General features: G+C 42.5%; 3 protein-coding genes and 1 pseudogene across 3 annotated transcripts in view; 3 read left to right on the forward strand and 1 right to left on the reverse strand.

Annotated features, from left to right (window-relative positions):
* Positions 1-56,666: 56,666 nt before the first annotated feature.
* LOC106582664 (kinesin heavy chain) lies at positions 56,667-217,937 on the reverse strand. Its single transcript, XM_014165938.3, has 30 exons — positions 217,309-217,937; positions 168,328-168,415; positions 166,242-166,315; positions 165,068-165,172; positions 159,550-159,598; positions 157,160-157,215; positions 151,145-151,232; positions 150,683-150,807; positions 147,364-147,468; positions 143,855-144,003; positions 119,898-120,046; positions 118,968-119,200; positions 117,091-117,159; positions 115,209-115,295; positions 114,851-114,970; positions 114,511-114,657; positions 110,722-110,910; positions 103,228-103,345; positions 102,929-102,993; positions 102,652-102,761; positions 100,152-100,253; positions 95,450-95,510; positions 95,021-95,092; positions 92,543-92,647; positions 72,056-72,272; positions 68,453-68,687; positions 68,020-68,303; positions 67,814-67,841; positions 66,737-66,840; positions 56,667-66,175 (listed from the first exon to the last, which is right to left on the reverse strand). Exons 1-29 carry the CDS (start codon positions 217,435-217,437, stop codon positions 66,753-66,755), a joined length of 3,447 nt encoding a protein of 1,148 aa, XP_014021413.3. The 5' UTR covers positions 217,438-217,937; the 3' UTR covers positions 56,667-66,175; positions 66,737-66,752.
* On the forward strand, positions 122,450-123,921 carry LOC145862671 (general transcription factor II-I repeat domain-containing protein 2 pseudogene; annotated as a pseudogene).
* A 17,242-nt stretch (positions 217,938-235,179) lies between the features above and the next one.
* Positions 235,180-274,167, forward strand: LOC106582665 (dynactin subunit 2). Its single transcript, XM_014165941.3, has 13 exons — positions 235,180-235,460; positions 255,682-255,750; positions 260,908-261,004; positions 262,859-262,920; positions 263,136-263,234; positions 263,433-263,593; positions 264,065-264,215; positions 264,434-264,538; positions 264,850-264,927; positions 265,129-265,200; positions 265,518-265,620; positions 267,129-267,220; positions 272,252-274,167. Exons 1-13 carry the CDS (start codon positions 235,425-235,427, stop codon positions 272,336-272,338), a joined length of 1,212 nt encoding a protein of 403 aa, XP_014021416.1. The 5' UTR covers positions 235,180-235,424; the 3' UTR covers positions 272,339-274,167.
* Positions 274,168-283,942: 9,775 nt separating this feature from the next.
* Positions 283,943-288,358, forward strand: part of LOC106582666 (uncharacterized) — a 5,509-nt gene continuing 1,093 nt past the window's right edge. The window contains exons 1-4 of the mRNA XM_014165942.3: positions 283,943-284,081; positions 285,589-285,653; positions 286,212-286,430; positions 286,728-288,358. The exon at positions 286,728-288,358 is cut by the window's right edge and continues 1,093 nt beyond it. Coding sequence (XP_014021417.1) covers positions 286,275-286,430; positions 286,728-287,474 — 903 coding nt within the window. The 5' untranslated portion in view covers positions 283,943-284,081; positions 285,589-285,653; positions 286,212-286,274 and the 3' untranslated portion in view covers positions 287,475-288,358. The remainder of the gene's footprint in view (positions 284,082-285,588; positions 285,654-286,211; positions 286,431-286,727) is intronic.

Below are 288,358 nucleotides of genomic sequence, written 5' to 3' on the forward strand. Positions count from 1 at the left end.
TTTCAATAACCATTTCTCTACGGCTGGCCATACTTTCCTCCTGGCTACCCCAACCCCGGCCAACAGCTCTGCACCCCCGCAGCTACTTGCCCAAGCCTCCCCAGCTTCTCCTTCACCCAAATCCAGATAGCAGATGTTCTGAAAGAGCTGCAAAACCTGGACCTGTACAAATCAGCTGGGCTAGACAATCTGGACCCTCTCTTTCTAAAAGTATCCGCCGCCATTGTTGCAACCCCTATTACCAGTCTGTTCAACCTCTCTTTCGTATTGTCCGAGATCCCTAAAGATTGGAAAGCTGCCGCGGTCATCCCCCTCTTCAAAGGGGGTGACACTCTAGACCCAAACAGTTACAGACCTATATCCATCCTGCCCTGCCTTTCTAAAGTCTTCGAAAGCCAAGTTAACAAACAGATCACTGACCATTTCGAATCCCACCGTACCATTTTCGCTGTGCAATCCGGTTTCCAAGCTGGTCATGGGTGCACCTCAGTCATACTCAAGATACTAAACGATATCATAACCGCCATCAATAAAAGACAGTACTGTGCAGACGTCTTCATCGACCTGGCCAAGGCTTTCGACTCTGTCAATCACCGTATTCTTATCGGCAGACTCAACAGCCTTGGTTTCTCTAATGACTGCCTCGCCTGGTTCACCAACTACTTCTCAGATAGAGTTCAGTGTATCAAATCGGAGGGCCTGTTGTCCAGACCTCTGGCAGTCTCTATGGGGGTACCACAGGGTTCAATTCTCGGGCCGACTCTTTTCTCTGTATATATCAACGATGTCGCTCTTGCTGCGGGTGATTCCCTGATCCACCTTTACGCAGACGACACCATTCTGTATACATCTGGCCCTTCTTTGGACACTGTGTTAACTAACCTCCAAATGAGCTTTAATGACATACAACACTCCTTCCGTGGCCTCCAACTGCTCTTAAATGTTAGTAAAACTAAATGCATGCTATTCAACCGATCATTGCCCGCACCTGCCCGCCTGACTAGCATCACTACTCTGGACAGTTCTGACATGTGGACAACTACAAATACCTAGGTGTCTGGCTAGACTGTAAACTCTCCTTCCAGACTCATATTAAACACCTCCAATCCAAAATTAAATCTAGAATCGGCTTCCTATTTCACAACAAAGCCTCCTTCACTCACGCTGCCAAACATACCCTCGTAAAACTGACTATCCTACCGATCCTCGACTTCGACGATGTCATTTACAAAATAGCCTCCAACACTCTACTCAGCAAACTGGATGCAGTCTATCACAGTGCCATCTGTTTTGTCACCAAAGCCCCATATACCACCCACCACTGCGACCTGTATGCTCTCGTTGGCTGGCCCTCGCTACATATTTGTTGCCAGACCCACTGGCTCCAGGTCATCTAAGTCTTTGCTAGGTAAAGCTCCGCCTTATCTCAGCTCACTGGTCACCATAACAACACCCACCCGTAGCACACGCTCCAGCAGGTATATTGCACTGGTCATCCCCAAAGCCAACGTCACTTTTGGCCGCCTTTCCTTACAGTTCTCTGCTGCCAATGACTGGAACGAATTGCAAAAATCGCTGAAGTTGGAGACTCATATGTCCCTCACTAACTTTAAGCATCAGCTATCAGAGCAGCTTACCAATTGCTGCAGCTCGTACACAACCCATCTGTAAATAGCCCATCCAATCTACCTACATCATGCCCATTTTGTTTTTATTTACTTTTTATCTCTTTTGCACACCAGTATTTCTACTTGCACATCATCATCTGCACATCTTTTACTCCAGTGTTAATTTGCTAAATTGTAATTACTTCGCTACTATGGCCTATTTATTGCTTTACCTCCTCACGCCATTTGCACACACTGTATATAGACTTTTTCTATTGTGTTATTGACTGTACGTTTGTTTATTCCATGTGTAACTCTGTGTTGTCGTTTGTGTCACTCTGCTTTGCTTTATCTTGGCCAGGTCGCAGTTGTAAATGAGAACTTGTTCTCAACTGGCCTACCTGTGTGTCTATTTGTCATAAACTGCTGGTGCGTGATGTCAAATATTAAAGAAGAATTGAGGGATTGCTCGCATGAGGTAGAATACCTCATGATAAACTGTTTACCACACTATCTACCAAGAGAGTTCTCATCTAAATTATTCGTAGCCATCTATTTACCACCACAAACCGATGCTGGCAGTAAGACCGGACTCAACGAGCTATATAAGGCCATAAGCAAATAATACAATTCTCATCCAGAAGCAGCGCTCCTAGTGGCCGGGGACTTTAATGCAGGGAAACTTAAATCCATTTTACCTCATTTCTACCAGCATGTTACATGTGCAACCAGAGGGAAAAAAACTCTAGAGCACCTTTACTCCACACACAGAGACGCATACAAAGCTCTCCCTCGCCCTCCATTTGGCAAATCTGATCATAATTCTATCCTCCTAATTCCTTTTTACAAGCTAAAATTAAAGCAGGAAGTACAAGTGACTCGCTCAATACGGAAGTGGTCAGATGGCGCGAATGCTACACTACAGGACTGTTTTGCCAGAACAGACTGGAATATGTTCTTCGATTCATCCAAGGGCATTGAGGAGTATATCACCTCAGTCACCGGCTTCATCAATAAGTGTGTCGATGACGTCATCCCCACAGTGACCGTACATACATTTCCCAAACAGAAGACATGGATTACAGATAACATCCGCACCGAGCTAAAGGCTAGACCTGCCGCTTTGAAGGAGCGGGACACTAATCTGGACGCTTATAAGAAAACCCCGCTATGCCCTCCGACGAACAATCAAACAGGCAAAGCATCAATATAGGACAAAGATTGAATCCTACTACACTGGCTCTGACGCTTGTCAGATGTGGCAGGGCTTGAAAAATATTTACGGACTACAAAGGAAAACCCAGCCACGAGCTACCAAACCAGCTAAATGCATTGCATGCTCGCTTCGAGGCAAGCAACACTGAAGCATGCATGAGAGCACCAGCTGTTTTCGACGACTGTCTGATCATGCTCTCCATAGCCAATGTGAGCAAGACCTTTAAACAGGTCAACATTCACAAAGCCGCGGAGCCAGACGGATTACCATGAGGTGTACTCAAATTATGCATGGACCAACTGGCAATTGTCTTCACTGACATTTTCAATCTCTCCTTGACCGAGTCTGTACTACCTATGTTTCAAACAAACCACCATAGTCCCTGTGCCCAAGAAAGCAAAGGTAACTTGCCTAAATTATTACCGTCCCGTAGCAGTCACATCGGTAGCCATGAAGTGCTTTGAAAGACTAGTCATGGCTCACATCAACATCATCATGCCGGAAACCCTAAAACCCTAAAAGGCCCAAAAAATTGTCAAAGACTCCAGTCACCCAAGTCATAGACTGTTCTCTCTGCTTCTGCATGGCAAGCGGTACCGGAGCGCCAAGTCTAGGACCAAAAGGCTCCTAACAGCTATAACCTATAAGCCATAACAAGCTATATGACTGCTGAACAATTAATCAAATGCCCCCCCCCTTTGTTTTTACACTGCTGCTACTCGCTATTTATTATATGCATAGATAATAAATAGCGAGTAGCAGCAGTGTAAATTGATTGATTCCCTGTATGTAGCTTTGTGATTGTTATGTAATCTTCTTGTGTTACTTTCTGAAATTTTGTTTTTAACTTTAGTTTATTTAGTAAATATTTTCTAACGCTGGTTAAGGGCTTGTTCAGTACGCATTTCACTGTAAGATCTACACCTGTTGTATTTGGGCGCATGTGACAAATACAATTTGATTTGATTTGTCAATAGAACTGTATTTGATTTGAATGTGAACTGTCTAATTACAAAAAACCTTGTTCAGTAATCATCTCACCTGTTAGCTGGCAGTAAACTATGTGGCCATTGTGGACAGCAGTGTCGATCAGGTGGAAAAAGGTCTTCTTATACCACTTGGTCCTTTTCCGACCTCATTCCACAAAGCTGTTTATCGTGTCTGCTTTATCCACTGCCCCCATTTTGAGGTTATAGTCAAGCACACAGTCTGGCTTGATCTTTCTCTCTCTCATCAGGTGGTCCACTATCCCTGTGGCTGACATGGTTGCTGTATGGACAGTGGAGAGGACATGGACGTCTCGTTTGTCATACCACTTTACAGCCAGCTGTTGACTGTTCTTCTTGAACTCCACCTCCCCCTATGTATCTTCTTGCTTCCGGCCACGGAAACCCATTTCATGAAGCTCCCGACGAACAGTTCTTGTGCTGATGTTGCTTTCAGAGGCAGTTTGGAACTCGGTAGAGAGTGTTGCAACAGAGGACAGACGATTTTTACTTTCTACCCACTTCAGCATTTGGCAGTCCGGTTCTGTGAGCTTGTGTGGCCTACCACTTCGCGGCTGAGCCGTTGTTGCTCCTAGACGTTTCCACTTCACAATAACAGCACTTACAGTTGACCAGGGCAGCTCTAGCAGGGCAGAAACTGACTTGTTGGAAAGGTGGCATTCTATGACGGTGCCACTTTGAAAGTGGCTGAACACTTCAGTAAGGCCATTCTACTGCCAATGTTTGTCTATGGAGATTGCATGGCTTTGTGCAAGATTTTTAACACCTGTCAGCAACGGGAATCCACTCATTTGAAGGGGTGTCCACATACTTTTGTATATATAGTCTAGGATCCGTGCTCCAGTATTTCCTTAGGGACTTCTTCATGATTCCCGTGAGAAGGATTGTCACCAGGAAGGTATACATTTCACCCATTTAGCGAGCTTCCACCTCACTCCCGGCTCTCTCTTCTCCTGTAGCTCAAAACAGCTTGAAGCACTCTGCCTCAGAGGGAGATGGCAAGGGACTTTGCAATCCAGACTGGGATTCATCAAAGCCAACAGCAGGGTCAGGAGGAGTGAAATGGATGGCGTTCTTCCAGCTACCGCAGATCTCTCGTACTTCCCCCACTATTGGTCTGCCTCCATCACCACCAGCATCTTCAGAGGGACCTGGGACTTTGTCGCAGGGCAAGGGGTCCCCAGATTCAGGCTTCTCAATGGCCACAAGGTTGGGGGGCAGCTCCTCATTGTCACTGTCGGAATCTAATTCCTCACTTTCATACTCAGACTCATTGTCAGAATTTACAAAAATCTCCAGAATTTCTGCATTTGTGAGTTGTCTACTTTTGAATGAGATTGCTAATGCTACACACTGCCAGCATGTGCCACTTTTATCAATAAATCCATATAAGAAAATAGGGTAATATTTTATTTATTTAATGTTTTCTGATTCGTGCATAATTTGTATTGGACACAAATTATGTGTGTAAAATACTTTTTTGAAGGTTGTACTGATTATGATTAGCTAATGCTAAGCTAATTTCCAGCTATGTGTGGAGCCATGTTTGTTGACTTAATCCAATGCATTCTGGGTGTCACGTTAACGTCTGTCAGACCAAAGATGTTATAACAAAATGAGATGAAGGGATGGTTCACTCGTCTTTCGAGTACATTTCCAGAAGTGAATGATGGGAAGTGAATGACAGTAGACAACACACCACCTTCAACATGCATTCTGGAAACATACCCAACTCCTCTTGTCACCTCTTCTTGTCTTTGGTTGACACGGAAAAACAAACATGGCTGCGCGCACAAACTACCCACCGTCGGATTACTTCCAAGTTTTAGAAAGAGTTTTACTCAATTATTTCAATCACTGATGGGCTCACACATGATGTGATTAATTGTAAATAGTAATTGCTATCAGCCGAGAGTTAGCTAAATATGTTAGTTGATGCTTTCCTCCATTAGTGCTAGGAATAATGTAAACTACATTCTCCAATTTTTAATGTCTGAACATCGCATTCAAAAATAAACTGATCACATTGAGGACATAACATTGTAAAGACGGTGCTTGTGCAAAATGTTTCTGTGAAAAACAGTGTGGCCAGCTCAAACGTTGACTGTTGCATCAATTGTAACTTGATGTTCTAATAAAGTTCTAATCACACCCATGTGTTCATAAAAAGGGTTAACGCAACAGTTTTTGTGACAAAACTGTTGGTAGAGTTGAAAATGCGATGGAAACTTAAGCGAAAAGTACATTTTGTGTCCGTCATCACGCACAGATTTATATATGTAACAAGTCAGTTTGATGGAAACACCACTGGACCTGGGTCCTCATGTAGTTACTGCCATGGGTAGCTTTAGCGTAGCTTAACTTCTTCCAGTGTAAAGTAATTGGTAGCTTGGTAAACTATATTTTCAAAGTAGCTTCCACAACACTGGACTTCAGGCACTTGGTATCTAATGAAGTCCATGATCTTCATTCTGGAGAAGTTGTAGAGGTGTCATTGTCCATAATTATTACCTCAACTGGCCAATTATGCCCATTTGATTTTAGAAAATATAAAACAATGAAATTAAATAATCAACTGGCCATGTGATTTATTTTTATAGGGCGGGACAACCGGGATGTTGGCCAAAGGGATATATTTTTGTTCTCAGGATTTGTTTACACTTCAAGGATATCTGTTCAATATGCGTGTTCAACAGGGAAATAGTTAGAGGACACAACATGGTATATGTCCCAGTATGGTGTCTGAGAGAGAATGGCCATCGCCATTGAGGCCATCTCCAATTTGAAGTAGTAGATTTCTTTCTTCTGCTACTACTATGAGTTGGTAAACAAACTGAAAGGTTGCATACTGCCACCTATAGTGTGTTGTTTGAACAGGTATAAAGCCAAGGTTGGCGATTTCCTGCCACCTGCAGCTATGGAATGTTTTCTCATGAGTATATTCATTATACAATGAGTGCTTCTAATCCTGGATGCTGATTGGTTAAAACCTCATCCCAGCCATTGTTTATTCAACAAGTTACCACTGGCTATGATGATCTTTTTTGATGTACTCAAAGATCCATTATTAGCTTGTTTAATTACTCTTATACAAATGGTAGAATTTCAGGTACTCAACAAGAATGTCTGATTTCATTACTACTAAAACAGGACCCAGATGGTAAGTATAAAGATCCAGTCTATTTAAAAAAACTGGCGGCCTCTAACAATTCAATGTTGTGGTGTGAAAATCCTGGCGAAATGCATAGCTCATAGAATACTTTTTACCCCTTTTCTCTCCAATTTTGGAAGTTACAGTCTTGTCCCATCGCTGCAACTCCCGTATGGACTCGGGAGAGGTGAAGGTCGAGAGCAGTGCGTCCTCCCAAACATAACCCAACCAAGCTGCACTGCTTTTTGACACAATGCTCACTTAACCCGGAAGCCAGCCACACCAATGTGTCGGAGGAAACACCATACACCTGGCGACCGTGTCAGCATGCCACAGGAGTCACTAGTGCGCAATGGGACAAGGACATCCCTGCTGGTCAAACCCTCCCCTGATATTCAAGAATAGGACTTGGAAATATGGAAGTATAGATTAGCCAAGTTGTTTTATCTGAGCATAATCCCAAAACTAAGGATTTATTAGCCAGCTCTACTCTGTTGTTTATGATTTCGTTGTCATGGAGTACTGATTGGGCTCATTGATGTGAGTTGAAAAATAAATGCTGCACTCATGGAATGGCATGCTTTGAGCACTACTGAAAACTGTTATTTACATGTGAAAAATGAACACCATATGCTGTATTTGCTATAGGCCAAAACAAACAAAACAATCGCCTTCGCCTCTGTTTGGGTTAAAAGCTAAGGGATGGGCCTGGAGAAATGTAACTACTATCAGATTAATAGACAGAGCTATGGATGCAAGGACTGACCATCCATGATATAAAAATGATTGTTTTAACCATGTTATGAGGCTTTGCAGTGTTTGTTTACATTTGCAATGTTTACAAACATTGGAGTAAAAAACGCTTATATTTTGGGTTCTCATGGAGTATGACAGTTCATGAGGCATTTATTAGCTATATTCTTCAACAATCAATGTATATACACTACCGTTCAAAAGTTTGGGGTCACTTAGAAATGCCCTTGTTTTTAAAGAAAAGCACATTTTTTGTCCATTAAAACAACATCAAATTGATCAGAAATACATTTTATGACTATTGTAGCTGGAACAGGCAGATTTTTTTATTGATTATTCACAGTTGAAGTCGGAAGTTTACATACACTTATGCTGGAGTCATTGAAACTCATTTATCAACCACTCCACAAATGTCTTGTTAACAAACCATCGTTTTTGCAAGTAGGTTAGGACATCTACTTTGTCCATGACACAAGTAATTTTTCCAACAATTGTTTACAGGCAGATTATTTCACTTATCATTCACTGTATCACTATTCCAGTGGGTCAGACCAGCTTGGAAAATTCCAGAAAATTATGTCATGGCATTAGAAACTTCTGATAGGCTAATTGACATCATTTGAGTCAATTGGAGGTGTACCTGTGGATGTATTTCAAGGCCTAGCTTCAAACTCAGTGCCTCTTTGCTTGACATCATGGGAAAATAAAAATAAATCAGCCAAGACCTCAGAACAAAAATTGCAGACCTCCACAAGTCTGATTCATCATTGGGAGCAATTTCCAAATGCCTGAAGGTACCATGTTCATCTGTACAAACAATAGTAAGCAAGTAGAAACACCATGGGACCATGCAGCCGTCATACCGCTCAAGAAGGAGACGCGTTCTGTCTCCTAGAGATGAACGTACTGTGGTGTGGAAAGTGCAAATCAATCCCTGAACAACAGCAAAGGACCTTGTGAAGATGCTGGAGGAAACAGGTACAAAAGTATCTATATCCACAGTAAAACGAGTCCTATATTGACATAACCTGAAAGGCCGCTCAGCAAGGAAGAAGCCACTGCTCCAAAACCGCCATAAAAACACCAGACTACCGTTTGCAACTGCACAATTTTGGGAGAAATGTCCTCTGGTCTGATGAAACAAAAATAGAACTGTTTGGCCATAATGACCATCGATATGTTTGGAGGAAAAAAGGGGATGCTTGCAAGCCGAAGAACACCATCCCGACCGTGAAGCACGTGGGTGGCAGCATCATGTTGTGTGGGTGCTTTGCTGCAGGAGGGACTGGCGCACTTCACAAAATAGATGGCATCACGAGGGAGGACAATTATGTGTATATATTGAAGCAACATCTCAAGACATCAGTCAGGAAGTTAAAGCTGGGTCGCAAATGGGTCTTCCAAGTGGACAATGACCCCAAGCATACTTCCAAAGTTGTGGCAAAATGGCTTAAGGACAGCAAAGTCAAGGTATTGGAGTGGCCATCACAAACCCTGACCTCAATCCTACAGAAAATGTGTGGGCAGAACTGAAAAAGTGTGTGCGAGCAAGGAGGCCTACAAACCTGTTCAGTTACACCAGCTCTGTCAGGAGGAATAAGCCAAAGTTCACCTAAATTATTGTGGGAAGCTTGTGGCAGGCTACCTGAAATGTTTGACCCAAGTTAAACAATTTAAAGGCATTTCTACCGAATACTAATTGAGTGTATGTACATTTCTGACCCACTGGGAATGTGATGAAAGAAATAAAAGCTGAAATAAATTATTTTCTCTACTATTATTCTGACATTTCACATTCTTCAAATAAAGTGGTGATCCTAACTGACCTAAGACAGGGAATTGTTACTAGGATTAAATGTCAGGAATTGTGAAAAACTGAGTTTAAATGTATTTGGCTAAGGTGTATGTAAACTTCCGACTTCAACTGTACATAGGCGCACAGAGGCATACAGCAACCATCACTCCTATGTTCCAATGGCACGTTGTTTTGCTAACCCAAGTTGATCATTTTAGAAGGCTAATGGATCATTAGAAAACCCTCTTGCTATTATGTTAGCGCAGCTGAAGACTGTTGTGCTGATTTAAGAACCAATAAAACTGGCCTTCTTTAGACTAGTTGAATATCTGGAGCATCAGCCTTTGTGGGTTCGATTACAGGCTCAAAATGGCCAGAAACAAGAACTTTCTTCTGAAACACGTCAGTCTATTCTTGTTCTGAGAAATGAATGCTATACCATGCGAGAAATTGCCAAGAAACTGAAGATCTGGTACAACACTGTGTAGTACTCCCTTCACAGAACAGCGCACACTGGCCCTAACCAGAATAGAAAGAGGAGTGGGAGGCCCCGATGCATAATATAGCAGGAGGACAAGTACATTAGAGTGTCTAGTTTGAGAAACAGACGCCTCACAAGTCGTCAACTGGCAGCTTCAGTAAATAGTACAAGCAAAATACCAGTCTCAACGTCAACAGTGAAGAGGTGACTCCGGGATGCTGTCCTTCTATTCAGAGTTGGAAGAAGAAAAAAGAAAAAGCCATATCTCAGTCTGGCCAATAAAAAAAAAAGATTAAGATGGGCAAATAAAACACAGACACTGGACAGAGGAACTCTGCCTAGAAGGCCAGCATCCCAGAGTCTCCTTCACTATTTCTGATCAATTTTTTTTATTTTAATGAACAGAAAATGTGCTTTTCTTTCAAAAACAAGGACATTTCTGAGTGACCCCAAACTTTTGAATTATATTATATATATATATAAATCCAAACATTTATGTAGCAACTACAGATTGACCCTTTAACCTGTTATGGCTAGGGGGCAGTATTTTCACGGCTGGATAAAAAACGTACCCGATTTAATCTGGTTACTACTCCTGCCCAGTAACTAGAATATGCATATAATTATTGGCTTTGGATAAAAAACACCCTAAAGTTTCTAAAACTGTTTGAATGGTGTCTGTGAGTATAACAGAACTCATATGGCAGGCAAAAACCTGAAAAGATTTCATGCAGGAAGTGGCCTGTCTGACAAGGTGTCGTTCTTCTTGTCTCTGTTTATTGAAGAGTGAGGATCTTAGCTGTCCCGTGACACTTCCTACGGCTGCCATAGGTTCTCAGAAGGCGGCAAAACGCTGAATCGTGGCTTTGCAGGCTCTGGCTGAAACAAAGTAGCGCGTTTGGGTAGTGGCTGGTTACAGTACTGTGAGACTCAGGCTCGTGCCCGCGTCGACCGAAAGCTTTGTTTTCTTTCCTCTGTTTAGCTAAATGGACATTCCCGGTCGGAATATTATCGCTTTTTTACGAGAAAAATGGCATAAAAATGGATTTTAAACAGCAGTTGACATGCTTCGAAGTACGATAATGGAATATTTAGATTTTTTTTGTCACGAATTGCGCCATGTGCGCGACCCTTCTTTACCATTCGGATAGTGTCTGGGACGCACGAACAAAACGCCGCTATTCGGATATAACGATGGATTATTTTGGACCAAACCAACATTTGTTATTGAAGTAGCAGTCCTGGGAGTGCATTCTGACGAAGACAACAAAAGGTAATCAAACTTTTATAATAGTAAATCTGATATTGGTGAGTGCTAAACTTGCCGGGTGTCTAAATAGCTAGCCCGTGATGCCTGGGCTTTGTACTTAGAATATTGCAAAATGTGCTTTCACCAAAAAGCTATTTTAAAATCGGACATATCGAGTGCATAGAGGAGTTCTGTATCTATAATTCTTAAAATAATTGTTATGCTTTTTGTGAACGTTTATCGTGAGTAATTTAGTAAATTGTTAGCAAATTCCCCGGAAGTTTGCGGGGGGTATGCTAGTTCTGAACGTCACATGCTAATGTAACAAGCTGTTTTTTGATATAAATATGAACTTGATTGAACAAAACATGCATGTATTGTATAACATAATGTCCTAGGTGTGTCATCTGATGAAGATCATCAAAGGTTAGTGCTGCATTTAGCTGTCTTCTGGGTTTTTGTGACATTATATGCTAGCTTGAAAAATGGGTGTCTGATTATTTCTGGCTTGGTACTCTGCTGACATAATCTAATGTTTTGATTTCGCTGTAAAGCCTTTTTGAAAACGGACAGTGTGGTTAGATAAAGGAGAGTCTTGTCTTTAAAATGCTGTGAAATAGTCATATGTTTGAAAAATTTAAGTTTTTGTATTTTTGAGGAATTTGTAATTCGCGCCACGCCTATCATTGGATATTGGAGCAGGTGTTCCGCTAGCGGAACGTCTAGATGTAAGAGGTTTTTAAGTCTATCAAAAGTGTACAAGTTTGAGCATGTGTCCATTAGGCCTATGGATTTTTTGTTGTTGTCTGCTTTTATTCCATAGGCTTGGATCCGCCCTATGCAGGTGTTGCAAGAGCGCATTTTTTCACTGGCTATACACTGGTTTCAAAAACAATGATTGACAGGCAGCTGAAACTTGTTTCATTCAACCATTAATGAGTTCAAATACACATTTAGATTTGTGAATAGCCGTCCACAACAACCACAATCCGTAAGGTGCAAATAGCTAAATGAGAGCGCAGCAGTGTGATTCACATCAATGCGCTATGTAGATATCAATAATAAGTGATTTCCGTGTGGCCGTAGACTACACCTGCTGGCATCCTTAACTCCAAGTGTTTATTCAAGTTGGATAATCTTTGACTGCTGACAGCAGTCGCACCATTGGAAGAGATTGCTTGGACTGTAGCCGACAAAAGCCTATTCCTGCTCTTTTCCCGCAATCAATCAAACAGATTTGGTGTGTCATCGTAGTGGTCTGTGACTTGTGGTCAGACTCGCTCAGGTGGAACAAACTTGAACTTTCGCCTTTTTTCAACGCTGATTTGAATGTCATTGAGAAAACAGAAGTGTCAAATATTTTTTTCCACAAACATCCTTTCTGAATTTAAAAGTAATCCTCTAAGTAATCATCTAGTTTTTCAAAAATATCTGTAATCTGATTGCAATATTTTAGCTGGTAAGGTAACGGATTACAGTTACCGTTTTTCTGTAATCCCTTACATGAAACGGTGCATATTGTTTTATAAAGATTTTAGAATATTCACATGAAAATCTGTCGCAAATTGGATGGAAACCTAGCTACTGAGTCCAGAACAACCTTTTATATTTTCAGCACAAGCCACCAAATACTTCCTTGGAACATTTCTAGGGAAGGAATTTACGAGAGAGAGGAGGGGAATGGTGAAAAAGAGGAAAGGTAGGGAAATCCTCTGAAAAAAGAAAGGTGGAGAGAGAACACAATAAGATAACTTTGCCTTTAAAATTACACGATGTCAGAGGCAAAGAGAGGAAAACAAAACATGGATTAAAATTTGGAAAGAGAGTCAACAAAAAAAATGAAAGATGAAGAAGAGAACAAAAAATGAAAAAAGAAGAAGAAGAGGATGAAGAGAGTGAGAGAGGGAGAGAGGGGGAGAGAGAGGGGGATAGAGGAAGATAGGAGAAATGTGTAATTTTAGTTGGAAACGGGAGCATGGAGCTGGGGTTGGCAGGGTTTTGGTGGAGGGAAGAGTGTGGTGGTTCAGAAGTCCTCCAGCGCGAGGCGCCAGTGTGTCCGGCAGGGGCCCTGACCATGAGCAGCCTCACCGCCCGGCCAGAGCCACGGCCACAACGCCCCCCCCCCCCCATCTTTGTGGTTTAACACACACACACACTCAAATCCCCCCCCCCCCCCCCCCACACCACACACACACACACACACACACACACACACACACACACATCACCACCGCCACATATAAATAAAATAAGACCAAGAGCAGAGAGGAAACCTCTCTCTTTTTTACAAAATGTTTCAACATCAGTGTAGTAGGAGGAGTGAATTCCTGACACTGCAAATGTCTGACTCATTCAGTGGAGAGGGATGGAAGTGTTGATGTAGCTTGGAGATCCTTGCAGCAAACACAAAATACCTCACACATGATGCTTTCGTGTCTTCAAGATCAAGAAGTGTGTGTGTTTCAAAGTTGAAGTGCTGGAGGTACAGACCTACATCCTTGAAAAGTGTAAAGGTGGATTTATAGCAATGAAATCTGAGCCCCAATTGACATCTTGGGATCTTAAGAGTTCAAGGAGTCCATGGCTACCGTTCTGTAATGTAGTCTATAAATGGGTGTTCATTCATGGAGTTTATAGTTGAAGTAAACGTGCACATGCAAGTCTTATCCTGTGTGTCTTTGGCCATAATAACTCTTGATCATTACAGAGCAATTCCTTCAGACAGCAATCCTTTAAACAGCCTTGGGTTTGGACCCTGTCTCCTTTCTCCTCAAGAGCAACTGCTGCTGCCAAAAATAACACTGGAGCACCACTCAAACCCGCACCTCACCACAGAGAGTGGCCCAGTTGCGCGAGAGAGGGATCAAAACACACACAAAAAAGGAAACACATCATATTGGGTATAGAATTATTTTTTTTTCTTCATATAACTCTACTAGTTCCTAAAATATATCTTGAATGTACTGATAACTTGCCAAAAGGGAACCCACACATTCTAATGTGTTGAGGGTAGGGGGTGTGTGTGTGTGTGTGTGTGTGTGTGTGTGTGTGTGTGTGTGTGTGTGTGTGTGTGTGTGTGTGTGTGTGTGTGCGGGGTGTGTGTCTGTGTGTGTGTGTTTGTGTGTGTGGGTGTTGTACTGTTCATTTTAGTCTCAGTCCATAGTTTAACACCAGCAGAAATAAAAGCTCATTCATTATCACATTAAATGTCAATAAATTAACAGTAAAACCAACAAATGAAAGGCTGGCAAACAAGGTAAATTAGTGGTGAAAATATTAATAATGGATAAGGACAAATCACATCACTATTTTGTCAGCTTTACAAAGCAAACTTGGCAAAAGTTTTTATCCAGAGCCTGTAACGTCCGTCGTTAAAGGTAGACCAAGGCGCAGCGTAAGTTGGGTTCATCTTACTTTATTTTACACGTGAACCAGCAAAACAATAAACAATACAACGACCGAAAAGCTATGCGTGCAAACACATGCAACACAAAGACAACTTCCCACAAAAGACAGGTGGAAAAAGGGCTACCTAAGTATGGCTCCCAATCAGAGACAACGATAGACAGCTGTCCCTGATTGAGAACCATACCAGGCCAAAAACCAAAGAAATACAAAACATAGATAGGGAACATAGAATGCCCACCCCAACTCACGCCCTGACCAAACCAAAATAGAGACATAAAAAGGAACTCTAAGGTCAGGGCGTGACAGAACCACACACAGTCAACAACACACAGGGCTAGTTTATTGGACTTAAGCCTTCCCCCGGGACAAAAAAACATGCTTGATGGAGACTATGTTGAAAGTGCTTTGCAGTCCAGGATTAAGCTTAATACGGTTTGGCAAACCGGGCCATGCTTGATGGATGTAGCGAATATTAGGGGATATGAACACACAACCTTGGGGTTGATCAGCCCAATGTGCAAACTGACTAAGCAATGGATAAAATATCTTGATGGTGCTTAATAATAATATAATAGTGATATATGCCATTCAGCAGTCATGCGTGCATGCATTTTACGTATGTAATTGTACCCACTATCCTCTACCAACTTGTGCTTGAAAAGGACGTTCTTTATCTTAAGAGGTTGATGCATAATTTCCACATATTGTACACTTTCATACTTTATACCAGGGGTCTTCAACAATTTCATGTCTTGTCTTATTATCAGGTGACTAATAATGGCAAGGAGAAGAAATCAACATTTTAAAAAGAATAGATTTGGTAGATAAGAGTTACCAGGGGCCTTCACACTTCAGCAAACAAAGGAAAGGAAGGGTTCGACAAAAATGCCAAAAATCATGAAAAGGGCCGTGCCAAGAAAATTCAAGGCAGAAAAGAGTTTGAGCACTCAACAAAAAAGGCAGAGAATGATGATAATCCATTGTTCAGGATGAGTACAGGTGACTGACGTTTCGACACTAAAGAAGACTTCAGCTTGACGTCAAAACGTTAGTCACCTGTACTCATCCTAAACAGTGGATTAAAGTAAGCTGAAATAAATTATATATTTTTTTGTTGAGTGCTCCAACTCCTTTCTGGCTTGAATTAGTCCTTTTGGAGATTTGGTAGATTGTTTTTCATTATTTTGACCTCCCCACATTATAATTGAAAAAGGAAGTGTAAACTCTAACATTGCCTATTAGCTAGAAAGGTAACTTCAAACACATTGTTGCTAAGAGCATCTGTTTAGCTGGTTAAACCCCCCTAGAGTTGATGTCCGCCCCCCCGCGGAAATCAAATTAACATAATTTAAAAAATCCCCATCAATATCCATCAGTTTAAGCTAGAGATATCTGTGTTTGGCAGACCATGAGCCATCTCGAAAATCGGTCTTCTCCCGAAAATGTCTGTAGTGTCTGAACTATTATGACCCCTCTATGGAAAGTCGAGACTCTCCCGAGCACTTAACATTTTTTGCTCTAGGATGTCCACAAGCCTCACAAGACTTATCTGAAGGTAGCCAGGTACTAGCTTAAAAAACAAATGGAATTGTATACTGAGTGTACAAAACATTAGGAACATCTTCCTAATATTGAGTTGCACCCCCTTTTGATCTCAGAACAGCAACAGCTAATGGGGATCCATAATAAATACAAACACAAATTCATTGGGGCATGGACTCGACTCTAAAGCATTCCGCAGGGATGCTGGCCCATGTTGACTCCAATGCTTCCCACAGTTGTGTCAATTTGACTGGATGTCCTTTGGGTGGTAGAACATTCTTGATACACACAGGAAACTGTTGAGTGTGAAAACCCCAGCAGAGCTGCAGTTGTTGACACAAACTGGTGTGCATTGCATCTACTACCATACCCCATTCAAAGGCACTTCAATATTTTGTCTTGGCCATTCACCCTCTGAATGGCACACATACATAATCCATGTCTCAATTTTCTCAAGGTTTAAAAATCATTCTTTATCCTGTCTCCTCCCATTCATCTACACTAATTGAAGTGGATTTAACAAGTGACATCAATAAGGGATTATAGCTTTCAACTGGATTCACCTGGTCAGTCTATGTTTTGTACACTCGGTGTATATGGATATAGATTAGTGACTAAAGTAAGGGGTTAATAAAACAACATAAACCATGTAGGCTACACTATGTTTCCATTCAAGTCTTCGTCTTTGACATATCAGCCTCTCACTTGAAGAATCAACTCTGTTTCTGAGGGACACAAATGATCGTCTGGTGTGGTCAACAGCTTAGCTAGCAAATAGTTGATGAGTACAGTAACAGATTCGGAATAGGTTTCTTTAGCAGTCAGATGAACAGACACACACACACATACACACACACACGCACGCACAGATGGACGCCCCCACCACACACACATAAATACACTGTTCCCATGTGGCAGTGAGACCAGTGTGCTCTGCTCTTGTGATAAAACACTGTACGGTTGAGGGTATACCCAGGAATGGAGCCCAAATATGTGCTTTTCTTGTGGAAAGATGATAAACATGGGTAGAGGGAATGTAGAGCAAACCAGGGGAAAGAGAGTGGAGAAGAGAGGGGAAGGGAAGAGGAGTCTGCTGCATATGCATTGGAACAGTATGGAAACGTGATCAAGTCAAGAAGAATATGTAGAATGGAAGGAGCTTTTTAGTGTTCAGAATCACACCAACTGGAACAAACAACTATTTTGACTAGCAACAAAATGACATAGGTGTGTATATGTGTGTGTGCTCTTATGTCCTCAGAGATGGGAAAGTACAGTAATTCTGCTTTGAAAGTTGATCAACTTGTAAACTCACTTTTGAGAAAACCGTCTCAATGTTTTGGTACTACTATTGGAAAGCCCTTCTTTGTCTACACCCATTCAGCATTCTTCACACCTTCTTAAGTAATCTCTTTAAGGTTTGATCCAAGCATTCTATACTAACTTGCCAGCTACTTCCAGACATTTAACCTGTTGGGGGTAGGGGGCAGTATTGACACGGCCGGATAAAAAACGTACCCGATTTAATCTGGTTACTACTCCTGCCCAGTAACTAGAATATGCATATAATTATTGGCTTTGCGAACTCAACTTCATCACGTTGCCTATTAATCACACCGTGAGCTACGGTTCATTGAGCACTTCCTATTGCTTCCACTAGATGTCCCCAGTCTTTACAAAGTGATTTGAGTCTCCTACTGTGAATACTGACAGAATGACACGCTGTGGAACGTGGTCACATGGAGAGGGCCATCACCATTATGACGCCGGCGCCCCTGGTTACCCTCCCCTTTCGAAACGTTTTGAAACACAATGCAATCGTCCCCCTCGAATCTTATTGGAGCTCTCGTTGAAAAAGGCCCTACAGATTTATGTTATACAACGTTTGACATGTTTGAACGAACCTAAATAAGAAAAAAATGCATTTTGTTGAAAGAGTAGCCCCGGGCACGTCGGAACTTTTGGTTCAGCCTTCAGAACGCGCTAACAACAACAAGCTAATGGAACATAAAGGATGAACTTTTTCGAACAAAAATACATTTGTTGGGGACCTGGGATTCCTGGAAGTGCCTAAGGATGAAGATAATCAAAGGTAAGGGATTATTGACAATAGTATACAAGACTAGATTTGATATGCGATTGTTCCAAGATGGCTAGCCTATTGCTATTGCTAGCCTATTGTTCTGAGTATCGCATACCCTTTTATCGCAAAGTGTGATTACCCAGTAAAGTTATTTTTAAATCTGGCATTACAGGTGCTTTCAAGAGATATTCATCTATAAATCTTAGAATGACAATATTACATTTTTAAAATGTTTTCGAATAGTAATTTAGTAAATTGTAGCGCTGTTTCATTGGATGCATTTGAGGGAAAATAGTTAGTCAACGTTACGCACCGATGTAAAATGCTGTTTTTATATATAAATATGAACTTTATCGAACAAAAGAATGCATGTATTGTGTAACATGATGTCCTAGGTGTGTCATCTGATGAAGATTGTCAAAGGTTAGTGCTGCATTTAGCTGTTTTTTGGTTATTTGTGATGCATGTGGTTGGTCGGAAAATGGCTATGTGGCTACTTTTACGATATACTCCTCTAACATAATCTAATGTTTTGCTTTTGCTGTAAAGCCTTTTTGAAATCGGACAACGTGGTTCGATTAAGGAGAGGTGTATCTATAAAACGATATCATTTGTTTAACCCGCACAGGGGTTAAACAGCGGTTGACATGCTTCGAAGTACGGTAATGGAATATTTAGATTTTTTTGTCACGAAATGCGCCGTGCTCGTCACCCTTCTTTACCCTTTCGGATAGTGTCTTGAACGCACGAACAAAACGCCGCTGTTTGGATATAACAATGGATTATTTGGGACCAAGCCAACATTTGTTATTGAAGTAGAAGTCCTGGGAGTGCATTCTGACGAAGAACACCAAAGGTAATCAAACTTTTCTAATAGTAAATCGGAGTTTGGTGAAGGCTAAACTTGCTGGGTGTCTAAATAGCTAGCCCTGTGATGCCGGGCTATCTACTTAGAATATTGCAAAATGTGCTTTCACCGAAAAGCTATTTTAAAATCGGACATATCGAGTGCATAGAGGAGTTCTGTATCTATAATTCTTAAAATAATTGTTATGCTTTTTGTGAACGTTTATCGTGAGTAATTTAGTACATTTTTTGTAAATTCACCAGAAGTATGCTAGTTCTGAACGTCACATGCTAATGTAAAAAGCTGGTTTTTGATATAAATATGAACTTGATTGAACAAAACATGCATGTATTGTATAAAATAATGTCCTAGGGTTGTCATCTGATGAAGATCATCAAAGGTTAGTGCTGCATTTAGCTGTCTTCTGGGTTTTTGTGACATTATATGCTAGCTTGAAAAATGGGTGTCTGATTATTTCTGGCTGGGTACTCTGCTGACATAATCTAATGTTTTGCTTTCGTTGTAAAGCCTTTTTGAAATCGGACAGTGTGGTTGGATTAACGAGAGTCTTGTCTTTAAAATGGTGTAAAATAGTCATATGTTTGAGAAATTGAAGTAATAGCATTTCTAAGGTATTTGAATAACGCGCCACGGGATTTCACTGGCTGTTACGTAGGTGGGACGAAATCGTCCCACTGGCCCTAGAGAAGTTAAGAGAGAGAGAACAGCTCACTAAACATTACTCGCCCTAGCAGAGCTTGTTAGGCTGTTATGGTGACTGCAACAGTGCTGTCAGATTGTCCGTTTGTAAATGCAGAGCGTTTCGCGTTCAGAGTGCACACTGGATGCTTTGGCCAATAAGTAGGGTTGATCCGAAAGCTCTGATCTCACAACAACAGTCAAGCGCCCAAGCTAACTGGCTAACATTGGCTAGCTACTTCCAGACACATAATGAGAGAACACCCCACTCTGGCCATTTTACTCACCCTAGCAGAGCTGGTTAGGCTGTTTTCATGTTATCTAGAGCATTGGTGACTGTAACTGTGCTGCTGGCAACAACTGAATTACGCTTTGTTGCTGATGTTTACTGACACTGGACATATTCAAATGCATCAGTTATTCTGCGCTCTGGCACACTAAGATGAGAGTATTTTGTTAAGAAATGTAGCTAGATAGCTAGCTAGGTAAACAATGAATCCCAAAGCATGACATAACGTTAGTTAGCGAGCCGGCAGCTAGCTAACAGTACACTTTAACTTGAAATGGAAATACTTTGTCAAAATTAGAAATGCGTCATATCTGAAAATGTAGCTAGCTAGACTATCTTACCCGCTATCTGAAATCGGATGTAGATAGCCAGAGTGAATTTACCAGCTAGTACGTATATCAACAGTTGCAGTGACATTCTATTGAAATGGATACTTGCATAGTGGAGTCTTTTGTTAAGACATGTAACTAGCTAGCTAGCTAAACAATGGACCGTAATCACAACTCATGATGTTACTACCCTGCATGAATCTGCAGGTACCTAACCACCCAGTTATATGGCTATAACTACAGTAGTCAAGCAAATATGTCTGATATTCGAAGAATAAGATCACACACATAGCGTTAGCTAGCGACCCAACCAGCTAACGTTAGCTAGCTAACAGTACACTTGAAATGAAACCACTTTCTGTCAAAATTAGAAATGTAGCTAGCTAGACTATCTTACCCATATGCATCATGGTTGGATGCGTCTCCTGTCCGATGCCATGCATGGTTGCCCTTAGTTTGAGGATGTAATCCAGAAAGGTGTTTTCTCCATCTCCTTTGCTATCATACCCAAATTCCACTCAATTCAAAACTCAGTCCTCCAGAAAGTGGAGAGCATACACATAACATTAGCTAGCGAGCCAGCCAGCTAACATTACCTAGCTAACAGTACACTTTAACTTGACATTAGGTTTATGCAGTTTTACTAAGCGATACATTGAAAAAAGCAGTGCTCGACGTGATTACCTAAACATACAGACCAGCTCCAATAGACAGTGTGACAGACTAATCCAAACTCATCTCGGCATGTCCAGCCCATTCATTTTCTCAGCCAATCATGGCTAGCAGGAAGGTTCCCCCCTCTCTGTGGCATATTTACAGATGGCATACATGTTTGATATTAACTTCTATGGGCTAGGTGGGACGCCAGTGAAATATCAGTGCGGCAAATTCAAAAACAACAAAATGTCATAATTCAACTTTCTCAAACATACAACTATTTTACACCATTTTAAAGATACGTCTCCTTGATGTAACCACATTGTCCGATTTCAAAAAGGCTTTACAGCGAAAGCAAAACATTAGATTATGTTAGGAGAGTACATAGACAAAAATAATCACACAGCCATTTTCCAAGCATGGACATGTGTCAATAAAACCCAAAACACAGCGAAATGAAGCACTAACCTTTGACGATCTTCTCAGACGACACTCCTAGGACATTATGTTACACAATACATGTATGTTTTGTTCGATAAAGTTCATATTTATATCCAAAAACAGCATTTTATCATAAATGTTGATCAAATATTAAACTGTTATTCAAAGAATTATAGATGAACATCTCCTTTATGCAACCGCTGTGACAGATTTAAAAAAAGCTTCACGGGGAAAGCACACTTTGCAATAATCTGAGTACTGCGCTCAGAAAAATACACCAGGCAATACAGATACCCGCCATTTTGGAGTCATCTAAAATCATAAATAGCATTAGAAATATTCCCTTACCTTTGATGATCTTCATCAGAAGGCACTTCCAGGATTCCCAGGTCCACAATAAATGTTTTCTTCGATAAAGTCCATAATTTATGTCCAAATTACTCCTTGTTGTTTGTGCGTTCAGTAAGCTACTCCAAATGTAGGAAGAGCGCCAAAAATTTCATGACAAAAAGTTATATTTACGTTGGTTGAAACATGTCAAACGTTGTAAAACGTCAATCTTTAGGGCCTTTTTAATGTAAAACTTCAGTAATATTCCAACCGGACGATTCCAAATGTCTTGAAAAATGTTATGGAACACAGCTACCTCCTCACGTGAATGCGCGTAATTGTGGCCTGTCATTCTCTCGGTCATCAGACTCCAGGAGGTCTTGTTCGCTCTCTGGTGACTGGAAAAGCCTGAAACACGTTCTAAAAACTGTTGACATCAAGTGGAAGACTTAGGAAGTAAAAATTGAACCGTAAGTCACTGTATCCTGAATAGGCCAAGTCTTGAAAAACTACAATCCACTTCCTGATTTTATTTTTTCTCAGGTTTTTGCCTGCCATATGAGTTCTGTTATACTCACAGACACCATTCAAACAGTTTTAGAAACTTCAGAGTGTCTTCTATCCAAATCTACTAATAATATGCATATTCTAGTTTCTGAGCCAGAGTAGTAACCTGTTTAAATTGAGTACGTTTTTCATCCGGCCGTGAAAATACTGCCCCCGAGCCCGGACAGGTTTTAAGGCACAGGAAAGTTCACATGTTGGAGAAGGCATTTCTTCCAAAAAACGCATTTTGATGAAAACATATTTTTTGACCTCCAAATTGCTTTCCTGTGAAGTCGTGACTTGCGACATACACCTAGTTTCCTGAATCAGGTCACATTTTGTTACGTTACAGCCTTATTGTGGATTAAATAGTCCCCCCCCCCCTCAATCTACACACAATACCCCATAATGACAAAGCAAAAACAGTTATTTTTTACATTTTTGCTAATTTAGAAAAAAATCTAATGAAATATCACATTTACATAAGTTTTCAGACCCTTTACACAGTACTTTGTTGAAGATCCTTTGGCAGCCATTACAGCCGCGAGTCTTCTTGGGAATGACTCTACAAGCTTGGCACACCTATATTTGGGGAGTTTCTTTCATTCTTCTCTGCAGATCCTCTCAAGCTCTGTCAGGTTGGGGAGAGTCATCGCACAGCTATTTTCAAGTCTCTCCAGAGATGTTCAATCGGGTTCAAGTCTTGGCTCTGGCTGGGTCACTCAAGGACATTCAGAGATTTTTCCGAAAGCCATTCCTGCATTGTCTTGGTTGTATGCTTAGGGTCGTTGTCCTGTTGAAAGGTAAACGTTTGCACCAGTCTGAGGTCCTGAGTGCTCTGGAGTAGGTTTTCATCAAGGATCTCTCTGTACTTTGCTCTGTTCATCTTTCCCTTGATCCTGACTAGTCTCCCAGGCCCTGCTGCTGAAAAACATCCCAAAAGCATGATGCTGCCACCACCATGCTTAACTATAGGGATGGTGCCAGGTTTCCTCCAGACGTGATGCTTGGCATTCAGGCCAAAGAGTTCAATCTTGGTTTCATCAGACCAGAGAATCTTGCTTCTCATGGCCTGAGAGACCTTTATGTGCCGTTTGGCAAACTCCAAGTGGGCTGTCATGTGCCTTTTACTGAGGAGTGGCTTCCGTCTGGCCACTCTACCATAAAGGCCTGATTGGTGGAATGCTGCAGAGATGGTTGTCCTTCTGGAAGGTTCTCCCATCTCCACAGAGAAACTCTGGAGCTCTGTCAGATTGACCATCTGGTTCTTGGTCACGTCCCTGACCAAGGCCTTTCTCCCCCGATTGCTCAGTTTGGCCAGGACGAAGAGTCTTGGTGGTTCCAAACTTCTTGCATTTAAGAATGATAGAGGCCACTCTGTTATTGGGGACCTTCAATGCTTCTGAACATTTTTGGTACCCCTCCCCAGATCTGTGCCTCAACACAATCCTGTCTCAGAGCTCCTCGAACAATTCCTTCGACCTCATGGCTTGGTGGCAGGTGTGACAGGTGTGTGCCTTTCAAAATGATGTCCAATCAATTCAATTTACCACAGGTGGACTCCAATAAAGTTGTAGAAACATCTCAAGGATGATCAATGGAAAGAGGGTGCACTTGAGCTCAATATCGAGTCTCATAGCAAAGGCTCTGAATAAGTTATTTATGTTTTTTTTATACATTTGCTAAAATGTCTAAAAACGTGTTTTCACTTTGTTATTATGGGTTATTGTTTGTAGATTGATGAGGAAACATTTTTATTTACTCAATTCTAGAATAAGGCTTTAACGTAACAAAATGTGGAAAAACACACTGTATGTTCCTAATAAATGAAAAAAATGTAACTATACCATAGACCACTTAAACTGGTACAACACTTTCACTCACGGGTGGCCAAAAAGAACTAACTGACAGCCATTCCCCCACTAAGCCACTCCGCCAATACATTGCGCAGTGTGCCTTGCGTGCGAGTGAATTTGATGGTGACAGAGACATGGTTGTTAGGGGGAGTGATGAGCTCTACAGCAGAGTCTCACAACTCAATAGCTGGTTGAAAACTGTTTTCTGCCCCTCCCAAAAGATAGAATTTGTAGATAATTGGCCCTCTTTCTGGGACTCACCCACAAACAGGACCAAGCCTGGCCTGTTGAGGAGTGACGGACTCCATCCTAGCTGGAGGGGTGCTCTCATCTTATCTACGAACATAGACAGGGCTCTAACTCCTCTAGCTCCACAATGAAATAGGGTGCAGGCCAGGCAGCAGGCTGTTAGCCAGCCTGCCAGCTTAGTGGAGTCTGCCACTAGCACAGTCAGCGTAGTCAGCTCAGCTTTCCCCATTGAGACCGTGTCTGTGCCTCGATCTAGGTTGGGCAAAATTAAAAATGGCGGTGTTCGCTTTAGCAATCTTACTAGTATAAAGACCTCCTCCATTCCTGCCATTATTGAAAGAGATTGTGATACCTCACATCTCAAAATTGGGTTACTTAATGTTAGATCCCTCACTTCCAAGGCAGTTATAGTCAATGAACTAATCACTGATAATAATCTTGATGTGATTGGCCTGACTGAAACATGGCTTAAGCCTGATGAATTTACTGTGTTAAATGAGGCCTCACCCCCTGGTTACACTAGTGACCATACCCCCCGTGCATCCGGCAAAGGCGGAGGTGTTGCTAACATTTACGATAGCAAATTTCAATTTACAAAAAAAAAACAATGACGTTTTCGTCTTTTGAGCTTCTAGTCATGAAATCTATGCAGCCTACTCAATCACTTTTTATAGCTACTGTTTACAGGCCTCCTGGGCCATATGCAGTGTTCCTCACTGAGTTCCCTGAATTCCTATCGGATCTTGTAGTCATAGCAGATAATATTCTAATTTTTGGTGACTTTAACATTCACATGGAAAAGTCCACAGACCCACTCCAAAAGGCTTTCGGAGCCATTATCGACTCAGTGGGTTTTGTCCAACATGTCTCTGGACCTACTCACTGCCACAGTCATACTCTGGACCTAGTTTTGTCCCATGGAATAAATGTTGTGGATCTAAATGTTTTTCCTCATAATCCTGGACTATCGGACCACCATTTTATTATGTTTGCAATTGCAACAAATAATCTGCTCAGACCCCAACCAAGGAGCATTAAAAGTCGTGCTATAAATTCTCAGACAACCCAAAGATTCCTTGATGCCCTTCCAGACTGCCTCTGCCTACCCAAGGACGTCAGAGGACAAAAATCAGTTAACCACCTAACCGAGGAACTCAATTTAACCTTGCGCAATACCCTAGATGCAGTTGCACCCCTAAAAACTAAAAACATCTGTCATAAGAAACTAGCTCCCTGGTATACAGAAAATACACGAGCTCTGAAGAAAGCTTCCAGAAAATTGGAACGGAAATGGCGCCACACCAAACTGGAAGTCTTCCGACTAGCTTGGAAAGACAGTACCGTGCAGTATCGAAGAGCCCTTACTGCTGCTCGATCATCCTATTTTTCTAACTTAATTGAGGAAAATAAGAACAATCCGAAATGTCTTTTTGATATTGTCGCAAAGCTAACTAAAAAGCAGCCTTCGCAAACGGAGGATGGCTTTCACTTCAGCAGTAATACATTTATGAACTTCTTTGAGGAAAAGATCATGATCATTAGAAAGCAAATTACAGACTCCTCTTTAAATCTGGGTATTCCTCCAAAGCTCCATTGTCCTGAGTCTACACAACTCTGCCAGGACCTAGGATCAAGGGAGATACTAAAGTGTTTTAGTACTATATCTCTTGACGCAATGATGAAAATAATCATGGCCTCCAAACCCTCAAGCTGCATACTGGACCCTATTCCAACTAAACTACTGAAAGAGCTGCTTCCTGTGCTTGGCCCTCCTATGTTGAACATAATAAACGGCTCTCTATCCACCGGATGTGTACCAAGCTCACTAAAAGTGGCAGTAATAAAGCCTCTCTTGAAAAAGCCGAATCTTGATCCAGAAATTATAAAAAACTATCGGCCTATATCGAATCTTCCATTCCTCTCAAAAATTTTAGAAAAAGCTGTTGCACAGCAACTCACTGCCTTCCTGAAGACAAACAATGTATACGAAACGCTTCAGTCTGGTTTTAGACCCCATCATAGCACTGAGACTGCACTTGTGAAGGTGGTAAATGACCTTTTAATGACGTCAGCCCGATGCTCTGCATCTGTCCTCGTGCTCCTAGCTCTTAGTGCCGCTTTTGATACCATCGATCACCACATTCTTTTGGAGAGATTGGAAACCCAAATTGGTCTACATGGACAAGTTCTGGCCTGGTTTAGATCTTATCAGTTTGTCTCTGTGAATGGTTTGTCCTCTGACAAATCAATTGTACATTTCGGTGTTCCTCAAGGTTCCGTTTTAGGACCACTATTGTTTTCACTATATATTTTACCTCTTGGGGATGTCATTCGAAAACATAATGTTAAATTTCACTGCTATGCGGACGACACACAGCTGTACATTTCAATGAAACATGGTGAAGCCCCAAAATTGCCCTCGCTAGAAGCCTGTGTTTCAGACATAAAGAAGTGGATGGCTGCAAACTTTCTACTTTTAAACTCGGACAAAACAGAGATGCTTGTTCTAGGTCCCAAGAAACAAAGAGATCTTCTGTTGAATCTGACAATTAATCTGGATGGTTGTACAGTCGTCTCAAATAAAACTGTGAAGGACCTCGGCGTTACTCTGGACCCTGATCTCTCTTTTGAAGAACATATCAAGACTGTTTTAAGGACAGCTTTTTTCCATCTACGTAACATTGCAAAAATCAGACATTTTCTGTCCAAAAATGACGCAGAAAAATTAATCCATGCTTTTGTTACTTCTAGGCTGGACTACTGCAATGCTCTACTTTCCGGCTACCCGGATAAAGCACTAAATAAACTTCAGTTAGTGCTAAATACGGCTGCTAGAATCCTGACTAGAACCAAAAAATGTGATCATATTACTCCAGTGGTAGCCTCCCTACACTGGCTTCCTGTTAAGGCAAGGGCTGATTTCAAGGTTTTACTGCTAACCTACAAAGCATTACATGGGCTTGCTCCTACCTATCTTTCCGATTTGGTCCTGCCGTACATACCTACACGTACGCTACGGTCACAAGACGCAGGCCTCCTAATTGTCCCTAGAATTTCTAAGCAAACGGCTGGAGGTAGGGCTTTCTCCTATAGAGCTCCATTTTTATGGAATGGTCTGCCTACCAATGTGAGAGACGCAGACTCAGTCTCAACCTTTAAGTCTTTACTGAAGACTTATCTCTTCAGTAGGTCCTATGATTAAGTATAGTCTGGCCCAGGAGTGTGAAGGTGAACGGAAAGGCTGGAGCAACGAACCGCCCTTGCTGTCTCTGCCTTGCCGGTTCCCCTCTTTCCACTGGGATTCTCTGCCTCTAACCCTTTTACAGGGGCTGAGTCACTGGCCTACTGGTGTTCTTCCATGCCGTCCATGGGAGGGGTGCGTCACTTGAGTGGGTTGAGTCACTGACGTGGTCTTCCTGTCTGGGTTGGCGCCCCCCCTTGGGTTGTGCCATGGCGGAGATCGTTGTGGGCTATACTCGGCCTTGTCTTAGGACGGTAAGTTGGTGGTTGGAGACATCCCTCTAGTGGTGTGGGGGCTGTGCTTTGGCAAAGTGGGTGGGGTTATATCCTGCCTGTTTGGCCCTGTCCGGGGGTATCATCGGATGGGGCCACAGTGTCTTCTGATCCCTCCTGTCTCAGCCTCCAGTATTTATGCTGCAGTAGTTTATGTGTCGGGGGGCTAGGGTCAGTCTGTTACATCTGGAGTATTTCTCTTGTCTTATCCGATGTCCTGTGTGTATTTAAATATGCTCTCTCTAATTCTCTCTTTCTCTCTTTCTGTCTTTCTCTCGGAGGACCTGAGCCCTAGGACCATGCCTCAGGACTACCTGGTATGATGACTCCTTGCTGTCCCCAGTCCACCTGGCCGTGCTGCTGCTCCAGTTTCAACTGTTCTGCCTGCGGCTATGGAACCCTGACCTGTTCACCGGACGTGCTTGTTGCACCCTCGACAACTACTATGATTATTATTATTTGACCATGCTGGTCATTTATGAACATTTTAACATCTTGACCATGTTCTGTTATAATATCCACCCTGCACAGCCAGAAGAGGACTGGCCACCCCTCATAGCCTGGTTCCTCTCTAGGTTTCTTCCTAGGTTTTTGGCCTTTCTAGGGAGTTTTTCCTAGGGAGTTTTTCCTAGCCACCGTGCTTCTTTCACATGCTTTGCTTGCTGTTTGGGGTTTTAGGCTGGGTTTCTGTACAGCACTTTGAGAATATCAGCTGATGTACGAAGGGCTATATAAAAATAAATTTGATTTGAAATTTATTCATTTTCAGTCCTGTGGCCTTCACCAAGTGAGTTCCTAGGCGTATGTTATCATTCAAATTAAACTCCATGACCATACGTTACATATCTAATAAGGATTTATTTTAAGGCCTAGTTTTACCATAATACAGTGGCCTGAAATTCATGGTTTATACAAGCCACATCAGGCCTGCAAGTAGGGTTGCAGAATTCTGATAACATTCACAGATTTTCAAGAAATTCTGTTTGAAGGATTTATTGCTTATTCCCTCACGTTTGGGATTTTTGAAACCTATCTGGAAGTCTCATAATGCTGGCTTTAAAGTGATGTGCAATTCCTACTGGAATCTAACCAGAGTTAGGGTATCCAACAGTGGGAATATTTATTTATGCACAACCTGCATTCATAACGAATGCCTGGGTTAGAAACATTGTGAAGAGACCGCCTAAACAATTCAACTGGAACCATTGCACAGGTTACTGAACCATTTCAGTAATCTGTGCAAGAAATCTAACTAACTGATTGTAACATATACGAAGGGAGTCAGGAAGCAGGTGCAGAAGGTGAGTTTAATAATAATAAACATGATGAAAATACAAAACAGGAGAAGCGTACTGAACGTAAACAAAACCAATACTGCCTGATGACTGAGGCTGCTGAGGGCTATATGAAAGGAGAGTAATCAGGGTGGTGATGAAGTCCAGGTGTGCTTAACGATGGGGAGCAGGTGTGAGCAACGATGGTTGCCAGGTGTGCGCAATGTGGGTTGCCATGACCGGTGGTTAGTAGACCAGCGACATTGAGTGCCGGAGGGAGCAGGAGTAGGTGTGACAGTACCACCTTGATGTGCAGCTCCAGCTGCAGGATGACGCTGGCCCGGACGGTGGAGATAGACATCCCGGATGATGTTGGTGTCCAGGATGTCTGCCACCGGGACCAAAGAGCTCTCCTCAGGACCGTACCACTCCAAGTCCACCAGGTACTGGAGCCGACCCACACGACATTGTAGGCGGGGTCCCCTCGATGTCCAGGGGAGGTAGAGGGGTGTCGCGGGGACGGCATCAGCCAGGGGACCAGGAACCACCGGCCTGAGGAGGGAAACATGAAAGGAGGGTGAGATCCGCTAGTGGGTGGGGAGTTTGAAGGTATAGGTTACTGCATTGACCCTCTGCAGGACCTTGAAGGGCCCCACAAACTGGTGGCTCAAGCTTCCGGCAGGGATGTTCCTGTTGGAGAGCCAGATGCGATCACCAAGATGTAATACGGGAGCCTCACTGCGTTGGCGGTCCACCTGATCCTTCCAACGGAGGACTGCGCTGGAACCTCACGTGGGCAGTGTTCTACACCTCCTCTGCGTGCCGGAATCCCTGGTCAACTTTAGGGGCCTTGGTCTGGCTCGGAGTCCACGGAGCCAGGACCGGCTGATATCCCAGGATGCACTAGATGGGAGTCAGCCCGGTGGGGGAGTGACGAAGTGAGTTCTGGGCGTTTTCCGTCCAGGGAAGAAACCAGGCCCCCCTCCTGCTGCCAGTCCTGGCAGTGACTCCGTAGGAACCTCCCCAGCTCCTGGTTGGTCCTCTCCACCTGCCCGTTAGACTGTGGCCGGTACCCAGATGTGAGACTGACCGTGGCCCCCAGTCTCTCCATAAAGGCTTTCCATACTTACGACGTGAATTGAGGTCCACGGTCCGAAACTATGTCCTCTGGAAGGTCATAGTGCTGGAAGACCTGCTGTAAAAGTGTCTCAGCAACTATTCCAGAGCGGTTGGTAGACCAGAGAGAGAGATAAAACCGCAGGATTTATAGAATTTGGCAATAACAACCAAAGTAGTGGTAAAACCATCAGAAAGGGTAAGATCCATTACAAAGTCTATGGGCAGATGTGACCAAGGCCTCTGAGGCAAGGGAAGTAGTTTCCCTGCTGGAGTGTGCCGGGGAGATTTGGATTGAGTACATCCCGAACATGACATAGTGGCCGATGTTCTGCTCGAAGGTGGGCCACCAGTATTTATCGGAGAGGGATTGAATGGTGCGGGTGTCCAGTGGCGAGGGATGTTTGTGCCCAGGTCAACAGCCAATCTCTTACCCCTGTGGTCCATAGATGCGCTCTGGAGGAGCAAGACAAAGGAGCTGATCGTGGACTACAGGAAAAGGCGGGCCGAACAGGCCCCCATTAACATTGACGGGCTGTAGTGGAACAGGTCGAGAGTTTCAAGTTCCTTGGTGTCCACATCACCAACAAACTAACATGGTCCAAACACACCAAGACAGTGTGTCATCCTAAAAAAATATACAGTTATACTCTATATCCGCACATGTACCCTAAAAGGTACTGAACAGCCCCATGTGAGATCATTATGTGTACCTCTGAATGTACATTATGCCCTCTATTTTTGGCTGGGGCTAAGGAGCCGCAAGTGTCAAACGCACGTTAGTTCTCAATTTTGGCATGTGAAAAGTGGCACACTGGCATTTTCACAGCCCTAACGCTAGGTTTGGCAATTTACTCTACCTGTCTAACTATCAGGAATAAACAAACAAGATGAACTGGCAACAGACAGACAGAAAACACAGGTATAAATACACGGGATAATGGGGACACCTGGAGAGGGGTGGAGACAAGCACAAGGACAGGTGAAACAGATCAGTGTCAAGTGTCAGTGTGCAGCGGTTAGGACGGAGTCAGGCGCAGGACACATAACTGAGTAAAATACGTACTTTACTCGAAAATAAACAACAATGATTTCCACGCAGGGAAAAAAACACACCAGCTCACAGAAGTCTTGAACACTAAACAAAGAACAAACACGCACAAAACCAGTGTTAAATATGGAATAAATGATAACGTAATGGGAACCAGGTGTGTACAATCAAGACAGAACAACATAGAAAAAGAAACGTAGATCGGTGGCAGCTAGAAAGCCGGTGACGTCAACCACCCGAACGCCGCCCGAACAAGGAGAGGCACCAAATTCGGCGGAAGTCGTGACAATCAGGGTGTGACACTAACATCAGCTGTCCTGAGCTGGGGAGGGGTGGCAATATTTGAGGTGTATCCTTAAAAACAAGCGCAAAAGTGACAATTTCATACAGTGCTGATTGACGTTTTAAGATACAGAAAAAGCAGGCCTTAACGGTAACGCAGTTTAAAATGGCATGGATTTTGAGAGCGGAAGCAAAGCCTATCCAGCCATGATGCACAGTGCCCATGGAAGTAGATATGTGCCTTTTGTGCCAGTGAATCTCGTATTTAGAAACATAAAAATTGTTTCCTTCATTTAATTACATTTTATTAAAAACCCAACTTATTTGAAAGATTCACTGTCCATGGGTTTGTTCTGAGAATGTATATGGCTTGAATAAATGCAATTTCGTCTGCTATTTCTGGAGAAGTGCAAATATGATCTGTAAGATGGTTCCATGACATTTATAAAACATTACATTTTCAAACAGTAAAACAGTGAGTGAACATTCCCCCTTTCTCTGGATCTTTTTCCAGCTCCTTTGAAAAGTTTGGATGTTCGTAAAACCCTCCATAGTCTAAGTTGCGTTGTCTATATTAAACACCCTAGGGGAGCAACTATGGTCCCTGTAACTGTATTTAGACATAGCCTATTTAAAACAAGTCGTTTTTTTCTTTTTATTCAAATTTTATTAGAATTATACACAGCCTTTTTAGGCTTTAACCTTTATCAATAGCCTAGTCAATTCAATCTTACTTATTGACTACGTTTGGCATGTCTATGTCCAGACTGCAATGTACAGTAGGCCTAGTGACTATTTCAGTGCGAATGTTATTGCCTATGTTCAACAATGTATTTCAATATTGAATCAATGCAATTATAGAACAATGTGGACTGCAAACATGTTCAACTTATTTAGCAAATATGAGGCAGGCTATTTAACGAACTAAGCTATAATAGACTAACATTCGAAATGGACTTGATGACAACGCAATAAATAAAAGACCATAAAAACACAACTTGAGCAACCACATATTTAGCCATGAGCATGTTCTGATTGGCCAGTGAGGGGCCAAGCCTTGACACATCCACAGCTCTTTCGCACCACTGCCAGCTACTGCGCCGATAATTCCAGTTGTGAAAATAGCAAGAATATTTCTGACACACCACTGGACCTATAACAGTATTTAAAAAAAAGAGCCTTATGTTAATGTAATCTTTTTGTACCCCAGGGAACAATACTGTACCCTAACTGAGCTTAGTGTGAGCTCTGATGACTTTAACCATGGCCTTGCTGATGTTTCAATGCTGAGGGAGAGGGACAGATAGGGAGCAGACCGCACCATGGTCTTGCTGTGTCTGTTAACATGCAGACAGGGGGTCGGGGAACGGGGCTAACGGCAGAGTAGAGTGAGCTCTGTCTGATGACAAACTCAGATGTAGGGAGAGAAAGTCTTTATCATAGAGATGTGTAGAGATTGCAACCAGGGACGGATTGGGACCAGAAATCGGCCCTGGCATTTCTAACACACCAGCCCATTTTATACATTGAGGACCCCACACAGGTTTCTACCTTAGGGACCCCATTATTAGCCAGATAATGATCATTTAATGCTAAAACCACAAGTTAGACAGACCCACTGTGCAAAAAAAAATGTATTAACTCATCTCTATGGTCTTTACAGACTACAATACATGGAAGGAGCACAGAAGCAACCAGAAGCTCTTCCCTCATTATGCAGAAGCCAATGTTGCCATCTAGTGGCTGTACTTAATAGAATAACTCAAAAAGTTGAGACCAGTGGACAGACAGAGAAACGCACAAAGCCACACACACACACACACACACACACACACACACACACACACACACACACACACACACACACACACACACACACACACACACACACACACACACACACACACGCGCACGCACGCACGCACGCACACACACACACACACAGGAATTCAGGAAAGCCTAGGATAAACAAACTCAGTGTATCTTGTGCTTATCATATTTGGTCATGATCACACATGGTGTCATTGTACAAGTATCACTTCTGAGCCCTTGAGTGTGTTATTGCAGTATGTGGCTCTGGAAGTGGTTTCTGTTAGCCTGGAAGCCAGTCTGTTTCTACTCTCTTGCCAACTCCATAAAATGGTCATGTGTGGCGATGAGTGACAATGAGCAGAAACAGATCTGGGAGCAGGCTAAGTATTCTGTTGTTCAGAATGAATTGTGTAGTTTTGGAAATAAGCCCACAATACTTAGAACCTAGGCATACATTGCCAAGTGCTACAACTACATGATAATAACACGATAATAACCATGATAACAACCATTACGTATTTTAGGGCCAGTCTGTGACCTTATCTTTTTTAATTTGAAGGTACCTTGGGAATGGGAGACTGCAATTTTAAAGTTCTGTCTCAAAATGCTGCCACAAAAAGGCTGCATCCTTGTTGATTGGGACACAGTCTGTGTCTTGTCTGTTTATCCCATAATGATGAGTTGAACAGAATACAAAACAGTGGACAGGGGAGATGGGGCCGCCCTATGTTCTGGCGCCGTTTCGAAGTTGGATGGACGAGTTGATTGGTTCAACCGATTTCAGCCCATTACATTTTGATTGTCTTAGAAAGCCGTCTATTGTTTCGCTGCCTTTTATTTGCGAGTTTCTTTGCCAGAAAACCCCTCCCTCCCTACACTATGGACTCCCCCATTCAACTCACCCCTCCAACCTGTCAGAATTATAGTATATTCAGATTCTCCGTCTGTATTTAATTGTTTATTCTCTGGCTAATATAATAGGAGTGATCTACTATTGGAGGCATTAACACTATTATGGAGAATTGAGAGACTGGGAGTAGTTGTGTGATTCTGCTGGGTCCCAGCCCACTTGTGTGTGGGAGCGAATGAATTTGTAGACCAGAAAGCCAAAAGGGCTTTAAAACCAGATATAATTGATATTCAGGCTCCACTTGGTAGAGGTTAGGCCAAATGTAAGATCAGAGCCATTTAAGGGCCGGTATTTATATGCCCTCCTATGAAAGGTCGGTTGACCAAGATTGAAAGGTCAGATTAAGAAGGAAGAGGTGGTGCTTGCCCGGTTGTGCCTATGACATTACACATTGAACTCGCCCTTACATTTGGTTGGCAAGCATCTGAGTGGTTTATGTCTGAAGTGTATTGTTGATGAAATGATGGAGCATGTGCTGTTGTATTGTTGTATGCAGAAGAGAAGGAAATATTGATGTGTAGGGTTATTGGATGTTGGGCGGGGTTTGTAAGGGATTTTTTTTGTTAAAAGTTAGTAGGGCGTTTTTTCCCCCCCTTAGTAGTGCAGGATGAGATAGGAAGGTTTAGGTTTTCTTCATGTTTTCTTTCTTTTATTCTAGTCTGTAAACTGTGATTGATCACACAGTCCAGTTGGTGGCGGCATGCACCTTTAACGTTTGTTTGTGGACCGCCATTATGCCATAGAAGAAGAAGACCCACCCCCCATCGGCTGAATTGGACTAGCCTGGCTGCCGCGACTCACATGACAGGAGGACTTCAAGAGCTAGGTGTTAAGGCACTCTCATACTAGGTTCGGTTTGCTCCTAGCAGAAATCGGCTAGGCGAAGTGAACATCTGTGCCTCACATACTCCCCTAACAGACCTTCGCTTGAAAAACAAGAAAAAAGCATCAATATTACTCTTTGTCCTTCTTGAGACGCCGTAGAAACAACATAGCCAGTTTACACTTCCTCAAAATAGTCAGAATGAATCCAAGATAAATGGATTATCTCGGTAAAGCGTTTTTGCCAAGGAGGTCTTAGTCATGCAATCTAATTTCTCAAGTGCATGAAAACTAGTCGTCTTGCTTTGAATGACAAAAAAAACACTTCAATGAAGAATCCCGTCCATAGTTCCCACTCCTACTAGGAATAATACTGTTGATCAATCATAGACAAAGGGGACTGAGGAACTTCGACTTGCCTCAAGAAAAAAAAAATGGTGTGTGCGAACAGCCGAAAAACTCCTGCTGAACACCAAGGGGTTTTCTCGTTTGGGCAAAAGACCTTCCTCCATCATTTCTCCTCAATGACCAGGAAACCGATATGTGGTCGAGTGGATGAGGAGTGTATCAATTCATTAATCAGTCAAATGGGAAAGTGTCCTCCCCTCTTCGATAGCCACATTTCATCGATACTCGTGTGTATCCTATCCATTGGCATAGCACAGTTTGGCAGGGCAACGCAGTGTTGAATTTTTTTTTTATGGGGCAGAGTGAAAAATGTGCAGTATTATAGCTATTCATGCTATTTTACACATTTTGCCATGAGGCTGAGAGAAACTGTTGCTGTTTTAGAGCTCAGGGATTCTTGAAAGACGGGACAATCTCACATTTTTTCCGACAAATATTTGTCTTAATGTTAACAACATTTTTAATATACAGTATATTTTGATAGACCGAAGTACCAGCTATCACACCATGTAAAGGAACAACCTCCTAATAAAAAAACATGTTTTCATAAAATGTAACTAACTGTATTTATGTAATCTCCATCAGACACCATAAAAGGTATTTCATTTTTACAATTATTGTCTAAGTGTTTAAAGGCCTTGATTGTGTAATTCTAATATTAGATAATTCAAATATGTAATACAAATCTCCAAACTTGTTTTGTTATGTTTTATAGTACTATTAAATGCTTCAGGGCTAATTTAGTTGTTTTTTGAGATTTAGAACAGAAAACAACATTTAGAGAGCAAACATGATCCCTTAGGTCTAGCACAGCAAATACTTCAATTGTTTAAAACCTCTTCGGGCTAGGAGCAGCATCCTGAATTTCCTGATGACTGACGTGCCCAAAGTAAACTGCCCGTTACTCAGGCCCAGAAGCTAGGATATGCATATAATTGGTAGCATTGGAAAGAAAACACTCTGAAGTTTCTAAAACTGTTAAAATAATGTCTGTGAGTATAACAAAAATGATTTGGAAGGCGAAAACCCGAGGAAAATCCATCCGGAATTTTATTTTTGTTTTGAGGTCACAGGCCTTTTCAATGCTAGCTTATGGGATATACAAAAAAAGGACCCAGATTGCAGTTCCTATGGCTTCCACTAGATGTCAAAAGTCTTTAGAAAGGGTTTCAGGCTTGTTTCTTGAAAAATGAACAAGTTGCGCACGTGAACAACGGCGCGCTCTTCGTTATTTTCCTTTTCTATTGAACACCGTTCTTTCCGTCTGAAATATTAGCATTTGTTTACATATTAGGGTACCTGGGGATTGATTAGAAACATTGTTTGACTTGTTTGGACGAAGTTTACCGGTAGCTATTTGGATTCCTTTGTATGCATGTTGAAGAAGAGGATTACTGAAATCAATGGCACCAACTAAACTGAATTTGTGGATATGAAGAAGGACTTTATCCAATATTCATAGTGTAGCTGGGACCCTTGGGATTGCAAACAGAGGAAGATCTTCAAAAGTAAGGGATTTATTTTATCGCTATTTGTGATTATTGTGAAGCCGTTGCTGGTTGAAAAAGTATTTTGATGTGGGGCGCTGTCCTTTCGCAGTAAAGCCTTTTTGAAACCTGACAATGCGGTTGGATTAACAAGAAGTTAAGCTTTTAAATGATGTAAAACACTTGTATGTTCATGAATGTTTAATATTACAATTTTGTCATTTGAATTTGGCGAGCTCCAGCTTCACCGGATGTTGTCGATTTTGATCCCGCTAGAGGGATCCGATCCCTAAATTAAACATCTGTTGTAGGACAGTGATTCAAATATTTTTTTCTGAATATTGACAAAAAAATATTGACTCCATCAGTGACGGAGTTGACATGCCACTGACGGAGTTGACAACCGATACTCTAACAGACATTTTTGCCGCTATAAATAAAAGTTCAATACAAACATTTGTTAAATATGGAAAATTATTAATTTGAATATCCCCAATAAAAACAACCATTCTATCAGAACTTTCAGCAATCTAATGGAGTTGACTTCAGACAAAAATGCATGTTTTATGGAGATAACAAAAATGGCATTTATCTTCTTCATTCAAGTGGTATACACATTAGCAATTTCATTGTTCCTCGGTTGCTTTATTACGCTAACATGCTGACCACACCTCCCGTGTCACTTGTGCAAGCATTGCAAAATAAATGTACACTTACAGTTGTAGTCAGAAATGTACATACACCTTAGCCATACACATTTAAACTCAGTTTTTCAAAATTTCTGACATTTAATCCTTGTAAAAATTCCCTGTCTTAGGTCAGTTAGGATCACCACTTTATTTTAAGAATGTGAAATGTCAGAATAATAATAGAGAGAATTATTTATTTCAGCTTTTATTTCTTTCATCACATTCCCAGTGGATCAGAAGTTTACATACGCTCAATTACTATTTGGTAGCATTGCCTTTAAATTGTTTAACTTGGGTCAAACGTTTTGGGTAGCCTTCCACAAGCTTCCAAAAATAAGTTGGGTGAATTTTGGCCTATTCCTCCTGACAGAGCTGGTGTAACTGAGTCAGGCCTCCTTGCTCGCACACGCTTTTTCAGTTCTGCCCACAATTTTTCTATAGGACTGAGGTCAGGGCTTTGTGATGGCCACTCCAATACCTTGACTTTGTTGTCCTTAGGCCATTTTGCCACAACTTCGGAAGTATGCTTGGGGTCATTGTCCATTTGGAAGACCCATTTGCGACCAAGCGTTAACTTCTGACTGATGTCTTGAGATGTTGCTTCAATATATCCACATCATTTTCCTGCCTCATGATGCAATCTATTTTGTGAAGTGCACCAGTCCCTCCTGCAGCAAAGCACCCCCACAAGAAGATGCTGCCACCCCCATGCTTCATGGTTGGGATGGTGTTCTTCAGCTTGAAAGCCTCCCCCTTTTTCCTCCATACATAACGATGGTCATAAAGGCCAAGCAGTTCTATTTTTGTTTCATCAGACCAGAGGAGAAAAAAGATTGTACTTTCTCCCCATTTGCAGTTGTAAACCGTAGTCTGGCTTTTTTATGGGGGTTTTGGAGCAGTGGCATCTTCCTTGCTGAGTGGCCTTTCAGGTTATGTCGATATACGACTCGTTTTTCTGTGGATATGGATACTTTTCTACCTGTTTCCTACAGCATCTTCACAAGGTCCTTTGCTGTTGTTCTGGGATTTATTTGCACTTTTCGCACCAAAGTACATTAATCTCTAGGAGACAGAACGCATCTCCTTCCTGTGCGGTATGACGGCTGCGTGGTCCCATGGTGTTTATGCTTGCGTACAATTATTTGTACAGATGAACGTGGTACCTTCAGGTGTTTGGAAGTTGCTCCCAAGGATGAACCAGACTTGTGGAGGTCTACAATTATTTTCTGAGGTCTTGGCTGATTTCTTTTGATTTTCCCATGATGTCAAGCAAAGAGGCACTGAGTTTGAAGGTAGGCCTTAAACTACATCCACAGGTACACCTCCAATTGACTCAAATTATGTCAAATAGCCTATCAGAAGCTTCTAAAGCCATGACATCATTTTGTGGAATTTTCCAACCTGTTTAAAGGCACAGTCAACTTAGTGTATGTAAACTTCTTACCCACTGGAATTGTGATACAGTGAATTATAAGTGAAATAATCTGTCTGAAAACAATTGTTGGAAAAAATGACTTGTGTCATGCACAAAGAAGATGTCCTGACTGACTTGCCAAAACTAGTTTGTTTACAAGAAATTGGTGGAGTGGTTGAAAAAGAGTTTTAATGTCGTTATGTTTTCATGTCCAGACACTGTCTTGTCCTGTTTCATGTCCGTTGTTAATTAAATGTTCACTCCCTGTCCTTGCTTCTCGTCTACCAGCGTCGATCCTTACAATATCAGATGATACGGTGTCCCGTAAAGCTGAATTGGGCACCTTCTAAAGTAAACAACTCTCTTGTAATCAATCTTTTTAATCTGTTGCATCAACATAAAATTCTGTACAAACTGTTCCTAATTTCCCCACTGTGTCTCTCATAGCCTGTTTGAGTTCAGTGTGTACTGGAGGCTATCTATTGTTCGACAGGAAGGTTATCTCTAATCCAAACAACAGATGACTTATATGTCTATTATTTTACGATTCATATGTATTGCTTTGGAGGGATCAATATGTATTAACTGGGTTGGCACTGTCTTAGTCCTCAGTAGATGTCGTTCTCCGTCCATAATAAGTCTGGCACCTGAGACAACAGGGAAACAGATGCAGTCTCCATTTTGCCTCACAAATTGGTTTAGAACGTCATCATTTGGGATATCAGCAAAAACTCCATCGGGAGTACAATAAATTGTAGCCTTTTAAGTTTAGTTAACAAAAATTCATGTTCAATATTCATTGGTTCTATTTAACAGGGTATGGGCTTATTTCAAAACGCATTACCAGGGTGGAGGAAATATTCTAAGCGTTTATTAGTTCTATTGGTAAGGGGTAAGTCAAGTCCCGTACAATGCTTTAACTCTTATCAAACAAATGATCCAGAAAGGGACTATTCTGAACATTCCTCAGAATAATTTTTTCACCACCATTTTTCTATTCTTACTTTATCAGATCATCATAATAACCCATTATACAAATATTGTTACTTTATCTCTAGTAACCCGTTATACTTTTGTGTTACATCACAAATTCCTCCTCTAGACTAGTGTTCTTTTCATACAGGGGTTTAGATATGTCACGTCCTGGCCAGTATATAAGGTTCATTGTTTTGTAGTTTGGTCAGGGCGTGGCAGGGGGTATTTGTTTTATGTGGTTCGGGGTGGTGTGTTTGTGTAAAGGGTGTTTGATTTAGTATTTCCGGGTTTTGGTTTATGTTTAGTTAATTCTATGGTTAGTCTAGTGTGTGTGTTTCTATGTTTGGTTGATTGGGGTTGGGACTCTCAGTTGAAGGCAGGTGTTGTCTATTTGCCTTTGATTGAGAGTCCCATATATTAGGGTGTGTTTGTATGTGTTATTTGTGGGTGATTGTTCTGTGTGTAAGCCGTATGCTTTACCAGACTGTTTGTAGTTGTTTGTTCGTTCGTTCGTTTCGTTTTGTTATTTTGTATGTTCATTTTTGTAGTTAATAAAAATCAAGATGAGCATACACGTACCTGCTGCATATTGGTCCTCCTTCACCGACAACAACCGTGACAGAATCACCCACCACCAAAGGACCAAGCAGCAGAGGAAGGAGCAGACGGAGTTCGAGTTGGACTGGCGGGAGAAGTGGACTTGGGAGGAAGTTCTGGACGGGGCCGGACCCTGGCATCAGGCTGGGGATTATCGCCGCCCGCAGTGGGAAATTGAGGCAGCCAAGGCAGAGAGGCGGTGGTACGAGGCCAGAGTGGACGCGCTGAAGGAGATGCACGAGAGGCACCCCCAAGAGAATTTTTTGGGGGGGCACACGGATAGTTTGGCTAGGCGTAAGAAGAGTCGGAAGCCAGCTACCCGTGGTTATATGGAGGAGCGTATGGGGTGGAGAGCGCTATGTTTCGCTGAGGAGCGCACTATCTCACCCATACGCACGCACAGTCCGGTGCGCGTTATTCCATCCCCTCGCAGGTGCCGTGCTAGAGCGGGCATCCAGCCTGGTAGGAGGATGCCTGCGCAGCGCATCTGGTCGCCGGTACGCCTCCGAGGACCAGGCTACCCAACTCCCGCTCTACGCACGGCTACCATCAGGCCCCTGCACAGCCCAGTCTGCCCTGTACGAGCACCCCGCTCGTACAGGGTTACTAGTTCCATCCAGCCAAGGCGGGTTGTGCAGGAGGTAAGATCTAGACCGACTGTGCGCCTCCATAGCCCTGGGTTTCCAGCTCCTGTCTCTCGTGCGGACCCGGAAGTGCGTCAACCCAGTCCGACTCGTCCTGTTCCCGCTCCCCGCACTAGCCTGGAGGTGCGTGTTCATAAACTGGTATATCCGGTACCAGCACCACGCACCAGGATTATAGTGCGTCAGCCCGCCAGTCAACAGTCATCATCAGAGCTGCCCGCCAGTCAACAGTCATCATCAGAGCTGCCCGCCAGTCAACAGTCATCATCAGAGCTGCCCGCCAGTCAACAGTCATCATCAGAGCTGCCCGCCAGTCAACAGTCATCATCAGAGCTGCCCGCCAGTCAACAGTCATCATCAGAGCTGCCCGCCAGTCAACAGTCATCATCAGAGCTGCCCGCCAGTCAACAGTCGCCATCGAGGTCAGAGCTGCCCGCCAGTCAACAGTCGCCAGAGAGGTCAGACTGCGCTGAACTGCCGGAGTGGCCAGACTGCGCTGAACTGCCGGAGTGGCCAGACTGCGCTGAACTGCCGGAGTGGCCAGACTGCGCTGAACTGCCGGAGTGGCCAGACTGCGCTGAACTGCCGGAGTGGCCAGACTGCGCTGAACTGCCGGAGTGGCCAGACTGCCCTGAACTGCCGGAGTGGCCAGACTGCCCTGAACTGCCGGAGTGGCCAGACTGCCCTGAACTGCCGGAGTGGCCAGACTGCCCTGAACTGCCGGAGTGGCCAGACTGCCCTGAACTGCCGGAGTGGCCAGACTGCCCTGAACTGCCGGAGTGGCCAGACTGCCCTGAACTGCCGGAGTGGCCAGACTGCCCTGAACTGCCGGAGTGGCCAGACTGCCCTGAACTGCCGGAGTGGCCAGACTGCCCTGAACTGCCGGAGTGGCCCGAGTGGCCAGACTGCCCAGACTGTCCCGAATTGCCAGACTGCCCAGACTGTCCCGAATTGCCAGACTGTCCCGAACTGCCAGACTGCCCAGACTGTCCCCCGGCGATGCCAGACTGGCCCGACTGCCCCTCGGCGATGCCAGAGTGGCCCGACAGCCTGGAACGGCCGGAACCAGAGCCACCTCCAGAAATAGGTGGGTTGGGGAGGGGGGGTGTCGCACAGTGCCGTCGTTGACGGCAGCCACCCTCCCTTCCCTCCCTTTAGAAAAGGGGACTTTTTGTTGGTGTTGCTTGGGGTTATTTTTTGTTAAGGTGCTTCTGGGGTAGCGCCTTTAAGGGGGGGGTACTGTCACGTCCTGGCCAGTATATAAGGTTAATTGTTTTGTAGTTTGGTCAGGGCGTGGCAGGGGGTATTTGTTTTATGTGGTTCGGGGTGGTGTGTTTGTGTAAAGGGTGTTTGATTTAGTATTTCCGGGTTTTGGTTTATGTTTAGTTAATTCTATGGTTAGTCTAGTGTGTGTGTTTCTATGTTTGGTTAATTGGGGTTGGGACTCTCAGTTGAAGGCAGGTGTTGTCTATCTGCCTTTGATTGAGAGTCCCATATATTAGGGTGTGTTTGTATGTGTTATTTGTGGGTGATTGTTCTGTGTGTAAGCCGTATGCTTTACCAGACTGTTTGTAGTTGTTCGTTCGTTTTTTTATTTTGTATGTTCATTTTTGTAGTTAATAAAAATCAAGATGAGCATACACGTACCTGCTGCGTATTGGTCCTCCTTCACCGACAACAACCGTGACAAGATATTTACACTAGTTCTATTTAACAGCATATTCGGAAATAGTTCTCTCTTCTTTCATATCTCCATACATAATAATGTTATACATTAAACTCCACCGATGAATCATGTTATCCTCATATAATCTAAAGTAATGTTATCCTCAGACATGTTATCCTCGTTACCAATGAGACATGTTATCCTCAACATTAACGAGACATGTTATCCTCGTTACTAACGAGACATGTTATCCGCGTTACTAACGAGACGTGTTATCCTCTGAGATATATTAAGTGTGATTTCTGAGACATGTTATCCTCTACCTGTAGATCCAACGGCGGTGTTGGACAGACCCCTAGATAACGTTACTAATCAGCTCACACAGAACTGGAAAACTCAGCTCAAAGAACTGGTTGGGGCATTCATTCACTTCTTTCACACGTAAGCTTGTCCCTTGACAGCTCTCATTCACTCAATACTTAATAGCTAAATTTCAACCCTCTGTTACATCTGCTCCTGCCGTGCTCTCTACCTCTCATCCTGGACCTCCTTAACCTGCCACCACACCCCCAGTGCTCTCTCTCTCCCTCTCTCCCTCTCTCCCTGTGTGTGTGTGATTGTGTGAGTGGAGACAGGTGTGCTGGAAGCAGAGCAGATTCCCACCAGCAGCAACCTGTCCATAATCAAGAACCCTACAAATACTCAGCCCTGCCACTTCCATGCTGCCAGACCGTAGCCTCTACTCAGTCAGTCTGCATTTCTATCTGTTTGTTCCTGCATATATTTTTTTATCCTGTTGTGCCGGTTTTCCCTAGCCTCACGCTGCTTTTTCTCTCCGCTACAGTCCCGTCTGCTCTGACTCTGGTACCTGTCTCCAGTCCCTTGTCTTTTCAGTCTTACTTCCCTGCCCTGGATCCCCTGCCCTGGTAGAAACAATGTATTTGTTTTAAAACTTAGCATGTATTAATCAATAGTAAGACATCCACATATTAGTAGACATATAGCACCTTATTTTCTAAGAGTGTATCTAGAACCTACAAGGGTTCTTCGGGCTGTCCCCATACGATAACTCTTTGAAGAGCTCTTTTTGGTTCCAGGTAGAACCCTTTCGGTTCCAGGTAGAACCCTTTTGGGTTCAATGTAGAACCCTTTCCACAGAGGGTTCTACATGGAACCTGAAAGGGTTCTACCTGGAACCAAAAATGGGTTGTCCTATGAGTGTCGCCACAAAGATCTTACCAATCTCACTACATGTATGAAACTGTATGTATGTGATTTTCTGTTTCATTTCATGCATACCTACTTGTTATTGCTGTCATTCGATTATCTTCTAGAGCTGTAAATGAATAAATAACTTATCAAGTTACATTAGCAAGCACTATGTATATTTATCAGCCATTTTGTTATTTCACATATACAATGCTCTGTCCCCATATCTGACCTCTCTCATTGAGCTTTTGTATTTATTAGGGATCCCCAAGCAGCTAGTCTTCCTGGGGTCCAAACACATTAAGGCACTTACATCACACATAAATTAAAAACATAAACAATTCATCATATAACATTATTACACCACTACATATCTACAATACAAAATGTATAATAGCACCATACAACAATATTACAATGTACGTGTGTTAAGAGTGTGTGTGCTAGCGTTTGTGTGCCTATGGGTGTGTCTGTACCTGTGTGTGTGTCTCTTCCATAAGGTGTATTTTTATCTTCTTTTTTTATCTGATTCTACTGCTTGTATCAGATCAGTTACCTGATGTGGAACAGAGTTCCATGTAGCCATGGCTCTGTAGTACTGTGCGCCTCCCATAGTCTGTTCTGGACTTGGGGATTGTGAAGAGACCTCTGGTGGCATATCTTGTGGGGTATGCATGGATGTCAGAGCTACATTCTAGTAGTTTAAACAGACAGATCTGTGCATTCGACACTTCTTACAAAAGCAAATAGTGATGAAGTCAATCTCTCCTCCATCTTGAGCCATGAGAGATTGACATGCATATTATTAAGGTTAGCTCTCCATGTACATTTAAGGGCCAGCCGTGCTGCCCTGTTATGAGCCAATTGTAAAGTCCCTCTTTGTGGCACCTGACCACATGACTGAAAAAGTCTCCCTGCCTTCATCCCACGTAATTTCCTGTCACAACATGTGGACTTGTTTACGTGCTGCTGTGCGTTTTGTTGCTAGCATTACTTTGCTACCTGCCAACTTCACAGTTTTTACTTTTTAATTACCTTGTTATATTTTCCCTCGCTCAACTTTTTTTCATTCAACTTTTTCACCCCAGACGCTATATCTGGACATGGTTCTACAGGACCTCCACAAGCCGAAGCTAAGTAGTAACATTAACATTATGCCTTCTAATTGCAGTCGCTGTATTCATAACATACAGGAGAACGATCACCTTATGGTGAGGATAGCCGTGCTGCAAGCCCAGCTTCAGACACAATCATTAGGCAAGGGTAATTTAAGTGGATGAAACAGCGTCTGTGCCACAAATGAGTACAGATAGTAGTATAAATTCCCTCGCACAGTCCCCGCAGCTGGACAATTTTCTCATGGCTTCAGGAAGGAAATGCTGTAGGAATGCCCAACCGGTGTCGCTCATTCAGCCGACAGAAACTTTCAACGGGTTCTCCCATTAAGCAACGAGTCGGAGTCAGAGGCTGAGCCTTCTCTGGTCTCTCCTCCACCCATTACAGGGTCTGAGACGCCGACGCCTCCCAACATTAGCTCTGACAAATTCAAAACCCTAGTCATTGGCGACACCATTACCAACAGTATTAGACTTAAAAATAATCATCCAGTGATCATACACTGTTTACCAGGGGGCAGGGCTACCGATGTTGAGGCTAATCTAAAGATGGTGCTGGCTAAGGCTAAAACTGGAGAGTATAGGGATATTGTTATCCACGTCGGCACCAACGATGCTAGGATGAAACAGTCAGAGGTCACCAAGCGCAACATAGCCTCAGAGGGTAAATCAGATAGAAAGATGTGTCGGCATCGAGTAATTGTCTCTGGCCCCTTCCAGGTACGGGCAGTGACGAGTCTCACAACTCAATCGCTGGTTAAACTGTTTTCTACCCCTCCCAAAAGACAGAATTTGTAGATAATTGGCCCTCTTTCTGGGACTCACCCACAAACAGGACCAAGCCTGACCTGCTGAGGAGTGACGGACTCCATCCTAGCTGGAGGGTGCTCTCATCTTATCTATGAACATACGCAGGGCTCTAACTCCTCTAGCTCCACAATGAGATAGGGTGCAGGCCAGGCAGCAGGCTGTTAGCCAGCCTGCCAGGTTAGTAGAGTCTGCCACTAGCACAGTCAGTGTAGTCAGCTCAGCTATCCCCATTGAGACCGTGTCTGTGCCTCAATCTAGTTTGGGCAAAACTAAACAGGGCTGTGTTCGTCTTAACAATTTCACTGGAATAAAGACCTCCTCCATTCCTGTCATTTTTTAAAGTGATATCTCAAAATAGGGTTATAGTCAATGAGCTAATCACTGATCATAATCTTGATGTGATTGGCCTGACTGAAACATGGCTTAAGCCTGATGAATTTACTGTGTTAAATGAGGCCTCTCCTCCTGGTTACACTAGTGACCATATCCCCACGCATCCCACAAAGGCAGAGGTGTTGCTCACATTTACGATACCAAATTTACAATTTACAAAAAAAATTATTGCGTTTTAATCTTTTCAGCTTCTAGTCATGAGATCAATGCAACCTACTCAATCACTTTTTATCGCTACTATTTACAGGCCTCCTGGGCTGTATACAGCGTTCCTCACTGAGTTCACTGCATTCCAATCGAACCTTGTAGTTATGGCAGATAATATTCACATTTTTGGTGACTTTAATATTCACATGGAAAAGTCCACAGACCCACTCCAAAAGGCTTTCGGGGCCATCATCGACTCAGTGGGTTTTGTCCAACATGTCTCCGGACCTACTCACTGCCACAGTCATACTCTGGACCAATTTCTTTCCCGTGGAATAAATATTGTGGATCTTAATGTTTTTCCTCGTAATCCTGGACTATCGGACCACCATTTTATTATGTTTGCAATCGCAACAAAAAATCTGCTCAGACCACAACCAAGGATCATCAAAAGCCGTGCTATAAATCCTCGGAAAACCCAAAGATTCCTAGATGTCCTTCCAGACTCCCTCCACCTACCCAAGGACATCAGAGTACAACAATCGGTTAACCACCTAACTGAGGATCTTAATTTAACCTTATGTAATACCCTAGATGCAGTCGCAACCCTAAAAACAAAAAATGTGTCATAAGAAACTAGTTCCCTGGTATACATTAAATACCCAAGCCCTGAAGCAAGCTTCCAAAACATTGGAACAGAAATGGTGCTACACCAAACTGAAAGTCTTCTGATTAGCTTTGAAAGACAGAATCGAAGAGCCCTCACTGCTGCTCTATCATCATATTTTTCCAACTTAATTGAGAAAAATAAGAACAATCCTACATTTATTTTTGATACAATGAAAAATTCATGAACTTCATTGACATTAGAAAGCAAATTACGGACTCCTCTTTAAATCTCATATTCTTCCAAACCTCAGATGTCCTGAGTTTGGCACAACACCGCCAGGACCTAGGATCAGGGGAGATACTCAAGTTGTTCAATAATAATCTCAGCAAAAAAAGAAACGTCCCTTTTTCAGGAGACTCTCTTTGAAAGATAATTCTTAAAAATCCAAATAACTTCACAGATCTTCATTGTAAAGGGTTTAAACAGGTTCCCATGCTTGTTCAATTAACCATGAACAAGTAAAGAACATGCACCTGTGGAACGGTCGTTAAGACAATAACAGCTTACAGACGGTAGGCAATTAAGGTCACAGTTATGAAAACTTAGGACACTAAAGAGGCCTTTCTACTGACTCTGAAAAACACCAAAAGAAAGATGCCCAGGGTCCCTGCTCATCAGCATGAACGTGCATTAGGCATGCTGCAAGGAGGTATGAGGCATGCAGATGTGGCCAGGGCAATAAATTGCAATGTCCGTACTGTGAGACGCCTAAGACAGCGCTACAGGGAGACAAGATGGACAGCTGATCATCCTCGCAGTGGCAGACCACGTGTAACAACACCTGCACAGGATCGGTACATCCGAACATCACACCTGCGGGACAGGTACAGGATGGCAACAACAACTGCCCGAGTTACACCAGGAATGCGCAATCCCTCCATCAGTGCTCAGACTGTCCGCAAAAGGCTGAGAGACGCTGGACTGAGGGCTTGTAGGCCTGTTTTAAAGCTAGTCCTCACCAGCCATCACCGGCAACAACGTCGCCTCTGGGCACAAACACACCATCGCTGACGAGTCGCGGTTTTGTCTCACCAGGGGTGATGTTCGGATTCACGTTTATCGTCGAAGGAATGAGCGTTACACTGAGGCCTGTACTCTGGAGCGGGATCGATTTGGAGGTGGAGGGTCTGTCATGGTCTGGGGCGGTGTGTCACAGCATCATCGGACTGAGCTTGTTGTCATTGCAGGCAATCTCAACACTGTGCGTTACAGGGAAGACATTCTCCTCCCTCATGTGGTACCCTTCCTGCAGGCTCATCCTGACATGACCCTCCAGCATGACAAAGTCACCAGCTATACTGCTCGTTCTGTGTTTGATTTCCTGCAAGACAGGAATGTCAGTGGTCTGCCATGGCCAGCGAAGAGCTAGGGGGACTAGGGCCATTCCCCCTAGAAATTTCAGGGAACTTGCAGGTGCCTTGGTGGAAGAGTGGGGTAACATCTCACAGCAAGAACTGGCAAATCTGGTGCAGTCCATGAGGAGGACATGCAGTGCAGTATTTAATGCAGCTGGTGGCCACACCAGATACTGACTGTTACTTTGATTTTGACCCACACCCTTTGTTCAGGGACACATTATTCAATTTCTGTTAGTCACATGTCTGTGGAACTTGTTCAGTTTATGTCTCAGTTGTTGAATCTTGTTGTGTTCATACAAATATTTACACGTTAAGTTTGCTGAAAATAAACGCAGTTGACAGTGAGAGGAAATGTCTTTTTTTCTGCGTTTATACCTCTTGACACATTGATGAAAATAGTCATGGCCTCTAAACCTTCAAGCTGTATACTGGACCCTATTCCAACTAAACTACTGAAAGAGCTGCGTCCTGTGCTTGGTCCTCCTATGTTGAATATAATAAACGGCTCCAATCCATCGGATGTGTACCAAACTCACTTAAAGTGGCAGTAATAAAGCCTCTCTTGAAAAAGCCAAACCTTCACACTGAAAATATAAAAAACTAATCTGACTATATCGAATTTCCCATTCCTCTCAATTTTTTTGTTGAAAAAGCTGTTGTGCAGCAACTCACTGCATTCCTGAAGACAAACAATGTATATGAAACACCTTAGTCTGGTTTTATTCCTCACATGGTCTCTCCTATCATTGCTATGCAGACGACACACAATTAATCTTCTCCTTTCCCCCTTCTGATAACCAGGTGGCGAATCGCATCTCTGCATGTCTGTCAGACATATCAGTGTGGATGACGGATCACCAGCTCAAGCTGAACCTCGGCAAGACGGAGCTGCTCTTCCTCCCGGGGAAGGACTGCCCGTTCCATGATCTCGCCATCACGGTTGACAACTCCCTTGTGTCCTCCTCCCAGAGTGCTAAGAACCTTGGCGTGATCCTGGACAACACCCTGTCGTTCTCCACTAACATCAAGGCGGTGACCCGATCCTGTAGGTTCATGCTCTACAACATTCGCAGAGTACGACCCTGCCTCACACAGGAAGCGGCGCAGGTCCTAATCCAGGCACTTGTCATCTCCCGTCTGGATTACTGCAACTCGCTGTTGGCTGGGCTCCCTGCCTGTGCCATTAAACCCCTACAACTCATCCAGAACGCCGCAGCCCGTCTGGTGTTCAACCTTCCCAAGTTCTCTCACGTCACCCCGCTCCTCCGCTCTCTCCACTGGCTTCCAGTTGAAGCTCGCATCCGCTACAAGACCATGGTGATTGCCTACGGAGCTGTGAAGGGAACGGCACCTCCATACCTTCAGGCTCTGATCAGGCCCTACACCCAAACAAGGGCACTGCGTTCATCCACCACTGGCCTGCTGGCCCCCCTACCTCTGAGGAAGCACAGTTCCCGCTCAGCCCAGTCAAAACTGTTCGCTGCTCTGGCACCCCAATGGTGGAACAAGCTCCCTCACGACGCCAGGACAGCGGAGTCAATCACCACCTTCCGGAGACACCTGAAACCCCACCTCTTTAAGGAATACCTAGGATAGGATAAAGTAATCCTTCTAACCCCCCCCTTAAAAGATTTAGATGCACTATTGTAAAGTGGTTGTTCCACTGGATATCATAAGGTGAATGCACCATTTTGTAAGTCGCTCTGGATAAGAGCGTCTGCTAACTGACTTAAATGTAATGTAATGTAAATGTTTTAGACCCCATCATAGCACTGAGACTGCACTCGTGAAAGTCGTAAATTACATTTTAACCTCTATGGGCTTGCGTCCCACCTACTCAACAGCCAGTGTAATCCCGTGGCGCGATATTCAAATACCTCAAAAATGCAAAAACGTCAATTTTTCAAACATATGACTATTTTACACCATTTTAAAGACAAGACTCTCGTTAATCTAACCACACTGGCCGATTTCAAAAAGCCTTTACAACGAAAGCAAAACATTAGATTATGTCAGCAGAGTACCCAGCCAGAAATAATCAGACACCCATTTTTCAAGCTAGCATATAATGTCACATAAACCCAAACCACAGCTAAATGCAGCACTAACCTTTGATGATCTTCATCAGATGACAACCCTAGGACATTATGTTATACAATACATGCATATTTTGTTCAATCAAGTTCATATTTATATCAAAAACCAGCTTTTTACATTAGCATGTGACTAGCATGTGACTAGCATTCCCACCGAACACTGCCGGTGAATTTACTAAATTACTCACCATAAACGTTCACAAAAAAACATAACAATTATTTTAAGAATTATAGATACAGAACTCCTCTATGCACTCGATATGTCCGATTTTTAAAATAGCTTTTCGGTGAAAGCACATTTTGCAATATTCTCAGTAGATAGCCCGGCATCACAGGGCTAGCTATTTAGACACCCAGCAAATTTAGCACTCACCAAAGTCAGATTTACTATAAGAAAAATGTTATTACCTTTGCTGTCTTCGTCAGAATGCACTCCCAGGACTTCTACTTCAATAACAAATGGTTGGTTTGGTTGGTTTGGTTCAAAATAATCCATAGTTATATCCAAACAGTGGCGTTTTGTTCGTGCGTTCAAGACACTATCCGAAAGGGTAAATGAGGGTGACGAGCATGGCGCAATTCGTGACAAAAAAATTCAAAGTATTCCATTACCGTACTTCGAAGCATGTCAACCGCTGTTTAAAATCAATTTTATGCCATTTTTCTCATAAAAAAGCGATAATATTCCGACCGGGAATCTGCGTTTAGGTAAACAGACGAAAGAAAATAAAGCATGGGGTCGACTCGGGCACGCGCCTAAGCGCATTGTCCTCTGATCGGCCACTTGCCAAACGCGATAATGTGTTTCAGCCAGAGGCTGCCTCGATATCATTCAGCTTTTTCCAGGGCTCTGAGAGCCTATGGGAGCCGTAGGAAGTGTCACGTTACAGCAAAGATCCTCAGTCTTCAATAAAAAGAGCCAAGATGAACAACAACTTGTCAGACAGGCCACTTCCTGTTCAAAATCTTCTCAGGTTTTTGCCTGCCATATGAGTTCTGTTATACTCATAGACACCATTCAAACAGTTTTAGAAACTTTAGGGTGTTTTCTATCCAAAGCCAATAATTATATGCATATTCTAGTTACTGGGCAGGAGTAGTAACCAGATTAAATCGGGTACGTTTTTTATTCGGCCGTGTCAATACTGCCCCCTAGCCCTAACAGGTTAATGGCGTCAGACCAAGGCTTTGCATCTGTCCTCGTGCTCCTAGACCTAATGCTGCTTTTGATACCATCGATCACCACATTCTTTTGGAGAGATTGGAAACCCAAATTGGTCTACACGGACAAGTTCTGGCCTGGTTCAGATCTTATCTGTCAGAAAGATATCAGTTTGTTATCATCCACAGAAACAAACTGATATCTTTCCGACAGATAGGATTTGTCCTCTGACAAATCAACTGTACATTTCGGTGTTCCTCAAGGTTCTGTTTTAGGACCTCTATTGTTTTCACTATATATTTTACCTCTTGGTGATGTTAACTTTCACTGCTATGCGGACGATACACAGCTGTACATTTTGATGAAACATGGTGAAGCCCCAAAATTGCCCTCCCTGGAAACCTGTGTTTCATACATAAGGAAGTGGATGGCGGAAAATGTTTTACTTTTAAATTCGGACAAAACAGAGATGCTAGTTCTAGGTTCCAAGAAACAGATCTTCTGTTGGATCTGACAATTAATCTTGATGGTTGTACAGTCATCCCAAATAAAACTGTAAAGGACCTCGGCGTTACTCTGGACCCTGATCTCTCTTTTGACGAACGTATCAAGACTGTTTAAAGGACAGCTTTTTTCCATCTACATAATATTGCAAAAATCAAACTTTCTGTCCAAAACTGATACAAAGAAATGTATCCATGCTTTTGTCACTTCCAGATTAGACTACGTCAATGCTCTACTTTCCGGCTACCCGGATAAAGCACTAAATAAACTTCAGTTAGCGCTAAACAAGGCTGCCAGAATCTTGACTAGAACCAAAAAAATTGATCATATTTGATAATAAAGAATACAAGGCGATTATCTGAGGACAGCGCCCCGCTTACAAAAGCATACAAATATTTTACAACCAAGTAAAGGAGTTACAAAAGTCAGAAATAGCGATAAAATAAATCACTTACCTTTGAAGATCTTCATATGCTTGCTGTCACAAGAGTCCCAGCTACACAATAAATGTTTGTTTTGTTCGATAAAGTCCCTCTTTATATCCCAAAAACTCAGTTTTGTTGGCGCGTTTTGTTCAGTAATCCACTGGCTCAAAGGCGGTCAAAACATGCAGACGAATACATCCTAATAGTACCGGTAAAGTTCGTTGAAACATGTCAAACGAGGTTTATAATTAATCCTCAGGTTGTCAATTGTGTAAATAATCGATAATATTTCAACCGGACAATAGCGTATTCAATAGAAAGGAAAAACAACAAAGGGGAGGCACTCGGTCACACACGCAAACCAGCACTGCATGCTTCCTCAGTCCACTGACAGAAAGGTCTCATTCTTCTTAATTTTTCAGAAAACAAGCCTGAAACAATGTCTAAAGACTGTTGACATCTAGTGGAAGCCATAGGAACTGCAATCTGGGTCCTAACCCATTAGATACTCTATAGGCACTCAATTGAAAATACCCACATCAAAAAAATCCCACTTCCTGGATGGATTTTCCTCAGGTTTTCACCTGCCATATCAGTTCTGTTATACTCACAGACATTATTTTAACTCTTTTGGAAACTTTAGAGTGTTTTCTATCCAAATCTACCAATTATATGCATATCTGGGCCTGAGTAACAGGCAGTTTACTTTGGGCACGCTTCTCATCTAGACGTCAAAATACTGCCCCCAAGCCATAAGAAGTTAATCAGCACAACCGTTTTCAGCTGTGTTAACATAATTGCAAAAGGATTTTCTAATGATCAGCCTTTTAAAAATATAAACTTGGATTAGCTAACACAACATGCCATTGGAACACAGGAGTGATGGTTACTGATAATGGGCCTCTGTAGATATGTAGATATTCCATTAAAAATCAGCCGTTTCTAGCTACAATAGTCATTTACAACAAACTTCTTAGGGCTAGATGGCAGTATTCAGAAGTTCGGATGACTGACGTGCCCAAAGTAAACTGCCTATATAATACGGGATATGCATATAATTGGTAGTATTGGATAGAAAACACTCTGAAGTTTCTAAAACTGTTAAAATAATGTCTGTGAGTATGACAGAACTGATATGGCAGGCAAAAACCCGAGGAGAATCCATCCAGAATTTTTTATTTTTGAGGTCACCACCCATTCTAACACTTGTCTATGGGATATTCAAAGGAAATCCTCCCAGATTGCAGTTCCTATGGCTTCCACTAGATGTCCACAGTCTTTAGAAAGGGTTTAAGATTTTTTTTTTGAAATGAGCTAGAATTTGTAGTTTTTCAAGGTGGCTCTCATTTGGACTGTAGTATTGTGGCGCGTGTGGATGAGGGCGCGCACTTCGTTATTTATCTCTGGTATTGAACATACTATTATCCGTCTTAAATTGTATCATTCATTTACATATTAGGGTACCCGAGGATTGATTAGAAATGTTGTTTGACTTGTTTGGACAAAGTTTATTGGTAACTTTTGGGATTGCTTTGTCTGCATGTTGAACAACTGGAACGGGTGGATTACTGAATCAAACGTGCCAACTAAACTGACTTTTTTGGGATATAAAGAAGGACTTTATCGAACAAAATGACCATTTGTTGTGCAGCTGGGACCCTTGGGATTGCAAATAGAGGAAGATCTTCAAAGATAAGTGATTTATTTTATCGCTATTTCTGACTTTTGTGATGCCTCTGCTGGTTTGGAAAATGTTTTTAATTATTTTGTATGCGGGGCACTGTCCTCAGATAATCACATGGTATGCTTTCGCCATAAAGCCTTTTTGAAATCTGACAAAGGCTGGAATAACAAGAAGTTAAGCTTTTAAATGATGTATGACTCTTGAATTTTCATGAATGTGTAATATTACGATTTTTGTATTTTGAAGCTCTGCAATTTCACCGGGTGTTGTCGAGATGGGGCGCTAGCGTCCCACCTAGCCTAAAGATTATTTTTTAACCATGTCTACACTCTATTTCTGATCAATTTGATGTTATTTTAATGGACAAAAATGTTTGCTTTTCTTTCAAAAACAATGACATTTCTAAGTGACCCCAAACTTTTGAACGGTAGTGTACATCCATTTGACAATAACCGTTTCATGGAGCATTAACTTCTATATTACGTGCTAAAGACACATTTCCATTCTCTGTAAGTTAATGGACAATAAAAGTACGTCTTATCTTACTGTTATTATTAATGGAGATGAAAAATGATATTGTTTTGTTGGCTGTACTCAATCATTACATGCTGAGTATACAAAACATTAACATGCTCTTTCCATGACAGACTTTCTAAAGCTATGATCCCTTATTGATGTCACTTGTTAAATCCACTTCAATTAGTGTAGGTGAAGGGGAGGAGACAGGATAAAGAAGGATTTTTAGCCTGGAGACAATTGAGATGTGTGCCATTCAAAAAATTTAAGTGCCTTTCAACGGGGTATGGTAGTAAGTGCCAGGCGCACCGGTTTGTGTTAAGAACTGCAACGCTGATGGGTTTTTCATGCTCAACAGTTTCCCGTATGTGTCAATGGCCCACCACCCAAAGGACAACCAGCCAAGTTTACACAACTGTGGGCCAGCATCCCTGTGGAACACTTTCAACACCTTGTAGAGTCCATCCCCCGACGAATTGAAGTTGTTCTGAGGACAACTCAATATTAGGAAGTCAATTCTGGTGTTAGGTTCTTACTTTTCAGAGTAAATAACTCACGGACACTAGAGAAGCTTAACCAAGTTTAATTCTTCCCAAAGAGTCGACACAGCTGTAATTCAGACAAAAGACATGGCTTCCCCCGTGTTGGTATTCCTACCCCACTTTGGGTGGAGTCTCCTTATCTCTAAACATTGCATCCTTCCTGCTAAGCAGGGAACTAAGTGATATGAGCCTTCAACGGTCTCTCCCCTTATCAGTACTGTCACGTGATTGTTTTCCCTGCACTCAGCCCCTCCCAAGCTTCATTATGGCATAACTCATGTCTATTGTGTAAATAATGTTCCTATACTCTGTGTACAACAATGTTCAAAGTTTACTCCAGAATCCAACACTGGGTAACAATCAAGAACCTTACTGTAATAGAATTCCAATTGGCAAAATAGCTTTTTAGCAAAACTTTTTCTCAAGCAAGAATTTTGCAAGGCCTGTCTGGGAGTGGTCTGAGTGGGAAGGGGAAAACAGAAAACTAGTTGGCATAGATGGTGATGTCACCATGGAAAGCCGAAACTCCCCCATGCAAACCTGCTGATTAAAAGGTCTTGTGTAGATTGTATTTTCAACCAACAATTATCAGGAAATAACACTGATAAAAAATATTGTTTTATCAGCTGTTGTACAATATGATATAAAACACAGGCAAAAAAATGAATTTTAACTGGACTGGGCCTTTAAATATTTCATATTATGGTTACTAATGGTTCATTAGATGTGAAATTGTATCCTTTTTACATTAATCTGTTTTCTCATTACATTAAGACATAATGCAACAGCTTAAAAACCCCACAACACTATTTGTAGTAATAAAACCATACACACTGTGAGTAACTTAATATCGAGGCCTAAGTGCCGTGATATGAATCATCTTTATTGAAAGAGTTTGATCATTATTGTAATAACATTTTTTTTCAGCTGCTACAGAGGCATGCACTATCCCAAACACTACAATCAAACAAACAAATAAACATACAAACAAACAAAGGCGGTTCCACTTGACTGTACGTTGGTACATTGTTTTTTAGTATTATTTTTTAGAATACTGTATTAGCCATTATTTTATGCTTGTGATGCCTGTAACATGATGTACTATAGTACCCATAATGCTCTGTAGGTGCTACAGTATCAGAGATATGACCTGAACACTTTTCATATTGATTTACAAATCAGACAAGAGACAAACAGACACTAAGTTTCATCATCATAATCACCATCCCCAAACCTTACAAAGTCCACATCAAAACCTATAGTGCAGAGATCCAACCCACTATCTGTTCCTAGGTGGTCTGTATTGAGTTATACTAGGGTTCCCTTAGGATACTGTACACTTCTTACACTCTGTTGTGAACAGTTTTACATCAATACATCAACCTTTTACACCTAGAGTTCAAACTCTAACAAACTGTAAGTACTAGTGTTTATTTAATAAGGAAAGGCTGTTGAGTTCAAATATTATTCAAACAAGTTGGTTACCTAAAGCACACAATGCATTATTGATTTTAAAGGGGCTATTCCATTACACACAAAAAAACATGTGACATTTGCAGTTTTACATGTGAAATGGCTGTTTTCTTATGTTGACCTTAAATTTCACATGTGAAACCATATTTTCACATGAATTAAATGTAGAGTTCACATGTTAACACCACCTTTTCATGTGGATAAAATAACATGTTTTCACCTCATGTGAATTATAAGTTTACATTTGAAAAACATTAACGTGTTAATCTCTTTTGCAGTTTCACATGTAAGAAACCCCCATATGTAAATCTCACTTTCACAAGTGGAATTGCAAGTGCAAGTGTTTTTAAATGTTTAATAATTTAGCAGATGCTTTTATCCAGATCGACTTACAAGAGCAGTTAGGGTTAAGTGTCTTGCTCAAGGGACATCGACAGATTTTTCACTTAGTCGGCTCGGGATTCGAACTAGCGACCTTTTGATTACTGGCCCAACGCGCATAACCACTTATACTACTCACATATGAAAAAGGTGGTGTTATATTGCAGTAGCAATGTTTTCCGCAAATGATTACTTATTATTTCTGAGCTACACCATTATTATTGTAGTCCTCCATGGTGTGGCATTGATATACATGTATATATATTGTGCATTATGTACCTATAACGCACGGTATATTTGCACGCTAGAATTAAATGTCTATAGTTCATTGTTACATGTTCTATGTTTGAGCTGCTTTTGAAAGCAAAAGTCGAATTTAAAACATTATTGGCTTTGGTGAATTAGATTTTCATAATGGCAGGCTAGGACTGATGGTTTGGTTAGCTAAACTACCAAGTCTGTTTGTTTCGTTACCATGGCAAGTACTGTAGCTATCTAGTAAACTTGCTAGCTACTTCAGTGGATGTTGAACACATTTCTACTGACAAATGAACACATTTCTAGTGGCAAATGTGCTAAATTATAACCATGGTGTAAAAGGGATAATCAACTCAAGGCTCTCTCTATGTGTTCTCTGGAAAACAATGCTTCTCCGTGGAAGGTCAGTTCCACTACTCTAGCCCTCATTGATTATACCTTACTTATACCATGACTTTGTTGAATACTCGTTTCTGATTGGCTTGAAGGCCATTCTAGAGCATGCATTATTTCCCTATAATTGTCACGTCTACTCGTTTACTGACAACCGGTCCTGGCAACCCATCATTACGCACACCTGGCAACCCTCATTATGCACACCTGCGCCCTATCATTAGGCACACATGGACTTCATCACGTCCCCTTCATCTAGCACTCCCTAGGAACCCGGGGTCCACAAGAGCAGAAAGACGGCCCCGTGATCATCTGTCTCCTGGGTTAGGCGTGAGTATTCCATCATCATCATCACTTTCCGCAAAACCCTTTTTAGTATCGATTTCACTAGCTGGCTGTCCTTCATGTAGCTCTAGTGGATTCCGGTGTCACAGGGAATTTTATTGACCAGAACCTTGCCTCCTCACTCACTGAACATCACCTCATACCTGCTCAACCTCTCCGTTTCTGGTTCAAGCGCTGGATCCTCGACCACTGGATTCTGGGACTATCACACACATCACAACACCACTCACAGTCCATACATCAAGGAAAGCCTTCCCTTTCTCATCATCAATACACCCGTACACAAGATCATCCTCGGCCTCCATCCCAGAGGTATACCAAGACGTGCGGAAGGTTTTTTTCCAAGACCTGCGCCAGCTGTCTCCCTCCTCATCGCCCCTGGGACTATGCCATCAACCTGCTTGCAGGCTCTGCACCTCCGCATCTACTCTCTGTCAGTGGCTGAAACCAAGGCTATGGAGGAGTACATCCATGAGGTGCTCCAACAGGGTTTCATCCACATGTCCAACTTCCCTGTGTCGACAGGCTTCTTCTTCATGGCAAAGAATGATGGAGGGTTACGCCCGTGCATTGATTGCAGAGCTCTGAATTCCATCACCGCGAACTACCGTTACCCTCGCCTGTTGGTGACGGCAGCGATTAAACAGCTCCGCGAGGCCCGGTTCTTTACCAAATTGGACCTGTGGAGTGCCTACAAATTTATCCTCATCCAGGAGGGGGATGAATGGAAAACAACTTTCAGCACGGTGTCTTATGGATTAGCCAATGCTCCGTCAGTGTTCCAGGCATTTGTAAAAGAGGTGTTCCGGGACATGCTCGGAAGCCAGGTGATTGTGTATATCGACAAACTCCTGGTCTACTCAGCTACCTTGAATGATCACATAGCTCACATCCCAGTAGTCCAGGAACACCTCCTGGCTAAACACCTATATGTCAAAGCGGAGAACTGCCAATTCCATCAGGAGGCCATTTCCTTTCTGGGTTACCAGATTGGCCTGCAAGGAGTGAAAGTGGACGGTAAGAAGGTAAATACTGTCAGGTCATGGCCAGTCCCAACCACCATAAAGGGGTTACAACGGTTTTTGGGGTTTGCCAACTTCTTCTACCACCGTTTCATTAAGAACTTTAGCGCTATCGCCTCTCCTCTCACCTCTCTCCTCAAGGGTGGTCCCCGTAAGTTGGGGTGGAGTCCTGCAGCCGATGAAGCCTTCCACCTACTGAAGGGACATTTCACCTCCACCACGTTGCTCAAACACCCAGATCCTACGCTGCGCTTCGTGGTGGAGGTGGACGCTCCAGATGTGGGTGTGGGGGCTGTCCTGTACCAACAAGGAAATCCACAGAAATTGCCTCCATGTGCATATCACTCAAAGAAACTGTCTCCTGCAGAGAGGAACTATGATGTCGGCGATCGGGAGCTCCTGGCAGTGAAGTTCGCATTAGAGGAGTGGAGACACTGGCTGGAGGGTGCCAAGAACCCATTTCTCATCCTCACCGACCATCGGAACCTGGAGTACATGCGGACAGCGAGGCGGTTTCACCTGCGCCAAGCAAGGTGGGCCCTTTTTTTCCACTCGATCGATTTCACTCTGACATATCGCCCAGGATCAATGTAAATGTAAATGTAAATGTAAATGTGGACATTCACCAGGCCCTGGGGGAGGAACCCGCACCAGCTACCTGTCCGCCTGAGCGCATCTACGTTCCCACAGGGATAAAGGATCGGCTGCTGACCTGGGCGAACACAGCTGTCATCGCTGGACATCCAGGTATGAACCAAACTATTCAAAGTACTGGTGGTCTACCTTTGAACAGGACATCACTCGCTACAACTCCTAAACTCCTCTTCCGTATATGCACAAACTAAATCACCCCGGCATGCTCCAGCAGGGAAACTCCTTCCCGTGCCTCAATGTCCCTGGTCTCATCTGTCCATTAATTTTGTCACTCATCTCCCCTCCTCTGATGGTTTCACCACCATTTTGGTGGTTGTGGACAGAATATCTAAATCCTGCCATTTTAACCCTCTCTCTGGTCTCCCTACCACTCTCTCTTACTAGACAATCATTTGTGCCAGGTGTGATATCCCTCCTAAATAGCTCGGGCTAATGTTCCTATCAACTCAGTAAGGACAGCAGGCTAGTCTTTTAAAAAATATATGTTTTTAAGTATTGCCAATTTTGTTTTGTATTTAAACGCCAATTTAAACATGTACATGACACTGCAACAAAATTTCCCCATGGGGACAATAAAGTCAGTAAGTAAGTAAGGTTGCTGAGGTACTGTTCCAGCAGGTCTCATATCTGCCCTCAATTCACGTCACGGGTTTGGAAAGCCTTCATGGAGAAGTTGGGTGCCACGGTCGGCCTCACTTCCGGGTACCGGCCTCAGTCTAATGGGCAGGTGGACAGGCTGAAGCAGGAGCTGGGGAGGTTCCTGAGGAGTCACTGCCAGGACCAGCAGGGGGAGTCGGCCCGATTCCTTCCCTGGGCGGAGTACGTTTACAATTCATTGCGTCACTACTCCCCCGGGCTGACTCCCTTCCAGTGTGTTCTGTGTTATCAGCCAGTCCTGGCTTCGTGGACACCGAGCCAGACCGAAGCTCCTGCGGTGGACGAGTGGTTCAGGCACACAGAAGAGGTTTGGAACAATGCCTACGTTAGGCTCCAGCACGCCGTCTGCCACCAGAAGGAGCAGGTGGATCACCAACGCAGTGAGGCTCCTGTGTTCCATCCTAGGGATCATGTCTGCCTCTCCATCAGGAACCTCCCACACCGCTTGTCCTGTAAGAAGCTGAGCACTCAGTTTGTGGGGCCCGTTCAAGGTCCTCGGGAGGGTCAACGAGGTGACGTATAGATTACAGCTCCCCACTATCTACTGGTTCTCACCCTCTTTTCATGTTTCCCTCAGGCCAGTGGTTCCTCGTCCCCTGGCTTAGGCCTTCCCCCATGACATCCCTCCGCCTCCCCTGGACATCGAGGGGAAGCCCCACCTATGCCGTCAAATCCCTCCTGGACTCCCGACGTTGTGGGGGTCGGCTCCAGTACCTGGTGGACTGGGAGGTGTACGGTCCAGAGGAGCGGTGCTCGGTTCCGGTGGACGACATTCAAGATCCCAACATCATCCGAGATTTCTAACTTCGCCATCCGGACCAGCCCGCCCTTCATGCTCGGGGCCGTCCAGAGCGCACACTGGACACTCTGGACAAGGAGTAGTGTTGATCATTCATAAATTCATCAGTGATTCTGCACTCTGGCACAGTCAGATGAGAGTGCTCTGAAATCAGAGTAGATAGCCAGAGCAAATTTACAAATGCACCCTTTGTATCACTCTACGGTCTTTATTGTTAAACTCACCAACTTCACCTACTTCCTTACTCCCAGCGTCATTGTTACAATAACACACTATTTAATTGAATGATTATGATGTTCTTTCTTATATGTTTAATGTTTGAGCTGCTTTTGAAAGCAAAAGTCAAATTGAAAACATTATTGGCATTGTTGAATTCGATTTTCATAATAGCAAGCTACTGTTGGAGGACTGTAATGGTTTGGTTAGCTAAACTAGCAAGTCTGTTTGTTTTGTTATCAAGGCAACTACTGTAGCTATCTAGTAAACATGGATGTACTCCTACATAGCCTTCTTTGACTGCACATGGGCCCAGTGGCGGCCGGTCCATTACGGAGTTATTGTTAAGAAAAATGTTAACAAAATCATTTATATAATTCATGGATTGTTTTAAATGTCCATAAAGTGTGTTCAATTTGTGTACATTTTACTGTTTCAAAAACAAGCTGTTCAGTTATCTGCTAGGTAACTCTCAGCAAGCAGCAGCTGTGTTCAGCCGCTCAGCGCTTGGATTGCATTGCCAGTTTTGCTAATGGGGGGAGACTGCATTAATGAGATTGCAGGATTTCATCACATGAATTTCACCGAAAAAAAGTAAATGGACCATCTTGGGGCACTGAAATGGGTGCCCAGGCCTTCTGCATCTGTTCTTTCAGGTACTAAACAGATGGCTCTAAAGAACAAATTTCAATGAACTTAAATAATCATGACAGTCATTGAGAGCCTGGGAGCAATTTTTTAATTTAACCTTTATTTAACTAGGCAAGTCAGTTAAGAACAAATTCTTATTTACAATGACAGCCTACCAGGGAACAGTGGGTTAACTGCCTTAGTTCAGGGGCACAATGACATATTTTTACCTTGTCACCTCAGGGAATTGATCAAGCAACCTTTCAGTTACTGGCCCACCACTCTAACCACTAGGCTACCTGACGCCCCAATAAGCCAGACGTTCATCCATCAACAGTTGAAGGAAAGAGGGATACACTAGATATAACCTTCTCGCGTATCTGTTAGGATCATTAAAACATGGCTCTGTGCCTGATTCGCAACATTGCTTTTTGTTACCCCTGCTATTCATCATATCCTAGCTAGTGGGCAAGCTATGTACCGGTAGCTTGCTAATTTCATGTCTACTGAAGTTAACCTGTGGGCTCATCATGCTTGTGACATGCTAGCTATCCCCAGTTAGATAATTCATTTTCACTTGTTGTATCTGTGCTTGTGTCACCGATGCACATGTGAGCTGGCTGCTCGTGAGCTGGCAGCTCATTCGAATCTAAATAGTTGGTAATCTAAACAATGGCAGCAGTGGTGATTCTGTTTTTACATGCAAAACTGAAATAGGTGTATTTATGCTGTTGTTGAAATGCACCGATCACTTTATATACACTGAGTAAATAAAACATTAACAATATCTCTTTCCATGATAGATTGACCAGGTGAATCCAGGTAAAAGCTATGATCCCTTATTGATGTCACTTGTTAAATCCACTTCAATCAGTGTAAATGAAGAGGAGACAGGCTAAATAAGTATTTTTTGGTCTTGAGACAATTGAGACATGGTTTGTGTATGTGTGCCATTCAGAGTGTGAATGGGCAAGACAAAAGATTTAAGTGCCTTTGAAAAGGGTATGGTAGTAGGTGCTAGGCTCACCAGCTTGTGTCAAGAACTGCAACGCTGCTGGGTTTTTCACGTTCAACAGTTTCCCGTGTGTATCAAGAATGGTCCACCACCCAAATGACATCCAGCCAATTTGGCACAAATGTGGGAAGCATTGGAGTCAACAAGGGCCGTCATCCCTGTGGAACGCTTTCAACACCTTGTAGAGTTCATGCCCCGATGAATTGTGACTGTTCTGAAGGCTGAGTGTATCTTTCCAAAAAGAAACAACCAGTAATTTGAATGCTGCTTTGTCTACCAGTCCTGTTTACAACCTAAATGTATTCTGATTGATCAGTTAGCATTCAATAAACAATGAATGAATAAATAGTACATATTAACATAACAACAACCATGTGCAAATCAGAGTAAACATATACAGTAAATAACATCACATTCAACAATAACAATAAAAATGAAATAATGAACAGTATAAAAATAGTTGCTACACAATTACTAAATCTTATTTTTTACCCAATTATATTTCCCATTCTGTGTTGGTGAATGTAATTGAAAACCACTGGACACATCACAACAGAACAAACATGTTGAGATGAAGGTACATAAGAAATCTAGAAAACCCTATAGAACCTAGAGAATCCTAGAGAACCTTAGAACTCTATAGAACACATAGAACACTAGAGAATCCCAGAGGACCCTATGGAACCCCATGGAACCTACAGAACCTCCAACCCATGTAGATAAAGTAGTATGTTACAGCTTCAAAGTATCTCTGTCTTTCTTTCTTCATAGAATATATATATATATATACTGTATAGTATATAGCTCCCTTCTTTCAGTCTTGCATTGAGAAGCACAAAAAAACCAAAACCGAAATCCTAGAATTCTTTTACCAGACTTTTCCTACACTAGTTTGCGTCATAGCAGATAACCTATTTGATGAAAACCTTAAGAGTTACTGCATTAGTAAGAATACATTAAAGCATGGATTACTCTGAAAGCAAGCCTTGAAGGGCTTGGTTGGAGCGTCAGCATAGATAGACATGCTTGCGTCTGACTGTAGTTGCTGTTATTCTATAGACAGGATAATATAGACACATACAAGTACAACAATGAACCTGCTGGAGGAAGTTTGTGTATGACCTATGATCTAACTCATCCACATTCATCAGCTATTTACTCTGAGTATGATGCTGCTGTAAGCTCTATCTGAGTTTCTCATGGCATTTAAAAAAAACACTGCCATTAGCACAGCAACCTTGATCTGCCCTCTACCTACAGTATTGTTCCGAAGTCTTCAACCACACTAGGCCTGACCAGTGCCATATTTACAAAATAAGTAAATACATGGCTCTGGGCCTGACTACTCAACCGGCCATAAGGAAGAGAAGAAGTCATCTGTTGTCTTAATGGTATTGTGGAAGTTAAAGAAACAGCTGTCTGCTATGTTAACCTGCTCAGTTAGCAACTATGCCTACAGTATCATTATTACTATGACATCAGTCAGCTGTGTAAAATACTTGTCCAATACAAAATCAACCTTAATGTGGTGCATATATACATCCATATTGTATATACTTCTATACATATGAATAGTATAGAGTGAAAAAAAGGTAATGTATGAATATGTTCACTTTTAAATTAAGACTTTGCAGTGCTCTGCGTGTGTGTATTACTTTGATCAATCTCCAATTGCAAGGTGGTTGTTAGTTTCGGTTGTTGTCCATTTTCCAACCGATTCTCTTTGTGTTGAATAGAGGTATTAGGCTTACTCTATTTTTGATATAGGTACAGAAAAGGCCAAAAGAGCCTAAAAGGATCATTTACATTTACATTTAAGTCATTTAGCAGACGCTCTTATCCAGAGCGACTTACAAATTGGATCATGTCTCGTCCTTTACCCTCACAATGTACTGTACCTCCTAGACGGAGAAGAGCAGGATGAGCGCGCCCTAGTGCCACACAGAACACTGCACCCTATCACGCTCCAATCCTCATTGGCTAGTACAGCTTCAATTCATTCCAACAGGGTCAGAGGAATAGTAAGGGCTTAGAGGAAGAGGAAGCTGCCAATTCTAGGTTGTGTGTCGAATGGCACCCTACTCCCTATATAGTCCACTACCTTTGACCAGAGCCCTATGGGAATAGGGTGCCATTTGGGACCTAAGCCTAATAGTTCAGTTACAGAGTTTTCTATGCATGGTTCCTTTGTATACATAATCCATACAGTAGGCCTACTATACATACCCCCATAGTACAGTACGTTATATTCATATCACCTACAAAGTATTGGACAAATGGTTCAAGAGAGTAAACAGGCGGATAGCAAGCAGGAGAGGAAGAGGGGAAGAGGTGGAGAAAGGGAGAGGGTGGAGGGCTACAGAGAGTTCTACAGAGGGAGGAAGAGAGTTGGTGTTAGTGGGAAAGAGGGGAGGAGGATAGGGGGATGGGATGAAGAGGGGTGATCAGAGGGTCGTTGATCAGCAGCATGGGAATTTACGAGGTAAGTCTTGGCAGAACCGGACACCTGGAGAGGGAGAGAGGAAGAGAGAGAGAAGGAGAAGAATAAACAAGGCAGTGAGTCAAATAAGCACTGCAGGCTTAGATTGCGTCTGATAATATAGTCTTTATTGTGAGTGGGAAGAACTGTGGAGTTGAATTTCACTAGACTCAGCTGGAGTCTAATGCTGAAATGAACTCCTAGGCTGCATCCCAAATGGCACCATATTCCCTATATAGTGCACTACTTTTCCATTTGGGAGGCATCCATAGTCCAACTCCTTATTTCCACCCAGCCAATTAGAAGGTAAGATGAAGCCATACTAATAACAACAATTCTTACATCTACCCAATAGGGGGTATATTAGGGGCTCTCTGGCCATTTGGAAATCAGCATAAGCCCGTCCAGTGCACTCCCTCTTCTTCTCCCTTTCTATCTCCCTCTCCCGGAGAGAAACAGAGAGAGAGGTAGAAAGAGAGAGGGAGAAAGAGAGAGGGCAGAAATACACAAGGCAATGAATCTGCCATCTTAGATTGTCTGTTATGACATACTCATTCAATATTTAATATTCTCCCTCCCCCTCCTCACCTATCGAGCTGGGTCACTAGCTGGCAGTCTGTTCTGGCTGGATGACGTGGTGCAGTTTGGCTGGGTTCTCCTGGTTGTGGTTGTCGCAGTGCTGCACATCATTCCTGGAAACAGCAACAGCAGAGTGGACACTCAGAGACATGCTATACAACACCGGTCAGGGCAAGCGGGAGGCACTCAGGAAGGTAGGCCAGCAGCAGAAGGAAACCAGAAGCAGCACAGCATAGCAGTGAAGGGAAGGGAGGCAGTGAGGCACAAATTACAAAATTACATATTGGTTTTCTTACCCTGTAAACGGTCTACGGACGAGGTATGACAGCAATCCATGCTTTGGTTTAGTTTCCCTGGCACTGTTTCCACATGCTAACATTTTAGCGTTCACGGCACACATCCCATTCAAGTCATGGGACAGATGTGAGCATTTTTTGCGCATCATGTTCAAATCATCTGTAAGTGACTATGTTGAGCTTCACATTATATTTTTGATACTTTTGGTTGATTTGGACATGTGCAAAAAATGCTAGATAAATGTTGGGATTAAGTGGGCTAAAATCTTATGAAAAGTCAGAGGATGTTTTATTTTTTTATTTAACTAGGCAAGTCGGCAACAAATTCCTATTTACAATGACGGCCTACCCCAGTCAAAGCCGGATGATGCTGGGCCAATTGTGCGCCGCCCTATGGGACTCCCAATCACAGCCAGATGTGATACAGCCTGGATTTGAATCAGTGACTATAGTGACACCTCTTGTACTGAGATGCAATGACTTAGACTGCTGCGCCAACCGGGAGCACAGAGGGACATGTCAAAATGCTGACTTTTTGCATTTTAGCAAGGCTTTATTTATGGATTTGTCTATGTGGTCTTTATTAAAATGCACTTCATTTAATATAACAGGCTTTTCAATATTTGTGTACAATCTTCACTTAAAATATCAAAGGGACACAAAAGGCACTACTTTTGTGGAACGACCCTGTTATCAAGCATGCCACATAGTAGTGTGGTGTAGTACAAGCCTGCAGGAGGATTCAATACATAATGGCAGCCAGGTCTGTGACGGTGGTGGGCAGTCTTACCTGTTGTCATTGATATCTTTAGTGTTCCCTGTGGGTAGATGAAGCAGGTGTCAGGGTGAGGATGCAGTCAGACCAGTGTATAGTGAACAGTGAGGAGAGCAGACCATAGAAATAGAATTACACTAATTATATCTACTGTATTTCTATGGAGCAGACCAAGTGAGGAGTGAGTCCAAGTGGGGAACATTGAATGCTGTTAACCTTACCGTTGACACTGTCCACATCCACCATTTCTGTAGAGTTGACTGTAGGGTTCTTCAATGTAGAGCCCTTTTCTGTAGTGTTCTTCTCTGTAGGGTGCTTCACTGGGGAGTTATCCATTGCGGCACTATCCACTGTAGTGTTATCCACTGTAGGGTGCTTCACTGGAGAATGATCTACTGTGGCGGCATTGTCCACCGCTGGGTTATCCACTATAGTCTTCTGCACTGTAGTGTCCTTTACTGTGCCGTTGTCCACTGTGGTGGTGTTGGGTGGCTCAGCTGGCAGCCTACAGGACAGACAGAGACCCATCAGTCACCTAGTCATGAATTACAGTATTTCAATCAATCAATAATGTAAAATTACACTTCAGTGTCATGTTTGCGCTTTTGTATAAAGCTCATACACAGCAAGCTCCATTCCTATGTTTGTACTCACGTCTTGGTCTGATGGAGGCTGGTCTCATTGGAGTGGTGATTGTTGGTGTGGGTGGGGTTGGAGTTAGGTGCTGTAGCTGGGGGAGCAGCAGGGTGGCTGGTGTGATGGCTAGCTGTCTGGCTGGGGATCTGGAACATGGCGTTACTAAAATGGATGGAGTGTTGCTGTTCAGTAATGCGAACCCACGGGTTGGTGGGAGAGCAGAGTGGGAACTGGCCCGGACGGACGGGCTTGGCTGGGAAGAGAAAACAAAGCAATGTTGGTATCAAAATCATCATTGTCATCATCGTCGTTATCATCATCATGGCACATGGTTTATAAACAGGTACGCAAAACGACGGCGGATTAAAAACGTAGAATTTTTCGATTTAAATGATTATACTAAATTATTGCAACCAATAGAATGTTATACACTGCTCAAAAAAATAAAGGGAACACTTAAACAACACAATGTAACTCCAAGTCAATCACACTTCTGTGAAATCAAACTGTCCACTTAGGAAGCAACACTGATTGACAATAAATTTCACATGCTGTTGTGCAAATGGAATAGACAACAGGTGGAAATTATAGGCAATTAGCAAGACACCCCCAATTATTGAGTGGTTCTGCAGGTGGGGACCACAGACCACTTCTCAGTTCCTATGCTTCCTGGCTGATGTTTTGGTCACTTTTGAATGCTGGCGGTGCTTTCACTCTAGTGGTAGCATGAGACGGAGTCTACAACCCACACAAGTGGCTCAGGTAGTGCAGATCATCCAGGATGGCACATCAATGCGAGCTGTGTCTGTCAGCGTAGTGTCCAGAGCATGGAGGCACTACCAGGAGACAGGCCAGTACATCAGGAGACGTGGAGGAGGCCGTAGGAGGGCAACAACCCAGCAGCAGGACCGGTACCTCCGCCTTTGTGCAAGGAGGAGCAGGAGCCCTGCAAAATGACCTCCAGCAGGCCACAAATGTGCATGTGTCTGCTCAAACGGTCAGAAACAGACTCCATGAGGGTGGTATGAGGGCCCGACGTCCACAGTTGGGGGTTGTGCTTACAGCCCAACACCGTGCAGGACGTTTGGCATTTGCCAGAGAACACCAAGATTGGCAAATTCGCCACTGGCACCCTGTGCTCTTCACAGATGAAAGCAGGTTCACACTGAGCATGTGACAGACGTGACAGAGTCTGGAGACGCCGTGGAGAATGTTCTGCTGCCTGCAACATCCTCCAGCATGACCGGTTTGGCGGTGGGTCAGTCATGGTGTGGGGTGACATTTCTTTGGGGGTGCCACACAGCCCTCCATGTGCTCGCCAGAGGTAGCCTGACTGCCATTTGGTACCGAGATGAGATCCTCAGACCACTTGTGAGACCATATGCTGGTGCGGTTGGCCCTGGGTTCCTCCTAATGCAAGACGATGCTAGACCTCATGTGGCTGGAGTGTGTCAGCAGTTCCTGCAAGAGGAAGGTATTGATGCTATGGACTGGCCCGCCCGTTCCCCAGACCTGAATCCAATTGAGCACATCTGGGGCATCATGTCTCACTCCATCCACCAACGCCACGTTGCACCACAGACTGTCCAGGAGTTGGCGGATGCTTTAGTCCAGGTCTGGGAGGAGATCCCTCAGGAGACCATCCGCCACCTCATCAGGAGCATGCCCAGGCGTTGTAGGGAGGTCATACAGGCACGTGGAGGCCACACACACTACTGAGCCTCATTTTGACTTGTTTTAAGGACATTACATCAAAGTTGGATCAGCCTGTAGTGTGGTTTTCCACTTTAATTTTGAGTACGACTCCAAATCCAGACCTCCATGGGTTGATAAATTGGATTTCCATTGATTATTTTTCTGTGATTTTGTTGTCAGCACATTCAACTATGTAAAGAAAAAAGTATTTAATAAGATTATTTCTTTCATTCAGATCTAGGATGTGTTGTTTAAGTGTTCCCTTTATTTTTTTGAGCAGTATATATAAAATCAGCAAAAAATGAAACGTCCTCTCACTGTCAACTGCGTTTATTTTCAGCAAACTTAACATGTGTAAATATTTGTATGAACATAACAAGATTCAACAACTGAGAAATAAACTGAACAAGTTCCACTGACATGTGACTAACAGAAATTGAATAATGTGTCCCTGAACAAAAGGGGGGATCAAAATCAAAAGTAACAGTCAGTATCTGGTGTGGCCACCAGCTGCATTAGGTACTGTAGGGCATCTCCTCCTCATGGACTGCACCAGATTTGCCAGTTATTGCTGAGAGATGTTATCAAGTCACCTGCAAGTTCCCAACATTTCTGGTGGTAATGGTCCTCGCCCTCACCCTCTGATCCAACATGTCACAAACATGCAGAACGAGCAGTATGGCTGGTGGCATTGTCATGCCTGAGGGTAATGTCAGGATGAGCCTGCAGGAAGGGTACCACATGAGGGAGGAGGATGTCTTCCCTGTAATGCACAGCATTGAGATTGCCTGCAATCTCAACAATCTCAGTCCGATGATGCTGTGACACACCGCCCCAGACCATGACGGACCCTCCAACTCGATCCCGCTCCAGAGTACAGGCCTCGGTGTTACGCTCATTCCTTCCACGATAAACGTGAATCCGACTATCACCCCTGGTGAGACAAAACCGTGACTCGTCAGTGAAGAGCACTTTTTGCCAGTCCTGTCTGGTCCAGCGACGGTGGGTTTGTGCCCATAGGCGACGTTGTTGCCGGTGATGTCTGGTGAGGACCTGCCTTACAACAGTCCTACAAGCTCTCAGTCCAGCCGCTCTCAGCCGATTGCGGACAGTCTGAGCACTGATGGAGGGATTGTGCGCTCCTGGTGTAACTCGGGCAGTTGTTGTTGCCATCCTGTACCTGTCCCGCAGGTGATGTTCGGATGTACCGATCCTGTGCAGGCTGTTGTTACACGTGGTCTGCCACTGTGAGGACGATCAGCTGTCCGTCCTGTCTCCCCGTAGCCCTGTCTTAGGCGTCTCACAGTACGGATATTGCAATTTATTGCCTTGGCCACATCTGCAGTCCTCATGCCACCTTGCAGCATGCCTAAGGCACGTTCATGCTGATGAGCAGGGACCCTGGGCATTTTTCTTTTGGTGTTTTTCAGAGTCAGTAGAAAGGCCTCTTTAGTGTCCTAAGTTTTCATAACTGTGACCTTAATTGCCTACCGTCTGTAAGCTGTTACTGTCTTAACGACCGTTCCACAGGTGCATGTTCATTAATTGTTTATGGTTAATTGAACAAGCATGGGAAACAGTGTTTAAATCCTTTTCAATGAAGACCTGTGAAGTTATTTGGATTTTTACGAATTATCTTTGAAAGACGGCGTCCTGAAAAAGGGCCATTTCTTTTTTTTGCTGAGTTTAGTATGTATAATATGGAAGTAGAAGCATAAGTTCAGTAGTTTGCTCCAATTAGGGGAGGAGCCGTAGGATTAGTAAAAAAAACAACAACAAAAAAACATCATTATTACTATCATTGTGCGTGTGTTAGCTATCTGAGCTGAGTGTGTTTGGGTGTGTGAGAGACCTGTGTGTTACCTACCTGGGTGGTGTTCATGTATTTATGTTTATGCCTGTGCGTGTGTGTGCGTGTATCATTACCTATCTGGGCAGCATGTGACCTACGGAGGGGGTTCTTGGCCCTCATAACGTCTTTGATACTCTCCACTTCCTGTTGATAGCGTCTTCGGTCCTTCATGGCCCCCTCCTTAGCCTCTTTCAGTGCACCCTCCAACGCCCGCACTCTCTCAGCCGTAGACCGAAGACGCTTCTCCAGCTTAGGAAGCTCACAACGCAGGTCTGCATTATCACGTACCAACTGGAGAGAAAAAAAAGAGAGAGAGAGATGGGGAGGCAATAGTCATGAGAGTGATAAAAATAGCCTGAGGACAACAACGTATCTAATATTCGCTATAGGAATAGACACTATATATACAAAAGTATGTGGATACCCCTTCAAATTAGTGGATTTGGCTATTTCAGTCACATCCGTTGCTGACAGGTGTATAAGGTTGGGCACACTGCCATGCAACTTCATAGACAAACATTGGCACTAGAATGGCCTTACTGAAGAGCTTAGTGACTCAACGTGGCACCATAATAGGATGCCACCTTTCCAACAAGTCAGTTCTTCAAATTTCTTCCCTGCTAGAGCTGCCTCGGTCAACTGTAAGTGCTGTTATTGTGAAGTGGAAAAGTCTAGGAGCAACAACGACAGCTGCGAAGTGGTAGGCAACAGAAGCTCACAGAACGGGACCGCTGAGTGCCGTAGCACGTAGCGTGTAAAAATCATCTGTCCTCGGTTGCAACACTCACCACTGAGTTCCAAACTGCCTCTGGAAGCAACGTAAGCACAAATGTTCATCGGGAGCTATATGAAATGGGTTTCCATGGCCGAGCAGCCGCACACAAACCTAAGATCACCATGCATACTGCCAAGCGTCAGCTGGAGTGGTGTAAAGCTTGCCGGCATTGGATTCTGGAGCACTGGAGACACGTTCTCTGGAGTGATAAATCACACTTTACCATCTGGCAGTCCGACGGACAAATCTGAGTTTGGCGGATGCCAGGAGAACACTACCTGCCCCAATGCATAGTGCCAACTGAAAGTTTGGTGGAGGAGAAATAATGGTCTAGGGCTGTTTTTCATGGTTTAGGATCCTTAGTTCCAGTGAAGGGAAATCTTAATGCTACCTCAGACAATGACATTCTACACCATTATGTGCTTCCAACTTTGTGGCAACTTTGTGTCGAGATCTGTGTGGAAGAACTTGACTGGCCTGCACAGAGCCCTGACCTCAACCCCATCGAACACCTTTGGGATGAATTGGAATACTGACTGCGAGACAGACCTAATCGCCCAACATCAGTGCCTGACCTAGCCAACAGTATACCACCCTGCATCCCACTGCTGGCTTGCTTCTGAAGCCAAGCAGGGTTGGTTCTGGTCAGTCCCTGAATGTGAGACCAGATGTTGCTGGAAGCGATTAGACCTGTCGTGCAGTCGGCGTTCCAATTCATCCTCAAAGGTGTTTGATGGGGTTGAGGTCAGGGCTCTGTGCAGGCCTTACCTAAACTGTTGCTACAAAGTTGAAAGCATAGAATCGTCTAGAATGTCATTGTCTGCTATAGCGTTAATATTTCCCTTCACTGGAACTAAGCGGCCTTGCCTGAACCATGAAAAACATCTGGACTGCCAGATGGTGAAGTGTGATTCATCCAGTGGAGGCTCCTTAGAGGCGGAAGTGGAGGACCATCCTCCTCAGTGGGACCATCCTCCTCCTCATAAAAATAAAATTGTAAAACATTTAAAAAGTTAAGATAAAACTATACTAAATATAATCATGTCATCAAATAACTGATTAAAACACACTATTTTGTAAAGGTCTACAGTAGCCTTAACAGCACTCTGTAGGGTAGCACCATGGTGTAGCCGGAGGACAGCTAGCTTCCGTCCTCCATGTACATTGACTTCAATACAAAACTTAGGAGGCTCATGGTTCTCACCCCCTTCCACAGACTTACATAGTAATTATGACAACTTCCGGAGGATGTCCTCCAACCTCTAGGAGCTCTTGTAGCATGTACTGACATGTCCACCCAATCAAAGGATTAGCGAATTAATCTAGTACTGAAAGCATAAACTACAGCTAGGTAGCACTGCAGTGTATAAAATGTGGTGAGTAGTTGACTCAAAGCGAGAGAAATACAATAGTTGAACAGTTTAACAAATTCATTTCTTCCAAAATGAAGGAGAAGCAAGAGATAATTTTTGTTCACTTTCAGTTTCACATACTTAGCTAGCAAATGCAGCTAGCTTGTTTAGCCTACTGAAACACCATGCTCAAACAGAGGGATGCTATGTTAGCTAGCTGGCTATGACTTTCCAAAACAACAATGGAACTCTTCCAAGTCAAGGTAAGCTTTTGGTATTACAAATGTATTGCCTGCAGGTGTAACTGTTTATTGACTGTACACTAACATTACTGCATGATTGTAGCAGGTTTACTAACGCGTTAGTTATATTAGCCATGCTGACTATGCCATGACTATAGCTAATATGGTGGCAACGATGTAGGCTGTTTGTAGAGGTTTGGCTTGGAAAGTTTTTTTCGCCTGGTCACATACAGCCGATGTGTGGTACATTGAAGTCCGAAGGGAAGAGAAGGAATACAACGTGGCTGTTATGAGAGTGAACTCAGTTTACGCGTGATCAGGGTGTATTCATTCCGCCAATTCTGTTGAAAAACGTTTCCTAAAACGGAAGCAAACGGAACAAAACGGGGTTAAACATACCTGAATTTGTCCAATAGAAGCTTTCGTTTGCAACTGTTGGACTAATGATTACACCCTATATCGGCTAGACGCAGGCAATCGGTATTGAATGTCACTGTCTGTCACCTCAAATCTGTCTCTCGATCTGTGTGCACCTACATTGTAAACTTTCATTCATAGGCTAGGTTGTAGCATCCTTATGATGGGTATAGGGAATATTCGAGTATCATGTAGTAACCTAAACCTATCGATGTTACATTGAACTGGGTGAATGGAATAGGAATGAGAGTCATCCAATATGCTGTTATAGAAATAAGTCCATGCTCATGAAAATAAAATGGTCCTCCCTCATCTTAAACGGCACTGAATGCCACCGGATTCAGAGAATGCGTTTCCACTGCTCCAGAGTCCATTGGTGGCGAGTTTCACACCACTCCAGCCAACGCTTGGCATAGCGCATGGTGAACTTAGGCTTGTGTGCGGCTGCTCGGCCATAGAAACCCATTTCATGAACCTCTCGATGAACAGTTCTTCCAGAGGCAGTTTGGAACTCGGTAATGAGTGTTGCAACCGAGGACAGACGGCGGTCCCATTCTGTGAGCTTGTGTGGCCTACCACTTCGCGGCTGAGCAAATGAAAGGTGGCATCCTATGACGGTGCCATGTTGAAAGTCACTGAGCTCTTCAGTAAGGCCATTCTACTGCCAATGTTTGTCTATGGAGATTGCATGGCTGTGTGGCAATTTTATACACCTGTCAGCAATGGATGTGGCTGAAATAGCCGAATGCACTAATTTGAAATGGGTGTCCACATACTTATGTATATGCAGTGTATTATGTTACATATGGGTAGGCTCGAAATACAATTTCATATGATCATAAAATCTAAATCAAATTTTAATTGTCACATGCTTTGTAAACAACAGATGTAAATTAACATTGAAATGCTTACATACAGGCCCTTCCCAACAATGTAGAATACATAAAACAAACAAAAATAATAAACATGGGTACCAGTACCGAGACTTAGTGCTCCGGTACCGTTTGCCATGCAGTAGCAGAGAGAACAGTCTATGACTTGGATGGCTATAGTCTGACAATTTTTAGGGCCTTCCTCTGAAACCACCTTGTATAGAGGTCCTAGATGGCAGGAAGTTTGACCCCAGTGGTGTACTGGGCCGCACGCACTACCCTTTGTAGGACCTTGTGGTCGGATACCAGATTCTTCACTGGGATTCTGGAGACGGTTGTAGACACAACAGGACCATAGTTGCAGCCACTTCTTCCAGTTCAGCTTGAATTAGTGGTTTATTGAAAATATAGAAAAATACATTTTGAAATGTCTGAGAAACTTCTCTGTCAGTGGATTATAAAATGAAGCATTGACATTCATTAATTGGAGAGGGGTGAAATTTCCACAGCCCCATCCCTCAGCTGTATACCTAAATACATTTTGTGGACTGTGATGCGCATTGTCAAAAGTCACACTGGTGTCATCTTCACTTTCCACATCTTCCCTTTCCAATGCAGATTTAATGCGGCCTACTGTTCTCTAGGGTACGTGGGACGAAATCGTCCCACACTATTCAACAGCCAGTGACAAATCAGAGCGCCAAATTTAAAACCACAAAATGTCATAATTCAAAGTTCTCAAACATAGGGCTATTTTACACCATTTTAAAGACAAGACTCTCGTTAATCTAACCACATTGTCTGATTTCAAAAAGGCTTTACAGTGAAAGCAAAACATTAGATTATGTCAGGAGAGTACCCTGCCAAAAATAATCACACAGCCATTTTCAAAGCAAGCATATATGTCACAAAAACCAAAACCACTGCTAAATGCAGCACTAACCTTTGATGATCTTCATCAGATGACACTCCTAGGACATTATGTTATACAACACATGCATGTTTTGTTCAATCAAGTTCATATTTATATCAAAAAACAGCTTTTTACATTAGCATGTGATGTTCAGAACTAGCATACCCACCGAAAACTTCCAGTGAATTTACTAAATTACTCATGAATAACGTTCACAAAATACATAACAATTATTTTAAGAATTATAGATACAGAACTCATTTATGCAATCGCGGTGTCAGATTTTAAAATAGTTTTTCGGTGAAAGCACATTTTGCAATATTCTGAGTACAAAGCCCGGCCATCACGGCTAGCTAATTTGACACCCACCAAGTTTGGCCCTCACCAAACTCAGATTTACTATAAGAAAAATTGGATTACCTTTGCTGTTCTTCGTCAGAATGCACTCCCAGGAATTCTACTTCAACAACAAATGTTGTTTTGATTCCAAATAATCCATAGTTATATTGAAATAGCTCCGTGTTGTTCGTGCGTTCAGGTCACAATCCGAAGGGTGACGCGCGAGCGCATTTCGTGACAAAAAATGTCAAAATATTCCATTACCGTACTTCAAAGCATGTCAAACGCTGTTTAAAATCAATTTTTATGCGATTTTTATCGTAAAATAGCGATAATATTCCAACCGGGCGACGTTGTATTCATTCAAAGGCTGAAAGAAATACATGGCGACTTCTCGTGAACGCGCATCTCCAGTGTCACTGTCCCCAGGGAGGCCAGTAACAAACAGAGCAGCTGTACTTAGCCTAGAGACTGCAGACCTCTCGTTCCACTTTCTGGCGCCTTCTGAGAGCCAATGGAAGCCTTAGAAAATGTCACGTTACAGCACAGATGCTGTATTTCCGATAGAGAGGCTACAGAAGGACAATAAATTGTCAGACAGGGCACTTCCTGTATGGAATCTCCTCAGGTTTTGGCCTGCCATATGAGTTCTGCTATACTCACAGACACCATTCAAACAGTTTTAGAAACTCTAGAGTGTTTTCTATCCAAATCTACTAATTATATGCATATTCTCGTTTCTGGGCAGGAGTAGTCACCAGTTTAAATCGGTACGTTTTTTTATCCGGCCGTGCAAATACTGCCCCCTAGCCCCAACAGGTTTTAAGCAATTGAGATTCAGTAGATGCTGTTGATAAATGGTTTACAGAACTAAAACTACTGTAACTTAGAAATGTATGTTTTTTAAGAAAGAGACAAGGTTTTTCTATATAATAAGAGTGAAGTCGTGATGAAAGGATTAATCAGGAAATGTTTTAAATATTCTCTGCATTCTGTTGTCCTCTTCTTGATGTCAATTCTTCCTGTTTCTCTAATTAAGGTATTTGTCTCTTTTAGTGTCTTTCCCAGATGCTTTTTGAATATTTTGTACTTGTTTTGATGTTTCTATGACAATCAATATAAAAATGATTGCGAACAAGAGATGTAAATGCATTTTTATATGATTGAATTATTTCTATCAACTCAAAACCTAACTTATGAAAATCAAAGGTTGTAAAAGTAGGACAAGGCCTTTGTAGATTAATGAGCACTTGTTTTGATGTTTCTATGACAATCATTGCAAATGTTATTGCGAACAAGAGATTTAAATGCATTTTTATATGATTAGATTATTTATATCAAAACAACACTTTACTTTTTATGCAAATCAAAGGTTGTAAAAGTAAGACAGGCCTTTTTAGAATAATTAGCATTTGTTTTGATGTTTCAATGCAAAAGTTATTGAGAACAAGAGATTTCACGGAGAATGTCTGTTGAATGTCTGATATAAAAACTACTTTACCTCAGTCAGCACCCAGCACGGGCTGGAGTGAATTTAGCTACAGTAGCTATGCAAGAGGTAACGTTAGGTAGGATTAACAATACATGAATGCAACGACTTTCTATAAATGCATTAACTGGATTGTGTTTCGGAATTAACTTAGCTATATGTCACGTTGTCGATGTAATTTATTGACAGTAGCGTATAGCCAATTTGTTTGACCAAGTTAAAACAAAATGCAAGTCTATTGTTCTTGTATATACGCGGTAAAATGCTGGTAAAATAAGCTGATAGATTGTCCGAAAATAGACTGTTTGTGCGTTGTTACCTCTGGAATTGTGACATTTATAGTTAACAAGTGTCTATTTAATGTTGATAAGTTTAAATCTGTGCCAATATGTATTGGATAGTTATTATGATAAATATGTAAAATTCATGAGCAGCCAACTAAGGGACTCAAGGAAACTAAGGGGACAGTGAGGGAAAGTTAGGTAGAGAGGAGGAGTAGGACAGCCTTTTTTTACACAGGTGTTTTATGGAGCCATGAAAAATGATTGTACACAATATCTTTTTACTGGTAAGTATTTTTGAAAGATATGACAACTTTGTCTGATGGACATGTTTGTGTGTGTATCTGCAGGCCAGCAGAGGCAGAAGTATTATGACCTGATAAGTGGCTCCTACATGGCCCAGACTATGTCCACAGGAGGCCCTGACTGAGTGGTTTCAATCCCCAGCTCTCACACAAACCGACACGGTACACTCAGCAAGGGCTCAACACAACCATCCAACTGCTATTTAAATGTAGTATTTACGATTTACCTTCATGGTCCCTCATGCTTTGTGTAATGTATCTCTATCTAATCCTCTCTTCCCATTGTTTCTGTGCAGTCTTCAGATATCAGGCAGAGGCTGTGCAGATAGCGACTGAAACAAGCGGCAAAAAACACTCAAACTGGACCTGAACTGAACTGAAAATAAGAGCGACCAGGGATGTGTGTGCTTTGGGGACATTTAACAGAATGTGACTGGCAGAACAGGTGTTGTATGTGGAGGATGAGGACTGCAGTAGGTATCTCAGATAGGGGGGAGTTAGGCCTAAGAGGGTTTAATGAATAAACATCAACCAGTGGGTATTGCGACAGGTATACAGAGATGACCAGTTTACAGAGGAATATAGAGTGCAGTGATGCGTCCTATAAGGAGCATTGGTGGCAAATCTGATGGCTGAATGGTAAAGAACATCTAGCCACTCGAGAGCACCCTTACCTACCGATCTATAAATTAAGTCTCCGTAATCTAGCATGGGTAGGATGGTCATCTGAATCAGGGTTAGTTTGGCAGCTGTGGTGAAAGAGGAGTGATTACGATGGAGGAAACCAAGTCTAGATTTAACCTTTGATATATTCTGAGAGAAGGACAGTGTACCGTCTAGCCATACTCACAAGTACTTGTATGAGGTGACTACCTCAAGCTCTAAACCCTCAGAGGTAGTAATCACACCGGTGGGGAGAGGGGCATTCTTCTCACCAAACCACATGACCTTTGTTTTGGAGTAGTTCAGAACAAGGTTAAGGGCAGAGGAAGCTTGTTGGACACTAAGAAAGCTTTTTGTAGAGCGTTTAACACAAAATCCGTGAGGAGCCAACTGAATATAAATGGATGCGAGACCTTCCTACTGCTTGAACTATGTTGTTGATGTAAATTGAGACGAGCAATTGATAAAACCGTGGGGCCTAGGATCGAGCCTTGGGGTACTCCCTTGGTGACAGGCAGTGGCTGAGACAGCAGATGTTCTGACTTTATACACTGCACTCTTTGAGAGAGGTAGTTAGCAAACCAGGCCAAAGACCCCTCAGAGTACGAGAGGAAAATTAACACGTTTACCTTCTTTGTTTAATATTAATAGTTAACAATTAATAGTTAACAATTATATATACTTAACAAATAGTAAGACATTTCTGTTCTACTAATGCTGTGTTTTTGTCAGGGTGCATACTCCAGCTCCCTGCAGCTAGTCTCAGCGTGTGGTCAAGGAGGGATTTTACTCGTGATAGGGGTATCTGGAGCTGACAATTGATTTAATGGGGTTGGTGATAAAACCTACAGCATGCATTTCATAGAATGAGTTGGTGTTTGATGAGAGGAACCTTGTCTTATGGGCCAAACTCTGGTTTCTGTACAATAAGAACAGTCTTCATAGCAAATGCTATCTGGCTGGGGGATACTCCTTTCTCATATAACAAGTCACATCTTGTGACCCATTCCACACAGCTGCTGTTTGTCATGTAGACTAAGGGGGTGTATCGTTGCTATAAAAGATCTTTGTATTCTTTGTATGTCAGGCTGCTCGGCCCAACAGTCAAGAGTGTTGGGTTGACTAGCTTCATTATTGCAATAATTAATCGATATTAAATAAAGATGAACGTAGACGTACGTCAGGGGTGAATAAAAAAATAAAACGGTTTAAGGTTTAAACATTATATGACTGGTCTACAAAGTCTGGGCAATAGTCTCAGAAATAGTTGGTGTCTGTCCACTTTGGTGAAAGTATGGGAAATTGACTGATCTCTAACCAACGACACTATAAACGCTTAGGGTATATTCTCCATCCGGGTACTATATTTCAAATAAAACTGCCCACAAGGCCTGATTTTTTTTTTCTTCCGCCGTATGAGAGGAGTTGCTATATTTATCGAATAAACCTTTTTTCCATACAGTTAGAGCGAATTAAGGTTGAATCTCGACATAACTTATAACATAGTACAAAGCCCAACTCAGGTTTTTTTTTATCAAGATAATAATCATTACGGAGCGATTGTGATGTAATAAAGGAATTTAATTCCAGGTCTGTCTCCAAATTACTGAATGTTGATTTAACTCGTTGAGGCTATTTTCTGGTAATTGTGTCGTTATTATGTACAGAGATATTAAGACTACAAACCATTATATTGGGTTATTTGCGGGATTTACTTATCATATATATATTACTGACTGAAATCTGAGTTTCTGATTGTAATTCAACTATTGCCATGTTTGTCTTAGATACAGTTGAAGTCGGAAGTTTACATACACTTTAGCCAAATACATTTAAACTCAGTTTTTCACAATTCCTAACATTTAATCCTCATAAAAATTCCCTGTCTTAGGTCAGTTAGGATCACAACTTTATTTTAAGAATGTGAAATGTCAGAATAATGGTAGAGAGAATGATTTATTTCAGCTTTTATTTCTTTCATTACATTCCCAGTGGGTCAGAAGTTTACATACACTCAATTAGTATTCGGTAGCATTGCCTTTAAATTGTTTCACTTGGGTCAAACGTTTCAGGTAGCCTTCCACAAGGTTCCCATAATAAGTTGGGTGAATTTTGTCCCATTCCTCCTGACAGAGCTAGTGTAACTGAGTCAGGTTTGTAGGCCTCCTTGCTCGCACACGCTTTTCAGTTCTGCCCACAAACGTTCTATGGGATTGAGGTCAGGGCTTTGTGATGGCCACTCCAATACCTTCTTTGTTGTCCTTAAGCCATTTTGCCACAACTTTGGAAGTATGTATGGGGTCAATGTCCATTTGGATGACCCATTTGCGACTAAGCTTTAACTTCCTGACTGATGTCTTGAGATGTTGCTTCAATATATCCACATCATTTTTCTTATTTCTTCCTCATGATGCAATCTATTTTGTGAAGTGCACCAGTCCCTCCTGCAGCAAAGCACCCCCACAACATGATGCTGCCACCCACGTGCTTCACGGTAGGGATGGTGTTCTTCGCCTTGCAAGCGTACCCCTTTTTCCTTCAAACATAACAATGGTCATCATGGCCAAACAGTTCTATTTTTGTTTCATCAGACCAGAGGACATTTCTCCAAAAAGTACAATCTTTGTCCCCATGTGCAGTTGCAAACCGTAGTCTGGCTTTTTTTATGCCGGTTTTGGAGCAGTGGCTTCTTCCTTGCTGAGCGGCCTTTCAGGTTATGTCGATATAGGACTTGTTTTACTGTGGATATAGATGCTTTTGTACCTATTTACTCCAGCATCTTCACAACGTCCTTTGCTATTGTTCTGGGAGTGATTTGCACTTTTCGCACCAAAGTACATTCATCTCTAGGCGACGGAATGCATCTCCTTCCTAAGCGGTATGACGGCTGTGTGGTCCCATGGTGTTTATACTTGCGTACTATTGTTTGATGAACGTGGTACCTTCAGGCGTTTGGAAATTGCTCCCAAGGATGAACCAGACTTGTGGAGGTCTACAATGTTTTTTCTGAGGTCTTGGCTGATTTCTTTTGATTTTCCCATGATGTCAAGCACAGAGGCACTGAGTTTGAAGGTAGGCCTTAAAATACATCCACAAGTACACCTCCAATTGACTCAAATGATGTCAATTAGCCTATCAGAAGCTTCTAAAGCCATGACATCATTTTGTGGAATTTTCCAACCTGTTTAAAGGCACAGTCAACGAAGTGTATGTAAACGTCTGACCCACTGGAATTGTGATACAGTGAATTATAAGTGAAGTAATCTGTCTGTAAACAATTGTTGGAAAAGTTACTTGTGTCATGCACAAAGCAGATGTCCTAACCGACTTGCCAAAACTATAGTTTGTTAACAAGAAATTTGTGGAGTGGTTGAAAAATGAGTTTTAATGACTCCAACCTAAGCTTCCGACTTCAACTGTACTGTAGGTATTGCAGCCAGTGTTTGTTTTAAGATGTAAACTGGACAATTTAGCAGCTTGCTTGGTTCAAATTGAAAGACTAATATATTCAACATGAATGGAGGACCCTACTGAATGGAGGACCCTAACGGTTTATTGCATTTAAAAAATGTGGCGTTTTTTTTTTTTAACCTTATGATAGAGGTAAACACAGAACGTTGTTTGAGAATGGGTTTATACATTACCGTTCAAAAGTTTGTGGTAACTTAGAAATGTTCTTGTTTTCCATGAAAACATGCATGAAATGAGTTGCAAAATGAATAGGAAATATAGTCAAGACGTTGACAAGGTTATAAATAATGATTTTTAATTGAAAAAATAATTGTGTCCTTCAAACTTTGCTTTCGTCAAAGAATCCTCTATTTGCAGCAATTACAGCCTTGCAGACCTTTGGCATCCTAGTTGTCTATTTGTTGAGGTAATCTGAATAGATTTCACCCCAGGCTTCCTGAAGCACCTCCCACAAATTGGATTGGCTTGATGAGCACTTCTTACGCACCATACGGTCAAGCTGCTCCCTCAACAGCTCAATAGGGTTGAGATCCGGTGACTGTGCTGGCCACTCCATTATAGACAGAATACCAGCTGACTGCTTCTTCCCTAAATAGTTATTGCATAGTTTGGAGCTGTGCTTTAGCTCATTGTCCTGTTGTAGGAGGAAATTGGCTCCAATTAAGCACCGTCCACAGGGTATGGCATGGCGTTGCAAAATGGAGTGATGGCCTTTCTTTTTCAAGATCCCTTTTACCCTGTATAAATCTCCCCCTTTACCACCACCAAAGCACCCCCAGACCATCACATTGCCTCCACCATGCTTGACAGATGGCGTCCAGCACTCTCCAGTATATTTTCATTTTTTCTGCGTCTCACGAATATTCTTCTTTGTGATCCGAATACCTCAAACTTATATTTGTCTGTCCATAACACTTTTTTTCCAATCTTCCTCTGTCCAGTGTCTGTTCTTTTGCCCATCTTAAATCTTTCATTTTTATTGGCCAGTCTGAGATATGGATTTTTCTTTGCAACTCTGCCTAGAAGGCCAGGTTCCCGGAGTCGCCTCTTTACTGTTGATGTTGAGACTGGGGTTTTGCGGGTACTATTTAATGAAGCTGCCAGTTGAGGACTTGTGAGGTGTCTGTTTCTCAAACTAAACACTCTAATGTACTTGTCCTTTTGCTCAGTTGTGCACCGGGGCCTCCCACTCTTTCTATTCTGGTTAGAGCCAGTTATGTTATTTTAATGGAGAAATTTACTTTTCTTTCAAAAACAAGGACATTTCTAAGTGACCCCAAACTTTTGAACGGTAGTGTGTGTGTGTGTGTACAGTGGGGGGAAAAAGTATTTGATCCCCTGCTGATTTTGTACGTTTGCCCACTTACAAAGAAATGATCAGTCTATAATTTTAATAGTAGGTTTATTTGAACAGTGAGAAACAGAATAACAAAAAAATCCAGAAAAACGCATGTCAAAAATGTTATAAAATGATTTTCTTCTTCCTGGGTGATGATTTCTGGATCGGGCAGTCTACTCAGAGTATCAGCGTTACCATGGTATCTATTTGGATTGTAGATTATTCTGTACTCATTGGCCCTGAGCCACACAGCCCAACATTGAACTCTTGGAGAGACCATTTGTGGTACTGACTTTTGATCATGGAACGGAGAGATCAGAGGCTCCCATATAAGTACTTGTGGAATCTCTAATCTCTGTATTCCGAATATGACAGCCAGTCCTTCCTTGTCCAGCTGGGAGTACTTTTTCTCCGCTGGCGACAATGTTCTTGACATGAACCTGATTGGTGCAGAGAAACCTTTCTCCATCCGGTGTCATAGCACCGCCCCCACACCATACGATTAGGCATCACACGATAAGATGAGGTCTCTGTCTGCTGAGTAGTGCCCAAGGACTTCTGCTGATTGCAGTAACACCTTTTACTTTGCAAACGCTTCTTTCTGACCATTTCAAGGCCACATCCTTCCTTAACAGTTGATGCAATGGAGCTAAGAGGGTAGAGAGGTTAGGGAGAAAGCAACTATAATAGTTCAGTAAGCCTAGATAGGCTTTCAGCTCTGTAAAGCTTGTTGGAGCTAGCGCTTCCACGACAGCCCTCACTTTAGCTTTGACAGTGTGTAACCCCTTGGCGTCCACCTTGTGACCCAGGTGCTGCACATCATCAGCTAACATCAGCTAGCAGTACTCCTCTTCAGCCGGAGACCGGCCTACTCCATCCTCCTCAAAACTTCACCCACGTTTCTGAGATGCTCCTCCTTCGTGACTCCCGTGACCAGAATGTAGTTGAGGTAAACCGCTACCTTGGCTATCTCCTGCAGAACTCCCTCCATGGTTCTTTGGAAGATAGCTGGTGCGGAAGACACCCTGAAAGGTAAGTGTTTCTAGGTAAACATCCCTATGTGGGTGTTTATGGTCAGGTACTTCTGTGAAGCTTCATACATTAGCACTTGATGATATACGTGACTCATGTCCAGTTTTGTGAACTGTTGCCCTCCGGTTAATGTTGAAAGCAAGTACTCCACTTTGGGTATGGGGTACTGCTCCAGAGATGAAACTCTATACATTTACAGTCAGCTTTTAGTCACCACATAATCTGATGGAACCATCTGGTTCGAGTATGGGAACAACTGGTGCTGCCTACTCAGAACTTAACAGGAATAATTATATCCTCTGCTAAGAGTCTGTCAATTTCCACATCCACTTTAGGCTTTATGGCATATGGAACTGATCTTGGCCTATAGAATCTGGGAGTAGCATCTGCAGTAACATGAATGGTAGCTTGGACCCCTTTTAATGTCCCTAGCTTTTCTTTGAAAACACACTTATGCTTTGAAAGCACCTGCGGCAGTGTCAATGTCTCTTTGGTGACATGTTTGATTTCATCCTGTTCAATTTTATTTCCTCCAGCCACCCTCTCCCTAGTAAACTGGAGCCAGCACCTTCCACTAGTAAGTGAGGCAGACTTTTATTTTGTCCTTGATATTCCACTTGAACATCAGCAACTCCAATCACAGTGATCTTCTCCCCTGTGTATGTTGAGTTTAATGGGTGTGTCTCTCCTTTTATGCACTTCAACTTTTTTCTACTTCTCATTGAATTGGGACCTGTTCATCAGTGTGACGCTACATCCTGTGTCTACAATTTCCACAATGAAAGGCTTCACCTTTTTCATATTTCGCCCCCTGTACACTGTACATTGAGAATGCTTGCTCTGCGTCTGCGCACTCACTTTCACTTTATCACTTGATTTGAGCAGTAGTTAGAGCATCGTGAGGTATTCGGTTTTCTGTCCATTTTCTGTAGCCCGTGGCTTTTTCTTATTGCGGCACACCCTCGCAATGTGTCCTATTATCCCACATGCATAACACTTTTCATGTTTTCATTTACAGTCAAACGCGGCCCTTTGCAACGATAAGTCTATATTGGCTGCTGCCCCACGGCTTTCCGTTCTTTGAAATTCAGTGTGCTCAGAGCTGCTCCCTTTTACTGTATGGCACGAAGTGGCGCCCCTTGCCTGAAAATCCAGTGCATTTCTATTCGCGTACTCCATGGCCTGGGCCAGTTTGAGTGCATTCTCAAACGTGAGATTAGGCTCTGACATCAAGCGTATTTGTATCATTAATCCCACACACCAGCCGATCGCGTAGCATTTGCAATAATGATTCCCATAGTTACAGTCCAGTGCTAGTTCTCAACACAGCCACACATTCCCCCACTGATTCCGTAGGTTTTTTCATGCGTGAATCAAACTTGAATCGTTACACTATTTCACTGGGTTTGGGGTTTAGTGATCTTTTAATAGATCGACTACCGTAATTTCCGGACTATAAGCCGCTACTTTTTTCCCAGGCTTTGAACCTCGCGGCTTAAACAATGACGCGGCTAATATATGGATTTTTCCCGCTTTCAAATAAAAATAAATAAATACAAAAAACACATTCTGTGACGTGCTCAGTTTTTTGGCGGCATGAAGCTTTCATTAGACCAATGAAATTGCCGAACGGGTTAAGGTCAAAAACTTTTTTGTTTACTGTTTAGATTAAATCGAGCGCGCTCAAACTTCCCATCATTCTGATTACGGTAGTCATTTTGTCACCCTCATCATGGCAAAGACACGGAGAAATGCATATGATGCAGCTTTCAAGTTGAAGGCGATTGATCTGGCTGTTGGAAAAGGAAATAGAGCTGCTGCACGGGAGCTTGGTCTGGAGCAATGACTTTCTTGGTAGGCTACTGTTTACTGCCAATAATTTTTTTTTGTTACAAGCCGTGTTTCGTTAAAGCCTATTTATTTTTGTTACAAGCCGTGTTTCGTTAAAGCCTGTGTAAAGTTCATTTGCTTCAATGTACCAGTAGGCACCTGCGGCTTATAGACATGTGCGGCTTATTTATGTTCAAAATAATTTTTTTTTTTAAATTCAGTGGGTGCGGCTTATATTCAGGTGCGCTCAATAGTCCGGAAATTACGGTAGATCCATGAATGACTTTTCTCCTGGTTTATCTGAGCTCAACAGTTTCTCATTAAGATGTATGTCTGTATAGCAACATCAGTTATTTTATTAGCAGCAAAGAAACGTTCCATTATTTCACAGTACTCCTCCCATTCCTGATTTTTAGGATCAAATGGTGGTAGCGAGCCTATGGTTGCCAAAGCTATCTCTTCTGATTCTCTCCCCCCTCACACAGTCAATAATTTGTCCTACCGATATCCAGGGAATCAGTCCTTCAAAATCTTCCACTGCTCACTTGAGTCTCACATCCAGCATTGTACACCAAACACTCCGTTGAATTTGTGGCAAACCTATCCAACGCAGTCCTCCATAGTTATCCTTGTCGCCAAATATGTAGTATCTTAAGATGCTTCTTAGATTGTTGACACCGGACACGTAAGTACAGTTTAGTATTTAATTGTAACTTAGAATAACATTCCCTAATGCACCTGGGGTAAACTACCTGACAGGCTGACTACACCGCTCGCGTCACGTGTGCGAGCGTTGCAAAATACATTTTGAAATCTATATTATTCAATTACTGCACCCACACTGCTCGCACGCACCAACGAGCGACTGCGTTGCCAAGGGCTAAAATAGAAGTCCGTTCTATTTGTGACGCAGATCGCGCTGCAAGTCCTGCCTCTCCCATCTCCACATTGGTTTATAGAAGCACGTGCCATCTCATTGGTTATACCCACGTGGGTGACTGAAAGACGAATGAGGTCAGTGGCGGTAATGCACCTAATTTGTGAAAGTTGCCAATCGCAATATAAAGTCAAGAGAAGGAAAAAGCCTGGAAGGAGGAGAAATGACTAGAAATGAGTCGCTTGACCGTTTTATGTGTGGATTAATTGGCGGAGTAGAGGACCCTGTGCATTTCAGGTAAAATAACAACTCACTGTTTATATCCCAGGACAAATTAGCTAGCAACAGCAAGCTAGCTAAATAGGACAAATTAGCTAGCTAAATTGCCATAAATGTTTAATGCTTTTCGACCTGTCCCCAAATTAATATAATTGGTTCAGAGTTTGTTTTGATATTTTAACCTGCGTGTCGTGATCGCGTTTGGTGTGGGGGGACAAAATATATTTATGCACGATGGCGCACGCGTGCAGCCAGTTTGGGTTCCGTGTGAGGCTTTCTCAAGCATGGTTATAAATGCAGACCTTTGGAAGATCATTAAAAAAACAATAACATGAGGTAGTCTTGAAAACCTGACCCTAGGCAAGTGATTAATGTCTGGTTTCAATGACAGACTCTTTAGGAAACTTCTATAAGTGAAAGACAATTGTTCCGGGGTGGGTTCTCTTCAGACAGACAACTCTCCCAACAAATAACAAGTCAGGCAATGACAGAACGTCGAAAATCAAAACCAAAGTTTTCAGGCAAAACTTTTGTAATGGTTTTAGTGAATGTAGACGATGCAAACTAGCCACATGCGAAATGCACAAATAAAAAGTAACCTCTATCTTGCTAGCTACTATTTTGTATTTTATTCAAGCAGATAAGGTAGTGACGTAGTTCCTCTATGCCAAACTGATGTTCTATTACATACAGACGCTTTTAAGCCAGAGTATTTGAACATTTTGGAAGCTAGAGAGACTAGCATAACAGCTCAGTTAGAGTTGAGCAACTATCCACATATATATTTTTCTATTCTTTAAGTTCACAATACTCAATGTGGAAACTTTCATTTTTCTAATCACACTTTCTGCCATTGTGTCAGACATGTTGGATACAGTGATGGGCCAGTGGCTTCCCTCCCCAGCACATGTTGCACTCCTCCTCCTGGTCCTCCTGTCTGTTGCTTCAGTTGGGGCATAGCCCCCATGCACATCCTCAAGACCCCTATCACAAGGGTCGCCCCACAAACCCCCCTACTAAACCCTTCCATCCTAACGAGCCCCCGCTCTACCTTACATATCTTAATGCTGGAGGGGCTGGACAGCTCATGGCACACTACCTTGGGATGCACCCCAGGCAGAACGGGACAGAGAGAGGGACAGGGACAGACAGCGGGACAGGGATTTAGAAGGGTGGTACGGTGCCAGTGGGATTGTCTCTATAAGGTAATCTTACCAAGAGGCCAACTCTTCCTCCAAGTATTTGCACCACTCGCACCACTCAGCGCAAGAGAGAGGGGAGAAGGTCTACAGACGGGACAGCCTGGGCTTTAGAGGCCACGGCAGACACCGTAACCACCCCTCACACAACGACAGCAGCTACCACAGTTTGTGAATAGCACAAGGTAAAATGAGATGTGAATATCAGTGACAAAAAATGGTCCTAAAAAAGTTTTGCCATGGTATTGTGATACTACTAGGTATTGTGATACTTTGGCTTGGCATTGTTTTGTGGGTAATATTTAGCATTGTGACAACCCTAATAAATAATGTAATTTCATATGGGTTTAGCCACATTTCAGGTGAACCCTGGGTCTATTTTGACACATGTAAAATGTTTGCAATCATCTGTTTCAGTGTTCATGCGTTAGTGACAGCACTTTCAATTTCCACCAATTTTAGACAATGGTGTTTGCAATAACCTGTTTCAGTGTTTATATGGAGTTTTACTAGGTCTGTTTGTACCAGTTAGTAGCTGTTACGTTCGGACTGACCCCTTTTTAATAAGACCGGTCCCCCAGACAAATTCAAAGAGTTTAAAAAAGTAGTAACTTTCTGAGATCTGTATTCAAATGGTTTTAAAGTTTTCATTTTGTGTTGTCCTCCAGGAAAAATGTTTCTTTCCACAAAGCATAGTTAACTATAGTTATCCCAGGTCTGGTGTGTGTGCCAGTCAGCAGGTAAATCTACCAAATGAAAGTGTGTGTGTGTGTGTGTATGAGAAAGCATGTTACTGTGTGTGTGCACGCACTGTGTGTGTCCATTTGACTCAGTCTGTAGAGCCACCTCTGTATTACAGCAACAGCAGTATAAGTAACATTACATTTCCTGCTGCTTTGTTTTTAGAGGAACTTTTATCTGGCTCTGCAGTACAGGGTGATTGATGTATCTGGCTCTACAGTACTTAGTACCCAGAGGATAGCAATGGCGAACAGCACAGCCAGGACAAAAATTATTTGCTTTGTCCCTTCTGTCCCTCTCCTACTTATTCTGCTCTGTTTGAATTCCCCTCACTCTCTCACTGGTGCTCAAACACTAAGTCATAGGTGCACTTTTAGAAAAAAAGGTGCTAAGTAGAACCATTCAGTGTTCTTCGGGTTTGTCCCCATTGGGGAACCCTTTTTGTTGCTGGGTAGGACCCTTTGCAGAGGGGTTCTATCTATAAACCTCTATGTAGGGTTCTTCAAAGAACCCCCTGTATATGGTTCTACCTAGAACCCTCTGAAGAACCATTTTATAATAAAAAATAATCTTCCTTGAATTGTGTATGAAGGGTTCTACCGAGAACGCTTTTATCTTTGGAGGGTTCTTCATAGAACAGGTAGAACCCACCAACCTTATTAGCCTTTCAGATTCAATTATTTATGACAATACATATGAATATCATAAGGCCTTTCTTTGAGGGTGTAGTTATACCCTAAAACAGTGGTATTAGGAATCTCCAGGTTTACAGGCCACATCAGGCCTGCAAGTCACATTATGCTGGCTTGCAAAGTGATGTGTAATTCCTATTGGAATCCAGCTAGAGTTAGGATAGCCGACAAGTGGAATTGTTAATCACACGCAACCTGCATTCAGCCAGGGTAGGGAAGATTTAATACTGAGACTACCTCAATCATCTAAACTGGAACAACTAATAGGTGCAATAAATCCAATTACTAACAGATTGGATTAGTTTCGAAAACTGTATGTTATTTATGTTTGTGTAGCATAAAATGTATCAACCAATCAATGTACATGCAAAAACACATATTACAGTAAAACAAACAATTCTGAAAATTTCCCTGCAAATTATCATGCTGGGAATTATGTATATTTATAAATTTTTTCCTCTTTTTTTACCCCTTTTTTGTGATATCCTATTGGTAGTTACAGTTTTGTCCCATCGCTGCAGCTCCCGTGCGGACTTGTGAGAGGTGAAAGTCGAGAGTCATGCGTCCTCTGAAACGCGACCCCGCCAAGCCGCACTCCTTGCTTAATCCGGAAGCCAGCAGTACCAATGTGTTGGAGGAAACACCATACAGCTGGTGACCGAAGTCAGCGTGCATGTGCCCAGCCACCACAAGGAGTCGCTAGAGCGCGATGGGACAAGGACATCCCAGCTGGCCAAACACTCCCCTAAAACCGACGACGCTGAGCCAATTGTGCGCCGCCTCATGGTTCTCCCGGTCGCGGCCGGTTGCAACACAGCCTGGGATCGAACCCGGACCTGTAATGACACCTCTAGCAGTGCGAAGCAGTGCCTTAGACCGCTGCGCCACTCGGGAGGCCCATGTAGAACCCTTCTTGCCTTCCAAAGAATCCTTCTTGCCTTTCAAATAACTATTTTTTCCAAAAACAATTCTTAGTATGTTAAAGGTTCTAGGTAGAACCCTTTGACTTACAAAGAACCCTTGTCTTCCAAAAAGGGTTCTTCTGATCAGAACAGTTCTTGGTAGAACCCTATCCCTCCTCAAAGAACCTTTTTGGAACACTTTTTTCTAAGAGTGTGTGTATGGAATGGAAATGGGCTTTGGAGTTTTTATGCAGGCTACAACTAGGGCCAGGGCCTGTATTCAGAAAGAGTCTGAAAGGAGGTCCCTGCTGTTCTTATAATCTAATTCATTATGAACCTTAGACAAACCAGGGGGCCAATGTATCTTTGCATATCAGAGTAAGACTGCTGATCTAGGATCAGGTCCACCTGTTCATATCATCTTATTCATTATAATCATATTTTTATTAAAATGTTATTCAATTAATCACCATTTCAGCACTCCTACTCTGAGACTTTGTCAAGAGTCCAGGCCTCTCTGCTCCACACACTCAACACATTCATCCACCTACCTGTTTGTGAACTTTTGTAAGCTGGTCCAGGTTGTTCTCAAGAAAGGAAATCTTCTGCTTCTGGTGGCTACATCCCCCGCTATCATCTGGCTCCATCTCTGAATGCTGCAGCGGGAAGAAACAGAGTGGGAGAGAAAGAGAGAGGAGATAAAGAGAGAGAATGAGAGAATGTGGTTAAGATCACACTAGATATCATGAACTATTAAATCATTTAGATTAATGGTCACCAACCGGTCGATCGATCCTAGGCATTCCTAGTCGGTCACCAAACATTTATGTGAAAAACCCAACGATGTAGTCAACCTTGCATTCCTATTTCTTTTATTCGTTTTGAGCTGTTGGCAGTAGGTGCATTTGATTCAGCAGCCCTAGCGCCGGGAAGGCAAAGTGTTCCCATTTTTAACCATTTCAAGTGTCTGAAGATAGAGCTCTGTCTACCCGGCAGCTGCTGTTTTTATGAGTAAGTTCATGTTTAAGTTGTTATTCAGCACTGTCTTTGCACATTTTATGGCTTATAAAGTGTTGAACATTCTCGCTACTTCCACTGACGCCACAACAAGCTCTGAAGCTGCAATAAATGAGTATAGCAAAGTGTTTCCGGTAAGCTTGTTTTGCTACTATTAATGGTTTGTGTCTTTTTTAATATTGAGGAATATTTCACTTTCTCTGGTCATAGGAGTAACAACATGAATTGGGGCATGAGGCAGAAATAATGCAGTGCGACTTGAGTTTCGCCATCAGATGAGAGACTGTGTACCCTTTTTCTTAGCGGAGGGAGAGTGGAGGGTCGGTGAGGTGAGTAGAGTGTGAGGCAGCCTCACACTGCTCCCTCCCTCCCCTCAGACTGACCATCAGATGCAGGCCATCAGTCCAGTAAAAAAAAATATATATATTTAATATGGTCACATAGCTGTGCCTCACAAGTACATTGAACAAAAATATAAACGCAACATGTAAAGTGTTGGTCTCATGTTTCATGGGCTGAAATAAAAGATCCCAGAAAATGTCCATACGCGCAAAAAGCTTTTTTCTCTAAAATGTCCTGCACAAATGTGTTTACATCCCTGTTAGTGAGCGTTTCTCCTTTTCCAAGATAATCCATCCACCTGACAGGAGTGGCATATCAAGAAGCTGATTAAACAGCATGATCATTACACAGGTGCACATGGGTGCTGGGGACAATAAAAGCCCACTCTAAAATGTGCAGCTTTGTCACACAACACAATGCCACAGATGTCTAAAGATTCGAGGTGGCATGCAATTGGCATGCTGACTGCAGTAACGTCTACCAGAGCTGTTACCAGAGAATTGAATGTTAATTTCTCTACCATAAGTCGCCTCCGACATCGTTTTAGAGTATTTGGCAGTGCGTCCAACCGGCCTCACAACCGCAGACCACGTGTATGGCATCGTGTGGGCGAGTGGTTTGCTGATGTCAACGTTGTGAACAGAGTGCCCTATGATGGCAGTGGGGTTATGGTATGGGCAGGCATAAACTACGGACAATGAACACAATTGCATTTTATCAATGGAAATTTGAATGCAGAGATACCGTGATGAGATCCTGAGGCCCATTGTCGTGCCATTCATCCGCCGCCATCACCTCGTGTTTCAGCTTAATAATGCACGGCCGGCCCCATGTCGCAAGGGTCTGTACACAATTCCTGGAAGCTGAAAATGTCCAGGTTCCTCCATGGCCTGCATACGTACCAGGCATGTCACCCATTGAGCATGTTTGGGATGCTCTAGATCGACGTGTACAACAACGTTTTTCCAGTTTCCGCCAATATCCAGCAACTTTGCAAAGACATTGAAGAGGAGTGGGACAACATTCCACAGGCCACAATCAACAGCTTGATCAACTCTATGCGAAGGAGAGGTGTCGCGCTGCATGAGGCAAATGGTGGTCACACCAGGTACTGACTGGTTTTCTGATCCACAAACCTACTTTTTTTTTTAAGATGCATACGCACTGTGACAAACATACGCATATCTGTATTCACAGTCATGAGAAATCCATTGATTACGGCCTAATGAATTAATGTCAATTGACATATTCTTATATGAACTGTAACTCAGTAAAATCTTTGAAATTGTTGCATGTTGCATTTACTGTATATTTTTGTTCAGTGTTATACAACAAATTATACAGTGATCATACACCTAAAGAAAATTATATAATAAAAACATGGTCTATGAAGAACAACATTGGCAGGGCAATTCAAGCATAGACCCAATACATTATCTCTGTATATTGGCTATAGCCTACTGCACAAACCGCATTGCTACAGAACTGTTTTTAATTGGTTAATATTGCATAACATAAGCTGACGTTTTTTAAGTCATGTTTAAAAAAAAGAAGCTGATCGGAAGATCTCGGCTTGCATTTTGACTCAGAAAGTGATCTTGACTCATCTTCTTCAGTCTTCCTCTCCCTCCTTTACTCCCTCTCTTTCTCTTCGTCCTTTACTCACTTACCCTTTTGACTCGAGTTGTGAGGTCTTGAACAAAAAGCTTCCGCAGGTTGTGCAGTGTCTGGAGTTCACGAGCCTGTGGAATAAAGAGAGAGGAAAAAGACAGGAAGAGAGAGAGTTGGAGAGAGAGAGAGAGAGAGAGTTGGGGAGAGAGAGAGTTGGAGAGAGAGAGAGTGAAATAGAGAGAAAAGGAAAGTGGGAAAGAAGGAGGAATAGAGGCACGGAGGGTTGGAGAAAGAGAGGGAGCGTGAGAGGAGATATGGAGAGAGAAAAACAAGAGGTTTGCACAAAGAGTGGGCAAAGAGAGAGAAAGAAAGATAGAGAAAGAGGAGGTGCATTAGTGAATCGTGATCAAATTCTCCTACAGTGGATTAAATTGAATTTCAGAGAGAGAGAGAAAGTGAGAGAGAGATAGAGGGAGATAGATACTCACCACAGTCTCCTCCAGTCCTTTAAGGTCCTGCTTAGACTGCTCGTGGCGCTCATGAAGAAATCTGGCAAAATGTGGAAAGAGCAAATACATACAGTTGAAGTCAGAAGTTTACATACACCTTAGCCAAATACATTTAAACTCAGTTTTTCACAATTCCTGACATTTAATCCTTGTAAAAATTCCCTGTCTTAGGTCAGATAGGATCACCACTTTATTTTAAGAATGTGAAATGTCAGAATAATAGTAGAGAGAATGATATATTTCAGCTTTTATTTCTTTCACATTGCCAGTGGGTCAGAAGTTTACGTACTCAATTAGTATTTGGCAGCATTGCCTTAAACAATGTAAACTTGGGTCAAACGTTTCGGGTAGCCTTCCACAAGCTTCCCACAATAAGTTGGGTGAATTTTGGCCCATTCCTCCTGACAGAGCTGGTGTAACTTTGTCAGGTTTGTAGGCCTCCTTGCTCGCACACGTTTTTTCAGTTTTGCCAACAAATCTTCTATGGGATTGAGGTCAGGGCTTTGTGATGGCCACTCCAAACCTTGACTTAGTTGTCCTTAAGCCATTTTGCCACAACTTTGGAAGTGTGATTGGGGTCAATGTCCATTTGGAAGATCCATTTGCGACCAAGCTTTAACTTCCTGACTGATGTCTTGAGATGTTGCTTCAATATATCCACATACTTTTCCTACCTCATGATGCCATCTATTTTGTGAAGTGCACCAGTCCCTCCTGCAGCAAAGCACACACACACACACACACACACGATGCTGCCACTCCCGTGCTTCACGGTTGGGATGGTGTTCTTCGGCTTGCAAGCCTCCCCCTTTTTCCTCCATACATAACAATGGTCATTATGGCCAAATAGTTATATTTTTGTTTCATCAGACCAGAGGACATTTCTCCAAAAAGTACGATCTTTGTCCCCATGTGCAGTTGCAAACCCGAAGTCTGGCTTTTGTATGGGGGTTTCGGAGCAGTGGCTTCTTCCTTGCTGAGCGGCCTTTCAGATTATGTCAATATAGGACTCGTTTTACTGTGGATATAGATACTTTTGTACCTGTTTCCTCCAGCATCTTCACAAGGTCCTTTGCTGTTGTTCTGGTATTGATTTGCACCTTTCGCATCAAAGTACGTTCCTCTCTATGAGACAGAATGCATCTCCTTCCTGAGTGGTATGACGGCTGTGTCGTCCCATGGTGTTTATACTTGCGTACTATTGTTTAAACAGATGAACGTGGAACCTTCAGGCATTTGGAAATTGCTCCCAAGGATGAACCAGACTTGTGGAGGTCTACAATTTTCTTTTTGAAGTCTTCGCTGATTTCTTTTGATTTTCCCATGATGTCAAGCATAGAGGCACTGAGTTTGAAGGTAGGCCTTGAAATACATCCACAGGTACACCTCCAATTGACTCAAATGATGTCAATTAGCCTATCAAAAGCTTCTAAAGCCATGACATCATTTTCTGGAATTTTCCAAGCTGTTGGACAGTGAACTTAGTGTATGTAAACTTCTGACCCTCTGGAATATAGTTTGTTAACAAGAAATTTGTGGAGTGGTTGAAGAACGACTTTTAATGACTCCAACCTAAGTGTATGTAAACTTCTGACTTCAACTGTACATACATCAATCACATTCAGTAACACTATACATTAGTAGCGTAATTTTTGTGTGTGTTTATAGACAATATGTAATGCAGGTCAGTGAACACGAGTTTATGTTTTGGCTGCTACCACACAGTGTTTTTAAAGTGTGTTTAGCCCAGAGCATAGCATGTCATGTCATGTCATGTCATGTCTGTGTGTGTGTGTGTGTGCGTGCGTGCGTGTGCGTGCATGCGTGCGTGCGAGAGCGCGGCCCAGAGCATGTTCAGTCAGCTAAATGTTAAGGGTTCTTGGTGGTCACTCATAATGGTAAACAAACAAACAGCTGGCCTCAATTCGCTCCCTACCCCCCTGGCCATAACCTTTCAATGTTTACTGATCTGTAAGGTGGAAGCAATGTGTTGGTGAGCTCTGCAAATATTGAAGGGTTAAGGGTGTTTCACTTGAGAGGTGCAGAGTGAACCAACCGGCTCCGCCAGGCTAAGGGATGGCACCATGGTGCTTTAGCGTCAATGACGCTGCGTTCAAAGTTCTAGTAAATTGCACTCTGTGCTGCTGCCGGCTTGCCTATTTCAAGTGAAAGGCCTTTTAGGGCTAAGGCTGTGGGGTACAGTCTTAGAAAAGGGTTATTTGTGGAGGGATAGGGTTCTATCAACAACCGTTTTCATCTGAAGAACCCTTTTTGGAAGACGAGGGTTCTTTGTAAGACAAACGGTTCTACCTTGAACCTTCTTCATCCTAAGAACCGTGAACCAACAGTGTTTTGTCTGGCACACAGAAAATTGGCCAGTGTTACCTAGTGTTGATTCAGGAGGTGAATTAACTCTGTAAAGAGTTAAATTAACACTCAGTGGTGTAACACCAGTGTTGATGTTAATAACCAGAGTTAAGTGTGATTGGTTATAGCTGCTGTCAGCCTACACTTTTAGAAAAAAACGGTTCCAAAAGGGTTATTTGTGGAGGGATAGGGTTCTACCAAGAACCATTTTGATTAGAATAACTCATTTTGGAAGACAAGGCTTCTTCATAAGTCAAAGGGTTCTAACTAAAACATTTAACATCCTAAGGAACTGTTTTTGGAAGAAAGTTATTTGAAAGGAAGTAAGGATTCTTTGGAAGGCCAGAAGGTTTCTACATAGAACCAAATATCATATTTCCCAGCATGATCTATAGCAGGGACATTTTCTGAGTTGTTTGTTTTACTGTAATATCTGTGGTTTTTATTGGTTGATTCATTTTATGATACACAAAGATAAATAACACACAGTTTTCTAAACTTAAATCAAATCAAATTGTATTTGTCACATGCGTCGGCTACAACAGTGAAATGCTTACTTACAAGCCCTTAACCAACAATGCAGTTTAAAGAAAAATAAGTGTTAAGTAAAAAATAGATAAGTAAAAAATTAAAGTAACAAATAATTAAAGAACAGCAGTAAAATAACAATAGCGAGGCTATATATATAGAGGGTACCGGTACAGAGCCAATGTGTGGGGGCAGCGGTTAGTCGAGGTAATTGAGGTACAGTACATGTACAGTAGGTATAGTTAAAGTGACTATGCATAGATAATAAACAGAGAGTAGCAGCAGCATAAAATCAGGGGGAGGGGGCAATGCAAATAGTCTGGGTAGCCATTTGATTAGCTGTTCAGGAGTCTTATGGCTTGGGGGTAGAAGCTGTTAAGAAGTATTTTGAACCTAGACTTAGCACTCTTGTACCGCTTGGCATGCGGTAGCGGAGAGAACAATCTTTGACTAGGGTGGCTGGAGTCTTTGACAATTTTTAGGGCCTTCCTTAGGGTAACTAATCCAATCTGTTCGTTTTCTAAACTAATCCAATCTGTTAGCAATTGGATGTGTTGTATTTGTTACTGAGATGGTTGTTCCAGTTTAGATGATTGAGGTAGTGTCAGTATTTAATCTTCCCTACCCTAGTAGTCATTCTGAATGCAGGTTGCGTGTGATTAACAATTCCACTTGTCGGCTATCCTAACTCTTGCTGGATTCCAATAGGAATTACACATCACTTTGCAAGCCAGCATAATGTGACTTGCAGGCGTGATGTGGCCTGTAAACCAAGAGATTCCTAACACCACTGTTTTAGGGTTTAACTATGCCCTCAAAGAAAGGTCTTATGATATATGTAATGTATTGTTGTAAATATTTACATTTTAAAGGCAAATAAGAAAGGTGGATTCTACCCGTTCTAGGAAGAACCCTCCAAAGATAAAATGGTTATTGGTAGAACCCTTCATAGAGGGTTCTAGGAAGAACCGTTCCTAGAGTGTTCTAGGTAGAACCATATACAGGGGTGCTTTGAAGAACCTTACATATAGGGTTCTAGATAGAACCCTCTGCAAAGGGTTCTATGCAGCACCAAAAAGGGTTCCCCTATGGGGACAAACCGAAGAACACTGTGTGGTTCTAGTTAGCACATTTGTTTTTTAAGAGTGCACCTATGACTTAGTGTTAGCGCACCAATGAGAGCGTGAGAGGAGTTCAAACAGAGCGGAATATGTAGGAGAAGAAGAAAAGGGACAAATCAAATTATATTTGTCCTGGCTGTGCCGTTCGTCATTTCTATCCTCTGGGCAGATTTCTTCTACGAGTGTAGCGTCAGCCTATAAGGATTGGTAGAAATGGCATTGTGGTACATGAAAAACAACCTCTCCCTCAACATCAGCAAAACACAGGAGTTGATTGTTGACTTCAGGAAGCAGAGGAAGGAACATGCCCTGATCCACCGCAGTAGAGAGAGTCAGCAGTTTTAAGTTCCTCGGCATCCACATCACCGAGACCTTGACATGGAACAACAATACCACCCCTTTTGTCAAGAGGGCGCAACCATCTCCAAATGGTTCTACCTAGCACAGAATCTACTAAAAAGGGTTTGCCTATGGGGACAAACCGAAGAACCCTATATGGCTCCCCTATAAAAGTGTATGGAGTAAATTGAGATGGTCTAAAAGAGACTCACGTCAGCTCCTCCAGTTGCAGGGTCATCTGACTCCTGAGACGGTGTGTGTGTGTGTGTGTGTGTGTGTGTGTGTGTGTGTGTGTGTGTGTGTGTGTGTGTGTGTGTGTGACTTACGTCAGCTCCTCCAGTTGCAGTGTCTTGTGGTGCTCCTGACTCCTAAGACGGTCAAAGTCGCTCCTCAGCCGCTCCAACTCCAGATGAAGACGATGGTTGCGACTGATCAGGACAGAAGAGGAGGGAGGACAATATATGAGAAACAGTTTGGTGTAGCCTTCCTAGTCTAGAATGCCAGGGGGTTAACTTTACCACAAATGTCATACGTTTAGATCCCATTTTATGAGGAAATTGGTTCTGGTTATGACTGATGGACAGGAGAGGAGGGTGAAAATGAGGGTGGAGAGAGGGCAAAGACAGAGAAAGTAGATGCTGTGAGGAACAGTCTGATGTTAATACACTTCTAGGGAGTTAACTTAACAACAATTTAAGTACATTTACTTCTAAAATGGTCATGAAATGGTCATAAATGGGACAACATGTTGGATTTTATATCTAACATGTATATAATGAATATATAAATCTGTGGAATAGATATACACTTGCTATGCTCTTACAATAAAATGGGATAGGAAAGTATAAGGCTGAGGCTGAGATTCTGGGTGGACATTTAGAGATTCTATAGGTGATTCTTCAACATGTGGTGCTCAAAATGCTTCAAGGCGTGTTAAAATATGCAGGCGGATGCTATGTTGGTTGGATAACAGGTAGGGTATAGAATAACAAAATAAAGGTACTGACAGGGAGGTCGTCACACAGTAGTACAGCTGCTATCTTGTGACTGAGGTAACACTGTGAGCATAACAAAGAGAGGGAGAGAGAGGGAGTGGTCGGTACTGGCTCAGTGAGGTCGTCAATGATCTTTGTAACCAGCACACTAGTACAGAAATCTACAGATGGAGGTAAGGTTGTGAGTCAGGTTAGGTAGAATGACAATGAGAGAGCAATGGGAGGGGGGGGGGGGAGAGGGAGAGAGGAGGGAGCGAGGACAACAGTGCAGATACATAGCATGACGGAGCATGACAAGGGTAGAGACTGACAGTAAAAAGGAGATGAAAGTACTGATTCACTGAGGTTGTCACACAAAGGAGTACATCTGCAGGCTATGTTGTGAGGTGACACTGTGAGGTAGAGTAGAGAATGACAATGAGAGGGAATCGAAGGGAGAGAGGGGGAGAGGAGGAGAGTGTCATGACTCTCCTGACAGTGGATCAAAGGACCCATCAGCTAGGCAAATGCTTTAAGATAGCCAGACCCCCTCTCTCCCACAGAAGAGGGGAAGGGGGGTGGGGGCTGTGCCGGTCTTGACACCTTAACACTGGGTCGTACATTTAGAGAGAATGTACTTTCTCTTCCTTGCCCTGCAGTATTGGAATACTGAAACGCCTTTGTTGCTGAGAGACTCTTGCCGACCAAAACATTTTTCTCCACGTCACGAATGGTTAAAACTACAAGACCAGACAGCGTGGAGCGGTGGCTACCCGGCAGAAAATGGTGAGACCCGTACATTGCCGGGTTACTAATGGCATGTAAAGTGGTTGGGAGCTGAACCCTGAATAATCAACCATTGATGCCAAAAGATGTGAGACATTAGTCTACACGTTAAAATGGTGAGAAACTGAAGCTCTCAACCTCAACACTAGAAAAGAAGATAACCTCACCTAGGAGACTAGAAACATTCACAGTCTGCAGTTGAAGAATCAGTTCCAACAAACATTCCACTAACAGAGAAGCTCTACAAAGAAGAAGGACATTGTGACCTCTGGTGGAAGACCAGAGCCTCACGTCGAGCCACTACCCATAGACGGATCAATTGGTTTCAACAGAGACAAAAGAGAAAGACATCTACGCATGAATACAGTATATTGCATTTCTTATCCGAATAAGCGGTGGTTAGGGTGCTAAGTATTCTAGTTACTGTGAGCGTAGTTTCCAAATGTATTTACGATAAGTTGACTCTCTTTGTCTCTGCCTCTCTTTATCTTTCCCCACCCCATTTCCATTGTATAACAAGCCATCATATCGTGTCAGTCCACTAGGGACTTTTATCTCATGTAAATGTGTATGTGTATTCTGTGTTACTATTTAGTTAGTTAGTAAATAAGTAATTAAGCCAATTTGTGTATTGATGATTCATCAATAAGGTTAGGGTTCTTGCAGATATCAAGGAGTATGCGACATTCAGAATGAGACTGATGAGGTAATGATTGATGTAAGAGATATCTATATATCTTTAGAGTTTAAGTTGGGAGATAGTAACTCGTTAAACAACTTTCCAGTGGTGCCCCAAATTCCTAATGAGTTAATTGTTACATGATCAATTTAATCGAGTAAAAATTAAACATAGTTAATTGATTTGATAAATAACAGTCATCAAATTAATGATAGTCACGTCACGACAAGAGGGAAAGGGAGCGAGAGAAGAAGATGATGGGAGAGAGGAGGAGAGGAAGGTACTTACTCAGTTAAAGGGAGATGAAGGGTGAGAGAGTGACAAACGGATATCTGAGGAGAGGGGGATAGAGGGGTAGAGGGTTATGGAGGGGAGAGAGGTACTGACTCAGTGAGGTCGTCAATGATCTTCTGTTTCTCGTTGATGTCGTCTCGGAGACGACCCAGCTGCTTGTGGTGCGTCTCACGGTGAGACTCCATCTGCTGCACCAGAGCCCTCTGAAACAGGGAGAGAAACAGACAGTTAGCACTCACACACAAACACAGGGAGACAGACATGCACAGGTGCACACACGCACAGGCACACATACAGCGTTTAATACACAAAATACATTGATTAAGGCTAATTGTATCATTTACCCCACATAGTCAGTAAGCATAGTTACCTTAACATCAGCAGACTCCTCGATGTCCGTCTGGTTCTCTCCCTTTGTCACCTCTGTCATGCTCTCTGAAACACACACAAATATTTGCATTTCAGCGTATGCCTACAAAAAAGTCACTTTACTGTCATTTCACTCGTCATTTCAGCGTCGCTGGAATGCATACACAGTGTTGCACTAATTGTAGTGTCAGTCATTGAGTCATGTACCCTGGGCCAGAAGTTTTACTTTGCACCTGGATTTTAAAACTCAGTTTAACACTGCACTGCATTATGTTGTAGTCATTGGGATGACAAATTTACCTTGGGCATGGAGTTTGGCCAGCTCTTCACTCAGAGAGTCGTAGTTATCCTCCAGCTGTCTGTTCTTCAGCTCTATGTTCTGCATGTACTCTGTCAGGGAGTGGATCTTCGCCTCATGCTGCACACACATAAAACACAATCAATGATACAACCAATGTTAGCTCCAATGTTATGACTAATGGGAATCAACCTCACACCCTAACATGATGATGAGGTGCAGGAAGATACTTGAACGAAAGCATAAGGTAACATCCACACATCAGGCATCAGAGCAAATTAGCTTTCCACTTAAATGACTAAGCACTCCAGAATGAGCCGAAAGGCACACTCAGACTAAATGAAGAGTTTCATTCCCAAATGCTATATATCCATTTTCAGAAATGTTGGTAAATTACCTTGGATTGTTTAAAGAACTTATAAAAAAGATTGGTGTGTTTTCACTATCTAATCATGGCATGGGGTTGACATGTACAGTATTTCGAGTCCAGTCTCAAGACCACTTATTGAGTTTCTTGGTCTTGTCTCTGAGTCAGAATTATTTTTACTCAGTCTTGACTCGTTCTCGTACTATAAGGACTCATCATTTCTTCCCGAGACCAGTGGAGTAAAAAACTCAAAATTACAGTGTCAGCTTCCATTCCATCAGTGCATTAAACTGCATCGCCATACCAAATGTCCACACTCCTTTCATGACATACATGTAATAATATCTTATCACCTATTGAAACCTGGGCTTCCTACTTTTCTTGTAGCATTAGTTAACTATTGTCCTTTACTAAAATATCATCAAACTTTGTCGCACTGGTCAAAATGTCCTTGATTCGCTGGTAGGGAAGAGTGAGGGAAATGTTTTTAAGTTGGGCGCTCACTATTAGCAAGGGGAGACCGGGGGAAGTTGTAACATATGTTGTAATTTTATCTGCTGAGTGGGTGCGGTTCCTGTTCAGACCTCCTTTTCCTGTAGTCCACAATCATCTCCTTTGTCTTGCTCACATTGAGGGAGAGATTGTTGTTCTGGCACCACACTGCCAGGTCTCTGACCTCCTCCCTATAGGCTGTCTCATCGTTGTTGGTGATCAGGCAAACCACTGTATGTCGTCAGCAAACTTAATGGGGATGTTGGAGTCGTGCTTGGCCACGCAGTCGTGGGTGAACAGGGAGTACAGGAGGGGACTAAGCACACATCCCTGAGGGGCCCCGGTGTTGAGGATCAGTGTGGCAGATGTTTTGTTGCCTACTCTTACAGTGGTTCCTCCTTTAAAAGTTGCGAGCTTGCACCGCGGGACTTAGAGGTACCCAGCGTCACGGCTTCATTGCTCCAGACCACCACAAGGGGGAGTTAGAGCACTCATTATGCATTTCGGTCCCAAGGTTTTTATATGACCAATCATATCGAGTGGTTCCAATGACGAATTTTGACGCGAGCCACGCTTGTCTTGTGGCGTTCTTCAACAAAGATGGCTGACAAAACATTATGGTGGAACCAGATGTAAGTTGTTATAACGATAACGAGTCAAACAAAACAATTACGATTGAGAATAATATGTTAGTTAATGTAGACACAAATGTTTGTGCATATTTTTTTGTCATAAAGTTAATTTACGAAAATAGCTATTTAGCAAGTTATCTGGCTATCTAGTCATTAGTCGGCTAGCTAGTGTTAGGAGAATGAATTTGTAATTTGTGTTGTTTAATGTTTTAGGAACTCCTGAGAAAACCAACAAACCAGGCTGTCGTCTTGTGAAACAGCGGATGTAAAGAATCTAGCTAGCTAAAGCATTTACTGCAAATTGAATGTACAGTTGTGTAAGCTTGCCATGCAATGCAGCTGATCATGTACTCTTCCTTAGCAAAAAAAGATGCGGTTCAGGTATAAATCTCTGAGACATTCTTTTTCAGTCATATCAAGCTCCATTATTCTGAATGATGCTGTGTCTGCATGTACAGTTGAAGTCGGAAGTTTACCTACACTTAGGTTGGAGTCATTAAAACTCATTTTTCAACCACTCCACAAATTTAGTTTTGGCAAGCCGGTTAGGACATCTACTTTGTGCATGACACAAGTAATTTTTCCAACAATTGTTTGCAGACAGATAATTTCACTTATAATTCACTGTATCACAATTCCAGTGGGTCAGAAGTTTACATACACTTCGTTGACTGTGCCTTTAAACAGCTTGGAAAATTCCAGAAAATGATGTCATGGCTTTAGAAACTAGGAACTGTTTGGCCATAATGACCATCGTTATGTTTCGAGGAAAAAGTGGGAGGCTTGCAAGTCGAAGAACACCATCCCAACCGTGAAACACAGGGTGTGGCAGCATCATGTTGTGGTGGTGCTTTGCTGCAGGAGGGTCTGGTGCTCTTCACAAATAGATGGCATCATGAGGTAGGAAAAGTATGTGGAAATATTGAAGCAACATCTCAAGACATCAGTCAGGAAGTTAAAGCTTGGTTGCAAATGGGTCTTCCAAATGGACAATGGCCCCAAGCATACTTCCAAAGTTGTGGCAACAAAGTCAAGGTATTGGAGTGGCCATCACAAAGCCCTGACCTCAATGAATATGAATCATGTCCTGTCTGCCGCTTTCTTACTATTACTATTACTTACTATTACTATTATTATAAATACAAGTTCAATCTGTACTTCAATGCAAATATGGTGTGCATTATAAAATGAGGAAGAAAGGTAGGGAGAGAGGTGTTTCCATTTTTCCATTTCTGTCTTCTACACCTCTCTCCCTACCTCGTCTTTCTTCCTCATTTTATAATGCACACCATATGTGCATTGAAGTACAGATTGAACTTGTATTTATAATATTACAACTGTCATAATTATAGTGCATGTATGTATTAATAACACCTGGATAATGAACTTCTTTCAATAAAGCGTTTCACATTCTCCATTGGTTGAAATTAAGAATCTCATTGAAATACTATCCTGTGTCCTCAGATTAATGCAGATGATGGGAGTTAGATATGCATAGTTTTTGTCTGTATATATGAATTACAAATCAATCATGTTTCTAGTATATTGCATAGTTACAATGTGTAATCATTGATGTCCCAGGAGTAGGAGTGGTAAACACTGTTGAAGTGTATAATTTTAATACATACAGTTGAAGTCGGGAGGTTTACATACACCTTAGCCAAATACATTTAAACTAAATTTTTCACAATTCCTGACATTTAATCCTAGTAAAAATGCCATGTTTTAGGTCAGTTAGGATCACCACTTTATTTTAAGAATGTGAAATGTCAGAATAATAGCAGAGAGAATGATTTATTTCAGCTTTTATTTCTTTCATCACATTCCCAGTGGGTCAGAAGTTTACAAACACTCAATTAGTATTTGGTAGCATTGCCATTAAAATTGTTGAACCTGAGTCAAATGTTTCGGGTAGCCTTTCACAAGCTTCCCACAATAAGTTGGGTGAATTTTGCCCAATTCCTCCTGACAGAGCTGGTGTGACTGAGTCAGGCCTCCTTGCTCGCACACGCAATTTCAGTTCTGCCCACTCATTTTCTATGGGATTGAGGTCAGGGCTTTGTGATGGCCACTCCAATACCTTGACTTTGTTGTCATTAAGCCATTTTGCCACAACTTTGGAAGTATGCTTGGGGTCATTGTCCATTTTGGAAGACCCATTTGAAATCAAGCTTTAACTTCCTGACTGATGTCTTGAGATGTTGCTTCAATATATCCACATCATTTTCCATCCTCATGATGCCATCTATTTTGTGAAGTGCACCAGTCCCTCCTGCAGCAAAGCACCCACACAACATGATGCTGCCACCCCTGTGCTTCACGGTTGGGATGGTGTTCTGCGGCTTGCAAGCCTCCCCCTTTTATTTGTAATTTTTTTCATCAGACCAGAGGACATTTCTCCAAAAAGTACGATATTTGTCCCCACGTGCAGTTGCAAACTGTAGTCTGGATTTTTCTGGCAGTTTTGGAGCAGTGTCTTCTTCCTGCTGAGTGGCCTTTCAGGTTATGTTGATATAGGACTGACTCGTTTTACTGTGGATATAGATACTTTTGTACCTGTTTCCTCCAGCATCTTCACAAGGTCCTTTGCTGTTGTTCTGGGATTGATTTGCACTTTTCGTACCAAAGTACGTTCAGCTCTAGAAGATAGAACGCGTCTCCTTCCTGAGCGGTATGACGGCTGTGAAGTCCCATGGTGTTTATACTTGCATACTATTGTTTGTACAGATGAACGTGGTACCTTCAGGCGTTTGGAAATTACTCCCAATAATGAAACTAAATGCATGCTCTTCAACTGATCGCTGCACACACCTGCCTGCGCGTCCAGCATCACTACTCCGGACGGTTCTGACTTAGAATATGTGGACAACTACAAATACCTAGGTATCTGGTTAGACTGTAAACTCTCCTTCCAGACTCACATTAAGCATCTCCAATCCAAAATTAAATCTAGAATCGGCTTCCTATTTTGCAACAAAGCATCCTTCACTCATGCTGCCAAACATACCCTCGTAAAACTGACTATCCTACTGATCCTTGACTTCGGCGATGTCATTTACAAAATAGCCTCCAACACTCTACTCAGCAAATTGGATGCAGTCTATCACAGTGCCATCTGTTTTGTCACCAAAGCCCCATATACTACCCACCACTGCAACCTGTATGCTCTTGTTGGCTGGCCCTCGCTTCATATTCATCGCCAAACCCACTGGCTCCAGGTCATCTATAAGTCTTTGCTAGGTAAAGCACCGCCTTATCTCAGCTCACTGGTCACCATAGCAGCACCCACTCATAGCACGCGCTCCAGCAGGTATATTTCACTCGTCACCCCCAAAGCCAATTCCTCCTTTGGCTGCCTTTCCTTCCAGTTCTCTGCAGCCAATGACTGGAACAAACTGCAAAAATCACTGAAGCTGGAGACTCATATCTCCTTCTCTAACTTTAAGCACCAGCTGTCAGAGCAGCTCACAGATCACTGCAACTGTACATAGCCCATCTGTAAATAGCCCATACAACTACCTGATCCCTATACTGTTATTATTTCAAATGTTTTGCTCTTTTGCACCCCAGTATCTCTACTTGCAAACTCATCTTCTGCACATCTATCACTCCAGTGTTTAATTGCTATATTGTAATTATTTCGCCACTATGGCCTATTGATTGCCTTACCTCCCTTATCCTATCTCATTTGCACACACTGTATATAGACATTTTCTATTGTATTATTGACTGTATGTTTGTTTATTCCATGTGTAACTTTGTGTTGTTTGTGTCGCACTGCTTTGCTTTATCTTGGCCAGGTCGCAGTTGTAAATGAGAACTTTTTCTCAACTAGCCTACCTGGTTAAATAAAGTTGAAATAAAAAGTATTTAAAAAAAACAGACTTGTGGAGGTCTACAATTTTTATTCTGAGGTCTTGGCTGATTTCTTTTGATTTTCCCATGATGTCAAGCAAAGAGGCACTGAGTTTGAAGGTATGCCTTGAAATACATCCACAGGTGCACCTCCAATTGACTCAAATGATGTCAATTAGCATATCAGAAGCTTCTAAAGCCATGACATCATTTTGTGGAATTTTCCAAGCTGTTTAAAGGCACAGTAAATGAAGTGTATGTAAACCTCTGACCCACTGGAATTGTGATACAGTGAATTATAAGTGAAATAATCTGTCTGTAAACAATTGTTGGAAAAATTACTTGTGTCATGCACAAAGTAGATGTCCTAACCGACTTGCCAAATCTCTAGTTTGTTAACAAGAAATTTGTGGAGTGGTTGAAAAACAAGTTTTAATGACTCCAACCTAAGTGTATGTAACTTCTGACTTCAACTGTAGGTGTTCCCTTTGTCCAGGTGGGAAAGGGCAGTGTGGAGTCCGATTGGTTCGCGCATGTTCTGAGTACACGCCCTGGTTATCTGTCTGGCCCCGTGGCCTTGTGAATGTTGACCTGTTTAAAGGTCTTGCTCACATCGGCTACGGAGAGTGTGATGAACATGTTTTTACAAACTCAGAGTTTTTTCCCCTAATTGTAAAACTCAAATTGGAAGTTACATGCAGCCATTTAGGCAGCATATCAAACACAAGCAAGACACAGATACAAAGTCTAATTAGCGATTGAATGTTATGTTTTCATCCTCATTGCAAACATTGGCTAGGCAGGAGGCAGACAGGCAGTCAGTAGTACTGTTTTGTTCAGCAACTCTGGCTGGTGGCTATGCTATGGCAGCAACTACAAAGATTAGCCCACATCAGGGATGGGCAACTGGCGGGCCGTATGCAGCCCGCGGCACCCCTTTTGTAGGCCTGCAGCCGGGGGGCCCCTATTTATTTTGTAAGTCACTCTCACTCAGATATCATATGAAAAACTGCAAACAGTTCTCTCCAACCTATGGCAAAATGTGTAGAATTTCAGGAAATTAGTTAAAATGTTATAACATTTTAGTATCTTCTTTTGCTAGCAAGTTGGATGGGCCCCTCCAACAAATCTTCACTTAGGGCCGGCTCTGATTGCATACGTGGGGATGGATGTGGGGATGCAGACCTCTGAGCCACTGCGGCCCCTCCTGATGAGTTACGATTTTTTTGTGTTGCCCATCCCTCACCTACATCACAAAAAACACAGAAGGTGTTCTTTAATGGAAGCCTCTCCCACATAATCCAGGTAGAATCAGGAATTCCACAGAGCAGCTGTCTAGGTCCCTTAATTTTTTTAATCTTTACTAACAACATGCAACTGGCTTTGAGTAAAGCCAGTGTGTTTCTGTATGTGGATGACTCAACACTACACGTCAGCTACTACAGCGACTGAAATGACTGCAACACTTAACAAAGAGCTGCAGTTAGTTTCAGAATAGGTTGCAAGGAATAAATTAGTATTTGAAAAATCTAAAAGCATTGTATTTGGGACAAATCATTCACTAAACCCTAAACCTCAACTACTGTAAATCTTATAATGAATCATATGGAAATTGAGCATGTTGAGGTGACTAAACTGCTTGGAGTAACCCTGGATTGTAAACTGTAAAACATATTGATACAGCAGTAGCTAAGATGGGGAGAAGTCTGTCCATACTAAAGTGGTACTCTGCCCTCTTAACAGCACTATCAACAAGGCAGGTCCTTCAGGCCCTAGTTTTGTCCCACCTGGACTATTGTTCAGTCGTGTGTTCAGGTGCCACAAAGAAAATTACAATTGGCTCCAAACAGGGCAGCACGGATGGCCCCTTGGATGTACACAGAGAGTTAACATTAATAATGTGCATGTCAATCTCTAATGGCTCAAAGTGGAGGAGAGACTGACTTCATCACTAGCATTTGTGAGAAGCATTGACACCCCTTCATACCCCACAAGACATGACACATTAGCAATAATTTCTAGTGAAAAAACACAAATATAAAAAATGTGTGGAAATAGCATTTTGGAATTAAACTCTTCAAATGTACTTCTAGTAAACCCTTGATCCTTCTGCATATTAAAAGGTACTCTGAGTATGCCCTGTCCCTGACCTGTGAGATGAGGAGTTGGCAGGAGGACAACTCTCTTCCCGTCTCCTCCATCTTCCTATGACACTCCATCTGAAGGTTCTCCAGCTGACGACAGCGTTTCACCATGGACTTGACCTCCGACTTGATCTTACTGATGTAGAGACGGGCCACCGTAAACTCCTCCTCGATCGCACCCGTTATTTCCATTGGCTGGGGGAAGAGACAAAGATTACCATTATCATTGATTCAATATGTTCCTATATGTTTGCTTTGGCAATGTATATGGCTACACTTTCCCCGCCAATAAAGCCTTTTGAATTTGAGAGACAGAAAAAGGAGATAGAGAGCTGAACAGGGAGTAGGAGAGAGAAAGAAAAACTTCTGCAGTTTATTTGTAAAAAACAAACATCCATTATATTACAGATCATTTAGCAAACGCCACATCAATTACAATCTAAGTATGATAACAGTGATGTTGTTGACAGACAACTCTGCTCTATCTCCCTGACAACTGGCATGCTGTACTTCTGATGAGGGCCTTTTGGAGTGAAAAATATGAACTCTTAAAATCATAAAATGAGAGAGAGCTGTGCCTATCTGGGCCTGTATTCAGAAAGTATATCTGTGTGCTGACAGGATCACGTTTGCCTTTTAGATCACAATGACTAAGATACAGTGGCAAGAAAAGGTATGTGAACCCTTTGGAAATACCTGGATCTCTGCATAAATTGGTCATAACATTTGATCTGATCTTCATCTAGGTCACAACAATAGACAAACACAGTCTGCTTAAACTAATAACACAAACAATTATACATTTTCATGTCTTTATTGAACACACCGTGTAAACATTCACAGTGCAGGGTGGGAAAAGTATGTGAAGCCTTGGATTTAATAACAGGTTGACCCTACTTTGGCAGCAATAACCTCAACCAAACGTTTTCTGTAGTTGCGGGTCAGATCTGCACAATGGTCAGGAGGAATTCTGGACCATTCCTCTTTACAAAACAGCATCTCAATCGGGTTGAGGTCAGGACTCTGACTGGGCCACTCCAGAAGGCGTATTTTCTGCTGTATAAGCCATTCTGTTGTTTATTTATTTCTGTGTTTTGGGTCATTATCCTGTTGATTCCCCCATCTTCTGTTGAGCTTCAATTGGCGGACATATAGCCTAACATTCTCCTGCAAAATGTCTTGATAAACTTGGGAATTCATTTTTATGTCGATGATAGCAAGCTGTCCAAGCCGAGCCAGCAAAGCAGCCCCAAACCATGATGCTCCCTCCACCATACTTTACAGTTGGGATGAAGTTTTGATGTTGGTGTGCTGTGGCTTTTTTTCTCCACACATAGTGTTGTGTGTTCCTTCCAAACAACTCAACTGTAGTTTCATCTGTCCACAGAATATTTTGCCAGTAGGGTTGTGAAACATCCAGGTGCACTTTTGCAAACTTCAGATGTGCAGCAATGTTTTTATGGACAGCAGAGGCCTTTTCCGTGGTGTCCTCCCATAAACACCATTCTTGTTTAGTGTTTACGTATCGTAGATTCGTCAACAGAGATGTTAGCATGTTCCAGATATTTCTGTAAGTCTTTAGCTGACACTTAACCTCATTGAGCTTTCTGCGCTGTGCTCTTGCAGTCATCTTTGCAGGACGGCCACTCCTAGGGAGAGTAGCAACAGTGCTGCACTTTCTCCATTTCTAGACAATTTGTCTTACAGTGGACTGATGAACATCAAGGCTTTTAGAGATACTTTTGTAACCCTTTCCAACTTCATGCAAGTCAACAATTCTTAATCGTAGGTCTTCTGAGATCTCTTTTGTTCGAGGCATGGTTCACATCAGGCAATGCTTCTTGTGAATAGCAAACTCAAATTTTGTGAGTGGTTTTTATAGGTCAATGCAGCTCTAACCAACATCTCCAATCTCGTCTCATTGATTGAACTCCAGGTTAGCTGACTCATGATTCCAATTAGCTTTTGGAGAAGCCATTAGCCTAGGGGTTCACCTACTTTTTCTTCCTATACTGTGAATGTTTAAATTATGTATTCAATATAGACAAGAAAAATGTGTTAATTTGTGTGTTATTAGTTTAAGCACACTGTGTTTGTCTATTGTTGTGACTTAGATGAAGATTAAACATTTTAGTCATTTAGCAAACGTTCTTATCCAGAGTGACTTACAGTAGTGAATGCATACATTTCATAAATTTTTTCTCCATACTGGTCCCCCGTGGGAATCGAACCCACAACCCTGGCGTTGCAAACACCATGCTCTACCAACTGAGCCACACGGGAAGACAACCACTTTATTCACATACTTTTTCTTGCCACTGTATATGGACTGGGGAACCTAGCCTTGACCTCCAGTGTTCTAGGAGAGGTTCTCAGAGATAAGTGTTCAGCGTCTAGATCAGCACTCCTATTTTTTTATACAGGTGTACAGGCCATACACGCTTAGAATTATTGGTGACTCGAGGAACCCTGGAGATCCTCATGGAACCCCTGGAATTCCTTAAGCAACCATTGCTAGTCAATGGTTCATATTTGCACCTTCAGTTAGTTGAGGGGTTCTTGGCGGAAACTTGAATGGTTCAATGTAGGAACGGGTTCCTGGTGGAACCCTGGAGTGGAGGCGTGGCTTAGTAGTGGCGTGGCTTTAAGATAGGGGTGGCAGTTGGCCTAGTGGTGAGAGCATTGGGCCAGTAACTGAAAGGTTGCTGGATTGAATCCCTGAGCTGACAAGGTAAATATCTGTTGTTCCGCCCCTGAACAAGGCAGTTAACCCACTGTTCCCTGGTAGGCTGTCATTGTAAATAAGAATTTGTTCTTAACTGACTTGCCTGGTTAAATAACCTGTTAGAGCAAATGTCATTACATCTGTTAGGTTGTACTGCCATTAGACGTTAAGGTTGAACAGTTTTGTAACTTCAATTAAGCTAACAGAGGTGTATGATCCCCTCAAAAGCCTATGCAAATCCCAAAGTTACCACTTATTACTGTATGTAATCAGCAATGTTAATATTATATTAGGATATATACTGTAAAAAAAATATCCAACAAACATTTTAATTTGCACAAACTTAACATGATGAACAGGAAAAAAAATACAAATTTAAGCTAAAGGGTGACCAAAAATAAATATCTGAAGGCCAAACCTCCAGTAAGCCACACCTTCAGTCTGATAGGCTACCACCTCTACATTACATTATTAAAAATACATTTTTCAGAGGGGAAACCTTTTTCAACTGGAAAGGTTCTGCCTATATGGCAACCCAAAATGTTATTTCAGGCACCTTTACTTCTATGAGGGGGTGTCAGGTAGCCTAGTGGTTAGTGCGTTGGGCCAGTAACCGAAAGGTTGCTAGATCAAATCCCTGAGCTGACAAGGTAAACATTTGGTAAACAAGGTAAACATAACCCACTGTTCCTAGGCTGTCATTGTAGTTAAGAATTTGCTCTTAACTGACTTGCCTAGTTAAATAAAAGTCAAAACAATAAGTGTAGTCTTGGTAATAGCAGACCACATGAAGTTGGTGGCACCTTAATTGGGGAGAATGGGCTTGTGTTAATGACTGAAGTGGAATCAGTGGAATGGTATCAAACACATGGTTTCCAGGTGTTTGATTCCATTTGCTTCATTCTGGCCATTATTATAAGCTGTTCTCCCCTCAGCAGCCTCCACTGTAGCATATGTACCAGTTTGATGTCCTTTTTGTTTAAGTAAAAGTCAGGTATCAAGAATCAACGATCAAGCAAAGTCAAGTTAACTCAGAAATCGTCTTTTTACAACTAAAGTAAAGTACTGACCAGTTTGATGTCTTTGTTGCCTACGATGGCACTGAACTCAGAGAGGTCCCTCATTAGGCCGTTGAGAACCTCAGCGATGCGTTTCCTCTGATGACTGCTCACTTCCTGTAGACGAGACAGCTCCGCCTCAATTCGCATTAAGTGGGCCTGGAGTTGGGAGGAGAAGAAGAGACTTTGACTTCTCTTTTTTAATTGAACCTAACCCCCCTGAGACACACACATAAACACTCACCAAAGGAATAGAATGATCGATAGAACTGTAGATGGACAGATGGATGGGGACAGATGTGCGTAAAGGACGGACGAACAGATTAAGTGTAACCCCCTCCCCCTGACGTACCATTTTCTTGGCCAGTTCCTCAGCCAGTAGTTTGTTCTGTAGACTCTTATCCTCCACCTCCTGGCTCTTCTGATCGTAGTTAACAGCCAGCTCCTCTAAGGCCTGTAGAACCTCCTTCACCTATACATTTACATTACATTTTAGTCATTTAGCAGACGCTCTTATCCAGAGCGACTTACAGTAGTGAATGCATACATTTCATACATAATTTTTTTTTCTTCCCGTACTGGCCCCCCTATAGACCACAAGTGAAATAAGTAAGTGACTTTATTATTGTAATTTACTGGCTGTATATGTATTAAATTGTCAAATAAATTCAATCAATCAATCACTCAATTAATTAAATCGGCCAACCAACCTCCGCCTTGGCAACGTCACTCTCCATCTGTAGTCTGCCCAGCTCTGATGACACCTTCTCACTGTCCCCACGGGAGGAGACCAGGAGCTGGGAGTCACACAAAAACCCAATAACCATCACTCACTTATCTTCGATAGCTCCTTAGAGTGTAGCACCTCAACATTTGGGCCAGTTCCCAGGCTGAATAACCATAGCATTACAGATAAAAGGAAAGTGAAGACAGATTATCCAATGTCAGTTGAGTTCTCAATACTACAATTGCCAAATGAAATTACACTGAACAAAAATAACTGCAACATGAAACAATTTCAAATATTTTTACTGGGTTACAGTTCAAGGAAATCAGTAAATTGTAATAAATTCATTAGGCCTTAATCTATGGATTTCACATGACTGGGAATACAGATATGCATCTGTTGGTCACAGATACTTTAAAAAAAAGTAGGAGCGTGGATCAGAACACCAATCAGTATCTGGTGTGACCACCATTTGCCTCATGCAGCGCGACACATCTCCTTTGCAAAGAGTTGATCAAGCTGTTGATTGTGGCCTGTGGAATGTTGTCCCACTCCTCTTCAATGGCTGTGCGAAGTTGCTGAATATTGGTGGGAACTAGAACAGCCTGTCGTACAAGTCAATCCAGAGCATCCCAAACATGCTCAATGTGTGACATGAGCTTCCAGGAATTATGTACAGATCCTTGTGAAATGGGGCCATGCATTATCATGCTGAAACATGAGGTGATGGCGGTGGATGAATGGCAGGACATTTGGCCTCAGGATTTCATTATGGTATCTCTGTGCATTCAAATTGCCATTGATAAAATGCAATTGTGTTCGCTGTCAGTAGCTTATCCCTGGCCATAACCCCACTGTCACAATGGGGCATTCTGTTCACAACTTTAACATCAGAAAACCGCTCGACCACACAAGCCCCTAAATGCTGTCTGTCATCTGCCTGGTACAGCTGAAACCAGGATTCATCCGTGAAGGGCACACTTCTCCAACGTGCCAGTGGCCATCGAAGGTGAACATTTGACCACTGAAGTAGGTTACGACAACGAACTCAGTCTTGTCAAGACCCTGGTGAGGACGACGAACACGCAGACCAGATTCCCTGAGATGGTTTCTGATAGTTTGTGGAGAAATTATGCATTTGTGCAAACCATAGTTTCATCAGCTGTCTGGGTGGCTGGTCTCAGACAATCCCGCAGGCGAAGAAGCCGGATTTAGAGGTCCTGGGATGGCGTGGTTACATGAGGTCTGCGGTAGTGAGGCCAGTTGGACATACTGCCAAATTCTCTAAAACAACATTGGAGGTGGCTTATGGTAGAGAAATTAACATTCCATTCTCTAGTATCAGCTCCGGTGTACATTCCTGCAGTAAGCATGCCAATTGCACGCTCCCTCAAAACTTAAGACACCTGTGGCATTGTGTAGCGTGACATATCTGCACATTTTAGAGTGGCCAGTAATGATCATGCTGTTTAATCAGCTTCTGTCAGGTGGATGGGTTATCTTGGCAAAGGAGAAATGCTCACTAACAGGGATGTAAACAAATTAGTGCACAAAATTTGAGACAAATAAGCTTTTTGTGTGTATAGAACATTTCTGTGATCTTTTATTTCAGCTCATGAAACACTTTACATGTTGCGTTTATATTTTTGTTCAGTATAAATTAAATTAAATCACCCTGCAGATTCATTTTTCATTTGACAGTATTTTTGGCACAGATCTCTGCTCTTTTGCTTGACAAAAATGTCAATTAATCTTCTCCTGCCAACTACTCAGTCTAAGTGGAGCTCAGATGGGCTGAATAATAGAGGGACAGAGGAAGATAGATGAGGAAGCACGTTGGGCTGAGTAGAGGGAGGGTGTTGTACCTCTTCCTGGTCCAGCATCTGCTCCTTCAGCTTCTCCGCCAGCTGACTCTGCTGGTTGATCTCATCATCCTGTGTAGAAACACACACACACACACACACACAAACAGTGAAAACCAGGTATGTTTTACAGAGCATTATGGGTAAAGTAAAGAGACAACCCACATGAAAAAATACTATAGTATACTATGGTATAAATATCGTACTATTACTATATTTTTTATAACAGAACATTGTTGAATACTCGTTCTGATTGGCTAGAAGGGCATTCTAGAATGGACATTAAAACCAGATAATGGGACAGTTGTAAAAGGAATCGGGACAGTTGGAAAATATTCACTAGGCACTATATGTGTGGTTTAGGTTAATTTTCCATCCTTTATGGATCTGTCTGTCAAGAAGCAGGAGGTGGCAATTGCCCATGTATTTGTCCATGTAATATGTATAGCTAGCTAGCTAGCTGATAATGTTTGCAAGCTAGTACCAGTAGCTAGAAACTTTGCACAGTGTCAGTTGGCTAAACATAGTGGTATTATGTACTTTTTTATTTTTAGTTAGCTTGCTAACACTTGTTTTTAAGAGTCAGTGTTTAATCACGAATGCTGCTGACAGATATAATAGGCTACATTGACCACATCAAATTGCCTAGCTAGCTGAAGACAGATCATGTCAGTTTTTTCTCAATCGCATACAAGCAATTTTGGGATCTGTGTTGAAACGTATCTATAACAGAACAGCAATGATCAAATGCTTAAAAACATTTACAGAACTTCTGATCATTTTCTTGCCTTACTAATAACTATCAGCAATAATATTTGATGTGTATGAAATTGTTTGGTGCAATATGCAAAGAGAGTAATTGCCTATAATATGCACTTTTGGATAGTTGTACTTCCAATTTTGATCATCATGATTTAGTGATGTAATGACTGCAAAGAAAATGTATTGATCTGCTGGGATTTTTAACCTCTACAGGATCGGTCCCCTTTTGATGCATCAATATCTATCTATGCAATATGGCAGTATAATATAATTTTGATGAATCTATTTATGTTTTGAGAAGGCAACTACATATTGAGAAATAATTTACTGTTTAGCAAAGGACACATAGTTCTGTAATGTATGTTGTGAACTCTGTTTTGAAAATCAACACAAAAAACAAACAATTATTGAGAAAAGCTATAATTTCAGGGGATGAACTAGATAGCTAGTGATCTCATTGATTGATTTCCTTGACATCTATTAGTGGTGATGACAGTAGTCAAACTGACAACTTTACCAGGATGAGTTTTGACTCAAATACTTGTTTGCTTAGCTAGCTATCTACAGTACATACCAAATAGGTAGGCCACCCACACGTATCTGAAAATACATGATCAATTGATGTTTACTGATCATGAAGTGCATGCAGTTACTTGCTGTATAACTCTGATGATAGACCTAAATGTGGGAAATTGTTTTGCATGGAATAAATTGTAAATTAGTAGTTAAGACTGTGCTCTTCAAGAGGGGATCATATTACAACCAAATAGTTGTAACATTTATTTCACATTCTCTTGAAAATGACACTCAGTTGTTAATGTTTTTAGCTGAGCTGGAGGTCTCCTTGCCCCCCAGAAGGCAAATCGAACACTCTGCACCGTATTGTGATGCTTATTGATAACAACCTATAGTATTCTGCAGTATACTACAAAATTCCATAGTATGTGCTACACATGATCAAGGGATACTACAGTGTAGTATAGTATTTTACCAGAGGATGCTGGTGGGAGGAGCTATAGTAAACTGTAGTATTTTTTATGTGGGAACAACACTCCACTTATGTCACATCAAGCACCAACTTCAAATAGAAGTTACAGTTTGTGTGTGAACCCCCTCACCTTGTCGTCCAGCTGCTTGTAGAGCTTGCGTATCTCCTCCTCATACTTCTGTCTTTCCTCCTCTGAGATCCTGATCACTATAGAGGAGGAACTGTCTTCTCTAGGCAGCCGACTCAGACCGGAGGAGGAGCTCTCTTCTCTGGGGAGCCGACCCAGACTGTCTTCTCTGGGTATCAGACACTCAAGAGGCACAGCACCAGGACACAACTGATCCAGCTCTGGGTCCTCCTCATCTGAGGGAGGGACAATGAATCATGAGGACAGGCCTCATTGGGGGAGGTATGGGTGTAGGGGTGGGTGCGTGTGTGTGTGTGATTTTCTTTAGGGCTAGCCAAGGAGGCCCAGTGTGTGTGTCCCTCTCTTTATGTGGCTCTGGAGCAGCAGACGGAGTGTCTACAGTCTAAAATATATATGTGTGTGTCTACAGTATATAATGTGCCTCTTAGGAGATGTTTATTTTTTTTATTAACCTTTATTTAATTAGTTAAGAACAAATTCTTATTTACAATGACAGCCTAGGAACAGTGGGTTAACTGCCTTGTTCAGGGGCAGAACGACAGATTCTTACCTTGTCAGCTCAGGGATTTGATTTAGTAACCTTTCGGTTACTAGTCCACCCCAGGTAGCCTAGTGCTCTGAGGATTACTAAAATATAAGAATCCATAAAGCATAAAGGCACAAAGAAATCTGCCTCCAGGACACCGTGGGAGTCGGTAATTAATCTTCGAGAGAGTGTGTGTGTTCATGTGTGTGTTTGCCTGCTCGTGCCTGTGTTTTTTTTCGCGCATGCCTGTGTGTGTGTACGTGTGTGTGTGTGTGTGTGTGTGTGTGTGTGTGTGTGTGTGTGTGTGTGTGTGTGTGTGTGTGTGTGTGTGTGTCTCAGTGTCTATGTGCCTGTGTGCTGGTGTGTGTGTCCATAGGTGGCCTCACCATTCCTCCATCTGTTGAGCTCAGACTCCAGCCTCTGTACCGTCTCCTTCATCATCCTGTTCTTCTCCTTCTCCTTCTCATACTTCTTCTTCCACTGTTCTGCCGTCAGCTCCAGATTCACTGACGCTGTGTTCCTGATCGTCTTAGCTCTGGGGGGAACAGAGAAAGACAGAGGAGATGGTAGTGAGACATAAGGCTGTATGAGTTAGGTCCAGATTGTGTAATTGTATGGATTCTATTGTTCTGGATTGCCTTAGCGATTCAATGGAACACGCATAGGTAATGACTCAGTTGGATGAAAGACATAGGAGAATGTAGTGATGTATAGATAGGCTCTGTGAGTTTGACATGACATTGTTCTTAGGTACAGATTCTATAATTGTATGGATTCACTCTCGCCAAAATCTGTCCAGAATAAGCCCAATGTGTTTATATGGGTTTAAAGGGGAATGGAACGCCAGCTAACTGTAACTGTAAATCGCCATATTGGCATTGTTGCGTCACTGGCAGGAGAGAGCATATTGCATGGGTGTCAAACTCTGGTAATTATATTTGGCCCGCGAGACATTACCAAATTACTACTAGAGCTGGCCCGCCGGTATTATACAGCGCATTCACCGCTAATACTACGAATCCCATAATGCTCTGCTGTTGTTTTCGCGCGCCAATCAGGACAGGACCCAGAAACGCCCTCTCCTCTGTGACAGTAGTCATAGCAACACAGACGCTACAACTGTCAGCGCGCTATCCCTTCCCAAAAATGTCGAAAAGAAAGGCAGAAAACAGGAGCTTTCTGGACAAGTGGGAGGCAGAATATCTGTTTACATATGTAAAAGACAAACCTGTTTGTCTTGTTTGTGGAGGCAACGTGGCTGTAAGTAAGGAGTAAAACATTAGACGACACTATGAAACGAAACACCATGACAAATACAAGGACCTGGACATGACTCAAAGGAGCCAGAAAGTAGAGGAGATGAAAGGAAGTTTGGTTTCACAACAGAATATGTTCAAAAAAGCCACATCACAAAGTGAGGCTGCTGTAAAGGCTAGTTATATAGTGGCAGCAGAGATCGCAAAATCAGCCCGGCCCTTTAACCTCTTACATCTAGACGTTCCGCTAGCGGAACACCTGCTCCAATATCCAATGATAGGTGTGGCGCGAATTACAAATTCCTCAAAAATACAAAAACTTCAATTTTTCAAACATATGACTATTTCACAGCATTTTAAAGACAAGACTCTCCTTTATCTAACCACACTGTCCGATTTCAAAAAGGCTTTACAGCGAAAGCAAAACATTAGATTATGTCAGCAGAGTACCAAGCCAGAAATTATCAGACACCCATTTTTCAAGCTAGCATATAATGTCACAAAAAACAAAACCACAGCTAAATGCAGCACTAACCTTTGATGATCTTCATCAGATGACAACCCTAGGACATTATGTTATACAATGCATGCATGTTTTGTTCAATCAAGTTCATATTTATATCAAAAACCAGCTTTTTACATTAGCATGTGACGTTCAGAACTAGCATACCCCCCGCAAACATCCGGTGAATTTACTAAATTACTCACGATAAACGTTCACAAAAAACATAACAATTATTTTAAGAATTATAGATACAGAACTCCTCTATGCACTCGATATGTCCGATTTTAAAATAGCTTTTCGGTGAAAGCACATTTTGCAATATTCTCAGTCGATAGCCCAGCCATCACGGCTAGCCATTTAGACACCGACCAAGTTTAGCCCTGATCAAACTCCGATTTACTATTACAAAAGTTTCATTACCTTTGTTGTCTTCGTCAGAATGCACTCCCAGGACTGCTACTTCAATAACAAATGTTGGTTTGGTCCAAAATAATCCATCGTTATATCCGAATAGCGGCGTTTTGTTCGTGCGTTCCAGACACTATCCGAAATGGTAAAGAAGGGTCGTGCGCATGGCGCAATTCGTGACCAAAAAAATCTAAATATTCCATTACCGTACTTCGAAGCATGTCAACCGCTGTTTAAAATCATTTTTATGCCATTTTTCTCGTAGAAAAGCGATAATATTCCGACCGGGAATCTCCTTTTCGGCAAACAGAGGAAAAAATCACAAAGACGGGGGCGGGCAGGTCACGCGCCTAAGCCCACAGTCCCTTGATCGGCCACTTGAGAAAGGCGATAATGTGTTTCAGCCTGGGGCTGGGATGACGACATTCAGGTTTTTCCCGGGCTCTGAGCGCCTATGGACGACGTAGGAAGTGTCACGTTAGAGCAGAGATCCTTAGTAAAAGATAGAGATGGCAAAGAAGTTCCAGAAATGGTCAGATAGGCCACTTCCTGTAAAGGAATCTCTCAGGTTTTGACCTGCCATTTGAGTTCTGTTATACTCACAGACACCATTCAAACAGTTTTAGAAACGTTAGGGTGTTTTCTATCCATATATAATAAGTATATGCATATTCTAGTTACTGGGTAGGATTAGTAACCAGATTAAATCGGGTACGTTTTTTATCCAGCCGTGAAAATACTGCCCCCTAGCCATAAGAGGTTAATGAGGGAGAGTTCGTGAAAAAGTGCATGATGAAAGTTTGTGACCTCGTATGCCCAGAGAAAAAGCAAGCATTTTCAAACGTGAGCCTGAGCAGGAACACAGTAGCTGATCGCACATGTGATCTTGCCACCAGTCTGTATGACCAGCTGATGGAAAAGGGAAAAGATTTCGTTGCGTTCTCCCTCGCTGTGGATGAGAGCTGCGACGCATCTGATACTGCTCAGCTGTCAGTCTTCATCCGTGGAGTGGACTCAAATCTGTGTGTTACGGAGGAGCTATTGGGATTCAAATCAATGCATGGCACAACCACAGGAAAGGAAATATTTGAGGAGGTTTCCAAATGTGTAACTGAAATAAAGCTGCCGTGGGATAAACTCGTTGGATTAACGACAGATGGTGCGCCAGCGATGTGCGGTAAAAAGAGTGGACTGGTGGGCATGGTTCGGGAGAAGATGCGGGAAGAGAACTGTGCAGGTGAGCTAACTGTTTACCACTGCATCATACATCAGGAATCACTGTGTGCCAAAGCCCTAAAGATGGAACATGTTATGACCACAGTAACACAGGTAGTTAACTTTATAAGAGCCAAAGGTCTGAATCACCGCCAGTTGAAATTTTTTCTAGAGGAGTGTGGTTCGGAATACGCAGGCGTGCCGTATCACACAGAGGTGAGATGGCTAAGCAGAGGAAAAGTACTGAACAGATGTTTCGAGCTGCGTGAGGAAATATGTCAATTCCTGGAAACCAAAGGGAAGGATACAGCAGAGCTCCGGGAGCAAAAGTTTCTGTGTGAGCTGGCCTTTCTCTGTGACATCTCGAGCCATCTCGATGCGCTGAACCTGCAGCTTCAGGGGCGGGGGCGCATCATCACAGACATGTACGCTGCAGTGAGGGCCTTTAAAACTAAACTGTGCCTGTGGGAGAATCAGATGCTGCAAGGAAACCCTTGCCATTCTCCCTGCTGCCAAACCATAAAAGCGCAGATCTCTACCGCCGTGTTCCCATGTGCACAGTTTGCTGATAAACTCAGTGTTCTCGCCGCTGAGTTTAGCCGGCGATTTGCCGACTTCGATGTCCAGAAATGTAGGTTTGAACTGCTTAGTAATCCCTTCGCAGTTGATGTGGAAAATGCACCAACCAACATCCAAATGGAGCTGATTGAACTCCAGTGCAACGACACGCTGAAGTCAAAGTATGATGCTGTGGGCGCCGCACAGTTTCCACGGTTCATCCCTGACACAATGCCTCAGCTCCACACCCAAGCTGCTCAGATGCTCTCCATGTTCGGCAGCACTTATCTATGCGAGCAACTTTTCTCCTCGATGAAGATGACCAAAACAACTCACAGGAGACGTCTGACTGATGAACCCCTTCGCTCGATACTGAGGATTTCTTCAGCTCAGAGCCTGAGCCCAGACATTGATGAACTAGCATCCAAGAAGAGATGCCAGGTATCTGGCTTGGGCACATCAGATTAGATTCAAGCCCATGCTGCAAGGCATGGGCTTGAATGGTTGATTGATTTATTATCATTTTATTTGTAAAATTATTAGCCAGTGGAAAAAGTTTATTTTGGTATTTAAATCAGAAGGCTGCAAATAGAAAAGAGGCATACGATTTTTATTTAAATTTTATTTATTTAATAAATGAATGCCATTGATGTGTTTTTTCATTTGAAATTCGATTTTGCATGTCTCCACTATTAAATAATATATTGTATGGTAATAAGCGATGCTTGTTCCATATTCAATGTTAAAGCAAAACTTGTTTGGGTCCATATTAAAAGGTTCATTTGTTCAATGTTGGCCCGCGACTTTGTTCAGGTTTTACATTTTGGCCCACTGGGTATTTGAGTTTGACACCCCTGGCATATTGGAACTCCCAAAAATATCTGAATTTATCAAGTAGCTCCGAGTCTGAGAATGAGTTTATTACAGAGAATGAAATATTATTAGTTAGGGAGCCACTAAACCTACTGAAGCCATTCATGATTGAGCCGATCGTTGCCCCAGATCTCGTAGCAGTAACAACAGATATGTCGCCTGAAACACCTCAGCTAGAGGGTTGGCGTAGGCGAACACAAACTAGTGTGAGTGGGGATGCTGCCAGGTAATGGCTAGAGTAGAAGTGTGTGTGTTGTAGAGAGATGGTGGTGATACAGCACAAAATCCCAGCAGATGGTGGCTGTATTACATCCAGTCAGAGGTTCCTGTCAGTCTGTCTGGATGGCGATGTATTTATTGGACGTGTCCGTGCTCAAAATATATAATCAGTATCCAATAACAATGTTTATCCTCAGTGTTGTTTGGCGCATTGGTAACACATTTACCTTTAGATCAGACGACCGGAGTTCTAATCGCAGACAGCATCATGATTCATGAATTCTCATTCTAACCAATAATGGGGCGTGCTCATTATAAATACATTGTGTTTAAGTTTCGGTAGCAGACTAACTTTTTTATGATTTTGTTTGCAGGGCATACAGGCTGGCAGTTTATCGCCATTTCACCCTATGGGCAAAAGAGAGAATTGGACGAGGTGTATGGCGTCTCATCCCTGTGTGGGTCGTTTCTTCCATAAGGCGCACATAGCCAGAAGCAAAGGCTTTGAATAAAACCAGTTCACTTAGTAAATCTAGCCTAGCCTAAGACATAGACATAATGCCTGCACCTTATGTAAAAATAGTATTAGTTAGCTTGTCCACTATAACAACAGGTTCTAGCGTAACCAGATGAACTTGCTTTGAAGATAAAACTACTTTCAGTGCACACTAATCCCGTGTCCCTGTCGTTAGAGTAGCGACTTCAACTAGCTTTGGCTGCCATCTATTGGAAGGGAATGGTAACTACACTGGGCAGCTAGTTGTCAGAGTCAAAGTAGACTTTCATAATATACTGCTCAAAAAAATAAAGGGAACACTTAAACAACACAATGTAACTCCAAGTCAATCACACTTCTGTGAAATCAAACTGTCCACTTAGGAAGCAACAATGATTGACAATAAATTTCACATGCTGTTGTGCAAATGGAATAGACAACAGGTGGAAATTACAGGCAATTAGCAAGACACCCCCAATAAAGGAGTGGTTCTGCAGGTGGGGACCACAGACCACTTCTCAGTTCCTATGCATCCTGGCTGATGTTTTGGTCACTTTTGAATGCTGGTGGTGCTTTCACTCTAGTGGTAGCATGAGACGGAGTCTACAACCCCTACAAGTGGCTCAGGTAGTGCAGCTCATCCAGGATGGCACATCAATGCGAGCTGTGGCAAGAAGGTTTGCTGTGTCTGTCAGCGTATTGTCCAGAGCATGGAGGCGCTACCAGGAGACAGGCCAGTACATCAGGAGACGTGGAGACGTACCTCTGCCTTTGTGCAAGGAGGAGCAGGAGGAGCACTGCCAGAGCCCTGCAAAATGACCTCCAGCAGGCCACAAATGTGCATGTGTCTGCTCAAATGGTCAGAAACAGACTCCATGAGGGTGGTATGAGGGCCCGACGTCCACAGGTGGGGGTTGTGCTTACAGCCCAACACCGTGCAGGACGTTTGGCATTTGCCAGAGAACACCAAGATTGGCAAATTCGCCACTGGCGCCCTGTGCTCTTCACAGATGAAAGCAGGTTCACACTGAGCACATGTGACAGACGTGACAGAGTCTGGAGACGCCGTGGAGAACGTTCTGCTGCCTGCAACATCCTCCAGCATGACCGGTTTGGCGGTGGGTCAGTCATGGTGTGGGGTGGCATTTCTTTGGGGGGGCCGCACAGCCCTCCATGTGCTCGCCAGAGGTAGCCTGACTGCCATTAGGTACTGAGATGAGATCCTCAGACCCCTTGTGAGACCATATGCTGATGCGGTTGGCCCTGGGTTCCTCCTAATGCAAGACAATGCTAGACCTCATGTGGCTGGAGTGTGTCAGCAGTTCCTGCAAGAGGAAGGCATTGATGCTATGGACTGGCCTGCCCGTTCCCCAGACCTGAATCCAATTGAGCACATCTGGGACATCATGTCTCGCTCCATCCACCAACGCCACGTTGCACCACAGACTGTCCAGGAGTTGGCAGATGCTTTAGTCCAGGTCTGGGAGGAGATCCCTCAGGAGACCATCCGCCACCTCATCAGGAGCATGCCCAGGCGTTGTAGGGAGGTCATACAGGCACGTGGAGGCCACACACACTACTGAGCCTCATTTTGACTTGTTTTAAGGACATTACATCAAAGTTGGATCAGCCTGTAGTGTGGTTTTCCACTTTAATTTTGAGTGTGACTCCAAATCCAGACCTCCATGGGTTGATAAATTGGATTTCCATTGATTATTTTTGTGTGATTTTGTTGTCAGCACATTCAACTATGTAAAGAAAAAAGTATTTAATAAGATTATTTCATTCATTCAGATCTAGGATGTGTTATTTTAGTGTTCCCTTTATTTTTTTGAGCAGTGTATATGCCATTTAGCAGACACCTTTATCCAAAGTGAACTGGGTACATGGTAGTGGAAACAGATCATAGAAACAGGATTACAATTGTGATGGTCAGTCCTTGCATCTATAGCTCTGTCTATGAATTTGAGAGTAGTTACATTTCTCAGCCCCATCCCTCAGCGTTTTACCGAAAGAGGAGCAGGGAGACACTTTGTTTTTGTCACTGATCATAGCTCAAATAAACCTTGTTGGCGATCAAAATACTAAATATAGAGATGTTTTTATGTTAAATGCACATGTTTAGTATTAGTGGATTGAATACATCTCTTTGCTTAGATGTACTTCCTAAAGTGTTTCAATTTCCCTTTAATAGAGTATGCAGACCTAAGCTTGACGCCTGCCTTCACCCTTTGGGACAACGACTCCCATTGTTAGGGAGGAGACATGAGCATCTCGTCATTACATACATCATACACTATGTCGTGACTTCACCTTCATTAATCTGATGACTGTTATTAACTTAATCCACTAACTATGTTTAATAGTTACCCAATTACATTAATAATGTAACAATTAACCCATTAGAATTTGGACCACCACGGAATACGTTTTTTAAAGAGTAACAATCTCCCGAATGAAACTCTATAAAATGTTTTTACAGTTGAAGTCGGAAGTTTAGATACACTTAGGTTGGAGTCATTGAAACTCGTTTTTCAACCACTCCACAAATTTCTTGTTAACAAACTATAGTTTTGGCAAGTCCGTTAGGACATCTACTTTGTGCATGACACAAGGCATTTTTCCAACAATCATTTTCAGACACATTATTTCACTTATAATTCACTGTATCACAATTCCAGTGGGTCAGAAGTTTACATACACTAAATTCACTGTGCCTTAAACAGCTTGGAAAATTCCAGAAAATGATGTCATGGCTTTAGAAGCTTGTGATAGGTTAATTGACATCATTTGAGTCAATTGGAGGTGTACCTGTGGATGTATTTCAAGGCCTACCTTCAAACTCAGTGCCTCTTTGCTTGACATCATGGGAAAATAAAAAGAAATCAGCCAAGACCTCAGGAAAAAAAAAGTCTGGTTCATCCTTGGGAGCAATTTCCAAATGCCTGAATGTACCACGTTCATCTGTACAAACAATAGTAAGTATAAACACCATGGGACCACGCAGCCATCATACCGCTCAGGAAGGAGACGCGTTCTGTCTCCTAGAGATTAACGTACTTTGGTGTGAAAAGTGCAAATCAATCCCAGAACAACAGTAAACAACCTTGTGAAGATACTGGAGGAAACAGGTACAAAAGTATCTGTAGCCAAAGTAAAACGAGTCCTATATCGATATAACCTGAAAGGCCGCTCAGCAAGGAAGAAGCCACTGCTCCTAAACTGCCATAAAAAGATAGACTATGGTTTACAACTGCACATGGGGACAAAGATCATACTTTTTGGAGAAATGTCCTCTGGTCTGATGAAACAAAAATAGAACTGTTTGGCCATAATGACCATCGTTATGTTTGGAGGAAAAAGGGGGAGGCTTGCAAGCTGAGGAACACCATTCAACCGTGAAGCATGGGGGTGGAAGCATCATGTGTGTTTGTGCTTTGCTGCAGGAGGGACTGGTGCACTTCACAAAATAGATGACATCATGAGGGAGGAAAAGTATGTGGATATATTGAAGCAACATCAAGACATCAGTCAGGAAGTTAAAGCTTGGTCGCAAATGGGTCTTCCAAATGGACAATGACCCCAAGCACACTTCCAAAGTTGTGGCAAAATGGCTTAAGGACAACAAAGCCTAGGTATTGGAGTGGCCATCACAAAGCCCTGACCTCAATCCTCTAGAACATTTGTGTACAGAACTGAAAAAGTGTGTGCGAGCAAGGAAGCTTACAAACCTGACTCAGTTACTCCAGCTCTGTCAGGAGGAATGGGCCAAAATTCACCCAACTTATTGTGGGAAGCTTGTGGAAGGCTACCCGGAACATTTGACCCAAGTTTAACAATTTAAAGGCAATGCTACCAAATACTAATTGAGTGTATGTGTCACGGATGTCGTATGAAAGATACCAAGGTAGCCTTGTTTCACTGCCAAAAATAAAATGTAACCATCTAGTGTTGCCTTCAACTAATGGCAGGGCTGAAATCAGCGAAATAACAACACAATGTCAAATACAGGTAGCCTAGTCAAATAACTAACATCCAATCACCTTAATCATTACTCTCTCGCAGGAATTCCACTAACGGTCCGTATGTAGCCAAAAGTAGCTGCTGCTCATGTTGGTATCTGTACTGATGGCTCAAAAGCCATGACAGGGAGACATAGTGGAGTCGTAACGCACATGCAAGCAGTTGCTCCCGACGTCACTTGGGTACACTGCAGCATCCACCGAGAGGCTCTTGCTGCCAAGGGAATGCCTGACAGCTTGTAAGACGTTTTTGTACACTGCAGTGAAAATTGTGTATTTTGTTAAAGCCAGGCCCTTGAACTCTCGTGTATTTTCTGCACTATGTAATGATATGGGAAGCGACAATGTAACGGTTTTACAACATACAGAAGTCCGCTGGTTATCAAGGGGCAAAGTGTTGACACGTTTTTTTGAATTGAGAGACGAGCTTAAAGTTTTCTTTACTGACCATAATTTTCACTTGTCTGACCGCTTGCATGATGACTAGCTTCTCACACGACTGGCCTATCTGGGTGATGTTTTTTCTCGCCTGAATTATCTGAATCTAACTGTGCTCAATGTGCGGGACAAAATTGAGGCTATGATTTAGAGGTTGGAACTCTTCTCTGTCTGCATTAACAAGGACAACACACAAGTCTTTCCATGATTGTATGATTTTTTTGTGTGCAAATGAACTCAAGCTTACAGACAATGCTTACAGACAATAGCAAAGCACCTGAGTGAGTTGGGTGCGCAATACGTTATCCCTTTCATGCCCTGCTTCCAGTCCACTTACCGATATCTGAACAAGAGAGCCTCATTGAAATTGCAACAAGCGGTTCTGTGAAAATTTAATTTAATCAGAAGCCACTGCCAGATTTCTGGATTGGGCTGCGCTCAGAGTATCCTGCCTTGGCAAATCATGCTGTTAAGACACTGATGCCCTTTGCAACCGTATACCTATGTGAGAGAAGATTTTAATTTGTTTTACTAGGCAAGTCAGTTAAGAACAAATTCTTATTTTCAATGACAGCCTAGGAACAGTGGGTTAACTGCCTTGTTCAGGGGCAGAATGACAGATTTTTACCTTGTCAGCTCGGGGATTTGATCTTGCAACCTTTCGGTTACAAGCCCAACGCTCTAATCTCTAGGCTACCTGCCGCCCCAGATTCTCAGCCCTCATTAGCATGAAAACTAAATACAGGCATAAACTGTGCGTGGAAAAGGATTTAAAACAGACTCTCTCCAATACAACCCAACATTGCAGAGTTATGTGCATCCCTTCAAGCACACGCTTCTCATTACCTGTGGTGAGTTACTCACAATTTTCGATGAACAAATAAGGCTTTATATGTAAGATGGTTAAATAAAGAGCAAAATGATTGATTATTATTATATTATTATTTGTGCCCTGGTCCTATAAGAGCTCTTTGTCACTTCCCACGAGCCGGGTTGTGACAAACTCACACTCATTCTTATATTTAATAAATGTAGTGTGTAGTGTGTGTGTGGCAGGCTTACAATGATGGCAAAAAACTAAATTTGAGAGTGTGCTGACCCTGGTTCTAGAGGGGGTACACAGGTTGAATGTTTGAATTGGTACGGGACTAAAAAATGTTTGGGAACCACTGTATATTCCAATCTGACAGTCATATTGGATCTATGCCATATATTTCTATCTGAATATTTGGTAAAAGTCCATTCTCCTGAATATCCATTGCCCCAGGTGTACATAATAAAGTCAAAACAAATAAGAAATTATATTTTATATATTTTACAAGTATAAATAAGTTGTGACTTTCAACTACTGTATGACTCTTTCAACATGCCACTGAAAAGGTTGAAAGATGCAATTCATTGTATGATACCTGAAAAGGCTGCATCGTTTGCATTTGCAAATAGCAAGTTAGATGCTTAGCAAAAACAACTTTGAAACCTCTTTGTCCATCTGGGGGTAAGTATTCACATGGTAAGTGTTCACACGATACCATATTTAAAGGGATAGTTCACATGATTTTCCACCTACCTTGGCAGTAGTTGATTAAAGGCAGGTTTGGAATATTTTGTTTCCTTTCGACACTTATTAGCCATATTTTTTACTGTTGGCATTCTCAGTAAGACTACAAATTAAATGTTCTTGTGCATGTGTAATAAAACTGTAATCACTTTTATAGCAACATTTTAGTAGCATGTTGTTACATAATACTTGTGATTGCATTTTAATTGCATAGCAATGAGCTGAGAGTATTTGTAACTAGTACTGTACACAAGAGTAATAGTGACTGTTGATCATTCCACAATTATTATGCAATTCTAAAGCAATTTCCAAAGTCCTATGTAACAACAATGTACTATTGTAATAATCAACGTTACTACACATGTAAAATAACTTGATGTCAAGTGTTACTGTATTACCTTATGTCTCACTCATTATGAAAATATATTTGTTAGTCATTGTGAAGCTGCAAAAGTGGTCTACACTAATGTTGACATTCCATGTCCCTTATGTATTTAATTCCAGGCTATAGGCTATATGAAGATTCACATAAGAGCCCTATAAACCAATTGATTACGATCATGATGTATACTGCTCAAAAAAATAAAGAGAACACTAAAATAACACATCCTAGATCTGAATGAATGAAATAATCTTATTAAATACTTTTTTCTTTACATAGTTGAATGTGCTGACAACAAAATCACACAAAAATAATCAATGGAAATCCAATTTATCAATCCATGGAGGTCTGGATTTGGAGTCACACTCAAAATTAAAGTGGAAAACCACACTACAGGCTGATCCAACTTTGATGTAATGTCCTTAAAACCTCTTGAGCATCTGATCCCGTTAGCGGGATCAAAATCCAGCGAAAAATCATATCGCCAATTAGCATTAAAAAATTATCATAATTTTTTACAAAAATTAAAAATATTTTTTTTTTTTTTTTATAGATACACCTCTCCTGAATCGACCCACGTCGTCCGATTTCAAAAAGGTTTTACAGGAAAAGCAAATCATTAGATTATATTAGATGAGTCCATCGTAAAAAGCAGCTTCATAGCCATTTTCCGACCAACCACTTCCATCACATATTATCAATAAACAGCTAAATGTAGCACTAACCTTTTACAAACTTCATCAGATGGCACCCCTAGGACATCATGTTATACAATGCATGCATTCTTTTGTTCAATAAAGGTCATATTTATATATAAAAACAGCATTTTACATCTCTGTCTGACGTTGACTACCTAATTTCCCCTCAAAAGCGTCCCGGTAAACAATGCTACGTTTCAATAAATTGCTATACTATAACGATTTTTTAAATGTATATTGTCAATCTAACATTTATAGATGAATATCTCTTGAGAACACCCGTCATACCAGATTTTAAATTAACTTTACTGGGTAATCACACTTTGCGATAAAAGGAGATGCGATACTCAGAAAATCAGCTAATATACAGTGCTCGGCGCCATCTTGGATGCAACAGTATGAACCATCTCATCTTCAATAATATTGTCAATAATCGCCTACCTTTAGTTGTCTTCATCAGAAAGCATCCCAGGTCCACAACAGATGTATTTTCGGTCAAAAAGTCCATACTTCACGTTCCATTAGCCTGATGTTGGTAGCGCGTCCTATGGCTCTCTCCAAACGCAGCTCTGCACTTCATACTGAAAGCAATCCTCGCGCATGTAGGTTCGTTCAAACATGTCAAACGTTGTATAAAATAAATGTTCAGGGCCACTAACACCAAGAGAGCCAATAAGATTCGAGGGGGATGATTTCATTGCCTTTAAAACCGTTTCCAAAGGTGGGGGCAGACATGGCCGCCGGCGTCATAATGGTGATGGCCCATCCCCTGTGACCAATTTCAAACTCCTGTCATTCACTGAGTTTTGACTCTATAAGGCTCAAACCACTGTGAAAGGACTGGCGACATCTAGTGGAAGCAATAGGAAGTGCCAAAATATTCCTAAACCCCTGTGTTTTTCAATGGGATAGGTTAGAACTCAATACAACACATCAGGTATCCACTTCCTGTCAGAAAATGTCTCAGGGTTTTGCCTGCCAAATGAGTTCTGTTATACTCACAGACACCATTCAAACAGTTTTAGAAACTTTAGAGTGTTTTCTATCCATATATAATAAGTATATGCATGCCCTATCTTCTGAGTTTGATTAGTAGGCCGTTGAAAATGGGAACGATTTTTTTTCAAAATGCGCTGTGGCGCCCCCTATCCTAGGGTATCCTCAAGAGGTTAAAACAAGTCAAAATGAGGCTCAGTAGTGTGTGTGTGGCCTCCACGTGCCTGTATGACCTCCCAACAACGCCTGGGCATGCTCCTGATGAGGTGGCGGATGGTCTCCTGAGGGATCTCCTCCCAGACCTGGACTAAAGCATCCGCCAACTCCTGGACAGTCTGTGGTGCAACGTGGCGTTGGTGGATGGAGCGAGACATGATGTCCCAGATGTGCTCAATTGGATTCAGGTCTGGGGAATGGGCGGGCCAGTCCATAGCATCAATGCCTTCCTCTTGCAGGAACTGCTGACACACTCCAGCCACATGAGGTCTAGCATTGTCTTGCATTAGGAGAAACCCAGGGCCAACCGCACCAGCATATGGTCTCACAAGGGGTCTGAGGATCTCATCTCAGTACCTAATGGCAGTCAGGCTACCTCTGGTGAGCACATGGAGGGCTGTGCAGCCCCCAAAGAAATGCCACCCCGCACCATGACTGACCCACCGCCAAACCGGTCATGCTGGAGGATGTTGCAGGCAGCAGAACGTTCTCCACGGCGTCTCCAGACTCTGTCACGTCTGTCACATGTGCTCAGTGTGAACCTGCTTCATCTGTGAAGAGCACAGGGCGCCAGTGGCGAATTTGCCAATCTTGGTGTTCTCTGGCAAATGCCAAATGTCCTGCACGGTGTTGGGCTGTAAGCACAACCCCCAACTGTGGACGTCGGGCCCTCATACCACCCTCATGGAGTCTGTTTCTGACCGTTTGAGCAGACACATGCACATTTGTGGCCTGCTGGAGGTCATTTTGCAGGGCTCTGGCAGTGCTCCTCCTGCTTCTCCTTGCACAAAGGCAGAGGTAGCGGTCCTGCTGCTGGGTTGTTGCCCTCCTACGGCCTCCTCCACGTCTCCTGATGTACTGGCCTGTGTCCTGGATGCGCCTCCATGCTCTGGACACTACGCTGACAGACACAGCAAACCTTCTTGCCACAGCTCGCATTGATGTGCCATCCTGGATGAGCTGCACTACCTGAGCCACTTGTGTGGGTTGTAGACTCCGTCTCATGCTACCACTAGAGTGAAAGCACCACCAGCATTCAAAAGTGACCAAAACATCAGCCAGGACGCATAAGAAGTGGTCTATGGTCACCACCTGCCGAACCACTCCTTTATTGGGGGTGTCTTGCTAATTGCCTATAATTTCCACTTTTTGTCTATTCCATTTGCACAACAGTGGACAGTTTGATTTCACAGAAGTGTGATTGACTTGTAGTTACATTGTGTTGTTTAAGTGTTCCCTTTATTTTTTTGAGCAGTGTATATTTAGACTAATTAAACTAACTGTTGTAGTTTTTGTTTTTTCATCAAATATTTGTCAGCCATCAAATGCATATTTTTGTGTGTTCAAATGACTTGCTTATATTCAATTACCTTAAAATATGATTTGGTTTTCTGAGAGGTATTCAAAATACATTCCAATATTTTTTTTCTTTCTGAGACCTGTATTTGAATTTCAAAGAAAATAGTTGCCTTTTAGTTAAAACTGACTACATAGAGTATTTGAAAAGTTGGTATTTTCAAATAAAGTACAAAATACCACTATTTTCTGACCATGTGTGTGTGTGTGTGTGTGTGTGTGTGTGTGTGTGTGTGTGTGTGTGTGTGTGTTCCTGTGTTTTTATTTATTCCTTATTTTATTAGGATAGCTGACTGAGAACACGTTCTCATTAAAACCTCAGACATACCGGTACAATTGTCAAACGTTTGCCAGAGTTTCGGCAGTGAATATTTTTTGTGTTCACACAGCAAAGAACTTGGAAGTCATCAGCCACTCAGCCTTGTTTTTTTTATTTTTTATTTAACTAGGCAAGTCCGTTAATAACAAATTCTTATTTACAATGACGGCCTATCAGGGAACAGTTGATTAACTGCCTTGTTCAGGGGCAGAACGACAGATTTTCACCTTATCAGCTCGGGATTCCATCCAGCAACCTTTCGGTTATTGGCTCTAACCACTAGGCTACCTACCACCCCTTGTTAAAACAATTCAAACCAGAGGGTGGCAGTAGTGTTGTTTGGCAATGCATATCCGTGCGTATTGCTTATGGTCCAGATTCCAAGCTATCTGTGCTAATGTTGCTATTTTGTAGAAAGCCCTTGTTGATAGTAGACAGATTGCAACAGCAAGATAGCTACAAGATAACAAAGAAACAATTTAATTCACTCTCCATAATCCCATACTGCCAGTGCCAGTTCACTCTCCATTACCCCATACTGCCAGTGCCAACCCATAGCCATACAGTATGTTTAGCTACAGTAGCTAGCTAGCTAAGGACACTGCAATAACTCAGCAGCTAACACAGGCAGCTGTTGGAAACTAGCTAATCCATTGTGATTTTATTATCATATTAATACCAGCTACAGTGGTTAGCTAGTGTGGAGGAAGTATTTAGTGTTGTGTGCATTGCATCTGTGCACTGGATAAACTGAGAAAATGGCCTATTATTTTAGTTTTTTTTGTTAGCTCCCCCACGCGGGGGTTCGTGCTCTCTGATTGGCTCAAAGTCAACTTGTTTGGAGAATGACACAAATAATAATTTTCACAAAGTCTGCTGCCTCAGTTTGTATGATGGCAATTTGCATATTCTCCAGAATGTTATGAAGAGTGCTCAGATGAATTGAAATTAATTGCAAAGTCCCTCTTTGCCATGCAAATGAACTGAATCCCGCAAAAATATTTCCACTGCATTTCAGCCCTGCCACAAAAGGACCAGCTAACATCATGTCAGTGATTCTCTCGTTAACACAGCTGTGAGTGTTGACGAGGACAAGGCTGGAGATCACTCTGTCATGCTGATTGAGTTCGAATAACAGACTGGAAGCTTCAAAAGGAGGGTGGTGCTTGGAATCATTGTTCTTCCTCTGTCAAACATGGTTACCTGCAAGGAAACACGTGCCGTCCTCATTGCTTTGCACAAAAAGGGCTTCACAGGCAAGGATATTGCTGCCAGTAAGATTGCACCTAAATCAACCATTTATCGGATCATCAAGAACTTCAAGGAGAGCAGTTCAATTGTTGTTAAGAAGGCTTCAGGGCGCCCAAGAAAGTCCAGCAAGCGCCAGGACCGTCTCCTAAAGTTGATTCAGCTGCGGGATCAGGGCACCACCAGCACAGAGCTTGCTCAGGAATGGCAGCAGGCAGGTGTGAGTGCATCTGCACGCACAGTGAGGCGAAGACTTTTGGAGGATGGCCTAGTGTCAAGAAGGGCAGCAAAGAAGCCACTTCTCTCCAGGAAAAACATTAGGGACAGACTGATATTCTGCAAAAGGTACAGGGATTGAACTGCTGAGGTCTGGGGTAAAGTCATTTTCTCTGATGAATCCCCTTTCCGATTGTTTGGGGCATCCAGAAAAAATCTTGTCCGGAGAAGACAAGGTGAGTGCTACCATCAGTCCTGTGTCATGCCAAGCATCCTGAGACCATTCATGTGTGGGGTTGCTTCTCAGCAAAGGGAGTGGGCTCACTCACAATTTTTCCTAGAAGACATGCGTCGGTGTATTGCACAAGACTTTCCAACTCAGGAGCTCATGCTTTCTGAGGATGTAACAGTGATGATGGCTATTAGCTTCCTATCAGGCACTTTGAGAGCCTGTTCGTAGACAGACTGAAGGGGTTTTAATAATGTTGTACAGCAAGCTTGGGCCCAACTAGTCAAGCAGTATGTTAAGTGGGGGAGTATCATAGATTTGAAGTACAGTTTTGCTACCTCTGTAGTCAAACAATTTCATATAAATCGGAAATTAGCTAGGTTCAATTTGGTTACTTGAATTACCTTTTTCACCTGCTTTTTAAAAGAGAGGTTGGAATCAAGTATGATGCCAAGGTACTTAACCTGTTAGGGCTAGGGGGCAGTATTTGCACGGCTGGATAAAAAAAATGTACCCGATTTAATCTGGTTACTAATCCTACCCAGTAACTAGAATATGCATATACTTATTATATATGGATAGAAAACACTCTAAAGTTTCTAAAACTGTTTGAATGGTGTCTGTGAGTATAACAGAACTCATTTGGCAGGCAAAACCCTGAGACATTTTCTGACAGGAAGTGGATACCTGATGTGTTGTATTACCTTTAAACCTATGCCATTGAAAAACACAGGGGCTGAGGAATATTTTGGCACTTCCTATTGCTTCCACTAGATGTCACCAGCCTTTACAAAGTGTTTTGAGTCTTCTGGAGGGAGATCTGACCGAACAAGAGCCATGGAACGATGATGGCCCATTAGACACCTGGCGCGCGAGTTCATGTTGGGTACCCTCGTTCCAATACGTTATAAAAGAGAATGCATTCGTCCACCTTGAATATTATTCATGTTCTGGTTAAAAAAGGCCCTAATGATTTATGCTATACAACGTTTGACATGTTTGAACGAACGGAAATATATTTTTTCCCCTCGTTCATGAAGTGAAGTCCGGCGGGCTTAGATCATGTGCTAACAAGACAGAGATTTTTGGACATAAATGATGAGCTTTTTTGAACAAAACTACATTCGTTATGGACCTGTGATACCTGGAAGTGACATCTGATGAAGAGAATCAAAGGTAATGGATTATTTACATAGTATTTTCGATTTTAGATCTCCCCAACATGACGACTAGTCTGTATCGCAACGCGTATTTTTCTGGGCGCAGTGCTCAGATTATTGCAAAGTGTGATTTCCCAGTAAGGTTATTTTTAAATCTGGCAAGTTGATTGCGTTCAAGAGATGTAAATCTATAATTCTTTAAATGACAATATAATATTTTACCAATGTTTTCTAATTTTAATTATTTAATTTGTGGTGCTGACTTGACTGCCGGTTATTGGAGGGAAACGATTTCCCTCCAATAGTGCATCATTTTAGCTGGTTTTATGGTTTTGGTGACCCTGTCTTTGAATTGACAAAACATTACACACAACTCTTGTAAATGTACTGTCCTAACATACTCAAAATTTATGCTTTCGCCGTAAAACCTTTTTGAAATCGTAAAACGTGGTTAGATTAAGGAGATGTTTATCTTTCAAAGGGTGTAAAATAGTTGTATGTTTGAAAAATTTGAATTTTGACATTTATTTGGATTCAAATTTGCCGCTCTTGAAATGCACCTGCTGTTGATGGAGTGCACCACGGGTGGGACGCCTGCGTCCCACCTAGCCCATAGAGGTTAAAATCAAATACCACCTGGAGCTTCTCCTCTGACACGTAGACATCTGGCTCAGTAGCATCTGTTGCCTTCTTTGTGAAGAACATGCAGACAGTTTTTTTCACATTGAGATGCAAACACGAGTCACTGAGACACTTTGTAACCTGGACCATTACAGTAGTGAGTTCTTGTGCCGCTAGTTGTTTGCTCTTTGCATGCACATATATCACTGTATCATTTGCATACATTTGAACTTCAGACCCAGTACAGACAGAAGGCATTCATGTACAGGCTGAACAGGAGGGGCCCCAGTATTGACCCTTGGGGCACGCCCACATCATAGCTAATAGTGAGCGACAGCTCATTGCTCACTCTGACACACTGAGTTCTGCCTTCAAGGTATGATTTCATCCATCTCAAGGCATCGGGGGAAAAGTTGAACTTGGACAATTTTGTGATGAGAACCTCATGGTTAACAGTATCAAAAGCCTTCCTTAGGTCCAGAAACACAGCCCCAACAACACCCCCTTTGTCCATTTTGGACTTCACAGAAGAAAGCAGTTGGTCGTTTCTGTGGAGTGTTTCGCTCTGAAGCCAAACTGCATGGAGTGTAATGTGAAGGGGCTGTTGTTGAGGTGGGCAATCAGTTGTTCTGCTACACACTTTTCCACAATCTTCGACACCACAGGTAGTATACTAATGGGCCTGTAGTTACTCACGTCAGCAGGGTCACCCGATTTAAAGATGGCAGTTATTATGGCCGACTTCCATACCCCTGGAAACACCCCCTGACCAATAGATGTGTTGGTGACCTTAGTAATGGGGCCAATGAGTGACTCTTTGTAGTTTTTAAGAAAGGTAGAGTCCAAGCCAAACACATCTTTGGCTTTAGAGTTATTTAGTGAGCTAATCACCTTGTTCACCTTTGACTCAAAAACCTCCCTTATGATGAAGACAGGTTGAGCGTCATTCACTAGCACTGAGCCCAAGAAACCAGTGGAGGGGTTCTGTGTCAGTACCTTGACAGAGTCAATAAAGTAGGAATTGAAGGCTATTGCTATTTCGACTGCATCCTGTGTTAGATTGTTATTCACCATGATTTCTAGTCTTTTTGCAGTGTTAGTATGGTCTTTCCCTGTTCAATTTTTTAGATTCTCCTAGATCAATTTAGAATTTCCCTTTGCTTCACCAATTATGTTAATAAAAAAGTTTGCCTTGGCCTGTCTGATTTCTTTCATCACCTTATTTCTCAACATGGTAAACCTACATCTGTCATGCTCTAATTTGGATTTTAGGGCTGTTTTTAGAGCACAATCTCGTTCTTTCATCAATTTCCTGTCACGGTTGTCGTAGGGTAGAGTGGACCAAAACGCAGCAGGAATATGTGCACTCATCTTCTTTTTATTATGGACAAAGAAGGTAAACCAAAACAAACACGTACACAAAAAAAACACAACGACTAATAACAGGCCGGTAAGGCACAAAGCTATACACAGCACACTCCGAACCACATAAACCAAATACCCCCTGCCACGTCCTGACCAAACTACAATAACAAATAACCCCTATACTGGTCAGGACGTGACATTTCCAGATTTCTCCATTTAGCCAAGGAAGAGTGCTCTTTTGGCCAGGTTTGGATTTGATTTTCTTTAGGAAGCCATTTATTGTAGTCTGGATTGTGGATAGAAAAGCTTCCACATCTGTATAGGTCAAGAGATCATTCCAGTTAATTCCCTTAATTGCGTGTTCAAAATAATTGAATTCACTCTTAGGTATTCTTAGTTGATCCGGCTTTCTAACATTAGAGAGGTTAAACCTGTTCTTTGAAAGCTTTCTGGCTTTAAGTGTCAGATTATGATCAGATAGCCCAGTAACCATATTGAGTGATTTAGTCACTCTCTTTGGTTTATTACTGAACACCAAATCAATCTGTGTTTTAGGGCAACAAGTCACCCTGGTTGGCCCTTTAACTAGCTGTGTAAGGTCAAAGGTATTAGTGATCCATTTGAGGGTTTTCCTACAAGACTTGTCTTCATAATTAATGTTAAAATCTCCCATTAAGATGACCTCTTTCCCAAAATCACATTCCCTAAGCATGTTATTAAACTGATCAAAAAACACACTTTTGGTGGAAGGTGGTTTATACATCCCTATAAGGGTAAAAGACATTTGGGGAGACAGTGTAACATTTAGGCCAATGCATTCTAGTTCATTATCACATGACCACTCAATTTGTTTACATCGGATATGTTCTTTAATGTAAATCATCAGACCCCCTCCTCTTCCTTCAATCCTGCCTCTCCTGAAAACATTGTAGCTAGGCACAATCAAAGCAGCATGTGGAGAGTTTTTATGGAGCCATGTCTCTGAAATGCAGAGGAAGTTGTCAGGAGTTCACCTAGGGGTCATGATTGGGGCTGTACCAAATGGTTGATGTATTAGAATAACTGATTATGCTTATGTTGTATTAAAAGAAGGGGAGGGGTTATAAGACCCCTCCCTCCTTACATTTATAGGGTCATAGACTTCAGATTAACAATATATATACATTATGATGTTTTAATATTGTTCCACAGTTGTTTTCTAGTTCTCTCTCTCCTGCCTCTTATAAAGAGACCCCTCTGAGAAATGTGTGACTGAGACAGAACTCTGCAGGGGAGTGTAGGAGATAAGACTAGTCAGACATTCCACTATAAATCAACTTTGACATTTACTGATAAGCTTTTAGATTACACTAAAAGCCTTGTTTATATAGCTGTGCAAGCATGGTTTTGGTCTCATGAGTAAAAGTAGGCAGTGACATCACTAAGGCTGTACTTCAGGTTTAATAAAAGCAACTTGAGACCTTTTCTATTTTGCAGAACTTACTCGGAAACATGCGTGCTATGTTCCTGATTGTCAATTTCTGTCTGAAATTGCATTAAAGGTTTTGAATGATTTAATTAAAGATATTGTCATAATGCTAATTTCACCAATGAGCCAATGATTGAGAAGGAACACGGAAACGAACCCCAACAAATTCAAGGTTGGAGTCTGTGAGAAGATGTTGAATTTGATTACTTTTTGGATGTTCAAGTGCCCCCCTACTAGTCCCTTGAGCTTAGCTTGTGGGTCCCAGATGACTCGAGAGTGATTGCCATATTGAAAAAAGTTACATTTTCTGTGTTTTCTGACAGCTGGGTTTAGGCCGTTTTGTTTCGTTTTTGTAACGGCCGTCGAAAGGAGTAGACCAAGGCGCAGCGTGGTGAGTGCTCATCATTAATTTTTAATAGAACACTTTCAACAAAACGAACGACAGCTAAACAGTTCTGTCAGGAACTAAACAGAAAGTAACCACCCACAAAACCCAAAGGAAAACAGGCTGCCTAAGTATGTTTCCCAATCAGAGACAATGATATACAGCTGTCTCTAATTGAGAACCATACCCGGCCAAAACGAAGAAATACATAAAACATAGAAAAAAGGACATAAAATGCCCACCCTAGTCACACCCTGGCCTAACCAAAATAGAGACTAAAACCCTCTCTATGGCCAGGGCATGACAGTTTTGATTAGGGGCAGTTCGGTAGCGCAATTAACTATCCCTCCTGCTTGCACTGGATGCGGGGAACTAATTAAAACAGCTTGCGTACCAGAAGCAGAGTCAGGGATCGCATATATCAACTTGGGTATGTTTGAAGTGTCAAATTCCATCCTGGAGCCGGGTGAGTCGAGAGAAACCATGGGACCATAGCACTCACCCACTTCCGCGACGATCAGTGAACGAGGCCACCCACTGCTTTCCACTCCTGTGAGTATCGCTGGCTCGGTGATGTTAGGCCCAGGATTGAGTTGCACATCCCCGGAGAGCAGGAGGGTAGTGAACAGGTAGTTTAACCTCTCTAGGGAGTGTGGGACGGTAGCGTCCCACCTGGCCAACATCCAGTGAAATTGCAGAGCACCAAATTCAAAAACAGAAATACTTATTATAAAAATTCATAAAACATACAAGTGTTATACATCGGTTTAAAGACTAACTTCTTGTTAATCCAACCACGGTGTCAGATTTCAAAAAGGCTTTGCGGCGAAAGCATACCATGTGATTATCTGAGAACAGCACCCAGCAGACAAATCATTACAAACAGTTACCAGCCAAGTAGAGGAGTTACACAAGTCAGAAATAGTGATAAAATTAATCACTTACCTTTGATGATCTTCATATGGTTGCACTCACAAGACTTCCATTTACTCAATAAATGTTTGTTTTGTTTGATAAAGTCCCTCTTTATATCCAAAAACCTCTGTTTTCGCGCATTTTGTTCAGTAATCCACAGGCTCAAAGACAGTCACAACAGGCAGACGAAAAATCAGAAAAGTATCAGTAAAGTTCGTAGAAACATGTCAAACGATGTTTATAATCAATCCTCAGGTTGTGCATAATAATCAATAATATTTCACCCGGACAATAGCTTTGTCAATATAAAAGGAAAACAAGAAAGGCGTGCTCTCGGTCGTGCGCATGAAAAACCTCTGGGACACTGCAGTGTCCATTCATTCAGAGTGGTCTTACTCCCTCATTTTCAGAATACAAGCCTGAAACAATTTCTAAAGACTGTTGACATCTAGTGGAAACCATAGGAAGTGCAATTTGAGTCCTAAGTCAATGGAATCTGTATAGGCAGTCTATGGAAAACTCCAAACATAAAAAAATCCCACTTCCTGGATGGATTTTTTTCAGGTTTTCGCCTGCCATATCAGTTCTGTTATACTCATAGACATTATTTCAACCATTTTAGAAACTTTAGAGTGTTTGCTATCCAAATCTACCAATTATGTGCATATCCTAGCTTCTGGGCCTGAGTAACAGGCAGTTTACTTTGGGCACGCTTTTCATCCGCAGGTGAAAATAGTGCCCCCTACCCTAATGAAGTTAACGGTTTCCGGTAAATGTTGGACTTTGTGTTTGTTACGCCTAAGCGGTTCAGTGGAATAGGGAGCTAGGTAGACTTGGCCATTATTCAGAACATTAAGGTATGCTGTGTACTGTCCGCTCCCGTGGAACGGTGAACCAATGTGTTTGGTGTTGATATTCTCCGGCAGTAGATTGATTGTGTCATCCCAGCAAGGACACACTGAGATTATCAGTAGAGCAGCTACATAACTGACAATCCTGGCAATGTACTGGAGATAAAACACATAATTGCGCTTTAAATCTTTGCATGGGTTACTTAGCTGGGGTCGGCGTACACCTGATATTTTAGATAAAATAACAGCATTTGTAGGAGAAGCGGCACCTGCCGCACCACCCTCCCTTCCATTTTGTTTCATGCTTTACAGCAACGACCAAGGGATGTGCATGTGTGTGTCCGTGCATGCATTCGTGTGTGTGTATTACCGTTGTCCAAACATGAGTGTGGACTTGGTCTCCTGGTCGTTGTAGCTGGATGGAGAACAGCAGATGAACATGGTGGTCCTACAGTTCCCCCCTAGAGAGTCCTGCAGGATACGGGTCATCTTACTGTCACGGTATGGAACATGGGTCTTCTACAGGGGGAGAGAGGAGAGGGGGAGGGGAGGGGAGGGGGGGGGGGGTGAAGGAGAGTAGAAAATACATGAATTGCTGAACCAGTGTTGCCAACTAATTTTTCAGGGGAAGTTGCTAGGGGCAGGTCGATTTGTTGCTAAAAGTAGCTAAAATATATTGTGATGTCATTGCGTGATGACGTCATTACGTAATAACGTAAAACTGCGTCATTACGTAGAATACACAATGACGTTACTCAAACTGACTGGCCATCTCGGCGAAAAATATGATTTGACATTTGTTAGTTTAGATTTGTTTGTTTATTATCACATATTTTTATTTGTAAAAGTAATATAAACACAACACATTTTATATGATCAGATATTTTTATTAACACATTGAATTATTGAACATTTACACATTATTGAACAATTACATTTTATTTATTTTCTTTTTAACTAGTAAACCTACACATTCTGAACAATTAAAGTTTGAAGCAGTGTATTGGTAGTTAGTTAACATGCTACCTAACAGATCAACAATTATTGGTACAAGCTAATAACAAGGTATATATGCTATCTTATTGAACAAGCAACTTAACCCAAATAATGATGTGTGCGCTAGGCTTCTCTCTCCAGCTCTCTCCAGGTTGTTGTGCTGCTTGGCTGGCTAGCTGCTCAATGGTTTCCTCCAGATATTGCCACTGTTCTCGTTGACACTGCAGTGCACACTGTCACCATCAGCTGTGTGTCTCCGCCAGGTCCAGAAAGTCCACTCCTTGCATACGTACTGTAAATATGATGAATCATAGATTGGCAAGGATATCCTCTTCATCTTCACTGTCCAACTGCATTGTCACGGAGCTGTAAACAGCAGAAGAGGATGGAGTGGCCTTAAAGCTGTATGCTGCTGTGATGCCAAACTGCTGCAGAACTTCACTTGGTAGTTTATGCTGGTAACAGGTATCACCAGCGAGCTTCAGTCCATACCACACCAGGAGTATGGAGTTGAGAGTGTGCAGTGACATTCTATTTCTTAACTTTGACTTGACCACACTCATTTGGCTGAACAGCTGTTCAACCTCTGCATTTGAGTGTGGCAAGGAGAGGGCAGCGAGTGCAGCTTTGCACAGTTCTTCAAATGGATTTGACCCGGAAGAGTCCGTGTAGTCATTCACTTCACTCCAAAACTCGACTGTATTTTCAGTTGAGTCCCACCTAAACAGATGGATGTTTCTCCACTGGGAAACAATTTTATCAATTGTTTGGGGCTTATACCCCAGTAGCTCAGCTACTTAGATAATTTCAGTGGTGCCTTTATTGTGCTTGAGCGTTTCCTTAACACTGAACAAGGCCATGTTTCGCAAGGCTTCTAGGTTGACTGGGAGCCTTGCTTGCAGCTCCTTGCTTAAAGCAACAATGTAGTTGATGCACTGTCTCCGAATGACCTTATCGTCCTCTGGCGCAAGACTGAGTTGGTACACCGTGCTCTCGAAAAGGTACCCAAGGTATGGTGATGGAATGAGATGTCCATCAATGGCATCCTTCAGGACATACATTTTTGCCATAGGGTTGACTACTCTGCTGCAAATTGATGTTAAAAGATGTACCAGATTGTCCAAAAGCTTGACAGGATCTGTTTGCTCTCCCTCAAATGACTTCACTGCAACTTGTACGTCGGACAGTGTTGATTTCAAGAATGTCTGGTAGACATAGTTGGTCTTGTCCATGTACATGGCGTGGAGCACATCCGCTATGTATCAATGCTCACTGGCCTTTGTCAACTCAAAGTGGAGCTTCAGTTCTTCCCACTGGCTCAATATACGAGTTACCGCAGGCTCAATCGATAGCCAACGTGGGGCACACACTTTGGTGATCCGCAGGAGTTTCTGTCCACAATTAATGGTGGCATACACTGCTTTGTACGCCTCGCGCCGTTTTGGGGAAATCGAAAACCAGTTGTAGGTTTCCCTGATTAAGTACTCAACGCTCCTAGGGATGGTTTCTTTGGATGCTGCACTGACAGCCAATTGTAAAGAATGGCACACACAGCGGATGAGTACCAAATTGGGCAATGCACATTCTTCCTTTAAAATCTTGTGCACCTTGTTGTGCATCCCAGTCATCACAGACGCATTATCAGTGCCAATACCCTGAAGATTCTCTTTTTTAAAGTTACACTTCTCAAGAAACTCACCTACCGGCTTTGCTATTGATATGGCATCGCCCCCTCCAATTCAACCAGCACGAGAAATGTGGACACAACGGTTATTTTTTTATCACTGAAATACCGAATCACTACACCCAGGTATTTCGAGACACTGACATCAATGGACTCATCCAAAAGGAGACTGAACTTCTCATCCCCCACATCTGATGTTACCCTTTTGAGAAAATAAGGAGACAGTATTCCCCTAATCATTTCTGTGGACTTGGTGCGGTGCATTTGGAAGTTTGTTGCTGCCACAGAATCTGAAAAGGCAGCTTTGCAATCCATATCTAAATGGTTGCATGCTTGCAGCGAACAATGCTCCGCAATGGCCATTTCCATAGTAGCTTCTGCGCTTTTGCAGTTATCCACTTTCTTAACCAACTGTGGTAATGTAGACTGCGTTGCGGGGTTGTATGGTTTTGATTTATTTATATGCTTTGCTGTAGCACAATGTTTTTTGATGTCATACATTTTTGCAAGCATGTCTGATTTTTAGTACGCACTGTATGCCCGACAATCATCCCCAATTACTGGCTTCAGCCACCCTTTAAATTCAGGTACAGACTCCCACTCTTTTCTGTACTTCTGACTGTACAATTTTGACTGAGACATGTTAATTGATGTTGTAAGTTCTGTTCAAGATCAAACATTCGTGACCAACTATATTCATTGGGTTTGTCTCGTCGAACGCATACTACTGCTGCTGCAGTCAGCCAACAATGATTTGCAATTTGCTGAAATTGCTGCCGGCCTGCTGCTGCCTGTGCACGAGCTGAGCGCCTGCTGCTGACGTCACTCACAATGCACTTTTGCAGCCAGGCATGTGTTGTGACTGAGTGTGTGACAGAGAAAATCATTTTTTTGTGTCATTTAGAGGGAAAATGCATGCATTTTAGCATTTGAGTCACTTTTCAAAAGTTGCTAAAAGTTCCAAATACATTTTTAAAAGCAGCTTAATTTGTTGCTAGGTGCTGTTTGAAAAAGAAGTTGCCAGGGTAGTCTGAAAAGTTGCTAAATCTAGCAATAAAATTGCTAAGTTGGCATCACTGGTGGCAGCTGCAGAATCACTTTCTACATCGTTTTTTATTCATTAGAAAATCCATTAATTATATTTGATTTCACAACACCAAGATGAAGAATCATGGATGTAACAGGAGGACTAGACTTACGGTTCCCTCAGCTAGAGCAGAGATGACGTTTCCTAGAGAAGACAGAGACTTGTTGATGTTCTTAGCTTCATCCAGCACAGCTCCCTCTGCTCCTGTCTTACTGACCTGTGGAAGCACATTACAAAACACATACAGTACAAAGGATTATGCACAGAAACGTCACACATATTTTGTACAGGTACCGTACGTTATAAAGATCGATCAATATATACTGTACTGTCAGGTCCATAATTATTGGCAACCTTGATAAAGATGAGCAAAAAATACAAAATAAATACTGAGTTACGTTGTATGCTAAATTGTATGCTACATTTTTGGGGAGAAATTATAAAAATGTTTACTAATACAATTGCTCAGAGAAAGATATTTAGCTTAACAACTAAGAACAAAAAAAATCTAGAAAATATACAGTGGGGGAAAAAATTTTGGGATCCCCTGCTGATTTTGTACGTTTGCCCACTGACAAAGAAATGATCAGTCTATAATTTTAATGGTAGGTTTATTTGAACAGTGAGAGACAGAATAACAACAAAAAAATCCAGAAAAACGCATGTCAAAATTTTTATAAAATGACTTGCATTTTAATGAGGGAAATAAGTATTTGACCCCTCTGCAAAACATGACTTAGTACTTGGTGGCATTACCCTTGGTGGCAATCACAGAGGTCAGACGTTTCTTGTAGTTGGCCACCAGGTTTGCACACATCTCAGGAGGGATTTTGTCCCACTCCTCTTTGCAGATCTTCTCCAAGTCATTAAGGTTTCGAGGCTGACGTTTGGCAACTCGAACCTTCAGCTCCCTCCACAGATGTTCTATGGGATTAAGGTCTGGAGACTGGCTAGGCCACTCCAGGACCTTAATGTGCTTCTTCTTGAGCCACTCCTTTGTTGCCTTGGCCGTGTGTTTTGGGTCATTGTCATGCTGGAATACCCATCCACGACCCATTTTCAATGCCCTGGCTGAGGGAAGGAGGTTCTCACCCAAGATTTGACGGTACATGGCCCCGTCAATCGTCCCTTTGATGCGGTGAAGTTGTCCCGTCCCCTTAGCAGAAAAACACCCCCAAAACATAATGTTTCCACCTCTATGTTTGACGGTGGAGATGGTGTTCTTGGGGCCATAGGCAGCATTCCTCCTCCTCCAAACACGGCAAGTTGAGTTGATGCCAAAGAGCTCCATTTTGGTCTCATCTGACCACAACACTTTCACCAGTTGTCCTCTGAATCATTCAGATGTTCATTGGCAAACTTCAGACGGGCATGTATATGTATTTTTGAGCAGGGGGACCTTGCAAGCGCTGCAGGATTTCAGTCCTTCACGGCGTAGTGTGTTACCAATTGTTTGTGTGTTACCAATTGTCTTGGTGACTATGGTCCCAGCTGCCTTGAGATCATTGACAAGATCCTCCCGTGTAGTTCTGGGCTGATTCCTCACCGTTCTCATGATCATTGCAACTCCACGAGGTGAGATCTTGCATGGAGCCCCAGGCCGAGGGAGATTGACAGTTCTTTTGTGTTTCTTCCATTTGCGAATAATCGCACCAAATGTTGTCACCTTCTCACCAAGCTGCTTGGCGATGGTCTTGTAGCCCATTCCAGCCTTGTGTAGGTCTACAATCTTGTCCCTGACATCCTTGGAGAGCGCTTTGGTCTTGGCCATGGTGGAGAGTTTGGAATCTGATTGATTGATTGCTTCTGTGAACAGGTGTCTTTTATACAGGTAACAAGCAGTGGTAAGGAGCACTCACTTTAAGAGTGTGCTCCTAATCTCAGCTCGTTACCTGTATAAAAGACACCTGGGAGCCAGAAATCTTTCTGACTGAGAGGGGGTCAAATACTTATTTCCCTCATGAAAATGCAAATCAATTTATAACATTTTTCACATGCGTTTTTATGGATATTTTTGTTGTTATTCTGTCTCTCACTGTTCAAATAAACCTACCATTACAATTATAGACTGATCATTTCTTTGTCAGTGGGCAAACGTACAAAATCAGCAGGGGATCAAATATTTTTTTCCCCCACTGTAGGGGTAAAAATGATTGGCACCCCTGTTTCCAATATTCTAGCACCCTCCCCTTGCGAGGATAATGACACTGAGCCTTTTTGAAAAATGCTTTATGAGATTGGAGAACACGTTGGGAGGGATGTTAGACCATTCCTCCATACAGAATCTTCCCAGATCCTTGATATCCTTTGTCTGCTGTTATTGACAGCCCTCTTCAATTCAAACCACAGGTTTGTCCAGAGACTAAGATGGTCATGGCAAAATTGAGACTTTTTGGTTTTTCCTTGTGAATTTTGATTAGTGCTTGGGGTTCTTGTCTTGCTGGAAGATCCTCTTGCGGCCAAGTGTCAGCCTCTTGGCAGAGGAAACCATGTTTTTGGCTAAAATATCCTGGTACTTGGTAAAGTTCATGCTGCCGTTGACCTTAACAAGGGCCACATGACCAGTGGATGCAAAATAGCCCTATAACATCAAAGATGCATCACAATATTTTAACATAACACCGTCTGGAGTTTTATAGAGGGCATTGGCACTTGGATTGGAACCGGTGCTATGGTCAGATGACCTGAAAAAATAGAGCTCTTTGGCCACACACACCAGTGGTGGGTTTGGCATTGAAAAAAAAGCATATGCAGAAAAGTACATCATACATGCACCTACGGTAAAATATGGTGGTGGATCTTTGACGTTATGGGACGATTTTGCTTCCACTCGTCCTCGGGCCCTTGCTAGTTCACCAATTACCTATTACTGGAGAGCTGAGAGCTGAGCGTCGATACAACGCTAATAAACACACTTGGGACTATATTAAGTGCTGTGTGCAGAATCTACTTTTTTCTGCTGTAGTTAGCAGCAAGAACACTGGTCCCAATGCACATATGTATAAATTAAGTTGCTAACTGTGGCCAATACAGAGTAGAAAGAAACCCATTTTAACATGGCAGACCAGTTGTACTGATCTGTCTGTGACTGAGATGGATGGAAGGAAAAGATAACAGAACAGCCAGATGAAAGAGAGAAAGAACACGTCTCTTGGGATGCAATAAAGATGGTTCATTAGTTACCCTAGGTAACTAGACTAGGTCTTCACCTTACCTTCTCACTATCAGCCAGGTATATAATTCAATCACTAAAGGCCAGTTTCTCTGACAAAGATTATGCCCAGTCCTGAACTAAAAACCATGCTAAATGGAAATTCTTTATTAAAATAGGTTATTCTGTGGCCCTAAATGTCTAGACCTATACAAAGTGTATTGGGATGCAATAAAAATGCTTTGTTACCATTAACTACAGTAGGCTTTAACCTCCTCACCTTCTCACTCCCAGCCAGGTCCACCAGATAGAGCTTCCCACACAGTTTTTGTTCTGTCTCCACGTGCTCCTGCTTGATGTTGATCAGGAAGATACTGTGACTCCTGGAGCTGTGCTCATTCATATCTGGAGAGGGGAGGAAAGGAGAGGTGATGTGATGTGAGGAGAGGTGTTTGTGTGAGAGTGGAGGACACAGAGATATAAAAATATATAGCAAAACACTGTGATAGACACCCCAGACACTATATAAGATTCTACAGAGTAACTCTAAAGATGTGACTTTACACTTCACACTATACATTGTACTAAGTGGCAGAGTGGCAGACTGCCAGAGTGGTGGTGGGACTCACTGGTGACAACAACATGGCAGAGATGTAGCAAACACTATGTAAAAAAAAAACTGCCACATACACTCTACAGATAATGTTAAAAGTGTCAGTGTCAGAGTGTCATTGGGACTTACTGGTGACAGCAACATGGCGGTTTGCTTTTCCCTCATCAATAATATCCATCACCTCCTCTGGGCTGGAGACAAAGCGCTCAGTGCAGCCCTGAGAATCAACAAATAAACGTTAGAATTGTTCGAATTCATTCCTGTTCCCAAGAACTCTAAGGCTACCTGCTATAATGACTACCGCCCTGTAGCACTAACATCTGTAACCATGAAGTGCATTGACAGGGTAGTTTGTCACACATCAACGCCATCATCTCAGACACCCTAGACTCACTCCAATTTGCATACCTCCCCAACAGATCCATAGACGACGCAGTCTCAATTGCACTCCAGACTGCCCTCACCCACCTAGATAAGAGGAATACCAACAGTGCATTCGGAAAGTATTCAGACCCCTTCCCTTGTTCCACATTTTGTTACGTTACATCCTTATTCTAAAATGGATTAAATACATTTTTTTCCTCATCAATCTATACACAATACCCAATAATGACAAAATAAAAACAGGTTTTTAGAAATGTTAGCAAATTTATAAAAATAAAAACAGAAATATCTTATTTACAGTTGAAGTCGGAAGTTTACGTACACTTAGGTTGGAGTCATTAAAACTTGTTTTTCAACCACTCCACAAATGTCTTGTTAACAAACTATAGTTTTGGCAGGTCAGTTAGGACATCTACAAGTAATATTTCCAACAATTGTTTACAGACAGATTATTTCACTTATAATTCACTGTATCACAATTCCAGTGGGTCAGAAGTTTATATACACTAAGTTGACTGTGCCTTTAAACAGTTTGGAAAATTCCAGAAAATGATGTCATGGTTTTAGAAGCTTCTGATAGGCTAATTGACATCATTTGAGTCAATTGGAGGTGTACCTGTTGATGTATTTCAAGGCCTACTTTCAAACTCAGTGCCTCTTTGCTTGACATCATGGGAAAATCAAAAGAAATCAGCCAAGACCTCAGAAAAAATATTGTAGACGTCCACAAGTCTGTTACATCCTTAGGAGCAATTTCCAAATGCTGGAAGGTACCACGTTCACCTGTACAAACAATAGTAAGCAAGTATAAACACCATGAGACCACGCAGCCGTCATACCGCTCAGGAAGGAGATGTGTTCTGTCTCCTAGAGATGAACGTACTTTGGTGCGAAAAGTGCAAATCAATCCCAGAACAACAGCAAAGGACCTTGTGAAGATACATGAGGAAACAGGTACAAAATTATCTATATCGACAGCAAAGCGAGTGATATATCGACATAACCTGAAAGGCCGCTCAGCAAGGAAAAAGCCACTGCTTCCAACCCGCCATAAAAAAAGCCAGACTACGGTTTGCAACTGCGCATGGGGACAAAGATCGTACTTTTTTGAGAAATGTCCTCTGGTCTGATGAAACAAAAATAGAATTGTTTGGCCATAATGACCATCGTTATGTTTGGAGGAAAAAGCGGGAGGCTTGCAAGCCGAAGGACACCATTCAACCGTGAACCACTTTTTACTAGGATTAAATATAGGAATTGTGAAAAACTGAGTTTAAATGTATTTGGTTAAGGTGTATGTAAACTTCCAACTTAAACTGTAAGTACTCAGACCCTTTGCTATGAGACTCGAAACTGAGCTCAGGTGCATCCTGTTTTCATTGATCATCCTTGAGATGTTTCTACAACTTAATTGGAGTCCACCTGTGGTAAATTCAATTGATTGGACGTGATTTGTAAAGGCACACACCTGTCTATATAAGGTCCCACAGTTGACAGTGCCAATCAAAAACCAAGCCATGAGGTCGAAGGAATTGTCCGTAGAGCTACGAGACAGGATTGTGTTGAGGCACAGATCTGGGGAAGGGTACCAAAACATTTATGCAGCATTGAAGGTCCCCAAGAATGTGGTGGTCTCCATCATTCTTAACCTGTTGGGGCTAGGGGGCAGTATTTTCACGGCTGGATAAAAAAACGTACCCGATTTCATCTGGTTACTAATCCTACCCAGTAACTAGAATATGCATATACTTATTATATATGGATAGAAAACACCCTAAAGTTTCTAAAACTGTTTGAATGGTGTCTGTGAGTATAACAGAACTCATTTGGCAGGCAAAACCCTGAGACATTTTCTGACAGGAAGTGGATACCTGATGTGTTGAATTACCTTTAAGCCTATGCCATTGAAACACACAGGGGTTGATTAATGTTTTGGCACTTCCTATTGCTTCCACTAGATGTCACCAGCCTTTACAAAGTGTTTTGAGTCTTTTACTGTGAGATCTGACCGAACAAGAGCCATGGAACGGTGATGGCCGATTAGACTCTGGCACGCGAGTTCATGTTGGGTACCCTCGTTCCAATACGTTATAAAAGAGAATGCATTCGTCCACCTTGAATATTATTCATGTTCTGGTTAAAAAACGCACTAATGATTTATGCTATACAACGTTTGACATGTTTGAACGAACGTAAATATATTTTTTCCCCTCGTTCATGACGAGAAGTCCGGCTGGCTTAGATCATGTGCTAACAACACGGAGCTTTTTGGATATAAATGATGAGCTTTTTTGAACAAAACTACATTCGTTATGGACCTGGGATTCCTGGAAGTGACATCTGATGAAGAGAATCAAAGGTAATGGATTATTTACATAGTATTTTCGATTTTAGATCTCTCCAACATGGCCGTTTGTCTGTATAGCAAAGCATATTTTTCTGGGCGCAGTGCTCAGATTATTGCAAAGTGTGATTTCCCAGTAAGGTTATTTTTAAATCTGGCAAGTTGATTGCGTTCAAGAGATGTAAATCTATAATTCTTTAAATGACAATATAATATTTTACCAATGTTTTCTGATTTTAATTATTTAATTTGTGGTGCTGACTTGACTGCCGGTTATTGGAGGGAAACGATTTCCTCAACATCAATGCCATAGTAAAACGCTGTTTTGGGATATAAATATGAACTTGATAGAACTAAAAATGCATGCATTGTCTAACATAATGTCCTAGGAGTGTCATCTGAGGGAGATTGTAAAAGGTTAGTGCATCATTTTAGCTGGTTTTATGGTTTGGTGACGCCCGTCTTTGAATTGACAAAACATTACACACAGCTATTGTCAATGTACTCTCCTAACATAATCTAACTTTATGCTTTCGCCGTAAAACCTTTTTGAAATCGGACAACGTGGTTAGATTAAGGAGATGTTTATCTTTCAAAGGGTGTAAGATAGTTGTATGTTTGAAAAATTTGAATTTTGACATTTATTTGGTTTCAAATTTGCCGCTCTTGAAATGCACCTGCTGTTGATAGGGTGCACCACGGGTGGCACGCTAGCGTCCCACATAGCCCCAAGAAGTTAAATTGAAGAAGTTTGGAACCACCAAGACTGTTTATAGAGCTGGCTGCCCAGCCAAACTGAGCAATCTGCGGAGAAGGGCTTTGGTCAGGTAGGTGACCAAGAACCCAATGGTCACTCTGACAGAGCTCATGAGTTCCTCTGTGGAGATGGGAGAACCTTCCAGAAGGACAACCGTCTCTGCAGCACTCCACCAACCAGGCCTTTATGGTAGAGTGGCCAAACAGAAGCCCCTCCTCAGTAAAAGGCACATGACAGCCCGCTTGGAGTTTGCCAAAAGGCACCTGAAGGACTCTCTGACCATGAGAAACAAGATTCTCTTGTCTGATGAAACCAAGATTGAACTCTTTGACCTGAATGCCAAGCGTCACATCTGGTGGAAACCTGGCACCATCCCTATGGTGAAGCATGGTGGTGGCAGCATCTTGCTGTGGGGATGTTTTTCAGTGGCAGGGACTGGGAGACAGAATCGAGGGAAAGATGAACGGAGCAAAGTACAGAGAAATCCTTGATCAAAACCTGCTCCAGAGCTCTCAAGACCTAAGACTGGAGCGAATGTTCACCTTCCAACAGGACAACAACCCTAAGCACACAGCCAAGACGACGCAGGAGTGGCTTCGGGATAAGTCTCTGAATGTCCTTGAGTGGCCCAGCCAGAGACTGGACTTGAACCCGATCAAACATCTCTGGAGAGACCTGAAAATAGCTGTGCAGTGAAGCTTCCCATCCGACCTGACAGAGCTTGAGAGGATCTGCAGAGAAGAATGGGAAGAAATTCCCCAAATACAGGTGTGCCAAGCTTGTAGCGTCATACTCAAGAAGACACAAGGCTGTAATCGCTGCCAAAGGTGCTTCAACAAAGTACTGAGTAAAGGCTCTGAATACTTAATTTTTTACAAATAAATGTACAACCATTTCTAAAAACCTGTTTTTGCTTTGTCATTATGGGGTATTGCATGTAGATTGATGAGGGACTTTACAAAAAAATCTATTTTAGAATAAAGCTGTAACGTAACAAAATGTGGAAAAAGTCAAGTGTTCTGAATACTTTCTGAATGCACTGTATGTGAGAATGCTGTTCATTGACTACAGCTCAGCGTTCAACACCATAGTCCCCTCCAAGCCCGGGACTGAACACCTCCGTCTGCAACTGGATCCTGGAATTCCTGACGGGCCGACCCCAGGTATTGAGGGGTAGACAATATCACCTCCGCCATGGTGACCATCAACACAGGGGACCCACAGGGGTGTGTGCTTAGTCCCCTCCTATACTTCATGTTCACCCATGACTGCGTGGCCACGCACGACTCCAACACCATCATCAAGTTTGCTGACGACACAACGGTGGTAGGCCTGATCACCGGCAACGAGGAGAATGACTACCGGGAAGAGGTCAACCTCCTCAACCTCTCCCGTAATGTCAGTAAAACCAAAGAGTTTATTGTGGACTACAGGAAACGGGGGGGGGGGTCGAGTACGCCCTCATCCACATCGACGGGGCTGTAGTGGAGTGGGTTGAAAGCGTCAAGTTCCTCAATGTCCAAATCACTAAGGACGTAAAATGGTCCAAACACACAGACACAGTAGTGAAGAAGGCGCAACAGCGGCTCCTCCCACTTTTTAGAGGTTGAAAAGATTTGGTTATACTGCTGCACCATTATACTGCTGCACCATTGAGAGCATCTTGATTGGCTGCATCGCTGCTTGGTATGACAACTGCACCGCAGTTGGTAGTGAGGACAGCCCAGTACATCACTAGGGCCGAGCACTCTGCCACCCAGGACCTATATCAGGCCAAGTGAAAGGAATGCTCTGAGAATTGTTAAAGACTCCAGCCACCCAAGCCATAGACTGTTCCCTCTGCTTCCGCACGGCAAGCGGTACCAGAGAAACAAGTCTTGACACCAAGAGGCTCCTGAATAGCTTCTATCCCCAAGCCACAAAACTGCTAAATGGCTAACAAAATGGCTACACGGACTATCTGCATGGACCCTTTTTTTTTACACTGACTATGCACACTCACAGGACTCTACACACTCTCACACACACTCTCACACACACATTCACACTGACACACCAACACACACACACACACACACACACACACACACACACACACACACACACATATATATACTGACTCTACACACTCTCACACACACACTCTCACACACACATTCACACTGACACACCAACACACACACACACACTCTACGCACACACACACAATCTTCGTATACTCTGCTGCTACTCCGTTTATCATATTTCCTGATGCCTAGTCACCTTACCCCTATACATAACTACCCCTACCACTCCAGTATCCCTGCACATTATAAATATGGTATTGGCACTGACCCTGTACTGTACAGTATATAGATTACTTACTTTCTCGTGTTCTTCTTATTTATATTTCTCGTGTGTTTTTGTTCTACTTACTTTAATGTACTACGAATATTGATTATTGCATTGTTGGGAAAGAGCTTGCAAGAAAGGCATTTTACTGTACTTGTGCAGGTGACAATAAAACTAGACATTTAAAAATTTGAATTAGTTGGAATTGTTTCCTGACGTAATAATGTTATCGTTATGAAGATGACACTTAATGTAGAGCCCATCACAGATGAGACCCACAATTTACAGATGGCCAGTTAGTTAACATCCCATCAGCAGTCTGACTCACCTTCACATATGGAACCCTGTTCTTGTCCTCATGCACTGCCAGATTGGTCTTCGTCACTGAGAGAGACAGGGGCAGAAGAGGAGAGATGTCATTATTACTGTCATGACGTTGGCCTGTGGGTAAGGTTTATGACCCCCCCATAAATACCTTTCTCCCTTCCCCTCTCTTTCTGACCCTACTGAAGGACTTGAATAGCCTGTGTTAAATATAGAGAGTCTGGAAACATCAAACAAATGGGGAAAAGGAACCATATTTTGGTAATAAAACCAGTTGGAAATATGCTTGGGAACGTAATGAGTATGGATGTCAGTTCGGTTGTCATCTGAGACATTATGACTGATGACAGGACAACATAAACTGTACCTGAGAAAGTATACACCCTCTAGTTATCAGAGTAACATGGAATTGTTATGCAATTGAAATGTTTGATATTGAAATTGTTTGTTAGGAGATTCAATGTAATTTTAGCTTCCAAATGAGAGAATTGGGTTTTCATAAGGAAAGTGCCCTGCTTGATCAGTGGCCCACCCCTGTGAAGAGACAGGGGTTATAAATGATGAAACACATCCTTCCCCCTCTCCACTATATAAGCCTTTGACGAAAAGATACCCATGGTTCCAGTACGTGAGGTCTGCAGCCTCTACGTTAGAAGGACACACGTCAAGTACAGAACTAAGCCAACCTCGGCGTGAGCTTTGGCGGCGAATGGTATGAACTTTGAGCTTATTCACTACAGAAGTGATACTTCCTAGCCGTTGAGTTAGCAGAGGGCGCTGTAGACGGGGGCTAGGAAAGGACGGACGATGGATCCAGTCTAACAGACAGACGAAGATACCACCACGTATCCAATTTACCACCAGAGACATTCTTCCGAGGACAGGAAGATCTGTTGGCCAACCCGGCCAGCATCTACGACCAATCTACCGAAGCGCAGCTCAGAGTAAATATTTCTTGCATTTTCCTTTTCCAAATGAGCGGTAATTTAGAATGCATAAGATAATGTATTTACAATAGCATAGCTGCTGTTTCTTTGTTCCTAAGTCTTCCCGCTCTTTCATTCAAGCCCAACCCCCTTTCCTTTGTGTAACCAGCCATCATGTATGACATCATTGTATTCGGCATATTTGTAATTCTGTGTGATTAGTTTAGGTATTTAGTAAATAAATAATTAAACCCAATTTTGTATTGCTGATTCAACTTGTTAGCCAGGGTTCGTGAAGATAGCCAAGAATTTACAACTTTCATTATGAGACTGAAAATAAGATAAGGGTTAATATTGACTGCTATCGATGTAAAATATGACTAAGTATTTTAAGAGTTTATTCGGAAGATAACGGCTCTATAAACGTTCTTCCGTGGTGCCCCGACTTTCTAGTTAATTACATTTACATGATTAGCTTAATCAGGTAATATCTATTACAGAGAAAGGATTTTATAGGTTAGCATGTCATATCACTTAATCCGGCATAGCCAAAGACACGATATTACCCTACAAGTACAATCACCAAAACTGGACAGGAACAACTGTTACTTAAGGCAGTTTCACACATAGTTCTGAGCTATAGTTCGATTCAGAGTTTGATTATTTGTTACATTATATATATTTTTTTCTTTTGGTCCGGTGGATTTCACATTGCCAAATGTCAAAACGAATGAACAGGTCAAAACAAAACGATGTGTTCATGGAAGTCATTTGTTTATTGGAGAAAAACGCTCACGTTAAATCCATCTATGAGAAGCATAAGCATGAGAAGCTTGTGTCTCCCAAACGTCATATTACTTTGGTCTTTCAACAACTTGCAATAGCCGCTCTAACTGCGACTTGAATAGGCTATATTGAGTAGCCTACATGCCTGGTATAGCCCGTGTTCCCTGATCTGCATCGGATGCGCTCATAAATGCATGCATTGATACTCAGAGATATCAAGTTATGGTACTGTGTGCTCGCAGTCAAACAACCAGTAATACTACTGGCCTCTGGTTATTTTCCTGTGTTTGGTCCGGACTGCATTCTCACCTGCGGTGAACCACACCACAGTACAAATGGAATCAACCGAGACCACCCCTTTTTGAGCGAACCACATTGCGTTGTTGAGTGCGCTCCCGAGTGCTGATAATGTTCACACCATATATAACAGGCGTTGTTGAGAATACATTAATTGCCTCTGGCTGGTGTGATTTACTCAGATAGACATCTACTTACAGGGAGTCTAGCCACAGCCCCTCTAGAACCTCACACATACTATCATAAGGGTATCATTTTACTGTTGCACATACAAACAAAATACTAAATTCAAGTGGAAATGACAAGTCACATTGAAAACCGCAGGTGTGTGTGGTGTGTGTGTGTGTGTGTGTGGGTGTGATTTTAGTGCTGTGAATACACTTACCATCCAGAAGATCTCTGATTTTGTCCATGTATATTTCAAAATAGGACACCTGGTGAAGAGAGGAGAGAGCATATTGAGAGAAATGAATCTTCGAGGGGACAGGGGACTGATTATACTAATATGTCAAATATGTTATCTTCTTGGCTCACAGGCATTCTGCTAGGTCTAGTCTCTTGTGAGCACAGAGATTTGGTTCTGCGTGCCGAGTATGCCAGGTATTAGTTGTGCGATATAAGATAGTTGTGATTTAGGCAAATGTACAAATATGACAAGATGCTAATGATTTATTGATATCCTGTGTCCATGCATTCCATAATTCCAGAGGCCATGAACACAGACATCATACACAGTTCATGGTGAGGTGATGCAGTAGACTGGTTTGGTCCAGATGTTTATGCTTTAAGTAGATTTTGATGTTTGGGATGTTTTATTGCACATTATGCACCATGCATATTCATCAACAGTAACTCCAGTGATTATAGAGCGCTATAGCTATGATGGATTCAGACACACAGTTTTCAGTTATGGTGAGATGGTGCAGTGGCCTGGTCCAGTGATCTGCATGCTATGGCAGGACAATTATAGCCAGAATAGTTGTCTAAGGCACATCTTTACCAGACTACTGGTGCGGACACGTTCACATTTACAGTGATTACAGAGGGTCATGGTGGATTCTGACATCACACTCTCATTTATGGTGAGCTGGTGCAGTGGCCTGGTCCAGTGATCTGTATGCTATAGCAGGACAATATCCAGAATAGCCGCAATAGCCGCAGGGGGGGCCAGTGCCCCTGTGACAACAATTTTGGACCCTCTTGTGGAGTATGAAATAATTTTTACATAACTAATTTTTGCTATCGTTCTTTTTTAACATCCGTTATTAGACAGTGGCAACGATGATGATTATGAACATGATCTTTTGCTTGCTAATGCCTGCAATGCAGTGAAGAAAACGATATGACAACATTAACGTCTAATGTAACTGGCCCCAGTTATTCCAGAGTGCCACTGTGGATTGAGGCATCACACTCTCAATTATGGTGAGTTAGATGGTGCCATACAGTGGAGGCTGCTGAGGGGAGGACAGCTCATAATAATGCCTGGAATGTAGTAAATGGAATGGTATCAAATGTGGTTTCCATGTGGTTGATACCATTCCATTGACTCCATTCCTCAGAAGCCTCCACTGGTTCTCTAGTGTGGTCGGGTCCCAGATGTGCTTTAGCTAACTCCTCTGAACTATTGGAGCATGACAATAATAACCATAGGAGTTGTCTGGAGCACATAAACTCAGAAAAAAAAGTGCTATGTAGAACCTAAAAGCAGGGGCGGAAATCCCGGGGGGGGACGGGGGGGGACACGACCCCCCCCCCCCCCCATCCTGGGAAAAATATGATTTGTCCCCCCCAATATATCACTGAAACATAACTATGTACTTGAAATAATATTAATAATACACAATGAAAGCAATTGTGCTGATTATAGACACTTAATAGTGCGTTTTTAAGTTTCAAAAGATTGCGACCCCCCCACCCTTTGCCTCACAATGGTTTGATCCACTGCCAGTTCCTTAGTTGGCAAGGTAACAGAGGGGTCGTGTCTACTGTCTGAAAGGCACTCAATGAATGTAACTGACGTAAGGTTAATCCAGTCAATCACGCACACACACTAGCTGAATATGCAGAGCTAGCGCGCAAATATTAACTATTAAGCTAGCTAGTACCTATTCCATTTATGTGGCGTCGTCAAAGATGGAATCTTTGCTATCGTCAATTTATTCCAAGATCAGCATGCAGATGATGTAAGTTAGTGCTTCAAAGTCCCTGTGATAAGGTTAGCGATAAACTGAAGTCCAAACTGAACAGAACTACACTCTCTTCTACCATTGTCTTAAATATATTTAATGGTCTCGTTGCAAAAGCTAAATTGTCGCAAGGGAACTTTTATTTATTTATTTTATTTCACCTTTATTTAACACAGGTAGCAAAGATTATAGCAAACACCACTGAAACTGAATTGGTGCTCGCTAGTTTTGCAAATTCAGCTATTGTTGGAAGCCAGCCAATATGAAACAAACTATTCAAATTACAAAAGGTTGCAGCATATGTTGTGTAAATGGTGAACTCATACAGCTGTCAACTCTTGTCATTTTAATCCGTTTCACATTTGCTAGCTACCTTTTAGATCGAAGCCCAAATAGAATGATAGAAGATGATAGAAGCCCATCTCCTACTGTAAATAACCTACACACTGTGTGTGTGTGTAGCCAGCCAGCCAGCCAGGTAGAAAAATGGCAGAAAAATAAAAGACGGACATCAGAGTATTTTTCAGTACACCAAAACGCAAAGTAAGAACCCTAGTAGCCTAATATCTCAGACTAGTTGATAAAATGTTCATAAGAAAGAAATGAAATTCTAATGGAAATGTTTCACAATGATGTCATTAGGCAGAGCAGGCAACAGATGGCACACAGACAGCAGAGTTGGGGACAGCTATGCAGGGACAGACTGGCAGAGACAGGGAGTCTCAGGTAAGTTTGTTGAGTCTTTGTTTGGCAACATTATGAAAGGTTCTCAATTTTTTGACTTGTAAAATAGGAACATAATTGGAAAATGCCATGGATACCCCCACTCTCAACTTAAACTGGTGACTGAACTAAGATTTGTTAAAGGCAATGGTATTGCTGTTGTGATTAGTTGTGTAGTTTTGGGTACCGCTAGTTAGGAGTACGGCAAACACCTTTTTTCTTTGGTTCCTCAATATACATTTACCATATTACAATGTAGGCTATGTGTTACAGCACTACTTTTGGTGTCCCCCTCAGGAATTGCTCTTGCGAAAATGTCATGTAATTGTCCCCTCCAAAGTTGATATCAGATTTTCGCCCCTGCCTAAAAGGGTTCTTTGGCTCTTCATATCAGAGAACCCTTTGAAGAACCCTTTTTGGTTCCAGGTAGAAACAAAAAGGGCTATCTTACGAACCCTTTCGGAAACCCTTTTTTTTAAAGAATGTGGAGACGTGGGACACCACCATGGCTACTGGTACAGAACATGTTGTTACTACAGAGCAGAGGTTCATGATGGAAGATATCACACATTTCTCAGTTATGGTGAGCTGGCGTGGTTGTCTAGTACAGAAGTGTGTTTTAGTTTATCCAACTCCTTGAGTCCCCAGACTATCGTGGTCATGAGGGTCATGTTTAAGGGGTGTGCTCATCCCCAGTGCCACTATGTTGATTGTAGAGGAGGTGGTTCTTATGGCAAGGATGACCTAGACGACTTGACACATCCTAATAATAACAACCATAGGAGTTTTCTAGAGCACATAGAGCAGTGGAGGCTCCTCAGCGCAGGAAGGGAAGGACCATCCTCCTCAGTGAATTGCATAAAATAAAAATAGTGAAACATAAAAAAAAAGCAATCCTTTTTTAGATAAAACTATACTAAATATATTCACATGTCACCAAATAATTTATTAAAACATTGTCACGGTTGTCTAAAGGATCGGACCAAAATGCAGCATGGTTGTAGTTCCACATATTTATTTATTCCGTGAAACGTTGCGATACACAAATAACTAGAATAATAAAAACAACAAACCGTGACGCAGAGAGAAATAAACACTACTCAAAAGATAATCACCCACAAAAACAGGTGGGACAAACATCAGCTTAAATATGACCTCCAATTAGAGACAACGACAACCAGCTGCCTCTAATTGGAGATCATACCAAACAAAACCAACATAGAAATACAAAACTAGAAACTGAACATAGAAATACAAAACATAGACAAACACCCCCTGTCACGCCCTGACTTACTCTACCATAGAAAATAACAACTTACTATGGTCAGGACGTGACAAACACACTGTTTTGCAATGAAGGTCTACAGTAGCCTTAGCAGCACTCTGTAGGATAACACCATGGTGTAGCCAGGTGACAACTAGCTTCTGTCCTCCTCTGGGTACATTGACTTCAATACAAAACCTAGGAGGCTCATGGTTCTCACCCCCTTCCATAGACTTACATAGTAATTATGACAACTTCCGGAGGATGTTCTCCAATTTATTAGAGCTCTTGCAGCATGAACTGACATGTTGTCCACCCAATCAAAGGATCAGAGAATTAATCTAGAATTGAAAGCATAATCTACAGCTAGCAAGCACTGTAGTGCATAAAATGTGGTCAGTAGTTGACTCAAAGAAAGAGAAAGAAAATAGTTAAACTGTTTTGAACAAATTCATTTCTTTAAAAATGAAGGAGAAGCAAGAGAGAGAGAGTGAGAGTGAGAGAGAGAGAGCTATATTTAGTCATTTTACTTTCACTTTCACTTACTTAGCTAGCAAATGCAGATAGCTAGTTTAGCCAACTCAAACGCCCGGCTCAAACAGAGGGATGCTATGTTAGCTAGCTGGCTATGAATATGAAACCCTGGAAGTAATCCAAGTCAAGGTAAGCTTTTAGTTTTACTAATTTATTGCCACCGGGTCCCGTCTGTGTAACTGCTAAAATGCTTACTGACTGTACACTGTACTGCATGGTTGTAGCGGATTTACTAATGCGTTAGTTCTATTAGCTAGGTTGACTATGACGTTACTTTAGCTAATGTGGTGACAACGATGTAGGCTGTGTGTAGCGGCTATGATATGGTTTGGCTTGGAAAGGTTTTTTCACCTGGTCATATACAGCTGATGTGTTGTGCATTGAAGTCCACAAGCGGAGGGAAAAGGTAAGAGGAGGATAGCGCGTAGATGTGAGAAGGAATACAACGTGGCTGCTATGAAAGTGAACTGTGTTTGCTTGTGATTCATTCCACCGATTCTGTTGAAAATGTTTCTTAAACGGAAGCAAACGAAACGGGGATAAACATACCTGAATTGTCCAATAGAAACTGTCGTTTGCAACTGTTGGACTAATGATGTCTGTCACCTAAACATTTTGGGGCAACCTCATGATAAGTGTAGGTAAATTGTAAATATTATGTAGTAGCCCAAATATATCCATGTTACATTGAACTGGGTGAATGGAATATGAATGACAGTTATCCAAAATCCTATAATAGAAGTAAGGTCAAAAAAGTCCTCCCTCATCTTAAACAGCACTGACCGACACTGACATAGAGATCTGGTACACCACCTTGCAACTGGTGCAGAAAATGTTGTCACTACAGACCAGAGGGTCATGGTGGAATACAGACATCACACTGTTCTCAGTATTTGTGAGATGGTGCAGTAGTCTGGTCCAGTAATCGGTATCCTATGGTGTGATACAAATAGGCAGAAGAATTGGCTAAAAGGACATTCAGATCTAGGACACCAGACAGTGTTTCTAGAGACATCATCAACTAGATAGATGTTGAGACAAAAGAGACAGCAAGACAAAATTAAAAGTGGCAGAGCGGTTTTCAAAGTGATGCCCAGAGGGGCAATGTGTGGTCCGGAGTCGGCTGCACTACCGCTTGACCAGACTATGGGACTATTGGTGCAGACAGACAGTGTTGTCAGCAGAGTACAGACCTTGATGTGGAACTCAAGGTTTTCATCCATTGCGAATATGTGATTGAAGATGTCCTCTGCAATTCTGGGGATGATCCCCATCCCATGAGGGTCATGCAGCTTGCCCTGAAAGAAGACAGAAGGGATGTGGGAAAAGAAGATGGGAAGTCAGAGAAGACGAGAGGAAGAATGGATAAGAGAAAAACACTTGGGGGAGGTCACTTGGCAGAGGTTAAAGGAGAGTAAAAGAGGGAGTTAGAGAGGAGAGGGGGAGGAAAACAGTGTGAAAGGAAGAGGGGGGGAGAGAGAAGTGGAAAAGGAGGAGGAACAGGGGACAGGGACTAAACTTGGAGGAGAGTCCGGTGATATTTAGAGGAGAGGAGATAAGACAGCAAATCATTTAAAGCAAGGGGACTTCAACTACTGGAGTGTACAATGATTTATGCCAGTCAGTGTTTTTTTAACCACTCAACTAATCATCAATCCATTGATTAGTTCTGATGGATTCTGGGTTCTGACTCCTAAAACTTGGAATAGGGTTAATTATCAGGTATCCTGTTGAAATATTGAGTGCTATGGTTTACACCAGAAGTTAATGGTTATCTGTAGGAGGAAGGTATATGGTGGGTGCAATTAAGCTTGGAATGTACTGAGTGTAGAGAAAACGATCATATGTGGCAGGCATTGATGAGGGGAGAGAGCCATGGATTAATGATGAAGGGGGTCGAGGTCAGGTCACGTTAAGGGAGAGGAACAGTTTATTGACCGTATCACTTAGTTTCCTGCCTAGCAATAAAGATGCAATGTTTAGCAAGAAGGAGGAGACTCCACCCAAATTGGGGTATGTATACCACCACAGGTGGAACCATGTTTTTGTCGGTTCAGCTGTTCGACCCTTTGGGATGAATAAACTTGGTTTAAGCTTTCATTGTGTCCATCGAGTTCTTACTCTGATAATTAGAACCTAACAGTTCAATTAGGTGTGCTTTGCTGGGCAGGAACAAAATCATGCAACCTGCAGGGTACTACCCGAGGACTGCAGCTGAGAATCACTGGTTTATTTCACTCTACATAAAGAACACTCCAGGCTACGTCCCAAACTGGACAAAAGTAGTGCACTTTATAGGGGATAGGGTGCCATTTAGGATACAAGCCAAGTCTAATCTCTGTGGTGATGTGGTCTACAAAAACGTACCTCCATGGTGTGTGTTTTTCCAGAGGAGGTCTGTCCATAGGCGAAGATGGTGCCATTGTATCCCCCGAGTACATCTAGAGACAGGAGACAGAGAATACAGTATGTTCAAAAGAACAGCACATGTATAAAGTAGGAAAGATACAGGACAAAGGACACTAGATGTTAGATATACTGTAACAACACATCTAGATGCAGGGGAACAGAGGCAGTAGACAGAAGGCAGAAAAGGAATGATAGTTAGGCCTATACAGCAACAGCACATTTTGTTAGGAGATAGGAGACAGGTGGCAGAATGCAGGAGAACAGAGGCAGAATAAGGAGACAGGAGTAGGGAGAGGATGTTAGACAGAAGACAACAGCCTCCTCATTCAGCCCATAGCAACAAGACACTGCACCACCAAAGATTGCCCACCTACAGACAGAACAACACACACACACATACGCGCTCACACACACACAAAAACACCCACACAACCACACACCCACACACACCTACAGAGAGCATGATACAGCAAGCGCTAACAAGCAGCACAACCTCTGTCTTGTCAGACAGTGGGCAGAAAGTCAAACATGAGCAAAAATACATACCAACTACCAGGCTAGGAGCCGAGGGGGAACCATAACTACTTTCATCCTATACCATTTCATTTCACACTCCTTTTATCTTTCCTTCTTTCTGCTGCTTTCCCTCTCTCTGTCTCTCTACATCTGTCTCTCTCTCTCTCGCTCTCTCTCTCTCTGTCTTTCTATGTAAGCTATTCTAGTCATGCTGGTATTGGAGCGAGCCAAAACTGAACGGTGACATAAACAAGTCAGTCAAGACACATGGAATCTGTCTTTGAGAGGAGAGGTAGAGAAGGAAGATAAGAAGCCAGAGCCAGACAGACAATTAGGCCAGTGCAGCAGAGAGAGAGAGATCCAATTATCTCTGTACTGCAGACAAACTGAGTTAGACCAGCTCTATGGCATCTCTTTCACTCTGTTCTCCCTTCCTTTCCTTTCTTCCTTGTCTACCGTATGTTTCACACCTCTCTTATTTTCCTTTCCTCTCATCCTTTCTTTTTGTTCTCCCCTCTCTTCTTTATTAGTACCTTTGATTTTCTATGCTACGCTCTGGCTGTGTTCTCATCTGTTTTCTCTATTTCTCTTTCTTCTGACAGTGCTGTTCTTTCCCTTCCATTAATCTGTCCCAGGCTCAATCACAGACAGACAGCATAGCACTCGTTTGTCATGTTAGACAACGGGATTGAAATCTGCAATCGACACTCTCTATGAATGTGGGAAAGGAGAGGAAAGGCTGGACATCAAGATGAAAGAGAGGGGAGAGAGATACAGAGAGAGTGAGAGAGAGCATGCAAGGAGAAGAGAAAGAGCAAGGGAGAGACAGAGCAAGATAGATAGCTCTAATTTTTAATTCAAGGTAAGCTTGCACATTATTGTTATTTTAATTTATTTTCATCAGAGCCTAAATAATACTGGAATTAAACTTCAGAAACAGAAAGTGCATGCAATGAATCAGCTATCAGTTGTTCTTTGTTTCTGGCCATTTTGAGCCTGTAATCGAACCCACAAATGCTGATGCTCCAGATACTCAACTAGTCTAAAGAAGGCCTGTTTTATTGCTTCTTTAATCAGAACACAGTTTTCAGATGTGCTAACATAATTGCAAAGGGTTTTCTAATGATCAGTTAGCCTTTTAAAATGATAAACTTGGATTAGCTAACACAATGTTCCATTGGAACACAGGAGTGATGGTTGCTGATAAGGGGCCTCTGTACGCCTATGTAGATATTCCTTTTGTTAATCAGCCGTTTCCAGCTACAATAGTCATTTACAACATTAACAATGTCTACACTGTATTTCTGATCAACTTGATGTTATTGTAATGGACCCCAAACTTTGATCGGTAGTGTAGATAGAAGTACATGTAGACACAGAGAGATAGAGAGGAAGGGAGAGTGTGAGAGAGGGGGCGAGAGCGAGAGAGATCAAAAGATACAGAGAGAGAGAGAGAGAGAAAGAGCGAGAGACATGACAGAGAGAGATGGAGATAGAGACATACAGAGATGGAGAGGCTGGCACTCACCTTTGACTATCTGTTTGGCGCAGGTGTTGTACACCTGTTCCTGTGTTGTGTTGGTGGGGAACACCCGGTCAAACACATAGGACTTCCCCTGTGGAGCCAAGACACACAGTTCCTGGGTCAGTCAATGCATCAAAACAAACACACAGACAAACACCGTCTCTGGCTCTGGATGCATCTCAAATGGCACCCTATTCCCTGAACAGAAAACATGCACTACTTTTGACCCAATTCCCTATGTATTACACTATCATAGGGCTCTGGTAAAAGTAGTGTACTATATAGGGAATAGTGTGCATACAGAGACAAACACAGCCCTTAACACGGTCCATGAGAATGGTGCCGCAGGGAATGGGGGCCGTTTAATGGGTTTCAGAACAATTGTGCTATTTTGTGAATTTCAGACAGAGATTGAACAACAAATACTAGGGAGGTTTTTTGAATGCCTCACAAAGAAGGGCACATATTGGTAGATGTATATAAAAAAAGCATACATTGAATAACTCTTTCAGAATGATGAAATTATTAATTACACTTTGGATGTTGTATCAATACACCTACTCATTACAAAGATACAAGCGTCCATGTTAACAATTGCCGGAGAGGAAGGAAACTGCTCAGGAATTTCACCATGAATCAAATGGTGACTTTAAACAGTTACAAAGTTTAATGGCTGTGATAGGAGAAAACTGAGGATGGATCAACAACATTATAGTTACTCCCCAATATTAACCTAATTGACAGTGAAAAGAAGGAAGCCTGTAACAGAATAAAAATATTCCAAAACATGCATCCTGTTTTCAACAAGGCATTAAACTAATATTGCAAAAAATGTGGCAAACCAATTAACATTTTGTCCTGAATACAAAGTGTTATGGTTGGGGCACTCTTCATATTTTCAAGCATAGTGGTGGCTGCATCGTGTTATGGGTGTACTTGTAATCGTTAAGGATTGGGGAGTTTTTCAGGATAAAAAATGAACAGAATGGACCTAATAAGCACAGGCAAAATCCTAGAGGAAAACCTGGTTCAGTCTGCTTTCCATCAGACAATGGGACATTAATTCAACTTTTTGCAGGACAATAACCTAAAACACATGGCCAAAACGGGCAAATGTTGCACAGTCTTCACTGCCATTTTCAACCTGACCCCGTCTCTAATACCTGCATGCTTCAAGCAAACCATCTTAGTCCCTGTGCCTAAGAAAGCCATGGTAATCTGTCTAAATGTCTACCACACTGTAGCACTCATATCTGTAGCCATTACAGGCTTTGAAAGGTTGGTTATGGCTCACATCATCACCATCAACCCAGAAACCCTAGACCCACTCCAATTTGCATCCAGCCCCAACAGATCCACAGATGATGCAATCTAAATTGCACTCCACACTGCACTTTCCCACCTGGACAAAAGGAACACCCCCGTGAGGATGCTGTTCATTGACTACAGCTCAGTTTTCAACACCATAGTGCCCTCCAAGCTAATCACTAAGCTAAGGACCCTGGGAATGAACATCTCCATCTGCATCTGGACTTGCTGACAGGCCGCCCCCAGGTGGCAATCACTAAGCTAAGGCCCTTCATGCATGCGTGCTCAGTCCCCTCCTGCACTCCCTGTTCACCCACAACTGTGTGGCCTTGCACAACTCCAACACAATCATTAAGTTTGCCGATGATACGACGGGGGTAGGCCTGATCACCGAAGACAATGAAACAGGCTATAGGGAGGAGATCAGAGACCTGGAAGTGTGGTGCCAGGACAACAACCTCTCCCTCAACTTGGGCAAGACAAAGGAGCTTATCGTAGACTACAGGAAAGGGAGGGCCGAACACGCACCCATTCACATTGATGGGGCTGCAGTAGAGCAGGTCGAAAGCTCCTCAGTTCCTCAGTGTCCACATCACTAAGGACCTATCATAGTCCAAACACACTAGCACAGTTGTGAAGAGGGCACGACAATGCCTCTTCAGGAGGCTAAAACGATTTAGCATGGGCCCTCAGATCCTCAAAAGGTTCTACAGCTGCACCATTGAGAGCATCTGGACTGGCTGCATCGCCACATGTTATGGCAACTGCTTGGCATCCAACCGCAAGGCAAAACAGAGGGTAGTGCATACGTTCCAGTACATCACTGGGGCAGAACTCCCTGCCATCCAGGACCTCTATACCAGGCAGTGTCAGAGGTAGGCCCTAAAAATTGTCAAAGACTCCAGCCACCCAAGTCATAGACTGTTCTCTCTGCTGCCGCACAGCAAGCTGTACCGGAGCGCCAAGTCTGTGACCAAAAGGCACCTGAACAGCTGAACAGTTAATCAAATGGCTACCTGGACAATTCACATTGAACTCCTTTATTATTATTTTTATCTTAATTGTTTTGCACTGACTCTCTATGCAAACTCACGAGACTCTACCCACACATTCACACATACTACACAGACACACACACACACACACACACACACACACAATATATTCATATGCTCATACACACAAAACACACACACACACTCCACACACACACTCACACATAGACACACTTTCACACTTCACATACGCTGCTGCTACTCTGTTTATTATATATATTGATTGCCTAGTCACTTTTACCCCTTCAAACATACTGTATTATTGTTTTTATTGTGTTACTATTTCCTTTTTCATTTAGAAAATATTTGTCTTACTTTTTAACTCTGCGCTGTTAGGAATGGGCTTGTAAGTAAGCATTTCACTGTAAAGTCTACACCTGTCGTATTTTATTTTATTTGACTCAAGTCAGTTGGTCAATACATCACCTCATCCACTGTCAACAAAACTACTCCCCTGGTTATTGTGTGTGTGTGCGTGCGTGTGGGTGCGTGTGTGTGCGTGTGTGTGTGTGCATGTGTGTGTGTCTGACTCACTGCAAGGTGTTCCCTGCGATTACCCTTTTACAGAAACATACAGTACACCACAAAACATCAATATTTTACTACCACTATATGTAATGTGCTTGGAGAAAGCACATACAGTACTTTAATGTGTGGACGCCCATGGGGGGGGGGGGGGGGGGGGGGGATATTGCACATAGTTATTCCTCAGGACTTCTGAGCATTAGGTTTCTGAGTGTGGGTTTCTAGAGTAGATAGTGTGGAGAGAAAGAGAGAGTGTGTTTTGAGTGTGTTTCTGAGTGTATATACAGTGCCTTCAGAAAGTATTCACACCCCCTTGACTTATTTGTGTGTTACAGTCTGAATAAAAAAAATATTGAATAGAGATTTGTTTTCACTGGCCTGCACACAATACCCTATAATGTCAAAGTGGAATTGTGTTTTTTATATTTTTACAAATGAACTAAAAATGAAAAGCTGAAATGTCTTGAGTCAATAAGTGTTCAATCCCTGTGTTATGGCAAGCCTAAATACATTCAGGAGTAAAAATGTGCTTAACAAGTCGCATAATAAGTTGCAATGACTCAATCTGTGTACAATAATAGTGTTTTACATGATTTTTGAATGAATACTTCATCTCTGTACCCCACACATACAATTATCTGTAATGTTCCTCAGTTGAGCAGTGAATTTCAAACACCGATTCAACCATAAAGACCAGGGAGGTTTTTCAAGAAGGGCACCTATTAGTAGATGGGTAAAATGTGACTGCAGAAAGATTCGGGCAGTAAAGACTTAAAGCCCGGGAGAAAAACCCACCGGGTACAGGGGCTGCAATGCGATTTGAGCATGGTGAAGTTATTAATTACACTTTGAAAGGTGTATCTATACATCCAGTCACTACAAAGACATAGGCATCCTTCCTAACTGAGTTGACGGAGAGGAAGGAAACCGCTCAGGGATTTCACCATGAGGCCAACGGAGACTTTAAACAGTTACAGAGTTTATTGGCTGTGATAGAAGAAAGCTGATGATGGATCAACAACATTGAAGTTAATCTACAATATTAACCTAATTGACAGAGTGAAAAGAAGGAAGAATACAAATTATCCAAAACATGCATCATGTTTGCAACAAGGCAATGACCAACAACCAATTTGACACAATCCAGAATGAAAGCTCTTAGAGACTTACCCAGAAAGAATCACTGCTGTAATCGCTGTCAAACGTGATTCTACAAAGTACCGACTCAGGGGTGTGAATACTTAAGTAAATGAGATATTTCTGTAATTCATTTTCAATAAATGAGCAAAAATATTGCAACTGAGGGCAGATGATTTTTACACGCTTCAGCACTCGGCGGTCCCGTTCTGTGAGCTTGTATGGCCTACCACTTTGCGGCTGAGCCGTTGTTGCTCCTAGACGTTTCCATTTCACAATAACTGCTCACACAGTTGACCGGGGCAGCTGTAGCAGGGCAGAAATTTGATGAACTGACTTGTTGGAAAGGTGGCATCCTATGTCGGTGGCACATTGAAAGTCACTGAGCTCTTCAGTACGGGCCATTCTACTGCCAATGTTTGTCTAGGGAGATTGCATGGCTGTGTGCTCAATTGTATACACCGGACAGCAACAGGTGTGGCTGAAATAGCTGAATCCACTAATTTGAAGGGGTGTCCACAAACGTTTGGCATTGTAGTGTATATAACCCATTTTAAATTCATGCCGTAACACAACAAAATGTGCAATAGGTCAAGGGGTATGAATACTTTCTGAATGCGCTGAGTGTGTATTGACATTGAATGGCTATAGAGAGAGATTTTTTAAATAGGTGGGGTTGAATAGGTCTGGCAGCTGCCCCCTAGTGAGGATCACATGACTGGCCAACCCATTAGACAGATACATATATCATACTGGCTCCAGTATGGGAGGAAGAGCTGTAACACAAGGAGAGAGTGGATGGGTGGTTAGGGTTTCGGGTTTGCTTTAGGGTCAGAGTTAAGGTTAGAGTTTTTGGGGTTAGGGTTACAGATAGGGTTAAGTTAAGGGTTGTGGGTAGGGGTAGGGGTAGGGTTAGTGTTAGGGGTTAGGGAAAATAGGATTTTTAATGGTCAAACATTGTTCCACTCCAAAAAGTCCAGAAATTTCACGAAAAAAAAGCTTGTGTTTGTGTGTGTTTGTGTGTGTATGTGTGTGTGCGTGTGCGTGGACGTGTTTAACTATTCTTGTGGGGAGCAGAAATCCTCACAAGAATAGTAACCAAACTAAAATTTGACCAACTGGGGACATTTTTTTGGTCCCCACAAGGTCAAATTTTATTTCTAGGGGGTTTAGGGTTAAGGTTAGAATTAGGTTTAGGTTTAGGGTTAGGAGCTAGGGTTAGTTTTAGGGTTAGGAGTTAGGGTTAGTTTTAGGGTTAGGAGTTAGGGTTAGATTTAGGGTTAGGGTGAGGTTTTTGGGTTAGGGGATGAGTACGGGTTAGGTTTAGGTTTAGGGTTAAGGGTTAGGGAAAATAGGATTTTGAATGTGACTGAATTGGGTGGTCAGCAGTACAGCGGTACAAGACTGTGTGTGTGTGTGTGTGTGTGTGTGTGTGTGTGTGTGTGTGTGTGTGTGTGTGTGTGTGGTGCGCGCGCGTGTGGTAAATGGTCTCTGCGGCACGCGGCCAAGTCAGGGATTGAGGTATTGAAGGACGGAGGAACAGAGAAATGGAGGGATGGAATGATGGCGGGACAGAGGGGTGGAGGAATGGAGGAGCGAAGGGATGAAGGGGCGGCCCTCCCTCCATCCCATCACTCCATCCCTCCCTCCATCCCATCACTCCATCCCTCCCCTGCTGTTAGCCAGCACAGATTCAGTAATTAGTCCATCTAGCCTCACCTTTCCTCCTATCCTCCTATCATCTTCTCCTTTTCTCCTCTCCTCTTCCTTTCTCATATTCTTCTTCTCTCATCCCCTCTCCCTTCCTTCTCATCCTCTCCTCTCATCATATCTCCCCTCCTTTCTACTGCTCCTCGCTTCCCTTCTTAGCGCTCTGTGTGTAGATTGGCTAGGCACATATTTTACATAAAACTATATTTAGGATCATGCACTTCACTGAATTATACATGTTTAACAGTTGTGACAGAAGAGCCTGAAATGTTTATATTCACTTCTGAGCTGCTAGGGGTTCCATTCTGGAACATATTCCTGTTCTATTCTGGTGTTGTTCTGAGCTGCAATGAGCTGCAATGGGCCTAAGGACTTAATCTGCTTCCCAAATGACACCTTATACATACTGTCCTACTTTTGACCTAAGCCCTATAGGTAAAAGGTAGTGAACTACATAAGAAATATGGTGCCATTTGGATGCACACAATATCCACTGACTCATTGGCTTTAAACTCAGATTCAGGTAGTTCTAGAAGTATTCTTAGGATGTTTAGTTATTCATTTCTGCTGCAGACAGGGAAATCATATACAGTGTGTAGAGAAGACGATTTCCTGAGATCCTACTATGACCTAGTTGAATAGACTGAGAGTGTTTTTGTACATCCCATTTAAACTGAAAAGGTTTTCAAGTATCACAATTTCACCGCTGGTCAATATCTACTGACTCACTGGCTTAAGAGTTCACTTATTAGTTTCTGCTGCAGACAATGAAATACACAGTACATGGAGACATTTTCCTGAGGTCCTGATATGACAGTTGAATAGGTAATAAACTCCATGTTTTTCGTCATCTGAAATTGGTTTCAAATAACTGAAACAGTTTTTAACTGTCACAATTGCACCGCCGAGCTCGCCAGGTGCAAACGCTTTCCATTAGGTCTGATTACCGTTGGGCACGGGTCCGAAGGATGTGCTCCACACAGAGCAGAACCCTGCACTGAGCAGAACAACTGAAAACGTGTTGGCCTTCACCAGGGGCTTGTAAATGAAATGAAATGCTTATATGATATAATGAGGATCAAAAACATCCCAATTGCTTTGCTAAAATGTTTGTTATCCTGATCTCCCTCCTTAAAGCTAATCTGCTATTTGGTTTTGTTCTGTTCTGCTGCAGATACATGATAATGCGGCTGTTCAAAACATAAGAACACTAAGCTAAGCTGGGACTGTGTCAGTACACTCTTAGAAAAAAGTGTTCCAAAAGGGTGCTTTGGCTGTCCTCATAGGGAGGACCCTTTTTGGTTCCAGGTAGAACCCTTTTGGGTTCCAGGTAGAACCCTCTGTGGAAAGGGGTCTACATGGAACCCAAAAGGGTTCTACCTAGAATCAAAAAGGGTTGTTCTAAGGGTTCTGCTATGGAGACAGCAGAATAACCCTTCTGGTTATAGATAGCAACAACAACAAAAATCTAAGAATGTACATACACTGTATACATGTGTTTGTGTGCGTGCGTTTGTGTGTTGCATGTGTTGCATGTGAAACACATCAGGCCTCCCTTCCTCCAAGCCTCCAATCTGTTGTTAGTGTGAGAGTGGGGGAGTGGGGGGAGCGCTAGCTATGAGAGAGATTCTGGGCTATAGGGAAAAACAAAGAGAGGGGTGGAAAAGGAGGAGGAGAAGACAGGCCAGAAGGGAGATGGGAGGGAGGGAGGGGCGGTGGTATGGAGGGGTGGAGATTGAGAGACACTGCAGTGAAAATCTCCATAATGAAACAGACCCCCCTCCTCCCCTGCTGTTAGCCAGCACAGATTGAGTAATTAGTCCATCTAGCCTCACCTTTCCTCCTATCTTCTCGCTTTCTCCTCCCCTCTCCTCCTACAAGCTCCTCTCCGCTCCTTTACCCTCTCCTCCTTTCTCATCTTCTTCCTCTCTCTTCCCCTCTCCTTTCCTCCTCATCCTCTCCGTTTTCATCATACCTCCCCTCATTTCTCTACCTCCCTTCTTAGCGCTCTGTGTGTAGATTGGCTAGGCACATATTTTCCATAAAACTATATTTAGGATCATGCACTTCACTGAATTATACATGTTTAACAGTTGTGACACAAGAGCCTGAAATGTTTATATTCACTTCTGAGCTGCTAGGGGTTCCATTCTGGAACATGTTCCTGTTCTATTCTGGTGTTGTTCTGAGCTGCAATGGGCCTGAGTTGCTACATGTTCCTGATCTATTCTGGTGTTGTTCTGAGCTGCAATGGGCCTGAGTTGCTACATGTTCCTGATCTATTCTGGTATTGTTCTGAGCTGCAATGGGCCTGAGTTGCTACATGTTCCTGATCTATTCTGGTGTTGTTCTGAGCTGCAATGGGCCTGAGTTGCTACATGTTCCTGATCTATTCTGGTGTTGTTCTGAGCTGCAATGGGCCTGAGTTGCTACATGTTCCTGATCTATTCTGGTGTTGTTCTGAGCTGCAATGGGCCTGAGTTGCTACATGTTCCTGATCTATTCTGGTGTTGTTCTAAGCTGCAATGGGCCTGAGTTGCTACATGTTCCTGATCTATTCTGGTGTTGTTCTGAGCTGCAATGGGCCTGAGTTGCTACATGTTCCTGTTCTATTCTGGTGTTGTTCTGAGCTGCAATGGGCCTGAGTTGCTACATGTTCCTGATCTATTCTGGTGTTGTTCTGAGCTGCAATGGGCCTGAGTTGCTACATGTTCCTGATCTATTCTGGTGTTGTTCTGAGCTGCAATGGGCCTGAGTTGCTACATGTTCCTGATCTATTCTGGTGTTGTTCTGAGCTGCAATGGGCCTGAGTTGCTACATGTTCCTGATCTATTCTGGTGTTGTTCTGAGCTGCAATGGGCCTGAGTTGCTACATGTTCCTGATCTATTCTGGTGTTGTTCTGAGCTGCAATGGGCCTAAAGACTTAATCTGCTTCCCAAATGGCACCTTATACATACTGTCCTACTTTTGACCTGAGCACTATAGGTAAAAAGTAGTGAACTATATAAGAAATATGGTGCCCTTTTGGATGCAGACAATGTCTACTAACTCAATGGCTTTAAACTCAGATTCAGGTAGTTCTAGAAGTATTCTTAGGATGTTTAGTTATTCATTTCTGCTGCAGACAGGGAAATGATATACAGTGTGTAGAGAAGACGATTTCCTGAGGTCCTACTATGACCTAGTTGAATAGACTGAGTATTTTTTGAACTTCCCATTTAAACTGTTAAGGTTTTCAACTGTCACAATTTCACCACCGGTCAATATCTACTGACTCACTAGCTTTAAGATTTCAGTTATACATTTTTTCTGCAGATAAGGAAAATGCACAGTATACTGTATGGAGATATTTCCTGAGGTTCTGATGTGACATAGTTGAATAGGTAATAGACTCCATATTTTTCGTCATCTGACATGGGTTTCAAATAACTGAAACAGTTTTTAACTGTCACAAATAAATTTGGCCAGGTGCAAACAAGCTTTCCATTAGGTCTGATTACCATTGGACACAGTTCCAAAGGATGTTCTCCACACAGAGCAGAACGCTGCACTGAGCAGAACAACTGAAAATGTGTTGGGGCTTGTGAATGACATGAAATGCTTATATGATATAATGAGGATCAAACATCCCTATTGCTTTGCTAAGCCGTTTCTTATTCTGATATCCCTGCTTAAAGCTAATCTGCTATTTTGTTTTGTTCTGTTCTGCATACATGTGCTATATAAGTTTCTCCATTATGTGTGTTTGTGTGTTTTTGTGTGTGTCTGTGTGTTGCTTGTGAAATACAGCAGGCCAAGGCCTGGGCCAAGGCCTCCCTTCCCGCAATCTGTTGTTAGCATGAGAGTTGGGGAGTGGGGGAGAACTAGCTATGAGTGAGGTTCTGGGCTATAGGGGAAAACAAAGAGAAGGGTGTGACAGGGGAAGGTGGGAGGGAAGGGGGAAGGGGGAGAAAGAGAGAGCGAGAGAAAGCAGCTGAATGTAAATGGAGGTCTGGCAGAGAGAAAAGTTTTAATGGGCTGAGCTTTGGGGACCATCAGAGCTCTGCTGCTCTGCTCTCTAACCAGACAGAGGCCTGTGTGTGTGCGTGTGCGTGTGCGTGTGTGTGTGTCTGTCTGTGTGTCTGTGTGTGTGTGTGTGCTAGACTCAGGGGTGGGCAACTCCAGTCATCGGGGGCCTGATTGGTGTCACACTTTTTCTCCATCACTAGCAAACACAGCAGCTAGAGGGTTGGGCGTGGTGGGTTTAACCAGGGCAGCAGCTATATAGCCATGGCATTTGCTTTAAAGCTTCCTTTTCACACTCTACTACCCTCCCTCTCATCTATCTCTCGCTTCTCTCGCTTTGCATGTCAATGCATCACTGGCTACATCTTGTTGGTTGGTAAATATTTTTTTTTTTTTAAACACAGATTGATAAATAAGAGGCTTTGGGATTTGGTGATAGTCACTGTATGTGTTTTTCCCTCCCACTTGACTTGACTCTCTGCTGTGGCCGGAGAAAAGAGATTGTCCCCTCTCCTCCTCTCAGAGGTATGAAGGGCCCTACACACGGGACATTTGTGTGTGTGTCACACGGGATGGCCTGCTTATAAAGGGCCTTTTACACGGGATGCAGCCTGCTCTCAGGGCAGGTCTCTGGGCAGCTATAGGTTGCTCTGGACACAGAATCTACATGGTTCTGGGCTGCTGGCTCCCTACAGCTAAACCACAGACAGACAGATAACAACATCATTCAGCTCCCCATCAACAATGGCAGACACAATAATACATTACATGAAAATAATAAATTACAGAAGGGTCAAATAATCTCTCTCTCTCTAGAAAATGCCTGTTAAACTGCTACACAATCTGTGGATACCATCAGTCTCTCTAAATAGGGGGCATATTTATACACCATGGTTACAAATTACAATACACTGGTTAGGCCTACATGATGGTTGCTAAGGGAGATATAGAGAATGCATTAAAAAAAACACACAAAAAAACAAAGGGAATACTTGAGTTTATCTTTTAAATCAAAGTTTATCCCAAAGCTTTCGCTTAGATAACTAGACGTTTCTCACTATCGTTATGCACTGGCATAAATAACATGTTTTTTAACACTCAGAAACTGGAGCAATTAGTCTTTTATGGAACTGGAGCACTCTGCATTATTCATTAAGAGGCTGTGAGAGGGAGAACGAGAGAAAGAAACAGGAAAGAGCGAAAGAGCAGAGAAATGGAAAGGTTTTCTTTGTTCCTGGATCGATTTTCACAATTTGAGTCAGCTAAGCTAGAGAAGAGAGAGAGTAGTCGAAAGGAGAGAAGAGCTAAAGAGAAAAATATTTCCCTTGGTTCCCTAACTCTGCCTTGAGGGGAGAGTGGGCGAGAGCGAGATGGAGCGAAGGGATAGAGAGAGGGTGAGAGGGAAGAGAATCCCTGGGAAGTGACTAACCCAGAGGAACAAATGCCACCTAGCCCCCATTAAGAGATTGTCATGGTCCAATCGAGAGCAGACACACAGAGAGAGAGGGTAAGAGAGGACGAAAGAGAGTGAGGAGAGAGAGACAGAGGGAGTGAATCACATGGCTGTGTCCGGTGGACCGACTAGCAGCGCGGGGGGGGGGGTGAAAGACAGAGAGAGGGAGATGGAGACTTGCAAGAGCAACGGTGTAGAGCCTAAGCGAGCCCATTTCTCATTTTATATGCCAGTTCAAGCCTTGATACAGCCATGAGTGAGAAAGACAGGCATGTCAGATGATGGAAGTGCTTTCGTATCAACCGGACACTTCTGAGTTTTACTGTACAGTCTTCCAGTGATGTGCACATTAACATGGATGGGTTTAGCCGACACACACTACAGCCGACACAAAATTACACAGAAAATCAACGTTAACTTAACAAAAATTGTTTCAATTCACTTGAATTACATACATTCAAATACATTTAATCAACCACAACCTTAGGGGAGAGCTTAATTTTAACCCCTCAAACTAAGAGGCTGTGTCCTGATGTTATACCTTTTCCACCCTGAAATGTTAGCTTGCACAGTTACTGTCATGTATTTGAAAGTGGGGTAGAGAGTCAGGACAAATCCAGAGACTCTACCCACTGGGCAGAAACTGTTTGAAAGTAACATATTCTGAATTGGAATTTAAGTGGAAAATACATTGGATTTGAAAAAAGTATGAACATAAACTGTTGTTGAGGGTGAAACTTCAACCACAGGTAACCAATTTTCAACATTGACAAACCTTGTATGAAATATTTTGAATTTATACCTTTTGGAAAAAAAGAAAAAAACTACAGGCTGGTCAACACCTACAACAGGAGAGTTGATCTAAATTTCTATGGTCTCCCATCCAGGGTTTTAACCAAGCCAGTCCCTCCTCAGCATAGACATTTGTCACCGACTGTTACCAATGTACTATTGTGAGAGTAATTGTTGAGAAATCTCCACTTAATAGGTTCACTGTTGCTATCAAAGTCATTTGAAAGGGTAGGTTTGATATCGATATATTATTGAGTTAATTTGGAAAACGCTAACTCATTAAATAAACTTTTCCCATGGGGCCCCAAATTCTTAATGAGTTAATTGTTACATTATTAATTTAATCTACTAATAATTAAACGTAGTAGGTAGAGTTGAAGTCGGAAGTTTACATACACTTAGGTTGGAGTCATTAGAACTCATTTTTCAACCACTCCACAAATTTCTTGTTAACAAACTATAGTTTTGGCAAGTCAGTTAGGACATCTACTTTGTGCATGACACATATAATTTTTCCAACAATTGTTTACAGACAGATTATCTCAATTGTAATTCACTGTATCACAATTCCAGTGGGTCAGAAGTCTACATAAACTAAGTTGACTGTGCCTTTAAACAGCTTGGAAAATTCCAGAAAATGATGTCATGGCTTTAGAAGCTTCTGATAGGCTAATTGACATCATTTGAGTCAATTGGAGGTGCACCTGTGGATGTATTTCAAGCCTACCTTCAAACTCAGTGCCTCTTTGCTTGACATCATGGGAAAATCAAAAGAAATCAACCAAGACATCAGAAACAATTGTAGACTTCCACAAGTCTGGTTCATCCTTGGGAGCAATTTCCAAATGCTTGAAGGTACCACGTTCATCTGTATAAACAATAGTACGTAAGTATCAACAGCATGGGACCACGCAGCCGTCATACCGCTCAGGAAGGAGATGCTTTCTGTCTCCTAGAGATGAACGTACTTTGGTGCGAAAAGTGCAATCAATCCCAGAACAACAGCAAAGGACCTTGTGAAGATGCTGGAGGAAACAGGTACAAAAGTATCTATATCCACAGTAAAACAAGTCCTATATCGTCATAACCTGAAAGGCCACTCAGCAAGGAAGAAGCCACTGCTCCATTATCGCCATAAAAAAGCCAGACCATGGTTTGCAACTGCACATGGGGAAAAATATCATACTTTTTGGAGAAATGTCCTCTGGTCTGATGAAACAAAAATAGAACTGCTTGGCCATAATGACCATCGTTATGTTTGGAGGAAAAAGGGGGAGGCTTGCAAGCCGAAGAACACCATCCCAACCGTGAAGCACGGGCGTGGCAGCATCATGTTGTGGGGGTGCTTTGCTGCAGGAGGGACTGGTGCACTTCACAAAATAGATGGCATCATGAGGGAGGAAAATTATGTGGATATATTGAAGCAACATCTCAAGACATCAGTCAGGAAGTTAAAGCTTCGTCGCAAATGGGTCTTTCAAATAGACAATGACCAAAAGCATACTTCCAAAGTTGTGGCAAAATGGCTTAAGGACAACAAAGTCAAGGTATTGGAGTGGCCATCACAAAGCCCTGACCTCAATCCTCTAGAAAAGTTGTGGGCAGAACTGAAAAAGCGTGTACGTGCAAGGAGCCTGTCACGTCCTGACCAGTAAAGGGGTTATTTGTTAGTGTAGTTTGGTCAGGACGTGGCAGGGGGGTGTTTGTTTTATGTGGTTCGGGGTTTGTGTTTATGTAGAGGGGTGTTTGTTTAGAGTAGTCCGGGGTTTTTGGTTTTGTTCTATGTATTGTATTTCTATGATCTATCTATGTTGTGTATTTCTTTGTGTTGGCCTGGTATGGCTCTCAATCAGGAACAGCTGTACATCGTTGTTGCTGATTGGGAGTCATACTTAGGAAGCCCTGTTTTCACATGTCCCTTGTGGGAAGTTGTTTTTGCACTGCTGTGTTTAGCCTGCAATACTGTGCGTTCGTTCGTTTTCTTGTTTTGTTATTTAAGTGTTCAATAAAAGTTAAAAATGAGCACTCAACCCCCTGCGCCTTGGTCTACTACATACGACGACCATTACAGAGCCCCTCAAACCTGACTCCGTTACACCAGCTCTGCCAGGAGGAATGGGCCAAAATTCCCCCAACTTATTGTGGGAAGCTTGTGGAAGGCTACTCGAAATGTTTGACCCAAGTTAAACAATTTAAAGGCAATGCTACCAAATACTAATTGAGTTTATGTAATTTTCTGACCCACTGGCAATGTAATGAAATAAATAAAAACTGAAATAAATCATTCTCTCTACTATTATTCTGACATTTCACATTCTTAAAATAAAGTGGTGATCCTATCTGACCTAAGACAGGACATTTTTACTCGGATTAAATGTCAGGAATTGTGAAACTGAGTTTAAATGTATTTGGCTAAGGTGTATGTAAACTTCCGACTTCAACTGTAATTATTAGATGAATAGCAGACATCACATTAAGGAGAGTCACGTCACGACAGCAAGATGCTGCCACCACCATGTTTCACCGTAGGGATGGTGCCAGGTTTCCTCTAGAAGTGGCGCTTGGCATTCAGGCCAATGAGTTCAATCTTGGTTTCATCAGACCAAATAATCTTGTTTCTCATGGTTTGACAGTCTTTAGGTGCCTTTTTGCAAACTCCAAGTGGGCTGTCATGTGCCTTGTACTGAGGACTGGCTTCAGTCTGGCCCCTCTACCATAAAGGCCTTACTGATGGAGTGCAGCAGAGATGGTTGTCCTTCTGGAAGGTTCTCCCATCTCCACAGAGGAACTCTGTCAGACTGACCATCGGGTTCTTGGTCACCTCAGTGACCAAGGCCCTTCTCCCTGATTGCTCAGTTTGGCCAGGCGGCCAGCTCTTGGAAGAAAGAGTCTTGGTGGTTCCAAACTTCTTCCATTTAAGGATGATGGCCACTGTATTCTTGGGGACCTTCAGTGCTGCAGATGTTTTTTGGTACCCTTCCCCAGATCTGTGCCTCAACACAATCCTGTCTCGGAGCTCTACGGACAATTCCTTCGACCTCATGGCTTGGTTTTTGCTCTGACATGCACTGTCAACTGTGGGACCTTATGTAGACAAGCGTGTGCCTTTCCAAATTATGTCCAAGCAATTGAATTTACCACAGGTGGAATCCAATTAAGTTGTAGAAAAAAGGATGATCAATGGAAACAGGATGCACCTGAGCTCAATTTCGAGTCTTATAGCAAAGGGTCTGAATACTTATGTAAATAAGGAATATATGTTCTTTATGTTTAATACATTTGCAAAAATTTCTAAAAACCTGTTTTCACTTTGTCATTATGGGGTATTGTGTGTAGATTGCTGAGGATTTTTTTAAAAGCTGTAACGTAGCAAAATTTGGAAAAAGTCAAGGGGTCTTAATATTTTCCGAAGGCACTGTATTTAGCATTTGGGAAATCATCAACAGCTATTCTTTAAATTCAACCCAGAATTCAGCTAAAAATAGGCAATACATAGAGGGCTAGGGTTTCAAGCTGTGGTTCATTTCAAATGGATCTGTAAAAAAAAACATGTGGGATTCACGTCTCCATCTCAACCAAAAACCTAAGTTAAAGAATATGACTAAATCAAATCAAGCGGTATTTAAAGTGCATTGGCTGAAATGGATAAGTGAATCCAACATGTCAATTATTAATTTGTAGAGAAACTGGAATTAAAGCCAGACTCAGTGGCACAGACGGAACTATCCAAGGATACATCTCCTTCAAATGTTGATATTTGGTTGCGTTGACAACCAAACACAATTCAATATCACATTTGCAATAGAGAAAATAGCCTAATAAGTTGTTGACCAGTTAAAAATCGAATCAAATGTTATGCTTTGTAAACATGTAGTGTCGACTAACAGCGAAATGCTTACTTACGGATCCTTTTCCAATAATGCAGAGACAAAAATAAAGATTAAAAAAATCATATAATAATAGAAATAGTGAAACAAGGAATAAACACACGGTGAATAACTAAAAACAATAAAGAGTAAAAATAACATGGCTATATACCTGGAGAACCAGTACTGAGTCCATTTTGAAGGCTACGAGGTAATTGAGGTATCAATAAGTAGGGGTTAACCTCTGCGGGATCTGTGTGGGGTTCCTATCAAGCACTTTGAGAGCCTGTTGGTAGACAGACTGAATGGGTTTTAATGTTGTACAGCAAGCTTGGGCCCAACTAGTCAAGCAGTATGTTAAGTGGGGGAGTATCATAGATTTGAAGTACAGTTTTGCTACCTCTGTAGTCAAACAATTTCATATAAATCGGAAATTAGCTAGGTTCAATTTGGTTACTTGAATTACCTTTTTCACCTGCTTTTTAAAAGAGAGGTTGGAATCAAGTATGATGCCAAGGTACTTAAAATCAAATACCACCTGGAGCTTCTCCCCTGACACATAGACATCTGGCTCAGTAGCATCTGTTGCCCTCTTTGTGAAGAAAATGCAGACAGTTTTTTTCACATTGAGATGCAAACACGAGTCACTGAGACACTTTGTAACCTGGACCATTACAGTAGTGAGTTCTTGTGCAGCTAGTTGTTTGCTCTTTGCATGCACATATATCACTGTATCATCTGCATACATTTGAACCTCAGACCCAGTACAGACAGAAGGCAGCTCATTAATGTACAGGTTGAACAGGAGGGGCCCCAGTATTGACCCTTGGGGCACGCCCACATCATAGCTAAGAGTGGGCGACAGCTCATTGCTCACTCTGACACACTGAGTTCTGCATTCAAGGTATGATTTCATCCTTCTCAATGCATCGGGGGAAAAGTTGAACTTGGACAATTTTGTGATGAGAACCTCATGGTTAACAGTATCAAAAGCCTTCCTTAGGTCCAGAAACACAGCCCCACGCCCCCTTTGTCCATCTTGGACTTCACATTTTCCAGAAGAAACCAGTTGGCCGTTTCTGTGGAGTGTTTCGCTCTGAAGCCAAACTGCATGGAATGTAATGTGAAGGGGCTGTTGTTGAGGTGGGCAATCAGTTGTTCTGCTACACACTTTTCCACAACCTTCGACACCACAGGTAGTATACTAATGGGCCTGTAGTTACTCACGTCAGCAGGGTCACCCGATTTAAAGATGGAAGTTATTATGGCCGACTTCCATACCCTTGGAAACACCCCCTGACCAATAGATGTGTTGGTGACCTTAGTAATGGGGCCAATGAGTGACTCTGTAGTTTTTAAGAAAGGTAGAGTCCAGCCCAAACACATCTTTGGCTTTAGAGTTATTTAGTGAGCTAATCACCTTGTTCACCTTTGACTCAGAAACCTCCCTTATGATGAAGACAGGTTGAGCGTCATTCGCTAGCACTGAGCCCAAGAAACCAGTGGAGGGGTACTGTGTCAGTACCCTGACAGAGTCAATAAAGTAGGAATTGCAGGCTATTGCTATTTCGACTGCATCCTGTGTTAGATTGTTATCCATGATTTCTAGTCTTTTTGCAGTGTTGCTATGGTCTTTCTCTGTTAAATGGTTTAGATTCTCCCAGATCAATTCAGAATTTCCCTTTGCTTCATCAATTATGTTAATAAAAAAGTTTGCCTTGGCCTGTCTGATTTCTTTCATCACCTTATTTCTCAACATGGTAAACCTATGTCTGTCATGCTCTAATTTGGATTTTAGGGCTGTTTTTAGAGCATCATCTCGTTCTTTCATCAATTTCCAGATTTCTCCATTTTACCAAGGTAGAGTGCTCTTTTGGCCAGGTTTGGATTTGATTTTCTTTAGGAAGCCATTTATTGTAGTCTGGATTGTGGATAGAAAAACTTGACTATCATCTTCCACATTTGTATAGGACAAGAGATCATTCCAGTTAATTCCCTTAATTGCGTTTTCAAAATAATTTAATTCACTCTTAGGTATTCTTAGTTGATCCGGCTTTCTAACAGTAGAGAGGTTAAACCTGTTCTTTGAAAGCTTTCTGGCTATAAGTGTCAGATTATGATCAGTAATTATTCAGTAATCTTGCTCTGATTTGTCATCCTGAGTGTCCCAGAGATAAAATGTAGAATAGTTTTGTTTGATCAAATCCATTTTTATATTCAAATTTAGCAACTGTGTACGACAGTTTGAACCCCTGCAGTCTCTGCTTCAAGTCCTGAGCTACAGGCAGTTAGATTTGGGTATGTCATTTTAGGTGAAAATTGAAAAAAAGGGTCCGATCCTGAAGAGGTTTTAAGACATGAAGGTTAGACAATGTGGAAAGTTTCTTCAAGTGCATTTGCAAAAACCATCATGTGCTACGATGAAACTGACTCATGAGGACCACCACAGGAAAGGAAGACCCAGAGTTACCTCTGCTGCAGAGGATAAGTTCATTAGCGTTACCAGCCTCAGAAATTGCAGCTCAAATAAATGCATCACAAAGTTCAAATAACAGACACATCTCAACATCAACTGTTCAGAGGAGACTGCATGAATCAGGCCTTCATGGTCTAATTGCTGCAAAGAAACCACTACTAAAAGACACCAATAAGAAGAGACTTGTTTGGCCCAACAAACACAAGCAATGGACATTAGACCAGTGAAAATATGTCCCTTGGTCTGATGAGTCCAAATTTGAGATTTTTGGTTCCAACCGCTGTGTCTTTGTGAGACGCAGAGTAGGTGAACGGATTATCTCCGCATGTGTGGTTCCCACCGGGAAGCATGGAGGAGGAGGTGTGATGGTGTAGGGGTGCTTTTCTGGTGACACTGTCAGTGATTTATTTAGAATTCAAGGCACACTTAACCAGCATTGCTACCACAGCATTCTGCAGCGATACGCCATCCCATCTGGTTTGCTCTTAGTGGGACCATCATTTGTTTTTCAACAGGACAATAACCCAAAACACACCTCCAGGCTGTGTTTTCACAACTGGAGCGAGCAGTCGCACTACGCAGTCGCACTACGCTTCGCTCCACAGGTAATATTACACTTCACTACATTACAACGGCTTGATTTGTTTGATCTGAACAATTCTTCTTAGCTAGCTACATAGCCGTCTTTGTATCAAAGATAATTGTGTAGTTTAGAGTAATTAGAGTAAATATCGAGGCTAGCTATCTTCGTCCTCCTAACGTAGTCAACACTGCTAGCTGCTAGCTAGCTAGTCATCACTGCTAGCTAGCCAACTTCTACCGACTAGCAGCACTGTAGAAACTATTACATTACAACGTAACGACTTGATTAGTGTGGTGTTAGTGTTAGTTAGCCAGCTACATAGTTGTCTTTGCTGTCTCTGTATCTAAGATAATTGTGTAGTTTGAGTAATTATCGAGGTGAGCTAGCCAGCCGCGACGCGGCGTCAGACCTAGTCAACACACCTAGTCATCATTAACCCACTGCTAGCTAGCCAACCGTTACCGACTAGCAGCGCTGTAGATACTAATACTTTACAACGGAACGATTTGACTAGTGCAGTGTTAGCTAGCTAGCTACTTAGTTGTCTTTGTCATAGCTTGATAATTGTGTAGTTTAGTAATTACCGAGGTTAGCTAGCCAGCCATCGAGGTTAGCTAGCCAGCTATTTCCGTCCCCCGCGACGCCATTTTTCCTAACCCAGCCAACTATTACCGACGAGCAGCATTGTAGAAACTAAATACATTACAAGGAACGTCTTGATTAGTGTTATGTTAGCTAGCTAGCTACAAAGTTGCTTTGTATCATGACAAGGTGTAGTACTGAAACTATCGAGGTTACCTAGCCAGCTACACGTTCAAAGTCAACAACGCAGCCACTGCTAGCTAGCCTACTCCACCAGCCAGCAGTACTGTATCATTTTCGTCATTTTAGTCAATAAGATTTTTGCAACGTAAGCTTAACTTTCTGAACATTCGAGACGTGTAGTCCACTTGTCATTCCAATCTCCTTTGCATTAGCGTAGCCTCTTCTGTAGCTTGTCTACTATGTGTCTGTCTATCCCTGTTCTCTCCCCTCTGCACAGGCCATACAAACGCTCCACACCGCGTGGCCGCTGCCACTCTAACCTGGTGGTCCCAGCGCGCACGACCCACGTGGAGTTCCAGGTCTCCGGCAGCCTCTGGAACTGCCGGTCTGCGGCCAACAAGGCTGAGTTCATCTCAGCCTATGCTACCCTCCAGTCCCTAGACTTCCTGGCGCTGACGGAAACATGGATTACCACAGATAACACTGCTACTCCTACTGCTCTCTCCTCGTCTGCCTACGTGTTCTCGCATACCCCTAGAGCATCGAGCCAGCGGGGTGGTGGCACTGGAATCCTCATCTCTCCCAAGTGGACATTCTCTCTTTCTCCCCTGACCCATCTGTCTATCTCCTCATTTGAATTCCATGCTGTCACAGTTACCAGCCCTTTCAAGCTTAACATCCATATCATTTATCGCCCTCCAGGTTCCCTTGGAGAGTTCATCAATGAGCTTGACGCCTTGATAAGTTCCTTTCCTGAGGATGGCTCACCTCTCACAGTTCTGGGTGACTTTAACCTCCCCACGTCTACCTTCGACTCATTCCTCTCTGCCTCCTTCTTTCCACTCCTCTCCTCTTTCGACCTCACCCTCTCACCTTCCCCCCCTACTCACAAGGCAGGCAATACGCTTGACCTCATCTTTACTAGATGCTGTTCTTCCACTAATCTCATTGCAACTCCCCTCCAAGTCTCCGACCACTACCTTGTATCCTTTTCCCTCTCGCTCTCATCCAACACTTCTCACTCTGCCCCTACTCGGATGGTATTGCGCCGTCCCAAACTTCGCTCTCTCTCTCCCGCTACTCTCTCCTCTTCCATCCTATCATCTCTTCCCTCTGCTCAAACCTTCTCCAACCTATCTCCTGATTCTGCCTCCTCAACCCTCCTCTCCTCCCTCTCTGCATCCTTTGATTTCCTCTGTCCCCTATCCTCCAGGCCGGCTCGGTCCTCCCCTCCTGCTCCGTGGCTCGACGACTCACTGCGAGCTCACAGAACAGGGCTCCGGGCAGCCGAGCGGAAATGGAGGAAAACTCGCCTCCCTGCGGACCTGGCATCCTTTCACTCCCTCCTCTCTACATTTTCCTCTTCTGTCTCTGCTGCTAAAGCCACTTTCTACCACTCTAAACTCCAAGCATCTGCCTCTAACCCTAGGAAGCTCTTTGCTACCTTCTCCTCCCTCCTGAATCCTCCTCCCCCTCCCCCCCCCCCTCCTCCCTCTCTGCGGATGACTTCGTCAACCATTTTGAAAAGAAGGTTGACGACATCCGATCCTCGTTTGCTAAGTCAAACGACACCGCTGGTCCTGCTCACACTGCCCTACCCTGTGCTTTGACCTCTTTCTCCCCTCTCTCTCCAGATGAAATCTCGCGTCTTGTGACGGCCGGCCGCCCAACAACCTGCCCACTTGACCCTATCCCCTCCTCTCTTCTCCAGACCATTTCCGGAGACCTTCTCCCCTACCTCACCTCGCTCATCAACTCATCCTTGACCGCTGGCTACGTCCCTTCCGTCTTCAAGAGAGCGAGAGTTGCACCCCTTCTGAAAAAACCTACACTCGATCCCTCCGATGTCAACAACTACAGACCAGTATCCCTTCTTTCCTTTCTCTCCAAAACTCTTGAACGCGCCGTCCTTGGCCAGCTCTCTTGCTATCTCTCTCAGAATGACCTTCTTGATCCTAATCAGTCAGGTTTCAAGACTGGGCATTCAACTGAGACTGCTCTTCTCTGTGTCACGGAGGCTCTCCGCACTGCTAAAGCTAACTCTCTCTCCTCTGCTCTCATCCTTCTAGACCTATCTGCTGCCTTTGATACCGTGAACCATCAGATCCTCCTCTCCACCCTCTCCGAGCTGGGCATCTCCGGCGCCGCCCACGCTTGGATTGCGTCCTACCTGACAGGTCGCTCCTACCAGGTGGCGTGGCGAGAATCTGTCTCCGCACCACGTGCTCTCACCACTGGTGTCCCCCAGGGCTCTGTTCTAGGCCCACTCCTATTCTCGCTATACACCAAGTCACTTGGCTCTGTCATATCCTCACATGGTCTCTCATATCATTGCTATGCAGATGACACACAATTAATCTTCTCCTTTCCCCCTTCTGACAACCAGGTGGCGAATCGCATCTCTGCATGTCTGGCAGACATATCAGTGTGGATGACGGATCACCACCTCAAGCTGAACCTCGGCAAGACGGAGCTGCTCTTCCTCCCGGGGAAGGACTGCCCGTTCCATGATCTCGCCATCACGGTTGACAACTCCCTTGTGTCCTCCTCCCAGAGTGCTAAGAGCCTTGGCGTGACCCTGGACAACACCCTGTCGTTCTCCACCAACATCAAGGCGGTGACCCGATCCTGTAGGTTCATGCTCTACAACATTCGCAGAGTACGACCCTGCCTCACACAGGAAGCGGCGCAGGTCCTAATCCAGGCACTTGTCATCTCCCGTCTGGATTACTGCAACTCGCTGTTGGCTGGGCTCCCTGCCTGTGCCATTAAACCCCTACAACTCATCCAGAACGCCGCAGCCCGTCTGGTGTTCAACCTTCCCAAGTTCTCTCACGCCACCCCGCTCCTCCGCTCTCTCCACTGGCTTCCAGTCGAAGCTCGCATCCGCTACAAGACCATGGTGCTTGCCTACGGAGCTGTGAGGGGAACGGCACCTCCGTACCTTCAGGCTCTGATCAGGCCCTACACCCAAACAAGGGCACTGCGTTCATCCACCTCTGGCCTGCTCGCCTCCCTACCTCTGAGGAAGCACAGTTCCCGCTCAGCCCAGTCAAAACTGTTCGCTGCTCTGGCACCCCAATGGTGGAACAAGCTCCCTCACGACGCCAGGACAGCGGAGTCAATCACCACCTTCCGGAGACACCTGAAACCCCACCTCTTCAAGGAATACCTGGGATAGGATAAAGTAATCCTTCTAACCCCCCCCTTAAAAGATTTAGATGCACTATTGTAAAGTGGTTGTTCCACTGGATATTATAAGGTGAATGCACCAATTTGTAAGTCGCTCTGGATAAGAGCGTCTGCTAAATGACTTAAATGTAAATGTAAATGTGTAAGGGCTATTTGACCAAGGAGAGTGATGGAGTGCTGCATCAGATGACCTGGTCTACACAATCACCTGACCTCAACTGAATTGAGATGGTTTGGGATGAGTTGGACCTCAGAGTGAAGGAAAAGCAGCCAACAAGCATATGTGTTGGAAAAGCATTCCTCGTGAAGCTCGTTGAGAGAATGCCAAGAGTGTGCAAAGCTGTCATCAAAGCAAAGGCTGGCTACTTTGAAGAATATCAAATATAAAATTTGTTTTGATTTGTTTAACACTTTTTTACACGATTCCATATGTGTTATTTCATAGTTTTGATGTCTTGACTATTATTCTACATAGTAAAACCCTTGAATGAGTAGGTGTGTCCAACCTTTTGACTGGTACGCTATGTGTGAGTGAGTGTGTATGTGGCGTCAGTATGCATGTGTGCGCATGTTATGTGTGTGTAGGCGTATGTAGTGTGTGTATGTGCGTGTGTTGGGGTGTCAGTCCAAGTATGCGTGAGTATGTGGGCAGTCCAAAAAACGTTCAATGAAGGTAGTCCAGGTAATGTTAGCCATTTGATTAGCTATTTAGCAGCCGTGTTTAGCAGTCTTATGTATCAACCTAATATTACCCAGTTCTCCACATCGAAATGATGTCCCACTGGGCACACCACGTCATTTCAACATGTATAATTGGGAAATATTTGGTTGAGACGTTGATCAATGAGGTTACAACCCACTGAAAAACCCAGCCAAAAGTGAATTGAATTTTCAATGTGTTCTCACTGTGATTTCAACCATCTAAAAGCACAACCAAATTCCAATTAAAAAACAATGTCTGGTTTTTGGTTTAGTTGTCACCCAAATGTCTATCACTGCACTTTCAGCCCTTTAAAAGCTCAGCAAAGTGCAAATGGTAATATGTCAGATATTTAGTTTATTATACAACACATTAATATGTTATCACTGTACTTAATCTGATAGCAGAGCCAAATTATCTGGATTGCAGTTCAGATTACATTAAAGGTCCTGAATAGTGAAAATCATGTTTTTTTATCAAATTGGAAGATATTTGGATGGAACCAGTTCATAGTAGGTTGAACGAAGTATAAAAAATTACTGTAGATGGTACATTGACGAAGTTGATCATAAAGTTACTGGTCCCCTCCCCCCATGTCAAACAATTGGATTCAGGAGGCAGGCATTACTTCCTGCATTATGCAACGTCATGCAATTCCAGACATTTATACACGTGTCTTAACTAATTTAAATATGTAATTCCTAAAAACCATCATCACATGTATGCATCATACGGCTTTTTGTACAAACAGAATGTGGCAGATCGGTACTGGTAACTAATCCCTTTTCATCTGTGTTGTGACTTTTAGATAGCAAGCTACTTACCAGCATGCCTGAAAAAGCTGCACTGAAAATTACGATCATGTCACGTGTGTGTTGATGTAGCTTGTGTCATTGCGGCTAATCATGATGGTGTGGGGGGGTGGGTTAATAGTATTTCACTCTCCATCTCCTTTTGTCTTTCCGCTATCATCAAGCTGTAATGATAGACATTTTAGAAAATTCAACATCTACTCTGCCTGCACAGCTTCCCAGGCAACCACTGCAACAGGAATTCTGTGATAAGGGGGGATATGCTGTGTCGTGACTTTACTTTCATGAATTTGATGACTGTTATTTTGACCAAGATACTAGAAAGATTGCCTCCGGTGTTGTATACGCGACAAAGGGTCAGAGTGAGTAGACTCACCAATTATAAAGTCCCGCCTCTGCTGGAATCCTTTGTGAATTCAGCTTTCAGTGGTAAGTGACCCCTTGTGCTGAAGAACCATTACTCTGGACGGTTCTGACTTAGAATATGTGGACAACTACAAATACCTAGGTGTCTGGCTCATATTAAACATCTCCAATCCAAAATTAAATCTAGAATCGGCTCCTTCACTCACGCCGCCAAACATACCCTCGTTAAACTTACTATCCTACCGATCCTCGACTTCGGCAATGTCATTTACAAAATAGCTTCCAACACTCTACTCAGCAAACTGGATGCAGTCTATCACAGTGCCATCCATTTTGTCACCAAAGCCCCATATACCACCCACCACTGCAACCTGTATGCTGTAGTCGGCTAGCCCTCGCTACATATTCGTCGCCAGACCCACTGGCTCCAGGTCATCTATAAGTCTGTGCTAGGTAAAGCTCCTGTTACGGGTGTGTACTGGAGGCAAAGTCAGGTGCAGGAGAGCAGAGTGTAGTTAACAGGCGCAGTTTTAATTCCGGTCCAAACGAAAGCACAGAAGTACATACAACGTGCCCAAAACACGGAACAATAACAAAAGTCTGGCACGTAACAATACACACATAACATCAAAAAATTTCACACAAAGACATGGAGGGGAACAGAGGACTAAATACATTCAGTGTGATTAGGGAATGAAAACCAGGTGTGTATGGAACAAGACAAAACAAATGGGAATATTAAAAATGGAGCGGCAATGGCTAGAAAGCCGGTGACGTCGATCGCCGAACGCCGCCCGAACAAGGAGAGGAGCTGACTTCGGCGGAAGTCGTTATAGCTCCGCCTTATCTCAGCTCACTGGTCACGATAACAACACTCACCTGTAGCATGCGCTCCAGCAAGTATATCTCACTGGTCCTCCCCAAAGCCAACACTTCCTTTGGCCACCTTTCCTTACAGTTCTCTGCTGCCAATGACTGGAACGAATTGCAAAAATCGCTGAAGTTGGGGACTTATATCTCCCTCACTAACTTTAAACATCAGCTATCTGAGCAGATAACCGATCGCTGCAGCTGTACACAGCCCATCTGTAAATAGCCCATCCAATCTACCTACCTCATCCCCATATTGTTTTTATTTACTTTTTTTGCTCTTTTGCACACCAGTATTTCTACTTGCACATCATCATCTGCACATCTTTCACTCCAGTGTTAATTTGCTGAATTGTAATTACTTCGCTACTATGGCCTATTTATTGCCTTACCTCCTCACGCCATTTGCACACACTGTATATAGGCTTTTTTCTATTGTGTTATTGACTGTATGTTTGTTTATTCCATATGTAACTCTGTTGTTGTTTTTTGTCGCACTGCTTTGCTTTATCTTGGCCAGGTCACAGTTGTAAATGAGAACTTGTTCTCAACTGGCCTACCTGGTTAAATAAAGGTGAAATAAAAAATTGAATAAAAAAGGTCTGCATCAGTGGCTTGTAGGCTATGCATGGAAGCGCCAGAAGGCACCTGCCTAAAGGTGTTTTAGTTCCATTAACAGTCAATTACCCTGAGACCGGCAGTTATTTGCTTGACAATCACCTTCTGACAACATTTTTTTACCAGCACAGCCTTACTTCAACCCATGGCTCATGCACAGGGAGACGAAATCCACTCAACATACTGGATTCTCCAACCTTGGCAAACCTAGTCTCTCCCAGTCCCAGCAGATGTCTGCTACTTCCAGCCAGCAAGTCTTAAAGTGTCAGTGTCTTTGAGGGGATCCATTTGAGCCAGGCGAGGCACAGAATCACTAATCTTTAACAAATATTGAGTAGCTATTTGGTATGCAAGGTGATTCGTGATTAATGATCTCTGATTCTGCTCAGTCTGACTACAATGTAGTCGATCTCAAACACACACTATTGCAACCCGATCTCTTCAGACTGAGTTAGATTGAAAGGGTTCCTTACTGCATAGAAGGCACTGGTTACTGTATTCTAATCTAACCTTCCTTGGCTACCAGCACCTAAAGTTCTTGGTCCTCTCCAGTCTGGAAGGGGATAAGAATGTCTCTCACTGTCTGAGTATCACAACTCTATTACCTAATTGACCCACTTGACACTTCAACCCCGCATGGCTCATTCGCATTCAATACAATTCTCCTACACTGCCCTGGTAACCTTTGACCCCTCCAACCTGGCAACCCCAGCCGTCTGCTACACCAAGCAAGCCTCTTTGGCTCTGGCTCTGGCTCAACTGCTTAATTTACTTAACAACTTACTTAATAAAACCCTGTCCTCTCCTCGTCTCCTCGTCTCCACCCCTTCATCAGCCCTGATTGGAGAATACTTTAAAAGTGAAAACAATATGAGGGTGATTAGGCAGGTTTCACCTGGTCTGTTCTTACAGATTAGAGTGACGAAGAAGAGGCAAAATATTTTGAGACAGGCAATTTTGAGGCAATTGAGACAGAGGCTGTGGTCCAAATGGCATCCTATTCCATATATGGTGCACCACTGTTGACTAGGGACCATAAGGTTCTGGAATAGGCTGTCATTTGGAATGCAAGCCTATGGCAATCCTATCCCTCTTCAGAGTCAGACTCAGCTAGACAAAGATTAAGGGTTACAGCACACAGAAAGCCATTAGTTAGTTTACCACGATACTGTAATTCAATTAACAATCAGCTCCAAGCCTAATGTATTGACCTACCATGATGGAGATGGAGAGAGCTAAACAAACTACTCCACCTCTGTCTCTGAACTAACTGGTCCTTTATTAGCTAGAGAGAGTTCCAAACTAGCCAATCTCTTGCTCTTGGCTAGAGCTCCAATCCCTTTTATAATGGATCATCAAGATCAGATTGCAGCAGGAAAATATACACTCTATATGGTAGCTTACATGCACGGAGAAGCCAAACCTACAGAAAATCTCTGTTTGTGAGCACACTGGCCCTGTATTGGCTAGCTAGAGAGATCTAATCTATCCAACCTCTTGCTCTTATCCAGAAATCCAAGCCCTTCTATAATGGATCATCGACACTAGCCTAGCCTGGAATCCAAGTGGAATACCCCTCAATTGTTTCAATGAATTGTGTTGATGTAGCTTGGAATCCCAACTAAATATATCTTTGTTTTACTATTATACTGTTTCACTACACTGAAACAATATAATAGTGGGCAATACAAAGTGATACTCAGGATTCCAAGCTACATTAACACAGATTGCAGCAGTAGGAAAAAATTGGATAGCTAGCTACAGATGGGATAGGCCACACTTTTCATGCATGGATAGACCAAACCGACATGAGAAGCTAACAAGCTGTATCATATTATATCATTAATGTAAGCCCCATTTGTGACTACAGTACATATGGTGGTTGATCATAAATCATACCAGAACAAGACAGTGAGGATAATAAATGTGCTACAATCATATTCACCACATAGTGAGTGAGTGAGTGAGTGAGTGAGTGAGTGAGTGAGTGAGTGAGTGAGTGAGTGAGTGAGTGAGTGAGTGAGTGAGTGAGTGAGTGAGTGAGTGAGTTATAATCAATAGTGTTACATCAACATTAATATGCTAATGCCGCCAGCTAAATGATTTGGAACAGAATATCATCATCTTTGAAAATTATACAGAGCCCTAGTTGAGTGAGCAGTATTGTATTCATTAAAGGTGAACACTGTTACACAGAATCACTTTCATAAAAGAACGAGGCAGAGAATTAAATTAACCAGAAATTGAGGGAGCAATAGAGAAAATGAGGAGAGAGGGAGGGATAAAGAGAAGGAGAAGAGGTAGAAAAAAAGAGAGAAATAGCCTACCGCGTTGTTGTTGCCAAGAAGCGAAGCATCTCAAGAGATCTCAAACATTCGGACAGATTTAATTCAGAAATAGATTTAATTCAGCCAGCCCGAAGATACAGTATCTCCCACTTTAATTACATTTGGTAAAGGATTTGATTATTAGGCAAGAGGAACATCAAGGAAGAGGAGAAGAGTGTTAGGGGAAAGAGAGAAGGAGAGGAGGTTAAGAGAAAATGGGTGACCGCGTTGTTCTTGTCAAGAAGCTAAGAATCTGAAAAGGAATCTGAAACATTAGGATATAAACAGATTGAATTCAGCCTACAGATAGGGATTTGCTTCAGGCTGCAGTAAAGGATTTGCTTATTAGGCAAGGGGAACATCCAGAACAAGGAGGAGAGAGGGAGGGAGGGATAGAGAGAAGGAGGAGAGGTGGTAAAAAAAGAGAGAAATACTGGGTTGTTGTTGTTGCCAAGAAGCTTAAAGCCAGTGTACGCTACACGATTTTGGCCCCGATTTAGCTGTCCCAGACAATTCTTTGAGATCGGAGACAAAACCCCCATGTCATTGACTAATCGGGGAGGTCGGCCGACCACCGACGCTTGTTTAATGTGAACGGGTCAGAGACGCAATCTGAGGGTTATCGATCTCGTCTTTGAGCAGTACCAGACGTCCCAATATTTTCAAACATGCTTGATTTAATCTGCAATGCTCTTGTAGTGTGAGATGTGCAACGACAAGTTTTGAGAACGGTGATGACCAATAACCAATTAGAGCTTGCCAGAGAAGAAGCCAGTGAGATGATGACGTTGTTTCGCATCACACATAATGTGTAGACTCTCAGGAAGGAGTGATGACTACTGTTAGTATGCTTTTGTACTTACCTTTAATCTAAGCCAAAGTGTCAAATCGTTACAGCTCTGAAGTTCATAAGCAATGTTATTCAATTCAAAATGTTGGCTAGATATTTCAACTCTGTATGGCAAGCGTGAATGTCTGACGGAAAACATTTGAGGCTGCTTTGAGCACAGCTCACTGTAGACATGTTAAATCGAATCACATCATCACATCATAGTTTTCGCGAGACAGCATGGTATCTAGAATCCTCAAAACCAAGTGAAGAATCGCGTGTGACCCCCGTCTCTGCCACATCGTTTAGTGTGAGCACCACTACGTTGGCAAGACAAAAGAACAACAGGAAAGATGGTTGTTTAATGTGAGAGGTTTAGCGATGTTAGGATTTTGAAAATCGTGCAGTGTACAACTGGCTTAAGCCATGCATCTCAGGGGTGATCTCAAACATTGAGACAGAAAGAGAATGACTCAATTCCGCCTGCAGATACTCATCTGAATCATGTTCCACTATCAGTTCTTCTGAGTCCAGGGGTGTGTATGCATCACATCATGCACATGTGTGTGCATGTGCTCTGATATGGATATTTAAGCTAGATGCCCTCAGATGACACCACAGACAGACAGGGAATGATGTAAGGGTTAACGCTCCCCTTGGCATAACCAGACATGAGAACAGACTTGTGACATAAAAGAGAGAAATGGGCACAAAAAATACCCCCAGTTAGAACAGTCTTTAATGAGCATACTTATTTTTGGCCCAAATTGCATGCAAATTGAAATTATGTTCGTTGTCCGTAGCTTATGCCTGCCCATACCATAACCCCACTGCCACCATGGGGCACTCTGTTCACAACGTTGACATCAGCAAACCGCTCGCCCACATGGCGCCATACACACTGTCTGCCATCAGTTGAAACCGTGATTCATCCGTGAGAAGAGCACACATCTCCAGTGTGCCAGTGTCCATCGAAAGTAAACATTTGCCAACTGAAGGCGGATACAATGCCAACCTGCGTCAAGTCAAGACTCTGGTGAGGACGACGAGCACGCAGATGAGCTACTCTGAGACGGTTTCTGACAGTTTGTGCAGATATTCTTTGGTTGAGCAAACCCACAGTTTCATCAGCTGTCCGGTTGGCTGGACTCAGATGATCCCGCACGCTAACTAACAGGGATGTAAACAAATTTGTGCACAAACCTTGAGAGAAAAAAGCTTTTTGTGTGTATGGAACATTTCTGGGATCTTATATTTCAGCTCATGAAACATGGGACCAACACTTTACATGTTGCGTTTATGTTTTTGTTCAGTGTATACAGTGGAAGTCAGAAGTTCACATACCGCTTAGCCAAATATATTTAAACTCAGTTTTTCACAATTCCTGACATTTAATCCCAGTACAAATTCCCTGTCTTAGGTCAGTTAGGATCACCTCTTTATTTTAAGAATGTTAAATGTCAGAATAATAGTAGAGAGAATTATTTCTTTCAGCTTTTATTTCTTTCATCACATTCCCAGTGGGTCAGAAGTTTACAATCACTCAACTAGTATTTGGTAGCATTGCCTTTAAATTGTTTAACTTGGGTCTGTAACGGCCGTCGAAGGGAGTAGACCAAGTCGCAGCGGGTTGAGTGCTCATTTTTAACTTTTATTGAACACGAAAACAAAACAAGAAACGAACGACAGCTGAACAGTTCCGTCAGGTACAAAACACTAGACTGAAAACTACCACCCACAAACACAAGCTGAAAAACCTCTACTAAATAGGACCTCCAATCAGACGCAACAAGAAACAGCTGCCTCCAATTGAAGGTCAAACAAAAATCCTAAACATAGAAATAGAACAACTAGAAACGGACATAGAAATATACTAACATAGAACATATACCAAAACCCCCGAAACACATAAAACAAACACCCCCTGCCACGCCCTGACCAAACTACAATAACAAACAACCTCTTTTACTGGTCAGGACGTGACAGGGTGAAACATTTCGGGTAGCCTTCCACAAGCATCCCACAATAAGTTGGGTGAATTTTGGCCCATTCCTCCTGACAGAGCTGGTGTAACTGAGTCAGGTTTGTAGGCCTCCTTGCTTGCATACACATTTTCAGTTCTGCCCACAAATTTTCTAGAGGATTGAGGTCAGGGCTTTGTGATGGCCACTCCAATACCTTGACTTTGTTGTCCTTAAGCCATTTTGCCACAACTTTGGAAGTATGCTTGGGGTCATTGTCCATTTGGAAGACCCAATTGCAACCAAGCTTTACCTTCCTGACTGATGTCTTGAGATGTTGCTTCAATATATCCACGATATTATACGATATTTTTCCTCATGTGCAGTTGCAAACCGTAGTCTGGCTTTTTTATGCCGGTTTTGGAGCAGTGGCTTCTTCCTTGCTGAGCGGGCTTTCAGGTTTTGTCGATATAGGACTCGTTTTACTGTGGATATTGATACTTTTGTACCAGTTTCCTCCAGCATTTTCACAAGGTCCTTTGCTGATGTTCTGGGAATGATTGCACTTTTCGCACCAAAGTACATTCTCTAGGCGACAGAATGCGTCTCCTTCCTGAGTGGTATGACGGCTGCATTGTGTTTATACTTGGGTACTATTGTTTGTACAGATGAACGGGGTACCTTCAGGCATTTGGAAATTGCTCCCAAGGATGAACCAGACTTGTGGAGGTCTACAATTTAGTTCTGATGTCTTGGTTGATTTCTTTTGATTTTCCCATGATGTCAAGCAAAGAGACACTGAGTTTGAAGGTAGGCCTTGAAATACATCCACAGGTACACCTCCAATTGACTCAAATGATGTCAATTAGCCTATCCGAAGCTTCTAAAGCCATGACATCATTTTCTGGAATTTTCCAAGCTGTTTAAAAGGCACAGTGAACTTAGTGTATGTAAACTTCTGACCCACTGGAATTGTGATAGAGTGATTTATAAATGAAATAATCTGTCTGTAAACAATTGTTGGAAAAATGATTTGTGTCACGCACAAAGTAGATGTCCTAACCGACTTGCCAAAACTATAGTTTGTTTACAAGAAATTTGTGGAGTGGTTGAAAAACGAGTTTTAATGACTCCAACCTAAGTGTATATATATATAACTGTGTGTATATATATATATATATACATATTTATGCATTTGATAAGATGACATATTCTCTCAGGGAACCCCATTTTAATTACAGGGGACCCCACATGGGTCCCTGACTCCAGGTTTGGGAACCACCGTACTACTAACGTCTCTCTCTGCTTGCTTCCTCTCTGTTTGTCTCCTTTGCCTCCTGCATTGCAGCCTGCCTCACCACTGTCTCTCTCACTACTCTCTGTAATGAGAATTTAAGATTACAGCTATTAATTTCAGTCAACTGCTACTGCGGAGGTCAGGCTCCATTTAACATTAGCTTCTAACTTCATCCTTCTAGTTAGCTAGTTCTACCTAGCTAACAGTAGCCAGAGCCCTTGAGCTAAGTAGCTAACATTAACTAGCTAGCCACCTGACTGAAATATCACGACTATTTACCAGTTGTACATTCATTCTCCAAGAGTCAGGTTTTTTTTGTTTGTGTGTTGAAACAGCAGTAGTCGAGCAATGTTAAAAATAATTGCCTCATGTCCAGTCACAAGCCCACTGTCAGTGGCGTCTTTACATGCCACTTGCCAGCATTGGTCAGTCTGGGCTGAGATAGTTCATTTCACGTCCCAGCATGTGCCGTGGAAGGAGATTTGCCATTGGACAGAGTGGTGAATGAATGTGCTGTTAACAACGTTTAGAGTGTTGATCAACGCTGGGAATGCAATAAGAAGTGGGTAAACGATAATTAACTAAACAGAAAGGTGAGTAAACGCTATTTCACAAATAAAAAGGTGAGTTTACCCTCCACTACATTACTGAGCATAGACTACCTGTGTATTTTCCCTAGTGGCACGTACTGTTGACTTTTGGCCACATTAGAGAAAAATGCAGTGTATTTGTCTTACAGTAATGTTATACTACACTATTATATTCGGTTCTGTTATGGAGAATAATATCATTATGTGATCTTGCAGACATTGGTTCAGCTTTAAACTAACTTTAGATCACCATTCGAGCACCATTCGCCAGAGTAGCCTGTTCTCTACGAGTAGAGCAGAGACTGTGTGTAAAGTAAAGAATAAAGGAAAGGGAAAGGGGGTTACCTAGTCAGTTGTACAACTGAATGCCTTCAACTGAAATGTCTTCCGCATTTAACCCAACCCCTCTGAATCAGAGAGGTGCGAGGGGCAGCCTTAATCGACATCCACGTCTTCGGATGCACAGAACGTGATCCGCACATGTCAGAAGCTTCAGGATCTTTAGTCCGGGGATCCACAGCCACTCCATTATCTCTATGGTTACACCAATCTCTGAGGGTACTCTTCTCCCCTAGTTGTTAGTAGTATGCACCTAAGAATTAATTAGCTTTTCCCTTTGCGCCTCTCTCTCTCTCTATGTATCCGGGACCGTTCTCTCTCTCTGTCTCGCTTCCTCAATCTCTCTTTCTTTCTCCTTCTCTCTTCTCTCTCTCTTATTAATGACAGCCTTTCCCTTCAATGTTCTCTCTCTCTCTCTCTCTCTCCTCTCTCCATCCCTCCCTGCCTCCCCACTTGTGGTAATTATAGTTCTGTTCTGTTCTGTTTGGAGCAGTGAGTGAGAATGGCAGTGAACCGTGACAGGATGGATGCTGCTATGTCCTAATTAAAAACTATTGACACATCTCCTCTCTAGTTAAATAGATGCTTAAGTGATCATCTCGGGACAGCAAACCGTGTCAATATATCCACCAAACACCAGCTTCGAGGGTATTATCACTTTTATACCACGGGTTACCAACATATTAAAATAATGACTGACATATTTTCATTAGAAACATTATTTATTCATACTATTTCATCGTTCCATGAGCTATAGAAGGTACACGCTCTCTCTATGGTGTAGCTCATTGACATTCAGATTGGTTGCTGGTGTTGGCATGGGCATGACATTAGAAATAATTTCATATTTCTGAAGCAATGGGAGAGAATCTTTGTATTATTGAGACACAGTCAGGTCCAAAATTATTGAAGACTGTATAAATTAAATGATACAAATACTGAACTATATTGTATGCAAATGTTATACAAGTACAATTGCTCAGACAAATAGATTTTGTTGAACAAGAAATACTTAAAATCTAAAAAGGACGGGTCAAAATGATTGGCACCCCTGTTTTCAATGCTCCGTAAAATTCCCGTTGCGAGGTTAACACCACCGAGCCTTTTTCTAAAATGTTTTATGAGATTGGAGAACACATTGGGAGGGATCTTGACCATTCCTCCATACAGAATCTTTCCAGATCCTTGATATCCATCATCTGCACTTATGGCTTATAAACTATCCGGCCACTGAGATGGTCATTGCAAAAGTATCATGTTGTGGTCAATTAAACATTTCTTTGTGGAGTTTGATGTGTGTTAGGGGTTATTGTCTTGCTGGAAGATCCACTTGCAACCAAGTTTCAGCCTCCTGGCAGAGGCAACATAGCCTCGTACAAATCTTGCGAGCTTACGTTCTCTTTTGCTACATGGATACATTTATAATATACTGCTCCAAAAAATAAAGGGAACACTTAAACAACACAATGTAACTCCAAGTCAATCACACTTCTGTGAAATCAAACTGTCCACTTAGGAAGCAACACTGATTGACAATAAATTTCACATGCTGTTGTGCAAATGGAATAGACAACAGGTGGAAATTATAGGCAATTAGCAAGACACCCCCAATAAAGGAGTGGTTCTGCAGGTGGTGACCACAGACCACTTCTAAGTTCCTATGCTTCCTGGCTGATGTTTTGGTCACTTTTGAATGCTGACGGTGCTTTCACTCTAGTGGTAACATGAGATGGAGTCTACAACCCACACAAGTGGCTCAGGTAGTGAAGCTCATCCAGGATGGCACTTCAATGCGAGCTGTGGCAAGAAGGTTTGCTGTGTCTGTCAGCGTAGTGTCCAGAGCATGGAGGCGCTACCAGGAGACAGGCCAGTACATCAGGAGACGTGGAGGAGGCCGTAGGAGGGCAACAACCCAGCAGCAGGACCGCTACCTCCGCCTTTGTGCAAGGAGGAGCAGGAGGAGCACTGCCAGAGCCCTGCAAAATGACCTCCAGCAGGCCACAAATGTGCATGTGTCTGCTCAAACGGTCAGAAACAGACTCCATGAGGGTGGTATGAGGGCCCGACGTCCACAGGTGGGGGTTGTGCTTACAGCCCAACACCGTGCAGGACGTTTGGCATTTGCCAGAGAACACCAAGATTGGCATATTCGCCACTGGCGCCCTGTGCTTTTCACAGATGAAAGCAGATTCACACTGAGCACATGTGACAGACGTGACAGAGTCTGGAGACGCCGTGGAGAACGTTCTGCTGCCTGCAACATTCTCCAGCATGACCGGTTTGGCGGTGGGTCAGTCATGGTGTGGGGTGGCATTTCTTTGGGGGGCCGCACTGCCCTCCATGTGCTCGCCAGAGGTAGCCTGACTGCCATTAGGTACCGAGATGAGATCCTCAGACCCCTTGTGAGACCATATGCTGGTGCGGTTGGCCCTGGGTTCCTCCTAATGCAAGACAATGCTAGACCTCATGTGGCTGGAGTGTGTCAGCAGTTCCTGCAAGAGGAAGGCATTGATGCTATGGACTGGCCCGCCCATTCCCCAGACCTGAATCCAATTGAGCACATCTGGGACATCATGTCTCGCTCCATCCACCAACGCCACGTTGCACCACAGACTGTCCAGGAGTTGGCGGATGCTTTAGTCCAGGTCTGGGAGGAGATCCCTCAGGAGACCATCCGCCACCTCATCAGGAGCATGCCCAGGCGTTGTAGGGAGGCCATACAGGCACGTGGAGGCCACACACACTACTGAGCCTCATTTTAACTTGTTTTAAGGACATTACATCAAAGTTGGATCAGCTTGTAGTGTGGTTTTCCACTTTAATTTTGAGTGTGACTCCAAATCCAAACCTCCATGGGTTGATAAATTGGATTTCCATTGATTATTTTTGTGTGATTTTGTTGTCAGCACATTCAACTATGTAAAGAAAAAAGTATTTAATAAGATTATTTCATTCATTCAGATCTAGGATGTGTTATTTTAGTGTTCCCTTTATTTTTTTGAGCAGTGTATAATTCTACTTGGTAAATGTAGTATACTATAATTGCAGCAGCCTCAAATACCATAGGTATAGCTGCTCAAATACAATTAACTGTGAAATAACCAGCCAACCAGACATGCAGGGTGAGCATGAAGAGCGAGATTGGCCCTGCTGTTTACCCAGTTCAACTTTTCCCTCTCCTACCGGCCGGGGTCCAAGATTGTCAAGCCAGATGCCCTGTCTCACCGCTATAGCCCCACGGTTACCACCCCGGAGCCCGAGACCATCCTCCCACCTCGTGTCTGGTGACGGCACTCAGCTGGGGAATAGGGAAACAGGTCCGGGAGGCGCAACGGTCCCAGCCGAACCCTGGGGGGTGCCCAGATAACCGAATGTTTGTGCCTGACGCTGTCCACTCCGCGGTCCTGGATTAGGCCCATTCCTCCAGGCTTGCCTGCCACCCAGGCTCCCATCGGACCCTGGCCTTCGTGTGACAACGCTTTTGGTGGCCTACTTCCGGATGTCGCTGCGTTTGTCGCCGCCTGCACAGTCTGTGCTCAAAACAAGACTCCTTGGTAATTTCCGACTGGTCTTCTGCAACCACTGCCTGTCCCTCACCATCCCTGCACCTCTTCTGGATCGATGGACTCCCCGTGGACATGGTCTCCGACCGGGCTCCTCAGTTCTCGTCCCAGTTCCGGAAGGCATTCTCGTCCCATCGGGTCGTCGACCAGCCTGTCCTCTGGGTTCCACCCCGAGTTCAATGGCCAGTCGGAGCAAAGTAACCAGGACCTCGAGACTACTCACCACCTGGAGCCAGCAGCTTGTGTGGGTGGAATATGCCCGCAACATCCTTCCCTGCTCTGCCACAGGCCTATCACCATTTGAGTGTTCCCTGGGCTATCACCCCCGCTCTTCCCCAAACAGGAAGAGGGGGTCGGCATACTTTCTGCCCAGATGTTTGTCCGCTGCTGTCATCATACCTGGAGGAGAGCCCGGTCGGTTAATTCGACGTTGTCTGCATCTGGGTCTTATCTTGAAATCTGATAGTAGCTGGCATGGCCAGCACACGTGAGATTTGGTTCTGGGTCCCTCATGAGAGGGCATATGAATTGCATATAATGGGCATATGAGGGCATATAATGGGCATATGAATTGCTCCAAGTGGACAAAAATAAGTTGTTTGAATTAATTATTTTCAACTCACAGCAAAGGGAAAGTATATACTCCATCTGTCTGAGAAAATTAAAGGAGAAACATATGGATCTTTCAGCAGGCAGGTGACTCAGAGGGTAAAAATACTGTATGCCAGCAAGCTGCAGTATGTAAGCCAGTGGCATACAAAGAGAAATATAGAAGTAAGCTATATGTAAGCCACTGGATAAACGTAGCCTACAAAGAAAAACTAAAATCGAAAAACCCTGAGCCTTCCACTTAGGGACAAGGATTGAGCAGCCAGCAAGGTGAACTGAAAAACTCTTCAGTAACATTCACTGGCAAGGTTTGCAATTTCATGTGGTTTTAGGAAGCTACTTGTCTTCATCCTCCATCAGGCCTTGTATAGCCTATGTGAGATACTGATGGCAACAACAGCAACAGCAATCGCAAACCAATTCAAACCAAACCAAATCAATTCAAGAAACTATTCAATAAATGGACACTAAATCGAAACGCTACCTCCCACTGCACTTCAAGGCCATGATAATATCAAGGAGAGCTGCTGTCTGAGCATGAGCTATGTTGAATGCTTGTGGCAAGCCATTGTGTGAAAAAGTTGTGTGTGTCACGCTACGACCCAATACTAACAAGAACACAGACGTTCTTTTGTGTGTGTGTGTTTGAGTGTGTGCATGCATCTGTCTCTGTGTGTGCATGTATGCTTCTGTCTGTGTGTGTGTGACACACACCACGTTGTTAACAAGAACACTCAGATACCCAAGTCAGAGTACACCCTCTGCATACTCCACTGTCCCCAGGCTGAGATGAGAATATTCTTGCCAGAGGAACAGCGGCCGGGTCCCACAGGCACCACTCAATTTACCCTGCTGCTGTATGCTGATGAAGAACTGTGACACCAGTGACATGACCAGTGACATGACTCATCAGCACATTAACCACATTTTTGATCTATGTGATTCCGGCAGGAAATTAACTCACAATCTTTACTTTGCTAGTGGCGTCATGGTCTTACCAACTGAGCCCGCACAGGACAATGGAGGTAGCAAGGCCAACAATGACAATGAAAATCAACCACAATTTTAAGACCATCAAAGCGACACTGTCAATTTTTGTTTTCACTAACCGCCTGATGGCTTTGCTGTGACACACACAAATGGTCCCTTGTGTCTCTGGTTTTCTGTGATGTTCCTAATCCTAAATTAATCTGACGGCTGTATCATAGCCCTACTACTCTTTAATGACACACACCACACACACACTTTCTTTCTCTCTCTCTTACACTCTCTCTCTCTCTCACACACACACACACACACACACACACACACACACACACACACACACACACACACACACACACCACACAGAGACACACACACACACATTCACTCTCACTCTCATATTCACTCTCCATCTCTCTTCACTGACAGATTCCCTAGAAGAGATCCATCCCAGTGGCTGAGACATATGTGGAGGGAATAGGATACACACATGCATTTGTATGATAGCCAACCAACAACACACATCCAGTGCAATAAGCTTCAGGAAGACCACAAGTGCTTTTGATAGTTTCCTGCAGGAGAAGCAGGAGAGGATCAGAGTGGGTGTGTGGTACTTGGAATTCATTTGAAATGTAATTAGATAGCAATTTTCCTGGATATTATCTTTCTGTTATTGTCAGCCTTTGGTTTACACAATGCAACAGTACTGTGTATTTGTAGAATGGGTGGGGCTAAGAATTAATCTATGTGTACAATTTCAATATTTTTTATATTTTTTTACAGTGATAAGTAATATAAACATATAGGCCTAATTATAATGGCTGGTTTTTGTAGGGTAAATAATGTGAATTCTACCATTCTACCTGTATGTTTCGACGTCCTTTCATGAATGATGATGTGGGCCTATGTACTATAATATAAAATCAATACAACCCTCATAATTACACCAGGCTGATGTATGCCAGATCATAGACTATATAAAGATGAATGGACCACAAAGATACACTCTAGTTTACAGTAAAAGTCCTGTTTATTTGATATTACATCCAAGATGTTATAAAAGCCATGTCATTTTTGTATTTTTTATTTTTTTATTTTACCTTTATTTAACCAGGTAGGCTAGTTGAGAACAAGTTCTCATTTGCAACTGTGACCTGGCCAAGATAAAGCATAGCGATTCGACACATACAACAACACAGAGTTACACATGGAATAAACAAAACATAGTCAATAATACAGTAGAACAAAAGAAAACAAAAAGTCTATATACAGTGAGTGCAAATGAGGTAAGATAAGGGAGTTAAGGCAATAAATAGGCCATGGTGGCAAAGTAATTACAATATAGCAATTAATCACTGGAATGGTAGATGTGCAGAAGATGAATGTGCAAGTAGAGATACTGGGATGCAAAGGAGCAAGATAAATAAATAAATACAGTATGGGGATGAGGTAGGTAGATAGATGGGCTGTTTACAGATGGGCTATGTACAGGTGCAGTGATCTGTGAGCTGCTCTGACAGCTGGTGCTTAAAGCTAGTGAGGGAGATATGAGTCTCCAGCTTCAGAGATTTTTGCAGTTCGTTCCAGTCATTGGCAGCAAAGAACTGGAAGGAAAGACGACCAAAGGAGGAAATGGCTTTGGGGGTGACCAGTGAGATATACCTGCTGGAGCGTGTGCTACAAGTGGGTGCTGCTATGGTGACCAGTGAGCTGAGATAAGGCGGGGCTTTACCTAGCAGAGACTTGTAGATAACCTGTAGCTATTGGGTTTGGCGACGAGTATGAAGCGAGGGCCAACCAACGAGAGCGTACAGGTCACAATGGTGGGTAGTGTATGGGGCTTTGGTGACAAAATGGATGGCACTGTGATAGACTGCATCCAATTTGTTGAGTAGAGTGTTAGAGCCTATTTTATAGATGACATCACCGAAGTCGAGGATCAGTAGGATGGTCAGTTTTACGAGGGTATGTTTGGCAGCACGAGTGAAGGATGCTTTGTTGTGATATAGGAATCCGATTCTAGATTTAATTTTGGAGTGGAAGTCTGGAAGGAGAGTTTACAGTCTAACCAGACACCTAGGTATTTGTAGTTGTCCACGTATTCTAAGTCAGAGCCGTCCAGAGTAGTGATGCTGGACGGGCGTGCAGGTGCGGGCAGTGATCGATTGAATAGCATGCATTTAGTTTTACTTGTGTTTAAGAGCAGTTGGAGGCCACGGAAGGAGAGTTGTATGGCATTGAAGCTCGTCTGGAGGTTAGTTAACACAGTGTCCAAAGAAGGGCCAGAAGTATACAGAATGGTGTCGTCTGCATAGACGTGGATCACAGAATCGCCAGCAGCAAGAGCAACATCATTGATGCATACAGAGAAGAGAGTTGGCCAGAGAATTGAACCTTGTGGCACCCCCATTGAGACTGCTAGAGGTCCGGACAACAGGCCCTCCGATTTGACACACTGAACTCTATCAGAGAAGTAGTTGGTAAACCAGGCGAGGCAATCATTTGAGAAACCAAGGCTGTTGAGTCTGCCAATAAGAATGTGGTGATTTACAAAGTCGAAAGCCTTGGCCAGGTCGATGAATATGGCTGCACAGTAATGTCTCTTATCGATGGCGGTTATGATGTTGTTTAGGACCTTGAGCGTGGCTGAGGTGCACCCATGACCAGCTCTGAAACCAGATTGCATAGCGGAGAAGGTACGGTGGGATTCGAAATGGTCGGTAATCTGTTTGTTAACTTGGCTTTTGAAGAACTTAGAAAGACAGGGTAGGATAGATATAGGTCTGTAGCAGATTGGGTCTAGAGTGTCACCCCCTTTGAAGAGGGGGATGACCACGGCAGCTTTCCAATCTTTGTGAATCTCAGACGATACGAAAGAGAGGTTGAACAGGTTAGTAATAGGGATTGCAACAATTTCGGCAGATCATTTTAGAAAGAGAAGGTCCAGGTTGTCAAGCCCAGCTGATTTGTAGGGGTCCAGATTTTGCAGCTCTTTCAGAACATCAGCTATCTGGATTTGGGTGAAGGAGAAATGGTGGGGGCTTTGGCGGGTTGCTGTGGAAGGTGCCAGGCAGTTAACCCGGGGTAGGGGTAGCCAGGTGGAAAGCATGGCCAGCCGTAGAGAAATGCTTTTTGAAATTCTCAATTATAGTGGATTTATCGGTGGTAACAGTGTATCCTAGCCTCAGAGCAGTGGGCAGCTGGGAGGAGGTGCTCTTATTCTCCATGGACTTTACAGAGTCCCAGAACTTTTTTGAGTTAGTGCTACAGGATGCACATTTCTCTTTGAAAAAGCTAGCCTTAGCTTTCCTAACTGCCTGTGTATATTTGTTCCTAACTTCCCTGAAAAGTTGCATATCACGGGGGCTATTCGATGCTAATGCAGAACGCCACAGGATGTTTTTGTGCTGGTCAAGGGCAGACAGGTCTGGAGTGAACCAATGACTATATCTATTCCTAGTTCCATTTTTTTTGAATGGGGCATGCTTATTTAAGATGGTGAGGAAGGCACTTTTAAAGAAAAGCCAGACATCATCTACTGACGGGTTATATCCCAAGATAATATTCAAGATGTTATAAGAAGTGGCCTGTGTGGTCCAGCGGTGGCCTGCGTGGTCCAGAGTCGACATGGGTTCGAATCCGGCCCATCGCCCTTAGATTCACCTTCCCTGTCTTTATAACGCTTCACGATCTCTTCACTAAAGCAAAAAAATAAAAGGAGTGGGACTTTCAAAAAAAAGACTCAGATGTTATAAGAATAAGATCCAAGACAACTCTTTAGATTATATCCAAATCCTCAGATACAATTAACTCTGTATAAGAATGGACCAGCTAGATCCACTCATGTTTACTGTAGAGCTCCTGTTATCCCACTGTATCATCTACAGTACATTGTAATAAGATAAGTTAGAAACTCAGTACACTGTAAGATAAGATCTTCACTTTACAATAAGATCTACAACATGGTAAAATAAGGGGCGAAAGGTAGTCTCAAGATTAGAGCGTTGGGCCAGTAACACAGCCGTTGCTGGTTCGAATACTGGAACCAACAAGGTCCCAAAAAATCTGTTGCTGTGCCCTTGAGCAAGACAGTTACAGTGGCAAGAAAAAGTATGTGAATCCTTTGGAAAAACCTGGATTTCTGCATATATTGGTCATAAAATTTGATCTGATCTTCATCTAGGTCACAACAATAGACAAACACAGTCTGCTTAAACTAATAACACAAACAGTGATATGTTCTCATGTCTTTATTGAACACACCGTGTAAACATTCACTGTGCAGGGTGGAAAAAGTATGTGAACCCTTGGATTTAATAACTGGTTGACCCTCCTTTGGCAGCAATAACCTCAACCAAACATTTTCTGTAGTCTGCACAACGGTCAGGATGAATTTTGGACCATTCCTCTTTACAAAACTGTTTCAGTTCAGCAATATTCTTGGGATGTCTGGTGTGAACTGCTCTCGAGGTCATGCCACAGCATCTCAATCAGGTTGAGGTCAGGACTCTGACTGGGCCACTCCAGAAGGTGTATTTTCTGCTGTTGAAGCCATTCTTTTGTTGATTTACTTCTGTGTTTTGGGTGGTTGTCCTGTTGAATCATCCAACTTCTGTTTAGCTACAATTGGCAGACAGCCTAACATTCTCCTGCAAAATGTCTTGATAACCTTGGGAATTCATTTTTCTGTTGATGATAGCAAGCTGTCCAGGCCCTGAGGCAGCAAAGCAGCAAAGCAGCCCCAAACCACAGTGTTGTGTGTTCCTTCCAATCAACTCAATTGTAGTTTCATCTGTCCACAGAATATTTTGCCAGTAGCGCTGTGGAACATCCAGGTGCACTTTGGCAAACTTCAGACGTGCAGCAATGTTTTTTTTGGACAGCAGTGGCTTTTTCCGTGGTGTCCTCCCATGAACACCATTCTTGTTTAGTGTTTACATATTGTAGACTCGTCAACAGAGATGTTAGCATGTTCCAGAGATTTCTGTAAGTCTGTAGCTGACATTCTAGGATTCTTCTTAACCTCATTGAGCATTCTGCGCTGTGCTCTTGCAGTCATCTTTGTAAGACAGCCACTCCTTGGGAGAGTAGCAACAGTGCTGCACTTTCTCCATTTATAGACAATTTGTCTTACCGTGGACTGATAAACATCAAGGCTTTTAAAGATACTTTTGTAACCCTTTCCAGCTTTATGCAAGTCAACAATTCTTAGGTCTTCTGAGATCTCTTTTGTTCGAGGCATGGTTCACATCAGGCAATGGTTCTTGTGAATAGCAAACTCTAATTTTGTAAATGTTTTTTTATAGGGCAAGGCAGCTCTAACCAACATCTCCAATCTCGTCTCATTGATTGGACTCCAGGTTTGCTGACTCCTGACTCCAATTAGCTTTTTGAGGAGTCATTAGCCTAGGGGTTCACATACTTTTTCCAACTAACCAATAATTTGTGTTTTTAGTTTAAGCACACTATGTTTGTCTATTGTCTATTGCTAGATGAAGATCAGATCAAATTTGATGACCAATTTATGCAGAAATCCCGGTTATTCCAAAGGGTTCACGTACTTTTTCTTGCCACTGTAATCCAAATTGTGGGTGTTTCAGGGGGAGTTGGGATATGCAAGAAACACAGTTGTGTGTAACAGGACAAACATGGACCTCCCGAGGGCACAGTGGTCTAAGGCACTGCATCGCAGTGATAGCGGTGCCACAAGAGATTCTGGGTTTTAAGTCCAGGCTCTGTCGCAGCCGGCAGCGACCGGGAGACCCATGGGGCGGCACACAATTGGCCCAGCACCGCCCGGGTTAGGGGAGGGTTTGGCCGGCAGGGATTTTCTTGTTCCATCGCGCACTAGTGACTCCTATGGCGGGCCAGGCACAGTGCACGCTGGCACGGTCGCCAGGTGTATGGTGTTTCCCCCGACACATTGGTGTGGCTGGCTTCCGGGTTAAGTGGGCATTGTGTCAAGAAGCAGTGTGGCTTGGTTAAAAAAATATATATACTAAAATAAAAATACACAGGACCAATACACTGAACAAAAATATAAACACAACGTGTTTGTTTCATAAGCTGAAATAAAAGAGCCCAAGAATGTTCCAGAAGCAAAAAAAACATTTATCTCAAATGTGGTGCACAAATTTGTTTACATCCCCGTTAGTGAGCATTTCTCCTTTGTCAAGATAATCCATCCACCTTAAAGGCATGGCATATATAGAACTTGATTAAACAGAATGATAATTACACAGGTGCACCTTGTGCTGGGGGCAATAAAAGGCCACTCTAAAATGTGCAGTTTTGTCACACAACACAATGCCACAGACGTCTCAAGTTTTGAGTGAGCGTGCAATTGGCATGCTGACTGCAGGAATATCCACCAGAGCTGTTGCCAGGGAATTGAATGTTGATTTCTCTAAAATAAGCTGCCTCCAATGTTGTTTTAAAGAATTTGTCAGTACATCCAACCGGCATCAAAACTGCAGAGCACGTGTAACAACGCCAGACCAGGACCTCCACATCTGGCTTCCTCCTCTGCGGGATCATCTGAGACCAGCCACCTGGACAGCTGATGAAACTGTGTGTTTGAACAACCAAAGAATTTCTGCACAAACTGTCAGAGAAGCTCATCTGCGTGCTCGTCGTCCTCACCAGGGTCTTGACCTGACTGCAGTTCAGCGTCGCAGCTGACTTCAGTGGGCAAATGCTCACCTTTGATGGCCACTAAATCAAATCAAAGTTTATTTGTCACGTGCGCCGAATACAACAGGTATTACAGTGAAATGCTTACTTACAGGCTCTAACCAATAGTGCGAAAAAAGGTGTGTGTGTGTGTGTGTGTGTGTGTGTAGGTAAGTAAAGAAATAAAACAACAGTAAAAAGACATTTGAAAATAAGAGTAGCAAGGCTATATACAGACGCCGGTTAGTCAGTCTTATTGAGGTAGTATGTACATGTACTGTAGGTATGGTTAAAGTGACTATGCATGATGAACAGAGAGTAGCAGTAGCGTAAAAAGAGGGGTTGGCGGGTGGTGGGACACATTGCAGATAGCCCGGTTAGCCAATGTACGAGAGCAATGGTTGGTCGGGCCAATTGAGGTAGTATGTACATGAATGTATAGTTAAAGTGACTATGCATATAAGATAAACAGAGAGTAGCAGCAGCGTAAAAGAGGGGTTTGGGGGGGCACACAATGCAAATAGTCCGGGTAACCATTTGGTTACCTGTTCAGGAGTCTTATGGCTTGGGGGTAAAAACTGTTGAGAAGCCTTTTTGTCCTAGACTTGGCACTCCGGTACCGCTTGCCATGCGGTAGTAGAGAGAACAGTCTATGACTGGGGTGGCTGGGGTCTTTGACAATTTTTAGGGCCTTCCTCTGACTCCGCCTGGTGTAGAGGTCCTGCATGGCAGGCAGCTTTGCCCCAGTGATGTACTGGGCCGTACGCACTACCATCTGAAGTGCATTGCGCTCGGAGGCCGAGCAATTGCCGTACCAGGCAGTGTTGCAACCGGTCAGGATGCTCTCAATGTTGCAGCTGTAGAACCTTTTGAGGATCTCAGGACCCATGCCAAATCTTATTCGTTTCCTGAGGGGGAATAGGCTTTGTCGTGCCCTTTTCACGACTGTCTTGGTGTGTTTGGACCCTTCTAGTTTGTTGTTGATGTGGACACCAAGGAATTTGAAGCTCTCAACCTGCTCCACTACAGCCCCGTCGATGAGAATGGGGACGTGCTCGGTGCTCCTTTTCCTGTAGTCCACAATCATCTCCTTAGTCTTGGTTACGTTGAGGGATAGGTTGTTATTCTGGCACCACCCAGCCAGGTCTCTGACCTCCTCCCTATAGGCTGTCTCGTCATTGTCGGTGATCAGGCCTACCACTGTTGTGTCGTCTGCAAACTTAATGATGGTGTTGGAGTAAAGCCTAGCCATGCAGTCGTGGGTGAACAGGGAGTACAGGAGGGGACTGAGCACGCACCCCAGTGTTGCTTGCCTCGAAGCGAGCATAGAAGTTATTTGGATCGTCTGGTAGGCTCGTGTCACTGGGCAGCTCGCGGCTGTGCTTCCTTTTGTAGTCTGTAATAGTTTGCAAGCCCTACCACATCCAATGAGCGTCGGAGCCGGTGTAGTATGATTCAATCTTAGCCCTGTATTGATGCTTTGCCTGTTTGATGGTTCGTCACAGGGCATAGCGGGATTTCTTGTAAGCTTCCAGGTTAGAGTCCCGCACCTTGAAAGCGGCAGCTCTACCCTTTAGCTCAGTGCGAATGTTGCCTGTAATCCATGGCTTCTGGTTGGGGTATGTACGTACAGTCACTGTGGGGACGACGTCCTCAATGCACTTATTGATAAAGCCAGTGACTGATGTGGTGTATTCCTCAATGTCATCGGAAGAATCCCGGAACATGTTCCAGTCTGTGATAGCAAAACAGTCCAGTAGTTTAGCATCTGCTTCATCTGACCATTTTTTTATCGACCAAGTCACTGGTGCTTCCTGCTTTAATTTTTGCTTGTAAGCAGGAATCAGGAGGATAGAGTTGTGGTCGGATTTACCAAATGTAGGGCGAGGGAGACCTTTGTACGCGTCTCTGTGTGTGGAGTACAGGTGATCTAGAATTTTTTCCCCTCTGGTTGCACATTTAACATGTTGAAAGAGATTTGGTAGAACTGATTTAAGTTTCCCTGCATTAAAGTCTCCGGCCAGTAGGACACTCTTCATGGATGAATCACAGTTTCTTCTCTTCTTTTTCACTCCTTTTTTTTTATCAAACTCCAAAAGCAAAGCACAGTTTAGATATGATCAAACATTTCTACATGTTATTAATGACATGGGACATACCAGTCGATATCAGATCAATCCAGGCCAATTAGTCCAACCCCAGCCAGATGAGATATTGATGAAGTGATCAGTAAGTCAGTCTGATATAACAGTCTGATATTTACGGCCTGGGTTGCATCCCAAATGCACCTTATTCCCTTTTAAAGCTGCAACAACTTTTTGGGTGACCCGACCAAATTCATATAGAAATGTGAATTATAAATCTGACATTCTCATTGAAAGCAAGTCTAAGACGCAGTTGATATGTTCTATGTGTGCTATTTCTATGTTTCTCATGCTTAAATGTTGTCTTTTATTTTCGGGTTTTGTACACCAGCTTCAAACAGCTGAAAATACAATATTTTTGGTTATGGTACAATGATTATCAACACTATACTTGCCTGTTTTGTCACATAAACTGAAATTAGGCAAACTACTCAAATTTTTGCAACCAGGAAATGGTGGAGCGATTTCTGCATAGTGCATCTTTAATGTACTACTTTTGACCAGGACCCATGGGACACTGTATAGTGAATAGAGTGCCATTTGGGACGTAGCCTTTGAAAATGTCAAGCCCATTGGATGTCCTTTCTGAAACTGATCACCATTGATCACCACAGCCCTATAAAGACATGCTAAGTGATCTGTGTTATTTTAGATGACAGATCTATCCCACTGTGCCTAAACTGGTTGAACCAACTTGTTTCCATGTCATTTCGACACAAAAATATCTATGTGATGACGCTGAAACAACGTGGAAAACTGATTGACCTAAATCCAATGACATGGTGACATTTTTTGTTAATTTAACGTTGAATTCACGTTAGTTGACAACTCAACCAATTGTAAATCAAAACTAGACATTCAACTGATGTCTGTGCCCAGTGGGCTATTGTCTCACAGGTCATACAATGAGCTCTTTCCCAATAATCGATAGGTTAAGCCTTGTTGGCTGATCAGAAATTATACATACATACAGCCTATTATGGTATACTAGGGTCTACCACTACCTGAATGGTTTGAATCCATGCAATAAGTGAATTAACTATTATTCTGGAAAACCAATGCTGCAACATTAATTAATGAACTGCATTGTATATCTGACTGAATGTAGGCTATAGGCTACAGCCAGCAACTCTTGAAAGTGATGTGAGAACTTGATGATGACAAGGAGGACTGGAGGAGGAGGATGACAATTACTGTCTGTATGGTTTCATCAAATCAGTTACTGGCTATACAACAAGCCTGAACTTCAGGGAAACTGTGTCCAGACTTGACCAATAGTCAGAGGGTGACAATGTTTGTAGCGTAATGGTTTGTAAAGACACTGTGTAGGCCTAACCCCTGCGTCACCTTTTTGGATGATGCATCATAATCATCATCACTAAAATGAATGGCAACAAATCTGTCAAAAGAAGAATGAGCAGAAATAACAACTTACCGCGATGCTGACGGTGTCATCTCCTTGGAACAAGGGGATGAATTTGTCTCCACGGATAATTTCGGACTGATTCAGAGGACGGAAGCGACATAGCACTTTGATGTTACATTCTGCGCTAGCATCGGCCATTGTGAGAAAGGAATCTGATGTGCCCCCGAAAAGCAAAATATATATTTTTGAAACCAAGTTACTTTTTGCCTTAGACTATTTAATCTAACATAAACCCTATTGATGTCGACAATCTCTCTTTTTTTGCAATGGACAAACTGAGAGTTGGCAGGAATTTTCTGCTTTTTGCTTAAGGCCAATTTCGATTTAAAACAAAATGGTTATGTACATCTCGGAGAGTTTGCTGTCTTCAAATAGCACACGAACAAATAAATATACTTGAATAGGCCAACATTTTTATAATAGTATGTCCATGCAGTCCGTTATAATTTAAATGTTAAGAGTATTCCAAGCGGCTCCGGCTCCAGACGGTCAGCTGTTGTAGTGAGAGATGCAAGAGAAGAGATTTTTGAAGCGTGCATATGCCGAACGCTTAGCATCAGCGGCAGGTCTCGTCTTTAGCACCGGGCGTGGTCTGCACGGATCCAAGCCAACGTTAAAGTGGTAGCCTACTCGCATCACTCTCATCAGCACCACTGACGATAGAGCGGTTGCCTATCGACCAAATCCGGTGTTATATTTTGTCTAACAGCCCCATCATGCGACCATTGCCCCATTTTTTTTATTTTTTTTTACAATTCATTTGACATTTAATAGGCCTGTATGTGATATTTAGAGTGATTGAAAGAGATGGATATGCTATTTATTTAAATCGACTCACATCTAGACTAGTAGGCCTGGAATAGGCTATACTTAGCCTAACAAACGTTTTGATTCACAATATGTTGTACCTTATTCCAATTGTCCATTTCATAAAAACATGCTTTTAGGATTACATTCCCTAATCCAGGGTTCTCCAACCCTGTTCCTGGAGAGCTACCGTTCTGTGGGTTTTCACTCCAAACCGGTTGTAAAATTCAGTGTATCAACGAGCTAATTATTAGAATCAGGTGCGCTAGATTGGGTTTGGAGCGAAAACCTACAGGACGGTAGCTCTCCAGGAACAGGGTTGGAGAGCCCTGGTTTATTAGGACCGTGGAAAAGTAGGTTTGAGTTTCGATATTCGCCAGACATTCGGAAATACAAACTTCAATAGCTCGAGAATGTTTTGAGCTAAATACCTTAGGTTAGGCTCTTTACGAAGGGAAAAAAGTGTACAACATTGCACAGGTCTTATTTTCCCGATTTCGACCCGAGTTTCATAATCACATGGAAATGGCGTAGGCAGTCTGACACACAGTCAATGCAACTAGTTAGGGACCGTCAACAAAGTGCATGATCACAATATTCACATTTCAAAAGCTCTTCAACCACATGACTTAACAACCTAATTTCAATTGTCCATTATGCCTTACATAGAGAGACATGTTGAGCACCCGTTGGCTTTCTCACAAAATGCTACCAACATGTTTATATATACACTGAGCAAAAATATAAACCCAACATGTAAAGTGTTGGTCCCATGTTTCATGAGCTGAAATGAAAGATCCCAGAAATGTTCCGTACACATAAAAATCTTATTTCTCTCAAATTGTATGCACAAATGTGTTTACATGCCTGTTATAGAGCATTTCTCTTCTGCCGAGATAATACTCCACCTGACAGATGTGGCATATCAAAAAGCTGATTAAACGTCATGATCATTACACAGGTGCATCTTGTGCTGCGGACAATAAAAGGCCATTCTAAAATGTGCAGTTTTGTGACACAACACAATGCCACTGATGTCTTAAGTTTTGAGGGTGTGTGCAATTGACATGCTGACTGCAGAAATGTCCACCAGAGTTGTTGCCAGAGAATTCAATGTTAATTTCTCTACCATAAAATGCCTCCAACATTGTTTTAGAGAATTTGGCAGTACGTCCAACCGGCCTCACAACCGCAGACCATGTGTAACCATGCCAGCCCAGGACCTCCACATCCGGCGTCTTCACCAGCGGGATCATCTGAGCCCAGCCACACGGACAGCTGATGAAAATGTGGGTTTGCACAATCAAATCATTTCTGCACAAACTGTCAGAAACTGTCTCAGGGAAGCTCATCTTTGTGCTCGTCGTCCTCGCCAGGGTCTTGACCTGACTGCAGTTTGACATTGTAACTGACTTTAGTGGGAAAATGCTAACCTTCGATGGCCACTGGCACACTGAAGGGTGCTCTTCACAGATGAAAACCGGTTTCAACTATACTGGGCAGATGACAGACAGCGTGTATGATGTCGTATGGGCGAGCGGTTTGCTGATATCAGCGTTGTGAACAGAGTGCCTCGTGGTGGTGGGGTTAGGGTATGGGCAGGCATAAGATATGGACAACAAACACAACTGCATTTTATCAATGGAAATGTGAATGCACGGCGATACCGTGACGAGATCCTGAGGCCCATTATCGTGCCATTCATCTGCCGCCATCACCTCATGTTTCAGCATGATAATGGACGTCACCATGTCGCAAGGATCTGGAAGCTGAAAATGTCACAGTGGCCTGCATACTCATCAGACATGTCACCCATTGAGCATGTTTGACATGCTCTGAATCGACGTCTACGACAGCGTGTTCAAGCCAATATCCAGCATCTTCGCACAGCCATTGAAGAGGAGTGGGACAACATTCCACAGGCCACAATCAACAGCCTGATCATCTCTATGTGAAGGAGAGGTGTCGCGCTGCACGTGGCAAATGGTGGTTACACCAGATACTGTTATTTTTTATCCACGCCCCTACCTTTTTTAAAGGTATCTGTGACCAACAGATATATATCTGTATTCCCAGTCATGCGAAATCAATAGATTACGGCCGTATGAATTCATTTCAATTGATAGGAACTATAAATCAGTAAAATCTTAGAAATTGTTGCATGTTGCATTTATATTTTTGTTCAGTGTGTGTGTATATATATATATATATATATATATATATATATATATATATATATATATAGTACCAGTCAAAAGTTCAGACACACCTACTCATTCAAGGATTTTTCTTTATTTGACTATTTTCTACATTGTAGAATAATAGTGAAGACATCAAAACTATGAAATAACACATATGGAATCATGTAGCTACCAAAAAAGTGTTAAACAAATCAAAATATATTTTAGATTTTAGATTCTTCAAAGTAGTGTGGTGAAAATGTAATATTATTTACATACTATACTGTTTGATTAGACATACTATGCTGTTTAACTTAAGATAATTGTTATATGTTAGTATTTTTACTGATACAGGCTTGTCATTTGACTTAGTCATAAGTCTGGGCATACAGAAAATAGCTGTTTGGGGTGTGACTGCAGTATGTGACATCCTGTTTTAACAATATACAGGAAACATGCAGGAAGGAACAGACATGTCAGCTAACTTAATCTGCACAGACATGCTAAATCAGCTTTTACACACCATGTTCCGTCCCTGTTTCAATCTATCTGCTAAACTGCCACGTAGACAAAATAGGTTGTACTTTTTCTGCAAGAGGAGAGAGACAACTCTGTTCGTTGGACTTTCCTAATGATGCACTGACTGAGTGGTTGTTATTGATTGCTTCATATTTTAAAATCTTATTAATTGTTTTTTGAAAGAATCTACAGTCTTTCTTCCTATAGAATTATTCTGACAGTAGCTACCCTTTGCCTTGATGACAGCTTTGCACAATCTTGGCATTCTCTCAACCAGCTTCACCTGAAATGCTTTTCCAAAAGTCTTGAAGGAGTTCCCAGATATGCTGAGCACTTGTTGGCTGCTTTTCCTTCACTCTGCGGACCAAATCATCCCAAATGATATCAATTGGGTTGAGGTCGGGTGATCGTGGAGGCCAGGTCATCTGATGCAGCACTCCATCACTCTCCTTCTTAGTCAAATAGCCCTTACACTGCCTGGAGGTGTGTTGGGTCATTGTCTTGTTGAAAAACAAATGATAGTCCAACTAAGTGCAAACCAGATGGGATTGCGTATTGCTGCAGAATGCTGTGGTAGCCATGCTGGTTAAGTGTGCCTTGAATTCTAAATAAATCACCGACGGTGTCACCAGCAAAGCACCTCCACACCATCACACTTCCTCCTCCATGCTTCACAGTGGGAACCACACTTGCGGAGATCATCCGTTCATCTAGTCTGCATTTCACAAAGACACGGCGGTTGGAACCAAAAATATCAATTTTGGACTGGTCTAATGCTCATTTCTTGGCCCAAGCAATTCTCTTCTTGGTGTCATTTATTAGTTGTTTCTTTGCAGCAATTCAACCATGAAGGCCTGATTGACACAGTCTCCTCTGAACAGTTGATGTTTTTTTATTTATCCAGGTGTGTAGACTGAGAACACATTCTCATTTACAGCAACAACCTGGGGAATAGTTACAGGGGAGAGGGGATGACTGAGCCAATTGTAAACTGGGGATGATTAGGTGGCTATGACAGTATGAAGGCCAGGACACCAGGGTTAACACCCCTACTCTTACAATAAGTGTCATGGGATCTTTCTTGACCACAGACACCCATTTAGCATCCCATCTGAAAGATGACATCCTACACAGGGCAGTGTGGAGCATTGGGATATTTGCCTCCTACTGGCAATCCAACACCACTTCCAGCAGCATCTGGTCTCCCATACAGGGACTGACCAGAACCAACCCTGCTTAGCTTCAGAAGCAAGCCAGCAGTGGGATGCAGGGTGCTATGCTGCTGAGATGTGTTTGTTACTTGAACTCTGTGAAGCATTTATTTGGGCTGCAATTTCTGAGGCTGGTGACTCTGCTGAACTTATCCACTGCAGTAGAGGTGACTCTGTGTTTTTTCCTGCGGCAGTCCTCATGAGAGCTAGTTTCATCATAGCGCTTGATGGTTTTTGCGGCTGCACTTGAAGAAACTTTCAAAGTTCTTGAAATGTTCTGGATTGACTGACCTTCATGTTTTAAAGTAATGATGGACTGTAGTTTCTCTTTACTTATTTGAGCTGTTCTTGCCATAATATGGACTTGGTCTTTTACAAAATAGGGCTATCTTCTGTATACCACCCAATCATTCTTAAATGGAAGATGTTTGAAACCACCAAGACTCTTCCTAGAGCTGGCCGCCCAGCCAAAGTGAACAATCAGGGAGAAGGGCCTTGGTCAGGAAGGTGACCAAAATCCTGATGGTCACTCTGACAGAGCTATAGAGTTCCTCTGTGGAGATGGGAGAACCTTCCTGAAGGACAACCGTCTCTGCAGCACTACACCAATCAGGCCTTTATGGTAGAGTGTCCAGACGGAAGCCACTCCTCAGTAAAAGGCACATGACATCCCGCTTTGAGTTTGCCAAAGGGCACCTACAGACTCTTAACATGAGAAACAAGATCCTCTGGTATGATGAAACCAAGCTGGAACTCTTTAGCCTGAATGCCAAGCATCACGTCTGGAGGAAACCTGGCACCATCCCTACGGTGAAGCATGGTGGTGGCAGAATCATGCTGTGAGGATGTTTTTTAGTGGCAGGGACTGGGAAACTAGTCAGGATCGAGGCAAAGATGAACAGTGCAAAGTACATAGAGATCCTTGATGAAAACCTGCTCAAGAGCACTCAGGACCTCAGACTGGGGCGAAGGTTCACCTTCCAACAGGACAACAACCCTAAGCACACAGGCAAGACAACGCAGTAGTGACTTCGGGATAAGCCTCTGAAGGTCCTTGAGTGGCCCAGCAAGAGCCGGACTTGAACCCGATCGAACATCTCTGGAGAGACCTGAAAATAGAACTACTGCAACGCTCCCCATCCAACCTAATAGAGCTTGAGAGGATTTGCAGAGAAGAATGGGAGAAACTCGCTAAACACACGTGTGCAATGCTTGTAGCGTCATACCCAAGAAGTCTCAAGGCTGTAATTGCTGCCAAAGGTGCTTCAACAAAGTACTGAGTAAATGGTCTGAATACTTATGTAAATGTTATATTTCCTTTTTCTATATTTAATAAATTAGCAACGATTTCTATAAATCCGTTTTTGCTTTGTTATTATGGGGTATTGTGTGTGTAGATTGATGAGGGAAAAACAATTTAATCAATTTCCAAATAAGGCTGTAACGTAACAAAATGTGGGAAAAAATCAAGGGGTCTGAATACTTTCTGAAGGCACTGTATATAGTCAGTGCCATTAACATATTTACAATGTGCAGGGATAATGGAGTGATAGAGGTAGATATGTAAGTGGTAAGGTGACTAGGCATCAGGATATATGATAAAAAGAGTAGCAGCAGTATAAATATATGTGCTTGTTATGTGTGTGTTGGATTATCAGTTAGCATGAGTGTGTATAGTCCTGTGAGTGTGCATAGAGACAGTACAAAAATAAAAAGGCTGTGCAATGTGTGTCCCTCCCCGCTGAACAATATAAAGTTGATTTGAGGTGCCTAGGTAATGTGCTCAAGGAACTATTGAATTTTAAGTGATATTTTTTAAATATGTAGAATCATTTCATGAGAAAACTAAAGGGTGATTCCATATGTTTTATTTCATAGTTTTGATGTCTTCACTATTATTCTACAATGTAGAAAATAGTACAAAGAAAAAGAAAAACCCTTGAATGATTAGGTGTGTCCAAACTTTTGACTGTATATTGTTTTATCCATTTTGAATTCAGGCTGTAACAACAAAATATGGAATAAGTTAAAGGGTATGAATACTTTCTGAAGGCACTGAATCTGCTTTAGTTTTCGAGGTGATCAATCCCTGTTGAGGGAGGGGCTGCTTTAAAAAAAATATTGTGTATATTTATTTCTTCTGAACACATTTTGAACACAGTTTGTTCGAAATGTCAATTCTTGCAAATGTTTTCAAAATATTTACTTTATTGTTTGCTAGCTGGACAGACAAACACGAGTTCTAAACTGTAAATCAATCAAAACTTGTATACTATCGATGGTACTCAATCTGCTGATCACGTTTACCAATCTCATTATCCATACCTAAGGTAGTAGACAGCTTTTGTATTTATTTGTAATCTAACTATTCAGTTATAGAAATGTGATACCATCAATGCAAGCTTTAGTATGACTCCCAACTTAGAACACAGCAACTTAGTTATGTAGCTAGGTTGCTAGTTAGCTAGTTACAATAAGTAGATCTGTTGCTAGCTAGCCGGAGAAGATAGCTTTATCACTGGTTAGCATGTCATTCCAGGACAAGTAGCGTTTCAGTTTATTCCAAGTAATAATTTAAGACTACACAAATCTATAGGACAAGTATTGTAAAACTTATACAGTCATCAAGGCAGGACCCACTAATTTCATTCACACTGAAACATAAGAAATGCACTTATCCCTGTCAATAGTTGGAGTAGGATGATTGCAGAGCACCCTGCCTCAGACTGTCATGAGGTTCATTTTCTAGCTCACAAACTACAATCCTTTGCTGTGATTATTTATTTAATTAATTCTTGTCTCTCACTTTTGTCTCACATGATCTATTCAGCGCTCATGTGTCCTTATTTTTAAAACTGTATTTAACCTTTATTTAACTGATCACAGCGATCAACCTAGCATGGGATGATTCATTCACCAGGGAGTGACATGTATAGGCTTTGCCATATGTATTTGCTAATATGCATATAGAGCTGTCATTTTTTAAACTTCCATACAAGTATACATGACACCTTTTCTATCTACATGCTTTTATCTGAGTTTCTATGCAAATTATATGAATGTTTCTTTAAGCCTGCAGCTAGTTATTTGAAATGAGACAATCATGTCAAAACCTGATTCAAAATTGAATTCACCGACAGATGGCTAATGAAACACTAGCTTCCTGAGCAGACACATTGACAGTTACAGTGTTAGCTGGCTAGGCTGGTCAACTGTAACAATGTCTAGCTTTCAAATAAATTGGCTAAATGGTCAACAGAGTTACCTCTTCATATGATCAAGACAAGTCGTATTGCATGCTGCATATTTCAAGTGCCCTCAAACAGATATTTATCTTCAGTCTTTGGGAGCAACCGTTAGTTCCTCTTAACACACTGACAGCCGATCACACTTTCATGTAAGGCCGTGTTTACATCTGGGCTGCATTCAAATCAAACCTTATTTGTCACATGCGCCGAATATAAAAAAGTGTAGACTTTACCGTGAAATGCTTACTTACAAGCCTTTAACCAACAGTGGATTGCAGTTCCCGTGTATACATGAGGGGTATGTACGGGATTGTTGATTGGTTCCAAGTTTAGCAATTCGCAAATTTGCCTGAGCAGACAGTGTTGAAATGTACTTTTTCTGAGAAAATGTGCAAGAATTGAAGGTGAAAACTAATTTTACAGTAACCATCATATGTAATTGTCATATAAAACAATTCTCAATGAACACTGAACTCAAATATAAATTCAACATGCTAAAAAATTCATAGATTTTTCTGAGTTACAGTTCATATGCGGAAGTCAGTCAATTTAAATATATTCATTAGGCCCTAATCTATGGATTTCACATGGCTGGGAATACAGATACCTTAAATAAAATTGGCCTCACAATGGGCCTCAGGATCTTGTCACTATATTTGTGTGCATTAAAATTGCCATCGATAAAATGCAATTGTGTTTGTTGTAGCTTATGCCTGTCCATACCATAACCCCACCACCACCATGGGGGACTATGTTCACAATGTTGACATCAGAAAACTTCTCGCGCACACAATGCCATGCACATGGTCTGCGGTTATGAGGCCGGTTGTACGTATTGCCAAATTCTCTAATTCAATTCTCTGGCAACAGCTCTGGTGGACATTCCTGCAGTCAGCATGCCAATTGCACGCTCCCTTAAAACTTGAGACATCTGTGGCATTGTGTTGTGTGACAAAACTGCATATTTTAGAGTGGCCTTTTATTGTCCCCAGCACACGGTGCACCTGTGTAATGATCATGCTGTTTAATCAGTTACTTGATATGCCACACCTGTCAGGTGGATGGATTATCTTGGAAAAGGAGAAATGCTAACTAACAGGGATGTAAACAAATTTGTGCACAAAATTTTAGCAAAATAAGCTTTTGTGCATACAGTATGGAAACATTTCTGGGTTCTTTAATTTCAGCTCATGAAACATGGGACCAAGACTACATGTTGCGTTCATCTTTTTGTTCAGTATATATTGATCAACTTCACTGTTTTGCCGTCGACCCACCACCTACAAGCCATTTTAACATTTATTTCCTAGAACTAACTAGTCATTTAAAAGCAACTAGTACTTATTCCTTAGTTACGTGTCCAATTGTTACTAATACGTATTTAAATTTTACTAGTACATTTCAATAGATATTGGTTCTTATTCCAAAACTACTAGTCACTATTCTAATTGTTACTAGTTGCTTTTCTATTCGCACAAGTCAAAATGTAATTAAAACTAGAAATGTACAACATTAGATTAAAGGTATCAACAACCCTATTTATATTTATTTATTTAACCTTTATTTAACTAGGCAAGTCAGTTAAGAACAATTCTTATTTACAATGACGGCCTACCCCGGCCAAACCCTAACCCGGACGACACTGGGCCAATTGTGCACCGCCCTATGGGACTCCCAATCACAGCCAGTTGTGATACAGTCTGGAATCAAACCAGGGTCTGTAGTGATGCCTCTAGCACTGAGATGCAGTGCCTTATACCGCTGCGCCACTCGGGAGCCTATATTTACTAGTAACACAGACAACTTTTGACATCTACAACATATGCTAATCTTATGATAGTCGTATTCAAGACTGCATGCCTACTACATGACTGCATGGAGAAGGGACAAAATGGCAGATGTTATTGAACAACTTTGACGAAAATTCAATGAAGTTGAGAGAGACCTTCAACAAGGCCTTGCAGGTCAAGTACAGTTGCGGAATATAGATACATCCCTGGCGAATTTACGAAGAATTGAAGGCATGTTCTCGCATTCATGCTCACGTGGAGAACAGGAGGAGGCCTTCTCAGCACCCCGAATGCTTCAAGATAGCAATGTTTTGAAAGTTTAAAACAACTGTTTTTGATTGCACTTTTTGAACAGTTTTCTGTATTTATTAACTATGGTATCATCTCACTAAGTTTCGTCTGACTAGCTACAGCTTAAAGGCCTTCCTTGGCACTTAAAGGGATACTTCGGGATTTGGAGGATGAGTCAGATGAACTTGTGGATATAATTTGTATGTCTCTGTGTCCAATATGAAGGAAATTAGAGGTAGTTTCGCAAGCCAATGCTAACTAGCGTTAACGCAATGACTGGAAATCTATGGGTATCTGCTAGCATGCTAGCAATTGTGCTAGCGCTAGTTAGCAACTTCCTTCAAACTACATGCAGAGACATAAACATGTTACTGACGAGTTCATCTGACTCTAAGGAGGTAGGTAAGGGGCATCATTGTCAAAATCCCGAAGTATTCCTTTAAGGGATCTGGATCTTTTGTGGCCGGGGCTCTTTTGTGGCCGGGTCACTAAAGAACAAGTCTAACGTTACTCTTGTCCCGACAGCACCTTACATCTTTATGGATTATCAATGACAGAAATGTCATGATGAATTGAGCAATTTGTAGCAATATTTGTAATGTTACAGACAGGAAGGAAGACCGCCAATCAGAATAACAAGGCAGCAAATCCAGTTTATTATGAGGCAAGGCTACACTGTCAAGTGCATGGCCAAACTGTTGGGGTGTTCCTCCTCGTTCCAGTGCAAGAGAACAAGACTCTTGTTCTCTTGCCGATTACGAGCAGCAGGTCAAGGTTCATTAACCTCTCTTGGGTAGGGGGCAGTATTTTGACGTCCGGATGAAGAAGGTGCCCAGAGTAAACTGCCTGCTACTCAGTCCCAGAAGCTAAGATATGCATATTATTAGTAGATTTGGATAGAAAACACTCTGAAGTTTCTAAAACTGTTTGAATGATATCTGTGAGTATAACAGAACTCATATGGCAGGCACAAACCTGAGAAAAAAATCCAACCAGGAAGTGTGGAAATCTGAGGTTTGTAGTTTTTCAAGTGATACCCTATCCAAAATACAGTGTCTGTGGGGTCATTTTGCACTTCCTAAGGCTTCCACTAGATGTCAACAGTCTTTAGAACGTTGTTTCATGCTTCTACTGTGAATGGGGAGAGAATAAGAGGTCTTGGAATCAGATGACTGAGAAAATTACATGAGCTCAGTGGCGTGTGCTCCCGTGAGAGTTAGCTGTGTTCCTTTTATTTTTTGAAGACAAAGGAATCGTCCGGTTGGAATATTATGGAAGATTTATATTAAAAACATCCTAAAGATTGATTCTATACATCGTTTGACATGTTTCTACGAACTGTAATATAACTTTTTTGACTTTTCGTCTGAATTTACTGCGCGAGCACAGTGGATTTGGATTACTTGACTGAACGCGCAAACAAAATGGAGGTATTTGGACATAAAGGATGGACTTTATCGAAACAAATGAACATTTATTGTGGAACTGGGATTCCTGGGAGTGCATTCCGATGAAGATCATCAAAGGTAAGTGAATATTTATAATGCTATTTCTGAGTTTTGTTGACTCCACTAAATGGCGGGTTTGGTTTTGTGACTGAGCGCTGTACTCAGATTATTGCAAAGTGTGCTTTCGCTGTAAAGCTTTTTTGAAATCTGACACAGCGGTTGCATCTATAATTCTTTGAATACCAGTTGTATATTTTATCTATGTTTATGATGAGTATTTCTGTAAATTGATGTGATCATTCACCGGAAGTTTTGGGAGGCAAAACATTTCTGAACATTACATGCCAATGTAAAATGGGGGTTTTGGATATAAATATGAACTTTATCGAGCAAAACGTACATGTATTGTGTAACATGAAGTCCTATGAGTGCCATCTGATGAAGATCATCAAAGGTTTGTGATTAATTTTAGCTGTATTTCTGGTTTTTGTGACGCATCTCCTTGCTTGGAAAATGGCTGTGTGGTTTTTCTTGTCTAGGTGCTGTCCTAACATAATCTAATGCTATGCTTTCGCCGTAAAGCCTTTTTGAAATCGGACAGTGTGGTTGGATTAATGAGAAGATTATCTTTAAAATGGTGTATATAATACTTGTATGTGTGAGAAATTTGAATTATGAGATTTTTGTTGTTTTGAATTTGGAGCTCTGCTATTTCACTGGCTGTTGGTGAGGTGGGACGCTACCGTCCCACATACCCTAGAGAAGTTAACAGATGAGGTGTTGGAACAGCGTGTAAGAAGACTCCACAGACTGTATCCTAGATCAGGAAATGCTGTAATGTCAACCTCTTTTTGACTAGGGCTGTAGGCCTAATGTGTGTGTGTGGGTGGGTGTGTGTGTTTAGAAAACTATTCTGTCATGTGGAAAGCCTATGCAGAATTTTTTCATGTATGTAATATAAATAACCTATTTGTGACTGTACTTTGAGATGATGAGAGCATTGTTGCAAGCAGATGGATTTGTGGTTACAAGACAGAGAGTGCGAGGGATATTTAATCTGATTTACCCAGTGGCCACAGCACGTAGATGGAGCTTGACCATGGCCAGATGAAAATACCATGTTCCCTATCCTAATAGTCTATGGCATATGGATGGGAACATGCGTCTCTTCAGCTAAATTATTCTGTTTCTTTGAAACATGTTTTTACCCTTCATTGTGTTTAACTTTGAACTGCATAAAACAGCATAGGCCTAGTTAACCATAAACCTGAATCAAACTTGGTCTGGTCCATAACCTGGTGTTTGAACTATGTTATTTTAATGCACTTACATCAATTTACCAGGAATCTCGGCTATACATTTAAGGTACCATGCCTGATCTAACAGCCTCCCTTCCCCTCCCCCTGTTTTCTTTATGTTTGTCCTTTACAGATGGGGCTTACCCATTCATGGAGCCATAGATGGCAGCTCTCCTCTGATTACATACCTTGCTGCAATACAAACAACCTAGCCTCCACTGTACTGACGCAGTTCTTAAAGGCAACATGCCTCGATGGACTCCCATCCAGGATTTGGTCTGACCATGGAAGTAAGAACACTCAAGTTGCCTTGATTAGGAATCTTGTTCAAGATGTTGAGCACAGAAGTCACATTTATCTGTGCACAACCAGAGGATAAAGCGCCTTTGGAGGGATGTGTTTCTGCATGTGTTGCATTACTTCTACCAGTCTTAAAGACACTGGCATCCTAGATCCTTCAAATGACATCCACAAAATATCCCTGAAACTTGTATATCCCCCAGAAATTCAGACCTGATGGATTTGTTTCGAGAGGCCTGGAATCACCATACAGATATGGACAGATGTCATGCTAACCAATATGTGGGCAGACAACAAAGCTATCAACAATGTGTTCGGTGAAGATCCATACAGGGAGCACAATTCGAAGGCCCTTCTCACACAAAATGGCATTGACTACTTCCCTACTGGTGTGAATTAACAGTTCCCTGCTGTGGTTGTGGAACAACCAACTATCAACCTTAGTCAACAACAGCAACAGTACATTTTAATGCCATAGAGGGAATAGTGGAACTTGCTGCACAGAAATAAAAAGCAACTGCCGGCTAACGGAAACCCTGCTCCTTTCACATGTGAAGCTGGGATGCACTACATGACCAGAGGTATGTGGACACCTGCTTGTCAAACATGCTGAAACAGGAAGGGGTCTTCCCCAAACTGTTGCTACAAAGTTGGAAGCACAGAATCGTCTAGAATGTCATTGTACTGTATGCTGTAGCGTTAAGATTTCCCTTCACTGGAACTAAGGGGCCTAGCCTGAACCATGAAAAACAGCCCCAGACCATTATTATTCCTCCTCCACCAAACTTTATGGTTGGCACTATGCATTGGGGCGGGTAACATTTTCCTGGCATCCGCCAAACCCAGATTTGTCCGTCGGACTCCTGAGAACGTTTTTTCACTGCTCCAGATTCCAATGGCGGCGAGCTTTACACAACTCCAGCTGACGCTTGGCATTTTGCATGGTGGTCTTAGGCTTGTGTGCGTGCGGCTGCTCGGCCATGGAAACACATTTCATGAAGCACCCGACAAACAGTTATTGTGCTGAAGATGTTTCCAGAGGCAGTTTGGAACTCTGTAGTGAGTGTTGCAACCGAGGACAGATTAATTTAACCTGCTACGTGCTTCAGCACTCAGCATTCCCGTTCTGTGAACTTGTTTGGCTTACCACTTAGCGGCTGAGCGATTGTTGCTCCTAGACGTTACCACTTCACAATAACAGCACTTAAAATTGACAGGAGCAGCTCTAGCAGGACGGAAATTTGGAGATGTGACTTGTTGGAAATGTTGCATCCTATGACGGTGCCATTTTTAATGTAACTGAGCTATTCAGCAAGGCCATTCTACTGCCAATGTCTGTCTATGGAGAGTGTATGCATGCACAGTCGATAGCGCACTGGACTTCGGGCTAGAAGGTCGAGGGTTCGAGGCCTGCTCCCTGCCAGTTTCATTACAGTATATATAGTGTATCTAGCTAACTCTGACACAACTAGTTGCTAACGTTAGCAAACTTGAATGAAATAAACATATACATATTTAAATATATAATTGCACTTATTCACTAACACTTATACTTTACTTTTATACTCTATAATTTGACTCCTTCGAATCATTTACTCCATCGAAATGTTTTGCAAATGCTGGGAAAGGAGCTGGCGCACTACAGTAGGGAAGTTCTGTCATACTTCCAGGTCTATGCCCAAACAGTTTGAGCTTCTAATTTTAAAAATGAATCTCTCCAGAAATAAGTCTCTCACTGTTACTGCCTGTTATAGACCCCTCTCAGCTCCCAGCTGTGCCCTGGACACCATATGTGAATTGATTGCCCCACATCTATCTTCAGAGTTCGTTCTGCTAGGTGACCTAAACTGGGATATGCTTAACACCACGGCCATCCGACAATCTAAGCTAGATGCCCTCAATCTCACACAAATTATCAAGGAACCCACCAGGTACAACCCTAAATCCGTAAACATGGGCACCCTCATAGATATTATCCTGACCAACTTGCCCTCCAAATACACCTCTGCTGTTTTCAGTCAGGATCTCAGCGATCACTGCCTCATTGCCTGCATCGGTTATGGGTCCGCGGTCAAACGACCACCCCTCATCACTGTCAAACGCTCCCTCAAACACTTCTGCGAACAGGCCTTTCTAATCGACCTGGCCAAGGTATCCTGGAAGGATATTGACCTCATCCCGTCAGTAGAGGATGGTTGTTCTTTGAAAGTATTTTCTTCACCATCTTAAATAAGCATGCCCCTTTCAAAAAATGTAGAACTAAGAACAGATATAGCCCTTGGTTCACTCCAGACCTGACTGCCCTCGACCAGCAGAAAAACATCCTGTGGCGTACTGCACTAGCATCAAATAGTCCCCACGATATGCAACTTTTCAGGGAAGTCAGGAACCAATACACACAGTCAGTTAGGAAAGCAAAGGCTAGCTTTTTCAAACAGAAATGTGCATCCTGCAGCTGGACTAGACAATCTGGACCCTCTCTTTCAAAAAATTTCTGACGCCATTGTTGCGACCACTATGACTGGTCTGTTCAAACTCTCTTTCGTATCATCTGAGATTCCTAAAGATTGGAAAGCTGCCACGGTCATCCCCCTCTTCAAAGGGGGTGACATTCTAGACCCAAACTGTTACAGACCTATATCCATCCTGCCCTGCCTTTCCAAAGTCTTCGAAAGCCAAGTTAACAAACAGATCACTGACCATTTCGAATCCCACCGTACCTTCTCCGCTGTGCAATCCGGTTTCCGAGCCGGTCACGGGTGCACCTCAGCCACGCTCAAGGTACTAAACGATATCATAACTGCCATCGATAAAAGACAGTACTGTGCAGCCGTCTTCATCGACCTGGCCAAGGCTTTTGACTTTGTCAATCACCGTATTCTTATCGGCAGACTCAACAGCCTTGGTTTCTCAAATGACTTCCCCGCCTGGTTCACCAACTACTTCTCAGATAGAGTTCAGTGTGTCAAATCGGAGGGCCTGTTGTCCGGACCTCTGGCAGTCTCTATGGGGGTGCCACAAGGTTCAATTCTCGGGCCGACTCTTTTCTCTCTATATATCAATGATGTCGCTCTTGCTGCAGGTGATTCCTTGATCCACTTCCACGCAGAGGACACCATTCTGTATACTTCTGGCCCTTCTTTGGACACTGTGTTAACAAACCTCCAAACGAGCTTCAATGCCATACAACACTCCTTCCGTGGCCTCCAACTGCTCTTAAACGCTAGTAAAACTAAATGCATGCTTTTCAACCGATCGCTGCCCACACCGGCCCGCCCGACTAGCATCACTACTCTGGACGGTTCTGACTTAGAATATGTGGACAACTACAAATACCTAGGTGTCTGGCTAGACTGTAAACTCTCCTTCCAGACTCATATTAAGCATCTCCAATCCAAAATGAAATCTAGAATCGGCTTCCTATTTCACAACAAAGCCTCCTTCACTCACACTGCCAAACATACCCTTGTAAACTGACTATTCTACCGATCCTCGACTTCGGCGATGTCATTTACAAAATAGCCTCCAAAACTTTACTCAGCAAACTGGATGCAGTCTATCACAGTGCCATCCGTTTTGTCACCAAAGCCCCATATACCACCCACCACTGCGACCTGTATGCTCTCGTCGGCAGGCCCTCGCTTCATATTCGTCGCCAGACCCACTGGCTCCAGGTCATCTATAAGTCTTTGCTAGGTAAAGCTCTGCCTTATCTCAGCTCACTGGTCACCATAACAACACCCACCCATAGCACACGCTCCAGCAGGTATATCTCACTGGTCATCCCCAAAGCCAACACCTTGTTTGGCCGCCTTACCTTCCAGTTCTCTGCTGCCAATGACTGGAACGAATTGCAATAATCGCTGAAGTTGGAGACTTATATCTCCCTCACTAGCTTTAAGCATTAGTTATCTGAGCAGCTCACCGATCGCTGCAGCTGTACACAGCCCATCAGTAAATAGCCCATCCAACTCCTTACCTCATCCCCATGTTGTTTTTATTTACTTTTGTAATGAAACAGCAGGCAGGGAGCAGGTCTCGAACCCTCGACCTTCTAGCCCGAAGTCCAGCGTGCTATGGACTGTGCCGCAAAAGCATGCTCGAGCGGCAGAGTCGATTTCCGCGCTTATAAACCCAGGGTCGTTACACTACTCCCTCCTTTCAAAGAGCGCGTCCTCGCGCTAGCTTGCGACTCAACGTCTTACAGGAACGTGCTCACCGGCCAAGCACACGCACTGTCGTGGATGCAAGGTTCGATCCCACTTCTGACACCAATGTAATGAAACAGCAGGGAGCAAGTTTCGAACCCCCGACCTTCAAGCCCGAAGTCCGGCGCACTATCGACTGTGCCGCAAAACCATGCTCAAGCGGCAGAGTTGATTTCTGCGCTTATAAACCCAGGGTCGTTACACTTTTTTTGCTCTTTTGCACACCAGTATTTCTACTTGCACATCATCATCTGCACATCTATCACTCCAGTGCTAATTTGCTAAATTGTAATTACTTCGCTACTATGGCCTATTTATTGCCTTACCTCCTTACTCCATTTGCACACACTGTATATAGATTTTTTTCTATTGTTATTGACTGCACTTTTGTTTATCCCATGTATATCTCTGTGTTGTTGTTTTTTGTCGCACTGCTTTGCTTTATCTTAGTCAGGTCGCAGTTGTAAATGATAACTTGTTCTCAACTGGCCTACCTGGTTAAATAAAGGCGAAATAAATACAAATAAAAAAGTACAGAGGAAGTAGAATCCCTTACTTCCGTTGTTTGTATGTGCCCATAGCAACGTTCGAAAATGAGAGGGATACTTAACCCGTACAGTAGGTGGCGGCATCCACCTCTAACGTATGTTTGTGGACCACCATAATACCATAGACGAAGATTCGTTTGCTGCTTGTGTATTCAGTTGGTGATAGCTATATAACGGAGTAATACCCGTTCCACACGGTCTATTTCAAAGACCGTTGGCAGATTTTTTCGATCTTGTCTACTCATCCACCACCGGCCTCGTCATTGCATCCTCAAAAATGGCTGATCCCAAATACGCCAACTTGCCTGGAATTGTAAGTGGCTTGTTAGCTTGCTTGCTATTCACATTGTCGCGTTGTTAGTAGTTAAGCACAAGTGTTTATAAGATGTTTGATGGATGCTAGTAAATTACTAGCTAAGCTCTAATCAAAACCAGAGTCCCGGCAGCTAGTTAACTATCTAACGAGTTATCCAAACGTTTGCTAGCAAGCATTGGTTTGCCACACATTAGCCTGATATGATAAAAAAGAAGAAGAAAAAAGCCTGATATGATAACTTTAGCGTACTAGCTAGTGACCTAAGCTAACGGTAGCTAGTCAGTGTCAGACCCCTGGTTAACTTCTTATATGCATTGAAATTGACCGTTAAATAACAGACGTCTTACAAGTCATCACATTTCTAAACGTAGTCTTTGGACGGCTAACTAGCTATCAGTTAGGCTAGCAAAACATGCAGCAGCTAGCTAATCCAGTTGTGTGTTTGAATGTTGGCCAGCCAAAGCTAGCTTGCTAACCAGCTCTAGTAGCTAGTTAGCGAAATTTGCTTTTGGTGGTTCCAGTCATTGTGGTTCACGCTGTAAAACTGATGACTACAGTCAATACAGGGAGCTAATTTTGCACTTCTCTTTTTATTCCTGATATTTACAATAGTGACTTGACAGAAGTAGGCCTACATAACCTGAGCTATGTAACGTTAGGCATTTTTTATTTTGTATTTTATTAACACAACAATTACAAAAAAACTGAAATTTACAGAGTACATAAACCTAACAGTATTACATATCAAGATTAATTTTCAATTTGTTAAATATTTTTGAGGTGCGTATTGCTTTTTTTGTTTTTACATTTACTGATCATTTCAAAAATAAATCTTAAATAATGTGAAGAGGGGTATGTTCTTTGCCCACTTCATTTTATGGACAAAGAATCTTCCATGAAAGATAAACAAATGAACAATGAAAGTTAAATCAGGGTCCATATAATTTGGATCAAAATAAAACATAATATCAGAGTCTTTCAAATGAACATTAATATTTGTTTCGTTTTAAAATAAAATCCTCTAACTCACACCAAAATCTTCTGACATAACAACAGTTCCAAAATAAATGGTCAAGAGTCTCTGGGTCACAATCACAAAATACACATTTGTTATCAATAGCTATTTTAAATCTGTATAATAAAGGTCTTTACAGGGTAGATTCTATGAATGAGTTTGTATGATACTTCTTTCACCTTTATTAGATATACAATATTTACCAGATAACAATGAAACTTTCTTCCAGTTCACTTGTCCTAGGGCTGCATTCCAGTACATTTTAGCAGAGGGAATAGTAACATATTGACATAGTTTCCTTGTATACATGTTATTACATTTATAGTTTAAAATGTCAATTCCTTCTAATTGTATTGAGGCTACAAAATCCTCAATAGTTGCACTTGGAGTATTGTTATATTCTCCTAAAAGAAGAATAGCACCTTTAGGGACGGCTCTAACAACAATGTGATAGTCCTCAGGAGTGAATGTAACATTGTGTGTTCTAATAAATTCTGGATAATCATATAGTTGTCCGTCATTATTCAATAATTGTTTAACCCAAATAATGTTGTCAAACCAGTTCTGGAAAAACAAAGACTTGTTTTTGTATTTTATGTCTTTATTATTCCAGATTGTATACCTATGAGGGGAAAAAATGTGTTTGTACATGAGGTTCCAAATGCAAGGATTGCATTTCATATTCCAAATGCAATCCTTATTTTTTAAATAGTTTTGTATCCGTTTAATCTTAAATATTATATTAGAGGTTTTAAAGTCCAGAGCATTCAACCCTCCTCCACTTTGGGTGCTACAAACGTTAGGCATTTAGCTGCCGAAACTGAATTGGAAATGCAAATGAACAAACTATAAATCAATATCATGTTTGTAATGGCTTTTCCAAAATTGATTTTTTGTTGTTGTTGTGACAATTCAAATTGAAATACAAAAAAGATATTGAATTATCATTTTCATGATAGAGTATGCATAATGCCTACCAATTTGAAAAATAAATAGCAAAAGTGTGTTTATTTCATTTCCATGCCATGGTACTAACCAGTACAACACTGACACATTTAAAAACGAAATGTAAATGCTGAAATGACATCATTTCTCATGTTTGCCATTTCGTTTCCTTGTGACAGCATGAATTGTAACAAAAAGAAAATGGCAAGTTACAATAATTTTCCATACTGAGTGGTTTAAAGGGATACTAGAGGATTTTATATTCTCCTTCCCCAGAGTCCGATGAGCTCATGAATACCACTGACACACAATCAGTTAACCGCTACTCTAACATTGAAATCTGGTATATACACCCTTGTCCCCACCCTTCCACTGACTGGATCTTTTGAACCATCTGTGTATGTCCTTAAAAACAAATAAAACCGATTTTTATCTATATATCTCCACACACCGTCTCATCCCATTCTCTCCTGCCCTCAATCATGTCCACATCTACACTTGGTTTAGGAAACTGCCATGGAGGAACGTTCCCCAATGCAATTGCTGGCCCTATCTCTCTCTCTTCCCCGAGTCCATATTCTACCACCTTCTGCCCGATTGTCCACCTGTATGTCCTCTGCTTACCAACTACTTGCTCCCAACATTCCCCAGTTGCCGTATCCTTCTGAACCCCCTTTCAACCTTGCCCAGTACGCTAATGCAAGTTTGTCCTGCCTTATCCTCTGTTGCAGTTGACCATTATCCACAGGGAGGCACCTTTTTGGGCCCTGCTAGGTGGATAAAAAAGAAATACAAAATTCTAGTTACTTAGGCTGGATCCCTTCTTGAAATGCAGTTTTTAACTGTGTACTAATTATACCACAAATAATATGATCTACATTATCAGTCTCTGTGTGTAAAATAAAGTGGTTAATGTGATCCTAACAATAAATTAATATTGCAGTAGGCGTTGATAGCCTTTATAATAAGATGCTTGTGACACACACACACACATCTAAATATTGCACTTGGGGGGGAAAAATCCATCTTAAAGTAGAAATAGAATGAAACAAACAGGCATTACATTTTTTTCTCTATTATAATGACCACTATAGTAGACATCGATCAAGTGCACAAGGATACATATGCAAAAATAACGTTCACTGAGTAAAACATTTAATAATCCCCCTGTTATAGTATGTCAAGTTCAACAAAACAAAAGCAATATCTTTGGGCTACAGTTGCAAGAAAAAGTATGTGAACCCTTTGGAATTACCTGGATTTCTGCATAAATTGGGTATAAAATTTGATCTGATCTTCATCTAATAACACAAACAATTATGCATTTCTATGTCTTTATTGAACACACCGTGTAAACATTCACAGTGTATGGTGGAAAAAGTGTGAACTGGTTTACCCTCCTTTGGCAGCAATAACCTCAACCAAACATTTTCTGTAGTTGTGGATCAGACCTGCACAACGGTCAGGAGGAATTTTGGACCATTCCTCTTTACAAAACTGTAAACTACACATGGTTGATGATATTACTAGTTTATCTAGCTTGTCCTGCGTTGCATATAATCGATGCGGTGCCTGTTAATTTATCATTGAATCATAGCCTACTTCGCCAAACGGGTGATTTAACAAGCGCATTTGCGAAAAAAGCACTGTTGTTGCACCAATGTGTACCTAACCATAAACATCAATGCCTTTCTTAAAATCAATACACAAGTATATATTTTTAAACCTGCATATTTAGTTAATATTGCCTGCTAACATGAATTTCTTTAAACTAGGGAAATTGTGTCACTTCTCTTGCGTTCTGTGCAACAGAGTCAGGGTATATGCAGCAGTTTGGACCGCCTGGCTCGTTGCGAACTGTGTGAAGACTATTTGTTCCTAACAAAAACAGCCAACTTCGCCAAACGGGGGATGATTTAACAAAAGCGCATTTGCAAAAAAATCACAATCGTTGCACGAATGTACCTAACCATAGACATCAATGCCTTTCTTAAAATCAATACACAGAAGTATATTTTATTAAACCTGCATATCTAGTTAAAAGAAATCCAGGTTAGCAGGCAATATTAAACTGGGGAAATTGTGTCACTTCTCTTGCGTTCATTGCACGCAGAGTCAGGGTATATGCAACAGTTTGAGCCGCCTGGCTCGTTGCGAACTAATTTGCCAGAATCTTACGTAATTATGACATAACATTGAAATGATGTCATAAAATGTTTTGCATTTTTACTTTCCTCAACACTTTGCAATGCAATGTAACAGGAATATTTAGACTTATGGGTGCCACCCGTTAGATAAAATACGGAACGGTTCTGTATTTCACTGAAAGAATAAACGTTTTTTTTTCGAAATGATAGTTTCCGGATTTGACCATATTAATGACCTAAGGCTCGTATTTCTGTGTGTTATTATGTTGTAATTAAGTAGATGATTTGATATTTGATCGAGCAGTCTGACTGAGCGGTGGTAGGCAGCAGCAGGCTCATAAGCATTCATTCAAACAGCACTTTGGTGCCTTTGCCAGCAGCTCTTCGCTGTGCTTCAAGCATTGAGCTGTTTATGACTTCAAGCCTTTTAACTCCCGAGCTAGTTAGCGGCATGCGCGCCAATAGTGTTTCAATCGGTGACGTCACTCGCTCTGCAAGGGCCGCGGCTTTTGTGGAGCGATGGGTAACGATGCTTCGAGGGTAGCTGGAACCACCAGCTTTCATATGTTCTCATGTTCTGAGCAAGGAACTTAAACGTTAGCTTTTTTACATGGCACATATTGCATTTTTACTTTCTTCAACACTTTGTTTTTGCATTATTTAAACCAAATTAAACATGTTTGATTATTTATTTGAGGCTAAATTGATTTTATTGATGTATTATATTAAGTTAAACTAAAAGTGTTCATTCAGTATTGTTGTAATTGTCATTATTACAAATAAATACATTTACAAAATCGGCCGATTAATCGGTTCCCGGCTTTTTCGGCCCTCCAATAATCGGTATTGGTATCGGCGTTGAAAAATCATATTCGTTCGACCTGTAGTACATACTGGCAAATTCTCTACATTTTGGAGAGCGGCTTATGGTAGAGAAATTAACCTGTTGGAGCTAGGGGGCAGTATTTGCACGGCCGGATAAAAAACGTACCCGATTTAATCTGGTTACTACTCCTGCCCAGTAACTAGAATATGCATATAATTATTGGCTTTGGATAGAAAACACCCTAAAGTTTCTAAAACAGTTTGAATGGTGTCTGTGAGTATAACAGAACTCATTTGGCAGGCCAAAACCTGAGAAGATTCCTTACAGGAAGTGGCCTGTCTGACCATTTCTTGCCCTCCTTGATCATCTCTAACAAATACAGGGGATCTCTGGCATGACGTGACACTTCCTACGGCTCCCATGGGCTCTCAGAAGGCTGGAAAAAGCTGAACGATGTAATTCCATCCCCAGGCTGAAACACATTAGCGCGTTTGGCAAGTGCTCTATCAGAGGGCCATTAGACTGAGGCTCGTGCATGAGGGGATAGCATGCTTTTACTTTCACTCTCTTTGTAATAAAAAACGATTTCCCGGTCGGAATATTATCGCTTTTTTATGAGAAAAATTGCATAAAAATTGATTTTAAACAGCGGTTGACATGCTTCGAAGTACGGTAATGGAATATTTAGAATTTTTTTGTTGCGAAATGCGCTGTGCTCGTAACACTTCTTTACCCTTTCGGATAGTGTCTTGAACGCACGAACAAAACGCCGCTATTTGGATATAACAATGGATTATTTGGAACCAAACCAACATTTGTTATTGAAGTAGAAGCCCTGGAAGTGCATTCTGACGAAGAACAGCAAAGGTAATAACATTTTTCTTATAGTAAATCTGACTTTGGTTAGTGCTAAACTTGCTGGGTGTCTAAATAGCTAGCCCTGTGATGCTGGGCTAGCTACTTAGAATATTGCAAAATGTGCTTTCACCGAAAAGCTATTTTAAAATCGGACATATCGAGTGCATAGAGGAGTTCTGTATCTATAATTCTTAAAATAATTGTTATGTTTTTTGTGAACGTTTATCGTGAGTAATTTAGTAAATTCACCGGCAGTGTTCGGTCGGAATGCTAGTCACATGCTAATGTAAAAAGCTGTTTTTTGATGTAAATATGAACTTGATTGAACAAAACATGCATGTATTGTATAACATAATGTCCTAGGGTTGTCATCTGATGAAGATCATCAAAGGTTAGTGCTGCATTTAGCTGTGGTTTGGGTTTATGTGACATTATATGCTAGCTTGAAAAATGGGTGTTTGATTATTTCTGGCTGGGTACTCTGCTGACATAATCAAATGTTTTGCTTTCGTTGTAAAGCCTTTTTGAAATCGGACAGTGTGGTTAGATTAACGAGAGTCTTGTCTTTAAAATGGTGTAAAATAGTCATATGTTTGAAAAATTGAAGTTTTTGCATTTTTGTGGTATTTGAATATCGCGCCACGGGATTACACTGGCTGTTGAGTAGGTGGGACGCAAGCGTCCCACCTAGCCCATAGAGGTTAACATTCAATTACACTGCCTCAACTTGAGTCCTCTGTGGCATTGTGTGACAACTGCAGAAAAAATGCTCACTAACAGGTATGTAAACATATTTGTGCACAACATTTGAGAGAAATTAGCTTTTGCATGTGGAACATCTCTGGGATCATTTATTTCAGCTCATGAAACATGGGACCAAAATATAACAAAAATATAAAATGCACCATGTAAAGTGTTGGTCCCATATTTCATGAGTTGAAATAAAAGATCCCAGAGATGTTCCATACGCACAAAAAGCTAGTGAGCATTTCTCCTTTGCCAAGATAATCCATCCACCTGACAGGTGTGGCATATCAAGAAGTTGATTAAACATCATGATCATTACACAGGTGCACATTGTTCTGGGGACAGTAAAAGGCCACTCTAAAATGTGCAGTTTTGTTACACAACACAATGCCACGGATGTCTCAAGTTTTGAGGGAGCGTGCAATTGGGATGCTGACTGCAGGAATGTCCACCAGAGGAGTTGCCAGAGATTTAAATGTTGATTTCTCTACTATAAACTGTCTCCAACGTCCAACCGGCCTCAACCGCAGACCACATGTAACCACGCCAGCTGAGGACCTCCACATCTGGCTTCTTTACCTGCGGGATCATCTTAGACCAGTCACCCGGACAGCTGATGAAACTGAGGAGTGTGTGTCTGTAATAAAGCCCTTTTTGTCATTCTGATTGGCAGGGCCTCGCCCCTGCCCAGTCACGTGAAATCCATAGATTGGGGCTTAATGATTTTATTTCAATTGACAGATTTCCTTATATAAACTGTAACTCGATTAGGTCTTTAAAATTGTTGCATGTTGCGTTTTTATATTTTTGGTATGTGTGTATTTCTATTTATTATTAACACTGACTGTGTGTGAGGGAGAAGGACCCCTTCGGCCATTAGTCTTTGAGTTAGTCCTTAATGGGACAGCATTTACAAAAACTGCTTGTTGTCATGTCACCATGCACAATTAGGGCTGGGCGATATGACGTAAAAGTAAAATATATAAAAAGGGTTTGGACGATTCACAATATCTCGCTTTTTCTTGTTTTTTTCCAAAGAAATTAAAGGCCAAGACATAATACTTAATTGAATTTTCTTTATTAAAATAAAAAAATATACAAGGCCTCAAGGCCCATTTGTGCAAGACAAAAAAACAACACTGCTTGCCAGGCTGTCATCATTGTATGCAAATCAAATAAAAAAAATACAAAAATGTATCCCTAAGAAGAATTTGCACAATAATAAATCAAAGTGTAAAATTCTGTCAAACAAAATATCTTCCTTTACTTTGTTCACAAGTTTCTGGAAACGAACACCGAAGGGGCACTTGTAGCAGGAATGCACAGGTTGTCACGAATCCCATCGAAGGTGGCTCCCCTGCCTGTTCGGGCGGCGCTCGGCGGTCGTCGTCGCCGGTCTACTAGCCGCCGCTGATCCCTTTTTCCTTTTCTGTTTGTTCGGTCTTATTGGTTGCACCTGTTCCTTGTTTTGTTTCTTGATTTGTGTTTATTTAAGCCTGTTAGGCCTGCCCAGGTTTGTGCGGGATTATTTCTCTGTTTGTTGTTGGATGTGCTGGCTGGCGCCTTATTTCTCTCCGGGCTGTTTTGCCCTGTGTTTTTGGGCTGGTCTACTTTGTGACGCGCCCTCTGTTTTTGGTGTGACCGTTTTGTGCTGGAGAAATAAAGACATTATACTTAACCCTCTTGCTCTCTGCGCCTGACTCCAACCACCACTCCTAGGAATCCCTGACACAGGTACTTTTTTAGCAAGCTTACTCCGTCTTGGGAAGTTGGCCTCATGGAGTGGGTCTGGGTCTGTGTCAGGGGACATCATCTATCTTGACAGCTCAGTTGTGATGTTGTCCTCTGACTGTGGGCCAGACAGAGCTGTCTTCTTGAAGAAGCTTGCAAGTGTTTTCTTGCCCTTTTTAGACACAGCTTCACTTTCTTCTTCTTGGCACACAGTTGTGCCAGGTGGACGTGTGCTTTCCTCAGCTAGCAGAGACTTCAGCTCCAAAACAGCTCTTTGTTTGATGCTCTCAATCTCAATCTGCAATATATGTTGTCCTGAACCCGGGGATCGACCAGTGAGGCCATATCAGGGAGTTCAACTATGGCAAATCTTCGTACTTGTCGTTGCGATACTGTAGTGTGGAACTCTTGATTTTCCTTGTGAGCGTGCCCTCACCTTCCGCTGGCTGCAGGAGGCAACTGTTGAACAGGTTTAGCACAGGCTTGAGGTAGGAGACGCTAACGTAGTTCTCCCCAGACAGCGCGTCCGTAAATTCCTGTAATGGGCCTATGACTTTGTTCACGGACTCCAACACGTCAATATCTTGATAGTTGGGCAACAGTTGCCTGCTTTTATTCTCTGAGCCCAGGACTCGGGCTATGGCCTTTTCTTGTTCCAGGATTCGTTCTATCATCTTTTGTCTTGACCCCCACCTGGTTGGGGACTCTGATGAGCTGGTGAGTGGATTGACTGAGTTCAGCCTGTGCTACAGACAAGTCTCTCCTCTTCTTCCAGCTGAAGGAAAAGGTGCTGACCACCTTCTTGCACAACCCAATGGCACGGTCAACTCGTGGGTCTTTCACACCATTCTCTGCAAGTAATGAAGAAAGGATTCTATTAATGGCGGTATTTTTCAATAATGTGACAAGTACAGCATTCAGTTGACCTGTCAAACCAACACCACCCACCCACACGTCTATTCTATTGTTTAGGAATGTTTGACCACTAGCTGTTTGAATATGTAATTTATTTAATCATTTTGATTGAAAATGTATTAATTTAGTTATAATTAAAACAGCCTGTGGTTATTTGCTATTGGATTGGCAGAATGACAACTACTAACACATTAGCCTACAGCTGGCCTGAACATAACTTTTTTTGAATGCACTTTAACCTCTATGGGCTAGGTGGGACGCTTGCGTCCCACCTACTCAACAGCCAGTGTAATCCCGTGGCGCGTTATTCAAATTCCTCAAAAATGCTAAAACTTCAATTTTTCAAACATATGACTATTTTACACCATTTTAAAGATAAGACTCTCGTTAATCTAACCACACTGTCCGATTTCAAAAAGGCTTTACAACGAAAGCAAAACATTAGATTATGTCAGCAGAGTACCCAGCCAGAAATAATCAGACACCCATTTTTCAAGCTAGCATATAATGTCACATAAACCCAAACCACAGCTAAATGCAGCACTAACCTTTGATGATCTTCATCAGATGACAACCCTAGGACATTATGTTATACAATACATGCATGTTTTGTTCAATCAAGTTCATATTTATATCAAAAACCAGCTTTTTACATTAGCATGTGACTAGCATTCCCACCGAACACTGCCGGTGAATTTACTAAATTACTCATGATAAACGTTCACAAAAAGCATAACAATTATTTTAAGAATTATAGATACAGAACTCCTCTATGCACTCGATATGTCCGATTTTAAAATAGCTTTTCGGTGAAAGCACATTTTGCAATATTATCAGTAGATAGCCCGGCATCACAGGGCTAGCTATTTAGACACCCAGCAAGTTTAGCACTCACCAAAGTCAGCTTTACTATAAGAAAAATGTTACTACCTTTGCTGTCTTCGTCAGAATGCACTCCCAGGACTTCTACTTCAATAACAAATGTTGGTTTGGTTCAAAATAATCCATAGTTATATCCAAACAGCTGCGTTTTGTTCGTGCGTTCAAGACACTATCCGAAAGGGTAAATAAGGGTGACGAGCATGGCGCAATTCGTGACAAAAAAATTCTAAATATTCCATTACCGTACTTCGAAGCATGTCAACCGCTGTTTAAAATCAATTTTTATGCCATTTTTCTCATAAAAAATAGATAATATTCCGACCGGGAATCTGCGTTTAGGTAAACAGACGAAAGAAAATAAAGCATTCGGTCGACTCGGGCACGCGCCTAAGCCCATACTACTCTGATCGGCCACTTGCCAAAAGCGATAATGTGTTTCAGCCAGAGGCTGCCTCGATATCGTTCAGCTTTTTCCAGGGCTCTGAGAGCCTATGGGAGCCGTAGGAAGTGTCACGTTATTGCAAAGATCCTCAGTCTTCAATAAAAAGAGCCAAGATGAAACACAATTTGTCAGACAGGCCACTTCCTGCATGGAATCTTCTCAGGTTTTGGCCTGCCATATGAGTTCTGTTATACTCACAGACACCATTCAAACAGTTTTAGAAACTTTAGGGTGTTTTCTATCCAAAGCCAATAATTATATGCATATTCTAGTTACTGGGCAGGAGTAGTAACCAGATTAAATCGGGTACATTTTTTATCCGGCTGTGTCAATACTGCCCCCTAGCCCTAACAGGTTAATTATCCAATGTCACACTTACCGATGGCGAGGTGAAGCCTGTGCCCAAGCACTGCAGGTGGGTCCAGTTGAAGCGCAATGCTTTTATCATGTTGCTCCCTCTGTCAGTTGTCATGCACACCTGTCGGTCTTTGTATGATCATTGGGGAAGTAAGACGTCTGGATTCAGACATTTTGCCATTTCCAGTCTTCATTTATGTTGTGGACTGTCAAACTTAGGTATGGCTCTGACGTTCTGCTCGACCATAGATCGGCTGTGGTGGTGAAATAAGAACCACTAGCCAGCTTCTCTGCGGCTCTTTTGCGGGTACCTGTGTATAATCGCGGCAGGGCTTCTTCCGTGAAATACTTGCAGCTTGGTAGCTGATATTTGTGGTCAACTGTACCTAGCAGCTTTTTAAAGCCTGGCTTTTCTACTGTAAAGATTGGGACCATATCTTTCGCTATGTAATAGGTCACTGCATCCGTTATCTCCTTCCACCTCAAACTGTTCTTGTCATAAGGGATTACGTTTGGAAGGGATGCTGCTATGGTAGTTTGTCTTTTAGCAGATGTTTTGGAAATCGGGCGACTGGAATCGGCATTGCGTAGTCTCACACATGCCTCCCATTCCACTGCGTGTTTCAGTTGCAGGTGATGGAAGAGGTTGGTTGTGCTGCTACTTTTCGTAGCAATGGTCTTTTGACACATTTTGCACAGGACATTCGTTTGCTGAACATCAGACCTCTTAAACCTGAACCACTTCCATATTAATGAAAAAACATTGCTGACCTTTTTGGGGATGATTTCATCCTCACGAGAGGCTGAGCTGGCTTCCTCACTTACCTTTTAGGTGGTACTCTTACCGCGGCTACACTTCTCCGGTGTGGTTACAATTTGTGAAAGGCTGTCTAGGGTTGTGATTGGTGGATAACCTCTGTGCACGTGTTGTCACACAATTGGGACATGATTCGACATAGGGCTGACAGAGAAGAGACAGCGAGATGTAACGTTTTACAAATACAGCAGCATAACAGAACCTCGATTCTTGCGATACAGGCATTTTCCATATCGCGCTAAAACAAACTTGAATATACCTTACTCTACCCATGGTGGCCAAGTTATTCTTGTTCTTAGGATCTCTAGTTTTCAGCAAACCGGGTACTATCTACCAAGGGTTGTGGACCAGTTCAGGGAACAGAACCAAAAACCCGGAAAATAAGGACATTTATTTGAGGAACAGACAGAACCTGAACAGAAAACGAAAGTGATCTATACTTTTCCGGAACATAACTGTTATATTAAAAGCATGGAAACTGGTTAATAATGTTCTTTTACATTCCGGGCATTTTTGTCCAGTCCCACAAAAAAACACAACAAAGTGTCTATGCAAAGCCCTTGCTCTGACTCAAACTTATTCCTGCATCTGCCTGCCAGCTGGAAATCGTGTGTATGTAGGCTACCTGCCCCTCCCCTCTGAAGCATAGGTTACCGTAGCCTACTGACAACATTAAAAGCATAATTCATAAATTAGGGAGAGCTGAATTAGAGAATGGATTGACTTTTTGCTAGTAAAGCTAGTAAAGGATACTATGCCAGTAAAGTATACTATAGTTATCACGTTTCATGTTGATTTATTAACTACAAAAAGTTAAGATGTGTTTTTAATTTGTGCTGCTCTGAACACACAAGCTTGTTTAGCTTTCAGTTCCAACCCCTGCTGTCTACAGTGTTCAAATACTGTAGGTTTCCTTGATAATGGTTACTAACATATGATTGGTAGAACCTCATTATAGAGCAAGAACACTTCTGTATTGTTGTTTTTGCAGAACATCTAATTGAACGTGACTTGTGGTAACAGTGGCATTGTCATTTTGACTTAAAGCAGTTCAGCAACAATGGATAAATCTGCCCTCTTCTTCCTCATCAGTACAGTTAGAAATATTAGTCATTGGGGATGATATTCCTTCTGGGTTTCTATCAGCTATGGAGAGAGGTCACCAGCCAGAACCGCCTGTGAAAAAGGAGCACAAATTATGCAAAAAGGTTAGCATGGATGGAAACCTAAAACCCAGGTTATCAAATTTTATTTGTCACGTGCCGAATACAACCGGTGTAGACCTTACTATGAAATGCTTACTTGCAAGCCCTTTACCAACAATGCAGTTTTAAGAAAAATGATTTAGTAAATAAAGTTAAAAAAAAGGGTACAGGTTTGTCAAAGTAATATGTACATGTAGGTAGGGGTAAAGTGTCTATGCATAGATATTTATGCAGCAGCGTAAAAAAAGATGTCAGGAAGCTTGGCACCAGTGTACTGGGCTGTACACACTACCCTCTGTAGTGCCTTGTGGTCAGAGGCCCAGCAGTTGCCATACTAGACGGTGATACAACCAGTCAGGGTGCTCTCGATTGTGCAGCTGTAGAGCTTTTTGAGAATCTGAGGACCCCTGACAAATCTTTTCAATCTCCTGAGGGAGAATAGATTTTGTTGTGCCCTCTTCACGACTGTCTTGGTGTGTTTGGACCATGATAGTTTCGTGGTGATGTGGACACCAAGGAACTTAAAGCTCTCAACCTGCTCCACTGCAGCCCCGTTGATGAGAATGTGGGCGTGCTTGGTCCTCCTTTTCCTGTAGTCCACAATCATCTCTTTTTGTCTTGATTACGTTGAGGGAGAGGTTGTTGTCCTGGCACCACACTTCCAGGTCTCTGACCTACTCCCTATAGGCTGTCTTGTCGGTGATCAGGCCTACCATCGTTGTGTCGTTGGCAAACTTAACCTCTTACATCTAGACGTTCCGCTAGCGGAACACCTGCTCCAATATCCAATGATAGGCGTGGCGCGAATTACAAATTCCTCCAAAATACAAAAACTTCAATTTTTCAAACATATGACTATTTCACAGCATTTTAAAGATAAGACTCTCCTTTATCTAACCACACTGTCCGATTTCAAAAAGGCTTTACAACGAAAGCAAAACATTAGATTATGTCAGCAGAGTACCAAGCCAGAAATAATCAGACACCCATTTTTCAAGCTAGCATATAATGTCACAAAAACCCAGAAGACAGCTAAATGCAGCACTAACATTTGATGATCTTCATCAGATGACAACCCTAGGACATTATGTTATACAATACATGCATGTTTTGTTCAATCAAGTTCATATTTATATCAAAAACCAGCTTTTTACATTAGCATGTGACTAGCATGTGACTAGCATTCCCACCGAACACTGCCGGTGAATTTACTAAATTACTCACGATAAACGTTCACAAAAAGCATAACAATTATTTTAAGAATTATAGATACAGAACTCCTCTATGCACTCGATATGTCCGATTTTAAAATAGCTTTTTGGTGAAAGCACATTTTGCAATATTCTAAGTACATAGCCCAGGCATCACGGGCTAGCTATTTAGACACCCGGCAAGTTTAGCACTCAGATTTACTATTATAAAAGATTGATTACCTTTTGTTGTCTTCGTCAGAATGCACTCCCAGGACTCCTACTTCAATAACAAATGTTGGTTTGGTCCAAAATAATCCATCGTTATATCCGAATAGCGGCGTTTTGTTCGTGCGTCCCAGACACTATCTGAAATGGTAAATCACGGTCGAGCGCATGGCGCAATTCGTGACACAAAAAATCTAAATATTCCATTACCGTACTTCGAAGCATGTCAACCGCTGTTTAAAATCCATTTTTATGCAATTTTTCTCGTAAAAAAGCGATAATATTCCGATCGGGAATCTCCTTTTAGCTAAACAGAGGAAAGTAAACAAAGCTTTCGGTCGACGCGGGCACGAGTCTGAGTCTCACAGTACTGTAACCAGCCACTACCCAAACGCGCTACTTTTTTTCAGCCAGAGCCTGCAAAGCCACGATTCAGCTTTTTACCGCCTTCTGAGACCCTATGGCAGCCGTAGGAAGTGTCACGGGGCAGCTAAGATCCTCACTCTTCAATAAACAGAGACAAGAAGAACGACACCTTGTCAGACAGGCCACTTCCTGCATGAAACCTTGTCAGGTTTTTGCCTGCCAAATGAGTTCTGTTATACTCACAGACACCATTCAAACAGTTTTAGAAACTTTAGGGTTTTTTCTATCCATATGTAATAAGTATATGCATATTCTAGTTACTGGGTAGGAGTGGTAACCAGATTAAATCGGGTACGTTTTTTATCCAGCCGTGAAAATACTGCCCCCTAGCCATAACAGGTTAATGATGGTGTTGGAGTCGTGCTTGGCCACGCAGTCATGGGTGAACAGGGAGTACAGGAGGAGACTAAGCACGCACCCCTGAGGGGCACCCGTGTTGAGGATCAGTGTGGCAGATGTTGTTGCCTAACCTTACCACCTGGGGGTGGCCTATCAGGAAGTCCAGGATCCAGTTGCAGTGAGTGTTTAGTCCCAAGTTGATGAGCTTTGAGGGCACTATGGTGTTGAATGCTGAGCTGTAGTCAATAAACAGCATTCTCACATAGGTGTTCCTTTTGTCCTGGTGGGAAAGGGCAGTGTGGAGTGCAATAGAGATTGCGTCATCTGGGGATCTGTTGGGGCGGTATGCAAATTGGAGTGGGTCTAGATTTTCTGGGATGATGGTGTTAACCTCTATGGGCTAGGTGGGATGCTTGCGTCCCACCTACTCAACAGCCAGTGTAATCCCGTGGCGCGATATTCAAATACCTCAAAAATGCAAAAACTTCAATTTTTCAAACATATGACTATTTGCACCTTTTTAAAGACAAGACTCTCGTTAATCTAACCACACTGTCCGATTTCAAAAAGGCTTTACAACGAAAGCAAAACATTAGATTATGTCAGCAGAGTACCGAGCCAGAAATAATCAGACACCCATTTTTCAAGCTAGCATATAATGTCACATAAACCCAAACCACAGCTAAATGCAGCACTAACCTTTGATGATCTTCATCAGATGACAACCCTAGGACATTATGTTATACAATACATGCATGTTTTGTTCAATCAAGTTCATATTTATATCAAAAACCAGCTTTTTACATTAGCATGTGACTAGCATTCCGACCGAACACTGCCGGTGAATTTACTAAATTACTCACGATAAACGTTCACAAAAAACATAACAATTATTTTAAGAATTATAGATACAGAACTCCTCTATGCACTCGATATGTCCGATTTTAAAATGGCTTTTCGGTGAAAGCACATTTTGCAATATTCTAAGTAGATAGCCCGGCATCACAGGGCTAGCTATTTAGACACCCAGCAAGTTTAGCACTCACCAAAGTCACATTTACTATAAGAAAAATGTTATTACCTTTGCTGTTCTTCGTCAGAATGCACTCCCAGGACTTCTACTTCAATAACAAATGTTGGTTTGGTCCCAAATAATCCATTGTTATATCCAAATAGCGGCGTTTTGTTAGTGCGTTCAAGACACTATCCGAAAGGGTAAAGAAGGGTTACGAGCACGGCGCATTTCGTGACAAAAAAATTCAAAATATTCCATTACCGTACTTCGAAGCATGTCAACCGCTGTTTAAAATCAATTTTTATGCAATTTTTCTCGTAAAAAAGCGATAATATTCCGACCGGGAAATCGTTTTTTATTACAAAGAGAGTGAAAGTAAAAGCATGCTATCCCCTCATGCACGAGCCTCAGTCTAATGGCCCTCTGATAGAGCACTTGCCAAACGCGCTAATGTGTTTCAGCCTGGGGATGGAATTACATCGTTCAGCTTTTTCCCGCCTTCTGAGAGCCCATGGGAGCCGTAGGAAGTGTCACGTCATGCCAGAGATCCCCTGTATTTGTTAGAGATGATCAAGGAGGGCAAGAAATGGTCAGACAGGCCACTTCCTGTAAGGAATCTTCTCAGGTTTTGGCCTGCCAAATGAGTTCTGTTATACTCACAGACACCATTCAAACAGTTTTAGAAACTTTAGGGTGTTTTCTATCCAAAGCCAAATAATTATATGCATATTCTAGTTACTGGGCAGGAGTAGTAACCAGATTAAATCGGGTACGTTTTTTTATCCAGCCGTGCAAATACTGCCCCCTAGCCCCAACAGGTTAATGTGAGCCATGACCAGCCTTTCAAAGCACTTCATGGCTTCAGACGTGAGTGCTACGGGTCGGTAGTCATTTAGGCAGGTTACCTTGGTGTTCTTGGCAACAGGGACTATGATGGTCTGCTTGAAACATGTAGGTATTATAGACTCAATCAGGGACATGTTGAAAATGTCAGTGAAGACACCTGCCAGTTGGTCAGCACATGCCCGGAGCACACGTCCTGGTAATCTGTCTGGCCCCGCAGCCTTGTGTATGTTGACCTGTTTAATGGTCTTACTCACGTCGGCTATGGAGAGTGTGATCACACAGTCGTCCAGAACAGCTGATGCTCTCATGCATGCCTCAGTGTTGCTTGCCTCGAAGCGAGCATAAAAGTGATTTAGCTCATCTGGTAGGCTCGTGTCACTGGGCAGCTCGCGGCTGTGCTTCCTTTTGTAGTCTGTAATAGTTTGCAAGCCCTGCCACATGAGCGTCAGAGCCGGTGTAGTATGATTCAATCTTAGCCCTGTATTGACGCTTTGCCTGTTTGATGGTTCGTCGCAGGGCATAGCAGGATTTCTTGTAAGCTTCCGGGTTAGTCCCGCACCTTGGAAGCGGCAGCTCTACCCTTTAGCTCAGTGCGAATGTTGCCTGTAGTCCATTCACCTTGAGTTTTGTGAAATTGTCACAACCCATTAATTCAGAAAGGTCCAGCAGTTCTGGGAGGTTTGATTGGCCTATTCCTGCTTTGTTAGATGGTACAGACATTTAAAACCCCCAATGAATACTTTGTGCTCAAGCACTGTGTTTGGCTCGAATGCAACCATGACTGAGGAGCCTGTGAACAGGACACACAGACCGACCGAAAGAGCGAGACAGCACAAACACACAGTGTGAGACCTGTGCCAAAAAAATAAACTAAAACTAAATAAAATGTTAGATTGTACATGTGATATTGCACTATATAGTCTGACATGCTTTCAGAGAATTCCCTTGTTTTTGAATAGCCACACACCAATATATCCCCTGTAGAGTAACTTTGGTGCATCATAGGTTGCTAGCTATCTGGTAGAAAATAACCATGCTAGCTAGTTATCCAGCTAATTGTTTCAATCCACCTTACAAATGTGAAATTACAAGCCACTTACCGTACCTAAAGGTGTTCCACGCTGGTGTCTTGTTGTGAAGGTAACCAGCTAGCTATGCTAGCCAGTGCCAGTGGGCGAGCAAACTAACGTTAGCCAGTAGTTCCTTTTTCATAGCCAGCTAGCGATCTCACTTACTGGTAGCTAGCTACATATATTAGCCATAATTAGCTAGCTACTATTAGCGCCCTGTGTCCCCTCCACTGAGCTTTATAGTCCCCTCCCGCAAACATCTCGCACACACCGGCTATTCTTCTTCTTCTGTGGGGTTTCACACTGGCTGTTCTTCTTTCGGATTGGGTTGAAGTCACATCTATCTTAAAGGGGCATACAACGCCACCTACTGTACTAAAGTGTGAGGCCAGGCACGGCCTACCTACATTAAATTCTCTTCATTATTCTTGTTCCTAAAAGGAAAAATGTGCACCACCAACTAACCCTACACCTATATACCACTATACACATTTTTTTTATCATCACCCCATAAACTCTTCTGCAGTAAGATCTCGTACTCCTCTGCAGCTGCCACCTACACTCATTAAAAACCCATTACCCCGTTTGACTACTTTGACCCCATCTGCTCCTGCACCATGCCAACGACCTGAGAGGACGGGACATCATCCCTCAACACACGCTGTAACTCTTCTGAAGTCAAATCTCGTATACCCAGATACTTCTCTGCAGCTGCCACCACAATATCTATTCTCTGTGATTTACGTTCCATTGTTGTGGTACAGTTGAGAACCATTGCTATGAACGCAAAGAAGCCAACCTTACTGAAGCATAACTCACTCGTTTCCCTATCCCTCTGTGCTGGCACAAATCTACTACATCTCTGGGATCCTCTCTGGATCCCTTACACTTGACCCATCCTCCTCCACTTTCTTCACTGCCTCAGCAAATGACACCTTCTGCTTATTCTGACTGGCCACTTCAACCTGCCTCTCTCACACCGGACACTTCTGATCCCCAGCTACATGAGCAACCCTACAGTTGACACGCACGACTTTATCCACCGAAACGACACAATCCTCTGTCCCATGCCCTCCTGCACACTTCCCACATCTTGGAATCTCTTGGAATCTCCCTCCTACAACATGACCATAAAGTTGCACATGAAACGGCGCAGTGGATTCTGCACAAAAGTCCAAACAGGATATCTAAAATATCCTAACAGGACTTTGTCTGGTAGAGACTCAACTCAAAAGGACTGACAATGACTCCTCTGTTTCACCTCGCTCCCCACCGGTTCTACGTCGCACCAACCAGCGGGCGTCACAAACACCAGGAATTTTCAACTTCAATTGCTCCACCTCCACACTTAACGCTACCCCAGAAATCATTCCTTTCAATGGTGCCCTGTTCCTAAGAGCAAAGCAAGAAACAGATCTTGACCCATGTTGCGTGACATGGAGCGCCGGCTCCCTCTGGTCAGAAGAAACACAAACAAATCCACTACAGGTTACCTTCACTGATTCAACTGCCCCCCAATTCCTTTCTCACCCATGCTGAAACCACAAGTGGATCATCCAAAAGACAAGGGTCCACTTTCTCTGAAAATGTCACTCCTACTGGTCCAGATTGTTCTTTATCATGTCTGACGCCATTCTTCCTCAACATACATCTTCCCACTACACTCAGTTGTTCTTCTTCCTCGCTGTCTATAATCACATCTATCCGTTCACCACGCTCATCATCCGCTGCATTGCTTGCAGAGCACACACTGATGGTGTTTCTTCAAAACCCAACTTCAGTTCCATAGCCCATTTTACAAGTCTGGCTATCTCGGACCTCTCCGTGCTTCCTTCACCTTCCAAACATTTACCACACCGCGGCTCTCCAAACTGGCTGTTGTTGCCGGGACAGCCTAAGTACACGCTACAGCGACACAGCTGCGACTGAAAGTGATCTTATTCTTTTTTATAGTGGGTAGATCAGCTAATATTGCAGATTGTGGCTTCCAACCACAGAGTATGGAAAATCATTGTCAATTGACAATTATTTATATTTTGTCACAATTTATGCTATCACAACAAGGACACTAAATGGCAACTCGACTTCATCTCGGGCCCAACACCCGTGCCAATACCCTCCAAACACCGGCTTCTTGGCCTTTATCACTTAATCAGAACACAAGTAGCTAGCTATGTTAATGTAATATTGATTGATTGAATGATTTTGTATTCATAGGCATCCAACGAGCCAGATGTATATGAGACCAGCGACCTGCCAGAAGATGACCAGGCACAGTTTGAGTCGGTGAGTGAAAGTTGGAGGAGAGAGGAAAGAAGGGATTGTGGAGAGCGAAAGGGAGAGTTTCGACCCCCAAATACAGTTTTGGAATCATCTGTTGTGGCGTAGCAGCATGACTTCCTCTATGATAACCACTGCATGATGCAGAGTGGTTGGTTGTTTAGTTGATTGATTAGCATCTCTGTATCATCGTGCTGGCTCATGGATCAAGTCTGTTGTGGAACATACGTAAATGTTGTTTGACTCCCACTACGACCTAATAGTGGTTTCCCTCCCATATCCCAAACCCTACCCCTCTCTCCGTGTGTCTTGTTTTTGCCTCCTCTCCCCACCCACCCCTCCTGGGAGGCTAGTTTGTACAAGTAAGAGGTTATTTTTGTCTCAGTGCGGTTAACTGCATGTGTTATAAATCCTTCATGTCCCTTTTTTCTTCCCCTCTTCAAATTGGGTGGAAATTGAGAATAGCCTACTTACACGATGATGTAATGTGTCCCATTGCTCTGTATCAATTGTGTTTTATTCATCTTTTTTTTTGTAATGTGCACTTGGCCAAATGGTTTATCACTTACTTTTGTAGGGAGTGGTGTTTTTCATTGATTAGTGTTCATGCAAGACATTTAGTAGGCCTAATAATCCTCTGTTTCCACCTCGACATAGCATTGTAGCACGTCAGAGGATAATGAATCTAAGATGTCTCTGTTATTGTGTGTGCTAATAAAATATCTGCTACTGTATTTGTTTTAACATCCCTTTCGCCCATTCATAACAGTATACATGTTAACAGAAGCTTACTAACTAAAGGTTGTTACTAACTACGTTGCTAATCAAACACTAGGTGTAACACTGCAACACACTCTAAACCATTCAGAATGTAAATTGCAGATTTGCCAAAGCCTACTTTTAATATCTGTGACCATCAGGAGTTCATCATACTCACACAGTTTCTTAATGGATGGGTGTTGCACTCGGTTGAGATTATTTACCTCATCCTATGGCTCTAAACCTATTTTCTTTCTAACCATCTCGTCTTTGACTTAGGGGTTCAGAAATTGCTTTTCCTTCCTGACAATCCCCTCCTTCCACTGACTACATGATGCTAACAATACCAAGTACAGGATTAGAGGCTTCAGTAAATAGTGAGGGGCTTAGGGCATATGTTGCCTACACACACAGGATATCAGTCACACATACAGCATACACAATTCAGTGTGTGTGTACTGTATGATTTGTGATGTCAACAGCCTATAACCAATGCTGCTAATGTATCACAGTAACCACAGCGCAGGCTCTGTGGGGCTGAGCGAGAGAGTGAACCGCGACGGCATGATGATCAGACGGTCAGCCTAGCTCAGAACACTTCTCTTTCTTGGCAGTGACGGGCTGGCTGCTACTGTTGTGCATGGCATGTGATAACCACATTAATCTGTGTTTCTCTCTCTTTTCTACTCTTCCCCCCTGGTCTTTCTCTAACTCTCTTTGGGAACCCAAGGAGCTGGTAAGATCCTCAGTGACTGCCACCCTCCCTCCCTCCCTCCTAACATCTACTTGTCAGCCTGTTGCATGCATCTCTGTACTGTGTGTGTGTCTGTCTTTACTGTCTGTGGTGATTAATTCCATGAGCCCCTTTGATGTGAGCTGATCATTTGAACCTTAGACACATTGATGACATCATACTCAAACTAGTGCACAGTTGCCTGAGGCTCTAGAATGATGCTCTTCAAGTTTGATTAGTCGTAGGTTCCCGGAACAACTAATGATAGGAGTCTGACTCTTCCAATGAGTAGATGCATGTCACGGATGGATTTATTAGCAGGTGATAGCTGATCTCATAGAAGTCATGCAGAGATGAAAGACCAAAGCCACAGGAGAAACTCTGAATACCAAATAAGCTAAAGGCATAAACTAAAACCAAACTCTACAATATGATGTGCTGTGGGTTTCATGCTGCTGTATTCTTCGCTCCCCCCTACCATTTTCCTAAGGTTTTAAGCCCCATAGCTTCCATCAGTCAGCTTGCATGCGGTTAATTTTCATGTAGGGCAGTCGTTCTTGGATACCCCAGAGTCAATGTTAATTTTACATCCACATTCTCTTCCACACCCTCTTACACAATTAGTGTTGTTCTGTTTCATTGGTCAATAAAGAGCTTGTTTAATTAGTGCGGAAATCCTGCTAGCGGGATCAAATTCGACAACATCCGGTGAAATCGGAGCGTGCCAAATTCAAAATACAAAATCGTAATATTAAACATTCTTGAAAATACAAGTGTCCTACATCATTTAAAAGCTTAACTTCTTGTTAATCCACCTGCTTTGTCAGATTTCAAAAAGGCTTTACGGCAAAAGCATACCATGCGATTATCTGAGGACAGCGCCCCACACACAAAAGCATTAGAAACATTTTCCAAACCAGCACAGGTGACACAAAAGTCAGAAATAGCGATAAAATAAATCACTTATGAAGATCTTCCTCTGTTTGCAATCCCAAGGGTCCCAACTACACATCAATTGGTCATTTTGTTCGATAAAGTCCTTCTTTATAATCCCAAAAAAGTCAGTTTAGTTGGCGCGCTTGATTCAGAAATACACCTGTTTCCCTCGTTCTAAATGCATACAAAGGAATCCCAAAAGTTACCAATAAACTTCGTCCAAACAAGTCAAACAACGTTTCTAATCAATCCTCAGGTACCCTAATATGTAAATAAACAATACAATTTAAGACGGAGAATAGTATGTTCATTACCGGAGATAAATAACGAAGTGAGCGCCCTCATCCACACGTGCCATAATACTACAGCCAAAATGGGAGCCACCTAGAAAAACTACAAATTCTAGCTGATTTTTCAAAAAACAAGCCTGAAACTCTTTCTAAAGACTGTTGACATCTAGTGGAAGCCCTAGGATCTGCAATCTGGGAGGTATTCCTTTGATTTCCCCAATAACAGGGATTTGAATGGGCATGCACCTCAACAACAACAAAAAATCAGGATGGATTCTCCTCGGGTTTTCACCTGCCATATCAGTTCTGTTATACTCAGACATTACTTTAACAGTTTTAGAAACTTCAGAGTGTTTTCTATCCAGTTATATGCATATCCTAGCTTCTGGGCCTGAGTAACAGGCAGTTTACTTTGGGCGCATCAGTCATCAGAATTTCCCAATACTGCCCCCGGCCCTCAAGAAGTTAAAGATTGTTGATTGTGGACCCACTTGAAACCATACATGCCATACCTTCATAACTTTGTGTTCATGATTAAATTGTTTCTCTTTTCCTGATCAAATCATAAAACAGCCATCTTGGTTTTCCTTCCTGGAGAATAGACTGGTTTCTCCAACTGAATATGTGTGTGTGTTAGAGAGTTGGAGCTATCGTTGATTGGCATCTCACAGGGGTCCTCTTTCAAACTGTGTGAATAAACTCTTCATTGAGCTGTATGTCTGTGACTGGTTTAATGTATTGACTGTTATAGACTGCAGATGACAATTAGTTTTGTAGCTAGAATCTGGTGCATGGGCCCTGTAAAATAAATAAATTGTGTCTGAGGCTGGATGTACACATATCTAATTGTTCTGGTTGTACAGATGCAAAGGACTAGTTCCCAGATCATATTTAAAGAGCCAGTGTGATACATTTACATTACATTTAAGTCATTTAGCAGACGCTCTTATCCAGAGCGACTTACAACATGGTGCATTCACCTTATGATATCCAGGGGAACAACCACTTTACAATAGTGCATCTACATCTTTTAAGGGGGGGGGGGGGGGTTAGAAGGATTACTTTATCCTATCCTAGGTATTCCTTAAAGAGGTGGGGTTTCAGGTGTCTCCGGAAGGTGGTGATTGACTCCGCTGTCCTGGCGTCGTGAGGGAGCTTGTTCCACCATTGGGGTGCCAGAGCAGCGAACAGTTTTGACTGGGCTGAGCGGGAACTGTGCTTCCTCAGAGGTAGGGGGGCCAGCAGGCCAGTGGTGGATGAACGCAGTGCCCTTGTTTGGGTGTAGGGCCTGATCAGAGCCTGAAGGTATGGAGGTGCCGTTCCCTTCACAGCTCCGTAGGCAATCACCATGGTCTTGTAGCGGATGCGCGCTTCAACTGGAAGCCAGTGGAGAGAGCGGAGGAGCGGGGTGATGTGAGAGAACTTGGGAAGGTTGAACACCAGACGGGCTGCGGCGTTCTGGATGAGTTGTAGGGGTTTAATGGCACAGGCAGGGAGCCCAGCCAACAGCGAGTTGCAGTAATCCAGACGGGAGATGACAAGTGCCTGGATTAGGACCTGCGCCGCTTCCTGTGTGAGGCAGGGTCGTACTCTGCGAATGTTGTAGAGCATGAACCTACAGGATCGGGTCACCACCTTGATGTTAGTGGAGAACGACAGGGTGTTGTCCAGGATCACGCCAAGGTTCTTAGCACTCTGGGAGGAGGACACAAGGGAGTTGTCAACCGTGATGGCGAGATCATGGAACGGGCAGTCCTTCCCCGGGAAGGAAGAGCAGCTCCGTCTTGCCGAGGTTCAGCTTGAGCTGGTGATCCGTCATCCACACTGATATGTCTGACAGACATGCAGAGATGCGATTCGCCACCTGGTTATCAGAAGGGGGAAAGGAGAAGATTAATTGTGTGTCGTCTGCATAGCAATGATAGGAGAGACCATGTGAAGATATGACAGAGCCAAGTGACTTGGTGTATAGCGAGAATAGGAGAGGGCCTAGAACAGAGCCCTGGGGGACACCAGTGGTGAGAGCGCATGGTGCGGAGACAGATTCTCGCCATGCCACCTGGTAGGAGCGACCTGTCAGGTAGGACGCAATCCAAGCGTGGGCCGCGCCGGAGATGCCCAACTCGGAGATATATGATACATGATAGATGGCCCATGGTTAGAACACCAACAGCAGAAATCCCCATCAATCTGTCAATCATCAAGCCTTAAGAATAATTTTGCCCTAGATCCACTCGCAGACCTCTCTGTTCCCAAACCATGTGTACATTTGCGACTTTGCCGAGATTGGCTGGTAAGATCTCTGAGTGGATTGGAGACGAGAAAGTGAAGAATATGGCTGCATCTCAATAGTATAAAGAGAGCTGAGATGCAGCCTGTGTCTGTTGTGTATTCCTGTGGTATATCTGACATTACATTCTCTCTGGGTGCCTCCCTCCATAACAGGAAGAGTTGTGCAGTGACAGTGTGGAGAGGATCGTGGTCAACCCTAATGCAGCTTACGACAAGTTCAAGGACAAACTCGTCTGTACTAAAGGACTCGGTCAGTCTACTACATCCAACAGCTGGATATCCAGGCATGATATACAGTGCATTCGGGGAAAGTATTCAGACCCCTTGACTTTTTCCACATTTTAAGTTACAGCCTTATTCTAAAATGCATGAAATTGTTTTCGTTCATCTTCAATCTACACACAATACCCCATAATGACAAAGCGAAAACAGTTGTTTTAAATATTGTTTATGCAAAAACAAATAATGGTTACCTTATTTACATAAGTATTCAGACCCTTTGCTATGAGACTCGAAATTGAGCTCCGGTGCATCCTGTTTCAATTGATCATCCTTGATGTTTCTATAACTTTACCTGTGGTAAATGCAATTGATTGGACATGATTTGGAAAGGTACACACCTGTCTAGATAAGGTCCCACAGTTGACAGTGCATGTCAGAGCAAAATCCAAGCCATAAGGTCGAAGGAATTGTCCGTAGAGCTCAGAGACAGGATTGTGTCCAGGCACAGATCTGGGGAGGGTACCAAAAAATGTCTGCAGCATTGAAGGTCCCCAAGAACACAGTGGCCATCATTCTTCCATGAAAAAAGTTTGGAACCACCAAGACTTTTCGTTGAGCTGGCCACACGGCCAAAATAACAATCGAGGGAGAAGGGCCTTGGTCAGGGAAGTGACCAAGAACCCAATGGTCACTCTGACAGAGCTCCAGAGTTCCTCTGTGGAGATGGGAGAACCTTCCAGAAGGACAACCATCTCTGCAGCACTCCACCAATCAGGCCTTTATGGTAGAATGGCCAGACAGAAGCAACTCCTCAGTAAAAGGTACGTGACAGCCCACTTGGAAGTCTGCCAAAAGGCACCTAAAGGACTCTGACCATGTGAAAAAATATTATTTGGTCTGATGAAACCAAGATTGAACTCTTTTTGGCCTGAATGCCAAGCGTCTTATCTGGAGGAAACCTGGCACCATCCCTACGGTGAAGCATGGTGGTGGCAGCATCATGCTGTGGGGATGTTTTTCAGCAGCAGGGACTGGGATACTAGTCAGGATCAAGGGAAAGATGAACAGAGCAAAGTACAGAAAGATCCTTGTTCCAGAGCGCTCAGGACCTCAAACTGGATCGAAGGATCACCTTCCAACAGGACAAGGACCCTAAGCACTCAGCCAAGACAACGCAGGAGTGGCTTCGGGACACGTCTCTGAATGTCCTTGAGTGGCCCAGCCAGAGCCCAGACATGAACCCGATCGAACATCTCTAGAGAGACCTGAAAATAGCTGTGCAGCGACGCTCCCCAGCCAACCTCGCAGAGGTTGAGAGGATCTGCAGAGAAGAATGGGAGAAACTCCCCAAATACAGGTGTGCCAAGCTTGTAGCGTCATACCCAAGAAGACTCGGCTGTAATCGCTGCCAAAGGTGCTTCAACAAAGTGATGAGTAAAGGGTCTGAATACTTCCGTAAATGTGATAATTCAGTTTTGTTTTTTAATACATTTGCAAACAATGTCTACATCTCTTTTTGCTCTGTCATTATGGGGAATGGTGTGTAGAAATTAGGATTTGATTTTATCCATTTTAGAATAAGGCTGTAACGTAACAACATATGGAAAATCAAGGGGTCTGAATACTTCCCAAATGCCACACGACCTGACATGGAATAACTTTTCCTGCATATTGTATCTTGTTATTATTATTATTATTATTATTATTATTATTATATAGTCTATATGCAGAGCGGTTGACCTCAGTCACATGATCAGGAAGACTCATGGCTCACCTAACAGGGTCAGGGAAAATTCCTGGTCCTAGACATCAGGCATTTCATGAATTTGTCACAAATCACCTAATATTCTGGTTTCTCCTGTAATAAATGTGTCTCTTCCAGACTTCTCAGACTGTATCAGTAAGAACAAAAGAGTGGGCTATGAGTCTGGAGAATATGAGATCGTGAGTAGACTCTGGGCCTACATTATTGAATTTCATATTGATCACCTTAGTTATATAAATATATTTAACACTTGAATTTCTGTGAAATCAATAGCAAGGCCTTTTTCCATTCTAATCGTGTGTGTTATTTGCTGTCTGTTCAAGTGCTTCACTGTGTTAACTGGTTGTCCTCTCACTCTCTTCTTTCACTTAATCCCCCTTTTCTCCCCGTCTAGTTGGCGGAGGGCTGTGGGGTGAAGGAAACCCCCCAGCAGAAGTACCAGCGGCTGGTCAATGAGATCCAGGAGCTCAGTCATGAGGTGGAAACCATCCAGGTAGGGCCCAGACACAGTTCCAAGCAACCTGTTTGCTTCCTAGCCCTTACGCCATACCCCCTAGGCCTAGACTATCCAGGTCAGACAGGAAAATCAGGAATCCCTTAAACCATCCTTTATGTACTGTATACACCATTTGACCTAGACCTACCCCAAATCAGTGGTTGCCCTTTTAAAATCTGTCTCGCTGTCCCCCAGGCGACCACGAAGGATAGCAGTGCAGAGGAGCGTCTGACCCCAGTAGTCCTAGCCCAGCAAGCTGCCCAGCTCAAACAGCAGCTGGTCTCTGCCCACCTGGACACTCTGCTGGGACCACAGGCACATATCAACCTAGCTGACCCAGACAGAGCACTGGCCAAGTAAGTAAGGGAGGGAGGGGAAGGGACTCCCTTCTGGGTCCCAGAAGTGCTCGCCAAGTGAGAGGACAGGGAGGGAAGTAGGAAGGGATTAAAAATTGTAGCAAATGCAATTTAGTCTCAAATGGTTACATAGTTGTCAGAAAGGGAGACGATATTACGTAGTCTTAGCAGTCGCTGCTCTTATTAAAGACTTAAAAGGCGTCAGGAAGCCTAGCGGTTAAGAGCGTTGGGCCAGTTACCAAACGGTTGCTGTTTTGATTCCCTGAGCCGACTAAGTGAAACATTTTATGATGTGCCCTTGAACAAGGTACTTAAACCCTAATTGCTGCTGTAAGTCACTGCATAGGAGCATCTGCTAAGTGACTCAAATGTAAAAGACTATCTTCTTATCCCCCTTATGTTAGTTCCTTCCTTACTCTCCCTCTCCCTTCTCCACCCTTTTGTTCTCTATTTGTTTCTCTCCACCCCCAGGCGTCTGCTAACCCAGCTGGAGGCAGCGAGGAGCAATAGGGGGAGTACAGGGGAGGGGAAGGCCTCAGCAGCAGCTAAAGCTCCTGATGGTGTGGTGCTCTATGAGCTGCACAGCCGGCCAGAGCAGGAGAAGTTCACGGACGCTGCCAAGGTAAGGGGCCCCGGGGCCATGGCCTGGTGTCTGCCAAATGGTCAGCAGTTGCTCTGCATGCGCATGTGAATGAAGAGAGCTCAGTGAGTGTTTAGCTTTTGTGTCTGTTGCGCTAGATGGGTTGGTGACGTAATGTTAGGTGTGTGAGGTCTGTTGACTAAATGATTTGTCATTGTTACATGATTTAGTAGTTAATTGTCCATTTCTCCTGTGTGTAGATGGCAGAGCTGGAGAAGCGGCTTGCCGAGCTGGAGACTGCTGTGGGCTCTGGATCAGACAAACAGGGTCCTCTGAGTGCTGGGGTGCAGGGAGGCAGTCTCATGGTGAGTCTCTTCTGTACTCTTCTTTCAGTACTGAACTCCACCCATATCGTCAATCACTGTTAACCCTTTGACTGATTTTGAGACATTCTATCTGTGTGTCATCAATCACTGTTTGGTACTGAGGCAGAATTACTAAATATTATTAAGTTCAACCTACATAGCCACAACTTCACTTCGTGGTCATGATTGGAAGCCAATCAATCCCTGTTAACCTTGTGACTGTCTCTCCCCCCCCCCCCCCCCCCCCTTTCCATCTCCCTCTTTCTCTCCTCCATGCTGTCTTTGTCTCTCCCCCCCCACCCACCCCCCAGGACACCATGGAGCTGCTGCAGGCGCGGGTCAGTGCTCTGGACTCAGCCACTCTGGACCAGATAGAGGCCAGACTGCAGGTAACACACCTTTACCATTGCAGAGGCAAATACAAAACGGCTCAGTGTCTGGGGCAACTTCAGCCTACTCCACACTGTGTGTCTTGCCGCTTCTAGTTGTCAGAAGGCCTGGAGGGACCTTGACAACCAACACCATTTGTTGTCGTACTGCAATACTACACTTTTATGTACGTGTGACGATTTTGTGTTGTCTATGTATAGAGTGTCCTTGGGAAGATGAATGAGATTGCAAAGCACAAGGCAGCCATCGAAGATGCTGATACACAAAACAAGGTCAGTAACTACCTGGTTTTTATCTAAAACTTTTAAAATGTGAACTTTATACCGCATCTTAGGACTATTTCACACAACATTTTTAAAGTAATTGTGGCCTGACCAGGAAAAACTATTGGCACAAACTATGCCCTATAGATCAAACCCTGACAATCCACTACAAACCATATAATTATTCCGACTGCATTTTACAGCAACTCGTTCTGCTGTCAGTCAATATTGTTCACCCCCAACCTTATCATTATTTGGTCTGCAACTTGTTCCATTAACTATTATTATATTTATATTATTCCAATAACTGTTATGTTGTCTGTCAGGTGTCTCAGCTGTATGACGTGGTGCAGAAGTGGGACGCCATGGCAACCGCTCTGCCTCAGGTGGTGCAGAGGCTCATGGCTGTCAAAGAGTTGCATGAACAAGGTAATAACTAGGGCTGGTTCAATTACTGTGTAACTGACGGTTATGGATAAGGACATGAAAATAAAATAACCGTAAAAAAACAACGGGGATGGGGGAACGAACAGGTGACGGAAGCCGGACATTTGTGCGGTTGAGTCTGTTTCTGCTGTAACATGGACTCTTAACAACGTGATGAAACTTTGTTGCTCCTTGCTGAAACAAGCAACAAATAAAATAAAGCTTTATTTATACAGCACATTTCAGACATGGAATGCAACACAATGTGCTTTACAGGAAAAAACTAACACTGAAAATAAAAGCTGAAATATTTACTACACAACAAGATTAAAAAAAAAAATAATAATGACAAACTGAACAACTAAAAAGCACCTGAAGGAAAAGCAAAGCTAAACATGTTTTTTAAGATCTCTTTTAAATATGTCCACAGTTTTGGCCCCCCTCAGGTTCTCTGGCAAGCTATCCCAGAGGCTGGGGGCATTTAAAATATATATATAATATATATATATATTTATATTTATTTCACCTTTATTTAACCAGGTAGGCCAGTTGAGAACAAGTTCCCATTTACAACTGCGACCTGGCCAAGATAAAGCAAAGCAGTGCAACACAAACAACACAGAGTTACACATGGAATAAACAAACATACAGTCAATAATACAGTAAAAAAAGGTCTATATACAGTGTGTGCAAATGAGGTAGGATAACGGAGGTAAGGCAATAAATAGGCCATAGTGGCGAAATAATTACAATATAGCAATTAAACACATTAAACGCATAACTAAAGGCTGCCTGTCCATGCGGCTTGGTCCTAGGCTTTGGGATAGTTAAAAGGCCAGTTCCAGAGGACCTGAGGGACATACTGGTTTGACTGGTAGACTCATTTGTACACTCGCTGCCAGTCCACCCATTATGCAATCATTGACTTGAATGGAGACACCCTTTCTATTTCTATGGCAGCACATGCAGTCAGGAGCACATGCTGTAAAAAAATGTTTTGCTATTCGAAAGGTTATTACGGAGACCGTGGTCATTTGGCTGGCCAATTACAATTATCCAAAAAGCCATGACTGTCACAACCCTAGTAATAACCTGACAAGCTCACCTGGTGTCCATACTTGTGGCAAACAAATTGTTATTTGAGTTTCACTGGATTTGGCTAGAATTTTGCTCTTTTGGGACTTCCATTGTATCAAGCAAACAAAATTTGCCTCACTTTGGCTTTGATTGAATTTTCATCAAGATCCCCTCTGCTTGTCTGTAGTGCCTACATAGCTCTGTGTTTCTCTCTGTGCCTTGTAGCCATTCATTTGGCTTGACTCGCTGGCTGCGATTTACACAGGCAGCCCAAATTTGATGTTTTGCCCAATTATTGGCGAAAGATCTGATTGGTCAAAATATCAGAATTGGGCTGCCGGTGTAAATGAAGCTATAGTAATGCCGATTGCTTAACTCTGATGGACAGTGTCTGTCTGTGATGACATGACTCATCAGTCTTAGTCTATCTATAGCCATGCAGTTTGGTCAGCTGCTGACCCACCTGGACACCACCCAGCAGATGATCAACAACTCTCTGAAGGACAACGGAACACTGCTCTCACAGGTAGGAAACACTTCATCACTCACTGCTTTCACACTGCTGTAGGACACATTTCACACTGCTCTCACAGGTTGGTAGGACTGCTGCTGGGACTGACATGTGACCTTTATACTACTGAGCTCTTGTACCTTTCACACTGTATCGAGCTGAACTGTACTGCACTTGTCTGATTACCCATCCATCATAGTTGCTGGAACTGTGCTGAAAAGGAGAATGTGAAATGATGGTGTGGAAAGGGTAATAAAGTTCTCTCGTCTATCTGGGACAAACATGTCCATGTACAGGATCCCCATGGTGTCACCTTCTGTACATTGTGCATTGTCTGTTTTTGACAAAGGTCTTACTCTTGTGTAGCTAAACAGCCTGTCCATTCAATACATTCAACCAAATAAATGCACTTAACTTAAAATCATTGTTTATGAATTATCATAGACATATGTAATGATTTTGCAAGAAATATAAGTATTTTTATGTACAGTGCCTTCACATCCCTTGACTTTTTCCACATCTTGTGGTGTTACAGCCTAAATTTCAAATTGATTTAAATTGAGCTTTTGTGTCACTGGCCTACACACATTTTTACAAATGTAGTGAAAAGCTGAAATGTCTCATCTAGGTATTCAACCTCTTTATTGTGGCAGGCCTAAGTAAGTTCAGGACAAAATTTGCTTAACAAGTCACATAAGTTGCATGGACTCACAGTGTGCAATAATAGTATTTATCAGGATAATTAAATGACTACCCCATCTCTGTACCCCACACATACAATTATCTCTAAGGTCCCTCAGTCGAGCAGTGAATTTCACGCACAGATTCGACAACAAACACCAGGGAGATTTTTCAATGGTTCGCAAAGAAGGGAACCTGTTGTTATTGATTTGTTTACAGTGCATTCGGAAAGTATTCAGACCATTTTGTTAAGTTACAGCCTTATTCTGAAATAGATTAAATGTTTTTTCCCCCGCTCAATCTACATACTCCATACCCCATATTCACAAAGCAAAAACAGGGTTTAATACATTTTTGCAAATGTATAAATGGAGATGTCACATTTACAGTACATAAGTATTCAGACCTTTTACTAACTACTTTGTTGAAGCACCTTTGGCAGTGATTACAGCCTCGAGTCTTCTTGGGTATGACGCTACAAGCTTGGCACACCTGTATTTGGGGAGTTTCTCCCATTCTTCTCTGCAGATCCTCTCAACCTCTGTGAGGTCAGCTGGAGAGCATCGCTGCACAGCTTTTTCAGGTCTCTCTAGAGATGTTCGATCGGGTTCATGTCCGGGCTCTGGCTGGGCCACTGAAGGACATTCAGAGACTTTTCCCGAAGCCACTGCTGTGTTGTCTTGGCTGTGTGCTTAGGGTCGTTGTCCTTTTGGAAGGTGAACCTTTGATCCAGTATGAGGTCCTGAGCGCTCTGGAACAGGTTTTCAAGGATCTTTCAGTACTTTGCTCCGTTCATCTTTCCCTTGATCCTGACTAGTCTCCCAGTCCCTGCTGCTGAAAAACATCCCCACAGCATGATGCTGCCACCACCATACTTCACTGTAGGGATGGTTCCAGGTTTCCTCAACATGATTCTTGGCATTCAGGCCAAAGAGTTCAGCAGGCTGTCATGTGCCTTTTACTGAGGAGTGGCTTCCGTCTGGCCACTCAACCATAAAGGCCTGATTGATGGAGTGCTGCAGAGATGGTTGTCTTTCTGGAAAGTTCTTCCATCTGCACAGAGTAACTCTGGCTCTCTGTCAGTGACCATCGGGTTCTTGGTCACCTCCCTGACCAAGGCCCTTCTCCCCCGATTGCTCAATTTGGCTGGGCGGCCAACTCTAGGAAGAGTCTTGGTGGTTCCAAACTTATTTCATTTAAAAATGATGTAGGCCACTGTGTTTTTGGGGACCTTCAATGCTGCAGACATTTTTTGGTACCCTTCCCCAGATCTGTGCCTCAACTCAATGCTGTCTCGGAGCTCTGCTGACAATTCGTTCGACCTCTTGGGTTGGATTTTGCCCCTGACATACACTGTCAACTGTGGGACCTTATATAGACAGGTGTGTGCCTTTCCAAATCATGTCCAAACAATCCACCACAGGTGGACTCCAAGTTGTAGAAACATCTCAAGGATGACCAATTGAAACAGGATGCACCTGAACTCAATTTGAAGTCTCATAGCAAAGGGTCTGAATAAGTATATAAATAAGGTATTTCTGTTTTATTTAAAATACATTTGCAAAAAAAATAATGGGTTATTGTGTGTAGATTTGAGTTTTTTAAATTCATTTTAGAATAAGGCTATAACATCACAATGTGGATAAAGAGAAAGGGTCTGAATACTTTCTGAATGCACTGTATGTAAGGGACCATGTACATTGCACCAGATTTAGCTAGACAGCGAATTTTAATCTGTAGTCCCTGGAGAGAAAACAATCAACATCATTACAATGCTACAATATAGCACACTATTTAAAATGTGGGTGGATGGATGGATGGATAAATATAGTACCTGTCAAAAGTTTGGACACCTACTCCAGGTTTTTCTTTTTTACTATTTTCTACATTGTAGAATACTAGTGAAGACATCAAAACTATGAAATAACACATGGAATAATGTAGTAACCAAAATAATGTTATATATTTTAGATTCTTCAAAGTAGCCACCGTTTGCCTTGATGATGACAGCTTTTCATTTTCTCAACCAGTTTCATGAGGTAGTCATCTGGAATGCTTTTCCAACAGTCTTGAAGGAGTTCCCACATATGCTGAGCACTTGTTGGCTGCTTTTCCTTCACTCTGCGGTCCAACTCATCCCAAACCATCTCAATTGGGTTGAGGTAGGGTGATTGTGGAAGCCAGGTAATCGTGATCCTTCTTGGTCAAATAGCCCTTCCACAGCCTGGAGGTGTGTGTTGGGTCATTGTCCTGTTGAAAAATAAACTATATTCCCTGTAAACACAAACCAGATGGGATGGCATATCGCTGCAGAATGCTGTGGTAGCCACGCTGGTTAAGTGTACCTTGAATTCTAAATAAATCTGTGTCAACAGCAAAGCACCATCACACCACCTCCATGCTTCACAGTGGGAACCACACATGCAGAGATCATCCGTTCACCTACTCTGCATCTCACAAAGACACAGCGGTTGGAACCAAAAAATCTCAAATTTGGACTCCTCAGACAGAAGGACAGATTTCCACCGGTCGAATGTCCATTGCTCGTGTTTCTTGGCCCAAGCAAGTCTCTTCTTCTTATTGGTGTCTTTTTAGTAGTGGTTTCTTTGCAGCAATTTGACCATGAAGGTCTGATTCACGCGGTCTCCTCTGAACAGTTAATGTTGAGAGGTGTCTGTTACTTGAACTCTGTGAGGCAGTTATTTGGGCTGCAATCTGAGGTGCACTTACCTCTGCTGCAGAGGATAAGTTCATTAGAGTTAACTCTGGGTCTTCCTTTCCTGTGGCAGTCCTCACGAGAGCCAGTTTCATCATAGGGCTTGATAGTTTTTGCGACTGCACTTGAAGAAACTTTTCAAAGTTCTTGACATTTTCCAGATTGACTGACCTTCATGTCTTAAAGTAATGATGCACTGTTGTTTCTCTTTGCTTGTTTGAGCTGGTCTTCCCATAATATGGACTTGGTCTTTTAGGGCTATCTTCTGTATACCAACCCTACCTTGTCACAAGTGACTGGCTCAAACACATTAAGAAGCATCCCAGGTTACTACCTCATGAAGCTGGTTGAGAGAATGCCAAGAGTGCAAAGCTGTCAGACCCCTGATTCAAACAGCTCTTATTCTCTCCCCCTTCACATTAGAAGCCTGAAACAACGTTCTAAAGACTGTTGACATCTAGTGGAAGCCTTGGGAAGTGTATGGTGCATGTATTAATTACACTTTGGATGGTGTATCAATATACCCAGTCATTACAAAGATACAGGTGCCTTTCCTAACTCAGCTGCCAGAGTGGAAGGAAATGAAGTGAAAAGAAGGAAATATTCCATAACATGCATCCTGTTTGAAATAAGCCACTGAAGTAATACTGCAAAAAAATGTGGCAACGAAGTAAACGTTTTGTCCTGAATACAAAGCGTTATGTTTGGGGCAAATCCAAAACATCACTGAGTACCACACTTCATATTTTCAAGCATGGTGGTGGCTGCATCATGTTATGGATATGCTTGTCATTGGCAAGTACTAGGGAGTTTTGGGGATAAACAGAATATAGCTAAGTACAGGCAAAATCCTAGAGTAAAATTACCATAAACACAAGGCCAAATATAAACAGGAGTTGCTTACCAAGACATTGAATGTTCTTGAGTGGCCTAGTTACAGTTTTGACTTAAATTGACTTGAAAATCTATGGCAAGACTTTGACAATTTATAAATGATCAACAACCAACTTGATAGAGCTTTGTAACAACAATGTTTGAATATTTTCTGAAAGCACTATACTTGACCAATATTTACAATGACACCCCTGTTTGTGCATGGCCATTCAGTTCCTTAAAACATCTTTAGTTTGATGGTGCCCAGATTATATCTGTTAACAACTTTAACACTCTCTACCAGCCCCAAAGACTTAAGTTAGTATTTGTATAATTCATACAATCTTAAAGTTAAAATCACTTGTTTTCATAATTAGGCTGCTTGGCTCAGGGTCATTAACACTGTTACAATTGCCCCAAACCCTTGCAGCCATGACAAAACCATATGCCTAGCAATAAACAAGGGATAAATGTAAATGTTTAGCTAAAATAGTGATTAAATTATGCTTGTTTGAATTCTTTGACGTTTATGCTCAGGACAGTAAGAACAATGCAGCCAGTGGAACAAATTACTTTCACCCATAAAACATGCAAATAGTGAGATTTGGGTGAAAGCAGGGAGAGAATCTAAAAGGAAATGTGCTGAGTGAATTTCATCACTCTAGCATGTTTCTGTTTGGGGAAATTTAAGGTGTTTCAATTGTCGCTATTGCTGCCGGTCTCCCCTACTGTACAGGCATTGACTCTTAACATATTCCCCCCCCCCCCCCCCCCAGGTGCAGACGACCATGAAGGAGAATCTCCTGTCGGTAGAAGAAAACTTTGCTGCCCTGGACCAGAGGATGAAGAAGTTCAACAAATAAATCTGCTTAATTTGAAAAACTGCTCTTGGTCAAGTTTGGAAAATGTAGGAGAGGGAGAGATTGGAGTCTTTTCCACTTCTCTCCCTGTCTGTCTTCATCTCTTCCTCTGCCTTTTTTTCTGGAAGCCGGAATGTTTGATCAAGTGGATTATAATAGAAAATGGAGACCAAATGTTCTTGTCTATTCTCCCTTCCCGCCCTCTTTCTTTCCAATTGAAACATGTTATATTTGGTATGCAATGCAATACGCCACCCACTATACAGAATCCCATTGAAATGTTTACTTTGGCTGAAATGCATTATTATTATGGAGTGGTTGCGGGTCTGACCTTTTGGGGATCTTTAGTCCAGAAAAGATCACGTTCTGCGCAGGTGTATATTCTCCACTTTACGCACAGAACAGGCTACTCAGGCAGATGATGCTACTTTTAATAGACAGATTAAAGCTCAATGTCTGCAAGATCACGTAATGATCACAGTATTCTACATAACAGAACCTAATATAATAGCATAGTATAACATTACTGTAAAACAGAAACACTATTCAATAGTGAAGGATCATTCAAGTTTTACAGGTGAAACATCCATGCGGCATAATTCTGCATAGTAACCATTTGATCTCCATCAGTTTCATGGTTATATGCATTTAGGTATTCTTGAGTTATACAGTGTTTTGAAGTAGCCTGTTGTTTTGAATGATGCACGGTGAATGAATTTTAGATCAGATGGTGTTAACGGTATTTTGTCTAGTGGCGCGCGCGGTTGAGTTTTGGCCGTGAGAGAAATGCGATGGTGTTTTTGTATTACAGTAACGTTTTACTATGTTTGATTCTGTTATGTAGATTACTGTGAATATTATGTGATCTTGCAGACATTGGTCTAAACTTTACTAAACAAGCACCATTCGACCTGAGTAGCCTGTTCTCTACGAGTAAAGTAGAGAATACATGCGTAGATCGTTATATTTTTTTATTTAACCTTTAACTAGGCAAGTCGGTTATTTACAATGACGGCCAAACCCTAACGGCGCTGGGCCATATGCCCAGAAGCTTCAGCAATTTTATTTTCTGACTAAAGATCGCTCCACAGCCTTATTACGCCCACTATATACACACACATCAATTAATATTCACGTTCCCTTCAAAGCTTGATTGCTTTTAGACTGAAATGATTCTCAATGAAAATGGATCCATAACCTTTCAACCTCTTCAGCCACACTGTTTAGGTATTTTCAACAACATTCATTCAGCTAAGTCAATTTATTTTCCTGTTTGTGGCAGAGCCCTATGTAAAGACATGGCTCTGGTTTGAGAAGTGTTCAGCACAACAACAACAAAAAAAGGTGAAATGGCATGCTTAAGAAAGGACATGTCTACAACTGCACAAAAACGAACCATCGGCTGCATCCCAATTGTCCACTCTTCTGCCAAATGTGCACTTGCACACTTCCCGTCACGGATATAGCAATGGTGGAAACTTCCTCCAGCCAATGCTTACACCAATCCAATGATGGGAAGTGTGCAAGTGCACACTGGCAGAAGGGTGGAGAATCGGGATCTGCATTGTCATCCATCTTCCTACTGGTGTAGCAGCAGGAGCACCTACAGTACCTGTGTGTGTTGGGGGCCTGAAGTCATGAAGGAATACTTGTAAATATACTTATGTACTTAATGTTTCATGCTCAGTTGCTTGTAACTATTGTATTATGACAGACTAAAATACCACAGACAAACGAATCTACTGTGTTGACTGTCATTGCTTACGATGGACTGTTTTGTACCTGATCCAGTCTGGTGATGGGATATCTGAATAAAACATGCTTTAACTACACTCACTTTTTGAGAGGGAGAGCAACTCGCATATTCTACTTCATTATTACTTGCATTGTTTAAATAATTACTTATACCCTGAAAGACCCATGACAATTAAGTCCTCTGACTTGATGTTGTGTAAAAATACCGAACATTGCTACTGTGCACAGACTGCATCTGCCAGACTAGGGTAATCTGATCCTAGATCTGTGGTTACCCGCAACTTTTTACTGGAGCGCTCTATTCTAGTTACAATCTGTTTGTAATGGTGTAAAGTGTCCAGCAGAGGGCAGCATAGACCCTTATAAAAAGCATCACTTGAGTTCATACAGTAGGGCACAGAGTTTGCCTTTGGTAAGGTTTCCACCTCTCACGCCATTATTGCCAACTAGGCTACAGTGCAGCTCAAATACAGTGCAATCGAACTTTGGATCTTTTAGCAACCTTTCAAGTGTATTTACTAAAACCCTGATGTACACTGAACAAAAATATAAACATGTGTTGGTCCCATGTATCATGAGCTGAAATAAAAGATCCCAGAAATCTTCCAAATGCACAAAAAGCTTATTTCTCTTATTGTGTGCACAAATTTGTTTACATCCTTGTTAGTTAGTGTTTCTCCTTTGCAAAGATAATCCATCCACCTGACAGGTGTGGCATATCAAGCAGATTAAACAGCATAATCATTACACAGGTGCACCTTGTGCTGGGGACAATAAAAGGCCACTACAATGTGCAGTTTTGTCACAACACAATGCCACAAATGTCTCAAGTTTTGAGGGAGCGTGCAATTGGCATGCTTCAGAGAGGTTAGGTTAAATGTGGACATTTCAGTTGAATGCATTCAGTTGTACAACTGACTAGGTATCCCCCTTTCCCTGATTGCAGGAATATCCACCAGAGCTGTTTCCAGATCATTTTATGTTAATTTCTTTAACGTCATTGTAGAGAATTTGGCAGTACATCCAACCGGCCTCACAACTGCAGACCACATTGAATCACGCCAGTCCAGGACATTAACATATGGCTTCTTCACCTGCAGGATCGTCTGAGACCGGACAGCTGATGAAACTGTAGGTTTGCACAACCAAAGAATTTCAACACAAACGGTCAAAAACCGTCTCAGTGAAGCTCATCTGCGTGCTTGTTGTCCTCACCAGGGTTTTGACCTGACTGCAGTTCGATGTCGTAACTGACTTCAGTGGGCAAATGCTCACCTTCGATGGCCACTGGCACGCTGTAGAAGTGTGCTCTTCAAGGATGAATCCCGGTTTCAACTGTACCGGGCAGATGGTAGACTGTGTATGGCATCGTGAGGGTGAGCGGTTTGCTGTTGTGAACAGAGTGCCCAATGGTGGCGGGGGGGTTATGATATGGGCAAGCATAAGCTACGGACAATGAACACAATTAGAATTTATCAATGGCAATTTGAATGCAGAGATACCGTGATGAGATCCTACCATATTGTCCATGGCATCCTCGGCACTCGTCAATGCTTTGTTCCTCCTCCCACCTCTTCTGGTTCCTGTGCAACACCCTCTCATCTGCCTTTGAGTTCGCTTGGGGACTTGTTACCAAATTCAAAGTTTCAAGTTCCTATTTTTCCTTGGGAGTTTTCCTTCAGGTGTGCGCGGTCGCTGAGAAGTGAACTTTGGAAAATCCTTTCCACTGACAATGCTCCTGAACAGGCACTCTGCAATTCTGTTTTCTGTGTGGTTTCAAGAACCTGAGCTCCCTCTTCTTTTTGCTTTATTATAGGCTATAGTAAGCCAAACAATTGGTGTGTGTGTGTGTGTGTGTGTGTGTGTGTGTGTGTGTGTGTGTGGTGTGTGTGTGTGTGTGTGTGTGTGTGTGTGTGTGTGTGTGTGTGTGTGTGTGTGTGTGTGTGTGTGTGTGTATAAGGTTATGAGTGTGTGGGGAGAGCACAGCAGAATGATGCCGCCATCATGGCAATCCACAAAAAGTCAGTCTGAAGAAGACTCGAACAGCCGCTTTAAGGAGAAGTTCAGCATAATTCAGGATAAAGTGTATCGAAAACCTCCAAGAGGAGATGGAACACACAGCACCCATTACCGTGTCTTCATCCCCTCTACATTGACTGACTAGATGATCCAAGCTTATCATACCAACCCCATGAGTGGCCATCTTGGAGTCTTCAAGACCTACCGAAGATTACAGGAGGTGGTGTACTGACCAGGCATGTGGATCGATACCAAGAGGTTTGTACAGCAGTGTGAAGTCTGCCATGAATACAAACCAGACATGGGTAGACCTGCCGGGAAACTGCAGCAGACCATGGTGAACCATCCCAATGAAATGCTGGGAATTGACCATGGGGCCTTTTCCTCCCAGCCAGGGGACCCGGAATGAATTGTTATTGGTGCTAGTGGCCTACTACACACTGGGTGGAGTTGTTTCCACTCCGCAAAGCCACGGCATCCGCCATTGCTCTAATTCTGCAAATGGAGGTCTTTACCAGATTCAAGATTCCAAACCAGACTCTCTCTGACCGAGGTCCGCAGTTCATCTCAGGAATCTACAAAGTGCTCTGTACCTACAGGGGTGTAGTTGCCAAGCTGACCACGGCCTATCATCCTCAGACCAACCTGACCGAGAGGGTAAATTGCACCCAGAAGGGGATGATTGCTTCATTCGTGGGGGGGGGGTCAGCACACAAGGTGGGACCAGCATCTTCCTGAGTTTTGCTTTGCACTGAACTCTGCGGTCCAGGAGACTTCTGGGGTCACTCCCGCCGAACTCCACCTGGGAAGACCACTAAAATGTCCAATGGACAGAGTCTTGCAAAGTTACAACGTTTCACCTGACTACCCAGCATTTTATGCAGTCCAACATCTTGCTAGCCAGAGTGGAGGCCAGCAGAATCAAAGCCAAACAACGTCAGCTCAGAAACTAAAACAAACATAGACGAGACGTGTGTTTCCCACCCCAGTCTCGTGTCTGTGTCCATTCTCATCATCTGTCAAAGGCGTCCAAGCAGTTCACTGCCAAGCTAGCTTCGAGATGGAAAGGTCCTTACCATGTGGTGTAGCAGTTGGGGCTGGCGAACTACAGTGGTTGCTCCACTAAAAGTTGTGCGATTATGCTATGGGACTTAGAGGTAATTTGTGGTTTAGTACAGTACCCTGCATCACCACTTCATTGCTCCAGAACACCACAAGGGGGAGTTAGAGCACTGATTATGCTTTTGGGTCCAACTGTGTCTCTAACTGACAATGAATGGGTGACATAAACCTAAATAGAAACTGATAAATGTGCACGACTTCAGTATTACTTACGAGAACTGTTGTTACACTAAGGTATTTATTATTTTATTTTGTTAGGATTATTTTGCTCTTACTGTAGTACTGTAGACCAGTCACGTTGTACAACACCTGAGTGGTGCAACGGTCTAAGACACTGCATAGCATTGCAAGCTGTGTTGCTACAGATGCTGGTTCAATACATGTGCCGGCCTGGACTGAGAGAAGCATGAGATGACTGTAGGTGTTTGGTTTCTCGCCCTCTAAAAACAGAAATAAATAATCCTAAATAACAAACTTGCTTTATTTACAAATTAGTAACAATGTCTCACCCCATGTTCAAGTACGGCCTTTTTCTCGCTCATTTTACGTTATTTGAAAATGAAATCATTTCCAAAATATTTTTTAAACAAAGCAATTATTATTATTATTTTAGGATTATATAAAAGCCCATTGGATATTCTCACAGATATATTATTAACCCTGTTATTAGCAGGACAATATATATTGGTCATATTGGTCATGGCTCCCGAGCGGCGCACAATGGGATTACCTTGCAATTCTCCAGCTGTATCAACAAAGTGTGCAAGGTTCAAGGCACGAGGGCAGGGGGCACGGGATGGGCCGCAGAGCCACTCACGGAAGACCGACCTAACCCATGGGGAAGGGAGGAGGGGGGTGGACACCCACCCCGCCACACTGGGTAGCACAGAGCAACACTTTAAGGGGCATTGCACTAATAATGGCGCTGACTAGGGAAACGTTCCCACTGTTTTTAGTGCCAGTCTGCACGTTCAAACTAAAACAATGTAACTAATAATGGCATCTTCATGCTTTCGTTAATAAAATGATGTTAAAAATACTCTTTCAAAATGTCGATGTTTATTTAGTTATGGATCCATAACGAATTACTATGGCAATAAATATCACTGAATTACAGAAATATCCTCCAATCCTCTATATGTAATTATTGGCGGAGAGTCACATCATATTTTTAGATATACTGTAGGCCTACCGTAGGCAGCATGTGTCTCACTAGTGTTGAGTAATGTGCAGTTAAAAGTGGTGTAGGTCTTATTTATTTAAAGAGCATATTGAAGTTAGAAGCAATAGGATTTGAAGCAATAGCCTATAATGTTTCGCACTGCTCTGAGACAAGCATGGGGACTGATCTTGATAAATTAATGAGATTTTTATTTTGACTGAATCTCGGTTTGGGTATTGGTTAGACTACAATTAGGGTGTAGAAATGTTATGCTCTTAGTGTAACCTTTATATAACAAGGCAAGTCAGTTAAGAACAAATTCTTATTTACAAGGACAGTCTACTCCTTCCTCCTGGTGGGGAATTGAACACCGGTCTCCCGCGTGCCCGCACGACACGGGGATTCTTTAGCTAAATAGCCCAGTACTGTAAGCCTATCAAATGCTTCTCAAAGATGCCCACTGGTGGTCAAACTAGGATTAATGGTACCAGTGGTTCACACTTAAATAATGTGCCATAGAATTATGTGGCACCATGCAAGCTGCGCCGCAGTATGCTGCAACTTTTAAAGGACAAACCACTTGGTCTGTTTGGAGGACACGGGGAAGATAATCGTTGAAGCCTGGATGCAACAGCTAAGACCATCTGTCTTTATCCCTTTCTTCAGTGCTTTACACTGAAATAATTTCTCTCTTTGTGCTACGCTCCCTTTTATTTTCAGTGGCTTTGGTATACTAATAATGCACTGTAGGTCCGTTAGACATTTTAGTTAAAGGGAGATTGTGTGAGAGTTTGTTTATTATTGTTTTAACTGTATTGATTTTGTGTGGGACTATTGACATTTGGCCAAGAAGATTTTTTTTACATTTTAAGGCCTTCTTTGTTTTGTCTATAAACACACTCATACACACCCATTCATACCCCACTCACTCCTCCACTGGGAGGTAATACACAATATTGCAAATTCTCTAAGGTTTATGACTGTGTTCTTTCTTGTCAATTTTTTCAATGAAGTCGCCTTTAAATTGCTCTGCCATTATTCTTGTATGAGGTATTATTGGATGGGTTGCCTCTGTGCTGTGACGTGTGTTTTATATGGTGTGTCTTATCCTTTCTCTCCACTGGCTATCTGGCAAACAGGTTACACTCTAGGCAGTCTCTTCTGCTGGTGTGTGTGTGTGTCTGGTAGCGGTACCCTATCTATCCTACTATTTTATTTTCGGCAGGGTTAATACCTGCCTGGCACCCGAACAATTTTTTAAAATCTTTACCCCTCTCGAACAATACTGCTACAAGTTGAGATAGTAAGTGCTTTTGCAAAAGTCAGATGGCATCCATACAACAGTGTCATTATACTTAGACAGTGGTGTAAAGTACATAAGTAAAAATACTTTAAAGTACTACTTAAGTCGTTTTTTGGAGTATCTGAACTTTACTATTTATATTTTGGACAACTTGTACTTTTACTCCACTACATTCCTAAAGAAAATAATGTACTTTCTACATTTTCCCTGACACCCAAAAGTACTCGCTAAATTTTGAATGCTTAGCAGGTCAGGAAACTGGTCCAATTCACACACTTATCAAGAGAAAATCCCTGGTCATCCCTACTGCATCTGATATGACATAAATAAAAATAATGAAAATAAATTGTGCTGTCTGGTTTTCTTATTATAAGGAATTTGAAAGAACTTGTACTTTTACTTTTGTTACTTAAGTATATTTTAGCAATTACATTTACTTTTGATACTTAGGTATATTTAAAACCAAATTCTTTTAGACTTTTACTCAAGTAGTATTTTTATTGGGTGACTTTCATTTTTACTTTAGTCATTTTCTATTAAACATAACTTAACTTTTACTCAAGTATGATAATTGGGTACTTTTTCCACGACTGTACTTAGACCTACCTCATACAAAATAACAACAGTCAGAGAGTCAGTGCAAGGTCTAGTCAAAGTCACAAGACAATAAAAAGTTGGTCACAAAAAATACATTTTACATTTTTTTTAAACTATTAATATCACCTGTCATATCAATGTATTTTCTTTATGGATAATTTATTAACACAGTGGTAAACATGTGATCCTTTCTTTACTTTGTTTGACGCAACTCCTCTTGGTATTACATTTATGACACATTAACCTAATGTAGCAGGTGTAAAAGAAATGCCTGAAACTAGACCCTTACATACTGGTCTTGACAAGATGAAAAAAACAGTTGCGGGAGGTTCTCTTCTGCACTGTTCAACCAATGCAATAAATGTGGTGGAGGAGTTAAGATGGAGTGTCGCGTACCACAGTATTGCGTACCACAGAGTCGTAATACCCATAAAACCTAGTGGTCAAGAAAGAAAATGGTTCCAATCGTTTTTCCACCATCCATTTTTCCTTAAAATAAGGTCTGTGTTTCGCGTAGGCTTACCAAGGCGTGACGTTTTGATAACCATGTAAATCTCTTTAGGACAAGGGGACTTTCATCAATATATTCGCCTCTGTTAAACCCCCAAAATTAAATGCTAATTAGCTGCTAATTTGGTTGTCATAAAGAATTACAAATGTCATGGGGATTTGGATGAGACTGCCGAATCGAGGCAAAGGTTAGAATCTCTGAATTAAGTAACTAATGTTAGCTAAATTTAGTAATTCATAAAATGGCTACATTTCTTTCAATTGACAATTCTGTTAACTGTCTTGTGCAAGTTTTAAATTGACTCAATACTTGTTAGCAAAAGTGTCAGCTAGAGATGACGTGCAGGAGCTTGCAGGGATTTGTAGTCTTGCATGATTTCGACTTTGATGCTAATCAGCATTTTCGAATCAGAGTATATACAGCCGAATATATTGATAAAAGTCACCTTGTCCAAGGGAGATTTACATGGTTAAAACTTCACGCCGGGGTAAGCCTACACGATACACAGCCCTTATTTTAAGTGTTTCTAAAATACCCTATGGGTAAAATGTACGGTGGAAAAACTATTGGCACCATTTCTGTTTGACCGCTAGGTTTTATGGGTATTATGACATCTCCACTATGGGGCTCTATAGGTGTCTCCCCATTCTTATGCTATGTTCGTGTACTAGTCGGAACTAGGAAACTCTGAAATGTCTGACTTGCTAAATGGTTGTAGTTATACACGTGCCGCGTTCAACCAGTTAGCAAGTCGGAAATTTCAGAGTTTCCTAGTTCCAACGAGCACTTGAACGTGGCATTATTACACCTCAGTGGTGTCACCTTGTTAATGGTTAGAGCATTGGGCCAGTAACCGGAAGGTTGCTGGATCGAATCCCCGAGCTGACAAGGTAAAAATATGTCATTCTGCCTCTGAGCAAGGCAGTTAACCCACTGTTCCCCGGGCTCCGAAGACGTAGATGTCGATTAAGGCAGTCCCCACACCTCTCTGATTCAGAGGGATTGGGTTAAATGCAAAAAACACATTTCAGTTGAAAACATTCAGTTGGACAACTGACTAGGTATCTCCCTTTCCCCTGAAAACCTTTCGGCCACTGAGGTATAATAAGAAAGGACTTGCCAAAGGCTAATGACATATTCATGTAGCTAAAGAAATCCTCTTATAAAATAAACACACTAGGCAACAAAATACCAGATTTTCGAACGAAAAAGCTCATAATGTTTATTAGTACAATTTTGTAGTTTACTGATTTCTCTAATCCATCCCACCTTTTGATTCTCTTGTGAATAACATTTCCCAGTTTTGTTTAATTTTGCCTTTGTTTGTAAAGCACCTTAGCAGCAATGTTAGTATTACTACATTATTTTTTGAATTGTTATTAGGCCTATGATTATGAGAATTACATATAGTATTTATATTATTATAATTATCAAACAAACAAATTAGATAAATTAAGGGAATGACATTGTGTTATAGTCTAAACTTGTGTTTTGCTTTTATAAACACTGTTGCCTCCCTGCCCATTCCACCCCAGACGGTCGTAACAAAAACCCAGCCTGTGCCAACAACCCTGTGTCCTTTATCCCACTAATGAATACAATACACACGACACGACGGGACTCAATAAACATTAGACAGAAAAAAGTATTCCGCTCAACTACTCAGCAACAGCCCCTCAAGTCGTGACGTGGTAACCAAGGCTCCTCGCGCGCTTTAACCCTGCTCCTGGAGACAGCACGTTGAGCTTTCTATTCGCTACTCACGCACGCGACGCGTCTCATCCCACTTGGCGCTGTTGCCAGGCTTGCTGTTGCTAGGCTGATAAACATGGATTTAAACACTTATCTGTCCTTCGGAGTTTGACTATTTTGACGTGAAGTGTCAAAAGACGAAATGACACACGAAATAGAATAAGAAGTGAGCGATTATTTATTAGAATGAGAATGAGGATGTTGGCTTTAAACGGTTAACCTTAAATGTGTATTATCTTTTATCGTGTACAGTTGTAGCCTGTTCACGATCATCCTCGAAGCGATGCGGTAGAGGAGTTTTTGGGAACGCCCAATTTAGAAACTGGCTCTCGACATGTTGAATCTGAGCGTGGTGATGTTGTTTTGATAGCGCGCACAGGCACTCCAATAAATGACATTTCTGAAATGAATATCCGAATGACATGATATTCCTTGAGAATAAACGTGCAATAAAAGAAAAACAAACAAACAATTAATTATTATAGGCTGTCACTTATTGCAATAAATAGGCTATATTGCGTTGTTTCCTTTGAGGAAAAAAAACATGTTGAAGTTTAATTGTTGCAGCAGGCTATACTAGCCTACTCTTGAGAAACAACACTATTTATACAGACAGAGCTACAGTTGGGGGATAGCAGTCGAACTTCAAAGCATTTCACATAACATGACACACACACAGACTTGATTAAAGGCCTACTGTACAATGTGGCCCTCACGCGCGTAAAGAAAACAATCGGTCCCGCAAAATAGAGACATAATAGAAGCTCCCAGAGAATTGTGGGATCAAGCCTATATCAAAAATTGAAAATAAAAACCACACAATTATTGGATTTACATAGAAAATAAGCCATTATTCCAAGCGGACTTGCTTTCTTTATTCTTTTCACTAGCCTATATAACTGAACATAAATTACAAATAGCCTGTAGTGTAATATGTGTAAGAAAAACTTTGCTTAGACATTCTAAAATATTCTTGCATAAGTGTATTTAAAAAAAAAAAAAATTGTTAGAGCCAGAGAGAGACTTAAATAAAACATGTTCTGGTTCTCCCGGTCTTATCACTGACTAGAAATTTGTTGCCAAGCATTGCATCATTCCTTTCATGTGACTCCCATACGCCCCAAATTCGTCCTGGCCGTCTTATGACTGCATCACATCTTCAGGTCACATAAACTACGACGGAGACAACTAGCAATGGCATTTTAAAGCCCGCCTTTACTGTAGAAGATAATTACGCATTGGATGTCACCAAGCAAAATATTTTAGCGCGTAGATTATGATTGGACCATCTGGATGTCAGTAATTTCATCGTCAGCTAATGGTTAGTTAGGTTGTGTAAAAAAAAAATCTCCACGTTAAGTTCGGTTGGCTCACCGTATATAAACACCACCGGGAGTTTCCAAAATTCACATTCACTATACTAAGCCGAACAATGGTTAACATGAGCTATCACCAATCTCAACTAAAATATATACATACTCCGAATCCAAGACAGTCAAGAAAGCGAAATAATAAAAGAAAAAGGGTAAGTGGATTTTATTTTATTGTCTACAGTTTTTAAGAGTTGTTGAATGTTTTCTACAAGAGTTCTAATTTTAATTTGGCAGTTGATCGTCTCTGGCTTTTCTTTAGAAATAAGAATGTGCATGTTTTGGCAACTTTCCCATGTCTGTTATAGGAGAGCAGTTGCTCTAGTTCAATTATAATTGACAGTTGTTATATTTTTATTCAAGATTCAGGGAGGCATTTATCAGCTTATTTGACTTTGACGCCAAGTTGCGTTCTCTCTACCATGAGCTTTATCTCTCTATCAGAAGTGTGATATCCGTGACAGCTGAGCTGTCAAACGCGTACATAACGATTTGCAAACTTTTGTTTCGGTTTTATTAACTTATGTAGACTACTGTTATCGAAGACAAAAGTATTTGTTTGATAAATGTATAGGATGTCATGTATCCAGATAGTATATAGGCTATGTGTTATGTTAGTAGCCAATTAAATAAAACAACCACTTATCTGCATTGACAAAGAAGAATAAGCTCGCACGTCTTGCTATTTTGAGTTCATTGATTTTCCTGTAGAATAGAATAGAACAGCTTTTGTGTTCCCATCCCAGTATTCTGTACCCATTGGAGGTGTCCGTTTTCACCCTTGCTTTTGTTTCACTCGTCCCGTACTTCGATTCCATGACGTAATGCCTTGGCTTGGCTGGATGGACGGAGAGCAGGCTGAGACCACATCCGAGGGGAAAAAAACATAGCCTACAGTTGCATAAATGTCACTTTTTCTGAAATGTATTCGTCAGACAATACATTCAAGAATAAATAGATACCGATCATACAAGTATTCGTCAAGAATTGGGCTGCATTTATTGATTGCGGCAGAGTTAAAGGTACTTTAAAACCAGTTGCTCTGACCACAATAACGACTTTGCTCGATGTCTGTTGTGGTCAGACAGCCATGTATTTATTTCCTGTCTTGAGCAAGTGGTTTCAAAGTACCGTTAACTATTCAATATTAAGGATAAAACTGTATTTTTAGACCAAATATTTTCTCCTCGGAAAATTGGATGTCAATTATATTTTTTCTTTTTCATGAGCTAGTGTAAATCGAACTAAAGGAAGGATGTTTGATAGAAATAGAATTAATTGTGGACCTTGACAGACAGAGGGCGCCCTAGAGCACCTACGGAGTCTTTGTTTACATGAGGCAAATCAATGACCTTATTTTGTTGTGATTTTCCCTAAAAAATATATTCAGAACGTGAAGCCAGTACGGTAGTTTGTCAAATTATTGTATTCGTTTTCTTTATAGAAAATCATTTGTATAGGCCTATTCAACATTTTTCTGAATGTATTGTCAGAAGGTTGTTTTTTCAAGTTGACTGCATCAGCTTTAATTTGACTAGACATCTCTATGGCTGCTGTTATACAATATGTTCCTTTAAGCAAATTCTAACATCCCATCACACTGTATTACGTATTTGTTACAATAATTGCAAATAATTAATGTCATGAATTCTTTCTTTCTAGACTTGTTGGGACAAATTATCACCAACAACCAATTGCCAGACTTGATTATAAGAGACTTTCGAAAGGTGATTTGCATTTCCTCATTAATTCTTTTGATTTCTGTGTTGTTTTTACGGAGTGTTGGATGTTTTGTCTATGGATGTCAAGTTAACCTCATCATATTTATATTATATCAATGCATTTATTTTCTAGATTATAACTTGATAATGTTTGAAGTTTAGTCATCACTACATCTCATGCTTTTGGCTATAGAATCCTATCATCAATTGATTCATGCAGTACAGCCATTGGTCCACAGAGTGTCACTATTTTACAATTTCATGAAAAGTGGATTTTTTTCACTAAATATAGAAATTATAATACCGATACTTTGTTCAATTGCAAATTTTTCTTCAACAATTGATAATTAGAAACAACATGCTAACGTAACCAGTTCTATTGCAGAGCTCTCTCACATAGCTTTCTTGGTAATATGTCGATCTCGATGTCTAGCCTACTGTATAGAAACCCCATAACGGTTCATACTAAAGATGCTATATTAAATAATTATTTCATCATTCTAAAACCAAACCCTCCTGTCTCGACATTATTTTAAAACCGGCTCCTCCTTTCGCCACCACCAGTCCAGGTCCAGTGTGTACCAGCGTGTGGCTGTGAAAGACTATCTGTGCGACTGAGTGACAGAGATGACTACCGAGTGGCTTCACCTGCCCCCTCCGTACCCCCCTGGTGTGGGGCCGCTGTGTGGTGCAGAGTTGGAGGCGTGGTATGAGGACCTGCAAGATATACTGGGATCAGACACGGGTGGGGCCAAGCTGACTCGCGCCCCTCCCTGCCCAGAGGTCAGTTGGGATTATAATTAGTATTTTTTTTTTAAATATTGATTGATTTATGAACAAAGTGATCGATGACTGATTGTGTTTTTTTATTTTTTTTATCGGTTGTTCGTTATCCAAACATTTAGTTTCATCTTCTCTTCTTCATCTTCTCTTCTTCATGATGCAACTCTTTCAAGAGCGCTGATGTAAGAAGGGTCTTTGACATAACCGCTCCTCTATTTTTTCTTCTATTCTTTCTTTCGCTCTTCCTTCACTCTCTCTTCTGTCATTTCTTCTTTCTCCTCTCTCTATATCTCATAGAAAGAGACAGAGTTCCTGGATGTCCTGGAGAGCTGTTCCCTGACATGGCTGACGGACGGGGTGGGGGTGGGGGTTGGAGGGCAGGCGTGGGGCGGAGGAGAGGGTGTCCAGAGGGTCACGATTCCGGAGGAGCCTCCTACCCATCCACCCCCCGCTTCCACCGCCTTGTGTCTGAATACAGCTGAGGAGAGGACGGAGAGGCCTGGGGACAGAGAGGGAGGGAGAGATGGAGAGGGAGGTTCGGGAGGAGGGGATCTGTTACCCCCAGAGTTCTTTGAGCTGCTGAGTGAGGGAGGGTTGGGCATGGTGGACGGGAGCTACCATCATCATCACTCCAACAACGTCCAACAGCCTGAGTCTCCCTCCACTAGCGAGGAGGATGAACACCCATGTGTCCCCGACTCACCCTCCTGCTCCTCCTCCGCCACCTCTCCTTCCCCCTCTCTCAACTGCTCTCCTCCTTCCTCTCCCGTCTCGTCTCTTACTAGCACCGCTTTCTCATTGTCTCGGCTGGGCAAACGCAAGAGAGCCAACTCTCTGTCCTTCCCTTCCGCCGGTTCGCGCTCATCCTCCTCTTCCTCTTCTGCAAAGAAGAGCAGGAGAGAGAGGGAGCAGGAGAACGAGAGGAAGGTGCAGGAGCTGACGGATCAGAACGAGAGGTTAAAAGCGGAGATAGACAGACTGGGAGAGGAGGTGCAGAGGACACGCAGAGCCCTGATAGAGAGACTAGTTAACACCAAGAAGTGAAGGAAGAAAAGCAAAGAGGAGAGAGGGATGAGAGGTAGCGGGATGACAGAAGTAACACAAGGCAGAACATAAACATTTGTAATAGCAGGTTCGCGGTGAAGGGTGAACTTTGGGGTGACCATGAAATGCATTTCTAGATGAGAGTTAGAAAGAAACCAAAAGATACGTGCGTGTTTCGAGAAGAAACTTAAATGTTAATTTTCTTCAAAACTGTATGAGAGAGAAAGAAGGAAAGTTAGAAAGAAAGATGAAAGAGCAAGTCAAAGGAAAACCACGGAGAGAAGGAACTGCAGCATTGCGGCAAACGTAGAGAGGGAGATAGACAGCATGTAAAGGAAATGGAGGAAACGGTTTAAATGGCAGGTGGATCATGCAATGCCTCTGTTGAGACGTTACAGTGTACTGTATGGATGTAGGGCTGGATTTTAGGAAGCACATTTTAACTAGATAGGTAGCAATTAGCGCCCATCACAAGCATTGTACAATTGTGTAGCTCATTCAGTCTACTGAAGTGCTCAGTTTGAAGTACTGTATGTAGGGATTAGTTAGAGTCGATGAATTGATTGAGGGCATCGATTCCAAAATTAAGAAATTGATCGGAAGCATCTATGAAGGTCGTTAACGGTTAACGCCCATTGCAAGCATTGCATGGGACTTGTTCATTAGGAATCAAATGGAAAGAGAAGGTGGGTCTACCTGGACTCATCCAATAAGAAACGCTGATAGAGGTTTTCTGTTGCAAAACGCTTGAAACCGTTTTTGTTGATGCGTGCCATGATGAGCTCGATCCTGATTATGGCGGGGTTTTTTTGCTTATCCAACCTAGTGAAGTGTTCAGTATGAAGTAGGGATGATGAGTTAGATTCAATTGAGTGATTGAGGGC

This window comes from Salmo salar, chromosome 22, assembly GCF_965601325.2.
Source record: "Salmo salar chromosome 22, fSalSal1, whole genome shotgun sequence".
Taxonomy (NCBI): domain Eukaryota; kingdom Metazoa; phylum Chordata; class Actinopteri; order Salmoniformes; family Salmonidae; genus Salmo; species Salmo salar.

What these genes read in the sequence shown, in the direction of transcription:
- LOC106582664 (XM_014165938.3), bottom strand. Translation starts at nt 217,437, where the DNA reads ATGGCCGATGCTAGCGCAGAATGTAACATCAAAGTGCTATGTCGCTTC. An exon ending in ACAGGGTTCCATATGTGAAG is followed by an intron (nt 151,233 to 157,159) that starts GTGAGTCAGACT and finishes GTTGATTCTCAG; the next exon opens with GGCTGCACTGAGCGCTTTGT. An exon ending in ACACTCATGTTTGGACAACG is followed by an intron (nt 120,047 to 143,854) that starts GTAATACACACA and finishes TGTTCCCCCCAG; the next exon opens with AGCTAAGACGATCAGGAACA.
- LOC106582665 (XM_014165941.3), top strand. Translation starts at nt 235,425, where the DNA reads ATGGCTGATCCCAAATACGCCAACTTGCCTGGAATT. An exon ending in ATGAGGTGGAAACCATCCAG is followed by an intron (nt 263,235 to 263,432) that starts GTAGGGCCCAGA and finishes GCTGTCCCCCAG; the next exon opens with GCGACCACGAAGGATAGCAG. An exon ending in CAAAGAGTTGCATGAACAAG is followed by an intron (nt 265,621 to 267,128) that starts GTAATAACTAGG and finishes GTCTATCTATAG; the next exon opens with CCATGCAGTTTGGTCAGCTG.